The following is a 287,549-nucleotide window of genomic DNA, read 5'->3' as shown; positions in this document are numbered from 1 at the left end:
CAGGGCCCTGGGATCAAGCCCCAGAACTCTGTGCTCAGCAGGGAGCCTGCTTAGTCCTCTCTCTCTGCCTGCCTCTCTGCCTACTTGTGATCTGTCTGTCAAATAAATAAATAAAATCTTAAAAAAAAAAATTGGGGGATAGAGTTTCTTCTAATAGATCAAATTATACCCTAAATTTGGCACATGGCTTTGTTCTAGTCTCCAACCTGATCACATTCTTTCCGTTTTGGGTTTGTTTTTTGTGTGTTTTTTTTTTAAGATTTTCTTTACTTAGGGGCACCTGGGTGGCTCAGTGGGTTAAAGCCTCTGCCTTTGGCTCAGGTCATGATCCTAGGGTCCTGGGATCGAGCCCCACATTGGGCTCTCTGCTCGGTGGGGAACCTGCTTCCCTCTCCCGCTCTGCCTACTTGTGATCTCTGTCAAGTAAATAAATAAAATCTTTAAAAAAAAAAGATTTTCCTTACTTATTAAACAGAGAGAGACACAGGTAGAAAGGGAATACAAGCAGGGGGAGCGGGAGAGAGAGAAGCTGGCCTTCTCCAAGCAGGGAGCCTGATGTGGGGCTCGATCCCAGGACCCCAGGATCATGACCCCAGCTGAAGGCAGATGCCTAATGACTGAGCCACCCAGGTGCCTCTTTTTTTTATTCTTTTTTCAGCCAACTTCTTATTAACTGCTTTTTTAGAATCCTTTTAAATTTTCATCTATACAGTCATATTCTATCACTTCATCATGTTTACCCTTATTTTTGTATACATATAAGTTTTTCCTTCCTTAAAATTTTGGGAGACAGTCTCTTCTAAGACAAAAATACACCCAAAATTAATTGCATGGCTCTGTTCTATTCACCAGTCTACATATCTATATCTACAACTATATCTATATCTATATATAATTTTTTTCCTCCTTTCTTCTCCCGGTTTTGGGTCTCTTCTGATTTGGTTAGTGTATGTTTTTCTGGGATCGTTGCTATCCTTTTAGTATTTTGTCCTCTCATTTATCTATTCTCATCTGGATGAAATGACAAGGCTGGAAAACTCATCCCAAAAAAGAGAACAAGAGGCAATACCAATGGCTAGGGACCTAATCAGCTGGGCTGAAAAAAAAAAAAAAAAAAAGAAACATGGAAGATACTAGAGAATCCCTTTCTAGAGAAATAAAATCCCTTTCTGGAGAAATAAAAGAATGATAATCTAACCAAGTTTGAATCAAAAAAGCTATTAATGAGGTACAATAAAAAATGGAGCATCTTACTGCTAGGATAAATGAGGCAGAAGACAGAATTAGTAATATAGAAAACCAAATGACAGAGAATAAAGAAGCTGAGCAAAAGAGAAACAAACAACTACTGGACCACGAGGGGAGAATTCCAGAGATAAGTGATACCATAAGACAAAACAATATTAGAATATTTGGAATCCCAGAAGAAGAAAGAGGGGGGGGGCAGAAGGTATATCGGAGCAAATTATAACAGAGAATTTTCCTAATTCGGTGAAAGGAACAAGCATCAAAACCCAGGAGACAGAGAGAGTCCCCCTCAAAAATCAATAAAAATAGGTCCACACCCCCATCACCTAATAGTAAAACTTACAAGTCTCAGTAATGAGGAGAAAATCCTGAAAGCAGCTCGGGACAAGAGGTCTGTAACACACAATGGTAGAAATATTAGATTGGCAGGAGACCTATCCACAGAGACCTGGCTGGCCAGAAAGGACTCACATGATATAATCAGAGCACTAAACAAGAAAAATATGCAGCCAAGAATACTATATTCAGCTAGGCTGTCACTGAAAATAGAAGGAGAGATAAAAAGCTTCCAGGACGAACAAAAATTAAAAGAATTTGCAAACACCAAACCAGGCCTACAAGAAATATTGAAAGGGATCCTCTAAGCAAAGAGAGACCCTAAAAGTAGTATATCAGAAAGGAACAGAGACAATATACAGTAACAGTCACCTTACAGGTAATACAATGGCACTAAATTCATATCTCTCAATAGTTACTCTGAATGTAAATGGGCTAAATGGCCCAATCAAAAGACACAAGGTATCAGAATGGATAAAAAAAACAAGACTCTTCAATATGCTGTCTGCAAGAAACTCATTTTAGACACAAAGACACCTTTTAAAGATTTAAAGTAAAGGGGTGGGAAACAATCTACCATGCTAATGGACATCAAAACAAAGCTAGGGTGGCAATCCTTATAGCAGATAAATTAGATTTTAAGCCAAAGACTATCATAAAAGATGAGGAAGGACACTATATCATACTTAAAGGGTCTGTCCAACAAGAAGATCTAACAATTTTAAATATCTATGCCCCTAACATGGGAGCAGCCAATGATATAAACCAATTAATAACAAAATCAAAGAAACACATTGCCAATAATACAATAATAGTAGGAAACTTTAACACCCCCCTCACTGAAATGGATAGATCATCTAAGCAAAAGATCAACAAGGAAATAAAGGCTTTAAATGATACATTGGACCAGATGGACATCACAGATATATCCAGAACATTCCATCCCAAAGCAACAGAATACACATTCTTCTCTATTGCACATGGAACATTCTCCAGAATAGATCACAACCTGGGTCACAAACCAGGTCTCAACCGGTACCAAAAGACTGGGATCATTCCATGCATATTTTCAGACCACAGTGCTTTGAAGCTAGAACTCAATCACAAGAGGAAAGTTGGGAAGAACTCAAATACATGAAGTCTAAAGAGCATCCTACTAAAGAATGAATGGGTCAACCAGGAAATTAAAGAAGAATTTTAAAAATTCAGGGAAACAAATGGAAATGAAAACACAACTGTTCAAAATCTTTAGGATGTAGCAAAGGTGGTCATAAGAGTAAAGTTTATAGCAATACAAGCCTTTCTCAAGAAACAAGAAAGGTCTCAAGTACACAACCTAACTCTACACCTAAAGGAGTGGGAGATAGAAGAGCAAATGAAGCCTAAACCCAGCAGGAGAAGAGAAATAATAAACATCAGAGCACAAATCAATGAAAAAGAAACCAAAAGAATAGTAGAACAAAACTGGGAGCTGGCTCTTTGAAACAATTAATAAGATTGGCCAGACTTATAAAAACCAAAAGAAAAAGGACCCAAGTTAATAAAGTCATGAATGAAAGAGGTGAGATCACAACCAATACCAAAGAAATACAAACAATTATAAGAACATATTATGAGCAACTATACACCAGCAAATTTGACAATCTGGAAGAAATAGATGCATTCCTAGAGACATAGAAACTACCAAAACTGAACCAGGAAGAAATAGAAAACTTCAACAGACCCATAACCAGTAAGGAGATTGAAGCAGGCATCAAAAGTACCTCAACAAACAAAACCTCAGGGCCAGATGGCCTCCCAGGGGAATCATACCAAACATTCAAAGAAGAATTAATACCTATTCTCCTGAAACTGTTTCAAAAAATAGAAATGGAAGGAAAACTTCCAAACTCATTTTATGAGGCCAGCATCACCTTGATCCCAAAACCAGACAAAGACCCATCAAAAGCATTACAGAACAATATCCTTGATGAACACAGTGCAAAAATTCTCACCAAAATATTAGCCAGTAGGGTCCAACAGTACATTAAAAGAATTATTTACCACAACCAAGTGGAATTTAATCCTGGGCTGCAAGGTTGTTTCACCATCCACAAATCAACCAATGTGATACAATACATTAATAAAAGAAATAACAAGAAACATATGGTACCCTCAACAGATGCTGAAAAAGCATCTGACAAAGTGCAGCATCCTTTCCTGATCAAAACTCTTCACAGTGTAAGCACAGAAGGTATATACCTCAATATCATCAAAGCCATCTATGAAAAACCCACAGCGAATATCATTCTCAATGGCCAAAAACTGAGAGCTTCTCCCCTAAGGTCAGGAACATGGCAGATCTGTCCCCTATCACCACTGCTATTCAACATAGTACTAGAAGTCCTAGCCTTAGCAATCAGACAACAAAAAGAAATAAAGACATCCAAATAGGCAAAGAAGAAGACAAACTCTCCCTCTTTGCAGATGATATGATGCATTAGGTAGAAAACCCAAAAGATGGGACACCTGGGTGGCTCAGTGGGTTAAAACCTCTGCCTTCGGCTTAGGTCATGATCCCAGGACCCTGGGATGGAGCCCCGCATGGGGCTCTCTGCTCAGCAGAGAGACTGCTTCCCTCTCTCTCTCTGCCTGCCTCTCCGCCTACTTGTGACATCCGTCTGTCAAATAAATAAATAAATAAATCTTTAAAAAAAGAAAACCCAAGAGACTCCACCCCAAAACTGCTAGAACTCATACAGGAACTCAGAAAAGTTATCAGGATATAAAATCAATGCTCAGAAATCAGTTGCATTTCTATACACAAACAGCAAGACGGAAGAAAGAGAAATTAAGGAGTTCATCCCACTTACAATTGCACCCCAAACCATAAGATATCTAGGAATAAATCTAATCAAAGAGGCAAAGAATCTATACTCAGAAAACTACAAAGTACTCATGAAAGAAATTGAGGAAGACACAAAGAAATGGAAAAAACGTTCCATGCTCATAGAATGGAAGAATAAATATTGTGAAAATGTCTATGCTACCTAAAGCAATCTACACATTTAACACAATCCCTATCAAAATACCATCAACTTTTGTCAAAGAAATGGAATAAATAATCTTAAAATTTATATAGAACCAGAAAAGACCCCGAATAGCCAGAGGAATGTTGAAAAAGAAAACCAAAGTTGGCAGCATCACAATTCCAGACTTCAAGTTCTATTACAAAGCTATCATCATCAAGACAGTATGGTACTGGCACAAAAACAGACACATAGATCAATGGAACAGAACAGAGAGCTCAGAAATAGACCCTCAATGCTATAGTCAACTAATCTTCAACAAAGCAGGAAAAAATATCCAGTGGAAAAAAGACAGTCACTTCAACAAATGGTGTTGGGAAAATTGGGCAGCCACGTGCAGAAGAATGAAACTGGACCATTTCGTTATACCACACACAAAAATAGACTCAAAATGGATGAAAGATCTCAATGTGAGACAGGAATCCATCAAGATCCTTGAGAAGAACACAGGCAGCAACCTCTTCGACCTCAGCCGCAACTTCTTCCCAGAAATATCACCAAAGGCAAGGGAAGCAAGGGCAAAAATGAACTACTGGGATTTCATCAAGATCAAAAGCTTTTACACAGCAGAGGAAACAGTCAACAAAATCAAAAGACAACCGACAGCATAGGAGAATATATTCGCAAATGACGTATCAGATAAAGGACTAGTATCCAAAATCTATAAAGAACTTATCAAACTCAACACTCGAAGAACAAATAATCCAATCAAGAAATGGGCAGAAGACATGAACAGACATTTTGGCAAAGATGACATCCAAATGGCCCACAGACACATGAAAAAGTGCTCAACATCACTTGGCATCAGGGAAATTCAAATCAAAACCACAGTGAGATACCGCCTCACACCAGTCAGAATGGCTAAAATTAACCAGTCAGGAAACAACAGATGTTGCTGAGGATGCAGAGAAAGGGGAACCCTCCCACTGTTGGTGGGAATGCAACCTGGTGCAGCCACTCTGGAAAACAGTATGGAGGTTCCTCAAAAATTTGAAAATAGAGGGGAGCCTGGGTGGCTCAGTTGGTTGGGCAGCTGCCTTCGGCTCAGGTCATGATCCTGGAGTCGTGGAATCAAGTCCCACATCGGGCTCCCTGCTCGGCAAGGAAGCTGCTTCTCCCACTGACCTCTCCCATCTCATGCTCTCTCTCTCTCTCATTCTCTCTCTATCAAATAAATAAATAAAATCTTTTTTTTTTAAAGTTGAAAATAGAGTTACCCTATGACCCAGTAATCACACTACTGGGTATTCACCCTAAAGATACAAATGTGGGGAATCTGAAGGGGGACGTGCTCCTGAATGTCTATACCAGCAATGTCCACAATAACCAAACTATGGAAAAACCTAGATGTCCATTGACAGATGAATGGATAAAGAAGATGTGGTGTATCTATATATATAGATATATAGATATCTATATATATACATATATAGATATATATGTATACATATATGTATACATATATATGTATATAGATATATCTATATACGTAGATATATCTATATATATACATATATACATATCTATATATATACATATATAGATATATAGATATATATCTATATATAGATATATATAATGGACTACTATGCAGCCACCAAAAAACCCGAAATCCTGCCATTTGCAACAACATGAATGGAACTAGAGATTATTATGCTAAGAGAAGTAAATCAATCAGAGAAAGACAATTATCATATGATCTCTTTGATATGAGGAATTTGAGAGGCAGGGTGGGGGTCATGGGGGGAAGGGAGGAAAAAAATGAAACAAGATGGGATCAGAAAGGGAGACAAACCATAAGAGACGCTTAATCTCAGGAGACAAACTTAGGGTTGCTGGGGGTGTGGGGAATAGGGTGGCTGAGGGATAGACATTGGGGAGGGTATGTGCTATCATGAGTGCTGTGAAATGTGTAATCCTGATGATTCACAGACCTGTATCCCTGAGGCAAATAATACATTATATGTTAATTTAAAAAAAAAAAAAAAGAGGGGCACCTGGATGGCTCAGTGAGTTAAGCCTCTGCCTTCAGCTCAGGTCATGATCTCAGGGTCCTGGGATAAAGCCCCGCATCAGGTTCTCTGCTTGCAGGGAGCCTGATTCCCCTTCTCCCTCTCTGCCTGCCTCTCAGCCTACTTGTGATTTCTGTCTGTCAAATAAATAAATAAAATCTTAAAAAAAAAAATGTCCTAGTGCTTAGTAGAGCCTCTCTGAAAAGATATTTCCCTCTCTTGCTCCTTCCAGCTGACTGAAAGTTAAATTGCGAGAAAATGATTCATTTCCATATTCGTCACTCTCTGCAAATGAGTCAAATCCAGATTAAAAAATAAAAGCTGGGATGGAGGGGCACCTGTTTGGTTCAGTAAGTTGAGCATTCAACTCTTGATTTTGGCTCAGGTCCTGATCTCAAGGTTATGGGATTGAGCCCCATCTTGGGTTCTGTGCTCAGCCTGGAGTCTGCTTGAATTCTCTCTCTCTCCCTCTCTCTCTGTTCCTCCCAGCTGCTCGCACCCTCTAAATAAATGAATAAATAAATAAAATCTTTAAAAAAAAAAAAAACTGGGATGGAGGAGAAGTCTCAGCCAGCCCAGGCTAGCATGAGCCTTCCTGCCAAAGAGCAGATGGCCCACATGGTCAGGGGATTGGTTACATACAAAAAGACTGAGAAAATAAGTCAATATATTGAGAATAATGTGAATCATGTTTCTCAGTCCCAGGGAAGAGTGGTACAAACATAGAAGGGGAAAAGTCTTGGATAAAACATCTAAGGTTGGTTGCTGGGGGGAGGGGGGTTGGGAGAGAGGGGTGGGGTTATGGACATTGGGGAGGGTATGTGTTATGGTGAGTTCTGTGAAGTGTGTAAACCTGGCGATTCAGAGACCTGTACCCCTGGGGATAAAAATACATTATATGTTTATTAAAAAAACAAAACAAAACAAACAAAAAAAATCTAAGGTTGAATTGTAATTGGATGTATCAATGTGAATTCCTGCTTGATTCAAGTTTGTCTTAAGAGTAATGGAAAGCCACTGCGGGACTATAGGGTGAAGTACACTGGGATAAGCAGTTCATTGTAAGATGTACATTTAGAGGCACCTGGGTGGCTCAGTTGGTAAAGCTCCGACTCTCGATCCCAGCTCAGGTCTTAACTTGATCTTCTGCTCGGGTCATATATTTAAGCCCCACATTGGGCTCCACGCTGGGCATGGAGCCTACTGAAAAAAATTGCATTTGGAAAATGTTATGATTATTGCAACAAAATATGGAAAACTGACTGAAGAAGGGAAAGAGCAAAATTGCTAAAGTAGTAATGGTTTACCGAAGTGGCTAAAGCAAAAGTTGAACTTGATGGTGGTGATATAGATGGTAAAATGTGGATTGATTGAAGAAGTATTGAAAAGGTAGAAAATGACATGACTTGGTGATGGGGAGATGTATAAGATGATAGCTAAGCTTTTGGTTTGCTAAGCTGAACAAATAGCACCATCCAACGAGGTAGGAATCATTAGAAGAGAATTAGGTTTAACTGACTTTTAAACATAAAGAATTTGCGCTTCCTTTGAGACAACAAAATGTGGAGTTCTGGAAACCAAGGAAAGGGAAGGAGAGAGAGGGGCTCCTGGATGACTCAGTTGGTTAGGTGTCCAACTCTTGACTTCGGCTCAGGTCATAACCTTGGGGTCATGGGATGAAGTCCAGTGTTGGCTTTTGCACTGAGTGGGGAGTCTGTTTGAGATTCTCCCTCTCCCTCAGCCCTTCCTGCACTGTCTCGAAGAGGAAGAAGAAAGAGGAGGAGGAGGAGGAGGAGGAGGAGAAGCAGCAGCAGCAGCAGCAGAAGAAGGAGAAGGAGAAGGAGAAGAATGAAGTTCAACTATGTTGAAGGCTTTAGAGAGTGAGGTAGTAGTATATGGCTGAAAAATATCTATGAGGGAGCTGCTTCAGAGGACTGATAGATGGAAAAGCCAAGGCTGGAGTGGGTTGAGAAGCAAGTAGGCAGAAAGAAAATAGAGGCTCTTCTCCTCCCGCTACAAACAACAACAACAACAAAACGTTGTAGGAAATGTACTTATATTAGCCTAAAAGAAAATGAAATAATTCTAACCAAATCAGAAATATCAAGTGAGTTCAAGCTCCACTTGGAATGAAGCTAATTTCAATTCATATGAGTCATGATACTTAATCTTCTGGGCTCCAAAAGAATGTAACATGCTCTCTAGAAAACACAACATACAATAGTTACTCATTACCACTGCCATTCTGATTGGAAAATAAGAATTCTACCAAAAAAAAAAAATTAGTACAAAAAAGTCACTTGGAGTCCTTTAGCCTTCAAAGGTCATGCCTTCCTCTGTGTTCTACACATAGGATGTGTTGTCCCACAATACTTTTCTCCCATATCCAAAACCTTATGCAAATTTCGGATCACAGTCTGTCAGAGAGTCATATCACACCTTACTTGGAAGACCTTAGCATTTGTGCCTTTAACCTGTAATTTTGCCAACCAGGCCTTGCTCTCAAATTAATAAATATTTTCACAATAGTTTATGAAGCCTCAGCAGGCACAGGCAGTGATTTCTCAATCTTTTATATGTTACTAAGATTTTTTATGTATATTCAAATTAAGTAGAATATTGTAAACTGCTCCAAACTCCATTTCTATCTCCCAGTGCTCAATTTCCCTATTTCCCTATGAGTAATAATAACTAACATTCATTGATTACTATGTACAATTCACTATTCTAGACATTTTCCACCTATCACAAATAATCCCTCCAACAACTCTGTAATATAAATATTTCTACTCCTATTTTACAAATTTAAAAATTGAGGTACAGAAAGGCCAGTGAACAATTATTAAGTGGCAGAGTTGGGATTCACACAAATACAGTAAAAAGAGCCCACGTTCCTAAATTTTTACCAACAGAAAAAAAAAACCCTAATAAGGCCTGGTCCCACCTGGACAAGTTTTACTGACGTACCAGGGTTAAGTAGCATAGTTTAGCAGCAGGATTTCGTAAAACATATTCTAGTCCATTCAATCACATGTTGTCCATTTTCCCTGCCCTCTTCCGCGGTGCTACAAGAACCCGCTGTTTTTCTGACGGCCCAGAGGTGGCGCTGCAGGGACAGGTAAGGGCAGAGGCAGAGTGGATGGGAGGGGCTGTTCCGGAGCGAGGGTACGATCCGTCACCCAGCGGTAGGCGGAACCTAAAGAAGGGCAAAAGAAAGCGAGTGTTCGGTTGTGCGCAGGCGCAAGGCTGGGCACTCCCCCAGGAGTGAGGGCTGCTGGGTCCGATGACGTGGCCTGGCAACGTCCGCTCCAGTGCGCCTCCAGGGAACCCGGCGCCGCTGGAACTGCCCGCGGCCTAGTCCCGACGCGCGTGTGCTTGTGAGCCAGAGCCGGGGACAGCGGCGGCGGCGGCGGTCGGGCCTGCAGGGACACGACGGGGCCGCTGCCATGGGGGAGTGACGCGCCTGCGCCCGCTGTTCCGCGGCAGCGGCGAGACATGAGGAGACCCCGCGGCGGGGGCAGCGGCGGCGGCTCCTGAGCCCCGGAATGGAGGAGAAATACGGCGGGGAGGTGCTAGCCGGCCCCGGCGGCGGCGGCGGCGGCGGCGGTGGCCTTGGGCCCGTGGACGTGCCCAGCGCTCGGTAAGAGACGGACGCGGCTCGCGCCTCTCTCCCGCGCCTGCGCTCGCTGGCTCGCTCACTCGCGCACCCGGACGCGCGCGGGCACCCGCGTCCCTCCCGTCCCGCTGACAGTCCGGAACGCCCTCAGCCCAGCACGCGTCCCACAGGGTCCGTCCCGTCCCAGTGCTGCCCGCGCCTGCGGCTTTCATTGGCTCCCCCGTTGCCCGCTGCAGAATGAACGCTCTGAAGCCCAGGGAGGTTCTGCTTGAGTTTCTGGTTTCCGAGGCATACCGTTAATCTTCCCTCTGCCAGCCAGTTCACGGGAGGGGTTTTTCTGGTCTGTGACAACCCTTTCCGTTGGCTCTTTCTCCCTGAAATAGTAGTTTAGTGACTAGTTAACCTTTCTGAAGTCTCCCTGCGTAAGTTAGGGGAAGGTGTCACCATCTTCAGGCGAAGAAACCAAAGTACAAACGGATGAACTTCGACATTCAGGTTAACCCCGCGCATCAAAAATTCAGCCCGTCATCTAGCTTTCTTTTCCTTGGCTTCTTTTATTTTATTATTAAATGAGAAATGTGTGCTCATTGTTTAAAAAAAAAAACTCAAACGCTACAAAAATTCGTAGAATAAAAAGCGAAAATTCCTCTCTACCGCTGCCTCCCTCGTATGTTCCCACAAACCTCCCAGAGGTAAGTACAGTAACCACTTTCGAGCGTGTCCTTGATCTGTCTAAAGTTCTGAGGTAGTGTCAAAGAGGCATAAAATACTGCCCAACAGTGTTGTTGGAATTTGGTATTCATTGTCTTCATTTTTAATGAGGTTCAGTTTTTTTCGTTCTTCAATACTTTTTTTGAGATTTAAAGTTTGTTTTGATAAATTCTTTGGAACTGTAGAAATAGCATTGCTAATGTAATTTTTTTTTTTTTTTTAGTGAAAAAGAACATTTAAAATGCTGGAACAGAACTTAAGTCAACTGCATTTTTGTAGTTTTAAGTTTAATTTTCTAGTCTCTTATAAATAACAGCATATCAGATACTATTTACTGAGGTATGACAAGTAAATGCAGTAGGCGACTCATCTAGATTTTGGTAGCAGAGGGGGGGGAAATGTTGTAAAGGATAATAATAGGTTTGTTAACAAAAGACTAGGGTAGTAAAGTATAACCATGTTAAATTTTCTGAAGTTGATAACTTTTCTGATTTTATAAGAAAATGTACATATTCTTAGGAAATCAAGTATTTAGAAGTATGATGTAAGTAACTTATTTTTAGTTGAGAAAAAAAAGCCTGTATTTAGAGAGGTAATAAGGCAAATGAGACATTTAACAATGAGGGAATCCAGGTAAAGGGCATACTATTCTTGCCACTTTTCTGTAAACTGGAAATTATGTTTAAACAAATAGTTTAAAGTTACTGTTTATTCAAGAGATTATTGTCTTAGGTAGATGTGGCAAAGAGTCTTTTGCTATCCTGTTGTATAATTTGCTTAGCAGAACTGCCCTTCTATTGTAGTTCATTGCAGAATCAAATTCAACTCAGGAGTGGTGAATTTTTAGTAGATTACAAATTGCAAGAATTTTCCTTTGTGTAGACTAATAATCAAATACTAGTTAAAATCTGCAACAAAAACTAGTTTAAAAATCCTTTAATTCTGGATATTTTTGTGCCTGAATTCACCAAAAAAGAATTGTTTCAAATGTTTCTATCTGGCTTCTATAAGACCTCTTTGCAGGAAAGAGGGTGACAGTCAACATTTGTTGAACACCCGTGTTCGATTTGCTTTGAGTGTAGCATCTCACTTAATACTTAAAACAGTGCTGTAGACTACCTAACACACCCTTGTTTCACAGATCAAGAAATTGAGACATAGAAAAAAGTTTATTTTCCCAACTAGTAAATGAGAGTCTGTTATCCTAAACCCCATTCATTTCACACACTGTGTTTTGTTTGCTGGAGAACCATGAACTCCTGCAGTGGGCAAAGCTAAGAAGCACGTTTAAACCCAAACCGAAATCTCAGTAATTTCAGGTTTAGAGAACCAGAGATTTTTGTACTCTTTCACATAAAAGACCCATGATAACGTTTGATGAAACTAGTTGATGGCAAATAATGATTTATCAGTTGGGTAGGTGGATTGTATCTCCCTGAGTCCCCCAGAGTCAGTGAGTGACTCAAGGGCCACTGCCCCTTTTGAAGAGCATTTCTCTCCTAAACACCCTCCCCCATCTTTCCCTCTTAGTAAATGAAGCTGTTCACTGTTTTCCTGCACAATATGAACTGCAGATATCTACTTACTAGTATGTGGTTATTTAGCCTTATCTAGTGTTTCATCTGTAGCCCAAGAGGAAGACCTCACCAATGAGGCTTTAAAAATCAGAGTCCAGAGGTTCCTGGGTGGCTTAGTCCGTTAAGCAAGTCTGCCTTCAGCTAGGTCCTGTTCTCAGGGTCTTGGGATTGAGCCCCGAATCAGGCTCCCTTCCCAGCGGAGAGCCTGCTTCTCCCTCTCCCACTGTTGCTCCCTGTGCTTGTCCTTTCTCTCTCTCTTTCTGTTTCTCTCTCTCAAATAAGTAAAATCTTTTTTAAAAAAATTAATGTTTTAGGGGCGCCTGGGTGGCTCAGTGGGTTAAAGCCTCTGCCTTCGGCTCAGGTCATGATCCCAGGGTCCTGGGATCCTAGCCCCACATGGGGCTCTCTGCTCAGCAGGGAACCTACTTCCTCCTCTCTCTCTGCCTGCCTCTGCCTACTTGTGATCTGTCTGTCAAATAAATAAGTAAAATCTTTTTTAAAAATTTATGTTTTAGGGGCGCCTGGGTGGCTCAGTGGGTTAAGCCTCTGCATTCGGCTCAGGTCATGGTCTCAGGGTCCTGGGATCGAGCCCCGCATCGGGCTCTCTGCTCATCAGGGATCCTGCTTCCCCCCTTTCTCTACCTGCCTCTCTGCCTACTTGTGATCTCTCTCTCAAGTAAATAAATAAAATCTTAAAAAAAAAATTTATGTTTTATAAATAAATAAAAAATAAAAATCAGAGTCCAACTTTTAACTAAATGTTAAAATAATTTTCCTGATTTAATAATGGTAGCAAAAATCTGGAACATATATTACACGAAAAGCCATATAACTATCAACATATGTATATGATTGTAAATATGTTAACATATGAAATATGCATATTTCATACCTGAAGATGCAAAGGAAAAGGTTTGAAAGGATGACCACTTGGTCACCTATGAGGAGAAAATTAGGAATGATTTTATCTAAAACTTTAATAACAAGCAGCTACTCAGAAATTACTTTTATAATCTTTATATTTTAAAAATTAAAAAAGGAATAAAGAAAATTGGCGTCAGATCATAATGGTAATGTTATCAAGAAGTATTTTACTTAGGGGCACCTGGGTGGCACAGTCAGTTGAGCTCCCAGCTCTTGGTTTCAGATCAGGTAGTGATCTCAGGGTCATGAGATCGCTCAGCATTTCGGGCTCCAGGTTCAGTGTGGTGTCTGAGAGTCTCTCTCCCTCTGCCGCTCCCACTCATGCTCTTTCTCTCTAAAGTAAATAAATCTTTTTTTTTTAAGTATTTTATTCAAATTAATGTTCCTTATTACTAAATAAGGAACATTATTACAAAATAATGTTCCTTATTACTAAATCTTGCCAAATTTTTAAAGTTTAATTAATACTTCAAACGGAAATTACTTAGAAATTGGGCACCTGGGTGGCTCAGTCAGTTAAGTGTCTGCCTTTGGCTCTGGTCATGATCCCAGGTGGGATCGAACCCCCACTCCCCTCCCATCATGTTCCCGCCTCAGCAGGGAGCCTGCTTCTGCTTGTGCACTTGCACCCAGGCTCTCTCTCTGTCAAATAAATAAATAAAATCTTTTTTTAAAAAAAAGAATTTCACATGTTGTCCTATCTTTTTAAAACAAGTATATTAAATATAATTTACCTTTTCCTTGATGATCTCTGGTCATTCTGACCATCATCTGGTTAACTGACCTTAAATACAGTCATTCATTCAAAGGCTTGTTCCTAGTACTAGTATTTTGCATGTGCTGCTCTCTGCTCCGCTTTCTTGTTTTGTAATTCCTGCTTAGTCTTTATTTTTATAAGTATGCTCCGCATCCAGCATGGAGCCCAATGCGTGACTTGAACTCATGACCCTGAGGTTGAGACCTGAGCTGAGATCAGGTGTCAGATGCTTAACCAACTGGGCCACCCAGGTACTCCAAATTCCTACATAATCTTTAATAAACACTGAGACCTCCCAAACTCTAAAGATGGACCTTTGCTTACCAAGTTTGAGTTAGTTGCTTCCCGTATTCTTTTAAAACTGTATTACATATTAGGTCACATAAATACTTGTTTGGTTGCCTGTCTTCCTTAGGCCTCAGACTCCTTGCGGACTGGGTCTGTATTACACATTAAGTGTCGCAGGTAGCTCCTAAAAATATGTTTAGTTGTAAGTAACCTAATGAAGAGAACTTTAAACAAATAAGGAGATACTCTCACAGAAAAGAAACCAAATGTTGTAGGTATTTGGTCAGCACCTAAGTGATACCATCTAGGACCCAGATTCCTTGTCTTTACTCTGCCATCTTAAACGTATTGGCTTTCATATTCAGGCTTGTTATAAGATGGATAAGTCTTTTAGATAATGTTAACATTTTGATAACATTTTTTAGATAAAGGTCCTCCCTTGAAGGCAGAAAGAAGACAAGTATTTCCAACTGCATCTTCTCTTTTGATCAGGAAGAGGGAAGGCTATGCTTGAAGCCACCGTGTCAGTCTTCCCTTAGGTCTCATTGGCCATGTATAGCATCTGGCATATAGTAAGTGTGCAAAGAGTATTTGAAGAATGGCTGTATAGCCCCATGGAGAATATACAAGGCTCTTTGCTGACATTGAGAATTCCCAGACTGCTGTGATTTTTTAATGTACTTCTGTTTTTCCTGGTCTTTGTTTTTTCCCTCCCTATCTTGACATTATTGTTCTTCGTGCACTTGCTTCTATCCTGCTGCCTTATTATTACACCTAATTAAAAGCTTAAGGAGTAGAGCCCCTGCGGTTTTGAGTGTTGCTATTTGATTTCATTCTTTTCTTTCATTCTGAGTCTGTAGCTCAGTTGCTGATAGTTCAGATTGCCAGAAGCTTGATTGCCACTTAATGTACTGTATTATTGCATTATGTATGTTACTGTATGAGATATCACCATATCACGAAGTATAGTTGTAGAATTAACATTCTTTTTTTTTTTTTAAACATTTGCTGAGCACATATAATGCTGGTCCCTGTGTTAGGAACTAATAAACAACAGATTTCTAGCTCAACTTTTATTTTCATTGGCCAATTTTGAATTGCTACACTGACCAGAATATTTAATTAGTATTAATATAGTTAATATACTCAGTGTACCGAAGTCTGTAGGACTTTTTTCTCTAGCTTAAATGGTCCAAAATATAAATAAATCTTAGGTTTTAATATGCTTTTTGTCTTCCATATTTAAAGATGATTTTACTGTTAGCGTGGGCCACCATGAATGTATAATTGAGAACAGTTTAGAATATAGAAACCCTCAAAGCCTTTGGATGAACTTTAATTTTCTGTGTGACGTATTACATAATCTTAGGGTTGTTGAGAACTAGCCCCATGTCAGGCTCCATGCTCAGTAGGGAGCCTGCTTATGATTCTCTCTGTCTCTCTCTCTGCCCCTACCCTGGCCTATGTGTTCTCTCTCTCTCAAAAAAAAAAAAAAGCATACTTGGGCACCTGGCTGGCTTAGTCTGTAAAGCATGTGACTCTTGATCTCCAGATGGTAATTTCAAGCCCCACCTTGGGCATGGAGCCTACTTAAAAAAAAAAAAAAGCATACTTAAGAGCCATGGACTGGACTCTAGCTAACTCTGTGGGCTTTAATTTCCTAATCTATAACATCAAAAGCAATGAGCTAGAAAATCCCTAAGGTGTTCTTAGCTCTTAAATGTTAGCGTTCAGTTTTTTCTTGCATATGTACATTTACTATCACACCTGGACAGTTGCTAGAGACTTGGTAGATTTCCCTTGTTTTACTGTGTTTTTAGCCAGTCTGCAGAGAGTCCAAAAACAAAATACACTTGATTTTTTGTTGCTGTTATAGCCGTAACTTTAAATTTATTATTTTTTGCAATACTCCTTTTTTCATTGAGATAAAATTTACCTATAATAAAATGCATAGATTTTAAAGGTACAAGTTTGCATTTTTCACAAATGTGTATACCTGTGTAACTTTCAACATAATCAAGCTATAGAACAATTTTTTTTTAAGATTTATATATTTAGAGAGAGCGAGCATGCTCAGGGGGTGGGGCATGGAGGGAGAGAAAGAATCTTGAGCTGACTGCCCGCTGAGCACGGAGCCTGACGCCTAACATAGGCTTGATCCCATGACCCTAATATCATGACCCCAGCCAAAATTGAGTCGGGCACTTAAACAACTGACCCACTCAGGTGCCCTAAGCTATAAAACAGTTTTGTCATCCCAGAAAATATGCTTGATCTTTGAAACATATTTTAATGTTCAACAAATGAGTTAAATAGGAATTTCTTTAAGGTGCTTTAGGATGTGACGTACACATTATTCCACAATAACATTTTTATTAGCTTTTGGGTGATTAATTATCACATAGTTAAAATCCCCAGACTACACTATAAAACGCCCCCCCAGATGGTGTTCATAATAAGAAAAAGCACTTTGGTCAAATCTTTTTTTTAATTTACTATGATATTATCTGGACTAAAACAGAAAATGAGCCATCTTGGATGGTAAAGATACTGAGATTCATTCTTTGAAGAACTGAAATTTATTTTAATAATTGCATCAAAATCTTCCTAAAATATATTTTTTGTGCCTTCTTAATCAAATTACTGTATGTTTAATATAGTTTAGCTCCTGTTAATTCAGTGCCATCTTACTGGGTTATACATACTCATCAGTTTTTATATTATACCTTGATATCCCCATTGTATGCCAAATTATTTTAACTTTGTTTGAACGACTTCGGTTTCTTTTAAACTTCTGGGTTTGCTTTTTGTTTTTTTTCTCCCATTGATAGAGACTTCTTACCCCTGTCAGTATGCCAGACGTGGACATCCCTCACACATCGTGTTTTGTTTTGTTTTGTTTTCCCTTACACCTCCTTTTTAATATAGTAACACCTGTTTGATGTAAACTTAAGAAGTCATGTACTTGAGTGGCTTGCACAAGATGTCCTATTAGGGTAAGGGAAAAAATACTAAGAATTTCACCATTTTTTATCTCATTCTTTTTAATTTCTAATTTGTGTATGTTTTATAATGTATATAACATCAGTACAGTAATACACTTTTACAACATACAGATAAGTAGTGGGTTTCAAGTGCAAATTTTTTTTTTTTTTACTGCTAGAGAGTATATGATCAAAGACTACTACTACTACTAGCCTAGAAGACTGAAGTAATTTCTTCCCTAATTTCAGTTTCTTTTTCAGGAGCTCTTTTTTTCTTCCTTTTTATGGCAGCCTAATTTTTTCATGCATTCAGTATTATGTCTGAGAGAATGTTATTTATAGTTCTTTTTGTTTTCTGCTACTGTTACCTGTGATCCCTTTATCTTTTAGGTTTGTTGTTGATTTTGATTGGTCCCTCCTAAGCTTATCTTAAAAGAGGCTTAAAAGGGGCTTAAAAGATTGATTATCCATATTTGCCATTCATATTTGAGGGAGCCCTAAAAAGCTAATTAGAACACCTGTGTGGGGCTTGTCCCTAGTGGATTCCTAAGAGGGTTCTGCTGAGAGATTGCAGCCTGGCTGTTAGGATGTTAGAGGTAAAAGACGAAAAAGAGGTAGGGTGGAGTTAAGAAGGAAAGTTCCTTTTAATTTACATGATTTTATTCTAGCACCTCACCCCTCATCTCTGCTTTGCCTTATGTCTAGACCTCTCCAGAGACTAAGCCTCATGTGTCCTGTCATGATTGAGGAGAGCTAGTTGCCTGGCTGTGATGGGTAGGAATGTGGGGATCCAGCTACCTGAAGGACTTGTTGATGCTGCTTCTCTTTTCAGCTCCCCAGGCCTTTCTGAGGTGCTTCAGATTCCTGAGCTTTTACAAGGCTCTGTAGGGCAGGTTGCGTTGCTTAACTTTTCAACCATGACTCTCACTGCACTCACATAGCAAAGCAGAAGAGGGGCAAACCTAAGGCATTTACCTTTCCTCTGTTACTTCTTACATTGTGCTCTTCTAGTTTGATCGCAGATAGAGTTTGGTATCTCTTTTTATTCTCTTTGTTTTAAGTAACTGTTACGTGTTTGGTTTTTTTTTTTAAGGTTTTTTTTTTAATTTATCTATTTGACAGACGGAGATCACAAGTAGGCAGAGAGGCAAGCAGAGAGAGAGGAAGGGACAGGCTCCCCACTGAGCAGAGAGCTCGATGCGGGGCTTGATCCCAGGACCCCGGAATCATGACCCGAACTGAAGGCAGAGGCTTTAACCCACTGAGCCACCCAGGTGCCCCACTGTTAAGTTTTTAAAAGCAGATTACAAAGTAATCTGGACAACTCAATTAGCCAAGAACATATTTATTTTTAGTTTGGCCCCTTTTTTTGTTTTTTTAGCAGATTGTATCTATTAAAAAAGAATCTGGAAGTGTCTGTGCCAAGATATTAATAGTTGTTATGTGGATGGGGAGTTGTTTGGTTTTTTAGTTTGTTTCATTTATTTTAATGAGTATCTGTGGTTTTTATAATGATCCCTAGTGTATAATAAGAAAAAAAATTACAGAGTTCCTTGTGATTTTAATGATACTGAAACTTGTTTCTGTTTTTACTTTTCAGATTAACAAAATATATTGTGTTACTATGTTTCACTAAATTTTTGAAGGCTGTGGGACTTTTTGAATCATATGATCTCCTAAAAGCAGTTCACATTGTTCAGTTCATTTTTATATTAAAACTTGGGTGAGTGTCTGTAGTTCTTTTTCCCTTAATGTTTTATTTATTTGAAACTCTTGTTTTAACTGATTATCTCTAGGAAATTTTAGATAAAATATTTTGTTCTATTTATTCCCCCTTACACATTTATGATTAAGTTTTCAAAAAAATAAAATACCTAAGGTTAGAGGTACAAAGAGAATGACTCTTTTTTTTTTGAAGACTGTTATACTATAATAGCTTCCCAAAACTTGACTTGTGCTATAGTTTGTGTTAAAGAGGTTTTTGCACGTTTCTTTCAATGTTCAGCTTAATAGAGGATTGCTGAATTTTCATGTCTGTTTCAGCATTCAATCTATGCAGGATCTCACATCAGTTAGCCTCTGAAGAGCTCCACTGTACACCCCTGAGAGAATAAGAGTGAAAAGGGCAGATAATTTCTTAGTATTTTCATAAAAGTGGTTTTGACCCCACAGGCTTCCGAAGAGTCTCCAGACCCTAGGGATTCCCAGACCATACCACTGGTGTAGGTCAGCCTTCCAGCAGGCATAGAATGTAACCTGAGACTTGTTCTGGCACAGATGTTCCTTATTTTCTAAGTTTAACTATGCTGGGCTTTGTTCACAATATGCTCCCTTCACAGTACAGAGTCCTCATATAAAATAAATTTTACATTATTCTGCACACAGTAAGAAATTCTTTCTGAATAAAGTTTCTTTGGACCTTGAGCTTGATAGTGACCACTCTCTGTAAATAAAAATCCATTAAGACTACAGGAAGTTAATTTTAGTAATTATGGAAAGTGATTCTTGACTAGGAAATTTTAAGTAAGCAGTTGTATGCATTTTTATATAACCATTTTGGGAATTTGAAAGGTGAGGGCATTCTTCATTTCTGTTATTTCTAGACTGTTACTAAGTTTTGGAGAAGATTTTTGTTTTGTTTTGTTTTGTTTTTTCGTATTTCAAAGTATGAAAAAATGTTGAGACTCCTTTCTTTTGTGGCTGGTGAACTGATTCTGAAGGCAATTACAAAATAAGAGTTCCCCAGATATTGCAGTGGAAGCCTTAGTAGAATAAAAATTGTTCTCCAGTATAATTTTTTTAGAGGTAACATACCTTTCAAGTTGTAGTATGTTTGTTTAAAGTGAGAATCTTTACTTAACATCATATTTTATATATGAGATAAATATTAATACATTAATGTTTCCTTATTCACAGGACTGCATTTTTTATGGTTTTGTTTCAAAAGCCATTTTCTTCTGGAAAAAGTATTACCAAACACCAGGTGAGTTTTTGCCACAGTCCTTTTTTCCTAGCACCTTCCAGGTGCTAGGAAAGGTGCTAGCCAGGGAAATGCTCTTTCGTTGATCAGATTACTTAAATGATTTAAGTACACAGCAGAACATTTCCAGAGTTAAGTTGCTCTTGACTTGCCTTTTAGTATCAAGTCTTCAAGAGTAAACTGTAAAGTATTAAGATAACAGAATGTTTAAAAATGGAGAAGAGAGTAGAAAAATTTTAAGGTATAAAGTAATTTTTTTTTTAATGCAAGACTCTATTCTAAAGATTTCTAAATGAGACATGGAGACATGGCCCAAAGCCTAGGACATATGTCATTAGGAGGCAGATAAACCATAGAGGTTAAGAATGAAGCCTCTGGAGTCAGCCAGATTTCATGTTGTGTTTGTCCTCCTTACGAACTCTTACTTGGAACAAGTTTCTTAATTTTTCTCTACCTCAATTTTCTTACCTGTAAAATGGAGTTAATAATACCTTTTAATGGAACTGTGAGGAATAAATGAATTAATACATATAAAGTTCTTGAAATAGTTCCTGGCATATAGTCAGCAAATAATATGTATTAGGTGTCACCCTTATCATCATCATTATGTTCTTTAGGCACCTGAGGTTCAGGATGCATACCAGAAATCTCCTGCATTCTGTATTGTCATCTCATATTATTACCTCTTTGAACAGTAGTTAGACCCTACTACATGTTTACTTTGTGCAACAACTTAGAGTTCTGTGCCATGACTTTTTATTGGAATGACAAATTTATGTACCTCTGTTTTAGAGACCATGCATGTTTTGAAAAACAGGATTAATATTTTACTGCCCATCATAACTTTTTTCCCTCTTTTCAAGTAATTCAAGCTCCGAATATCTGGTGGAAAAGAATTTAAAGACTAAAAATTACGTGTTCTAGCAAACTAGTGAGAAACTAATGAAAAAAACCCACAAATTTGTGTTTTATAGAAAAAGATCTCAAGATCTAATAACAGACAAGAACATAGAAAATGGAAAACACAATACTGTCTTACAAATCTAGATTTAGTTAAGGGACCTTAACATTTTCTGTTTCAGTTCAAAATATGTGACTATTTTTAAAAATGTAATTATTGGGGTACCTGGGTGGCTTAGTTGTTTACCATCTGCCTTCAGCTCAGGTCATGATCCTGGGGTCCTGGGATCAAGCCCCTCATTGGGCTACCTGCTCAGCGGGAAGCCTGCTTCTCCCTCTTCCATTCCCCCTGTTTGTGTTCCCTCTCTTCCTCTGTCTCTCTCTGTCAAATAAATAAAAATATTCATTAAAAAAATTAAAAAATAAAAATAAAAATGTAATTATTTAGCCTTTCAAATATTTAAGTGCTATCATTATTTTCTTTCCTTGTATATTTTATTTAAGATTTCGAGATACTAGCAAAACATATATGACTAAAATTTTTAACTTTTTGTTTCCATTCATAGTGGATCAAAATATTTAAACATGCAGTTGCTGGGTGTATCATTTCACTCTTGTGGTTTTTTGGCCTCACTCTTTGTGGACCACTAAGGTAAATTTAAAAAATGCATATTTTGAATGTTTATTTGTATTTCTTAATTTTGAATATTAGTTTTATTCCATTATATTTTATGTCAGGTATTTTTGTTGTTATATACAAATGCTTCTCTTACTCCTATAGCATTGGTTACAACTCAATATTTATACATGGGGGGGTGCTGACAGAACCTGTTTAATATGTGCACTGTCTTTTGGTGAACACTGTAAATGTATTGTTCATGTTCTGTTATGATATTATACTAGTTAAGAGTCCAAACAGTTTCAGAAAATTTTTAACATAGGTGATATTTTATCATCCATTGGTGATCCCTTTTAGCAACTGATTTTAGAAACTTAAAGGTCTGAAATGGTAAATGAAATCAATCAGTAGGAAAATCTTTGGGGCACCTGGGTGGCTCAGTCAGTTATGTGTCTGCCAGGTCCTGGGATCAAGCCCCAAGTCAGGCTCTCTGCTTACTTGGGAGCCTGCTTCTCCAACTCCCTCTGCCTGCTGCTCTGCCTGCTTGTGCATATGCTTTCTCTAAAATAAATAAATAAAATCTTTAAAAAATCTTGGGACGCCTGGGTGGCTCAGTTGGTTAAGTGTCTTCCTTCAGCTTGGGTCATGATCTCAGGGTCCTGAGATCAAGTCCCACATTGGGCTACTGGCTCAGCAGGTAGTCTGCTTCTCACTCTACCCTTCCCCCTTGCTTGTGATCTCACTCTCTCTTTCTCTTTCTCTCTCTCTCAAATAAATAAAATCTTTTCTTAAAAAATTTCTTTTCCATTAAATTATATTTTGTTCTATATGTTATTAAATCGCTGTCCTTGTGTGTTACGTAGGGAAGAAAGGCAGAATATTGTTAAATTCTTATTTGACTCCTTATTTATACTTATATTTCCTGCTTACAACCCGTCACTACCACCAGCTCCTCTGCCAACACTGCCCCTCTCGTTCTTTTATGAAAACCATCAGGGGCCACTGGGTTTTCGGCTCAAGCCATGATCTCAGGCTCCTGAGATCAAGCACTGCACTGGGCTCTTTGCTTAACATGGAGTCTGCTTGTCCCTCTCCCTCTGTTCCTTCCCCTGCTTTTGCACTCTCTCTTAAATAAATTAATTAAATTTAACTTAATAAACAAAAGCAGCCATCATGCCGGGGTCCCTAGGTGGCTCAGTCAGTTAAGTGTCCAACTCTTGATTTTGGCTTAGGTCATGAGATTGAGCCCTTATCAGGCTCTGTGCTGAGTTTGGAGCCTGCTTGGGATTGTCTCTCTGTCCTTCTCCCTCTACTCGCCATCCCTATTTGCAAGAGTGTGTACATGCTCTCTCTCTAAAAAAGGAATTGCGTGATTTTTTTTTTTTCTTTTTAAGGGAGGGGCAAAGGGAGAGAGAGAATCTTAAGCAGGCCCGCCACCCAGCGGGGAGCGCTACACTGGGCTCCATCTCACAACCCAGAGACCATGACCTGAGCCAAAATCAAGAGTTGGACACCTAACCAACTGAGCCACCCAGATGCCCCATGCAATTTCTTCATTAGAAAGACTCCTTCAGGTGCCTGGGTGGCTCAGTCCTTAAGTGTCTGCCTTCAGCTCAGGTCATGATCCCGGGGTCCTGAGATCAAGCCCTGTATCGGGTTCCCTGCTCTGCAGGAAGCCTGCTTCTCTCTCTCTCCAGCTCCCCCTGTTTGTGTTCCCTCTCTCACTGTTTCCATCAAATAAAGAAATAAAATCTTTTTTTTTTTTTTAATAAAATCTTTAAAAAAAAAAAAAAGGATTCCTGTGTTCCATAGCTTGTCTTATTTTAGGTTGGTATTACTCCACTGATACATTTATTTTCTTAAATTTTATTTCAGTTACTAATAGAATTAAAGTTAGCACTGCTGTGTTCTGTGTTACAGATTTTCTAGTAAAGAGGAAAAATGATAGTTTTTCAAAAGAGCAGCTAAAAGATCTTAATATTTAGATCCTGTAAGCCCTGTTCTGGCTGGTGATAATGTTTTTCAGTTTTGGGGGTTTGTTTTTTTTTAAAGATTTTATTTATTTATTTGTCACAGAGAGAGAGAGAGAGAGAGAGAGAGAGAGAAAACACAAGGAGGTGAAGTGGCAGGCAGAGGGAGAAGCAGTCTCCCCACTGAGCAGGGAGCCCGATGTGGGACTCTATCCCAGGACCCTGGGATCATGACCAGAGCCAAAGGCAGATCCTTAACAACTGAGCTACCCAGGCAACCAGGTTTCTTTTTTAATATTTCATATATATAGAAGAGTAAATATGAATAAGAATATTTAAATAATAATAAAGTGGGGGCAACTGGGTGGCTCAACCAGTTAAACATCTAACTCTGTTTTGGGGCTGATCATGATCTCATGGTAGTGGGATTGAGCCCCACATTGGGCTCCCTCTGTCCCTCCCTATTCCTCTCTAAAAGAAAACAAAAACAAAAAAAGTCAGGATGTCTTCTTGAGTTTCCCTCTGTCCCTCCCCGCAGCTCTCTTTTTGGTCACTCCTCTCTCTCTCTCTCTTTCAGATAAATAAATAAATCTTCAAAAAATAATAAAGTGAACCTTCATGTATCTAGCACCCAGCCCTCAAAATAAAACCTTACCAATACGTTCGAAACCCTGTGTGCCACTCCTGTGTCCCCATCTCCCCCTACCCTTGGGTGCAATCAGCATCTTAAGTTTTGTTTTTCTTTTTTTTTTTTTAAGATTTTATTTATTTGACAGAGAGAGGGACAACCAGAGAGGGAACACAAGCAGGGGAGAGTGGGAGAGGGAGAAGCAGGCTCCCTGCTGAGCAGAAAACCCGACTCTTTGGAGCTTGATCCCAGGACCCCAGCATCATGACCTGAGCTGAAGGCAGACGCTTAATGACTGAGCCCCCCAGGCACCCCTTAAGTTCTGCTTTTCATTTTCTTAGTTTTCTATATAGTTTTTTCACATATGTTTCTTTTTTCACGTGTCTTTTTTTATGTTTAACTTTGCAAGTTGTTTACTTTGTTTGAGTAGAATTACATTGCATGCATGTTCTACAGCATACTTTGCCTATTTATTTATTTATTTTTAAGATTTTATTTTTTATTTGACAGAGAGAGAGATCACAAGTAGGCAGAGAGGCAGGCAGAGAAAGAGGGGGATCACAAGAGGCAGAGAGGCCGAGCAGAGAGCCCAATGCGGGGCTCGATCCCAGGACCCTGAGATCATGACCTGAGCTGAAGGCAGAGGCTTAGCCCACTGAGCCACCCAGGTGCCCCTACTTTTTCCTTTAATGTTATATTTGAGACTTGCCCATATTGATGCATATGATGTATATATATATAGTTCATTCATTTGATGGCAGTTTTTTGAAATACGATTCATATACTGTAACATTCATTCTTTTTATTTTAGTCCATTTGGGCTGTTATAACAGAAATACTGTGTCGACTGGGTGGCACCTTTTTTTTCTTTTTTAAGATTTATTTATTTATTTTATAAGGAGCATGCATGAGTGGGGTGAGGAACAGAGGGGGAGAGAGAAGCAGACTCTCCACTGAGTGCAGAGCCTGATGTGAGGCTCGATCATGATCTGAGATGAAATCAGGAATTGGAAGCTTAACCAACTGAGCAACCGGGTGCCCCATAGACTGGGTGGCTTTTAAACAACATAGATTTATTTCTTAGTTCTGGAGACTGGAAAGTCTAATATCAAGGTGAGGCAGATTGTCCGGTGAGGGACTACTTCCTGGTTCATAGACAGCTATCTTTTCTCAGTAACCTCACATGGCAGAACAGGCAAAGAGAATACTCTTATGGTCTTTTTGATGAGGACTCTAATCTCATTCATGAGGGAGGGTTCCACCCTCGTGACCTATGTACCCCAAAGGTCCCACTGCCAAACACCGTGACAATAGAGGTTGGGTTTAACATGAATTTAAGGGGGACTCAAATCTGCAGTCTATACCACATTTGAAGTGTACAATTCAGGGGCGCCTGGGTGGCTCAGTGGGTTAAGCATCTGCCTTCAGCTCAGGTCATGATCCCAGGTCCTGGGATTGAGCCCCTCATCAAGCTCCTTGCTCAGCAGGGAGCCTGCTGCACCCCCTGCTTGTGCTCACTTACTGTCTCTCTCTGTCAAATAAATAAATCTTAAAAAAAAAAATTCTCTTAATAAAAAAATAAGGCGTACAATTCTGCATTTCTTAATATATTCATAGAATTTTATTCATTTTTATTGTTGTATAATAGTCCGTTGAATGGGCATATTCCTTATTATTTATTCTCTTACCAGTGACATTTAGGTTGGGGCTACTGTGGACAAAGCTGATAGGAGCAACCTTCTAAGTGTTTCCTGGTACACATACACAAGAAATTGATGTGATATAATATTATAAGTTATACCATTTCATCTTTTTTTCCTCCATTTTTTTTTTATTAAATTAAGTAGGCTCTACACCCAACATGGTACTTGAACTGACCACCAAGATCAGGAGTGAGGTGCGCTACCAACTGAACTAGCCAGGTTACCCTAGTTTCAGCCTTTCTGGGATAGATAAGGCCAGAAGATAGATTATTCCAAAGCAATTGTCCCTATTTATTTTTCTCAGTGTTTTGTGAAATCAAGGAGAAATATTTATTTTCTCTTACTGCAGTTGAATTCATGCTTCTCGCTGAAGATCAGGTACATTTTGTGAATGATAATGTTGTATTTTTATAGGACTTTGCTGCTATTTGAACACAGTGATGTTGTTGTCATCTCACTACTCAGTGTTTTGTTCACTAGTTCTGGAGGAGGACCAGCAAAGGTAAAATTTTCTGTTATTAGTTACTTGAAAATTGAAAGTTATGCATGTGAAATATTATCCAAACCAATTAAATAAAATCTTTCACCATTTAAAAGAATGCAGGGGCTTTTTCTGCTAATTTTAACTTTTTCTTAGAAACTTTTTTTTTTTACTTTTTATTTTGAAATCATCATATATCCATAGGAAATTGCAAAAATAGCACCCAGAGTGCCCTTCACTCAATTTCAATGGTAATTTCTTACCCAACTCAATTACACTATCAAAATCAAGAAATTAACATTGGTACAATCCATAGACCTTATCAAGACACTGAACAGATTGATCACCACAAAGATCTCCGTCATGCTGTACCCAAGTCTCTTGCCCACCTCGTTTTTAACCCTTATTCGTCATTTTTAGAAAACACTTATGAACACTTGTTATAAAGTCTGATGGATATTTACCCAAAATTTTGCCAACTAGGCCTTATTTATCTTAAGTAATTTAAGTATTATCCTTTTTTGGTAAATGAGTCAAGAATCTGCAATTCCACATTTTTGTATCTATTCTTTTTTTTTCTTTTTTCTTTTTTTTTTTTTAAGATTTTATTTATTTATTTGAGAGAGAGACAGTGAGAGAGAGCATGAGAGGCGAGGAGGTCAGAGGGAGAAGCAGACTCCCCATGGAGCTAGGAGCCCGATGCGGGACTCCATCACGGAACTCCGGGATCATGACCTGAGCTGAAGGCAGTTGCTTAACCAACTGAGCCATCCAGGCGCCCCAGTATTTCTTTTTTACTAGATAGTTTGCTGTGCATGGTGCATTGTCACAGTTATAGGGGAAAGGAGAAATAAAGACAAATAAGATGTAGTAGTCCCTGTTCTAAAAGGAGCTGTTGAGGCTAAGTAATGGAGGCAGATGAATAAAATTAAGTGAACAAAGTAACATGCCAGGTAGAGCAGAGAGACTACCTAACCCATAGATTTCAAATGGGATAATTAATATTAAAGCAGATGCCACTATTTTTTCTCACTCATAGAGTACTCCAAAGTAAACGTCAAGTAGAATGAAGTATTTTGTCAATAAAAATATATAATATACAGTAATATTAATATAGTATAATAATATGTAAAATACATGTAAATATATAATTGTAGTATAAAATACTATATGTAAATGTGATATACTATAGTATGTAAAATATAAAGTCATAAATGTGTATAATACATAAAACATCGATACATATATGATATAAAATGTAGATGGATAATTAACTACAAGCAAAGAACTTTCTGAGCATAAAAGCAGTGGGGAAGGGGTGCCTGGGTGGCTCAGTGGCTTAAGCCTCTGCCTTCAGCTCAGGTCATGATCTCAGGGTCCTGGGATTGAGCCCCACATCGGGCTCTCTGCTCAGCAGGGAGCCTGCTTCCCTCTCTCTACCTGCCCCTCTGCCTACTTGTGATCTCTCTCTCTCTGTCATATAAATAAATAAAATCTTTTTTAAAATTTTTTAAAAAATAGGGGCACCTGGTGGCTCAGTAGGTTATAGCCTCTGCTTTCGGCTCAGGTCATGATCTCAGGGTCCTGGGATCAAGCCCCACCTCGGTTCTCTGCTCAGCAGGGAGCCTGCTTCCCCCTCTCTCTCTGCCTGCTTCTCTGCCCACTTGTGATCTGTCTGTCAAATAAATAAATAAAATCTTAAAAAAAATTTTTTTCTAATAAAAAAAATAAAGCAGTGGGGAAAAATCACAATGGGAAAACTCAGTACATTTGACTTCATAGCAATTTTAAGTTTCTGTGTAACAGAAATCATGCAAACAACAACAGAAAACTATCACAAGTAAAAGTTTTATGTTTCTTTCAAAATGTAAATTAGTAAAGTCAGTTAAGAAAAATGGGTAAGATTCTCAATAAAAATGAGCCAAGGGCAGGGAAAGACAACTCAAAAAAGAAAAACAGATGACTTTAAAACATTAAAAACAAAACAAAACAACAACAAAAAAAAAAACTGGGTAGCCCCTGGGTGGCGCAGTCGGTTAAGCATCGACTGTTGGTTTCAGCTTAGGTCATATCAGGGTTGTGAGACTGAGCCCTGTGTAGGCTCCTTGTTCGTTCAGTGTGGAGTCTGCTTGACACTCTCTCCCTCTCCCTCTGCCCCTCCCCACCTTTCTCTCAAATAAATAAATCTTTTAAAAATATAATTAAAAATAAATAAAAATTTTGCTGCCCTAATACTCAGAAATGAGAATATGAATCATACACATCGTGCCATTAGTGTCTGTAATGAATCTGGGTGTCTATCCAGAAACATAGCATGTGTTTTTTCTTAGTTATGACTGAAGCCCTACAAAATTCTCAGTTGCCCTCTTTAACAAAAATTAAATTATATTCTGGCTATTGTTGATATTGTCATATTCTAATTTAATGAAAATTATGAAATTTAAAATTATGTGGCTTATGTATACTGACATTTGTCAAGATATCCATCTACCACACTAACAAAGAATTTATCAAGTGTAGTGATAATCATGTTCATGAATAGAATAGGATTCTCACTTTAAATTTTAACTTTTATTTAATGAAAATGTGTGGCAGTATACTGTTAAATTTGTTTTGTTTTGTTTTATACTTATAAATTTATAAATACAGAATGTGGGACACCTGGGTGGCTCAGTGGGTTAAGCCGCTGCCTTCGGCTCAGGTCATGATCCCGGGGTCCTGGGATCGAGTCCTGCATCGGGTTCTCCGCTCCACGGGGAGCCTGCTTCCTCCTCTCTCTCTGCCTCCCTCTCTGCCTACTTGTGACCTCTGTCTGTCAGATAAATAAATAAAATATTTTTAATAAATAAATAAATAAATACAGGATGTATCATAATGCTATTCGGATGGCTTTTATACCCAACATTCTGAAGTATTTGCATAAACTAGGCAGTATGTTCTTCCTAATTTTCTTTTGTCAAAATCCTTTCCTGAGATGAGAACATAAACTTATAAAAAAAAATCATCAGCTTTTAAATGCTCTACACTTTTGGTGGGTATGAGAAATGACTTGCTAATTTTCCTAATGTGCCTCATATTCTTTTTCCCTAGAAGAGTGGTAACTAGAATATTAATATTATTGTAAATTAACTGTCTTTTCTATCACTTACATGTTGTAGAATAAAATAAGTTCCTAATAATTATTCTGTAGCTGCTTGGGCTTTTCAACCAGAAGCAAAGTAACATTTAGGAAAATTAATTCTGCAAACACTAATAGTTTGTGCACAGTAACACAGCTAGCCCTCTTAGCAAGGAGACAGTTTAGGTTGTCATTACTATCTGTCTTAAATGCCTTCAAAATATCCTGCAGAATTTGTTGGAGCTCTTTACTTGTTTATGTTACTGTTAACACTGCAAATTTAGGGGCACCTGGGTGGCTCAGTCTGTTAAGCGTCTGCCTTCAGCTCAGGTCATGATCCAGGGTCCCGGGATCAAGCCCCCCATCGGGCTCCCTGCTCAGTGGAGAGCCGCCTCTCTCTCTCCCTCTGCTGCTCCCCCTGCTTGTGTGCTCGTGCGCGCGCTCTCTCTCTCTCTGTGTCAAATAAATAAATAAAATCTTTTTTTTAACAAATAGAATCTTTAAAAAAAAAATACTCCAAATTTATATTGTATAGTAGAAGGGCTTTAATGTGAGATGTTATTTTTTCTTTAAATATTTATTTGGAAAATAATTTTTCTTTAGCATTTGTATAATCATAGTCTTAAACATCAACTCTTAAAATAGCCATCCTTTCTAATATTTTCTTCATTTTCAGACAAGAGGGGCTGCTTTTTTCATTATTGCTGTAATCTGCCTATTGCTTTTCGACAATGATGATCTCATGGCTAAAATGGCTGAACATCGTATCCTTTTACAATAGATTGAAATAATTTAGTCTTGCGGAAAAATAGAAGACTGGCAGAATGGGACAAGAAGGAGGATTGAATTAAAGTCAGTCGTGAAAAAATAAAAATAAAAAAATAAAATCAGTCATGAATGAAACTTCCATGGGTTAATGTAGGTATTCAAATAATGAGTAAATTTATTCTAAATTAAGTATTTTATAGCATTTCCATCAATATCTTCTACAGGGACGGTGAAAGACTATTTTAGAATATCCTAGTGCTTAAAAAAAAACTTTTTTTTACTTGTCAGTCAACAAAATCACTCTGTTGGCTCCCTTGTAACAAATTTAATGATTTAAATGCTCAATTTAGAAGTCAGTTGCAATTATTAAATACAAACTTTTTTGAAATTTAATGAAAAATCTTTGACATATTCTTGCCTGAAAGAAAAAGCTGAGTTCCTTCACCTAGTAATCACTCTCTTGCTCTAAACTGTTACTTCTAGTCGAGCTTCCACTACTCTGTAACCCCAGCTTTCCAGTCAAATATGTATACTCATTTTCCTCTATAAACAGACATGCCTTGTTCTTCCCTGTCCATACACCTTTGCCCACTCCATTCAGCTGACCTTAGAATACCAATTTTGATTCTTCCGGTTATTGATAACTGTCCTAAATCCTGTCATTTAACTAGTAACAGTTTACTTTGTTACAATGAAAGAGAGTGGTGTGACTTTGCAGAACAGGTTGCTTGTGATATGCCACTCATGCCCCTTTCTGCTTGCTACTTGCTTTACTGAGGTTTATGTGGTTAGTGATTTAGAAACAGATTTAGGACTGATTTGACATACTCTGAAAGAGCAACCTTAATTTCATGGCAGTAGTGGTCCAAGAAGTTCCTTGCTCTTGTCCCTTTGTCGTGCCTACAGTATACATGCATGTACTTTTAGAAGTTGACTTCTAAAATTTAACAACTATTTCTCAAGGGCTATTCTAATTGTTTTGGAGACAACAAAAGAAATATAGGCCATTCCAGTTTGTAAATCATTTCCCCAAATTAAATTTTTAATTTTTTTGTTTTTAAGGGCAATAAACTGTTGGCAGGTAGTCAGGTTTGGGGCCCCCAAACTAGTCTATTGTCAGCCTAAAATAATGTAGCCAAAATTTTAGGAGGACTTCAGGATTCAAGGAGTTAATATTTGGGATTATTTTTTTGCCTTTACTGCAACTCAGCTGAAGGACATCATGACAGTGCTCTAACTCACATGCTTTACACAGCCATTGCCTTCTTAGGTGTGGCAGATCACAAGGTATGTTCTTTTCTTTGTTCCTAATGTGATCAAGAGATTGTAAAAAAGTGGAGCAACTATAACTTTAAAAGTGCACTTGAAATAAGTTCCAGTAATTTAAAGTACTGCCTGACATTTAAGTAGTTCAGTAATGTGGGGTATGGAAGAGAAACATTAATAGCTCCATTTCTTCAAATATTATGTATTTAAGGATTGAGCATTGGACTCTGTGTTTCTAATGAAACTTATCTAATTTTACTCATAGGGTGGAGTATTGTTGCTAGTACTGGCTTTGTGTTGTAAAGTTGGTTTTCATACAGCTTCCAGAAAGCTCTCTATAGATGTTGGTGGAGCCAAACGTCTTCAAGCTTTATCCCATCTTGTTGCTGTGCTTCTCTTGTGCCCATGGGTCATTGTTCTTTCTGTGACAACTGAGGTAAGAGTAGGAATTTATTGGTAATAAGTAAAATGATTTGCTCTTACTTAACAATTTTAGTTCAGTACATTATATTTTATTTCACTTTGAGCTTGCAAGTATCTTAAATTATCATTGCTTTTTATGACAATTTTTGGAAAAATTTTTGAGTAAATTTTACTGTTTTATAGAAAATACAAATCAGGTACTATTACATTTATATATTCATCCCATTCCTGTGGCCCAAAGGAACCAATTAAAGAATATGTATTTATTTTAGAGAGAATGGGTGATCTGGGGGAGCAGAGGGAAAGGGACAAACAGACTCAGTGCTGAGCCTGTTGCAGGGCTTGATCCCACAACCCTGAGATCATGACCTGAGCAGAAATCACAAGTCGGACGCCTAACCAACTGAGCCACCTGAAGAACCTGTTTAATAGTTACTGTGTGTTACAGACAAGGATTGTGGGTCACCTAGAATTTATATAATCATTAAACCATAGCGCTTTTATTTTTAATACTTTGGGGGTTACTGGGAAATATACTAATATTTTACAGCTCTTAGCATTTTATGAATCATACTGAGTTAGAATATTTGTTTAAATATAAAGGGATTAACTAAAGCATAAGACATGAACTTTATTCCACTGCAGTACTAACAATTTATTTTTTTTCTTTTTTAATTCCTAGAGTAAAGTCGAGTCTTGGTTTTCTCTCATAATGCCTTTCACAACAGTTATCTTTTTTGTCATGATCCTGGATTTCTATGTCGATTCCATTTGTTCAGTCAAAATGGAAGTTTCCAAATGTGCCCGCTATGGATCCTTTCCCATTTTTATTAGTGCTCTACTTTTTGGAAATTTTTGGACACATCCAATAACAGACCAGCTTCGAGCTATGAACAGAGCAGCACACCAGGAAAGCACTGAACATGTCCTGTCTGGAGGAGTGGTAGTGAGCGCTATATTCTTCATTTTGTGTGAGCATTTTTCCCCTTAGGAAATTTCATCTCATGGATTCCGATGAAATCATTTACTTAGTTTGGGAATTTGTTCAGGGCTTGCATTTAGTGCCGACAGATGCCATGTTGGTTTTGGTAGCTTAAACTTTCAAAACATTTTTAATGTTATTGTTTTCCCTTTTTTAAAAGCTGCCAACATCTTATCATCTCCTTCCAAGAGAGGACAGAAAGGCACCCTAATTGGATATTCTCCTGAAGGAACACCTCTTTATAATTTCATGGGTGATGCTTTCCAGCATAGCTCCCAATCGATCCCCAGGTTTATTAAGGAATCACTAAAACAAATTCTTGAGGAGAATGACTCTAGGCAGATCTTTTACTTCTTGTGTTTGAATCTGGTAAGATTTTTATATATTTGTGACATTTCCTAAAAGCTACATTTTCTTTCAGTAATAGGAAGATTACAGGATCATATTCAGACTACTTAAGCAAACCATTTCTGAGGCATTTTAGATGCATTAGTTTAGTGTGCTATTTTATTTTTTTTTTTTAAGATTTTATTTATTTGTCAGAGAGAGCACAAGCAGGCAGAGTGGCAGAGAGAGAAGCAGGCTTCCTGCTGCACAAGGAGCCCGATTCAGGACTCGATCCCAGGACCTTGGGATCATGACCTGAGCCAAAGGCAGAGACTTAACCCACTGAGCCACCCAGGCGCCCCCACCCCACCCCCGAGATTGCTAAAATTTTATAGCCTAGTGTATTAAGTTCTACAGACATGAATGAAACTATCTCTATTTCAATAATTTATCAGATGAACATATCTGATATAGTATCTTACAGTTGTTTGTTGTTGTTTTTTTTAAGATTTATTTATTTGTCTGAGAGAGAGAGCGTGCACAAACTGGGGTAGTGGCAGGCAGAGCAGGCAGGAAAGAAGCAGACTCCCCACTGAGCAAGGAGCTGAATGAAGGACTTGATCCCAGGACCCTAGGATCATGACCTGAGCCAAAGGCAGATGCTTAACCAACTGAGCCAACCAAGTGTCCCTGTCTTACAGTTTATATGAAATGAAATAAAGTGGCAGTTATATCTTTAAGAAAGATTTGCATAATAAAAGGTAGCTCAGTTGGTTAAGCCCCTGCCTACCACTCAGGTTAGGATCTCAGAGTCCTGGGATTGAGCTACGCACCTCCTGGGCTCCTTGCTCCGTGGGGAGGCTGCTTCTCCCTCTCTCTCTGCCTGTTGCTCCCCTGCTCGTGCTCACTTGCTCCCTCTCTCTTCCTCTCTCTCTCTCTCTCTGTCAAATAAAAAAATCTTGAAGAAGAAGTTTTTTTTTAACTAAAAGGTTAAAATTCTCATGATTAAGTTCTGTTAAATCTCTTGAGACAGTATTTCCTAACATATTCCTCCCGTTTTTCTTTAAATTTATTTTTTAGCTTTTTACCTTTGTTGAATTATTTTATGGCGTGTTGACCAATAGTCTGGGTCTGATCTCAGATGGATTTCACATGCTCTTTGACTGCTCTGCTTTGGTCATGGGGCTTTTTGCCGCCCTGATGAGTAGATGGAAAGCAACTCGGATTTTTTCCTATGGGTAGGTACACTGACCATCAAGGTGATATAATACAATGAAAAAATCTAAGGGCAAATTCCATCTTAGGGAATAAAATTTTATTACTCTTAATATAAATAATTAAATACAAGTAATTTTTAATTACTTTAATACAAGTAATTTTTCAGAGCTTTAGTTTTCTTTAAATTGAAGTAGATACGAGGAAATAAACCAAGCATATGATAAACAAGTAAATGGCAGTAAGCTCCAGATTATATTCTCTGACTAATTCCTCTTGTATGGAGAGAACAGAAAATCAGTTAGATTTTGAGCTCTTTGCCTAACAGTTATTTGAGACAGTGGAATGTGCATGGTCATTTGCATCTTTGCCATTAGAAAGAGTATTCAAAATTTGAAGAGGCTATGCATGAAATTCCCTTTCATCAACAATTCAGTTCAACAAATATTAGAATCCTTGATTTGTACAAAGAATTTTGGTAAGACCTACCCTGAATAGATTGATAAATTCAGCTCTTTCAACTGTTAACATTGTGAAAGATAGGTGAGCCAAAAATACAAATAATTTTGGTACAAAGCAGTCTATATGTTATGACAGGTACAGAGCCCATCAAGGGAGAGCCCATTAAAAGGAGAGAAGGAACTTCTTGCTAAGAAAGGCTTTGTGTAAGGGGAAACGTCGAAGGACTTTGATAAATATTTGTATTTATAAAAATAAATTTATAATTGCAACAAACTTAAGTACAGAAAGACTCTTCCAGCATTAGTATGGTATTTAAAATCTTGATAATTTTGTGATCGTATTATTTATGTACGTAGTTGAAAATTTGGACTTATATCCTCTTTTTTAACATAATATTTATACTTTAAAAATATTTGTCATTTTCCTTTTCTAAAAATATATTCTACATTTTTAGGTATGGCCGAATAGAAATTCTCTCTGGATTTATTAATGGACTTTTTCTAATGGTAATAGCCTTTTTTGTGTTTATGGAGTCAGTGGCTAGATTAATTGATCCTCCGGAATTAGACACACACATGTTAACAGTAAGTCTCTATTTTCCTGTTTGAATTTCTGTTCATACCCCGTACAGTCTTTTCCATGCTGAAGTTTATTTGTAGTTACTGATCTAGGAAGCCTTTATTTTATTTTTTAATTTAAATTAATATAATTTCTTTTTTTTAAGATTTTATTTTTTTCTTTTTTTTAAAGATTTTATTTTTTTCTTTTTTTTAAAGATTTTATTTATTTATTTGACAGACAGATCACAAGTAGGCAGAGAAGCAGGCAGAGAAGAGGAAGCAGGCTCCCTGCTGAGCAGAGAGCCTGATGCGGGGCTCAATCCCAGGGCCCTGAGATCATGACCTGAGCCAAAGGCAGAGACTTTAACCCACTGAGCCACCCAGGCGCCCAAGATTTTATTTATTTATTTGACAGAGAGAGAGATCACAAGTAGGCAGAGAGGCAGGCAGAGAGAGGGGAAGCAGGCTCCCCGCCGAGCAAAGAGCCCGACATGGGGCTCGATCCCAGGACCCTGAGATCACGACCCGAGCTGAAGGCAGAGGCTTAACCCACTGAGCCACCCAGGCACCCCTAAGTTAACATAATTTCTTGTCTTTGTATTTACGTCGCTGACTCTTAGAAATTAATCCTTTTCTCTGATATTTTAGTTAGAATATTATATGACAATCTAAAACCTAAGATTTCTTTCTGACTTATTAAATGTTTTTCTGTGAAGATGTGCTTTATAGGGGTGCCTGGGTGGCTCAGTTGTTGAGCGTCTGCCTTTGGGTTGGGTCAGGGATTGAGCCCTGTGTGGGGCTCCCTGCTCTGCAGGAAGCCTCCTTCTCCCTCTGCCATTCTACTTGTTTGTGTTTTCTCTGGCTATGTCTCTCTCTGTCAAAAAGAAATTAAAAATCTAAAAATAAATAAAAGTAAACTCATTTTAAAAAAGATGTGCTTTATAGATACCTGAGGAAATTTGCAAAATGGTAGAGCTAGAATCAGAAAAATACTATGATTTTAAAGGCTTTACTTTGTTGATTGTACTACTGCTGTAGTAGTTTATAATGTTCTCCCTGGACCTTCAAACCTTTGCATATGCTATTTCTTGTAGTTGGCATGCCCTTCCCTCACATCTGCCTTCCAGCCTTTGTCAGGACTTTGTTGATATGGCTCTTCCAGTGAGATATTTTCCCTTAATCCCTCTTTTCAGGGTGCCTGGGTGGCTCAGTCATTAAGCGTCTACCTTCCGCTCAGGTCATGATCCCAGAGTCCTAGGATCGAGCCCTGCAACAGGCTTCCTACTCCATAGGAAGCCTGCTTCTCCCTCTTCCACTCCCCCTGCTTGTGTTCCCTCTCTCACTGTGTCTCTGTCAAATAAATAAAATCTTTAAAAAATATATCCCTCTTCAAAGACTTTTTTGTAGGTTTACCTTTCTCAGTATTCCTGTTATATCTTGCTTTTTTTTTTTTATAGCAACATTGACTTATAACCCTTTGTCTTTCTTCCACAATTAAAGTATAAGTGAAGTATCTTTAGGACCTGAATTTTCTCTCATTAACACTTAAACTAGCACCTGGCTTGTAGTAGGAAATCAGCAATTAATTGTTGGATGACTGTAAGCAATTATGAATCTGGTTGCTGGAAGCATAATTAATAAAATGCTTTGATTACACTTTAGAAATATATTTTGAATTTTAAATGCTTATATCTTTTGACCTTTAATATTTGTTACAGAAATTTTTGCAAAACATACTTGCACAGATGTGTAAAGGTGCATGATTCCTTGTGCCTTTGCTCATAATGGTGACAAAAAAATGTCCACCGAGAAAAAGACTAGTTAAATAAAGAAATATAGCTGTCATTCATAGGATACTCTATAGCCAATAAAAAGAATGAGGCATATCTATATACACTGGCATGAGAAATACTTATAAACTGTACTAAGTTAAAAAAACTCCAAAGCAGCATTATAATGTGATACTGTTGCTGGTTTTAAAAGGTGTTTATGTATGTATTTTAGTATGTGCATAGAAAGTACACCATTCTCTCATTGACTAATTTTGGGGGGTTAGATACTTACACTTTCTACATTATTTTTTTCTGATGAAATCTATACAAATGAAGCATTTATCATTAGAGGAGAAATATTTGAGATGATGGAGTCTCTGTATATAATATTTGATTTTATTCAAAATTTAGGAACCATTTTCAAGTTCATAAAGCTAACTAAAATTTTGAAATCTGACAGATAAATGGTCTGAGCCTCATTAAGAAGTGTATAATTTCCGTACATGTTTACTAAGGTGAATCTCTTGTCTTACAATCTTTGGAAATTAATTTGAATTATCTGTCCCCATTATTTTTATATATTCTTTTTATAAATCAAGTGGCTTTCTCTAAAGGAGAAATTGTAATGTATGTAAATTAAGTAACACCCTGAACATCCAAAATTATTTCATAAGAGAAGATAATAAAGGGTAACTTTGTTTATCCTTTAGGGTGTTATGTGGCATTATTAAATCAAGATAATTCCATTCACTTCTTTTTTTAAAAAAAGTGAAAGATTACTATTACATGTTTGTTTTTCCATTATACCTTTTTTTTTTTTAAGATTTTATTTATTTATTTGACAGAGAGAGACCACAAGTAGGCAGAGAGGCAGACAGAGAGAGAGAGGGAAGCAGGCTCCCCGCTGAGCAGAGAGCCCGATGTGGCGCTCCATCCCAGGACCCTGGGATCATGACCTGAGCCACCCAGGTGCCCCTATACCTTTTTTTTTACTTTGGGAAATTTTACTATGTTTTAAGAAACACAATAAGATTATATATATTTGGAATCCACTAGTTAGTAAATTATAATCATTGCCTTACAAACTGAAATTCATCTGGTAATATAAACAAGATTTTAGCTAGAGTGCATACTTGCTCCAGTAAGCAGTACTTTCAAGCTCTATTTAAATGAAACAAAACTCTAGCATAACTTATTCATAAACCATGAACCAGGTACATGTTCTTTATTGATTAAAGCAAGTCGAATTCCTCTACTTGGCAAAACTTTGCTATTTGAAAGTTAAAATGTTTCTTCTAAAATATTCTAAAATCTGCTTTTTAAAAATTTTGGATATCCTTGAGGGAGACAAACCATTAGAGACTCTTAATCTCACAAAAGAAACTGAGGGTTGCCTCAGGGAATGGGGTAAGGAGAGGGTTATGGGGTTATGGGGTTGGGGTTATAGACATTGGGGAAGGTATGTGCTATGGTGAATGCTGTGAAGTGTGTAAACCTGGTGATTCACAGACCTGTACCCCTGGGGCTAATAATATATTATTTATGTGTTAATTTTTTATAATGTTAATTTTTTTAAAAAATGTTAATTTTTTGTTATATGTTAATTTTTAAAATTAATTTTATGTTATGTTAATTTTTTTAAAAAGTTTTTTGGATATCCTTATTGAATTTAGGCTTTACCAAAAATACTTTGAAAACTGTAAATAGAAAAACATATTTAAATATACAGTAGTTTTTAAATAACAAATATATTTTTTATATTACAAATTTAAAGGCTTTCTTTTCTCCTTTTACTAGCCAGTTTCAGTTGGAGGGCTGATAGTAAACCTTATTGGTATCTGTGCCTTTAGCCATGCCCATAACCATAACCATGGAGCTTCTCAGGGAAGCTGTCATTCATCTGATCACAGTCATTCCCACCATATGCATGGACACAGTGACCATGGGCATGGTCACAGCCACGGATCTGCAGGCAGAGGCATGAATGCTAACATGAGGGGTGAGTCCTTGCCAAATACTGTCCTATTTTTCAACTGTGTTCTGAATTGACACTGTCTTATTTTTATTAAATATTGGGCTTCTGGTTACAGTTTTATTTTAGAAAAATACTGTGTGGTTTCAAAAAATGTCTGAAGTCATCTGCTATAAAAAATGCTCACATTTCTTCATAAATGTCAATTTTAATCAGATCATTGTATTATAGAGTCCTTTTCATAGTGACTTTTGCATAAATATTATTTGGAAGGGAAATACTATGTCATTATGAACTTTCACTACAAAAGAACCAGAAAATTTTTATTTTACTATAAAATATATAGGGGAAGTATTATTTACTCTGTTGAATTATATTGTGACTCTGTTGAATATATTATTGTGACTGTTTAATTTGGGTATTGTCAGAACTTGGCTTATATGTGATTTCTAGGAAAACCACACCATCATAAAACTTACCACTCTGAGCTGTAGTTCCCTCTATCTTTCTTTTTACCACTGTGCCGTGAATTCTTTGAGAGCAGTGACCGTGTTTTTTGAGGTTTTTTTTTTAAGTACTATCCCCAGCAGAATCAGGTACATAGTAGGTACCCAGTAAATTTATAAAAAGGATAAAAGATGGAGATGTGTTTTAATTTTTAATGTTTTCATATTTTATTTGTAGGTGTATTTCTACATGTTTTGGCAGACACACTTGGCAGTATTGGTGTGATCGTATCCACGGTTCTTATAGAGCAGTTTGGATGGTTCATTGCTGATCCCCTGTGTTCTCTCTTTATTGCTATATTAATATTTCTCAGTGTTGTTCCACTGATTAAAGATGCCTGTCAGGTTCTACTTTTGAGACTGCCACCAGAATGTGAAAAAGAACTACATCTTGCTTTAGAAAAGGTACTGTGTGTAATTTCTTCACTATATTTTTTCCTTTTAAAATAGCATTTGAAAAAGTAGTAATAATAATAAATAAATAAAATAGCATTTGAAATTGAGTAAGTTGACTCAACTAGAAGTGTGCAAAATATGAATTAAGAAAATACAGTTTTATTTAAAAGACATAAAAAGGTTTAGTCGGTTAAGCATCTGACTCTTGATTTTGGCTCAGGTCATCGTCTCAGAGTCATGAGATCAAGCCCTGCATCAGGCTCCATGTGGAGGCTACTTAACATTCTTAGTCCCTTCCGCCCCCCATTTGTGTGTGCACACACACACTCTCTTTCTCTCTTTCAAAAGTAAATACATACATACATACATACATGCATACATAACTAACATACATATAAAATAGGGAGTGAGGGGCGCCTGGGTGGCTCAGTGGGTCAAGCCTCTGTCTTCAGCTCAGGTTCTGATCCTGGGGTCCTGGGATCAAGTCCCGCATCAGGCTCTCTGCTCAGTGGGGAGCCTGCTTCCTCCTCTCTCTCTGCCTGCCTCTCTGCCTGCTTGTGATCTCTGTCAAATAAATAAATGAAATCTTTAAAAGAAGAGAAAAGAGGAATGCCTAGGTGGCTCAGTGGGTTAAGCCTCTGCCTTCAGCTCAGGTCATGATCCCAGGGTCCTGGGATCGAGCCCTGCATCGGGCTCTCTGCTCAGCAGGGAGCCTGCTTCCCCCTCTGTCTGTGCCTGCCTCTCTGCCTATTTGTGATCTCTCTCTCACACTCTGTTAAATAAATAAATAAAATCTTAAAAAAAAAATAAAGAAAGAAAAGAAAATAGGGAGTGAATAAATGGAGAGATTTTTATTGGATGGGAAACTATTGTGAAGTTTTCCTATTTCTTGCATTTAAATCTCAGTGCAATTGCCTTTTCTTTTGATTGTTTTTGTTTTGGGGGAGAATAGGTAATCCGATATTACTTAGAAACTTATTTGGAAGAGTTAATGCTTGAGAATAAAAACAACAAAGATGTAAAAACTACAGAACTAACTAATAGGATCCCATTCTGTGATTATAAAGTTACAGAATTAACTAACACAACTAACAGTTTTGTTCTTGCACAGCAATAAATACATAAATCAATTTTTTAAAAATTGGTTGTCCAGAAACAGACCCAGGAATTTATGGAATTCAGTTTGTAGCAAAAATTGCATTTCAGATCAGTGGGGAGAAACAATGGGCCTAATTAACATTTCCACTTGGTGGAAAAGGAAGGCTTTATTATCTCTTTACCATCAAATATAAAGACATATTTCCAATGGACTAATTATGTAAATGATAAAAAAATAATAAAACTACTACAAGAAAATAAAAGAACATTTTTAGTACATTTCTGTACAGATGTAGAGAAAACCTTTTTTAATAAGCTTGAATTGAAACTAGAAGGCAGTGGGCACCTGGGTGGCTCAGTTGGTTAAGCGTCTGCCTTCACCTTCAGTCTTCAGAGTCCTGGCATCAAGCCCCTTGTCAGGCCTCCTGCTCAGGGGGGAGTCTACCTCTCCCTCTGGCCCCACCCCACCCCCACTCATGCACACGCTTTCTCTTTCTTTCTCTTTCTCTCTCTCAAAAAAATAAAATCTTTAAAGAGAAAAAGCGGCGTGGTGGAGGAGGGTAACGTAGGATTGCGGCACCTGGGTGGGCCAGTCGGTTAAGCATTTCCATTTAGTTCAGGTCATGATCCCAGAGTCTTGGGATCGAGCCCCATGTTGGGCTTCCTGCTCACTGGGGGGCCTGCTTCTCCCTCACCTCCTGCTCGTGCTGTCTCTTGCTATCTCTTCCTCTCTATTTCTCTCTCTCTCAAATAAATAAATAAAATCTTAAAAAAAGGAAAACAAAACTAGAAGCCAAAAGGAAAGAAGATAATCTGCAGATTGGAGCAATTGAAAATTATCCATCAGCGGAAGACTCCATTAACAAATAAGAAATACAGATCTTTGAGCTCACACAGGAGACACCATGAGTAAAGTTCACCCTCCCAAATTATAACTATTTATGGACCAGAAATTATCACTGAAATTAATGGTGGCAGACACATCCAAGGAATGTTGCAGGGTTTGATCCTTTTGTCAATCTTGTGATAGATGAATATGTAGAGATGGGCTACTAGTGGGCCACAGAACAATACTAGAATGGTGGTAATATGAGGAAATGGTGTCATCATGTTAGAAGTCTTGGAACAAGTGTAAACAGTGGGTGTGTACTCTGGAAGAAATCAACTGCTTCCACGTGTCCTCTCCAAAGTACCTGTTTTACTACAATATAAAATGAAGTCGTGCATTTTCATAATGAACTTTTTTGTTAAGTAAACTTTTGCAATAGTTAGAATGCTTTCTCAGGCATTCTGAACATAGAACACTGAATATTAGCTCATATTCTAATTTTTTCTGACATGAACTGCTCCTGTTTGAGACCAATGTGTTCCAAAGCTTTTATGCATTAATATAGAAGCAACCAGTCAAATATGTAGCATGGCAGGGATGCCTTTTTTCCATCTTTTAATGGAAAGATAAAGAACCTACAAACCAGAGCAGGTTTCTTCGGAAACATTAAATATAATTTTCAAAACTCTTGTAGTAACTTTTGAACATAATGGGGAAAAATTTTTGAATACGAGACTAGGAACAGAACTTGAGAGAAGAAAAACAAAAAAGGTAGAGGAAGAGAAAATATTTGCAGCACATATAAACAGGAAGAGACTTACTATCCATAATTTTTTAAATCAAGAAAAAGACTTGCAGGAAAATGGACTAAGAATATAAACCAGCAATTCATAGAAAAAACAAATACAAAATAAATGTTTTTCAGGTTGTGGTCGGCCATATCCTTTTTTCTTTTCTTTTTTTTTTTTTTTCTTTTCTTTTTAAGGTTTTATGTTTAAGGGGCACCTGGATCTGCTTTCAGCTCAGGTCATGATCCCAGGGTCCTGGGATTCCCCAGAACCCCATGATCGAGTCCCACATCAGGCTCGTTGCTCAGCAGGGAGTCTGCTTCTCCCTCACCTCCCTGCTTGTGCTCTCTCTTTCTCTCTCTCACATAAATACATAAATAATATTGGGGGAAAAAAAACCTTTATATTTTAGGGGCACCTGGGTGGCTCAGTTGGTTAACCCTCCAACTCTTGATTTCAGCTCAGGTCATGATCTCAGCGTCCTGGGATTGAGCACTGCATCAGTCTCTGCACTCCTTGGGGAATCTGCTTGAGATTCTCTCTCCCTCTCCCTCTGCCCCTCCCCCCACTAGTGTGTGCGCTCTCTCACTCCCTTGCTCTCTAAAATAAATAAAATTTTTTTAAGTAATCTCTACTCCCAGCGTGGGGCTCAAACCCACAATCCTGAGATCACAGGTTCTACTGACTGAGCCAGGCAAGCACCCCTCGTTTTTTTTTTCCAAGTGAGCTTTACAACCAACATGGGGCTTGAATTCATGACCCTGAGAAAGAGAATTTGATACTTTTTTTTTTTTTTAAGGTAATCTCTACACTCAACATGGGCCTCAAACTCACAACCCCAAAATGAAGAGTTGCATGTTCTTTTTCTTTCTTCTTTTAATTTTTTTTTTTTTAAGATTTTTATTTACTTAGGGTGCCTGGGTGGCTTAGTTCGTTGAGCGTCTGCCTTCAGCTCAGGTCGTGGTCTCATGGTCCTGGGATCAGGTCCTGCGTTGGGCTCCCTGCTTAGTGGGGAGTCCACTTCTCCCTCTCCCTCTCCTGCTTTCTTTCTCTCTCTGTCAAATAATATTTTTATTTATTAAATAAAAATATTTTTATTTATTTATTTGAAAAAGAGAGAAGCAGGGGTAGCAGCAGGCAGAGGGAGAAGGACAAGCAGGCTCCCGTTGAGCAAGGAGCCCCAGGTAGCACTCAATCCTAGAACCACGGGATCATGACCTGAGCCAAAGGCAGATGCTTAACCAACTGAGCCACCCAGGCACCCTTGCCATATCATGTTAAATTAGGATCTGCTGATGAAAAGTTAGTATCTTGAATATTTAAGAAATAACATCTTAACCCACTGTTTTCATAAATTCGTGAAGTCTTCTCACCTACATCCTACTAAAAGGAAAAAAAAAAAGTTTTATTTCAAAAATACGCCCATTTCGCCCATTTTGGAAAACTTCAAAATATTTTTGTTTTGTGTTGCCTTGTTTTTATTTAAGGACTCTCTGCCACTAGTGTGGAGCTTGAACTCACATGTTCTGCCAACTGAGCCAACCAGGCACCCCATCTTCAAAATATCTTAATATGGAAAAGCACATTTTCTTCCCTGCTCAGAGGAGAGAGTCTGCTTCTCTCTCTCAAGTAAATAATAAAGAAAATCTTTAAAAAATTTTTAAAAGCTATTTTGAAAATAAAAATGGCAAAAACTGTTTTGTACTGCTTTGTAAAATTTTCCCCATTTAGTTATGTCGTGTTGATAAATACCGTCATACATTTTTAATGCATGTAGTGTTACAATGTATGCAATATCTGTTACTTAATCAGTTCATTTTTAAACATAGAGGATATCTTTTGAACATGTTTATGTAACCATTAATATATGAATGTGTGTATAAATGTGAGGAAACCAGGTAGTCCACTGAAAATATCCAGTGTTTAGAAAAGGCACAGTACCTCTTAAAGAGGTGAAAATGGGTATGCAACTGTTGAGTGTAAAGACACCTGTAACCCCCATTCATTTCCTGTTCAGACCTGTCTTCCCTGATACCATTCCCATTTCAAAATATTTTAGGCACCTTTACTTCAAACAAGTTATCCCTTTCTTTTCTCACTTCTTTGCTCTCCTTATTATCTTTTTACTAAAATCAGCTTATAGTGGTTTCTTGGACCAAAAAATTTGCTTTCTGTTAAGTAAATTAGCTTTTTAAGTCCATTTACATCATCTCTCCTTTTATTTGACAGATACAGAAAATTGAAGGATTAATATCATACCGAGACCCTCATTTTTGGCGTCATTCAGCCAGTGTTGTGGCAGGAACAATTCATATACAGGTGACATCAGATGTGCTGGAACAAAGAATAGTACAGCAGGTGATAATCTTTTGTCTTTAATTAAAGTCATCTCATTTGAGTCAATTCATGCAAAAACTGGGACACATTATAAATTGCACAGTTGAGTAATCATTTAACTGTTCAAAAACACCAATCTTTTAGCTGTTCAAGGATAATATAACTTACTTTTTATGTCTAGATTTGTTTTCCAGCCCAAAATGGTTAAAATAAAATTAAGTTTTAGTGCTTAGATGACAGGCTTAAGTGAATGTAAAAAAATTTACTTACGATCCACCTGGGCTCCCAATCGATTATCCAGAAATAAATTATTATAAATACAGATTTAGATTAACAGTAATTACAGTCAAGTTGGCAGCGTTTAACGCTGTGATTGGAAGTAAGGATCAAAGCAGTTCCTGTATTCCTATTCTAAACCTACCATATTAGAAACAAAAGCTGTTTCCCTTTTCAAGTTTGAATGTCAGGTCAGTAATTTACTGGCCGTCTAAAAAAATATAGCTAACATTTGACCAAATAAATAATAAATATTACTTTGAGGATTATCTTTGACTATCTGTGGCTATGAAAAAAATGTAATATCAGTTATAAGATATGCACTAAATGTATTAATCTAAATGCTTTAAAATGTATGGGTTTTGATAACAGGTTACAGGAATACTTAAAGATGCTGGAGTAAACAATTTAACAATTCAAGTGGAAAAAGAGGCTTACTTTCAACATATGTCCGGCCTAAGTACTGGATTTCATGATGTTCTAGCTATGACAAAACAAATGGAGTCCATGAAATACTACAAAGATGGTACTTACATCATGTGAGATAACTCAAGAATTACCTGTGGGATATGAACAATGAAGATTAATTTACTCGGTATTTATAATAGTGCCAGAAGGAAGAAAATTGCACATAATTGTACAGAAACATTTGCTGTATTCGAAAAAAATTCTAAAGCTCCCTACTATTGGATCAAGGAATCTTTCTTAAAGGAAATTTAAATACAGAATGAAGCATTAATTGTACAAGTAAAATAATTACTTGAATTATGTGTATAACAGGCATCTTAAAATTTGAGTGAACATGATGTATCACATCATCTCCAAAAATGAACATATAATGATGGATTCTAGTGAAGACCAAAATTACTTGTGTGTTTACTTTCTGTCAGAAAGCATCTCCATTGTAAATAATGTATTTACATGTTTATTACAAAGACCCAAATGAAAAATTTTTAGTCAATTTTTTGCATAGCCCTAGAATAAAATAGGAATAAAAGTTCTATATTTATGGATTTTCTGTATATAAAACTGGTTTCTAATTATAACTTAAATCCATTAAGTAAAAGCTGTATTGCCACTTTAAATGTAAACTAAATTATTTGGGAGAAACCAACCACTGAAATGACACAAGCAGTGAGAATAGGGAAGTATAACATTATTGATGTATTACAAAAACCAACCACTCTGTAAAATAAATTTTTTTACTTTTGGTAATATTTGCAAATGAATAATTACTTTATTAGGGTACAGAACTTATACTAAGTTGTGTGCATGTTATTCAATCACTTGTCTTCTTCCTCTGAAGTAGAATATTCCATTTCTTATTATGCATCTGCCATTCCAAGTTGCTTGTCAAGCTGGGATCCAAGCAATGCGAGGGTTCTCATTTTTCATTTAGCTCCATATTTTGTGGAACAACCAGTTGAGAGAATCATAAATAATGTCAACTCACATTTGAATTTTCTGCCTTAAACACAGCTTCTTTTTTAAATTTCTGGAACATGTGGGTCTAAAAGAAGTATCAAAGAATAGGTAGTTATTTTAAATTTAGTAAGTAAATCTTGTCCGTAAGTACTTGGGCATCATGAAATCAAAATATCTACCCTGTAACTACTTTCTATAACAATATCTAATTTATATTTTTTCATTTCCAATTTAAACTGAATGTGTAGTCTGAAAAAATGTATGATAAAGAGATCTATAATAATATATGCAGTTTTATGAACACCAAAGAATGTTGTTCAGAAGAAACCTTTGAATACCTATTTATAAGCATTTGAATATTTTCATTCATATAATAGGAATTTTGATAAGTAGGATGAATTAATTTTAGTATGAGTATTATTTTTTTAACTATACCATAATGGCAAACATGTATTGTAAATCATATTTTTATCTTAACAATTTTAATATGTGAGAGGTTCTAGAAATTTGTTACAAGTTATTTTGATATTCTTTGTCTTATCCTTATACATTTTCTGGTCCAGAATCTTCAATACATAATTAAAATTTTTGAGTGGTGGGAAAATAATTGCATATTGATGTTTTAATGCAATTTTGGTATGTTAAAAAATTTTTAAGTAGATAGGTACAATACATACTGCATTGTTATTAAAATTGCCATGTCTAAGGAGGCATATAACAGCAGAAAAATTAAATTACTGTGATGAGAGATAAGGCGAGACATAGGGCATGGGCTGAAGGGGATGCAGATTGGAAGTAGGGAAACCAGTAATAAGAGCACCAGGGTACGGGTTCTAACTCCTACAAACATTGTGACTTCAGGCAAATCCTTCTCTGGGTATTTTTTTTTCCCCGGGTACATAAAACCAGAATAAAATTTGCTCACGTTCATAGGATTATGAGGAGCAAAAGGAATGATGTATGTGAGATGAATTGGAAAAAAAAAATTTCTTAAAGTTGAAAAGGGCTCAGTAAAATTGAGGAGTTATTATTCTAAACCTGCATTCAAAGGTAGCTTTCATTGATTTGTCTATTTTTTTCTATTAAAATCAGTATCCCAAGAGATAAACTGTATTTAAATTGTATAAATAAGTTCAAAATAATACCCGAAACAGCAGCCTGTTTAACAGTTCATTTGCCCCAAGAAGGGTGGTGGTGGTGGTTTACCACACCTATTAATTTGTCTCCTCTTCTTTACTCTCCAGCCATTGTTTTTCCCATATTATCAATTTGGGAGCTCATGATTTCCACTTAGAATTAACTTTAGAGATACCTGGGTGGCTCAGTCGGTGAAGCGGCTGCCTTTGGCTCAGGTCACGATCCCCGAGTCCTGGGATAGAGCCCCACATCGGACTCTCCTCTCAGCGGCGAGTCTGCTTCTCCAGTTACCTCTGTGATCCCTCTCGTTTCCACTCTCTCTCAAATATATATTAAAAAAATCTTAAAAAAAGAATTAACTTTATATCTGTTATAATATAGATTTATTATTCCTTTTACACAATCAGATTTTAAACTTTACTAATTTTAACAGAATAATGAAACTAATTATAATTGGATATCTCTAACTAAGGGTTCTGGTTTTACTTTAAATTTAGATGATGATTCTCCTCTAAAATTTATGCTACATTAATGCAGAGATCATTTGTTTTTACTAGTTAATGGTCACATGGTTCAGAATTCAAGAATAAATGGCAAAAAACCTCACACCCCTATCACTCAGATACACAGCTCTCCTCTCTAGAAATTACCACGCTTGTCAGTTTATAGTATATCCTTACAGATATCTTATAAATGTACAAATACATGTATGTATTTTTCACTTAGAAATTATTCTAGGGGCGCCTGGATGGCTCAGTTGGTTAAGCGGCTGCCTTCGGCTCGGGTCATGATTCCAGGGTCCTGGGATCAAGTCCCGCATCGGGCTCCCCGCTTAGCAGAGAGCCTGCTTCTCTCTCTCCCTCTGCCTGCTGCTCTGCTTACTTGTGCTCTCTCTCTCTCTCTGTCAAATAAATAAATAAAATATTTTTTTTAAAAAAGAAACTATTCTAAACATTAAAAAGCAGTCCATTTTTTTTCCTTAGCTGCATAGTAACCCTAGTCATGCAGTTTTTTTGGTTGCTTCCAATGTTTTGCTGTTATAGACTGCTGATAGGAACAGCTTTGCCCAAATACTATTTTGCATATGTGCAAATAAATATATAGAATATATTCCAGCATGCAGGATTTCAGAGTCAAAGGGTTTAGGACATTTATAATACACTAAATTGTACCCTATAGAGATTTTAACAGTTTACCTCCCCTCAGCAATGTTAGATGTCTTAAAATATTTTAAGACTGTGCTTGGCTGACTCATTCAGTAGGGCATGTAACTCTTGATATCAGGGTGGTGAATTCGAGCCCCATGTTGGGCATAGAGATTACTTAACTGTATAGATAAATAGAGCTCACATAATAAAAATTCTTTTTTTAAAGATTTTATTTATTTATTTGACAGAGAGAAAGCACAAGCAGGGGGAGTAGAAGGCAGAGGGAGGAGGAGAAGCAGCCTCCCAGCTGACCAGAGCCTGACATGGGACTCAATCCCAGGACCCTGGGATCATGACCTGAGCCAAAGACAGCCACTTAACCCACTGAGCCACCCAAGCGCCCCTCACATAATAAAAATTCTATCAGAATTTTTTTTTTAATTTTTAAGATTAAATTCTTAAAATTTAAGAATTTTAAGGCAAACTTTTTTTTTTAAGATTTTATTTATTTATTTGAGAGACAGAGATCACAAGTAGGCAGAGAGAGAGAGGAAGAAGCAGGCTCCCCGCTGAGCAGAGAGCCCAATGCGGGGCTCAACCCCAGGACCCCTAGATCATGACCCGAGCTGAAGGCAGAGGCCTTAACCCACTGAGCCACCCAGGCACCCCCAAGGCAAACATTTCTTAATAGTCTTAATTCATATGCAAGTTAAATATGCAGAGATTATATATAGATGCTAAACTGATTTCAGTTATAAAACCACTAATGTTCATTTTTAGCGTGATTTTTCAGAAGGAAATTTTTCTAGTAAATACCGTGTAATACAATTAAATGGTAAAATTGGATTTTTTTTTTAAATCAAAAAATTTCCTGTGATTTGTTCCTTCTATGCACAGTACAGTTTCTAAGACAGGTGATCAGTATTATATTTTCTGCATGTACAAATACGGTATCCTGTTACTTTTCTTTTCTACTGTTCTTGTTGCGGTACACTTAGGTACACAGTGAAATACATTTTAAGTGCTCAGTTCAGTGAAGTGAGGATATGGAGCAACCGGAACTCAGTGCAAGTGAGAGAATGAAATGATACAGCCACTTCGGAGAACTGTTTGCATTTCTTTGAAAGTTAAACATATATCTACCCTGTGACCTAGCAGTTGTTCTAGGTGTTTACCCAGGCTTACCCAAGAAATGGAAAGGTGTGTCACAAAAAGATTTGTACAAGAATGTACATAATCATGATAACCAAAAACCAGAAACAACCCAAATATCCATCAACAAGAAGATGGATAAATTATAGTATATTCATAATGGAGCAGTACTCAGCAGTTTAAAAAAAAATACTGTTTCAAAAATATGGGTAAATCTCAAAAACACTATGTCAAGTGAAAGCAGCCAGACTCAAAAGAGTTCGTACTTTATGATTACATGTACTTAAAATCCAAGAACAAAGCCTATAGTGATAGAGCACAGGAAATAGTTTGTATTTTCTATTTTTGTCACAAAAAATTACCATAAACTTAGATGTTTAACACTAACTGTCTTATAGTCTGTATGTCAGCAGTCTAATATGGGTCTCACTGGGCTAAAATCAAGGTGCTGCAGGACTGTTTTCTTTCCCTAAACTCTGGGGGAGAATCGATTTCCTTGCTCATTCAGGTGGTTGGCTGAGTTCACTGTTTGTGGCTGTGGGACTGAGGTCTCTGTTTCTTTGTTCATGTTCCCGGTTTCTAGAGGTCACCTGTATTCCTTGGCTTCTTCCATCTTCACAGCCAGCAACAATGGGTCATGTGCTCCTCACATCTCAAATCTCTCCTGTTTCTTTCCCCGCTGTTATATCTTCTTCTGACCTACTTTTCTGCCCTCCTCTTCTACTTTTAAGGACTCATGTGGTTCTACCAGGCCCATCCAGGTAATCCAGAATTATCTCCTATCTCAAGGTCTTAAAAGTCCCTTTGCCATGTAACATATTCAAAGGATGTTCATATTCTCAGGTTGTAAGCATTCTGGAGGGGGAGTGGTTGCCTTGGGGAGATAGAATTTGTTGAGAAGGAGTAAGGGGCATCTTTTTTGAAGTGAGGGGAATGTTCTATATCTACACCTAACATAGGTGTGTATAATTGCCAGAATCTTCTAAATTATACTTTAATTTCTATATTGCATATTCTTTAAGTGTTCTTATAATTTGTTAGCGATTATTAATTTAGAAGCTACTATATGCTAGGCATGATAAAAGCAGTTGACATAATCATCTCATGCATTTTTTCTCCTGGTACTCTGGCATTATCAAATACTAAGTTTGTATTAACAGCTGTAGTTCAGTAATGCAGTATGGTGGAACAGATTTTTTCAGTTACATATTTTCCACTTTATTGCTATTTTCCATTTGAATGGAAAGACCAAGGTTTCGCCTGCAACAAAGTACAATACATAGATCAGTCAGTATTAATATTCACATAGTTAGGGAAAACCTGTCTAAGAAAAAAATAAAATTCAACTGTGGTTTTTTAAGCATTCAATAAATTCATTTATACTCAACAAGAATTTACTGAAATCCTTTATACCGAGATACACTGCTATGGGGCTAAAGTCATCAATGAAACAAAATCCTGCCCTAATGGAGGAGACAGGCTAATATATGAAAAAAGTTTGTAATAAATACTAAAGAAAAGCAATAAATTATTGACCCTTACCATGTATCAGATGGCCAATGTCCAAAGCAATAAATATATAATTATCCCATTTTATGAATGAGGAAACTAAGGCAGAAAAAGGTTAATTAGGGGCCCCTGGGTGGCTCCCTCGGTTAAGCACCTGCTTTTGACTTGGGTCATGATCCCAGGGTCCTGGGATAGAGTCCGGAGTCAGGCTCCCGGCTCAGAGAGGAGCCTGCTTCTCCCTCTACCCTTCCCCACCCCACCTCCATTTGTGTTCTCTCTCTTTCTCGCTTGCTCACTCAAATAAATAAAAATCTTTTAAGATTTTTATTTATTTGACAGAGACATAGCAAGAGAGGGAGAGAGGGAGAAGCAGACTTACCACCAACCAGGGAGCCGGATGTGGGGCTCGATCCTGGGATTGTGCCCCAAGCTGAAGGCAGACGCCCAACAACTGAGACACCCAGGTGCTCCAGGACTCAGGTCATGTGGACTCAGGACTTGTGATATGTTCATTGCCTCTTATTTGTAAGTTTGCTATTTAAGATTAAAAAAAAAAACAACAACAACATACAAACTCTTTCTTCAATACACTTTATTAAAGCAGAGAAGATAGGATGAAAATAACTATAATTCAAGATTTGGAGAGATTTGGTGCCATAAGGGAGTGGCAAAGTTTAGATTACTCTTAGCTGAAGGAAAAAGGTATAGCTTCACAGAGGAGGTGGCATTTGAAGGACCTATAGGACTGGTGGAAATAAGATGGCAAGGGGCGTAATTCCACCAGAGCTGTGTAAACCCGTTAGTAGTTTAGTTTTGCATATGGGATATGGAAATATGGAATAGTTAAGAGCAGGGTGCTGAGGGTACTTGAATACCAGGTTACAGGTTAACTACAGACCTGTAGATCATCACCTGGAGGTTAATTGTCCAGCTGTGTGAAAAGCATTAGCTAAATTGCACCAACATACTTTTCAAGTAGGGAGTCCCATTTTGAAGTTTGCTTAGATTTTCCATGGGAGCAATATAGGAATGCCTAATCTGAAAGACTGCAGGTTGATATGGGCTAGACACTGTCCTAGGAATCAGGCTTTCCACCACAGCTGTGATCTAAAGGCCAGTCACTCATTCTCTGACATAAAGTGACGGTGTTTGGATCTAGTGAATATAAGATGATCCCCTTCAGTCCTGTGAAATCAAGGTGATAGTCCTAAATTAATATAAGGAAACTGTCTTGCTAAAGGCACCTACCTATTTAGACAAGAGAAGCATTAATGGCTTAGTACATAGGAAGCAGAGTGAATGACACAAAAAGGTCTGATGTGGCCTCTGTCCATAAAAGAAAGCAATAGTTACTGAGCATATAAAATATGTAAAAGAAAAAAGATATATGCTGGAGAAATGAATGAAAAAACACTCTGAGTTCAGAAGAGGAAGAAAACTCTCCCAGGAATATTACAGAAACCTTACGAAGGAGACGGCATAGAGGGCATAGACTGTTAATAATCAGGAAAAATCAGTGGAATTCACTATGATTTTGAGCTTGACTTGGCCACATCCCGATTACATGACCAATCAGCTTTAAACCAAGCTTCAGCTTCCTCGGGAGCATTACAGAGGTTTCGGAGGATCCGTGATCTTTCATCTATGCCCACCTCTCACTCTACCAAACAGCTGATTGTAAAGTACAGCTGGGCACCATCACAAGACAAACTGTGCTGTCAAGCTTCCGCTCTGTATCCATGTTACTCAGGCTACACAGCCTTCTCGACTAGACTACTCATTCCACAAAGCCTGACTACTGAGTACAGTATATCCAATACACAGGGAGAAAAGACTGCCCAGGGGAATCCTTACTTCAGTTGCTGGCACTAGCATGAGCCCTCCCGCTCTCCATCACCCCTCTTTTGCCATTCTTCTTTTATCTGCTTTTTATCTTCTTTTATCTGCTTCTGTGTTCTGTGTTCTTGCTATCACTTAGCACACAAGATGTGTGTTACAACAATCCTTTCCACTACAAGGATTAAAGTTAGGCTTTGGGGCAGTGGGCTGGCTCGGTCGGAGGAGCATGTGACTCTCATCTCAGGCGTAGAGCCCCACATGGTATAGAGATTACTAAAAAATATTTAATAAACTTTAAATAACTTTTAATAAATTAGGGTTTGTAACTAAAGATTTCACAATGATTGGAATATTTAGTTGTGAAATACTTCACCTCGGGGCATAGCTTATTCCCAGAGCAGTGACTGAAAACAAAACAAAAACCACCACCACAACAAAAACAACAAATTTCCCTTGGGGCGCCTGGGTGGCTCAACTGGTTAAGCATCTATCTTCCTTCGCTCAGGTCCTGATCCCAGGGTCCTGGGATGGAGACCCCGCACTGGGCTCCCTGCTCAGTGGGGAGTCTGTTTCTCCCTTTTCCTCTGCCTGCTTGTGTGCTCGCCCGCTCTCTCTCAAATAAATAAAACCTTTAAAAAACAACAAAAGAAAACCCAGTTCCCCTGCTAGACCACTATGATGTCTATGAAGAGAGCCTCAATGCTAAGTGTTTTACATAAGAGCTAGTTAAATAAAAATTTAAATACCCATAGCCACATTCTAAATATAACAAAAACAAATTTTCCTGGGCGCCTGAGTGGCTCAGTCGATAAAGCCTCTGCCTTTGGCTCAGGTCATGATGCCGAGGTCCTCAAATCGAGCCCTGAGTTGGGCTCCCTCTCAGTGGAGAGCCTGCTTCCCCCACAGCCAGCAGCTCCTCCTGCTTGTACTCTCTCTTTCTCACTCTCGCTCTAGCTCAAATAAAATGTTAAAGAAAAAAATTTTTTTCACTACCTTCTCATGCACCAATTCTTTAACACTCTTACCTCTGTAAACAAATTCGCATGTTCCCCACATCCATCCACATACACTACGGTGTGCATAGAAGCAGAGAGAGCATGAAGTCTTGCTCTCTCAATACAGCATTCTGGTTTGGGGTTTTCGTTTGTTTTTCTGTAAAAATTGAAAGATTCTTAAAGTTCAAACAAAGGAAAGCAGAAAATAGAGATAAGTATCCTCCTTTGCTTGAGACCCAAAATCAACCATGCCTGAAGCTAGGTACTGCCTGGACTTTAGAGAGCCAATAATTTTCCTTTGTTATTTAAGCCAGTTGCAGTTGGGTTCTTATCACCTGCAACAAAAAGTCTTTATAACAGAATTCTGATGCAAATGCACTCTTGGTCTTTTAAACCAAAGTCCCTCTGTTTCCCCCCACCTCCCACCCCCCACCCCCCATGACAGATGAAAAGGGAAGAAAAGAGGCTGATGAGAGAAAGAAATCTTATCTAATACAATCATATTGTAATACTTTATCTTCATATCTGCAAGAATGTGTACCTTAACAACAGGTATCCCTAGAATCTAGCACAGTGTACAAAACATAGTAAAACTAAACGTAGTAAAACTAAAAAACTATTTATTGCTTGAACAATCTTGATTTATTCATATTTTGAAAAAAAAGATTTAAAAGATTCTTTCAAAGTCTTTGTACTCTGTATCTCTCTCTGTCAAAAAAAATAAAATAAAAATCTTTTTTAAAAAGCGGGGGGCGCCTGGGTGGCTCAGTTGGTTAAGCACCTGCTTTCGGCTCAGGTCATGATCCCAGGGTCCTGGGATCGAGCCCCGCATCAGTCTCCCTGCTCAGCGGGGAGTCTGCTTCTCCCTCTGCCCCTCCCACTTTCTCTCGCTCTCTGTCAAAAAAAAAAAAAAATCTTAAAAAAAATCTTTGTACTCTGGCAGCACCCGAGGTAGCTCAGTCAGTTAAGTGTCCGATTCTTGGTTTCAGCTCAGGTCGTACTCAGCAGGGAGTATGCTTCCCCTCTCTCTCTTCCCCTGCTCATGCACTTTCTCTCTCTCAAATAAATAAATCTTTTAAAAAAATAATAAAACTTTTTAAAAAAGTCTTTGTAGAAGCACCTGGGTGGCTCAGTGGGTTAAAGCCTCTGCCTTCGACTCAGGTCATGATCCCAGGGTCCTGGGATCGAGCCCCGCATCGGGCTCTCTGCTCAGCAGGGAGCCTGCTTCCTCCTCTCTCTCTGTCTGCCTCTCTGCCTACTTGTGATCTCTGTCTGTCAGATAAATGAATAGAATCTTTAAAAAGAAGAAGAAGAAGAAGAAGAAGAAGAAGAAGAAGAAGAAGAAGAAGAAGAAGAAGAAGAAGAAGAAGAAGAAGAAGAAGGAGAAGGAGAAGAAGAAGAAAAATAATAAATAAAACTTTTTAAAAAAGTCTTTGTGGGAGCACCTTGGTGGCTCAGTCAAACGTCTGCCTTAGCTCAGCTCGTGGGTCCTGGAATCAAGCCCCATATCGGGTTCCCTGCTCAGCTGAGAGTCTGCTTCTCCCCCTTCCTCTGCCTCTCCCCCTGCTTGTGCTTTCTCTCTCTCTCTAATAAATAAATAGAATCTTAAAAAACAAACAAACAACTAACAACTTTGTACTCTTATATGTGCACAGAATACTTTTAAAGGATACCCAAGAACCTTTTAATACATTTTCCTCTATGGAGGAGTACTTCCTGTATTGTATAACCTCCCTGACTGTTGCTACATGTAGCATCCAAAACCTTAGTGGAAAAAAAAAGACAAAACTGCTGTCAACAATTCAAGGGACAGTGGTAAATGTTAAAGTATCCAGTAGCCCTAGGGCATCTGGCTGGCTCAGTCAGTGGAGGGTGGGACTCTTCATCTCAGGCTGGTGAGTTCAAACCCCATGCTGGGTGTGGAGCCTACTTAAAAAAAAGAAAAAGGTGTATACCCTAGCTCTACCCCTGGAACTGTGTCCCACGGAAGAAGTTACTTCATGATGTTTCTATGTATCCTCAGTGTCCTTTTTCACTATTTCCAGCTCCATCTTAGTGTGAATAGCTCACATTTTCAGTCAACCAACCACTGGCTGTCTTTAACTTAATCTTCTTTCAGTTAGAAATGTGCATGCTGGGGGCGCCTGGGTGGCTCAGTTGGTTGAGCGACTGCCTTCGGCTCAGGTCATGATCCTGGACTTACAGGATCGAGTCCCGCATCAGGCTCCCAGCTCCTTGGGGAGTCTGCTTCTCCCTCTGACCTTCTCCTCTCTCATGCTCTTTCTCAGTCATTCTCTCTCAAAACAAACAAACAAACAAACAAAAACTAAAAAAAAAAAAATGTGCATGCTTTTATTTATTCATTTATTTTAAAGGCGAAAGAGCAGCGGGCAGGGCAGCAGAGGAGAGGCTTTCTGCTATGCATGTTTGGGTTTTTCCCCTAAAATTTTATATATATTTATACATATATAAATATATATAAATTATATATTATATATAAATTATATTATGTGTGAATTATAAATTATACATAATTAATATAATAATAAAATATAATAATATAAAATGATTAATATATAATTAATTAATATATTGTATATAATATAAATATATATTATATATATTAAAGATTTTATTTATTTGACAGAGAGAGGCACAGTGAGAGAGAACACAAGCGGGGGTACTGGGAGAAGAAGAAGCAGGCTTCCTGCCGAACAGGGAGCCCACCTGATGCAGTGCTCGATTCTAGGATGCTGGGATCATCACCTGAGCCGAAGGCAGATGCTTAACGACTGAGCCACCCAGATGCCCCTAAGATTATAATATATTTTTTAAAGATTTTATTTATTTATTTGAGAGAGAATGAGTGAGAGAGAGCATGAGAGAGGAGAAGGTCAAAGGGAGAAGCAGACTCCCCAGGGAGCTGGGAGCCCGATGCCGGACTCGATCCCGAAAGTCCGGTATCATGACCGGAGCCGAAGGCATTCGCTCAACCAACTGAGCCACCCAGGCGCCCATAAAATTATAATATTTAAAAATTCAGGGCACTTGGGGGGCTCAATCCATTAAGTGTCTGCCTTCCACTCAGGTCATGATCTCAGGGTCCTGGGATCAAGACCCACGTTGGGCTCCCTGCTCATCAGGGAGTCTGCTTCTCCCTTTGCTCCTCCTCCCTACCCCATCAAATAAATTAATTAATTAATCTTTTAAAAAATGAAATTTCAGGCACCTGGGTGGCTCAGTGGTTAAACATCTGCCTTTGGCTTGGGTCAGGATCCTGGGGTCCTGGGATAGGGCCCCAGGTTGGGTTCCCTGCTCAGCGGGGAGCCTGCTTCTCCCTTTCCCATTCACCATGCTTGTGTTCCTTCTCTCAATGTCTCTCTGTCAAATAAATAAATAAATAATCTGAAAATAATAATAATAACGAAAGAAAATAAATAAAATTTCAAATACACACAAAATGGAAAGAACAGTATAATCATCCCCTATATTTTCTGCGCATTATCTAGATCTAACCAATATTAAAGCAAATAAGGCAAATTTTAGCTACATTTGTGTATATATATATAAACAGCCTAGAGTAAGCTTACATTTATAATCATATCATTATGGTATTAAATTTATTACTTTTTATTATATTTATTATACCTGGGTTAATTAACAAGAATTCATTACCATAAGTTTTGTCTAGTCAAGTTTCAAACTTTCCCAATCATTCCAAAATTCATCCCCAAATTTCTCTTTTGTACTCTTTTGTCCCAATTAAGATTTAATCAATTTGTATGTTCTGTTATGCATGGTTTTAAAAAGTCAAATTGTTCTTTAAAATTTAAAACAAAATCGGCACACTCTTGTCCCCCATTTCTGCTCTCTAAAAGGAACAATTTTCTACTCTTAACTGTGCAGTTTTTCATTTACAATCATAATTTTGATAATGTCCTTATGATGCTTTTTTGGGGAAAAACAGCTTTGTTTTTTAAAGATTTATTCAAGAGAGAGAGCACAAGGCACCAGTCAGGGCAGAGTAGGAGCAGAGAGAGAAGCTGAGTCCCTGCTGAGCAGGGAGCCTGACAAGGTCAGGGTCTGTCTCAGGACCCTGAGATCAGGACCTGAGCAGAAGTCAGCTGGTTGAGCCATCCAGGTTTCCCTGAGATACAGTTTTAAAAATTCCTCTTTGCAATGGAAGATGCAGGTTTAATACCACCACAGGAAAACATGCACACACCTACATATCCCTCTCTCTTCCCCACCTTCCCAATATAGTTGAATCATAATTTCTGATTAAGTCAATATTCAGTGTTCCCATTATTATGACTTATGATTTACTGCAGTGCCCTATGTGTACCATATTATGATTACATTTCCATCTTTTCTTTTAACAACTTCTAGCTTGCTCCAGATTTAATGTTACCTTGTTTATATTCCATTTGCTTACTTTTTTCTGTACCCATCACTAATTTATCTCCTATTTTATCGGGACTATAAATCTCTGCTTAGTATGTTCAAATACATCAGGCAATATATCGGTTTCTTTTTTTTTTTTTTTGGCTTGGAGATGTCCCAGTTAGAGCTCAGTCTTCTTGTTCTCCACCATGCCCTGATTGATCTCAAGGCCTAATGGAATATTTCATTTATTTATTTTTTGAGAGAGATAGTACATGTGCACACGCAAGCAGGGGCAGGAGCAGAGGTAGTGGAAGAGAGGATCCCAAGCAGACTCCACACTGAGCTTGGAGCCTGATGAGGGGCTCCATCCCACAACCCCCAGATCATGACCTGAGTCAAAATCATAAGTCCAATGCTTAAGTGAGGGAGCCATCTAGGCACCCCGAGGCCTACTGGAAAGAGCCAGCCTGGGATCCTATAAGTCTTGGGAATTTCTTTTGCTTTTCTGCTGTGTTGGAACTACTATATTTTAGATTCCACATCGAACTTTTTTTATTTTCATCCTTGTTTTGGAAGACTACACACCAATAATTTTTTTAAAAAGGGTACACAGGAGATAATTTTTTAGATGTTGTAAATCTGAAAATGCCTTTATTCTATGTCACAGTTGTTTAATGGTTTGGCTGGGTACAGAATTATAAATTGAAAATCATCTTCCCTAGAATCTTCTAGCTTTCAACATTGCTATTGAAAATCTAATTCCAAGGCACCTGGGTGGCTCAGTGGGTTAAGCCTCTGCCTTTGGCTCAGGTCATGATCTCAGGGTCCTGGGATCCAGCCCCACTTGGGCTCTCTGCTCAGCAGGGAGCCTGCTTCTTCCCGTCTCCCTCTGCCTGCTGTTCTGCCCACTTGTGATCTCTCTCTCTCTGTCAAATAAATAAATAAAATCTTAAAAAAGAAAATCTAATTCCATTCTGATTCTGGATCCTTTGTATATGCTATCTGATTTTGTTTCCTTTTAGGTTCTTCCCTTCATTCTTAATGTTTTATGTCAGCATAGTGTGTCATGGGATCCATCTTTTTTTTTTTTTAAGATTTTTATTTATTTATTTGAGAGATAGAGAGACCAGGAGAACACAGAGGGCGAGTGAGAAGGAGAAGCAGACTCCCCGCTGAGCAAGGAGCCAGATGAAAGATTTGATCCCACGACCCTGAGATCATTACCTAAGGTGAAGGCAGATGCTTAAACCACTGAGCCACCCAGGAGCCCTGCAATCCACCTTTTGTTCATTTGTTTTGCAGAGTGCTCAGACATGAATGCATGAAACTCATATTCTTTGGTTCTGGGTAGTTTTCCACTATTGTATATTTGACAGTATCCTCTCTGAATTTTCTCTGGTCTATTTTTCTGGAACTATTAGTTGTGTGTTAGACCTTGTGGAATGATTTCTAATTTTCTAAGGTTTTCTATAGTTTACCTCTTTGTCTTTTTATCCTTTTTTCTAGGAAAGTCCCATGACTTTCAAACCTATGGCAATTTTAATTTTTGCTGTCATATTTTTAAATTCCCAGCTCTCTTTTATAAAGTTACTTGTGGATGGATTATTTTTATTTTTCTGATGATATGAGTGGTAAGTTATTTTCACTTTTAGCTTGTTCACTTAAAGTTTCTTTTTTGTTTTGGTCTCTTTCTTTCAGGTTGGAGCATTTCTTCAAATGTCTGGCATTCACTGGCTGGCTATTAATAGTTACAAATTAGACACTAAAATGTTGATTAGAAGTTCAGGTTCAGGGGATGCCTGGGTGGCTCGTTGGTTAAGCATCTGCCTTCAGCTCAGGTCTCAGGGTCCTGGGATCTATTCCCTCATCAGGCTCCTTGATCAGTGGGGAGCCTGCTTCTTTCTCTGCCTGCTGGTCGCCCTGCTTGTGCTCTCTCTCTCACAAATAAATACTAAAATCTTAAAAAAAAAGAAGAAGAAGAAGAAGAAGTAGAAGAAGAAGTTCAGAGTCAGCGTGCAAGTTGGTCAAGTAGTAAGCTTTGCCCTCCGGGTGACCAAAGAATTTCTTTGGATAACCTAACCATCAGTATGTTGTGAGACTTTTCTCTGGGGCTGGTCCATTTCCAGAGAAGCCTGCCCTTGTCTTGTTTTGGAGGATATAAGTTCAGCTACCTGCATTTAGGGGACTGAGTGGAAGAAAGGAACTGAAGGATTCGCCATTTGGTATCGAAGAATTTTATTTCCTCCTCTTTCAGCTTGCCTGGTGTCTGAATCCAGAGTTCCTTTAGTTCAGCATCCCTGAATGTAAACTTCTAGTGCTCAGCTAGGACCGGAAAGAGGCTGTACCCTCACTGCACCCAGATGAGTAGGAGAGAAGCAACGAATTCTGTTTGCAGCTCCACCTATACCATCAATTTCGTAGGCTCCTGTTTACTCCAATTCATGAAACTGCTGGAGTCTAAAGCCAGAATCAGTTTGATTCTTGGTTTTTCCATTGCCAGCTTAGATTTCAACTTTCTTGAGCAGACAGCTCCTTCTATCACCACTTTTCAATTGGCTTTCCTGCTTCCAAAATGTCTTTAGTGTCTCCTCACCTATCCTTGAGAGTTGGACATTTTTTATTTATTTATTTTTATTATTTTATTTTATTTTGAGAGTTGTGCATTTTTTAAAATCCCTTTACTGTTTTCGGGAAGAAACAGACAATATGTATATTTAGTCTGTCCCGGTAAATCACTGTTCCTTCAGTGAAACATCACTTTCTCTTCTCTGAGACACCACTGTTTGACATCACTTTCTCTTCTCTGAGACACCACTGTTTGATCTCCTGCCTCTCTGATCTTATTGCCCAATTTTCTTAACTGGCTTCTGCCATTTTGTTCAATCTTTAAATACGGAGGCCCCCAGGGCTTGCTCCTGGCATGTAGGCTTCTTTACATTCCTTCTCTAGATGATCTCTTCCATGTCAGGATTTAAATACCATCTACAGCCATCTAGCTCCCACCCTGAGTCTGTCTAGTGGACCTCTTCTCCTGCATATCTTTAAGCATTCCAAATACAGCAGAATTCTTCATCTCCTACCCATAACCTGCTACCCACTAAAAGCTGCTCATCTCTAAATCTTTCTGTTTCGGTGACTCAGGCCAAAACCTGAGAGTTATCCTTGATTCCATTTTCTCTCACTCCCAAGTATGCAAGCCATCAAGACCCAGCAAATCTACCTCCAAAATTTATCCAGAAGCCATCCCTTTCCGTGTAGCGCTCCTAGCACCATCCAAGCCATCATCTTTCGCCTGGCCAGTTACAATAGCCTCTTATGGCTCCTCTTGCTGTTCTTCTCTTTCCTCCTCCTTCCTCCTCCTCCCCACCTATATACATTCTCTCCGCAGTAACTAAGGTAATCTTTTTGAAAGATGGATTATGCCACACCTTGGCTTGAAAACCTCCAAAGCCTTCCAAGGTACTTACATAGCCCAGACTCAAACCCCCAGGTTTACAAGGACTTGTATAAATTTATTCTTTCCAATGTCTTCAATCTCACTTCTAAATCTGTCCCCTATACTCTAGCCATACTGGCTTTTCTGAACATGACAAACTCATTCCTATCACTGGGTTTTCACAGGCTATATCCTCTATCTAGAATGTTCTCTTTCTTGTCATTTAAGCCTCTGCTTAACCTAGGATTTAACATCACCTTCTCAGATTATCCCTGAGCACCAAATTACTCTACATCACTTCTTTTCATTCTCTGCCTAGCCCTGACTAGTATCTGGACTTTTTTTTTTTTACTTCACTTACTTGTTTATTTGTTTCACTTCTCTTTTCTCCTACTGGAATATAAGGTTTGTGAAAGTGAAGATCTTCTCTGTTTCATTCAGAGCTGTATTCCTAGCACTTAGAACAGGGCCTGGCATGTAGTCAGCCCTATTAACTTGGCCAGAGAAGAGAACATTGAGTTCATTGACTTCACATTGAACAGTTCACTGAGGAGAAAGTCACACAAGGTTTTGTTTTGCTTTTTTTTTTTTTTTTTAAGATTTATTTATTTATCTGGCACAGAGAGAGAGAGAGAGAGAGAGAGAAAGAGAGAGAGAACACAAGCAGAGGGAGCAGCAGTGAGAGAGAGAAAAGCAGGCTCTCCACTGAGTGTGAAGCCTGACGTGGAGCTAGATCCTTGGACCCTGGGGTCATGACCTGAGCCAAAGGCAGATGCTTAACCCACTGAGCCACCCAGGCGCCCCAAGTTTTTAAGTATCATAAAGAAAGGAGGTGATCCATGATACTTAGGCTAATTAAACATCAAAAACTAGTATACTGTGGGACGCCTGGGTGGCTCAGTGGGTTGAGCGGCTCCCTTTGGCTCAGGTCATGATCCCAGCGTCCTGGGATCGGGTCCCACATCGGGCTCTTTGCTCAGCAGGAAGACTGCTTCTTCCTCTGCCTCTGCCTGCCACTCTGCCTGTGCTCTGCCTGAGCTCACTCTGAGAAATAAATAAATAAAATCTTAAAAAAAAAAAAAAACAACTAGTATACTGAATAGAATTGAATCTATAGGTATGTACATAGTTGGCAAGATTTCTCAAGTTTGGCACCTCCACACTATTGACATTTTGGGCTGGATAATTATTTGCGTGTACTTGGGAGGGTGGGAGCTATCCTGTGCGTTGTAGGAGAAGCTGAGGGAAGTATTCCAGATTAAAGGAAGCTAAATATAACATCTTGCCCTAGACTGCATCCCGTCCTGGAGTAGGGAAAATACTATAAGGGACCTTACTAGATCAACTGACAAAACTGGAAGATAAACTAGACTGCATGAAATATTTAATAATGTGAAGTTAAGAAGTTAATAACTATTACGGTTATGTAGGAAAATATACCCTTTCCTTAGGAAATACACACCAAAGAAGGGATCAAGGGCCATAAATATATATAATTTACCCTCCCATGTTTAGGAAGAAAATTTTTATGTACAGTTAGACATAGATCTACATACAGAAGGAGAGAAGTAAATGATAAAGCAAATGAGGTAATATGTTAAGGATACGTGAATCTAGGCAAAAGGTATACATGTGTTCCTTGTAGTATTTTTGTTTGCAACTTCCCTAAATTTGAAATTCTTTTTTTTTCTTAAGATTTTATTTATTTATTTGACAGATTACAAGTAGACAGAGAGGCAGAGTTCTCCACTGAGCAAGGAGCCCAACATGGGGCTCGATCCCAGGACGCTGAGATCATGAGCAGAAGGCAGCTGCTTAACTGACTGAGTCACCCAGGCACCCCGAAATTATTTTCAAATACAAAGCTAAAACAAAAGATTGGCTTTGGGAAGAAATTCGATTAAAGTAATCTGGCAGATAAAGAAATTGACAATATTCTTTTTTTTTTCTTTTTAAGATTTTATTTATTTATTTGACAGAGATCACAAGTAGGCAAGAGAGGCAGCAGAGAGAGAGAGAGGGAAGCGGGCTCCCTGCTGAGCAGAGAGCGATGTGGGGCTCAATCCCAGGACCCTGGGACCATGACTTGAGCCGAAAGCAGAGGCTTTAACCCACCGAGCCACCCAGGCGCCCTGAAATTGACAATATTCTTAAGAGATAATTAGTGTTGTGAAAACATCAGGGATCCAAAAAAATAACCGAAGTTTATCTCCCATGTTACTAATTTGTAGCTCTGGGAAAGTCACTCAAAGCCTCTCTGAGCTTCAGGTCCTTCACCTAGAGGGCTGCTGGATAATGAAATGGAAATGTACCACATGCCGCAGCAAAAAGGAAAGTGTGTAACAGTAAGTGGGACTAGAGCCGGAACTGCTTATCAGGTCTCAAACTCGGGCTGCTCCACTGTCACTCATGGTAGGGACACCAGCCGTCCTCCAGGTTAGCTCCCGCGGCGCACAAGCTCCCCCTTCCAGGTGGGCGGCGCACCTCCAGCTCTCCTCTCCAGGTGGCAGCGCAGCTGCCCAGGAGCTAAGGCCTGGCCCCGCCCGCTCTCGAACGTCTCCGCGGGGTCGCCCGGGAAACGCATTCTCGGAGGAACGGGCAGCCGCCAATGGGAAGGGAGCGAGTGCCACGAACAGACCAATAAGGAGGGAGCAGTGCGGGGTTTAAACCTGCGGCCCGGCCCGGCTCCTCCCGGCGTGCTCCGGAGGAACGGCTGTTGAGCTGCGCTGGGTTCAGGTCTCCGTCTGGTTGGTGACTCCCGTGCTCTGCTTCTCCCCACTGAGCTGCTGCCTGGTGAAGAAGAAGCCATGGCGCTCCGGGTCACCAGGGTGAGCTGCTGCGGACGGCGCTGCGTGGCTTCTCGTCCTCTGCCCTCTACCGGAGCACCCCCCCCCAACCCCAACACTCCCCGAGTGGACTAGGGCAGCGGTTTGGGGAGGAGGATGGGGGGATCGGTGGGCCCCTGGCACGGTGGGGGCCTTGGGGGGCCGACGGAGAGAGGAAGAGAACGGGGCCGTCCTGGGATAGATGTTCGGCGCGAGGAGGGAGGGCGGTGGAGGGTCGACAGGAAACCTCTTTTAAAACATGGTAGAGGGCCCCTGAGTGAGCTCCCACCAGCCGCGGAACCCCCTTCCCGGAGAGAAGGTGCCTGCGGTTGGAGGCTTTTCCGATTTCCTTTCAAATGTAAATTAAAATATTTCAGAGTCGCCGGGACTAAACAGGCAGCCCCTCAACAGGGGAGTGAGGAGGTTCTGGGAAGAAATAGGCTTGTCACAGCCGAAGCGTAGATCCTGGAACCCCGGTTTCCCTTGGGAACCCACTTTTTGCAGCCAGCTTTTATTCTGAGAAGCCTCTCTCTTGCCCCGCCCCACCTTCACTGACCCTTGACTTAACTCTAACCTGGGCGGGCCGGCTCTCAAAGCAGTCTTGGTTCTTTCAGAACGCAAAAGTTAATGTGGAAAATAAGGCCAAGATCAGCATGGCAGGCGCAAAGCGCGTGCCTCTGGCCACGACTGCGGCCTCCAAGCCCGGGCTGAGGCCGAGAACAGCCCTCGGAGACATTGGTAACAAAGTCAGCGAACAGCCACAGGCCAAATTGCCTCTGAAAAAGGTAACTATCTTCCTGAGCCAACTTCTCTCTCCGTAAGAGTCCCCCCTACAACAGGGACCTGTGGTGGAGAAACATTTCATTTCCCGTCCTTTCATCCACAGGAAGCAAAAACTTTGGTTCCTGGAAAAGTTATTGCTAAAAAACTACCTAAACCTCTGGAGAAGGCACCCGAGCCTGTGCCAGAACCTGAGCCAGAACCTGAGCCCGTTAAAGAAGAAAAACTTTCGCCTGAGCCTATTTTGGTAAACTTTGCCTTTCTCTATCTGGTCTGTTGGGTGTCTCTTTCCCCTTATTTAATAACCCATGGAATAATAGCATTTGAACAAATAGTGATACTAGTAACGTTTATAGAGTACTTGGCAGGAGGTGGTCTCCGCTCTGCACTTGAAGGGCATTTAAGAGGCATATTCTTCACATGGACTCTCTCACTTGTATTATTACCTCTACCCTTTAGATAAGGCTTAGAGAAGTGTTAAGTAATCTAGAGTCGCCCATCTCATCAGTGGCATCTGTGGATGTAAACCCAGGCCATATGGCTGTAGAATCCAGGCTCTTCAGCATTTTGTTACACTGCCCTCTCCCCGCTGTGAATGGTATTAAGTGAGAGCTGCATGGACTGAAGATTTTGCAGTCTTTGGTACATGCCATCAGACCAAAATTCCTTGACTGACACAGATTATCTTGAATCCTTTTACTCCCTAATGTGGCCACTGAGTAATTAATAACCCTGTAGCAGTGGAATAGATAAAGGTGCAATGCGGGAAGAAAATGTAGCTTTTCAGAGAGTAGATGAGTTTAACAGCCTCAAAACTAAAACTAAGAACTTATTAAATATCAGTTATATAAGTGTATCCACTCCTGTGAAGAGAAACAGGGCACTAAAAGGGGCTCCTTTGCTGAAATTACAATGAGCTCATTTGATGAAGCTCTAATTTTTAAAATGTAGTTAAGGGGGTGCCTGGGTGCTTCCATCCGTTAAGCATCTGCCTTCAGCTCAGGTCATGATCCCAGGATCCTGGGATGGAGCCCCTTGTCAGGCTCCCTGCTCAGGGAGGAGCCTGCTCCCTCTCCCTCTGCTGTTCCCCTGCTGCTTGTGCTCTCTCACTCTAGCTCTCTCTCAAATAAATAAATAAATGAAATCTTAAAAGAAAAGTAAACTAAAACATAGTTAAGGAGGATCTCTACTTGGTAGATGGGTCGATGCCCACTTCACAAATCACTTAATAAAGACAATTACATCTTTAAATTAGGAAACAAATAATAGTTAAAATCAGTTGAGAAAAATGATCTGTAAAGTCATTCAGTCCAGTTCCTTATAACTAAGAGTAGGAGATTTGAGGCTATTGCTTTAGTACTGACATTCTGGACATAACACATGAAACCTGGAGCATGCGGGTGTCTCCTAATTGGCCATACCGGCCTACATGAGGATACCTTGAAAGTCCCATATTAAAAAAAAAAAAAAAAAAAAAGAAAGTCCCATATTGATCCTTGACTTTGCTCTCCCACTTACTAAGAAAAGCCTTTCTCACTCTCATTCTTTTAGACAATTACCTTTTCATCCTTCAAAGTAGCTCAAGCATCAACTCCTGAAACTGCCTAACTTACCCTCACCCTTATTCCTAGGATCAGTCTCATTTCATTTACTTCTCTCTCCTATATTCAAAGCCGTTTGAGGACACTATAAAGGCAGTGTCTACAAATAAATAAAAATCTTTAAAAAAAAAAAAAAAGGGCAGTGTCTAGCACAGAGCTTGACTAGAAGAAAATGCCAATAAAATAGCTGGAGTTTGAAGGAAGGGGCTAATAATAACGAACTAGGGATACCTGAGTTGTTAAGCGTCTGCCTTCAGCTCAAATCATGATTCCAGGGTGTTGGGATGGAGTCCCATATCCGGGCTCCTTGCTCAGTGGGGAGCCTGCTTCTCCCTCTGCCTTTGCCTGCACTTCCCCTGCTTGTGCTCTCTCTCTCTCTGACAAATAAAAATCTTGTAAAAAAGTAATGAACTTTGTTAATCCTAAGTAGTCAGGACAGAACTTGTGTTTTCCTGGGCAGTGAGAAGCAGTCCATGTTTTGATATAAAGACTAAAGACTGTCATTCATTTGGGTTGACGTCACATGATACTGATAAATAGATTGTTTACTCATTTCCTTCGGAGGAAGGTCTAGAATGTGATTTTGTTTGCTTTTTCTCTGTTTTACCTGTTGGTTTAGGTTCTGCTAATTTAAAATCTCAGTCTGTTTTGGCTTTTTGCTTTTTTTTTGTATTAATCATGTCCTAAGGAGAAATTGAATAAATTTGAAAAAAAGATACTTTTCCTTTAAGGAAATGAATTATGAATTATATGTCTATTTAGCAGTTGGTCTCTTGAGTTAGTACCAATAACTGGGCCTTCATTTCCAGATTGTATGCTCCTCTTTGCTATTATTTCAAAAGGTCTTTCTGTTTCAAGGTTGATACTCCCTCTCCAAGCCCAATGGAAACATCTGGATGTGCCCCTGCAGAAGAATATCTGTGTCAGGCATTCTCTGATGTAATTCTTGCAGTGAATGATGTGGATGCCGAAGATGGAGCTGATCCAAACCTTTGTAGTGAATATGTGAAAGATATTTATGCTTATCTGAGACAACTTGAGGTCTGTATTGTTTTTAGAATCTTTTTTTTTTTAACTGCATTTAGCTTGATTAAAGACGTTTTTTCCACTGAGAGTTTACAGTAATTCAAGCAGGATGTGAACAGTATTTCTTAACAGTAGATTCTATTTCAAATTCTCATTCACGGAGTAGCAAAAATCAAGTCACTGTGCTCGCTTCGGCAGCACATATACTAAAAAATCAAGTCACTAACCAAGCCAAGGACGTCTGTATTTGCCATTTGAACAGGTAAAGTACAAAGTGACTGTGGATAATAACCATAACTCTAATGAATGTCCATAGGTCGAATGATATATTTATATCTATCACAGTTAGGAGTGGGCAAGTCCCAGGCTCAAGAGTTTGAGGATTAGAGGCAGCAGATGGATGGTAATGGAGAAAACGCTAAAAAATTATAACCAGCAGCAACACAAGGCATTTTGCGTCAATGTGGCTGATGTGCATGTGATACCAGGGAAATTGTTCTTTGTGTCCAAGAGAGTACACTCAAAGTTTTTGGTTTTCTTTCATATCACTTCTGAAACTCGCTATTAGTGGCATTTGTCTCCCACCTCAAGATAAGGAAGCATTCTGTATACTAACAAGCTGTATACTACCAGATTTGCCCAGTTGTTAGTTAATAATGCATTCTCTTCTTTGGGCATTCATTTTCTATAGGATTGTCCTATAGAAACTTCCTTGCCAGGACCAGCCTTCCACTTTGGGTTTTTTCTCCCTTCTTTTTAATAAAATTATAACTTTGGCCGAGTGGGTTTAGCAGGTGCATGTGCTGGTCCTTGATGGTTCATTATTTTTCTCTATGGTGTTTTAGGGGTTTAAATCCTAGAGTGGGAGAGTGGGTAGCACATAGGTTCTAGCGGATCTGGAAAGTAGCTGCTGCTAGTTTTCTCTGCTTCACACAGCTCAGGTTCTGGGTTTAGAGTCATAAGATGAGATGATGGCATGATACCTTTGTCTGGGATGAAGTGGGTACAGAGTGTAGGCAAGTAGCAGTGATGGTAGGTTGAACATAGTGAAATCGTACAAAATGAAAAACCTGTCAAACTGTCCTATTTAATGTTGGCTTTCTTCCTCAGTGACAGCTTTATGTAGTGACTGTAGGAGTAATTAAGTTGAGGACTGTTAGAGATTCTGAACTCTCCATTACTGTTCTGTGGTGACTAAGATTTGTGGACAGAAATGTCACATGGAGTCTTGCTTCTAAAGGATAATCAACATTCTTTTGCAGGAAGAGCAAGCCATCAGACCAAAATACCTACTGGGTCGTGAAGTCACTGGAAACATGAGAGCTATCCTTATTGACTGGCTAGTACAGGTTCAGATGAAGTTCAGGTTACTTCAGGAGACCATGTACATGACTGTTTCCATTATTGATCGGTTCATGCAGGTGAGCATAATTCAGTAATTGAGGATTCTCCCTTTAGGGTCCTAGCAGAGTCATAAGAAAGAGACTTTTTCAGGGGCACCTGGTTGCCTTCGGCTCAGGTCATGATCCCAGGGTTCTGGGATCAAGCCCCGTCATTGGGCTCCCTGCTTAGTGGGGAGTCTGCTTCTTCCTCTCCCTCTAGCCCTCCCCCCATGTTTGTGCTCTCTTTCTCTCTCTCAAGTAAATAAAATTAAGAAAAAAAAAAAATAAAAGAATTTTTCAGCTAACATTTCTTTTGGGGTAGCGTCATTCAGATTTTGCTGTGAGCGTGTTTTTCCCATGTCCCCTTCATAGCTCTCTTGTCTCCTTTTTCAAGTACGTATTAGTTGTTCATCCAGTTGGAATTCCCATTGCAGAATAATTGTGTGCCCAAGAAGATGCTGCAGCTGGTTGGTGTCACTGCCATGTTTATTGCAAGCAAATATGAAGAAATGTACCCTCCAGAAATTGGTGATTTTGCCTTTGTGACTGACAACACTTATACTAAGCACCAAATCAGACAGATGGAAATGAAGATTCTAAGATCTTTAAATTTTGGTCTGGGCCGCCCTCTACCGCTGCATTTCCTTCGGAGAGCATCTAAGATCGGAGAGGTACAGTTTTCTTTGATAACCTTTAGTATGGTACATGATGAAATATTGCTAACCAAGCAGATCTAATTCAGCTGACTTATAAATCTGTATGGAGAAGACACAGATTTCTTTATTTCCAATTTTCATTAAGGCCTTCCATGGGGAGTTACATTTGAGAGTTAATAGACAAATATTTGTGATTATAGTTACAGGCATACCGCTTATTGCCAGTACAGAATTCTCTAACGGAAGTTGAGAGACCTGTGGGTTTTGTTTCAGGTTGATGTTGAGCAACATACTTTGGCCAAATACCTGATGGAACTATCTATGTTGGACTACGATATGGTGCACTTTCCTCCTTCTCAGATTGCAGCAGGAGCTTTTTGCTTAGCACTGAAAATTCTTGATAACGGTGAATGGGTAAGCTCTGTCACAAAGACTTAGGTTACCCTGAGTTTTTAAATTATAAGTGATGTTTGTATGAATACTGGGCTTTTTACATTAAAGGACTATTCTAATGGTTTCTAAAATTACAGCATCTACTGAGAGAATGATTAAAAATGATATCTTGTTTGCTATGTGTTCATAAGATACTCCCACTTCATTATGTAATTTCATCTTTTGATATAAATGAAGACACTCAGGTCAAATGACATACTAGAAGTTCATTCATACTCATTGATTCACCAAATATTTCTCCCATGTGTCATGTGCTACCCTATGCCCTAGGAGTAGAACTATGCATGGGAATATTGGTGTCAAAGAATTTGAGCACATGTGTATAATAGATTTAAGTACAGGATCCTAGAGAAGCATGAAAGAAGTGTGTTTGGGGAAGAAGGCATCTTAAGTTTATCTTAAATTTCAGTTATAATCAGTCCTAGGGAATCTCTTCCTCCTCTACTCTCTACTCTTTTTTTTTTTTTTTTCTACTCTCTACTCTTGACTAAGATACAGAAATATTATGAAAGCCATTATTGATGAGCATTTCTAACATTAGCTTTTGTTGCCATAGACACCAACTCTACAGCATTATCTATCGTACACTGAAGAATCCCTTCTAAGTGTTATGCAACACCTGGCTAAGAATATAGTCATGGTGAATCGTGGGCTTACAAAGCACATGGTAAGTCAGGGATACCGTAAGATGTTGCGGGGGATGTGGGAGGGTACAGAATGAAAATACTTAAGATTTCATGTCTGTAAATGCATGGCTTATTTTTCCTTTTTTATTTATTTTGTGTGCGCGTGTGAGAGAGAGATGGGAGGTGGTGGTGGGTACAGAAGGAGAGAATTTTTTTTTTAATTTAAATTCAGTTAATTTAGGGGCGCCTGGGTGGCTCAGTGGGTTAAAGCCTCTACCTTCGGCTCCCGTCATGATCCCAGGGTCCTGGGATCGAGCCCCGCATCGGGCTCTCTGCTCCGCGGGGAGGCTGCTTTCCCCCAACTCTCTGCCTGCCTCTCTGCCTACTTGTGATCTCTGTCTGTTAAATAAATAAAATCTTTAGGGCACCTGGGTGGCTCAGTTGTTAAGCGTCTGCCTTCTACTCAGGTCATGATCCCAGAGTCCTGGGATCAAGCCCCACGTCAGGCTCCCTGGTCAGAAGGAAGCCTGCTTCTCCCTCTCCCACCCCCCACTGCTTGTGTTCCCTCTCTTGCTGTGTCTCTCTCTGTCAAGTAAATAAATAAAATCTTAAAAAATAAATAAATAAAAATAAAATTTTAAAAAAATTCAATTAATTTATGTATATTATATTAGTTTCAGAGGTTGAATTCAGTGATGGATCAGTAGCATGTAACACCCAGGGCTCATTATGTCATGTGCCCTTCTTAATACCCATCACCTAGTTACCCCATTTCCCTACCCACCTCCCCTCCAGCAACCCCCAGTTTGTTTCCTAGAATTCAGAGTCTCTTACAGTTTGTTTCCATCTCTGATTTCATCTTATTTTATGGGAGAGAGAGAATCTTAACCAGGCTCCATGCCCAGTGTGTAGCCCAGTGCCGTACTTGGTCTCACAACCTGTAGATCATGACCTGAACCAAAACTAAGAGTTTAGATGCTTAACCTACCGAGCCACCCAGGCGCCTCAATGCATAGCTTATTTTTAAGTATTTGATGTTTTAAGTGAGTATCTGCATCACTGGATCTTACATGTTTTCCTCTTTGACTTCATTAACTACTTTGCTTTTCTCTTCCAGACCATCAAGAACAAGTATGCCACATCTAAGCACGCGAAGATCAGCACGCTGGCACAGCTAAATTCTGCACTAGTTCAAGATTTAGCCAAGGCTGTGGCAAAGGTGTAACTTGTAAACATGAGTTGGAGTACTATAATAACTGCAAATAAAATTGGCACCATGTGCCATCTGTACATACTATATGTTACCTTTACTGACTTTTAATAAAGTTTGTGGTCCTTTTTACTTACACCTTAACTCATTTGAATGTCGCTACTTTCCTACTTGAGGATAACCTAAAAGTTGTGTTAAAGGTATGGTGGGGAGTATAAAAAGTGCTTTCAGTTTATTGGGACCCAACTTACATATATAATTGTCATTCGTGTGGTTCTTGTTTTATGTATTTGGCTTTCGCTTTCTTAGTATGGATTACTATGGTCATGAAGGCATTTAAAGCCCTTCTGTAGGGCATACTGAATGTAAGCCCTGTCGTCTTGGAGAACATGCAGCCTTTTAGGCTTAAAAGCCTGCCACCTCACCTTTAGACACTCCCCTCCCTGTCTTCTGTTTCTTCTGGTGGTTGCTGCCATAATTCCAAGAAGTTTTTATTTCTACCACGATTTCTTAAATTATCAACTTTAGTATCATTTTTTTCACCTGCAGAAATAAGAACTTTATATTTTAAACATACTTTTTCATTGTTGATCAAATAAAAGTAGATTCTCAAAACATAAAAAAGTATCTAAAAAGTTGATTTACTCCTTACCCCCCACTTCTACAGCTCAATCCTATCCATCTGAAGGTATCAATAGTTTGGGATAGATCCTTCGATGCACATAAACACAGATGTGCATATAAATTGTTACAGGGATTTCTAAGAAATGGAATCATTCTGTATATAAGTAATTCCTTTTAACATGGATAGGCCTTTCCTGTATTTGGGCATTACATTCCATAGTAAGGGTATACTACGGTATATTCATTCTGCTGTTGACCTTCACATTGTTTTTCCTCTTTGCTACCACAGACAAATGTCTTTATTATCATTAAATAACATACTTTTCTTTCTGTACACTGGGTTCTCCAGAATATGTATGTACTAAATTTTGTCAGGTACTTAGCAAAAGAAAGACCGATGACTTTCTCAGTGTCCTCAGCAGTGTACAAAAGTGCTGGATTTCTCTGTGTCCTTGCCAGAACTGAAGGCAATGATTCTCCGGTTTCTGCAAACTTGGCAAAAAATAATCTATCTAGTGTGCTGTTGTAATTTATAATTTTGATGAACGGTCGAATAAATTTTTGTTGAGTACTTACCAGTATGTGAGGTTTTCCCATTTTATCATTGCCTTTTGACTGTTTATGCTTTTTGTCATGCACACACTTTTAAGTTTTTGTATTATCAAATTTCCTTTTTTTTTTTTCTGTAGTTTTTGGATTTTCAGTCCTAAGGTCAACTCCATCTCAAAACTGAACATCTTCTGAAATTCTAAAGTTTACCCATTTATAATCCCTCAAACTTTTTGTATATGGTATAAGGTAGGGCTCTGATACATAGGTGCCCTTTTCTGTTCATACCACATGATCAAAATTATCCTTGTCGCCCTGAATTGAAACAATGATCGTCATTTCCTGATCTACTTATTTCTACTTGCTTTTTCATGTGATAAAGTAAAACTATTATGTTATCTGGTAAGATGAAGCTAGCACTATTTTTTAGATATTTGGGGGCAATTTCTAACCTAAGAACTTTAAAAGGTTATGTCCAGTTACAGAAAAGCTTTGAGGTTTTGAATAGACCTGTCTTCCCATCCAGAAGCATTTTTTCTCCAAGGATTGTTGCATGCTCTCCAATCGACTATTAGAATTTTAATTATATAATTGAAGCACTTTTCTTGTCAAGTTTATTGCTGGGTTTGTGTTTTTTTTGTCGCTATTGTGAATGGAACCTATTTCCCATCTTTTTATTGCTAGTTTTTTCTTATCTAGCTGGCATCAGTCTTCTCACTCATTTTTTTTTCTTACTCATTTTTTTTTTACTCAGTTTGTTTTTAATGGAGTAGAAAACCTTAAATCTAAAGCTTTTTTTTTTAATGTTTATGGTATTGTATTAGAATCTCCAACATAATCATAATAGATAAATCTCTGTCTTGTTTCTGGATTAGACATCTCAAGTGTTTTTATCATTTAATATTCTTGTTGTTAGGCTTTAAGTAGTCTATTTTATGTATTTTTCTATTTCTGTTTAGAGTTAATTGGCAAGGCTGTAGAAATTCATTTACTTTTTCAGCTTAGGATTATTAAGTAGTATAATATTTCACATTAGAGGTTTATTAAAATCAAATGAGTTCTTGCTCATGGTACATAGATTTAATGTGTTTCTTCTAGAAAACTTTGCACCTTACTTGGGAAACTGACCCAGTTTTTGTTGTTGGTATGGTTTTCTAGTTTTTCTTGTATTTTACTAGCTTTTGGGTGGATTATAGAGGTTTCCATTTTTATATCACATACTTTGAAATTCTTATTAATTCATTTGAAACTAGCTTAATTAGAGGTGCCGTGGTGGCTCAGTCGGTCAAGCGTCTGCCTTCGTCTCAGGTCATGATCCCAGGGTCCTGTGATTGAGTTCCGCAACAGGCTCCCTGCTTAGTAGAGAGCCTGCTTCTCCCTCTACCCCTTCCCTAGCTTGTGATCTCTGTCTCACTCTCTTAAATAAATAAATAAAGTCTTCAAAAAAATTTAATTAAACTTTACAATCATTTGGCCTGGACCTGCTTAAATTGGTATGTTTTTCATTGTCGTTTGGTGTTTTTTAGGAATTATCCCCCCTCTATTAATAGGAAATAATCTCATCTAGATTTTTAAAGTCATAGCTGTATAGTCTTGTCTCTCATTCCTGATATTGAATACTTTTATTTTCTAACCAGACTTGTGTGGAAGGTTTTGTTTTGTTGTTGTTGTTTTTTTTTTTTTGTATTTTGAAAGAATCAGTTTTGGTATTACATTTCTACCACCTTTATTTTATAGTTTTAGCTCACCATCTTTTTACTTTCTAGTTTAAGTTAAATGCTCAATGTATTTTGGTGGTAAAATCATTTATACATTTTCTTTGAGATAGCTTGTTTCTGAAGACCTCCTTTTTATTTCTGGTCGTTATAATTTTTTTGTGGTCCTTGATCTGGAGATTATTTAACTGCTTATTTTCTAAGTACTAGGTTTCTTTTCAAAGTTTTTTTTTTTTTTTTAATTTATTTGACAGACAGATCACAAGTAGGCAGAGAGGCAGGCAGAGAGAGAGGAGGAAGCAGACGCCCTGCTGAGCAGGGAGCCCGATGTGGGGCTCAATCCCAGGACCCTGGGATCATGACCTGAGCCAAAGGCAGAGGCTTTAACCCACTGAGCCACCCAGGCGCCCCAGGTCTAGATTTCTATTGCTTCCCTTTCTTAGCCGGCCAGGCACATCCATTTTCCAAGGCTGCGAAGGTTAAGGGAGTGCCAAGATGGGTCCAAAAACCGCTGTCCAGAAGATCCCCTGACCCTGCGCCAAGGATGAATGACTCAATGTGTTGCGGTTTTCCCTTACAAACTGTTCCTGGGAGGCAGGATGTGTCCCAAATGGCTGTAGCCCAACTCCTAGCCCAGCTCGGGATAGACAGAACTGATGCTTGGAGTTCAACTTTTTCTTACTAGCGGTCTAGTAAGACCTGGGAAAGGGACAGGAGCAACCACAGCAACCGGAGAACGGGACGGAAGCGGTGCGGCCCTAGGGCGGAATGGGCGGGACGGAGTGCGACGGTTCTCCCGCCCTTTCCGGGCGTCAATTAAGTGGCGGGAAAGCCGGCTCCTGAGGCTGCATCTTTCTGTCCCAGGCGTTTCCTCTTCGCGCCAGTCAGAATGGAGAAGCAGCCGGGAAAGCAAGCGGCCACGGAGCCCGCGGACTCCGGAGCGGGAGGCGGGGAAGCAGAGCCACCACAGGTCGCCGGCGCCCAGGCGGCGCGTCCCGAGGACCGCTTGACCCTGCTGCTCAGGTTGTTGTCCCCTCTAGCCGGGATCCAAGCTGGCGTCGTGGCCGAGAGCCCCGCCCTTTGCTCTCAGGGTCCCGAAAGCTTCGAATTCTGAGTTAACCGCTTATTGCCTGCGTCACTACGTCATTCAGCTGAGCTTCTTAAGCCTCCTGCGTCATCTTCGAAAAAGGGGAGGGTTACACCTTCTTAGTAAAGTTGCGGTGGGGTTAAAAGTGATAGTCAGAGGCAAGCGTTTAGCATAGTGCCCCGGGCCCTTCGGAGCTGTAATTTCCCCTCCTTTTCTCAGGCACTCAAGCCCCGATATTCAGTCGGGTTGTGAGGTGTCTCCAAGGCCTTTAGCTACATAAAAAAATGTCCTCTTTGTTTTATGGTTATGACCCTTTTCTTTCTTTCTTTTTAAGATTGATTTTATTTATTTATTTATTTATTTATTTATTTATTTATCAGAGAGAGAGAGGGAGAACACAAGCAGGCAGAGGCAGAGAGAGAAGCAGGCTCCTCGCTGAGCAAGGAGCCCGATGTGGGACTCGATCCCAGGACGCTGGGATCATGACCTGAGCCAAAGGCAGCGGCTTAACCAACTGAATCACCCAGGCGTCCCAGTTATGACCCTTTTCAATCCAGAAGCATCATTTGTTATATTTCCTACCAAGAGCGTGATGTTTATTCTTTTCCACTCAGTGCGGTGTGAATTTTGTTGTGGCCCCTCAAGCGAAGAATAGTTTTTATGTCTTTTAAGTGGTTGGGACGAAAAAAATTCCTGAAAGAATATTTAATAACACGTGAAATTATATGAAATTCAAATTATGGTGCCCTTAAGGAAAGGTTTTTTTGTAACACAACTTTCCTGCTACAGGGTCTGAGTTGAATAGCTAAAGTAGAGACCGTGTGAATCACAAAGCCTGAAATATTTGTTTGGTCCTTTACAGGGAAAACAACAACAACAAAGTATTCTAAATCATAATAAGGGGATTTTTTTCCTCCCTCCCCAAAGAATTGTAACTGTATTTTAGCTTTACTACTACTTTGAAAGGTCTTGGCTAGTAAGCCTCACAGTTTCACTTTAAAAAATTCCCTCCTGGGGCGCCTGGGTGGCTCAGTGGGTTAAAGCCTCTGCCTTTGGCTCAGATCGTGATCCCAGGTCCTCAGATTGAGCCCCGCATTGGATTGAGCCCCGGATTGAGCCCCGCATTGGGCTCTCTGCTCAGCGGGGAGCCTGCTCCTCCCGCCCCACTTGTGATCTCTGTCAAATAAATAAAATCTTTAAAAAATAAAAATTCCCTCCTGCCTACAACATAAAATTCTAAAATATTAAAGATATAGGATCACCTTTTTTATATCAGCTAAAAAGGGAACTGTTCTTACAGCGTGTTTTAAAATGCTAGCCTAACTTCTTAACCTGTAAGAAATTCTTTCCATTTGGAATTTCAAACATAAGGAACTTAAACCATAGAGGTTTAAAAATCTTTGTAATGTCACTTAGCTACTCATACAGGTCTCAAAATCATATAGATCTCAAAATTATAGAGCAGTTTCAGAATATGAAACTACCATGTAAATGTCCAACATCATCTAAGTATACTGTAATAACTAGTTAGGATTTTACCCGTAGCTTTTCTACTTATTTTATGTTTGATTTTTAATTAAGTACAATCTTAGGACAACTAAGAAACTATGAATTATCTATCTAAGAATTAATATATTTGTTACTTTTCTATATCTCCTAGGAGTGGTACAAACTGTTTTTAAACTTGTTATAATGTTTGCAATTTTCACCATTTTGATGTATTTCTTCTTTGTGTAGCCCATATTTCTTGAGTGTGACATATTAATAAATTTAAAAATTAGAAATTTAACTTTTCCTCATAGTTGCTATATCCCCACCAGAGTCCATTTTGCATCTTTCTCTGAGGCCTTTTTTTTTTTTTTTTAAGGGATTTTATTTTTAAGCAATTGGCACACCCAATGTAAGGCTCGAACTCACAGCCTGAACTGAGCCAGCCCGGCCTTGTGCCCAGTAAGATTTGAGCATAGTTGACACAATGTTACATTAGTTTCGGTGTATAACTTAATGATTTGAAAAGTTTAGGGGTCCCTGGGTGGCTTCAGTCAGTTAAGCATCTGCCTTTAGCGCTGGTCAGGATCCCAGGACCCAGGGATCCATACTGTTTTCCGCAGTGGCTGTACTAATTTACATTTCTATCAACAGTGCAGGAGGGTTCCCTTTTTCTCCACATCCTGGCCAACTCTTGTTGTTTTTTGTCTTTTTTATTTTAGCCATTCTGACAGATGTAGTGATAGCTCATTGTGGTTTTTATTTGCATTTCCCTGATCATTAGTCAGGTTGAGCTGCATCTTTTCATGGGTCTATTGGTCATCTGTATGTCTTTGAAAAAATGTCTCCAGGCCATCTGCCCATTTCTTAAACAGACTGTTTTTTTGTGTGTTTTTTTGGTGTTGAGTTGTTTAAATTCTTTATATATTTTTTATATTAATCCCTTATAAAATAAATGATTTGCAGATATCTTCTCCAATTCAATAGATTGTCTTTTCATTTGCTAGGCAAAAACTTTTTAGTTTGATGTAGTCCCAATAGTTTATTTTTGCTTTTGTTTTCCTGGCCTCAGGAGACATATCTAGAAAAATTTTGCTATTGCCAATGTCAGAGAAATTACTCCCTATTTTTCTTTTAAGATTTTATTTATTTACTTGTCAGAGAGAGAGAGAGAGAGTGAGCACAGGCAGACAGAGTGGCAGAGGGAGAAGCAGGCTCCCCGTGGAGCAAGGAGCCTGATGTGGGACTCGATCCCAGGACGCTGGGATCATGACCTGAGCCGAAGGCAGCCGCTTAACCAACTGAGCCACCCAGGCGTCCCTACTCCCTATTTTTCTAGTAAGATTTTTATGGTTTCAGGTCTCCTGTTTAATTCTTTAATCCATTTTGAGTTTAGTTTTATGTATGGTGTTAGAAAGTAGTCCAATTTCATTCTTCTGCAAGTGGGTGTTCATTTTTCCCAGCACCATTTCTTGAAAAGACTGTCTTTTCCTCATTGTATATTCTTGCTTCCTTTATCATAGATCAATTGACCATATAAATGTAGGTTTATTTCTAGGGTCTCTATTCTGTTCCATAGTCCATTTGTCTGTTTTTGTTCCAGTACCATACTGTTTTGATCTCTACAGCTTTATAGTATATCTTGAAATATGGAATAGTGATAGTTCAGGTTCATTCTTGATTCTATAGGATTGCTTTGGCTATTTGGGATCTTCTGTGGTTCCATAAAATTTTATTTTACTTTATTTAAAAATTTTATTTATTTATTTGAGAGAGACTGTGAGCGCATGAGAGAGTACAAGCCAAAAAGGAGAAGCAGACTCCCTGCTGAGCAGGGAGCCTGAGGCAGGGCTCAATCCTAGGACTTTGGGATCCTGACCTGAGCAGAAGGCAGATGCTTAACTAACTGAGCCACCCAGAACCATCCCCCCCATACAAATAGTAGTATTGATTGTTGTAGTTTAGTGAAAAATGCTGTTGGTATTTTGGTAGGCATTGCTTTGGGTAATATGGACATTTTTGCAATATACTTTTAGTACATGACATGGAATATCTTTCCTTTTGTTTTTGTCATCTTCAATTTCTTTCATCAGTGTTTTATGGTTTTCAGGGTACAGGTCTTTCACCTCTTTGGTCAAGTTTATTCTTAGGTATTTTAGTCTTTTTGGTGCAATTGTAAATGGTGGTGTTTTTAAAATTTCTCTTTCCATGACTTTGTTATTAGTATGGAGAAACGTTGCTGATTTCTGTGTTTTACGTTTGTGTACTGCCACTTTACTGAATTCATTTATTCTAATACACTTTTTGGTTGAGTCTTCAGGATTTTATGAGTATAGTCTCATGCTGTCTGCAAGTAGTGACAGTTTAACTTCCCTACCAATAGGGATGCCTCTTATTTCATTTTCTTGTCTGGCTGCTTTGGAGAGGACTTTTCAGTACTATGTTGAATAAAAGTGGTGAGGGTGGGAGTGCCTGGGTGACTCAGTTGATTCAGCATCCATCTCTTGGTTTGGGCTCAGGTCATGATCTCAGACTCATGAGATGGAGCCTTGTGTCAGGCCCCACACTGAGCGGAGAGTCTGATTGATTCACAAATATTGTACTACCCTTGTATCCCAGATTAAATCCTGTCTGGTTATGGTGAATGATTTTTTTCAATGTGGTGTTGTTTGTGGTTCACTAATATTTTGTTGATTTTTGCATCTATGTTCACCAGGGGTATATTGGCCTGTAATTTTCTTTTCTTTTCTTTTCTTTTTTTCAGATTTTAAAAATTTACTTATTTGACAGACAGAGATCACAAGTAGGCAGAGAGGCAGGCAGAAGGAGAGAGAGGAGGAAGCAGGCTCTCCGCTGAGCAGAGAGCCCGATGCCGGGCTCGATCCCAGGACCCTGAGATCACGACCTGAGCCAAAGGCAGAGGCTTTAACCCACTGAGCCACCCAGGCCCCCCTGTAATTTTCTTATTTTGTTGTGTCTTTGTCTGGTTTTGGTATCTGGGTAATGCTGGCCTCTTAGAATGTATTTGGAAATTTTCCTTTATCTTCTGTTTTTTTGGGAATACTTTGAGAATAGGTGTTAACTCTTCTTTGAATGTCTGGTGGAATTCATCTGTGAGTCCATCTAGTCCTGGAGTTTTTGGTAGTTTTTTTTGTTTTGTTTTGTTTTTTTAAGATTTATTTATTTATTTGAGAAAGAGAGCATGAGTGAGAGGGGCAGAGGCAAAGGGAGAGTGAGAGAGATTCTCAAGCTGACTCCACGCTCTATTTATTGAAGATCTCACTGAGTTCTTCTGTTCTTTTCTCCAGCCCATTGAGTATCTTTACAACCATTACTTTAAATTTTTTTTTAGGCTTACTGTTTAGTTCTGTTTCATTTAGTTCTTTTTCTGAGTTTATTTTTCTTGTTCTTTCTTTTGGAGCATAGTCCTCTGTCTCCCCATTTTGCTTGAGTTTTTGTGTTTGTTTCTATAGAAAGGTAAACAGCTATTTCTCCTAAACGTGATCTTGTGTATGGTGTCCCTTCTGCAGACTGTGTATGGTTGGTGACTTTAGCTGGCTGACTGGAGCTGTAGCTGTATGTGCTAGATATTCTTTTAAACTGTGGCATGTCTCCATCTCTCTTCTTGTTCTCTTTTTGTTCCATCTTTGGTTATTCAGTAGCTGTTCAGTCAGCCCTTAGTTTTTCAGGAGGAATTTTTCAATTAATAGATGTAATTTGGTGTGTTCTGTGGAGGAGGACAAAGTTTTTCCTTCAACCCCATCTTCAACTGGAATTCTCTTTACACCCACTTTAAATAAATCAGGCCAAACTAGAAGACATATTGCTGAGTACTTACACTCATTTTATTGCATAAACTTCTGAAAAAGGTGAGTTGGTTTATAATACAGTAGTGAGTAAATCCTCTATTAATATATGACTTTCTGGGGCACCTGGCTGGCTCAATCAGTAGAGCATGCAACTCTTGATCTTGAGGTTTTGACTTTGAGCCCTATGTTGGGAGTAGAGTTTCCTTAACTTTTTAAAAAGTATATGTGTGTGTGTGTGTGTGAGAGAGAGAGAGAGAGAGAGAGACTTTCTGTTTTCTTTATGCTTTCAGGCTGAGAGCACAGACAAAACAACAACTCTTGGAATATAAATCAATGGTTGATGCAAGTAAGTATTTTCATTTTCAGATAAGATTTTGTGAGCTTGGTGAGGAACAGTATTCTAAGAAAATCAATTTTACAAAAAGTTGTTTATTTAGGGAATTGGAGTGTCAGCATAATATGGTACTATATTATATGAAAAAGTCAAAAAACACGATTGCCCTGTGCCTCAGGAACTTATTAGGAATTCAGGAAATAGATGGAAAAAACCCTAAATAATAGTGTAAGACAGTTTAGTTCTGTTGATCAGAGAATTGGAAAATTTCTGTGGGAAGGAATCATAGGACTTGATCATGAATAGCTTAGAGATTAAATTAGTGGGTCAGATGATTGTTAAGTGATCCAACATCTATACTTTGAGAAATACTTTAAGATAGGAATGAGAGGCAGAAGGGAGATAATCTTAAAGAAATGAATGATAATTTCCATTTTAAACACTGAAAAAATTAACATTTTTTTTAAAGATTTTATTTCGTTGAGGGTCATCAGGGTTGTTCAGTCGGTTCTGCCTTTGGCTCATGTCATAATCTCAGGGTCCTGGGATTGAGCCCCTTGTGAAGCTCCCTGATCAGTGGGAGTCTGCTTCTGCCTCTCTTCCCCACTCATGCTCTCTCTCACTATCTCTGTCTGTCTGTCTCTCTCTCTCAAATAAATAAATAAAGTCTTAAAAAAAAAAGATTTGAGGTGCATGGTTTGCAGTCGGTTAAGCATCTGGTTTCAGCTTGGGTCATGATCCCAGGGTCCTGGGACTGAGCCCTGAGTGGGGCTCCTTGCTCAGTGGGCAGTCTGCTTCTCTTTCTCCCTTTGCCTCTCCCCTGGCTCATGCTTTCTTTCAGCCGCCCCCCCCCCGCCCCGCCCCACAAATAAATAAATAAATAATCTTTTCTTTTTTTAAAGATTTTATTTATTTGAGAGAGAACGAAAGCATGAGCGGGGAGAAGGTCAGAGGGAGAAGCAGACTCCCTGTGGAACTGGGAACCTGACGTGGGACTCGATCCTGGGACTCCAGGATCATGACCTGAGCCGAAGGCAGTGACTTAACCAACTGAGCCACCCAGGCATCCCAATAAATAAATAATCTTAAAAAAAAAAAAAAGATTTTATTTATTTGAGAGAGACAGAGAAAGCACAAGCATGGGGAAGGATAGGGGGAGGGGCAGAGGGAAAGGGATAAGCAGACTCCCTGAGCAAGGAGCCCAGATGCAGGGCTCAGTGTAGGACCCTGGGATCATAACCTGAGCCGAAGGCAGATGCTTAACAGAATGAGCCACCCAGTCACCCCTGAAGAGATGTAATTTATCTTTTAAGATCTAGAAGTCTTAAGGAGCAAGAGAGTACTAAAATAATGGTTTAGCTCTCCTAAAGTAATAGCCATTATTGCAACCTAATTTGTAAGCTTTTGAATCACAAAGATAGGTTTTGATGAGTCTTTCTATCTCTGTGAAATAGGCTTAAAGAATAAAACCAAAACTTTAGGTTGAATCAAGAATTCTGGAAAACCTGAAGGGCCATATAGATGACTTCAGTCACTTCACCTGAATACATGTTTAACTTAGGAACTTTTCAGACTCTGCTCAGATTCTTTTATAAGGCCATAGATCCAAAGGCAGTTCTAGTGTGTTGTCCATCTGATACTACAGGTTTTCTAAAGTCTTTTTATGCAAAACAAAAACAACAAAAAATAGGACTATGAAATGAGCCCCCTGGCCTCTTTTCTGCTTAGTGAAACTAGTAATTTGTGAAACTGGAATATGAAGTGGGTCTTCTTGCCTCCAAAGTCATGACCTTCCATTATATCAATAATGCTTCCATCAAAAACTATCAATATGGGGGCACCTGGGTGGCTCAGTCGGTTGAGCCTCTGCCTTGGGCTCAGGTCATGATCTTAAAGTGCTAGGATCGAGTCCCACATTGGGCTCCCTGCTCAGCAGGGGGTCTGCTTCTCCCTCTCCCTCTGGCTCTCCCTCCAGGTTGTGCCTGCTCTCTCTCACTCTCTCAAATAAATAAATAAATATGCTTTTAAAAAAGATCAGTAAAATGATTATACCATTATGGTACGTTCTTCCTAGAAGCAAGAGATTTCCATTTATTTAGCATCCTCTTTAAAATTTAATAGTTGGTCTTATTAAATTTTAGCCATTCTAATAAGTATGTAGTGGTATCTCATGTGGCTTTAGTTTACATTTCCTTGATAACTAATGATATTGAATATCTTTTCATGTGGCTATTGGCAATTAATATATTTCCATTTATGAAGTAGATCTGTAAATCTACTTTTTTGAAGTGTTAAAATCTTTGCCTATTTTTTAGTTGGATTGTTAATCTTGAGTTTATAAATGTAGTTATTTTTTTCAGATATCTCTATATAGATACAGGTGTATATTTATAGATGTAGGTATCTATTTATCTATAGAGATACAGGTATCTATGTATTTACTTATATATTTCGCAGGTATTTTCTCCCAGTTTGTTTCTTGCCTTTTTTTTTAAAAGATTTTTATTTATTTATTTATTTATTTATTTGACAGAGATCATAAGCAGGAAGAGAGGCAGGCAGAGAAAGAAGGAGGGGAAGCAGGCTCCCTGCTGAGCAGAGAGCCCGATGCGGGCCTCCATCCCAGGACCTGAGCCGAAGGCAGAGGCTTTAACCCACGGAGACACCCAGGTGCCCCTGCTTTTTTTTTTTTTTTTTTAAGATTGTTTTATTTTTAAGTAATCTCTACATCCAAAATGGGGCTCAAAGTTGCCACCCTGAGACCAAGAGTTACAAGCTCTACTGACTGAGCCAGCTAGGTGCCCAACTTGCCTTTGTTTTTTAACTATCTTTTGAGGAACCGAAGGCATTAATTTGATGAAGTGATTTTTATCAGTTTTTTTTTTCTTTTGTGGTATATGATTTTAAGTTCTCTCTAAGAAGTCTGTGACCACTCCAAGGTCACAAAAATTTTCTCCTTTGTTTTGTTCTACAAGGTTTAGGGTTTTAGGTTTAACATTCAGTTCTGTGATCCTTTTTGAGTTAATTTTTGTGTATATGAATTCATTTTTTCCTGTATGGAAATCTAGTTTTTCTAGCACTATGTGTTCAAAAGACTTTCCTTTCTCCATTGTATATGTGTGGGTCTCTTTCGGGGCTTCTTGCTCTGTTCCCGTGAGGTATTTGTCTGTACTTATAATAGTGCCACACTGTCTTGATTACTGTAGCTTTATAGTAAATATTTTTTTTTAAAGATTTTATTTATTTATTTGTCAGAGAGAGTGAGCACAGGCAGAAAGAGAGGCAGGCAGAGGCAGAGGGAGAAGCAGGCTCCCTGCTGAGCAAGGAGCCCGATGTGGGACTCAATCCCAGGACTCTGGGATCATGACCTGAGCCCAAGGCAGCCGCTTAACCAACTGAGCCACCCAGGCATCTCGCTTTATAGTAAATCTTGATATCAACTCCTGTAAGTCTTCCAGTTTTGTTCTTCTTTATCAAAATTGTTCTGACTGTTCTAAGTCCTTTGTGTCTTTATATGCATTTTAAAAATCAGCCTGTCAGGGTGCCTGGGTGGCTTAGTGGGTTAAGCCTCTGCCTTCAGCTCAGGTCATGATCTCAGGGTCCTGGGATCGAGCCCCTGCTCAACGGGGAGCCTGCTTCCCCCCTCTCTCTCTGCCTGCTGCTCTGCCTACCTGTGATCTCTGTCTGTCAAATGAATAAATAAAATCTTTAAAAATAAATAAATAAAATAAAACAAAATCAGCCTGTCAGTTTCTACAGAAAATAAAGTGAGAATTTTGACTGGGATTTGATTGGGATCTATAGATCAATATGGGGTAGATTGTTTTGTGTTTTTTTTAAAGATTTTATTTGTTTATTTGACAGAGATCGCAAGTAGGCAGAGAGGCAGGCAGAGAGAGAGGAGAAAGCAGGCTCCCTGCTGAGCAGAGAGCCCGATGTGGGGCTCGATCCCAGGACCCTGGGATCATGACCTGAGCTGATGGCAGAGGCTTTAACCCGCAGAGCCACCCAGGCGCCCTGGGGTAGATTGTTTTATTAGCCATATTGATTCTTCTAATACCTATACATGATATATCTTTTCAGTATTTGAACATATTCTGTGTAGACGTCGTATGCATATCTTGTTAAATTTATCCTTAAGTATTAATTTCCAATTTTTTTTCAAATTTATTTATTTTTGTGAGAGAGAGTGTGAGTGCATGAAGGGAGGGGGCACAGGGAGAAGCAGACTCCCCACTGAGCAGGGAGCCCTATGCAGGACTCAGTCCCAGGACCCTGGGATCATGACTTGAGCCGAAGGCAGACTCTTAATGGACTGACCCACCCATGCACCCCCGATTTTATTTTCCTAACATAAAGACTTACCGTTGATCTTTCTGACATTGCTCATGGTACTATTTTACTCCTTTTTTTTTTTTTTAAGATTTTATTTATTTATTTGACAGAGATCACAAGCAGGCAGAGAGGCAGGCAGAGAGAGGAAGGGAAGCAGGCTCCCCGCTAAGCAGAGAGCCTGATGCAGGGCTCGATCCCAGGACCCTGGGATCATGACCTGAGCCGAAGGCAGAGGCTTTAACCCACTGAGCCACCCAGGCGCCCCTATTTTACTCCTTTTTTATTTTACATTATTCTCAAACTGCTCTGTCCAGTATGGTAGCCACTATCTCCATGTGACAATTGAACACTTAAAATGTGATTAGTCCTTGAGAGGGACAATAAATGCAAAATACAGAAGATTATAAAATATTTCATTAGTAATTTTGTTTCATTTATTTTTTGAAAAAATTTTATTTATTTATTTGAGAGAGAGAATAAGAGAGAGCATGAGAGGTGGGAGGTCAAAGGGAAAAGTAGACTCTGCTGATCAGGGAGCCCGATGCGGGACTCTATCCTGGGTCTCCTCGATTGTAACCTGAGCCGAAGGCAGTTGCTTAACCAACGGAGCCACCCAGGTGCCCCTTCATTAGTAGTTTAAGATTAATTACATGTTGAAATATTTTAGACCTATTGGGTTAAAATAAGTCACACTGAAATATTTTCACTTGCTTTATAATAGTATAGAAACTAAAAGTTAAAAATTAAAATTTTGGTTTGCATTTATGGCTTATATTATATTTCTATTGGACCACACTCTTCTAAACTATTACTAACTTCAAAAAATTTTTTATTTGTAGATGAAGAAAAGACTCCAGAACAAATCTTGCAAGATAAGCAAATTGAAGCGTATGTCATATCTTTAAATTTTGTGTTTTTTACTGAGATTTGGTATTATCATCCATCTTACACCATTATTTTCCTTTTTCCTTTTCTTTATTTTCCAAGTAATTTTTCATGCTTGTACTGAGAAGTTGTCGATATGGGAGATGGACCTAATATGTACATCAGTGACCACAGTAGCACTTTTGGCATTCCCCTTCACAAGATAATTAGTTGAGTACCTCGGAGGCATCTGTTTACCAAATCTAGAAATGCATCAGTGTGGGGAACCTGCAGAATAATTTTATCTAGATAGGGTCATTTTACTTTTTTTCAAAGGTTTAATTTATATATTTTTCAATATTCAATGACTTTTTTTGATATTGCTGAAATTTTTTTGTTCATGCTTCTTTGACAGTAAAATTGAAGACCTGGAAAATGAAATTGAAGAGGTGAAAATTGCTTTTGAAATGAAAAAGCTTGTGTTAGACAGGTAATTATTACAGTCTAGGTATAAGCATTGAGAAATCAATGCAAAACAGGTATGACTTGAGGTGGAAGGAATGTTTTAATTAGTCTAAATGAGATTAATCAAGTGATAATGATCATTAGATAATAGTTACACAAATTTTGAGCCCTGAGAGAAAAGTTACATCATTCATTAATACCTTCATTTGAAGTAGTTACATGAGATTGACTTAAGAAGAAAATGTCAGTCAAGGAAATTGAAGGGTGAGCTTAAATCCCATCCACTGTTTCAAAAGATTACATGGATTCAGTTACTACAGTAACTATTAATCAAGTAAAAGAATTGTTATCAAGGGGCGCCTGGGTGGCTCAGTGGGTTAAAGCCTCTGCCTTCAGCTCAGGTCATGGTCCCCGGGTCCCGGGATCAAGTCCCGCATCGGGCTCTCTGCTCGGCAGGGAGCCTGCTTCCCCCTCTCTCTCTGCCTACTTGTGATCTCTGTCAAGTAAATAAATAAAATCTTAAAAAAAAAAAAATTGTTATCAAGTTTAAAGATACACACACACACATATTTAAGATTTTATTTTATTTTTTAAAGATGTTATTTATTTATTTGAGAGAGAGAGAGAGAGCGCACGAGAGGGGAGAAGGTCAGAGGGAGAAGCAGACTCCCCGCAGAGCTGGCGGCCCAATGCAGGGCTCCATCCCAGGACTCCAGGATTATGACTTGAGCCGAAGGCAGTGGCTTAACCAACTGAGCTACCCATGTGCCCTAAGATTTTATTTTTAAGTAAAACACCAATGTGGGGCTCAAACTCAGCCCCAAGATCAGGAGTCTCATGCTTTACTGACTGAGCCAGCCAGGTGCCCCTAAATACATTTTTTTTTTAAATTTTTTTTTTAAGATTTTATTTATTTGCCATAGAGAGAGAGAAAGAGTACACACAAGCAGGCAGAGAGGCAGGCAGAGGCAGCGAGAGAAGCAGGCTCCCTGCCGAGCAAGGAGCCCGATGCGGAACTCGATCCCAGGACCCTGGGATCATGACCCGAGCCGAAGGCAGCGGCCCAACCAACTGAGCCACCCAGGCGTTTCCCCCTAAATACATTTTTAATATAGGTTTTCCATCTGTATTTTAAAATTCATTGAACAAATATTTGAATGCTTACTATGTCTTAAGCTTTGTGGTAGGTGTTAGTATACAATTGTTAATAAGAGAAACATGATCTCTTATAGACCTGTGACCCGAATTAATGATCTCTATTAAGTGGATGACTTTTAAAATTATTTCCTGTGTTTCTGGGCTTCTCAGATGAATTTCTTTTTTTTTTAAAGATTTTATTTATGTATTTGACAGACAGAGATCACAAGCAGGCAGAGAGACAGGCAGAGAGAGGAGAAAGCAGGCTCTCCATGGAGAAGAGAGCCGGATGTGGGGCTTGATCCCAGGACCCTGGGATCATGACCCGAGCCGAAGGCAGAGGCTTTAACCCACTGAGCCACCCAGGCGCCCCCTCAGATGAATTTCTTATACATTTAATTGAAAAGTAGTTAAAGTCTTCTTTATTGCTTCTAGCAGTGAACATGTTTCCGTATTCTCATAAGCTGGCTCATTATATAGATTATATATATTTTTTTATTAATTCATTTTAAGTAACTCTTTGCCCTACTTGGGGCTTGAACTCATGATCCTGAGATCAAGTGTTGCATGCTCTCTGGACTGAAACAGCCAGGTGCCCTAGATCATTTTTTTGTTTGTTTAAAGATTTTATTTATCTTTTTGACAGAGAGAGAGAGAGAGATCACAAGTAGGCAGAGAGGCAGGCAGAGAGAGGGGGAAGCAGGCTCCCTGCCGAGCAGAGAACCCAATGCGGGGCTCAATCCCAGGACCCCGAGATCATGACCTGACCCGAAGGCAGAGGCTTAACCCACTGAGCCACCCAGGTGCCCCATAGATCATTTTTTTAAAGATGACTTCAGAGCTATTAAGAGATCTTGTTTTAATGAATTGAATTTTTTTTGTGTGGCAGAAAGGAAGAAATTAATATTGTTAAGTTGATTGCCTTTTCATTATTACTTATTAGCTATTTGGATATAAAAGTAATTTATGCAGTTTGTTTTTGTTTGTATGAATGCATATTTTAAAGTTTACATTCAGGTATGGCTTTGTATTCCCTAACTCCATGTTAGGCCTAACCTGATCTCTGTAGTGCCTTAATTGTTCCTTCTGACCCTGCACCAAAGTGGTTGGCTTGGAGAGCAAAGCTCAGGTTGATTTCAAGTCTCATTGGTCCTTCAGCCTGGCAGCACACAACCACAGGCAGCAGCCCTTTCCATCTTGTTATTTTCCATTTCTGTGATTTATTTATCAAAGTATTTCTCATACAATAGTGTTTATAAACGTACTTATGGTTTAGATTACATTTAAAGAAAAATCAGGGGTGCCTGGGTGGCTCAGTTGGTAAAGCAACTGCCTTCAGCTCCGGTCATGGTCCTGGATTCCCGGGATCAAATCCTGGGATCAAGTCCCACATCAAGCTCCCTGCTCAGTAGGGAGTCAGCTTCTCTCTCTCTGACCCTCCCCCTTCTCATGCTTTTTCTCACTCTCAAATAAATAAATAAAATCTTTTAAAAAAAATCAATCTTTAAGTTGTATATATACATTTTTTCTTTTCAATGTACACAGATGCTATCCATGTTTTATAATGCCAGCTTTTTTCCCTTGCATTGTAGGATGCAACTTTCAACTGCACTTAAAAAAAACCTGGAGAAAAATAACCCCAGGACTAGGTATGTTTGTTTTTTTTCTTTTTCCTTTTTTTCTGAATTTGTTAAGGCTAAGAATAAGAAGGGAGATCTGCATAATGACTTTAGTTTTCTGAATTTTTTTAAATTAACTGTCAGTGCCATCCATCTTTATCTGGAGAATAAGAAAAGTGACGGAATTTTTGTTGGCCTCTGCAGCATTATAATTTTTAGAGTCCTACTGACATTTGGTTGGATTGCAACACTAAGAAGCAATGGAGATTTTTAGCCAGACAGTCTGATGAGTTTGAAGAAAGATTTAAAAAGTTTACTTTTGTTCAGTATTTACTATAAAACAGGGATAGAGCTGTCTCACTTACCCAGTAACCAGGAATTGGGTTATTGAGACAGGAAGTATATGTGTCATTTTTCACTGGCAGAAATGAGCTTGTATATGTAAACTATTCGGCAAGAAATATAAAATTAAAACTCTGGCAGTCAAGGTTCTATATAATCCGGTCCTTTGTGTCTGGCCTCAGGGGCCTTACCTATGCTCTTATATCTCAAAGCTCTAAAAAATCTTGTGATAAAAGATCTCCTGGAGTGCCTAGGTAGCTCAGTGAGTTTTGCATCTGCCTTTGGCTCTGGTCGTAATCCCGGGGTCCTGGGATCGAGCCCCACATCGGGCTCCCTGCTGATCGGGAGCCTGCTTCTCCCTCTCCCTCTGCTACTCTCCCTTCTTGTGCTCTCTTTCTGTCAAATAAATGAATAAAATCTTTTAAAAAAGATCTCCTAAGATTAGCACCGGAAAAGTGTTAAGATGCATCTGGACACTTCCTTTTTCTGGGTGTCTTAGTTCAGACTGATAATGTGTTCTCCTCATATTCCATTTAACTCCAGGATTACATAAATCCTAAAATATGAATTTGGACCCTCTAACAATTGCTCTTCCATAAAAGGTGAGCTTTAAAAAGATTCCTTTTTTTTTCTTTCAAGATTTTATTTATTTGAGAGAGAGAGCGCACAAGCATAGAGAGCTGCAGGCAGAGGGAGAAGCAGGCTCCCTGCTAAGCAGGGAGCCCGATGCGGGACTCGATCCCAGGACCCTGGGATCATGACCTGACCCTTAACTGACTGAGCCACGCAGGTGTCCTGAGCTTTAAACATTCTTGAGTTAAAGAGGTACAGGAGAAATTGACCCCCAGAAAGGACAGAAAGGCCAAACAGGCTGAGGTAGTTTCTTTAGCAAGTTTTAAATTTACAAAACAGGGGGCGCCTGGGTGGCTCAGTGGGTTAAAGCCTCTGCTTTCGGCTCAGGTCATGATCCCAGGGTCCTGGGATCGAGCCCTGCATCCATCTCTCTGCTCAGCAGGGAGCCTGCTTCCCTTCCTCTCTCTCTCTGCTTGCCTCTCTGCCTGCTTGTGATCTCTGTCTGTCAAATAAATAAATAATATCTTTTAAAAAAAAAATTTACAAACCAGTATAGCTATAACTAGTAGAAAATTAGTTTAGCGTTCCCAGGTCTTGCAAAGATTCACATTTTCAGCCTCCTCAACAAAATCCTTCTGCATGCACTTTCTCTCATGCCTGGCTGACATCAGAATAATTAGTACACAGTGATCACATTGCTGGTCCCATTCCAAACCTGTTGACTCAGTCTCTGAGTCCAGATGGGCATGATGGGGGTAATGTGGTGGTCTGCATGAAACATCCTCCCAAAGGGTAGTGGCACTTTAGAAATATAAGAACCATTATTCTTACCCCGTCTTATTTTATACTCTTTGGCCCCAGCTATGTCAAGGTAGGTAATCTAGGTAATTACTTCATGTTCTTAAAGATTCAAGAATTTCCCTTGTGCTGCTCTGTGCACCACTCTTTCATTATTGGTTGTGATGAAACCATACTCTAGTTGTAGTTTCATTTTTCTCTTTAAGCAGATTCTTTCCTCTTGGTGTTTTACTTTGCTTTATATTCCTGGTGTCTACACAGGTCTTAGGATGTAGTAGTACTTAGAAATATTTGTTGAAGACATGAGGGTAAGAAGCATCTTGAATATTCGTTGAAACTATTCTCTATGATGCTATCTGTAATAGTGAATACATATCTTTATACATTTGTCAGACCTATAGAATGTACACCATCAAGAGTGAACCCTATGGGGCGCCTGGGTGCCTCAGTGGGTTAAGCCTCTGCCTTCGGCTCGGGTCATTATCTCAGGGTCCTAGAATCAAGCTCCGAATCGGGCTCCCTGCTCAGCGGGGAGTCTGCTTCCTCCTCTCTCTCTGCCTGCCTCTCTGCCTACCTGTGATCTCTGTCTGTCAAATAAATAAATAAAATCTTTAAAAAAAAAAAAAGAGTGAACCTTAATGGGCTTTGGATGATAATGATATGCTAATGTAGATTCATCATTTGTGATGAGTGGACCTTTCTGGTAGGGGATGTTGATAGTTGAGGATGCTGTGTGTGGTGGGGGACAGAGGTATATGGGTTTACTTTGCATTTCAGTTTTGCTATGAACCTAAAACTGCTCTAAAAAATAAAGTCTGTTTTTCATTTTTTAAAAATTTTTTAAAAAGATTTTATTTATTTATTTGACAGATAGAGATCACAAGTAGGCAGAGAGGCAGGCAGAGAGAGAGAGGGAAGCAGGCTCCCCGCCGAGCAGAGAGCCCGACAGGGGGCTTGATCCCAGGACCCTGAGATCATGACCCAAGCTGAAGACAGAGGCTTAACCCACTGAGCCACCCAGGTGCCCCTAAAGTCTGTTTTTTAAAAAAGCAACTCATTAGCATGTAATTAGGGCTTTTCCTACAAAATAGGAGATTTTTAGAAATGTTCCTACATGCTTACATTTCACATTTTTTTTTATTGTCTGTGACTTTCTATTGAAGGATAAGTAAATTCCGTGAAAGGAAATACATAGCAATTGATTTTGTTCATTAATGATATTTATTAATTATTTTTAACCAGGGTTAAAAATCATTTTTTTATTCCTTTTCAGTGTGCTCATGGATAACATGAAACACGTATTAAAGCTAAACAAATTAATAATGAAATCACACCAGGTAACTGCATATTGGGCTGCTTATGCATTCTCATGATTTCAATGCCTTGTTGCTGGCAACTGTATTATATGTGATTATACAGGATTACCCAAAGTTGCTGGTATGATTGGAATTCACTGTTCTTAAGTTTTCTTTTTCTCATAACTCAGTTATTTCTGTCTACTGTGGCTAGTTATTTAAAATTTAAGCTACTGTCCTTTTTCTTTTTTGGTATGGAAATAAAGGGATTGAAAACAGGAGGTTTGGAAAACATAGGCTAATAGAGAAGATTCAGTGATGTATTATAGGTTTATTCTTAGGTAATGCACCTTAATCTTTTTATTTTTAATAACAGGAATCTTGGGATTTGGAGGAAAAACTACTTGATGTTAGAAAGAAGAGATTACGTATGTAGAACAGTTTTTTTGTTTTGTTTTTTGTAGAAAACATTTTTACTTACTGCGGAGATTGATAAGGCCAGTTACCTCAGCCATTGAGAAATTTCTTAATTTTCAGATTTTCTTAAAATTTTACACATGGCATTTTTAAAAGTAGTATATAAAATGTTCACTTGATTCATTTTTGTTGTTTTAGAACTTTAAATCACTAAATTAATACATTCTCAGGGAGAGAAAAATCAAATGATACAGAAAGTATAATGTGAACAGCCAAATTTCCTTCCTGTGTGACCAGTTAGGTATATATCATTCCAGTACTTTTTCCATGTCCATATAAACATATTTATACATACATAATTTTATTTTTTCGATTAACACATAATGTATTATTTGTTTCAGGGGTACAGGTGATTCAACAGTCTTACGCAATTCATAGCACTCACCATAGCACATAACCTCCCCAATGTCCATAACCCAGCCACCCTATCCCTCCCACCCCCTGCACTCCAGCAACCCTCTGTTTGTTTCCTGAGATTAAGAGTCTCTTATGGTTTGTCTCCATCTCTGGTTTCATCTTGTTTTTTTTTCCTCCTCTATTCCCATATGGGATCTGCCTTATTTCTCAGATTCCACATATCATTGACATCATCTGATAATTGTCCTTCTTAATTGACTTATTTCACTTAGCATAATACCTTGTAGTTCCATCCACATCGCTGCAGATGGCACGATTTCTTTTTTTGATGGCTGCATAATATTCCATTGTGTGTGTGTGTGTGTGTGTGTGTGTGTGTGTGTGTGTGTGTGTGATTTGCATATATATATATAACATCTTCTTTATCCATTTATCTGTTGATGGACATCTAGGCTCTTTCCATAGTTTGGCTATTGTGGACATTGCTGTTATAAACATTGGGGTGCAGGTTCCCCTTCAGATCACTACATTTATATCTTTGGGTAAATACCCAGTAGTGCGATTGCTGGGTGGTAGGGTAACTCTATTTTCAACTTTTTGAGGAACCTCCATACTTTTTTCCGGAGTAGCTGCGCCAGCTTGCATTCCCACCAATGGTGTAGGAGGGTTCCCCTTTATCTGCATCCTTTGGAACATCTGTCATTTCCTGAATTGTTAATTTTAGCCATTCTGACTGGTGTGAGGTAGCATCTCACTGTGGTTTTGATTTATATTTCCCTGATGTCAAATGATGTTGAGCACTTTTTCATGTGTCTCTTGGCCATTTGAATGTCTTCTTTATACATACATAATTTTAAATTATCATTTGATACATATAATTCTACAGCTTTTTAACTTGAGATGGCTTTTTGCATTGAAATTATTGAAACTTTTTAAAAAGTAATAATACACATTTTCAGTAGAACTTGGAAACAGAAAAGTATACTTAGGGAAAGTAAAATTTTTAAATTTACTATCAAGATATAATCACTCTTCAGTGGTTCTTTTTGTTGTTGTTGTTAAAGATTTTTATTTTATTTATTTAAGAGAGAGAGTGCTCATACTCACAAGAGAGCACAAGCAGGGTGAGGGGCAGAGAGAGAAGCAGGCTCTTCACTGAGCAGGGAGCCCATCGTGGGGTTTGATCCCAGGACTCCAGAATCATGATCTGAGCTGAAGGCAGCCATCTAATTGACTGAGCCACCCAGGTGCCCCCACCCCTTTTTAAAAGATTTTATTTTTTTGTTTATTTGAGGGGGAGAAGGCATGAGCAGGAGCAGGGGAAGGAGCAGAGGGAGAGAGAGAATCTCAAGCAGGCTTCATGCTGATTGGGGAGATAGGTGCCCGGTTTGATCTCACAACCCTGAGATCATGACTTGAGTAGAAATAGAGTCAGATACTTACCTGACTGAGCCTCTCAGGGGTGCCTTCAGTGCTTATTTCTTATCTAATAAAATTGGCCTCATTTTATTCTATGTTGTAAATTGCCTTTTTCATTTAATAGTATAGGCATGATTTATTGTTTTTATATATTACATAGATTTGCCTGTTTGTAAGTAATCTCAGGGTCAGAAATAGTTCCAGTCACCTGATCTAATCACCCTTTGGTTGTTCAATGTTTTTCCTCGAATTCCAACCTATTTTTGATCCATTAATATCTAGGAACCAAGTTCCTAGGACACACCCATTTATGTTTGAGATAGTTTAATTCTTAGGACCTTTTGGGAACTACAGGAAATGGTTGATGATGTGTTTATCCCTGGAGAAGAGAATCTTTTAACCGGAAATTTATCTTGTTGATATGTCATTTTTGTAAATAAAGGAGGAAAAGGTATTTCCCTACATATATCTTCTGCCTTTCTTTTGGCAACCCTGAGTAAGTCCTCTCTAACATGGTGTCACTTTAAACGTAAATAAACAGGTGTCATTACCATGCAGGACACAGCTAAGGATAAAGTTAAAATACTGATATTTTTCATCACGAAAGTCATTTTCAGATCAAAATGGAGTTGCAACTTAAAATGATGTTTATTAAATATTTTCTCTCGATATAGTCAGGAATTGTTCTGCTTCACAGTTTCTCCAGATTCTTGTTTGTAGGAGTTGTTCAATAATGTATTTTTTTAACCTGATAGAATTAAAACAAGCTTCAGAAAGTAAGCTTTTAGAAATACAGACTGAAAAGAACAAACGGAAAGATGATTTGGCTGTTATGGAAAATTCAGACAAGATAAAGACCATACAACAAAACCTGCAGATGGAGATACAAATTACTACAGTTATTCAACATGTGTTTCAGGTAACATTTATATAAGGAAAGTAGGTAAAGAACTTTTTAAAAATGATTGGTTCTGTTACTTTCAGATTTACTTTCAGTTAGTCTTTGATCCTGAAAAAAACATGAATTCAATACTAAATATTAGTCTGTTTACATATATTTGGAATTTGTATCTATTTAATATTTAAGGCTTTGACTTTTTGTTATGGTTAGAACTTAGGCATTTGTAAGTGTAATGACTTTAGCAGCTTTGTGGAGACAGGTATAATGGTGGAAAGCATTAGAACTTAAACTTGGGAGGTAGGGGAAAACATGGATGTGGGTATTGGAAATCTAGAATTATGTTCCATACTGCAACTTAAAAGTTGTGAACCTTGAGCAAATTATTTAAGTTTTCTAAACATCAGTTTCCCTGTTTAGAAAGAAAGGTTGTAAAACCTAAAAAAGATAATTCATGTTAATCTATTTAGCATAATGTCCGGTCCAAGTAAATTCTCAATAAATGTTGGTAGTTATTAGCATATTTCTTAAATTTTATGTGTTCCTTTATTCTGGAGGGTTTTCTTTTCTTTTCTTTTTTTTTAATGTTTTATTTATTTGTCAGAGTGCAAGAGAGCGAATGCACAAGCAGGGGGAGTGGCAGGCAGAGGGAGAAGCAGGCTTCCTGTTGAACAAGGAGCCAGATATGGGACTCTATCCCAGGACCCTGGGATCATGACTGGAGCTAAAGGCAGACACTTGGACGACTAAGCCACCCAGGCATCCCAATTCTGGAGGGCTTTCATTACTTTTTTGAATTATAAAATGTCTCAAACTGATTAAATGAAATACTTATATTACTAGATTCAATTAGGAAGATACACAGTTAAAACTGCCCATTATGTGTAAAGCAAATATTTATTATGTGTAAAGCATATCCTTGTAGAATATGAGTTCTTATAGCTGACCATAAGAAATTCTTCTTCAGGTCTCTTTTTATTTTAAGATTTTATTTGTTTATTTATTTAAGAGAGAACACAAGCAGTGGGAAGGGAGAGTAGGGGGAAAGAATCTTAGGCATACTGCACGCTGAGCACAGAGCCATCATGGGCTCAGTCTAATGACCCTGAGGTCCTGACCTCAGCCAAAACCAAGAATCAGTTGCTTAACCATCTGAGCCGCCCAGTGTAAGCCATATTTTTAAGTATTTTTATATGTAACAATATAACACTTAAATTCTAAAATCTATTTGAACAGAATTTGAATTAGTAACTTGGTATCATTGAGCCATAGTTTTTCCTTTTAAATAAATAGGGCATAATAGTTTATGGTTAAACTGTTTTTCACTATAGAAGTGCAAAGTGACTGAACCATAGCTGCAGTCTTTTTCCTTTAATTTAGAATATCACTGCAAACATCCCAAAAACTGATGAATCCAAAAAAATTGTTGTAAACATTGTAAATATTCTCTAGAATTATGAGAATCAAGTATGAACCCTTACTGAAGTGGAAATGAGGATACAAGAATGTATTTTTTCTTTTTTAAATAGGTTTTACTTATTTATTTATTTATTCATTTATTTGAGAGAGAGTGAACGTGTGTAAGTAGGAGGAGGGGGTAGAGGGAGAGGGACTGAGAATCTGAAGCAGCAAACTCTGTCCTGAAGGAATGGAGTTGTGTGTGTGTGTGGGCACACACACACATGTGCAGGGGTGGGGTAGGGGGGCTCTGTCTCAATCCTGCCAGATCAGGACCTGAGCCAAAACCAAGAGTCAGACCCTTAACTGATTGAGCCAACCAGGCCCCCAGGAATATATTTTTTATAGAGTAGATGCCCATACCTTATTGGGAAATATTTGATAAGATTAGTGAAGGGGGGGCACCTGGGTGGCTTATTTGGTTAAGTGTCTGCCTTCAGCTCAGGTCCTGATCCCAGAATCCTGGTATTGAGCCCACCCCACATAGGACTCCCTGCTCAGCAGGGAACCTGCTTCTCCCTCTCCCTCTGTTCCTCCCTCCTGCTTGTGGTCTATCCCTTTCTCTCTCAAAAAAATAAATAAAATCCTTTTTAAAAAAATTAATGTAAGAGAATTTTTAAAAATCTTGTTAAATTTGTAATTGTACTTATAACTTTAATATAAATTTTTTTCTTTTTTATTATAGAACCTTATTTTAGGAAGTAAAGCCAATTGGGCAGAGGATCCTGCTTTTAAGGAAACTGTTCTACAGCTTGAGAAGAATCTCACCATGATCTAATAAGAATTCTGTTTTGTCATTTTTTGCTTTAATCTTGATATGTCATTTAAATAGCGAATTTCAAGTAAAATTTTTATTTAGTATTCTCAGAACTGATATTGCAAACTTTTGTAGCTTAACACTGTAACATGGAATTTGTTCTTTCAAATATATTAATTAAAGTGACTGGCATTCTCTAAAAGAATCTGAAAGTCATAGCCTGGCAAGGGTCCCAAAAGACATCTAATTAAGCTTTCCACTGAATGTGGACATTTTTTTAATAACATTCCTGGCAGTCCCAACTCATTTGGAAAACAACTTTTTTTTTCTTTTTCTTTTTTTCTCTTCTTTCTTCCTTTTTTTATTCTTTGTAGTTTAAAGTTTTTATTTAAATTCCAGTTAGTTAACATACAGTATAATAATAGTTTCAGGAGTAGAATTTAGTGATTCATCACTTACATTTGACACCTCAGTGCTAATCACAACAAGTGTCCTCCTTAATACTCATCATCCATTTAACCCATCCCTCTACCCCCCCATTATTTGGAATACTTTTGTGCATTTGTCAGTCAACTAAAAGATTAGAAAAATGAGAAAGAGATATCCATATCTTGATGTTTTTTCAACTATCAGTTGTATTGATATACATAGCATTGTAAATGATATAGCATGGTATAAGTTGAAGGTGTACAGTGGGTTGACATAGCATTGTATAAGTTGAAGGAATACAGTGTGTTGATTTGACCACCATGGCATTAGCTCACATCTCCATCGTGTCACATAATTATTTCTTTTTTGTGGTAAAAGATTTAAGATCTTAGCGACTTTGAAATATACAATAAGGTATTCTTAACTATAATCACAATGCTATGCATTCGATCTCCAAAAACTTACTCATCTTCTAACTGCATTTTTGTATTCTGTGAGCAACATCTCCCCAAGTCCCCCACACCCCATCCTTATCTTTGTTTATTTCTTTTCCCATCCACATCTTTATTTTTTTTAATATCTTTTAAAGATTTTATTTATTTATTTGACAGAGAGAGAGAGACAGAGCACAAGCAGGGGAAATGACAGGCAGAGGGACAAGCAGGCTCCCTGCTGAGCAAGGAGTCAGATGTGGGGCTCCATCCTAGGACCCTGGGATCATGACCTGAGCCAAAGGCAGACAGTTAAACAACTGAGCCACCCCTATATCCCCCATCCACACATCTTTAAACAGAAACCCAAATAAAGCACCTCAATCTTGAAAAACAAAAAAAGATAAAACATACCTGAAATGTTAAGGCTTGTGGTTATTATAGAGTAATTGTGACTTTTTAATTTTGTATTTCTATATCACATATTACTTGTATAAGTTAAAAAGTAAAAAGAGTAAATGTTACTCTGTCTTATTAAAAAATAGAACTTGGGGGGCGCCTGGGTGGCTCAGTGGGTTAAGCCTCTGCCTTTGGCTCAGGTCATGATCCCAGGGTCCTGGGATCGAGCCCCACATCGGGCTCTCTGCTTGGTGGGGAGCCTGCTTCCTCCTCTCTCTCTCTACCTGCCTCTCTGCCTACTTGTGGTTTCTGTCTGTCAAATAAATGAATAAAATCTTAAAAAAAAAAAAAAACTCGGGGCGCCTCGGTGGCTCAGTGGGTTAAAGCCTCTGTCTTCGGCTCAGGTCATGATCCCAAGGTCCTGGGATCCAGTCCCGAATTGGGCTCTCTGCTCAGCAGGGAGCCTGCTTCCTCCTCTCTCTCTCTACCTGCCTCTCTGCCTACTTGTAATCTCTGTCTGTCAAATAAATAAATAAAATCTTAAAAAAAAAAAAATAGAACTTGCTCAGGCACCTGACTGGCTCAGTTGGTAGAGCATGTGACTCTCGATCTGGGGCTTGTGAGTACATGCCCCATCCCATGTTGGGTTTACAGAGTACTAAAAATATATAAACTTTAAAAAAAGTAAAACTTGGAGCACCTGGGTGGCTCAGTGGTTTAAGCCTCTGACTTCAGCTCTGGTCATGATCTTGGGGTCCTGGGATAGAGCCCTGCATCGGGCTCTCTGCTCAGCGGGGAGCCTGCTTCCCCCTCTGTCTCTGCCTGCCTTTCTGCCTACTTGTGATCTCTCTCTCTCTGTCAAATAAATAAATAAAATCTTAAAAAAAATAAAACTTGCTATCTTTTATAGTATCCCATCCCTTTTTAGAGAAAGCTCTAATTTGAATTCTTTATTCAAATAGTTGAATATTGAAATAAATTGAGTTTGGAGCTGTTGATCATTTTTATAGACAATGTAGTATTTTCAACATTCTTTTTCTTTTTTAAAAGATTTTGTTGAATCATTTAAGAGCAAATGAGTGGGGGCAGGGGCAGAAGGACAAGGACCCTGAGATCATAACCCAAGCTTAACTGACTGAGCCACCCAGACACCCCTCAACATTTTTTTAAGCTGGAAGTTCAATCAACTGAGCTACTCAGGCCACCCCAATAAGTTACATTTTTCTTACAGAAAAGCATTATTCTGGAAAATACCTTCCTGATGTAAAGATTCAGCATCATCTAAAAATCTTTTTGCATTTTCCTGGGATTTTCTTATCTTTTGTATTCCCTTCTAAAGCCCAAACCTGAGACAGAAATTTCATTAGTCAGTTTTTCCTCAAGTGCTGAACAATTGCCTGGCTTTTAACAAACATTTATATCTCTCTTGGATCCATAGTTTGGCTGATCATTGGAGGACCTAAGGAGCATCCACTGTCTAAAACGTTCTCATAGTTTATGTGGCAAAAAATTACACAAGCACATTTAAAGTATCTGCCTGGAAGAGGTGTACATTATTTCACCAAGGCTCTGTTCACCAAGCCAAACATTACTGTGACAGGAAAGTATACTTCCACAGTAGGGGAGTGCTGGGTTTCAGAATGGGGGAAAGAAAATGGGCATCTGAAAAGAATACAGTCCACTACAGTATACAGTTTTGGTCTTAAATATTAACTTCCTTTTTACACATAAAAGACACCTCCTTCCCCAAGGAGAGTAACTTAAGAGTGTCATCTAATCCTAACAGTTCAAAGTTCAGGATCTCATGATACTCTTTCACATCAGGTCCAGATAATGGCTCTTTCTGATCTGGGGTGCCTGGGTGGCTCAGTGGGTTAAAGCTCCTGCCTTCAGCTCAGGTCATGATCCCAGGGTCCTGGGATCCAGTCCCACATCCAGCTCTCTGCTCAGCAGGGAGCCTGCTTACTCCTCTCTGCCTACTTGGGATCTCTGTCTCTCAAATAAATAAATAAAATCCTATTAAAAAAAAAAAAGGCTCTTCCTGATCTGGAGATTAATGAACTGAAAAGATAAATTCTGTTGCTTCACATAGCCAGCATACAATAGTGGACAAGTTTAGCAATTCTGAAATACTGTTTGGTAAATGATAGGAGGTGCTCCTTCCGAGAGAGAGAGGAAATACATTTTGTTTAGGCACTTGTGCTGCTCACTGGAAGAGGTTCTTCTGTGGTTTCTGACTCTGCCCTTTGGTAAGTTCTCCCTTTCCATGACTAACCTTGGCCATATCTGAAGAGGGCATTTGAGAGCTCAGCAGCTTTTTCAATTGGGGACACAAGTATTTTACATCTCAGTCGGTCTTAAATTCTGGGCTGTGGTGATTTTGTTAGTATATGTTTTAATTGTGGTTGTTGGTGGTGATCACAGTTGCTTTGGTTGGTTGTTTCATTTATATCAGAGGTCAGCAAACTATGGTTTACCAGCTGGCTTGTTCTGTAAATAAAGTTTTATTGGAACAAAGACAATGCCCATAGATTTATTACCTATTAACCAAGGCTGCTTTCCCTCTACACTAGCATATTTAAGTTGAACAGAGTGAGAGGTTATATGCACTGGCACCCTATTTTTCTTACAGTCACTGACTTAAACCAGTTGATCTGTAGAAACTTTTCTGTTATGATTTGTCTCATTGCTTCCTAGTAGTTTATATAGCTTGTTTCACGTCTATTTATTTTTTTTTAAAGATTTTATTTATTTATTTGACAGAGAGATCACAAGTAGGCAGAAGACAGAGAGAGGGGGGGAAGCAGGCTCGCTGCTGAGCGGAGTGCCCGATGGGGGGCTCGATCTTAGGACCCTGAGATCATGACCTGAGCTGAAGGCAGAGGCTTAACCCACAGAGCCACCCAGGTGTCCCAACGTCTACTTTATTAATTAGAAGTTAGATCTGCTTATTAAATGTTTCGTTTTTTTTTTCTAGTTTCAAGTTTTTAAAAAAGTTTTTTAAAGATTTTATTTATTTATTTGACAGAGCAAAAGCAGGGGAGAGAGAGAGCCCGAGGCAGGGGAGGGTCAGAGGAAGAAGCAGAATCCCAGCTGAGTGGGGAGCACAATGCGGGACTCCATCCTGGAATTCCAGGATCATTACCCCAGCTGAAGGCAGTTGCTTAACCAACTGAGCCACCCAGGTACTCCTAACTCCCAAGTTTTAACAAGACTGTTCATTTTAGGAAGCCACGTGACTTCGTATTTGGTTTCAGGTTAAATTTTGGACACTACTTAAATTAGAATCTGGCTATCTGGGGAAGGAAATGGCCCTAATTTACTCATAGGCTGATGTGCAAAACACACGGAACACCACACACCTTCATCTGCAAAACTGAACAATGGGAAGCGCGTGGGGCAATTCCTAGCCGGAAAGCGGAGCGGGGCGGGGCGGGGCGGGGTCAGGCGCAGAGGGTGGGTTAGCTCCGCCAGGGAGGACGATCCCACCGGGTTCGCCGGCTCGTCCCTCCTCCATGACGCCACAGGCAGGGCCCGCCCCCAGCTGCCCAGGACTCCTGTTATCTCTGCGCCTAGCTAGCGCCCCGGAAGCTGCCCCATCCCGGGGTCATGATGGGCAGCAAGATGGCGTCTGCCAGCAGGGTCGTTCAGGTAAGGAAATTTTGTCGCTTTTTCGCACCGTGGGTGGTAGGGATACTGCTGATTATAGTAAAGGCGCTGGGGAGACAAGGCGGTGGCGGAGGCTGCGCGGTCACCGCGGCCTTGGGTAGCGCCAGCGAAGCGGCGCGGGGGTATGTGTGAGAATTGGACCTTGAGCCCACTGGGTCGGGCAGTGAGCCGGGACTATAGCTGAGGCTTCAAGCCATGCTGCAGGACTGAAGTGTATCAGCAGGTAGGCGCAGAACAGCTGCGGCGTCCCCGGACCATACTCTGCCAGGCCCTCCGTACCCCTCTTAGGAGTCGGCGGGCTAAGCTGCCCTGGCAGTAGTCTGGCCAATCGACGTTTAGCATGGTCTGTGATGTCCCGGATGAGCCAATCGTAAGGAAGGCGGTAACGGCGAGTGGAAGGAAGCGAACCTTGTATCTGACCCGGTGTCCCTTCAAGGTCTTGGGAATAGCCTGAGAACTGGCCTGTGGGCTGGGAACTCACCCCGGGCCTGTCCTCCCCCACCAATCCCAGCATCTAGTTCCTGGCTGGGTGGGGGGAATTGAAAGGGGGAAAGATATTATTTAAGTTTATCTGCAGTGTTTTACATGCATTAAAACATGTATGGTTGGTGCTTTCCCAAGCCTTTTGTTGTCAAGCTTTTTTCCCCTTCAGTTTAGATTGGTAGCTTAGAGGAACTTTGTTAATCCACACATCATTTACCAACTCCTGATAGCTTTTGTATTTGCTTCTCCAGCAGTGATGGCTAAATTGAATAGGAGAGGTAAACTTAACATATAAAGGGACACAACCTGCACATTTGTGGTGGTTTTACACAGCCTGTTCCCTTGTTTCGGTTTGAAAGATAATCCTAGATCCCAGCCTTCGGTCCCATTGCAAGGAATGATCCTCACTTATTTCAGTAGGTAGATATTGAGCATTAACTAATTAAAGATTCTGTGAGGACAAGGAGAACCTCTAACAAAGGACTGGTACCCATATGTATAACCATACATATCCATAATATATAGCTCAATTTATAAATGGGTTAAAAAGTTGAAACTGCACAAAAGAAGATACAAAAATGAGCAATAAGCATGGGAAAAGATGTTCTACTTAATTCTTGCCAGGAGAATACAAATTAAAGCCAGGAAGTGCCACTGCATCTACTAAAGTTATTAAAATTTTAAAAACTGGCAATACCAAGAGATGACATTGTGAAGCACCGGAAACCCTCATTGTTGCTGGTAGGATTATAATTCGTATGGCCACTTTGGAAATCTGTTTTGTCAGTCTCTAGTAATTAAACATACCTACCCTGTAACCTAGTAATTTTACTCCTAGGTTTATACCTAAGAGAAATGACTATATATATCTACAAGAAGATATATAAAAATGACGGAATGGCAAGCATATATATATTTTTTATATTTGGACTAATGTAAGCAAAAAGGTGGTAATTTATCATTTACAAAATCATTTGGCTGCATGAGACATGGGAAGAAAGGTAGTTGGATTAATTCAGGGTTTGAGATTTACAAGTGAGGTGAAGATACACCTCCGGGAAGGAGGTTGAGAGTGCTGGTAATAGAATATTGAATGGTTCCTGGGTCCTAGGCTAGATAAGAAAGTAGGTAAAGTCACGGCGGAACCAGTTGACCGGAAAAAGGAACAATCAAGGAAATGAAGGGTTTGGTGAAGCTTACAGTGGGAAGTAACAGAGAAGAGTTACACACTAAAAGGTTGTGGTTGAGGTTAGATTTTAGGTTAAGATTTTAGGGACAATACAGCTCAGAACTCAGTGAAGAATTAAAAGAACTTTCCAGAAGTAAATACTAAAGTAGAAGGAATATAAAGGTAAATAGGCAACTCAGAAGTTTTGTTAAAGGAAATAGTGCATGAAAAGAGGAAAAGGAAAAAAAAATCACAGAAAAAGGAAAAGATTAGACCAATTCAAAGGAAGTCACAGAAGTAGATAAAAACAGGAAGATGCAACTTTTGCATAATAAGTAGTCCCTGAAAAAGTAAAAGCAAATAGAACAAGTCTCAAAACGTATAACTTAATAAAACTTGTCTGATATAAAAGAAGACTTAAAACTATACCTTAGGCTTAAGAGAATTAATCAACTGTAGTTGACTAATGGATATATTCTAGTAGAATCTTGAGGTTTGGTTTGGTTTGGTTTTTTAAAATTTATGTATTTGAGAGAGAGGGAGCACGTGTGTAAGCACTCCCATGGGGGTGGGGGCGGGAAGGCAGAGAGAGAGGGAGACAAGTTGACTTACCACCGAGCGAAGAGCCTGATGCACACAGGGCTGGATCTCAGGACCCTGAGGTCATGACTTGAGCTGAAACCAAGAGTTGGATGCCCCACTGACTAAGCCACCCAGGAGCCTGTGGAATCTTCAGATTTTAAAGGAGAAAAAGAAAAAGTTTGGGTGATCCAGGCTACAAGACCAAGCACTTAAAAGAGAACAAAAGTTATCAGAGTTTACAACAATAATAGTTCATAAAGGAGGACATGCAGATAACATATGTAAGGTAGTTAAGGATGGAAAATATTAACCAGAGATGTATCTAGCTACATTGACCTTCAAGTTGTAAAGGCTACAAACCCTGCTACACCTTCACTAACTCAGGGAATATTGTTCCCTGCAGCCCTTCCTACTAGATCTCCCAGAGAATGAAAGACAACTGAGGAATACTTAGTTGTACTCAGAGTTGTTTCAACATAGGAAATGGATATGAACATTGAATTATGTGACTGTAAGAACAAGACTAAATAATGGAGATATGGTGAAAAGACTTGTTGGTAATACTATTGTTCTGACAGTATAGCTCTAATTCAGCTTCTAAAATGGAGGAATAAGGGGGAGAGTATACAAAAGCTGGAATACACTTGCCCCTGGTTATTAACTGGTAGTAAAAGACGGGAAGGGAAGCAGAGAAGAGATCACTATATCACCTGCTTTCGTTCTTTCTCATAGTAATGTACCAATGGGTCGTATCTCAGAAGGTGGCCATTAAGGGTATTATGTAAAGGTAGTAATGTAAATATAAATGCACAAAAGCATAATTTATAATTCTTTCCAAATTAAAAAAAAATCCCACAAATGAAAGCAAAGAAAAAGATGATATGACAAAGGAATTTATATTTAAATAATCGTAAAATGATATGACAAAATATACCAAACTTGTGAATTATATCTGTAAATGTAAATGATCTAAATCCCCTTTAGAAAATTACTCTCAGGGGCGCCTGGGCGGCTCCGTAGGTTAAAGTCTCTGCCTTCGGCTCAGGTCATGATTCTGGGGTCCTGGGATCGAGCCCCCCGTCTGGCTCTCTGCTCGGCAGGGAGCCTGCTTCCCTTCCTCTCTCGCTCTGCCTGCCTCTCTGCCTACTTGTGATCTCTCTCTGTCAAATAAATAAATAAAATCTTAAAAAAAAAAACTATAAAAAAAAAGAAAATTACTCTCAAATTGGCTAGCAAATACCTATCCAGTGCTATGCTATATATGAGGCATCCCTCAAACTAAGAGACTTAGAAAGGTAAAAATTAAAAGCTATTTAACTGAACTGTGACAAAGGAGCAAACACAATAGATGGAGAAAAGATAGTTTTTTCAATAAATGTTGTGGAACAACTGGATATTCACTTGGAAAAAATGAATCTAGACACAAACCTTATACCCTTCACAAAAATTGACTCAAAATGGATCATAGAATTGTATGTAAATGTAAAACTATAAAACTAGGAAATAACTTTAAAAATGTAGATGATCTTAGGTTTGCCTGAATTTTTTAATTTTTAATTTTTAATTTATTTTTCTAAAGATTTTATTTATTTTGACAGAGAGAAAGTGAGTGTGCGTGCATGTGAGCATAAAAGCAGGGGGAAGGGCAGAGGCAGGAGGAGAAGCAGGTTCCCTGCTGAACAGGGAGCCCGCTGTGGGGCTGGATCCCAGGACCCTGAGTTCATGACCTGAGCCGAAGGTAGAGGCCCAGTGAAGTGAGCCACCCAGGCATCCCTAGATGTGATTTTTTAGATACAATACCAAAGACATGATAATGTGAAAGAAGTAATTGATAAGCTGAATGTCATTCAAATTAAAATCTTGTCCACAAAAGACAGTTAAGATAGTGAGTTGACAAGCCACAGACTGGGAGAAAATATTTGCAAAAAACCAATAAAGGACCATAATCCAGATTATACAAAGAACTCTTAAAACTTGGGGCACCTGGGTGGCTCAGTAGGTTAAGCCTCTACCTTCAGCTCAGGTCACGATCTCAGGGTCCTGGGATCGAGCCCCGCATCGGGCTCTCTGCTCAGCGGGGAGCCTGCTTCTCCCTCTCTCTGCCTGCCTCTGTCTACTTGTGATTTCTCTCTCTGTCAAATAAAATCTTTAATTAAAAAAAAAAGGAGCTCTTAAAACTTAACACAAGAAAACAACCTGATTTAAAAATGGGTGGGGTGCCTAGGTTGCTCATTCCATTAAATGTCTGGCTCTTGATTTTAGCTCAGGTCTTGACAAGGTCCTGAGTTTGGGTTTGAGCCCTATGCTGGGCTGTGGGGCCCACTTAAAAACAACAACAACAAAATGGCCAAAAGCCCTGGACAGACTCTCATCAAAGACAGATCACAGGCATATGTAAAGGTGCTCAACATCATATGTTATCATGGATTTGCAAGTTAAAACAGCAAAGAAATATCACTTCATACCTGTTAGAGTGGCCGAAATCCAGAAGAATGTGGATACTACCAAATGCTGGCAAAGATGTGGAGCACTAGGCACTCATTTGCTCCTGCTGAGAATGTAATATGGTATGGCCACTTGGGAAGGCAGTTTGGCAGTTTCTTTAAAAACTTGATATACTTTAACTATATGATCAAACAATTGCACTTTGCTGTTTACCCAAATGAGTTGAAAACTTACATCTACATAGAAACCTGCACATGGATATGTATAGCAGCTTTATTCATAATTGTCAAAATTTGGAAGCAACCAAGATGTCCTTTAGTAGTAGGTGGATAGATACATAAACTGTGATACATCCAGGCAATGGAATATTATCCAACACTAAAAAGGAATTTGCTATCAAGCCATGAAAAGACATGGAGGAAACTTATATGCATGTTACTGAGTGAAAGAAACCAAACTGAAAGACTACTTTATGATTCCAAATATGTGACCTTCTGGAAAAGAAAACTGGAGACAGTAAAAAGATCAGTGGTTGCCAGGGGTTAGTTGGGGAGGAAGTGATAAATTGCAAAGGGATCTGATATCTTAATGTTTTGATATTGTGCTATAGATATGTAAGATACTACTGTAGAAGAAACTGAATGAAGTTATCAGGAATTTCCCTGTACATTTTTTGCAACTTCCTATGATTCCGTAATTATTTCAGAATTGAAAATTAAAAGAAACAATACCATGCAATACCAAATGAAAACAAGACTTTCTTTATAACAGGAACAGTGAAAACTTACCCAGCTATGCTTTAAAGTCAAGATACATAAAAAACAAACAAATAAATAAATAAAATAAAATCAAGATACAGGGGCCTGGGTAGCTCAGTCGTTAAGCGTCTACCTTTGGCTCATGTCATGATCCCAGAGTCCTGGGATGGAGCCGCGCATCAGGCTCCCTGCTCAGCAGAGAGCCTGCTTCTCCCTCTCCCACTCCCTCTGCCTGTGTTTCCTCTGCCTGTGTCTCTCTCTGTCAGATAAATAAATAAAATCTTTTTTTTTTTAAGATTTTATTTATTTATTTGACAGATCACAAATAGGCAGAGAGGCGGGGGGGGGCAGGGGAAGCAGGCTCCCTGCAGAGCAGAGAGCCCAATGGGGGGCTCCATCCCAGGACTCTGGGATCATGACCTGAGCCAGAGGCAGAGGCTTTAACCCACTGAGACACCCAGGCGCCCCTAAAATAAAATCTTTAAAAAAAAAATCAAGGTGTATTAAGGGGAAAAAACTGATAATGTGTGCTGTACTGGAAAGAAAAAAAATACAAACACGTTTACTCATCCAAAAAAATAAAAACCATTCAACTAAAAAAAAACTAGGTAAAAAATTTGCAACAGAGAAAGAGTTTATAAGCATACTATATAAAGAACTTAAAAGCATAGAAAAATAGGCAAGAGCTATGAATATAATCTTCACAGGTAAAGAAATGAAAATGCTCTTAACCATACGAAAAGATGAACAGCCTTACTTATGGTAAGATAGCTGAAAATGAAAACTACATGGAGATAACATTTTTCCTCACTGAGATTTGATTAAAAATGTACAAGTCAGATAACACAAGTCTGTTGTGAAGGCTGTGTGTAAGCAGGCACTCATTGGTCGGTCACTCTAGGATCCAATATGGGAATGTAAAACAGTATAAACTCTGAAAGAAAATCTACCAATACCTCTCAAGATTGGCTTTTTTCTCTTTTGACTCAGCAGTCTCTTTCCTAGGAATGTATCCCACAGATATATTGGCACAGATGCCATGGAAACCCAGAGGAGGAGTTTTGTTTTTTTTTTTTAACTTTATTTTTTTTTAGATTTTTTTTATTTGACAGACAGAGATCACAAGCAGGCAGAGAGGCAGGCTCCCCGCTGAGCGGAGAGCCCGACTCGGGGCTCTATCCCAGGACCCTGAGATCATGACCTGAGCCGAAGGCAGAGGTTTTAACCCACTGAGCCACCCAGGCGCCCCCAGAGGGGGAGTTTTAAAATCACACTTTAAAATCAGGAAAGCTTTTTAGAGGGAAGTGATATTTGATTGTTTTAACAGATCAACAGATGAGGGACACCTGGGTGTCTCAGTCTGTTAGGTGTTTGCCTTCAGCTCAGGTCATGATACCACCAGGGTCTTGGGATCGAGCCCTGCGTCAGGTGTCCTTCTCAGCCGGGAGTCTGCTTCTCCTCCCTCTCCTTGTCTCCTTGTTCATGCTCTCTCTTTCACTCCCCTTTGCTCTCTCTCAAATAGATAAATAAAATCTTAAAACTTTAAAAAATTAATAAACAGATGAAAGCAGGGGCATGGAAGCAGGGCGGGACTGAGGATAGATTTCCTGGCATGGAACACAAGCTGTAGATTGAATGGGATGAAATGGCATGATGAATAGGGAACAGAAAAGTACTTCAGAATACCTGGAATAAAAGGTATATAAGGCAGGGGCGCCTGGGTGGCTCAGTGGGTTAAAGCCTCTGCGTTCGGCTCAGGTCATGATCTCAGGGTCCTGGGGTCAAGCCCCACATCAGGCTCTCTGCTTAGCAGGGAGCCTGTTCCCCACCCCCCGCCTGCCTCTCTGCCTGCTTGTGATCTCTCTCTCTGTCAAATAAATAAATAAAACCTTTTTTTAAAAAATGTATGTAAGGCAGTGGTGGGGATTGAGGCTTGAGAGGTAAGTAGATGCCAGATCAGGATGGGCCTGTGAATGACAAATGTGAGTTTGAAGTTTATCTTGAAAGCTGTTGAACATGTTTAAAACTTTTAAATGGGGTATTGAAAATGGATGGATAGAACATTATTTCAAGAAGCTTGGCTATGAAAAAGGAAAAATAGTGACTAGAGGGATAATTGGTTTTTTAAAAATTTTTATTTAAGCGGGGCACCTGGGTGGCTCAGTGGGTTAAAGCCTCTGCCTTTGGCTCAGGTCATGATCTCAGGGTCCTGGGATCGAGCCCCACATCGGGCTTTCTGTTCAGTGGGGGGTCTGCTTCTCTCTCTGCCTCTGCCTGCCTCTCTGCCTGCTTGTGATCTCTGTCAAATAAATAAATAAAATCTTTTAAAAAATTTTTTTATTTAAGTACAGTTGACACACAATATTACATTAGACTTTCATTTTTTAGCATGAAAGACTTGTGTGTGCCCTTATACTGTGGGAGACAACTCTATTCTAGCATTTTCTTACAGCAGCACAGTTATGGTGGTGGTTTCAGGCCCAACCCAACGAACCTATTTACTTCTGTACTCATATAAACTAATATGTAATACATATATACAATATTTTGCAGATAAACATATCTCACTAGCACTAGTTACAGAGCAACTTAGAGATTACTTTAGATGCAAATAGTGCTGTTCATCAGAGTCTTAGCATTGTGTATTCAGAAAATTTAATATTGAAAGATCCATTTAAGTTCCTCTATAGCATTATCTGGAATTCTAGGGATAAAACAGTAATACTCTGCAAATATTTGTTATAAAAACAATATTCTAAAAATATGTATTACCGTGGGTATAGCCCTCAGACCAAAAGCGCTAACAAAATGTTTAAATTGTTTTATGTGGGCTTGGGGATTATAGACAGTGTTTTCTTATTTGTGCTTTTCTCCATTTCTTCCAATTTTTTTACACAGAACATGTGTTAACTTTTGTAGTCAGAAAAAATATTTTCTTTTAAAAATTTTATTTATTTGTCAGAGAGCAAGAGCACAAGCAGGGGAATGGGGGGCAAAGGGAGAAGCAGTCTCCCCACTGAGCACGGAGTCCAAGGTAGAACTTGATTCATGGACCCTGGGATCATGACCTGAGCTGAAGGCAGGTGCTTAACTGACTGAACCACCCAGGCATCCCAGAAAAAGTATTTTTTTTTTTTTTAGAAAAAGTATTTTCTTAATGACCTAATTTTTAGTATGCTTTTTACCCTATTTTACACTGCTAGATATTGACATAGTAGGAAAACAAACTCAATACAAGTCAGGAAACTTCGAATTCTTACCAGGCAGCAGGGCAATACATGTCATGCAACATAAGATCTGTGTCATCTTTTTCATAGGGTTGTTGTTTTTTTTTTTTTTTTTAAAGATTTTATTTATTTATTTGAGAGAGAGAGCAAGTAAGAGAGAGCATGAGAGGGGAGAAGGTCAGAGGGAGAAGGAGACTCCCTGCAGAGCTGGGAGCCCTATGCGGGACTTGATCTGAGGACTCCGAAGGCAGTTGCTTAACCAGCTAAGCCACCCAGATGCCTCCATAGGATTGTTTTTGAGGTCAGTTGGTAGTATAGTAAAATATAAGGTAAGTGTAAAGTCCAAAGTTACTATGAAGAGCAGATAAGATAAACAAATTAATAGTTTATAGACCAGCTTTCCTGGTGGGGGAAGAGTAAAATAGTAAGATTTAAAGTTGCTGTGAAATACTAAGTTTATTTTAACAAAGGTATCTGTGAAGCTCAGTAGGTGGTTTCTTTTATAGTTAATGGTTTTAGTGCTTCATCTTTTTTTTCCATGTATTTTAAATTTTCCTTTAGGTAGTCAAGCCACATACTCCATTAATAAGATTCCCTGACAGAAGAGACAATCCTAAACCTAATGGTAAGTTATACTTCAGATTTTTAAAATATATATATATGTACAAGCATTTTTATATATGAATATGCTGTTATAGGCATTATTTCTCATTTTAAAATCCATGAGTCCATTGTAGCTTAGATCACAGTGGTCTGCTAGGTTTTATGCAAGTAGAAATTAACTTATTACCTCCATTTAAAAAAGTGGTGACTCAACAGAAATGTCTCTGAATTTTTAAGGATATTGATTTTATATAGGGAAATTTTTGTTCTTTCCTTTCTTCTGTCCTTGAAAAGACTATCCCTTGCTTACATTGGAGAGATTGTGAAGAACAGTAGCCATTCCTATATTTTTCTCCCAGCTGACCTTCTTTTTCATTCACTCATTTACTCATTCACTCAATAGATGAAGACTGCCTTAGCCCTGAGCAATCATTGCCTATAAAGTAACTCAAGATTCTGAACAAGTTGTTCTCCTCTTTTCTGTCCATTTTACCCAGTCCTTTGTCTCTGTTTTTTTTTTAAAATTCCAGTATAGTTAATTTACAGTGCCCAATATAGTGATTCAACAACTCTATACATTACTTAGTAATCATTATTCTTGTCCCTGTTTTTATTATAAGATATTTGATCTTCAATTCAGGGAGGAGCTTAACAAGTTTTATAAGGATATATATCTCTCTCTATATATAGATATATATAAAGATATATATAAATATATATGTACATATATATTTTAAAGATTTTATTTATTTGACAGAGAGCACAGGTGGGGGAGTGGGAGAGGGAGAAGCATGCTTCCCACTGTGCAGGGATCCCAGGCCCCTGGGATCATGACCTGAGCCAAAGGCAGTCGCTTAACTGAATGAACCACCCAGGCATCCCTTATAGGGATATTTTTAACTATAAATGCCACCATTTGACAAAATTTAGGTCATGTAGATTATCTATATGGGTTGAACTCCACTACATAGAAATGTTATTATTTTACAAACTTGTTTTAGTAATTCATTCGCTTAAGGCTACCTCCTTATTTAAAATGAACTTTACCCAACTAAGTTACTCAGTAATACCTGTTAGAATTACACTTAGCATTTGAAGAATGACTTGCTTACTCAATAATAGATAACTCAAAATAGTATTTTAAGATACCTGAACAATTTATTTCTCTAACTACATTTTTTTTTCAGTATCAGAAGTTTTGAGATCAGCAGGACTACCATCTCACTCTTCTTCAATTTCACAGCATTCTAAGGGAAGTAAATCACCAGATTTGCTGATGCATCAGGGTCCACCAGACACTGCAGAAATAATAAAAACATTACCTCAGAAATACAGAAGGAAACTTGTATCTCAAGAAGAAATTGAATTTATCCAAGTATGTCATTGCTCTTTATTTTAGTACTATCAAAACACGTGAACATTTTTGGCTTTTGGAATTTCATAGGCTGATTTTCTTGCTCTTCCATCACCTTGTCATGGTGGGTCAATAGCTAAGACCAAGATAGTCAGGCCCGGACTATGAGAAGTAAACCATGTACAAGCCCTCAGTAGAGGTTCATGAAGGAATATATGTGTGGAAGTATAATATGGGAAGTAGTAATAACCGTAACACATGAAAGAAGCTCAGTAGAGTCCTTGGTAATTTTTCAGTGTGAAGGGCTGCTGAGACCAAGAAATTTGAGGCCCACCGATCAGGGTCAACCTTGAGTCCTTTCCAGATCAGAAATTGTTTATAACATTGATAGGAGTGCCTAAGAGAAATGAAAAATTGAAATTGTTTTTTTATTTTTTTATTTTTTTATTTTTTTTTTTTTAAAGATTTTATTTATTTATTTGTCAGAGAGAGAGAGCGCGCGAGTGAGCATAGGCAGACAGAGTGGCAGAGGGAGAAGCAGGCTCCCTGCGGGGCAAGGAGCCTGATGTGGGACTCGATCCCAGGACGCTGGGATCATGACCTGAGCCGAAGGCAGCTGCTTAACCAACTGAGCCACCCAGGTGTCCCTGAAATTGTTTTTTTAAACCCTAAAGGTCATTTGCTTAAAATGGTGTAAATTTGTATAGTCACCTTGAAAACATTTCTTCTATGAATTTAACACCTAATTTTTTGCTTTGTTTTTTCCTTTTCAGCGTGGAGGTCCGGAATAATCACTGACAGTGTGGCTGCTATTTGTCATCAGACAAAAAAATAGTCTTTACAATAAAGACTGTCCAAAAATCCAAAATGGCACATGAGAAATTATATAGCAAACAACTTGAATACTCTGCAAAAAAAAAAAATGAAATATAGAAAATTTAGATGGATAGTTGTATCTTCTAATATATGTATCTTGGTCAGCTTCTGCAAAAGCTTACCTAATTGTTTATATGCTTATTAAAGTATACATTTTTAAATGTTAGCCTATTAATTTCCTCTCAATTATCAAGTATTTCCAGTGTTGGAGCTATTAAAAGTACACAGTATCTAGTAAACTATCACAGGTTTTTATCAGAGAGAATTGCTGCTTGGGGAAGTGATTTTCCTGAAATTGGATGAGGATCAATGAAAGAATGACTCCATTATTTGTTCTTAGTTTTCTTAACATTTTTTCATTCACAGAGTTACTGGAGTATAACTAGTTTAAAAAGCATATCCTACACTAAGTAATAAAAATATAGTCAAGGTAAAACAGGTGACTTTGTGGTATTAAAACTGGGAGTTAAGACAAAAGATTATTTGTAACCTATATTCAGAAGAAAATGCCAGAGTTTAAAATGGAAAATATGGGATCAAAATAAATATAAACCTAGGAATAGATGTTTGATTAGACATTGCAACTTACTATATTATTAGGACTGTTAAGAAAGTCTCATTCTTTGATTTATTTTACTGTTTTGATTGTCGTCATGTGTGCAAATTCTGAAAACCACTAACTTTCTCAAACTTAAATGTCTGAAAGTCTCATAAAATCAACCTAAATATTTGCCTTATTAAGGCAATTTATGAAACTTTAATAGGGTCTTAGAGTGCCAAGGGTATGTATTATTGTGAAAGTAAAGCCTCACAAAGCTAAATAAATTTTCTTCCATACCTTGAATGATTTCTAGAATATGCTTTAAGGAAGTCATTCCTAATAGTAAGGGTAGCTCATGGGTATTAGAGTCGAATTGTTGTTGAGTATTGCTCATTTGCCTGTTTGTTTTATTATTTTTTTTGTTTTTGTTTTGTTTTTTTTTGCTATTCCATAGTTTATCTGCTTCTCCTATGAGTTCTCTGTTGTGACCTAGTATAAATGTTGCCCTGGTTGAATATGAGATAGGTGTTTGGTACTAGAAATAAGCTGTTCTGGTGACTCAGAAAAACAATGTGATTGATGATTTTTCTGTTGTCATTTAAAAACTTATTTGGAATATATTCTTTAAAGTTAGCCCTATTCTCTTTTTTCCCCCTTAATTTTTACATTTCATTTACAGGAAACCAAGGTCATTTTTTTTGCTTTCTGAAACAGAGTTGGTTCAGATAATGAAGAGTGACTTCTGTGATTCCGTGGGCCAGCAGTCAGAAGCCCCATACTAGAACTGTCTGAAGGCCATCTTTACTATAGCTCCAGCCATGAATGTCACAATGAAAAAATTTCTCACTTTTACAGAATTTATGAGCACAAGTATGGCAAAAAGGCATGTTCAGTGGGAATTGGTGTCATAGGGTGAGCTCCCAAAGAGGATGGTATAGAAGGAATTCTGGCTTAGCTTTAAATAGCCTGTATTTTCATTTAGGAGACGAGCACATAAATATATATAACCATCCACAAATTGCTGAATTTGTTCAAGCTTCAGATTTCCTCCCTAATGCTATACAATATGATAGGATCCATTTAGTGCATTGTGTATTACTTTTTTTTCCCACTTTTATTTGTCAGAGCACAAGCAGGGGAGTGGCAGGCAGAGACAGAGGGAGAAGCAGGCTTCCCACTGAGGAAGGAGACTGATGTGGCTCTGGATCCCAGGATCCTAGGATCATGTCCTGAGCTGAAGGCAAACACTTAACTGACTGAACCATCCAGGTGTCCCTATGGTGTATTACTTTGTAGCAAATCAAAACTTAATGACTGAAAACTCAAAATGTGGCAAAAACAATAATCACTTAACAGGTCATTTTTTTTCTCTGGGTCTGGATTTATGAAGCAGTTTGGCTGGACAGCTCTCCATATCTTTCAGGAGGTTGTAATCAGAGACCAGCTGGGGTGGCAATTATTGAAGGCTTGACTGGAGCTAGATGATTTACCTCCAGGGTGACTCACTCATATGACCGCCAAGTTGATGATGGCCATTGGCCGGAGGTTCCAGTTCTTCCCCATGTAGACCTCTACCTGATTGAACTCTTACATGAAGGCTGACTTCACCCAGAGCACATGATCTAAGCATGCAAGGCAGAAGGAGCAATGCCTTTTATGATCTACTTAAAAGTTAGATGAACTCAATTCTGACATATTCTACAGGTCACACAGAACAGTCTGTTTCACTGGGAATAAACTGCATAAGTGCATTGATACCAGAAGGAAAGATTTCATTGGGGCCATCTTGAAAGCTGGCTGTTGCTAATACCTGCAAGTGCTTTGTAAACTGGATAATGCTTTACAGATGCTGAATGGCCTTTTATACATACAGTGACCTACTGAACCTAGACTTTTACCTAAATAACTGCCCTTTTTACCGTACTTAAAATGTCCCCACATAGGAATTTACTTAGCAGCATAGTATAATGCAGTGATTATCAATTCATATGCCATGATACACTTTAGAACTTCTAGCCTCACAAGTGTACCATGACATTTAGCTCACTATTTAGCTTATTCCTGCTACAAGTGAAGTTAATTTACTGTTAAAGTGATGACTTTCGGAAGCAACTTCGACCTGCGTTCTATGATACCATGTATCATTAGGTATATCTTGACGCAAGAGATAAATGGTAAAAGGATAGCGTTTTGTGCAATGTATGAGAATTTTGCCTATGAATGTAACAAAACTCAATAAAAAACCAGTGACAGAGCTGGAAGGTGACCAGTAATAGTTATGTGATAGCTAAGGAACAGAACTGTCAAGACACTTTTCTAAGGGTTTTGGAAATGTAAAACATTTCAGCCTTGCAGGAACCCAATGAGTAGTCCTATTACAAATGAGGAAACTAGGAACAAAAACGTTAAATATTTTGCCCAAGTAATAAATCTAGTGACTGAATACTTGTGAGGCTAGTATTCAAATGCAAGTAGTCTAGATCTAGAGCAAGAACTCAATCCTTACTCTGTATTACCTTGACTAAACTATGAACCTTAGTATTCTGCTGCCTTCTTCACCACAAATGAATATTGTTATCTCTCAGAAACATTAAATGCTTCAGCTCAAAACCTTAGAATTACCAGTTCTTTCCTCCACAACCCATATGCAGTCTGTCAAATCCTATTGGCTAGAATTTGTCAAATCCTATTGGCTAGAATTTGTTAAATTTGTAAAATCCTATTGGCTAGAAGCCAAATCTTACATAGCTATCTGGATAACTGCAACAATTCTTTCACTGGCCTTCCTTTTTTTGCTCTCTAAATCTATGTTGTCTCTAAAAACAACCATAGTGAACTTTCTAAAACATTAAGTCAGGTCATACGACTTTGCTGAGAACTACAGTGACATATATATATATATACATATATATATATATGATTTTTTTTTTGCAGTGGCTTTTCAGTGATGTCTTTTAACACCCTGTTTTTAAACTGAAGTCCTACCTTATCCCCTTTCCCTACTTTATAATCGCTGTAGCACTTAATAGTATGTATCATAACGTATTTTATTTCTTTCCGTTGGAAAGCATGGATCTTTTTTCCCTGCCGATTTCTCAGTCTGCAACAGAGCCCAGCACATAGTTAGTGCTCAATATACATTCCATAAGTAAGTGAGTTATGTGTTTAATGTGTTAATATGCATGAAAACTTATGAGAATCAAAGTTGAGTACTGCTCAAAATTAACAATTGAGCACTTACAATGTCTTAACTTTCTGGGTGTTTTATTTAGTCGTCACAACCAGGTACGATGTAGCTTATTATTACCATTTTATAGGGAAAAAAACTGACGGCCAGAATTCTGTTCCGCGGCACGGAATTCTTCAGTTGACTTGGATTTTGTTTCCCGGGTAGTCCTTCTCAAAGGACTGAACTGAGAAAGCGTTTTGACCAGCTCTTAAGAACTGGGCTCTCTTCTAAGTAACCGGCGATTGCGACGCTAAGCGTCTATAGCAACCATGGCGACGGACGCCCTCGAGCAAGAACCAGACAGCGAGATCAGGGATAAGGTCAAGTCTTCCACACTCACACACACCTATTAAACCCCGAACTCAGAACATCATATCAGAACGCTGACCTATCCCCCGTACTGAAGGGGATATCTATGTTAAAACGGCAACAGGGTGACATAGTCAACCGCGAAAACACACCGCTTCCGGCACCAACAGACTACGGCGTGACAGGGTGGGGACGGCGCAGAAAAATCAACGAACCCTGCCCCGCGCAGCTTCCGTAGGGCGGGCTCTAGCCGGACTTACTTAGCAGCACCCAAGCCCAAACCGGAAGTGGGGCGGAGCTAATAAAGCGCCGGCTCTCACTCAACGGAAGTTGCTGTTGGAGGTATTTAGGTAGCTTTAAATTCCTGGTGTCGCGGAAGCTCGCCCCTTTCAGTTGGAGCCGAGTTTCGTGCGACGAATGGCGGTGGACGTGAAGTCGCGAGCAAAGCGTTATGAGAAACTGGACTTCCTCGGGGAGGGACAGGTGAGGCTCTCGGATGGGATTCGCAGGGCTCTGAACCGAGAACGCCGGGCCGCCTCACACCCTCACAGATTTTCTGGTGGGATTGAGAGGACTGACCTGGCTACTCCTTTTTGGACGAGACTGCCCAGACGCACCTGCTGCCCCTGTGTGTACCCTGTAGGGGAGCCCCTAAGCGGCTCTGTCCTTTCTGAAGGATAGACTGGAACGGGAAGTGGCCTGCCTCACCACGTTCCACGCCGCCGCGAATCCGCTCCAAGAACCCCAAGTCTTTGCTTCTCCAGAGCTGAAGAAGTAAAAAGGCAAACACAAAAAAGCTCCCACAAACTTAGATTATTTCTGTTTTTCTCTCTAGTTTGCCACGGTTTACAAGGCCAGAGACAAGAACACCAACCAAATTGTCGCCATTAAGAAAGTGAGTTACTGTCTGTTATTTTTCCTTCAGTTTCTGAAGATGTCTGTATGTATGAGCTGATGCCTGGGCTTTGTACGACTCTTGACCGTGCTCTGGTAATGAGATATTTATGTCATTTTCAGAGAAAACGGAGTTTATTAATGTCTTGTGTTCTAGGATGGAACTCGGGTTGAATTAGTTTTGTTGTTGTTGTTGTTCCATTAATTGGAATGGAAATAAAGAGGAACCTATATATTATGTTTGCTTTATAATCTCAGATGTAGGCAAGGGGAGCAAGTACCCAAGTGCTGGTTCCTCAGAACTGTTTAATGCTGTGATCTTCCCAGGTCACGGTTTCTGCCACACCTGCATTCGTCATGTGTATCATCTGCATTTTCTGTGTACAGATTTTCCTTGAAAGGCTTTCGTGAGCATTAACATTGATGTGCCTTTTTAAAAAATGAATTTAGTAGCTTTTTTACTTGCATTTATTCAAGAAACTTGGGTCGTATGTAGCAAATTTTTTACATGTCAGGCATCTTCACTTACATTCTTTTCATTTAGACCTCCATATAGGCATATGAAGTAGGGAAAGTATCCTTATTTTACACTTGAGATACCTGAGACTAAGAGAGATTGAGTAATTGTCAAAATGACACAGATACTAATGGCTAAAACTAGCATTTAAATCCAGGTGTTTTGCTGCCAGTTTGCTTGTTCTTTCCTGTGCTACTGAAGTCAGTAATCCTCTCAGAGGTTTTGGTCATACCTCAAGGTCTCTTGGTGGGGTGGGTGACCTCCACCTCCTCCTTTTATTTATTTATTTGTCAGAGAAAGGGGGACAGAGAGCGCCCACAGGGGAACAGGGGAACAGCAGGCAGCGGGGAAGCAGGCTCCTCCATGAGCAGGGAGCACCACGTGGGGATCCATTCTAGGACCCTCGGATAACGACCTGAGGCCAAGGCTTAACCTAGTGAGCCACCCAGGTGTCCTTACCTCCTTATTGTTCCAGTTGCCATTTGAATCTCTCTTCTCCTTCAAAATTCCTAACTCCTTTGAAGCCTCATTTTAGACATTATCTAGTCTTTCTGCTATAAAGTTTTACACTTGTTTATTTACTAGCACGTTTAATTTTACAAAAAATGAATTTTCTGTATTTTTTCACCTATTTTATCTTGGAATTTTAAACTGTGTTTAGAGGGATAGGGTGCCTGGGTGACTCAGTGGGTTAAGTGTCTGCCTTCCACTTGGGTCATTGTCTCAGGGTCCTGGGATCAAGCCCTACATCTAGCTCCCTGCTCAGTAGAGAGCCTGCTTCCCCCTCTCTCTCTGCCTGCTGCTCTACCTACTAGTGATCTCTCTCTCTGTTAAATAAATAAAATCTTTAAAATGAAAAAAAAAAAAAGTATGTTTAGAGGTAAGTGGAATATTTAATTTCTTTTGAAATTTATAAAAAATAAATTATTATTGATGTCTACCTCATCTTTTTAAAAAGATCATACTCAATTTATGATTCCCCATTTATTTAACCAACCCTCTATTGGTGGCCTTCAAGATTATTTCTCTCAATGCCTGGCTGGCTGCCCATCCACCCGCACATATGTAAATATTCTTTAACAGTTTGTCTTTCTGAATCAACATTAATTTTTTTTATTTTTTATTTTTTAAAAGATTTTATTTATTTATTTGACAGAGATCACAAGTAGACAGAGAGAGAGGAGGAAGCAGGGTCCCCGCTGAGCAGAGAGCCCCATGCGGGGCTCCATCCCAGCACCCCAAGATCCTGACCTGAGCCCAAGGCAGAGGCTTTAACCCGCTGAGCCACCCAGGTGCCCCTCAGCATTATTTTTTTTTAAAGATCTTATTTGTTTATTTGACAGAGAGATCACAAGTAGGCAGAGCAGCTGGCAGAGAGGGGGGAAGTAGGCTCCCCGCTGAGCAGAGAGCCTGTTGTGGGGCTCCATTCCAGGACCCTGAGATCGTGACCAGAGCGGAAGGCAGAGGTTAACCCACTGAGCCACCCAGGCGCCCCCTGAATCAGCATTATTGCTGAAATCTTCTACATGGATACATGTAGATATGATTTATATCTGATCATTGGTGATTAGATTCCATCATATAATTACACTTAAATTTGCCTGTCAAAATCTTGTTGATGTACACTTAGGCTATTTTGTTATTATTTTTTATGCTTTCCCTTAATATAGTCCTACAGAGATGACTATTCACGTCAGTTTCTTTAGACAATATATCCATATTTGAAACCAACTGAGTTGTTGCTGTTTTAGGGCATATACAGCATCACCCTCACCACATTGTCAGATTGCTCTTCAAAGTTTAACCTCCCTCCACATTCTTACCATGTTTGTATTGTCAGATTTTACAACATTTTTCAATTACCTGGATCGAAATTGGTATATGATTGTTTCAATTAATATTCCTCTGAATACCAGTAAGATTGATCATCTTTTCTTAGATTTATTGGCTTTTTAGACTTTTTTTCTACCAGTTTTTCTGTTAGGGTGCTTTAATTTTTTTCTTCCTATGGATTAGTGGAATTCTTTATTATATTCTGAACATTACTCCTTTGTCAGAAATTTGCAGTGCAGGTATCCTCTCCTAGTCTTTGGCTAGACTTTGTTTATATATGGTGTCTTCTGGGACACAGAAATTTATAATTCTGTTCTGGTTGAGTTTATCCATTTTTTTTTTCCTTTATGGGCTTCCTTTTTATCTGCTTGCCTACCTCTAGGTTATTAAGGGTTCTATTTTCTAAAAATTTTAAAGCACTGCTGTTCACATTTAGGTCTTTATTTTATCTGGAATTAATTTTTCTATTTTGTGTAATAGGGTGATCCGGTATTTTTTTCCTTGCTGTCCCAGCATTATGTATAGTCTGTCCTTTTCCTGGTGGGTTGTAATGCCAAGTTTTGCCTTTAGTTGTAATCTGAGTTCCAGTATATACTTGGATCCATTTTGGGGCACACTATTTTTTTTTTTCCATCCCTGCTCAGATGCTATAATGTATTTAATTACTACTGTCTTTCAAAACCCTTGAAATCTGAAGTTAAACATACCTGTTTTTCTTCAAAATTATCTTGTCTACTTTATCTGCCACTTGGGAAATTTCAAAGAATCAGGAGAATTCTATATGAACTAGGTATTTCATATTGCTATGGCATTATTATTAATTTTGTTAAGTATGAAAATGGCAGGGTGCCTGGGTGGCTCAGTTGGTTAAGCAACTACCTTCGGCTCAGGTCATGATCCCAGGGTCCTGGGATCGAGTCCTGCATCGGGCTCTCAGCTCCACAGGGAGTCTGCTTCTCCCCTCTCATGCTGTCTCTCACAAATAAATTAAAAAAACAAAAACAAAAACAAAAGTATGGGCGCCTGGGTGGCTCAGTGGGTTAAGCCTCTGCCTTCGGCTCAGGTCATGATCTCAGGGTCCTGGGATCGAGGCCCCCATGGGGCTCTCTGCTCAGCGGGGAGCCTGCTTCCCCCTCCTCCTCTGCCTGCCTCTGTGCCTACTTGTGATCTCTTTCTCTGTGTCAAATAAATAAATAAAATCTTAAAAAAAAAAAAAGTATGAGGATGGCATATTGAATATTTAAGAAAATGTCCATGTTTTAGAGATGCCTACTTAAGTACATGGGGATGAAATGACATGAAATCTGAGGTTTGTTATAAAACATTTTATTCAGCAGAAAGGGGAGGATGAATAATGAAGTAAGTGTGGTGAAATATTGATAGTTGTTTAATCTGGGTACTGAAGTAGATGGCTTCCTGAAACCATTGTATTTTTATTGTGTTTACAAAATGTAAAAATTTTTTAAATTGTTCTTAGATTCTTTTCCATGTAAAGTTTAGAATCAGTTTGTCAGTGTTCTTTAAAAAATGCTGTTGAGCTTTGGATTTGATTGCATTGAACTTAAAGAAAATTGACGTATGTGTGATTACTGAGTCTTGCTATCCATGAGTGTGTTTATTTTGGTCTCATTTTAAGCATGTTTTTATATCATTTTATTACTTAGTTTTGGAAAACTTTGCACATCTTTTGTTAGATTTATTGCTGAGTGCCCTATATTTTTTAGTGCTATAGTAGTTTACCTTTAAGTAAAAAGTTGTGTTTGTAGTATACAGCTGGAAGATATATATTTATATATTTACATCTTTTAATCTATTTTTATCATTACCAAGAATCTTATCTTTTAAATTTTATTTCTAGCATACTTAACATGAAGTGTTACATTGGTTTCAGGTGTACAATACAGTGATTCAGCAAGTCTATACATTAGTGCTCATCGTGATGTGTAGTCTTAATCCTCTTCAGCTATTTCCCCCATCCCCCTCCCACCTCCCTTCTGATAGCTATCTGTTCTCTCTAGTTAACTGTTTCTTGGTTGTCTCTTTCTTCTTTGTTTGTTTCTTTTTTTTTTTTTTAAGATTTTTTTAATATATATGTCAGAGAGAGAGAGTACACACAAGCAGGCAGAGAGGCAAGCAGAGAGAGAGGAGGAAGCAGGCTCCCTGCCGAGCAAGGAGCCCGATGCGGGACTCGATCCGAGGACCCCAGGATCATGACCTGAGCCGAAGGCAGCGGCTTAACCAACTGAACCACCCAGGCGTCCCTGTTTGTTTTGTTTCTTAGTTTCCACATATGAATGAAATCATATGGTATTGTCTTTCTCTTATTTCACTTAATGTTATACCCTCTAGATCCATCCATGTTGTTGCAAATGGCAAGATTTTGTTCTTTTTTGTGGCTGAGTAATATTCTATTTTAATGTTCTGTTTGCTTTTGTTAATAATGCTGCAGTAAACATAGAGATGCATATAGCTTTTGAATTAGTGTTTTTGTATTCTTTGGGTATATGCCCAGTAGGGGACTTACTGGATCATATGGTAATTATATTTTTAGTTTTTGAGGAACCTCCATACCGTTTTCCACAGTGGCTGCCCCATTTTGCATTTAGCTGGGGGATATTTTTAAAGGTAGAATTTTTAAAGGATATTTGTGTTTTTCCAGAAGTAATTGTTTTGGGATTTTTTTTTTTTTTTAAATTACATGTAGTCATTGTATAAAGCAGTGAGTAAGAGACTGGTGTAAGCCTAAACCTATTAATGCAATTTGTTTTGCTTCTTTTGTTTTGTTATGTGTATTCATGGTAACAACAGTTTAACCATTTTTTATATCCATCATAATTTGTAATTTTTCTTTTTGGGAAAATGTGTTCCCTGAGAACATGTTATTGGGCATATTAAACATGTTATTTTATGTTTGTATGTCATATATTTCCTTCCAAGTAGGCCAACTTGAAGTGATTTTTGTTGTTGTTGTTGTTGTTTATTAATCAGTATGCCCTCAGTTACTTTTCCACATTTAATTTTGCAGAGATAAAGGAGACATTATTTTCTTAATTCCATTACTTGAATGTAACTCAAAAACTTAAGGGGCAAGGCATGATAGGTACTTGGTCCTTTCTTGTATTGTTAATTTCAGATTCATGATTTCCACTCCCTTCTTGCTTACTGGCCACATATAAGTTGCTACGTATTTTTGTTGTGGCTAAGTTTCTGAAGTGTTTATATGTTATGCACTAAGTCTAAATAACACATTTTTAATGTGTTTGGGTTTTTCCCCCCCTACCAGATTAAACTTGGACATAGATCAGAAGCTAAAGATGGTGAGTACTCAATATAATCTGACAGAACAGGAAAAGTTTTTATTCTCACTAAGGAAGTTAGCAACGTATCAGTTATGAGTGGTTTAGATAGGGTTATTGCAGGGTGCTAGAAGAGTAAACTCAGCATAGAGAATCAGGATAGAGACAGGATGTTTGTGATATCCACCATTTGGATGTTAAGAGTCATATAACCAAGTCATCTGAGTAAATGTAAGGCAACAAGGTTATCAGTGACTTGTCTTGCTGTCTTCGTTATTCTTTAAGGTATTGTTGCAAGCACTCTTTTTTTTTTCCCCCCCTAAACTGATTACTTTGAAAATTCAGGATACAACCTCATGGAAGTATGGAAAGCTCACACTGAAATAGATGAATGGAAGAAAACATGTTTTTACCTTTCCTCCATAGCTTTGTGTGGTAGCATGTTAAGTCTTATTTAGTCACCAAGAACTAGTTTTTATAAAAAGGACCCATCTTCTATTTAACAGATAGTACCAGATCTTATTTTTAATTTTGAGTTCTATCCTTTGTATTGGGAACAATAATAGTCTTACCACTATTTTGCTGTTAGCATCAAAAATCTGTTCCTAATATTCATAATGCAAGAAAGAGGAAGCTGTTGACTTATTTATTGCTTTAATGTTACACACTGTCACATTGATATTCCAGCAATCTTCTCAAGGGATATGCTACAAAGTGAATACTTTTTTTCACCATTTATCATAGTGATTTTAAGCTATTTTAAAAATAAAGTAATATAAAATAAAACCAGATGTCAAAAAAACTGTCAAAATGGCCCTTATTTTTCTGTAGGATATTCATTGCTGTTTCCTGAAAGACTAACCTATCCCAAAAAATATGCTTTTAAGATTTGAGATGTCAGAGTTATTTCTCACATTTTGCTTTGCCTTTTCATATAGGTATAAATAGAACAGCCTTAAGAGAAATAAAATTATTACAGGAGCTAAGTCATCCAAATATAATTGGTGTGAGTATGATCTAAATTATTTCTTGGGTTTGGGACCCTGTCATTTCTGAATGTGGTAGTTGTTGATTGAAGGCTCAGCAAGATGAATTGCTTTAGGTGAACCTTGCAAAAAAGCTTAAAAATTTATTAGGCTAATAGGTATTTTCTGTTCTAATTGATTCTGTAGGCACTGTCTTTGTTTTTAAAAAAAATTTTTTTTAAGATTTTATTTCTTTATTTTGACAGCATGAGAGAGAGAGAGCACGCCACACAGCATGAGAGAGAGAGAGCGCGCCACACTCGAAGCGTGAGCACAAACAGGGGGAGGGGCAGAGGCAGAGGGAGAAGCAGACTCCCCACTGAGCCGGGACCTCCATCCCAGGAACCAAAGGCAGACACTTAACTGACTGAGCCACCCAGGCGTCTCTAGGCATTGTCTTTAAAACTATACAACTGATGGAATAAGTTTAATATGGGCATATGGCCTAATTTTGTGAAAAATCATTTTGACGGGCGCCTGAGTGGCTCAGTGGGTTAAAGCCTCTGCCTTCGGCTCCGGTCATGGTCCCAGGATCCTGGGATCGAGCCCCATATTGGGCTCTCTGCTCAAGAGGGAGCCTGCTTCCCCCCCTCTCTCTTTCTGCCTCTCTGCCTACTTGTGATCCCTGTCTGTCAAATTAAAAAAAAAAAAATCATTTTGAAGCCTAGAGAGCCCTAGCATGTGTAAGACCTTGAGTAAGCTCCCCTATAACTCGGTGCCGTAACCCCACCTCAGAGGGTTGTAGTAAGACTAGTTCATTGATTGAATGCATTTGAAGTACCTGAAAATAGAGCCTGGCATAGAGGGTGCATATAAGGAATGATAGCTACCACTTCTATTTATAGGATTTTCTTAAATACTGAGCACAAAATTGCAGACTGGGATGAAGTTTTCATTAATTTATTTCTTAATTATAATTCTCAAAATTTTGGAGGAAAGCTTACGTATTTAGTGACTTTTTAAAAATACTAAGGTTGGGCGCCTGGGTGGCTCAGTGGGTTAAGCCTCTGTCTTCGGCTCAGGTCATGATCCTGGGGTCCTGGGATCAAGTCCCGCATCGGGCTCTCTGCTCAGCAGGGGGCCTGCTTCCCTCTCTCTCTCTCTGTCTGCCTCTCTGCCTACTTGTGATCTCTCTCTCTCTCTCTCTGTCAAATAAATAAATAAATAAATAAATACTAAGGTTTAGGCACACCTACTTGCTCAGTTGGTTAGGTGTCTGACTTTGGCTAAGGTCACGATCTTTGAATCCTGGGATTGAGCCCAGCATTAGGCTCCTGGCTCAGCGAGGAGTCAGCTTCTCTCTCTCTCTCTCCGCCCCTCCCCCTGCTTGTGCATACTCTCTGTCTCTCTCAAATAAATAAGATCTTTAAAAAAATACAAAGTTTAGTGTTTTTGTGCCTCAAATTACTAATTCCTAGCGATATAAAGGATAAATGTCAAATTTAATAAGATAATTCAGATTTAGCTGGGAATTATCAGCAGTCCAGATGCATGTTTAAATTTTTAAAAATTACTTTAGTTGGTATAATCTTTTCAAATATTTTATGGAAAATCACATTTTTATTTACTTGTTTATTTTTTAATTTTGCTTTGCAGCTCCTTGATGCTTTTGGACATAAATCTAATATTAGTCTTGTCTTTGATTTTATGGAAACTGATCTAGAGGTAAGATTAAGATTCCTAGAGGACTTTCTTTTCTCTTTTTATCAGAAGAGAACCTAAAGGTTTATTTCCTTTTTTCTTCTGAGTCATTTAGCCATATTCCCAGTGTTATATACAGAGATTTGGATTTCAGAGCACATCTGTCTACCAAGTTCCCTGTACCTGATTGACATTACTTTTAGAGAGATGAATATTAGGCCTTTGAGAATTTAGGGTTCCTTTTCCATATATCACAGAATATCCTCCTTTTGAAAGCCAAGTTTTTTATTTTACATTTGAGAATATAAGATCTTGGGCTTTTCCTTAATACTAACTGAATCTCAGAAACTGACAATCCAGGGGCACCTGGGTGGCTCAGTGAGTTAAGCCTCTGCCTTCGATTCAGGTCATGGTCTTAGGGTCCTGGGATCGAGCCCCACATTGGGCTCTGCTCAGCAGGGAGCCTTTTTCCCCCTCTCTCTCTGCCTGCCTCTCTGCCTACTTGTGATCTCTGTCTGTCAAATAAATAAATAAGATCTTTAAAAAAACAAAAACAAAAAACTGACAATCCAGGGATGTTGAACAACTAAAATTCTCATACACTGCTGGTGAGAATACAAAAAACAGTTAAATACACAGCTGAAGAATGATCTGGCAATACCACTACTAGATATTTGTCTAAGAGACACCAAAATATGTCTACACAGAAATCATTTGGTACACAGATGTCCAACTTTTTTCATTATTGCCGAAACTGGAAACAATCTAAATACCTTTTCTAGTGAATATATAAACAAACTGTGGTATAGCTGTAAAATGGAATGCTGTTTGGGGATAAAAAGTAATGAACTGCTCATACATATAAAGTATAGAGGAATCTCAGATGTATTATGCTAAATGAAAGAACTCAAGTTCAAAATGCTATATATTACATAATTCCACTTATATGATATTCTGGAAAAGGCAAAACTAAAGAAACAGATCAGGTCAGTGGTGGCCAGGGTTGGGAGTAGAGGAAAGTATTAGGTATAGAGGGGCCTGAGGCTATTAGGGTAGGGGTGGGAGTTAAAGAACTTTATCTTGATTTTGGTAGTGGTTACATAACTGGATATCTTTGTTAAACACATGGAACTATGCACTGAAAAGGGCATATTTTGCCTAACTCTGACTTCTTTTTTTTCTTTCTTTTTCTTTTTTCTTTTCTTTTCTTTTTTTTTTTTTTTTTTGTAAATGGGATTATTCTCTTAATTTCTTTTACTTTTACTTCATTATTAGTATATAAAAATGCTACAGATTTCTGTATATTGATTTTGGATCTTGCAACTTTACTGAATTCAGCGATCAGTTCTAGTAGTTTTTTGGTGGAGTATTTAGGGTTTTCTCTATATAGTATGTCATCTGTAAATAGTGTAAGTTTTACTTCTTGCCAATTTGGATACCCTTTTTTTTTTAAAGTTTTTATTTATTTGACAGAGAGAGAGAAGACACAGGCAGGGTGGGGCGGAGCGGCAGGCAAAGGGAGGAGAAGCAGGCTCTCTGCAAAGCAGGGAGCCTGATGCAGGACTCGATCCTAGAATCCTGGGGTCATGACCTGAGCCGGCTGCCATCTGAGCCACCCATGTGCCCCAGGATACCTTTTATCTAAATCTGATTTCTAAAAAAAGAAAATGGGAACTTTTAGCTGATATAACTTATTAATGTAGGAATAAACTGATTTTAAGCACAGTTCTCAAATAATGCCATGGAAAATTCAGTCTTGCACTTTAGCTTGACTCTATTTTCTTCTTTGTTGCCTTTCTTCATGGGCTTAATTTCTCAGAATAGTGACTCAGGCACCTCAGGTTTATATCCTTAAGAATTTAATAATCTGTAAGGACGGAAGATGCTTTGTTCTCTTAGTTTCTAACAGAAGTAGTTGGCCTGTTGGATTAGCTTGGCTTAGATCACATGTCCATCCCTAAACCAGTCTTTTAGACAGCAGGCTTGTGGTGATTGACTATGCATGGGTCATGTATCTACCTCTAGAAGACACTGGTAGTGGTCAGTTCTATTTTAACCAGGTGATATCCCAAAGGAATGCTGAATGCTGTTATCAGAAGGGGCTATACATCCTGGGGCAAGCAAAACAACAAATGTTCACTGTGTTAGTGCCTTTTAAACAAAGAAGTAGGAAAGAATGCACCAGCAGAGATACTTGCCCTAATCACATAACTGGAAATTCTGACAGTGCTTCCTAAGGAGAGTTAGGCAGTGTTTCTTCAGATTCTCCTATATGATGGGTAAACTCATTTTATGTCTGTGATTTTATATGGTATGATTTATTTGGAATAATTGTATATATACACTGGGTTTACAGGTTATAATAAAGGATAATAGTCTTGTGTTGACACCATCACACATCAAAGCCTACATGTTGATGACTCTTCAAGGGTTAGAATATTTACATCAGCATTGGATTCTACATAGGGTAAGGTTTTTAACCAAGTATGATTGATTCTTTATGTTTTAGTCAAGTTTAATATAGTCAGTTATTACATAAATGGTCTAAATATGTGTATTTTAAAATAAAAATAGAGCCCGGCCATTTTTTTCCCATCTTCCTCTGGGTGTTCCCTTCAGTTTTTCTACCAGGTGGTGACACGAAGACTATAAAATACTACATAAAATTTAGAAATAGAAGAGACCCAGTTCTTCATTTTTTTCTTAGGTGAAAAGCTAAGTTGCTATATCACCTGACCAAGGTTTTATATATTTTTTCAAGGTCAGTAGCTAGTAACTGACAGAATATTAAAATCTACATGTTTTGGCTTTAAGTCCAGTGTTCTTTGTGCTATACCTATACTATTGTGACAAGGGGAAAAAATACAGTGAGTCTGGTTTAAGTTCTACAACACTAAAATATTTTTAGAAAAAATACTTTTAGTAACTCTAAAGTTCTGTGAAGTAATGAAGTTTCTGAAATGGTTGAGTCAATGTTAGAAACGTTCAGCTCTTGAAACAAGGCTGATAATATCAATAGGTAGATATTCTTAGGCACTCTATTTAGATAAATAAATAAGAGTACATGTAGTCAGTAATTCTCATACCTTAAACTTAGAATCCCTTTTAGGTTATTGCTAATATCTTTTTAGTATATATTTTGAAGAATTTGTTCCTAATCCTCTCTAAATGCATGATATTTTTATTTACTGAAATTCATGTGTATTACTGTTATTAAATAAATAGCAGGAACTGTTTATTGAGTCTCTAGTCATTACAGTAGCCTCCTTATAGAAAATGCTAAATTTAATCCTCACAGCAACCCTCTGAGGTAGGTAAATTGAAGCTCAGTGACCCAAGGTCTTGATCCAAGGTCTCACCAAGTAATGTAACCAGTCTTATTTAGCATTGGTAAGATTTTAAGTCAATGAAAAAAAAGTACTGATTGTTGTTTAAATTTAAGGTTTTACCCTGTTTTTTGCCAGGTTTAAAGTTAAGGCAACTAAATGTAGCATTATGGTATTCTCTCCCACCTGCTGACATGTTTATTTAAAATCTCCATGATACAGGATCTAAAACCAAACAACTTGTTGTTAGATGAAAATGGAGTTCTAAAACTGGCAGATTTTGGCCTGGCCAAATCATTTGGGAGCCCCAATAGAGCTTATACACATCAGGTTGTAACCAGGTAAGAACTGCTTTAAAAAAATTGAAAGTTTATATTGTGCAGGATTAGTTTTTTGTTTTGTTTCTTTTTAAAGATTTTATTTGAGAGAGCAACAGAGAGAGCGAGAGACAGAGACAGCATAAACAGCGAGGAGGAGTCAGAGGGAGAGGGTGATGCAGATTCCCTGCTGAGCAGGGAGCCCAATGTGGGGCTCAATCCCAGGACCCTGAAATCATGACCTGAGCTGAAGGCAGACATTTAACCAGCTGAGCCACCCAGGCATCTGTGTTTGTTTTTTTTTTAAAGGAAGCTCTGTGTAGGCCTAACCTGGAGCTTGAAGTCAGGACCCTGAGATAAGAGTTAACATGCTGTACCAACTGAGCCAGCCAGGCACTCCCTGAAAGGGTTTAAAAGGATAAGAAGGGGCGCCTGGGTGGCTCAGTGGGTTAAAGCCTCTGCCTTCGGCTCGGGTCATGATCTCGGGGTCCTGGGATCGAGCCCTGTATCAGGCTCTCTGCTCAGCAGGGAGCCTGTTTCCCCCTCTCTCTCTCTGCCTGCCTCTCTGCCTGCTTGTAATTTCTCTGTCAAATGAATGGATAAAATCTTTAAAAAAAAAAAAAAGGATAAGAAAATAGGAATTGGAGATAGTAAGAACAGAAGTAAGAGGATATTCTGGTTATTTCAGAATAACCAGAGAATGTGGAGGTAGCTGTTACAGGAAATTGGGCCTGAAGAAGTTTTTCTTGTTTATTACTTTGTTTTTTAGTTTATTTTTAAGGCTGAAGAAATTATGGTATTTTCGAACACTACTGGGAAAAGTCTAGTGAAGAAGAAAAAAACATTGATGTAGGAGAAAGAATTTCAGTATCTTAGAAAATAGGCAAGAGAGCATGGTACCTGGTGCCCCAAGTTGACATACTGGCATTAAAACAGTCCAGGACAGTTCATCTGAAGTTACAGATGAGAAAGGCAGATTGTGTGAATACAAAAGACTATAGGTGAGTCCATGGAATTTTTTTTTCTTTTTTCTTTTTTTTTTCCCATTATTTGGATATTTTTCAGTGAAGTTAGAAGTAAGCTGGCTTAGAGGAAGGATGGTTTTGAGAGTTTCAGGAAGAGAGAAGGCATTAATTATTTAAGAATGGAAAAGTAGGGGCACCTGGGTAGCTCAGTGGGTTAAAGCCTCTGCCTTCGGCTCCGGTCATGATCCCAGGATCCTGGGATCGAGCCCCATATTGGGCTCTCTGCTCAAGAGGGAGCCTGCTTCCCCCTCTCTCTCTTCCTGCCTCTCTGCCTACTTGTGATCTCTCCCTCTGTCAAATAAAGAAATAAAATCTTAAAAAAAAAAAAATGGAAAAGTATATGGACCAAGGATGTGTGTCATTTCCAGTATGTAACTGCTTGGTTTTTTGTTTTTGTTTTTTTTTTAAGACTTTTTCTTTATTTATTCATGAGGGACAGAGAGAGGCAGAGGCAGAGGGAAAAACCAGGCTCCCCACTGAGCCGGGAGCCTGATGTGGGACTCAGTCCCAGGACCTGGGGTCATTACCTGAGCTGAAGGCAGAGGCTTAACCAACTGAGCCACCCAGGTGTCCTGGAACTGCTTGGTTTTATAGTCAGTTTTTCTTGAGTTAATGGAATACATAAAAGTAAATTTCATCAGTGGGATGATGTTTTGCTGAGGAGTTTTCTCCCAGAAGTACTTTTTTTTTCTTTTTTTAAATTTATTTATTTGACAGAGAGAGATTTATTTATTTGACAGGCAGAGAGGCAGGCAGAAAGAGAGGGGGAAGCAGGCTCCTTGCCGAGCAGAGCCTGATGTCGGGCTCGATCCCAGGACCCTGAGATCATGACCTGAGCCGAAGGCAGAGGCTTAACCCACTGAGCCACCCAGGCGCCCCCAGAAGTACTTTAATAATTGCATTTTAAAATTACATTTTTAAAAAATTTTTAATTTTTATTAACATAATATATTATTAGCCCCACGGGTACAGGTCTGTGGATCGCCAGGTTTACACACTTCACAGCACTCACCATAGCACATACCCTCCCCAATGTCCATAACCCAACCACCCTCTCTCTCCCCTCCCTACCCCCAGCAACCCTCAGTTTGTTTTGTGAGATTAAGAGTATCTTATGGTTTGTCTCCCTCCCGATCTCATCTTTAAAATTACATTTCTTTTTGTTCTTCAGGTGGTATCGGGCCCCTGAGTTACTCTTTGGAGCTAGAATGTATGGTGTAGGTGTGGACATGTGGGCTGTTGGCTGTATCTTAGCAGAGCTTCTTCTAAGGGTAAGTCTAGGATTGATATATACACTATGATATTGTAATAGCTATTTGTTTGTATAACTTGCATAAGAATTGTCTTCCCATAGATAATTTTCAGAGAGGAGCACCATTCTTCTAAAAAAAAGCCAACAAATAGACCAATTTAAAAAAAAAATGCATCTTCTCCACTGCAACCTTTTTGTTAATGGGAGATGAGAAGACCTCTTATTGAGGACAGTAAAGGTTTTATAGATCATTTCTATAATCAGAAATAAAGCTACAATAAAACTCATCAGGCTGTAATATTGTAACATCTCTGCTGTAACTAGAAGTGTTAGGATGCACTTTTGTAGTCCTGGGACTTTTCTTGTTTGGGGCTGTTAAAAGTTACACTTTAGGAAATGTGTAAAACCAGCCACTATAGCTGCTCTCTCAGCAGTGTATGTAAGATTATTTTAGTTCTGTTCAACCTAAGCAGTTGTGGTGGTCCTGTAGCATTTCCCTGGACTGAAACCGTCTTGAAATAAAACATTGTCTCACTACCCTCACTGGAGAGAAAGATGGTGCCTTAGAAACTTTTGTTGAGCTATAAAGTTTAGTTTAGCCTTTCTGAATGATGAAGGCAAAGGAATAGTGGGGTATCCTTCTGAAGCTGAGAGTTTTTTCCTCCCTACTTTTCCATTTTCCAACCCCTACTCTTCTCAAGTGATACGTATTTAAAGAAATGTGAACCCAAGACACAAAAATATAGCTTTTCAGTTCCTTGAACACAGAAAATAGTTTCTATATGCCACAAAGAAAAATTACCTTCTCAAACATCTTGTTTAGTTTGGTGTGAGTTCTGTGCATCATTTGGAGAAGCTCACTCCTGTGGGTACTTGCAGAAGAAATACTAACATACTTAGATTTGAAGATGAATAGTAATCCCTGTGCTATTGATGGGTTCTGTGGATAAGCTGGCATGACAGCTCTGCTGCTCACAAAAACACAGAGTTTTGCCAGCTGTCAGTTCTGTCAGCTCCTCAAAACACAGTTCATTCATTACCAAGATAAAATCATAGCCCCTAATGTTATGATTTAGCGTTCCACTGAGAAAGTAAGTGGTGGAGAGAGACAGAAGTTAAGAATGAACAGGTTAGAGGTGCACCTTAGTGTCTCAGTTGGTTACGTGTCCGACTCTTGATTTTGGCTCAGCTCATTATCTCAGGGTCGTGTATAGCCTGCTTGGGATTCTCTCCCTCTTCCCCCCCACTGACACAGCCATTCACACTCTCTCTCTTTAATTCTTTTTATTTTTTTTCAGATTTTATTTATTTATTTGAGAGAGACAGTATGAGCAGGGGTGAGGGACAGGGGGGAAAGGGAGAAGCAGACTCCCTGCTGAGCAGAGATCCTGATGAGGGACTTGATTCCAGGACTCTGGATCGTGACCTGAGCTAGACACAGATGCTTAACTGACTCAGCCATCCAGGTGCCCAAGTGATAATTATATCTTAAAGATTTTTGATATGGCAGGGCAAAACTCCCCCCGACCCTTATAAATTATCTTGTAAAAGATATATAAATGCCATCCTTGAAACTAGGAGATGCCCGTTAATACCATGCCAGAGTACGTAAAATGAGAAATGAAAGCGGCTTAAATTTTACAGAAAAAGATGCCAGCTAGAGGCAGTTTTGGCTTGACACACAGTCCTAGAGTTGCTTGGTTATTGAGAAGCACCTGTGATCATTGATGACAATGATGAGGTATAGGCCTAAAAACTGGAGTTGGTCGAAAAAAATTTTGTATGGGCAATTAATATCATGGTCCCTCTACATGTAAGCTATATCACTTCTGTTTGTCCAACTATACCTCCACTTTAAACCTCCACTGGAGATAGGTTTATTCTCTCAAGAAATTGAAACACAAATCTCCAGACATAGCCATCCTTAGACACTGTGGAGGATGTGGGTGAGTTGCTTTGGTGAAAACATGCAAATTACATGAAAGTCTGTATACTGAATAGTAAAACCTTCAATTTAGTTCCCTGCTCAGCTCCCAGAACCTTGGTAGGTTTTGTAATAAGCTAGTAACTCTTTAACCCAGGCAAAAGATTAGAGGATCCTTTACTAGAAGAACTGAATGGCCCCAGAGAATAGACCCACAGACAATGGGCATTAAACTCCCCACCCAGTCTTTCTAGAGAAAGCCTGTGAGTTCTAATCAGTGTTTTTAATACCTTACCCTTGAATATGAGTGGTTAATCATGATTACCACATAGTTATCATGGAGTTCCAGATATTTAATGAAGGCTTCCAGTATGTAAGAATTACCAGGTAATTGGCAAGAATCATTAGATATTGGATGATGGGGTGGCTCAATGGTTAAGCCTGCCTTCATTCAGGTCACAATCCCACGGTCATGGAATCTAATCCTGCATCAGGCTCCTTGCTCAGTGGGGAGCTTGCTTCTCCCTCTGCCTGCTGCTCCCCCTCTCAAATAAGTAAATATTAAAAAAATGATACTTGATGAAAGGATTCAATGTGAAAGACTGACAATAAAAGAAATTTGTAGGGGGATACCTGGGTGGGTCAGTCGATTAATTGTCTGCCTTTGATTCAGGTGAGATTGAGTCCCACTCAGGCTCCCTACTCAGTGGGGAGTCTCCTCCCTCTTCCTCTGCCCCCTCCCTGCTCATGCTCTTTCACTCACTCACTCTCAAATAAATAAATAAATAAATAAAATCTTTTTAAAAAAATAAAGGAAGAAAGAAATTTGGGGAAAATAGACAGGTAGCAGAAGAAATTTAACCCTCTATCTCTACCACACCTTCAGAGAACTAAGAGAACATACTCCATCTGTAAAACAAGAACATGATGCTCTATTACTAAAGGATCAGTCGAAGAATAAGGCAATCTTGAAAATTTTTATGTAGGATAACTAAAAGCAAACAGAGACAGTGGAAAGATTGGGAAAGTAAGCTCAAGAATTCTTTCCATGGGGCGCCTGGGTGATTCAGTGGGTTAAAGCCTCTGCCTTCGGCTCGGGTCATGATCCCAGGGTCCTGGGATAGAGCCCCACATCGGGCTCTCTGCTCAGCGGGGGGCTTGCTTCCCCCTCTCTCTCTGCCTGCCTCTCTGCCTGCTTGTGATCTCTGTCTGTCAAATAAATAAATAAAATCTTTAAAAAAAAAAAAATAGAACTTGGGGGGGCACCTGGGTGGCTCAGTGGGTTAAGCCTCTGCCTTTGGCTCAGGTCATGATTCCAGGTCCTGGGATAGAGCCCCACATCGGGCTCTCTGCTCAGCGGGGGGCTTGCTTCCCCCTCTCTCTCTGCCTGCCTCTCTGCCTGCTTGTGATCTCTGTCTGTCAAATAAATAAAATCTTAAAAAAAAAAGAATTCTTTCATCAAGTAAGACCAAAAAATTAAGCTAACCGATTGATCCAGGATTGATCCTAGAATATAATAAAAAAGAACAAAGAAAATGTAGGATAGGGGCACCTGGGTGGCTCAGTGGGTTAAAGCCTCTGCCTTCAGCTCAGGTCACGATCCCAGGGTCCTTGGATCGAGGCCCACATCGGGCTCTCTGCTCAGCAAGGAGCCTGCTTCCCCCTCACTCTTCTCTGCCTGCCTCTCTGCCTACTTGGGATCTCTGTCAAATAAATAAATAAAACCTTACTAAATAAATAAATAAATAAATAAATGAAAATGTAGGATAGGAAATTCACCAGATAATAGCCTAGCATTGGTGGGTGTGAACTGACTTAAAGTGCAACAAAGACTCCGCATAGTGAATGAAAAAAGACCCATGCCAAAGGCGTATTGTGAAATTTCAGAGGACCAGACTATAAGGAAAATACTTTATTTCCAAGAGAGGAAAAACAGGGAGAGCTTACATAGAAACCATAATGAAGGATTAGGGGGAAAGAATGGTTTCAGACTTCTCAAAAGTAGCACTGAAATCCTAAGGGCAATAGAATACATTGTGAAGAAAAATAATTTCCAACTTAGAGTTTTGTGCCCATTTGTATTTTTCAGTTAGTTTTGAGAATAAATACAATTTATTACACTAAAAATTTTACATCTGCTTCCTTTCTTAGGAATTTATTTGAAGCTGTGCTCTACTATTACGTGAGAGTAAATCAAGAGAAAGATGTGGGACCCAGAGAACATGAGATTGAACACAGAAAAGGGGTGAATAGAATTTCTCATTTAATAGTGAAAGGAAGTTCTGAAGAAGCAGGTGTGCATCAGGCCCAGAGAGAAAATAGTCCATATTGAAGCAGAAGGGATGAGAGTTTCAGCAGGGGACTCTGGAGAGAAAAATGAGCCTCAGTGTACCCAAACCAGCTATATTATTTTATAATTCCCTCACACCATTTTTAGCCACAAATCCCAGATACCATGCCATTTTCTCCATATACTATTTCTCTCAAAGATTTTTTCTCTAACAGAATTTTTTTTATCATAACCACAATACTGTTCTCATCTGAAGAAAAGGAAGGATAAATCAGTACCTAGTCTGTGTTCAGAATTCCCACTTTTTCAGTTTTGGTAGTTTCTATGTCTCTAGGAATGCATCCATTTCTTCCAGATTGTCAAATCTGCTGGTATATAGTTGCTCATAATATGTTCTTATAATTGATTGTATTTCTTTTGTGTTGGTTGTGATCTCCTCTTTCTTTCTTTTCTTTTCTTTTTTCTTTTTTTAAAGATTTTATTTATTTGACAGAGATCACAAGTAGGCAGAGAGGCAGGTAGGGAGAGAAAGGGAAGCAGGCTCCCCGCCGAGGAGACAGCCCGATGCGGGGCTCGACTCCCAGGACTCCGGGATCATGACCGAAGCGGAAGATAGAGGCCTTAATCCACTGAGCCACCCAGGCGCCCCATGATCTCCTCTTTCATTCATGATTTTATTAATTTGGTTTTCCATTTCATTGATTTCTGCTCTAATCTTTATTATTTCTCTTTTCCTGCTGGGTTTAGGCTTTCTTTGCTCTTCTTTCTCCAGCTCCTTCAGGTGTAGGTGTAAGTTGTGTATTTGAGACCTTTCTTGTTTCTCGAGAAAGGCTTATGTTGCTATATACTTTACTCTTATGACCGACTTTGCTTTGTCCTAAAGATTTTGAACAGTTGTATTTTCATTTTCATTTGTTTCCGTGAATCTTTAAATTTTTTTTAAAGATTTTATTTATTTATTTGACAGATCACAAGGAGGCAGAGAGGCAGGCAGAGAGAGAGGGAGGGGGAAGCAGGCTCCCCGCTGAGCAAGGAGCCTGATGTGGGACTCGATCCCAGGACCCTGAGATCATGACCTGAGCTGAAGGCAGAGGCTTTAACCCACTGAGCCACCCAGGCGCCCTTAAATTTTTTTTTTAATGAATGGGTTGACCCGTTCATTCTTTAGTAGGATGCTCTTTAGGCTCCATGTATTTGCATTCTTTCCAACTTTCCTCTTGTGATTTAGTTCTAGTTTCAAACATTGTTTTCTGAAAATATGCAGGGAGTGATCCCAATCTTTTGGTACCGGTTGAGACCTGATTTGTGACCCAGGATGTGATCTATTCTGGAGAATGTTCCATGTGCAGTAGAGAAAAAAAGTGTATTCTTTTGCTTTGGGGTGGAATGTTCTGGGTATATTTGTGTTGTCCATCTGGTCCATTGTGTCATTTAAAGCCTTTATTTCCTTCTTGATCTTTTGCTTGGATGATCTGTCCATTTCAGTGAGGGAGGTGTTAAAGTCCCCTACTGTTACTGTGTTATTGTCAATGTGTTTCTTTCATTTTGTTATTAATTGGTTTATATAATTGGCTGCTCCCATGTTAGGGGCATAGATATTTACAGTTATTAGATCTTCTTATTGGACAGACCCTTTACATATGATATAGTGTCCTTCCTCATCTCTTATGATAGTCTTTGGCTTAAAGTCTAATTTATCTGATAGAAGGATTGTCACCCCAGCTTTCTTTTGATGTTCATTAGCATGGTAGATGGTTTTCCACCCCCTCATTTTAAATCTGGAGGTGTCTTTGGGTCTAAAATGAGTTTCTTGAGCATATCAATGGGTCTTGTTTTTTTTTTTTTTTAATCCATTCTGATACCCTGTGTCTTTTGATTGGGGCATTTAACCCATTTACATTCAGGGTAACTATTGAAAGGTATGAATTTAGTGCCATTGTATTGCCTGTAAGGTGACTGTTACTGTATATTGTCTCTGTTCCTTTCTAGTGTATGTTACTTTTAGGTTCTCTCTTTACTTAGAGGACCCCTTTCAATATTTCCTGTAGGGTTGGTTTGGTGTTTGCAAATTCTTTTAGTTTTTATTTGTCCTGGAAGCTTTTTTTTTTTTTTTTGTCCTGGAATCTTTTTATCTCTCCTTCTATTTTCAATGACAGCCCAGCTGGATATAGTATTCTTGGCTGCATATTTTTCTCATTTAGTGCTCTGAATATATCATGCAAGTCCTTTCTGGTCTGCCAGGTCTCTGTGGATAAGTCTGCCTATCTAATGTTTCTGCTGTTGTAGGTCCTCTTGTCCGAGCTGCTTTCAGGATTTTCTCTTTGTGTCTGACACTTGGAAGTTTTACTGTTAGACAAGGGGGTGTTGACCTATTCTACTGATTTTGAGGAGGGTTCTCTGTGCCTCCTGGATTCTGATAAATGTTTCCTTCCCCATATTAGGGATGTTCTCTGCTATAATTTGCTCCAGTATATCTTTTTCCCCTCTTTCTGCTTCTCCTGGGATCCCAATTATTCTAATATTGTTTCGTCTTATGGTATCACTTACCTCTTGAATTCTCCCCTCGTGATCGAGTAGTTGTTCATCTCTCATTTTCTCAGCTTCTTTATTCTTCATCATTTGGTCTTCTAGATCACTGATTCTTTCTTCTGCCTCAATTATCCTAGCAGTTAGAGCCTACATTTTTTATTGCACCTCATTAATAGCCTTTTTGATTTCGATTTGGTTAGATTTTAGTTCTTTTATTTCTCTAGAAAGGGATTCTCCAGCTAGTATCTTTATAATCATCATTCTGAACTCTAGTTCTGATATCTTTGTAATGTCCCTATTGATTAAGTCCCTGGTGGTCAGTACTGCCTCTTGTTTTGTTTTGTTTTTTCTTTAAGTTTTTCCGTTGTGTCATTTTGTCCAGAGAAGAATAGATGAATGAGAGAACAAAATGGTAAAAAGGTAACAACTACCCTGGAAAAATAAACACTAAAAAATCAGAAGAGAACTGAAATGGGGGAGGAAAGAAAGGGAAAGAAAAAGAAGAATATGATCAGGCTGGTGAATAGAGCAGAGCCACACACTAGATTTTGACTGTATCTTGGTCTATTAAAGGAAACCGCCTCCCAAAATTTTAAGGAAAGAAAATCATGTGTATATATATGAGAGAATCATACATATATATATATATATACACACACACACACACCACACACATACATACATACACACACAAAATAAAGGTAGATATGATGAAAGGATGGAATATGACTGTAAAGATGAAAATTTAAAAAGATTTTTAAAAAAGAATTGATAAGTTGATTGAAAAAAATTTAAAAAGTTAAAAAAAAAAAAAAAGAATGTGATCAGGTGGGAGACTAGAACATAGCCATATAATAGATATAGGGTATATTTTGGTCTATTAGAAGAAACTGTATCTCGGGATGCCTGGGTGGCTCAGTTGGTTAAGCAGCTGCCTTAGGCTCAGGTCATGATCCCAGCGTCCTGGGATCGAGTCCCACATCGGGCTCCTTGCTCGGCAGGGAGCCTTCTTCTCCCTCTGCCTCCCTCTGCCTCCGTCTGCCTCCGTCTGCCAGTGCTCGCTCGCTCTCTGACAAATAAATAAATAAAATCTTTAAAAAAAAAAAAAAGAAACTGTATCTCAAAATTTTAAATAAAGAAAAACATATATACAAAAAATAAGGTTAAATATAATGAAGAGATAGAATATGACTGTAAAAATGAAAATTAAAAATTTTTTAAAAGTGGGCACCTGGGTGACTCAGTGGGTTAAGCCACTGCCTTCGGCTCAGGTCATGATCTCGGGGTCCTGGGATCGAGTCCCGCATTGGGCTCTCTGCTCAGCAGGGAGCCTGCTTCCCTCTCTCTCTCTCTGCCTGCCTCTCTGCCTACCTGTGATCTCTCTCTGTCAAATAAATAAATAAAATCTTAAAAAAAAAATTTAAAAAATTAAAAAAATAAAGATTTTTTTAAAAAGTAATTGATATGGTAAGATGTTGGTTAAAATGGGAAAGAGGAAAAATTAAATAAAAGTAGAAAAAGAAAAAACAAGGACAATATTAAAAATTAACTTTGAAAGACAAAAGAATCTTGGGGAAAAAGCCGTAAATTCTATGTGCTGTATTCTCCTAACGCTGGAGTTTTTCAGTTCTTATTGATCAGCAGACTTGGTCTTGCCTGGATGTTCTTGCTGATCTTCTAGGGGTGGGGTTGATGCAGTGATTCTCAAATGTCTTTGCCCTAGGCAGAATTGCTCCGTCCTTGTCAGGGGCCAGGCTAAATAATCTGCTTGGGTTTGCTTTTCGGTAGCTTTCATTCCTCGAAAGCTTTCTGTACAGCTGTGGAGGACAGGAATGAAAATGGCGGCCTCCCAATCTCCAGCCCTAGAGGAGCCGAGAGCTCGGGGCTCCCCCTTCGGTGATCCCTCAGAGAAAAGCAGTCAGTCACACCTGTCTCCCCGGTCTCTGTAGGCACTCTGTACTTGCCTAGCCTGTGACCGAGCGTTTTTATCTTTGACGCACAGCCCCGTTTGGAGTCTCCAAACCCAGGCGATTCCTGCAGCACATTCCAATGCTGCTTCTCCTTAGGAGGAAGGGAAGTCTCCCAGGATCTGCCACTTGTTGAGTCCCTGCTCAAAGAGCAGTTGCCCGACTGTACCTCAGATCCAGTTTATGGCAACGGCAAGCTGAGAGCCCATTCCTTGGCTCCATCTCTGCAGCTGGCTTCCCTTCTCCGATACTTGAGAATTCTGCCTCACTCTGGCACCCCCAGTCTTTCTGTGACTCCGAGGGTCCTGAGACCACACTGTCCCACCAAGGATTCCATCCCCCCGCTTAGCCACTGGAGTGATGTCCCTTAGTGGAACAGACTTCTAAAACTTCTGATTTCATGCTCTGCTGCTCTGTCATTTGCTGAGGCTCCCTCCATGGTCTGTCTTCCTGTATATCACCTTGGATTCACTTCTTCGCATGACTACCCTTCCAGAAAGCGGTTGCTATTCTGTTCATAGATTTGCTGCTGTTCTTTTTTTCAGTCTCCTGTTTAGTTTGTAGGTGTTCAGAATGGTTTGATAACTATCTAGCTGAATTCCTGGGACTAGACAAAATTTAAGTCTCCTACTGCTCCGCCATCTTGCTCCTCCCTCGAAGAGGAGGGTCCTTTTCTTAAGGTTTTTTTTTTTTTTTTTCTTTTTTTAAGATTTTTATTTATTTATTTGAGAGAGCACAAGTGGTGGCGGGGAGCAAAGGGAAAGGGAGGAACAGAGTCCCAGCTGGGCAGGGAGCTCAACATGGGACCTGACCCTACGACCCTGGGATCATGACCAGAGCTAAAGGGAAATGCTTAACCAATTGAGCCACCCAGGCCCCCCTCTTCAGATCTCATAATACAATTTATTTTAGTAGTCTTCGAAGTAAAAATAATAGCATGCCTAAAAATATTCATGCAGTGTTAGTATAACTTCAGGTTTCTTTTTTTGGGTACACATTTCATATACATAATAGTCTAGTGTTATACATAGGGATTATATTAAATCTGGATCCAGTCAGAAAATAGAAACCACACATTAAAAAGGGAAGTTTAATATTAAGAATTAACTATGATTATTGATTGGAATAATGAAAGATTGACTAATAAAAACTAATGAGAGGGGTTCTTGCACGGTGCATATGGTTTAGTGTCTGATTCTTGATTTCTTCTCAGGTTGCGATCTCAGGGTTGTGAGATTGAGCCCCACAGTGGGCTCTGCTCAGTGTCGCATCTGCTTAAGACTCTCTCTCCTCTCCCTCCCCGCTTCACGAGTTTGAGTTCTGTCTCTCTCTAAAATAAATAAACCAAAGAAGAAAAGGTAAAGAGACTATTTCAAAGCATATAGGAGTAGACAAAAGGAGCAGCCACCCTAGGACTAATACAGAGCACCCAAGGAAGAGGACCCAGGGACTGAATTCTGGACCTTGTAATGTGTGGCTCACTGATGATAGAGAAGTTATTGTAGAACTGTGTTGGCAGAACTTGTTGAAAGTCTGTCTTGCATGCAGAGGAAAGCTCTTCTGTGGGAGGTAGTTTTCTGGAGGCACTCTGTTACACAACCCTCTGTAGAGGGAAGCTGCTCTGTGCATTGGGCACTGAAGAAACTGCCCACATTTGTGGGAACCTGCTGGTAGAGAAGCTGAGAGTGCTGCAGGAGTCAGCTGGGCATACAAGCTAGAGCCAGGATGCAAAAGTCTTCTGTAGTGTTTATCCAGCAGCATCTGCTGACCTCTTCAGCTGGCAAAAGTAAAACATTTAAAGGCCCAAATCTATTTTCTTAGAAAAGGCAAAATGGATGAGCTTGGAATTGATAACTGACAGAATTAAATGCTTTTTTGGCAGGGGTTGGTGCTGGTAGTGGTAGTAGTCGACAGTAATAGAAATGTGGGAAAGCTGGTACTTAATCTCATTTTCTCATTGAGCTGGTAAATTTTTTGAAGGCCTGTAATAGTATGAACAGTCTCTCTTCACAGAGCAAACTCTTTTTTACTCTCCTATATATTTAAGAAGATGTTTGAGGATGAATTGGAAAATAATGTCTATATATATAGCAAGGATTTTAATTATTTGCTAGTTTCTGATTTTTAACTTATCATTTATCCTTTTAAAGTTTACCTTTATACTTCTTCAGAGAAATAGTATGCCAAGATATTATTTAAATAAGATTGTAATATAGATGTTCTTCTGCCTGCCAGCCTTTGCTCCCGTACCTTTTTTTTTTTTTTTTAAGATTTTTCATTTGTTTATTTGACAGACAGAGATCACAAGTAGGCAGAGAGTCAGGCAGAGACAGAGAGAGGGGTAGCAGGCTCCCCACCAAGCAGAGAGCCCAATGCGGGGCTTGATCCCACGACCATAGGATCATGACCGGAGCCGAAGGCAGAGACTTAACCCACTGAGCCACCCAGGCGCCCTTGCTCCTGTACTTTAGCTAGAATAATTTTCCTCCATCTTAACACTTTTCCTCCGGCTAACTCTTTCATTTTTTAACTTTCACTGGTTGGTTCTTCCTCTAGGAAGCCTTCGTTGGCTTTTGTAGATTAGACTAGGTGCTGTTTTGTGTATGCTAGGATCCTGTGGTCTCCCTGAAAACATCATCTGGGAGATGCCCCTTTAGTTGTACTACCAACATTCCCCACAGCCACCCCAGGGGAGAGCAAGAAGTGTCTTGTTCACTTCTTTTTTCTTTTTTTTTTAAGTATGTTCCACACTCAGCATGGAGCCGGGTGTGGGGCTTAAAGTCTCAACCCTGAGATCAAGACTTGAGCTGAGATCAAAAGTTGGACACTCAACTGACTGAGGCACCCAAGTGTCCTTGTCTTGTTCCCTACTTTAAATGCCTAGGGTTTAATTAACTACCACATACTTATTGCACAGTGTTTATTAAAGATTTGTGGAGTGAATAAAATGGGGAGCACGGTGCTCTTCATTTGATTAGCAGTAGTAGAATCTAGTGCCACATCTAGTATACCTCAGACTACGTTTTTATTTTTGTTACAGCTTAGTTTTTTTATGGAATTTGTAGTAGTATTTGTATAACTATTATAAACCACCTTGAAATACCTACATCTCACTCTCTTTCAGGTTCCTTTTTTGCCAGGAGATTCAGACCTTGATCAACTAACAAGAATATTTGAAACTTTGGGCACACCAACTGAAGAACAGTGGCCTGTAAGCCTTCATACATGTTCTTTGAAATTTTGTTAGGACTCTTTATGTTGCTGTCATGTAGGTATTACTTAAAGAAATGTATTCATTTTCTTAAGTTACTAGTAATAAATACTTTGAAAAATTTATGTCAAATAGAAAGTTAAAATTGTGTTATACTGTCCAGCCTCCTTTGTACATGTTGCCCTTTCTCCATCCCAGTAATTCCCATCCCAGGGTTAATCACTGTCAGTTTCGTGGAAAATCTTGCTGTGAGGATACATACACAAGCATATAAACATAGAGTTGCATTTTCTGTCTTTTTTTTAATAAAAATGGGATCATACCATATAGTTTTTTTGCAACCAACTTGCTCTTTTTTTTTTTTTTTTTAAGATTTATTTATTTATTTATTTGACAGAGAGAGATCACAAGTAGTCAGAGAGGCAGGCAGAGAGAGGAGGAAGCAGGCTCCCCGCCGAGCAGAGAGCCCGACGCGGGGCTCGATCCCAGGACCCTGAGACCATGACCCGAGCCGAAGGCAGAGGCTTTAACCCACTGAGCCACCCAGGCGCCCCTCTTTTTTTTTTTAATAAGATTTTATTTATTTATTTGACCGAGAGAGACACAGTGAGAGAGGGAACACAAGCAGGGGGTAGTGGGAAGAGAAGCAGGCTTCCAGCTGAGCAGGGAGCCTGATGCGAGGCTCAGTCGCAGGACCCTGGGATCATGATCTGAGCCAAAGGCAGACGCTTAACAACTGAACCACCCAGGCGCCCCCCCCAACTTGCTCTTTTTACTTAATATTTAGTACTCAGCTTTTTCTTTTTACCAGCTACATGATAATTCATTTTGGTGGGTATTTCATGTTTATCAACATCTTGGTGGATTTAGGGTGTATTTGTAGAAGTTTCACCAACAGTTAAGATGTATCGGTACCTTGAATTTTTTTTTTTTTAAGATTTTATTTATTTATTTGAGAGAGAGAGAGAATGAGCACGAGAGGAGAGAGGTCAGTGGGAGAAGCAGACTCCCTGCCGAGCAGGGAGCCCGATGTGGGACTCGATCCTGGGACTAAGGCAGTCGCTTAACCAACTGAGCCACCCAGGTGCCCGGTACCTTGAATATTTTTAACCTGTTACATTGTCTACAAAAAAGAAATCTTAAATCTTGGGTAAAATTTACAGTAATTCAAGTTGCTAAATTTTATATATTATAGTTCAGTAAGGTAATCTCACTTGTTTATTCTTAAAGATTTGATTTATTTATTTGATAAAGAGCACAGGCAAGAGGGTAGGGCATCGGGGATAGGGACAGAGAGAGAGGGAGAAGCAGACTTCCCACTGAGCAAGGAGTCTGATGAAGGACTTGATCCCAGGACCCCAAGATAATGACCTGAGCCAAAGGCAGACGCTTAACTGACTGAGCCACCCAGGTACCCCTCACTTGTTTATTCTTAAAATTGTAATACTTTAGATTTTCCTTCCTCTTACAGCCCTATCTCCTGAGAATAATTATTGGAAAAGAGATTTTAATCAGACTTTACCTTCTTGAAACTGTGGTATACAAATTGTTTCAAACTCTGAATAGCTATAGGAGCAGCAGGGGTTAGAGTAACCAGCTTAACCTTGCCATAGTACCAAAATGGCTAAGTCATAGCAGCGTTCACAGTACCAGGCCTTCTCCACAAGATTATGAATAAACTGGGCTGTGGTTCCAGGATGAAAAGTCCAGTGCCCAGGACAGTCACTGAATCTGACCAAATGATTTTTGACAATGGTGGAAAGCAGTTCGATGGAAATCATTACATTCTCCATTTGACAGTTTTTAGTTCTTCATTTGAGAGCTATATACCTTTCAGTCCCTAAGTTTGAATTATAAATATTTTTACAGGACATGTGTAGTCTTCCAGATTTCGTGACATTTAAGAGTTTTCCTGGAATCCCGTTACAACACATCTTCATTGCAGCAGGAGACGACTTGCTAGATCTCATACAAGGCTTATTCTTATTCAACCCATGCACTCGAATTACAGCGACACAGGTACTTTAGCATATTTTTCTTTTAATAGGAAATATGGGAATAATCTTAATTCTGGCATAAATAAAATAAAAGTAGAAATTTCTTAAGATTTTCTAACGTTCTTTAAATACTGTAAAGATGTGTTTTAGTTTTAAGGAATAACAAATAACAAAATAACAGCTACAAGCTGTTCAGACTGGTATTAAATTACATCATGCACACACAACAACAGGAAAATTTACTTTTATTAAGGAACATATAAATACATATTTATTTCATAATCAGTTGGCTTTCAAGTAGTTTACCTAGAGAAGAAAAAATAAGAAGCATTCTGTATTTGTTAAAATAATGGTTGTGCTAAGCTTACTGCCAAAAGTGTTTTGGTTTTTTCCCCCATGAAATGCAGTCCCAATATCCATGCTGATCATTGTCATAGTCAGAAAATGATAATGGGGAAGAAAATAATACAGTTCTTCTTTTCTTTTTTAAAGATTTTATTTTATTATTTTTTTTAAAGATTTTATTTATTTATTTAACAGACAGAGATCACAAGTAGGCAGAGAGGCAGGCAGAGAGAGGGGGGAAGCAGGCTCCCTGCCGAGCAGAGAGCCCAAAGCGGGGCTCGATCCGAGGACCCTGGGATCATGACCTGAGCTGAAGGCAGAGGCTTCACCCACTGAGCCACCCAGGCGCCCCTAAAGATTTTATTTTTAAGTAATCTCTTTGCCCTACGTGGGGCTCAAACTCAAAACCCCAAGATCAAGAGCTGCATGCTCTTCTGACTGAACAAGCCAGGCACCCCAAAAATTATATAATTTTTTTTGTTTTTTTATTTTAAGATTTTATTTATTTGACACAGAGAGCACAAGGAGAGATAGAGGTAGACAGATGGAGAGGGAGTAGCAGGTTCCCTGCCAAGCCGAGAGCCCACCATGCAGCCCTTGACCTGAGCCAAAGGTAGACACTCAACCAGCTGAGCAATCTAGGCACCCTGTATAGTTCTTGATACAACTTATGCTTACAAGAGATTGAAAGATACTCTAAACAGAACAGATATTGATACTGACCCTTGTTTAAGGGAAATAAGAATCAAACTAAAAAAAAATTAGGAAGAGCAAGAATGTCTGCTCTTATAAAAGAAGAGAAAAACGTTACCAAACAAAAAAATAAAAGCTGTATAGATTGGCCGGGGAGGGGCGGAATCCATTTTCTTTGTCTCAAAAATAAGCACAAGACAAAAAAGGACAGTGTCACAAACATTTAAAATGGGGACAGGGAAATGCAGGAATGCGTCACAGTACAATGATTTGACTTCATAAAGTATGACTGATTAAAATGAAATGTCCAAGTCTTCATATTTAACAAACCATGTTAATGTACACTATACCAAGGATTCAAAGGGATTTTTTTTTCACTTAAGTTTATTATAAGCTACCAAATCATTGTCTAATTCATTTCTTTTTTTTTTTTTAAGATTTTATTTTATTTATTTATTTGTCAGAGAGAGAGAGAGAGAGAGCACACAAGCAGGCAGAGCGGCAGGCAGAGGCTCCCTGCGGAGCAAGGAGCCCAATGAGGGACTGGATCCCAGGGCCCTGGGATCATGACCTGAGCTGAAGGCAGCAGCTTAACTGACTGAGCCACCCAAGCGCCCCATAATGCATTTATTTCTATAGGCCATCTGTTTTTGGCGGTATATAATGCTACATTAATACATATATGCTAGATATCTTACCATCAGAATTTCTTTTCTAATTTCAAACAAGTATCTCATCATTACCTTTCCACCTTTACACATATACTTATATACTTATTACCTCCATCAAAAGAAACTTGAGACTAGATCAAATTATCTAGAAAGTTGTTTTCATTAGTAGTAAAACTCAAAATTTATAGAAAAATACTAATTGTGACAACTTATGTGTGTTATATTTTGATAGAATGCATTTTTATTTTATTTTTTTTAGATTTTATTTATTTATTTGACATACAGAGATCACAAGCAGGCAGAGAGGCAGGGAAAGAGAGAGAGGGGGAAGCAGGCTCCCTGCTGAGCAGAGAGCCCGATGTGGGACTCAATCCCAGGACCTTAGGTTCATGACCTGAGCCGAAGGCAGAGGCGTAAACCACTGAGCCACCCAGGTGCCCCTAGAATGCATTTTTATTTATTTATTTTTTCTAAAAGATTTTATTTATTTATTTGACAGACAGAGATCACAAGTAGGCAGAGAGAGAGAGAGGAGGAAGCAGGCTCCCTGCCGAGCAGAGAGCCCGATGCGGGGCTCAATCCCAGGACTCTGGGATCATGACCTGAGCCGAAGGCAGAGGCTTTAACCCGCTGAGCCACCCAGGCGCCCCTAGAATGCATTTTTAAAAACATGTTCTGGCTCATGGATATCTGTCTTAAAGTTGGAATGAGATAATGTTCCTTTCTTAGATCTCTGATAGCTCAGAATTAGTTTAATTTACTTATGGAACTTCTTGATTTGGAAGAAATACTGTAGAAATTCAACTCTTTTGAAGTTAGGAATCTCTAAGTCATTACTGCAAATAATAGAACGTGGGAGGAAATGCTTGAAAAGTTTATATGGACTTTTTTATATTCCTGAAGGAATTATCCAAAAGGAATATTATGGCTATAGGATGCAAATAAATTATGAATTTGACTAGTTTATCATTTAAAATAAAAACTATTTTTATTGAAAAAAAAACCAAAACTATTTTTTTTAATTTTGGACCAAAGTAAAGGAAATATTGTATCAGAACATTGAGCAGGTAGAGTATAGAAATAACATTGTGCAATTCCTTCCAAGTAAAATTTTTAATAATTTGCAGTGGATTGGGGCGCCTGGGTGGCTCAGTGGGTTAAAGCCTCTGCCTTCGGCTCAGGTCATGATCTCGGGGTCCTGGGATCGAGCCCCGCATCGGGCTCTCTGCTCAGCGGGGAGCCTGCTTCCCTCTCTCTGCCTGCCTCTCTGCCTACTTGTGATCTCTGTCTGTCAAGTGGATAAATAAAATCTTAAATAATAATAATAATAATAATTTGCAGTGGATTGTTGGATTTTAACACATTGTTTCCAACCTTTTGCATCATTTAAAAAATTTTATTTTCAAGAATTTATATTTACATGATTTGGAATTTGAATACATACAGATGTTGTGACAAACTTTCAACTTCTTTTTAAGTATGTTTCTCTCTTTATGTGTTGAACTATAGAGCCCCTAAAGTGAAGAGAGCTGAGTTATACAGTGTCTTACTGAGGATATTTCATATTTAGTATAGGCTGTTTAACTGTGGAAAAGTTAGAAGGTGGTGTCTTTTTTTTTTTTAAGTTATTATTTATTTATTTGACAGACAGACATCACAAGTATGCAGAGAGGTAGGCAGAGAAGGTGGGGGGAAGCAGGCTCCCTGCTGAGCAGAGAGCCTGATGTGATGAGGGGCTTGATCCCAGGACCCTGAGATCAAGACCTGAGCTGAAAGCAGAGGCTTTAACCCACTGAGCCACCCAGGTGCCCCTGTAGTGTCTTTTTCTTACGTAATAGAATTACCCTCTGATCTTAAGCTATTATATACTTATTTATAGTAGTTTGCTCATCTAAACTCTTGAAATCAATTTCGTTTTGGAAGTGGGGTATTCACATAGTGTTTTTAATATTCCCAACAATTCTGGAAGTTAGATTTTCTTAAAAACAGTTCAGATAATCACTTAAAACCCTACTTACCTTGGTATCTTCCGTTTTTCAAGGCATTGAAAACTAAGTATTTCAGTAATCGGCCAGGGCCAACACCTGGATGTCAGCTGCCAAGACCAAACTGTCCGTTGGAAACTTTAAAGGAGCAGTCAAATCCAGTTGTAGCAACGAAACGGAAGAGAACACAGGCCTTGGAACAAGGTAAAACTTCCATTTTCATAAGAAATGAAATTAATTCAGAAAACTACCAAGTAGGTAGTATATAGCTAGTAACCGAGGGGCAGCTAAGAAATGTAGATTGTGAGCTATTTCATAAGTGTGGTAGAGAATGTGGTATTTTAGCAATATTTGTTTCCACTGAAAATAATTAAATCAAGCTTTTTAAAAGGATATGGGCACTTTTGAGTATACCTCAGAGTTGCGAGAACTTACCAGTATGTACCTTATTTTCTTTTAAGTTTTTATTGATATATTGTATGCTTAATGTTAAGTAAGTTTTATTAGCAAACCAAAGCAAGTAAAATGAATGTAGTTGGAATGCAGTGACTAGTTAGAATTGCCGTAAGATTAAATGTGAACCACCTCATTTTTTTTTCACCTAGGAGGATTACCCAAGAAGCTAATTTTTTAGTTACAGAGATCACTGGACAGTATTTTACTACTGAAAGAAATAGTCAAAAAAGCAAATAATGGAGAAATAGTAAACATTAAGTAAATGCTGTAGAAGGAATTTGTAAATACTCCACACATGTAAAATATGTAAAACTGGATTATTTTTATTAAATGTATTTTAAAACAAACTTAATTCTGATTTTTCTGATGAGAGTGCAAAAGTGAGATTAAGTTCAATTCTTGGAAGTGTGGAATTGAAAATGCATTAAGGAAACCTTAATAAAAATAATCATCAGTTACTTTGGTGAGTTGGCCCACATAGCATCACAGATATGTAGTAGCAGGGGTAGTATTCAAAAACAGAGGCAGTAGTAGAAATGTTGCATATACCTGCTACCTAGAGCTAACAAATGTTGATATGCAAAATAGGAAAGAAAGAAAAAATTACAAATGAAATTGAGCTCCCTTTAATATGTCATTCCATTCTTTTCCTTTTTACTTTCCCAAAAGGAGAGTGACTCTCAGGAAATGAGTGTGTCCTTCCATGATTTTAAACTGCTATTTTATAAAAATTCATGTAGTAATATACCATATTGTTAATATTTTATGAGTGATAGACTGTACATCTCATAATTTCTTTTACTCAAAACTTTTAAAATCCCTTCCATGTTAATACACATAAATCTAGCTTAATATCTGTTTAATATATAAAAATATATATATAACACTACATATTCATGCTTTATGGATTATTTTTCTTGTGTTATATAAAAATTACCATAAGTATAGCACCTTAAAGTAACACAAATGTACTAGCTCACACTTCTGTAAGCCAGATGTCTGACCTGGCCTAGCTGTGTTTCTTGCATAGGTCCAAATCAAGGTGTCAGTTGAACGGGGCTCTTTTCTGAGTTTCTAGGGAGGAATTGGCTTCTAAGCTCATTCATTTCATGTAATTTTAATGCACATGCTTCCTGTCCTGATTAGCTGTTAGCCAAGGGCCTTTCCCAGCTTCTTAAGCAGTCCACATGCCTTGTCACATGGCATTCTCCCATCTGTAAGCCAACAGCTATGCTTAGAATCTGTTTGGTTTCCTTGTCTGCTACAAGAGAGAAAACTCTGTTTTCTTTAAAAAGACAAAATAGATTACATCAAAATTTAAAATGTCTATCAAGGGGATGCCTGGGTGGCTCAGTTGGTTAAGCAGCTGCCTTCGGCTCAGGTCATGATCCCAGTGTCCTGGGATCGAGTCCCACATTGGGCTCCTTGCTCGGCAGGGAGCCTGCTTCTCCCTCTGCCTCCGTCTGTCAGTGCTCACTCTCTCTCTCTCTCTGACAAATAAAATAAAATCTTTAAAAAAATAAAATAAAATGAAATGTCTATCAAGGGAGTGATAAGCACGGAGTGCAAAGAACAATAGAAATTATTTCCAAATCATATATCTGATAAAAGATAGCTCAACAATAAAAAAAATTATATTAAAAAATGGGCAAAGGACTTGAATAGACATTTCACCAAAGATGATGTAGAAATGGCCAATAAGCACATGAAAAGGTGCTCAATGTCACTAATCATTAGGGAAATGCAAGTCAAAACCACAATGAGATATCACTTCATACCTGTTAGGATCTCTACTATCCAAAAAAAAAAAAAAAAAAAAAAAAAAAAAATCCCAGAAGGTAACAAGTGATGGTGAGGAGGTGGAGAAATTAGGACCCTTGTGCATTTTTGGTTGGAATGTAAAATGGTGTCTCTGCTATGGAAAACTGTGGCCTTTCCTTAAAAATTTTTAAAGAGCATTTTCATATGATCTGGCAGTTTCATTTGAGTATATACCCCCTAAGATTGAATGCAGGGTCTCAAATATATATAGTTATTGACATTGTATGAAAGGCTCTGTTTCACTTCATCATTTCTAGCACTCAAATAACCTTTGTGATCTTTGCTAATTTGGTATCTCATTCTAATTTACATTTTTTAAATTTCTACTGTGGTTGAATAGTTCCTCACATTGACTAGCCATATATAATCCCTTTTGTAAACTGTTGATTTAGATTCTTTGCTGTTGGAGTTTTCCAAGTTTTATCAATTTATATGAATTTGCATTTTATATATACACATGTGTATTTACACACGCACATTAAAAAAGAACCTTTTTATTTTATTTTTTTTTTTACACTTCCAATTTTGGTATTGGTGAACAGTTCCTTTTCTTACCTTTTATTTCATATTAAATCACTACATGTATTAAATCTGTGTATGGTCTTTATCCTGTTCCATTGATCTGCTTGTACCACATTGTTTTAAATAAGGTAGCTTTATATTACTATCAGGACAATGCACTTTTAATGTCTAGTAACAGTTCCTCATTACTCCTTTTTTCAAAATTTATTTGCCAGGTTTTTATCTTTTATTAATATTTATTAATTCCAACTAAATGATGTTGCTTTAATACAACAATAAATGGTTTATACTTACTGCTGTTACCTTATTTTACCCTGTTGTTACCTCATCTACTTAAGTAGTATTTAATGTAGCCAAGCCACGTATGTATCTTTTTTAATAGAGATCGTAATTAGATAAAAGTTTTATTAAAACTTCTGATAAAGTAATATATTTCCTTTGACATAACTGTGATGTTAATATCGCAACATTCCCAGAAAGTATTAAAGATCTTTACTATATAACACTTATAGAAAGAAAAAAAATTAAATGGCTTAAAATTCAGCATCAAAACCAAGACCTTAAATCAGAATGGTGTGACTGCTAGAATTGGCATTCACAACGTGTCCCCACACACCAACAAAAAAGGAAGCTATAAAGGTAACTAACAACGTTTTGAATATACTCTGCCAAAGTCCCACCATAATAACTTTTTAATTGAAGTTAAGGAGATTACTAAACTTTCTGTGGCACATGAAAAATCGTGAAAAAATACAATAAAACAAGATATATGTGTTCCAAAAATTAACATTTAGTTATTCCTAGACATTGTTACTTCTTAGAGGATTAATTTATATTGTTACTTAAGCCAAAGATCCCTGTAGTCAATCTAAGTAGTTAAATAACTTTGTTTTTCTCAAAAATCACTTTTTTGTTGTTTTTAAGATGTTGGCAAATACTGGAAATTTCATAAGGTATAGTAATGTAATTTATAAAATATGTCAGCACAATACTAATATCTTGTAGAAAATGTTTTGAGTATTTAAGCTGCTTTCTAAAACTTAGAAAGACCCAGAAAATATATGACTTCTGAAGATGAAGCAACATTTATACAGTCCTTTTTTAAAGTCTCTTGATAGAAACAGCTCTTGGTTCTGATTTCACCTGGTTTATTTTCAAAACATGATATTTGATGGCAAAGAATAGGATCTTTTGAGAGTTCTTGTGCAGTTTTGATCTCTGTGAAGGTGCTGGATTGAACAAATGCAGCCCGCAGAATTTAAAATTTGAACACTTGAATATATAGGATCATGCTGTTCAGGGAATTCTGAAGATTTCCCCCAGCAGTTTTTTAATGGAAAATTGTCTTTCACAGGACTTTGTCCCTTACTCTTATTTGAGGTGGTGTCTTTCTCTTCCAGTGCCCGAGCAAGCATGTAACTAACTTTTCTTTGATGAGCCAGAGCTTCTTCTTTATCATTCAACTGCGCATACAAAAATTAAAATTATATCAGTTAGGGGTGCCTGGGTGGCTCAGTCATTTAAGCATCTGAGTCTTGGTTTCAGCTTGGGTCACAATCTCAGGGTCATGAGATCTAGCCGAGCCCCCCATTCAGGGTTCATCGTGCTTACTGGGGAGTCTGCTGGAGATTCTCTCTCCCTCTGCCCCTCCCCCAACTTGTACACATGCTCTCTCTCTAAATAAATCTTTTTTTTAAAGATTAAATACAAATATACCCATTAGTCAGTAAATCACAGAATATAGAGCTATAGTCAGAAGAATTTTTCTCAAAATGTTCTATCTTCAATGTAAATAATTAGGTATCTACTGATTGCCAGATAATATGCTACACATTACAGGAATTTTTTTAAAGTAAGAACAGAAAGCAGTATTCCTTCTGCTGAAGCTTTTGTAGATCATCTGAAGAAAGAGAGGGGAAAACATATACATGATGTGTGTATATATGTGTGTATTAATATTAACATGTACTTACCTCTGCAAGAGAATGTTGAAGTTATTTATGTGAAATTGTTTTTATATATTTATATGAGGATAAATAACTTGAACACTTCTATAGATAAGTATGTTCCTATAGCATGAGTCTTCTAGTTTAGTTATATATGAAATGGGGATAATAGGACTGATTTTCAGGGTTGTAGTGATGATTACAGGATATAATGTGTGAGAAAGTTGCCTTGTACACCTTAAAAATTCCTGAATGGCGTGGATTGTATACATACATGCAGATGACAGAGGTGCCTGCAGTTAATTACAGGGGAGCCCCCTCTTTTCAGAGGTGAAGCTTTAAACTTGTACAGGAAGAACATGAATGGGAGAAATGGGAAGAGCATGCAGGGAATTTAAGATGAAGATCAAAACTGGAGGATGGTACATCAGCTGGGAAAAGGGCATAAAAGGCAAGTACAGAGTATTAAAGAATTACATTTTTTAAAAAGTTGAATTAATAGGAAGCAGAAAGATTAACTTAACCACAACCTGTAACAAAAGGAAAACAAATATACTAACCAACTCTGTTAGCATCTTAAAGACTTCCTGAGGGTTATTCTGGTCATGGGTCTTCTTAGAATTGTTTTCTGAAGGGAGCATCTGCAGCAGTTTCTGCCCTAAGGTCTTCTTATTTCCTTGTGATGGTAATCCTAAAATTGAACATGCAAATCCAACTGAAATATAAAGACACTCAACTAATATAGTTCTAGGAATAGAGGTAAGTATGAACCAAGGATAATTCATTTGTAAATCAGTCAGGAGGTGGTTCTCTTCAGAAGGCCTCTAGTGAGTCAGGCATCACAGTGTACTGGGAGGGGAACCCAGACTTTAGAGCCAGGATGGCAAATGGAGGTTGAGAGGGCCACAGTCTGAGGACCCAGAACAATGCCCTGCTTGCCACTCCCATCTCGTTGTACTGCTGCTCCTCCGGACAGCATGCAGTCCACATTAACAGCAGCCTTCCAGAGGAGGCAGCAATCCAGTTTTGTATGTAAAATCTCCCAGTGTTAAATGTCAGCCACTTACCCCTGTTATTTGAGAACACTGTGCACACCCAACAAAACATGGCCTCTGAACCCTGCAAATTCTGTTTTAGAGCAGAAAGACCTGGACTTGAACCCTCATTTAACCACTTTCTAAATGACCTTGGACAAGGTCTCTGAGCTTTGTTTCCTCACTTCTAGAATAATAGTACCTATGCCTCAGAATTTGTTGTGCCATTAAATAATAGAGCAGAGGGGGATGCTGGGAGAAGGGAGTGGGCAGTTAGTGTTTAATGGGTAAAGTTTCTGTTTGGGAGGATGAAAAGATAAAGTTGTAGAGATAGATGGTTGTGATGGTTATAAAACAATGTGAATGTAGTTAATACCATTTAAGAATGGTTAAAATGGTAAAATTTTATGTATTTATTTTATCACAATTAAAAAATAACAGCACAGTTGTGAAAACTAGCCCAGGTACAGACATAATGTTTTAAAGTCTATATCCTGAAATCTGTACACTGATGATGTTCTTCATAGAAAGGATGCAGTTTTATAGCAGATGGTACAAAAATCACGGATTTACACAAAGAAAACATCAAGAATGCCTTTGGAATGCTCTGCAAATGGTCTAACGGAAAACAGAGAACAGATAAGAGACACTTCTCTTTACACCCAATCCTGATAAACCACAGTGACTGGAGCTCACTCATGACCTCTTCCTCCAGCAACTGGGGCAAAAGGAGAAAAGCCAGACAAGCTGATGTGCTCATCAGCTGTGATGAGTGGATGAATCTCTATTTGCAGTCTAAAAAAAAGAAATATGCTTATAACCTGTCTCTCAGAACTTATCTGAGCTGCATATCAATGACAAAAGTTGATGCCTTCTTAACGTGTTGACCACATACAAGAAAATGACCTGTTACAGTTATCCTGTACCTTTTCAGATTATTGAAAAACATGAATAAAATCAGTCTTATCACTAAAAAACTGACAGAGCTACTGACACTTGTATGGACTTGTGAAGGCCTTTCTGGGATGAACCAGTTATTTTAAATTCTGCTTCCAGTCTCTTCAGGGTCTTAATGGAAAACATCAGGAGCTATACCTATCAAATCATATTTTTTATAGGAAAGTTCTTGAGGTTCCTATTAGCTAAGAAAGGCAGAAGTTCTGGAATATGAAAGAATATATATACTCAAGTGCTGAATGTATATGAATTTACCTCTTAGAAAAAAAACAGCTTTTTCTACCTACCACTAATTATCCTTGTGGCCAACTTGCATGCACACTTGGTGGGGGGGGTGTCTTCTATGCCAGGTGACAGAATGTGGCAGGCTTTTGTAAGATTAACCATGCTTTCCGTTCATTTTCTTTCTCCCCTAACTTTCCTCCTTACCTTCCATCAAAACAAGCAGTTAAAATCAGACTTCAAAGGGATTTTCCTTCACTTTGCATCACAAAACACCAAGGCTGTTCTTAAAGACAGTATCTTTGGAAATTTAGCAGTCCTGTTGGCTGTCAAGAGACTAATTTAGAAGAGGTGCCTGAAGATCACCTACACATTTGTTGTCCTTGACAGATACTCCTAAGACTTTCCATCGATTCCTAAAAGCCTAAGTATATGGACTATATTTGCTTATTTTTCTGGCAGAATCACCTCCCTTGAGCCAGACTTAGACATTATATTAGCCAGCTCAGTGATTTCCTCTGTAAGTCTCAAATCAAAAAATGCTTAGAAACTAATTTCAGGACAGTGTGGAATGCCTCTTTAAGAATGAATGTTGAGAAATATGTTTTCCTGTGTTGCCCTGACTTCTCCCTGATGAAAAATCTAAATATGTGACTCTTATGAACTTCTTCTGTCTACTTTCATACTTGTTTACTGGTTCTATTTTTATTACTCCTGTAAGCTTAACACTTTACCATTTCAGCAAAGAGACAGGTAAAGTTTAGTTAATGAAGCTAAAATATCACATTAAGTGTTGCTATTAGGAATATATACTACTGAAAAAAAAATTTTAAACACAATAGATTATTATTAAAAGTTTGATTTTTAATATTATAAGATTCTTATTACCCCAATTCATCTGAAAATGAGAGAAAGTAGAATTAGGATTATGGATTTTGACATATTAAAAATATTTAGAAATATAGTCATCTCATGATTTTAATATTAAAACATTTAAACTTATAAACTTCACTGTAATCTCCCTTGACTAATAAAAGATTTAAAATTGGAATTTAATTGGAATTTTAAATTAAAGCGCTAGGAGTTGCATTGAATAATTCTGATAAAAACATACTGACATACTTAGAGAAACTAAGATTTCTAAAAAAGTAATAGCTAATTTGATTATATTGGGTGATATACTTCAACTGTAATTTTATTCTTTGATGCCATTTTCATACACTTTGTTTCCTCTAGTACAACAGTACTAAAAAACGGCCATGAACTTTGCTAGGTTTGTGAACCAAAACTAAACCTTAACTTCTGTTTCATTTTTATGAGTATTAATATTTCCAACTTAAGACTTTTCCTCTATCCCTCAATATCTCTTTAGAATCACACATTTCAACAAAGTTTAATTAGATACATTTAATGTTGGGTTTTAGTATTTTCATTATTACTTCCTAGGCAGTTTCCCTTTAATCAACTGGCACTTTTACAAAGTTTTCCCACAAAACATGGTCTTGTTTAAATGAGACAGATGATTAGTTAAAAAAAAAAAAGAGAGAGAGAGAGATTGTTATTTTAAGATTTCAGTGATCCTATTACCTCCTCTGCATATGTAACATCCAGTCTCCCCATTCTTCCGTAGTTACTAAATACTGGAATAAATCACAACTATCTTGTGATATTTCAATTATATTATCCATTGCATTAACTGTGCTTAATCAACTTTGATTATAACCAGAAACAAGTAAAATTACACCTCATTATTGCCATTATAATTCATATTTACCATCCTCTTTAAGGTGCTTCCAATTTATCCATTTTGTTCCTTTTTTATACATTTTATCCATTTGTGTCAATCTCAGTGCCTGGTCATTTTTCCTCATTAATTGTTGCTCAAATGCAATTCTGAATGCATCTGCCATTATGTAAGCTTCTTCTTTACTCTTCTGCAAAAGCCCCAGCTAGTTTTGAAAAAAAGTTTGAGAGGTGTTAGAGGCAAAATGTAACAATTCTTTCCTGAATGCTGAATCAGATTAGCAAATGTAGTCTCCCTGCCTAGCATGGGTCTAGTGTCTGATCTAGTCCATCTGCTTAAACTAATTAGTACTTGCTAATTCCCCTCTATAGTAGCTGCCCTCTCTGAGTTAAATTACCAGAAGTTTTACTCGTGGTACCTGACCATTCCTTGTTAATCCATTTCTTGGACCTCACCATATTACCCTAGACAGCCCTGTGTGTGTCCTGCCCAAAGAGTAAGAAAGGAGGATGCCAAAGGCTGCATCTCAGTACTACCTTGGGCCATTCCAAACACTGAAAATAATTATGAGTATCGTCTTTTACATTCCTGCCATAGCTGACCCTGACTCTGATCTGTGTAATTGTATACTTTTGTTAATGAATTACATATGTTTAACTCTTATTTTTCCTATATCTGAAGACTTAAAATTCCACACTTCAATAAAGGTAAAATGTTTAAAATTATGGTCCATGTTCTGTATTTGTTATTAAAACTAACAACAATGGCAAATGTCATTTGATTAAATGCCAGGCACCTGCATGGCACTATGCTAAACATTAAATGTCTGCTTCCTCTATATCATTGCAAGAGCCCAGTAACTAGTTATTACTCTCTGTTTAACATATGTTAAACCCACACACCTAGAAAATTCTAGAGCTAAGACTCAAACTTAGGTCTGGCTGGTACAAAGGTTCCTTCCACTGTATCTTGCTGCTTTTCTAATGAGCTTCATGTTTATCTCCCCATTTATCAGAGTTATGGATCCTAGTGATTTTAAGCAAGAGTGTGTAGTATAGTAATTTTTAGGGCCATTTATAGAGAAAAGAAATATAAATTTAGTACAGACTTAGTCAAACAACTTCATGTTGACACCATATCAGGCCAAGTATTATTTTAGAACCGTGTAAATAGAATCTAGTTTATAAGTTAATTGTATCACATAAAACTTAAGAATAAGTTCCATAGCCAATGACGACTAAAATGAAGATAATTATTGCAGATATTTTCCTTTATTCTATTACGAGAGAAACAAAACCAATTATTTAGTGTTTTGATAATACAGTACCTCCTGTTTGAGCTTAAGAAGCATATTGCGAGCAGATGCTGCCATTTTGGCACAGGCGCAGGGACTCCCTCCAGGGCCATGGCAAAGGCAGGCTCCGAGGACAGCAAGCTTTAAATCCAAAAGCATTACTCCCATTACTAAGTGTCATATTGCTTAGCTGCACACACAAACATAAGGGCACACACACACATGCACATTTCTATTCAAGCATCTAATTCAAAGAACCTGGAAAGAAAAAAATAGAAGAAAGCTGAGACAAGGATTTCAGGATCCAAGTGAAAATTACAAATGAGGAAACAATGTTATTACTTGGAACAAAACAAAGGAATTCTACCTTGCTGCTTTTCCTTCTCTAAAACCTTTAAGTGGGTATCAGTTTTCTATAGTTCTGTATCCCTGGCAGCAACCTGAACTAATGAAGAAAGTATTAACACCCACCATGTGTTATTTCTTGTGACTGAGCTTGGTCCTGCTGCCCAGCATCTACTCCTACCAGTTCCCACCAGAGAGAGGTGCATGCTCAGAAATGATGAAATGACTTAAAATATGCCAGGAGAATAATCATCCTTCCACTTTTTTTTTTTTTTTCATCCTTCCACTTCTAAAAAATACCTGTCATCATGTAACATGAGACATAGCTAACACAGCTTCTGCTAAAACTATAAAAGTAAGAACTAAAAGGGGCAGGAGGTGGCCAGCACATCTTCTAGTGTCCAAGAATATAATGCATGGACATGCCTGGTGCCAGTAAAGAACCCGATGGGCCTCTCTTCCCTCACTTGAAAATTGCTAAGGATAGTGCTATTCTAGAACGCGGAGCAGATGGTGATGGGGAAAAGGAAAGTAGAAAATTTCCCTCTTGTTCAACTTTCAAACCTGTTTACCCACCTCAAGACCTGAAACCTCTGTAAAACCACTTTTACCGTGGCACACGTTTTCCAGAGCCACCATCTGCTGTTTGACATCAAGCATGGCGAGGGCCTCCAAATACTGTTGATTTAAAACTAGGAAGGGCCAAGGAAGAGTGTTAGTTATGAAATTTAACTCCAGCCTCACCTGAGTTATACCAACATCATACACTCGCTCCTTTTTTTTTTTTTTTTTTAATTTTTTTCCCCCCACACTCACTTCTTACAAGCAATGCATATACACAGACATTGCCTACTACATCTGGCCCCATCCAGGAAAAAATTATCAAGTGAGATAATACATAGGTAACACTAGATGGAATATTACTATTTTTAACGTTGAAGTATCTTAATTTTGCCACCAGAGTCTGGTCTTCATTTCCTCAAAGAAAATTTGCAGGATTTTCAAAGAGAACATAGAAATGCAACTTATTTGCACTTGCTGTATAGTAAGACAATCAGATGATGTACCACCTACACAAACTCTATCGGACTTCTATTAGTTTTCACAAGAGGCTCTCAAACAAACATTTAGAACTAGAAGCATCCTTCTCTCTACTGAAGAGGAAATAGTAACTTTCCCTCTCTTATTGCAGGGTGAGATGGTAGAGGGGGAGAGGATGTGGCTATGGGCAACTTGCGTCCTGAACTAACCTAACAAGGAGAAATCTACCACAGTTCACTTACTGAACAACAGAAAGTGCCCCTCACAGGCCCATGACCTGATTTAGAACTTTGTCCCTTTCAAGCCACTAATTTAAAAGCTTCTACAAAGAAGGAAGAACCAAAAAAAAAGGAAGAACCAACATTTCTTAAAATTTTATAAAAAGTTGACGCCATCTTAATATTCTTAAGACACCTTACTATTCTATTAGCTTTTGTCATAAAGTGGCTCATCACATATAATGGGTGTATATGTATAAGCATACATGTAAAAAATTTCAAGTTTTTAATGTGTCATATTGAAAAATTAAGAATATTAATTTTAGCAATAAAGTCACAGAAGATTTTTTTAAAAAAGATTTTATTTATTTATTTGACAGACAGAAATCACAAGTAGGCAGAGAGGAAGGCAGAGAGAGAGGAGGAAGCAGGCTCCCTGCGGAGCAGAGGGCCCGAGGTGGGGCTTGATCCCAGGACCCTGGGATCATGACCCGAGCCGAAGGCAGAGGCTTTAACCCACTGAGCCACTCAGGTGCCCCCACAGAAGATATTTTTGAGAGAAAATGTTTAATTACAGAGTTACATACGTTTCCTACTAATGTTCCAATAAAACATATACCTACTAAGTTTCCTCAACATGCTCTACAGTTTTGTTTTATATTGAGTATAAAAACTACAAGATAAAGGGGGAATGGGGAAAAATACTTAGTGGATATAGGGTCTTATTTTGGAGTGATGAAAATCTTTTGGAACTAGATGGTTGCAAACATTGTGGGTATTAATGAATTATGTACTTTTGAATGTTTAGTTTAATTTTGTTAATTGAATTTCACCTAAAATTTTTTTTAAATTGCACACACCCTAAAAGATGCATATCTATCATCCTTAAATTATATTACTTCAAAATAATAGCACCGTGTCTATCAGTATGTATGTTCTTAACGTAGAACACTCTATTTAAAAATGATCTTCTGGGGCGCCTGGGTGGCTCAGTGGGTTAAAGCCTCTGCCTTTGGCTCAGGTCATGATCCCAGGGTCCTGGGATCGAGCCCCGCATCAGGTTCTCTGCTTGCCAGGGAGCCTGCTTCCCTTCCTTTCTCTCTGCCTGCCTCTCTGCCTATTTGTGATCTCTGTCTGTCAAATAAATAAATAAAATCTTTTAAATAAATAAATAATAAAAATTATCTAACATAATATTTTTAAAGAATCATCAAACTATCACTCTTTACTTACGTGCATTTTCTGACTTGAGCATTTTAATTTCTTCTGTTTTTACTTTCAAAGTTTCTTGGAGGACTGCATTTTCACAGTTTAGCCTAGGAAAAAAGTACCCTCCATATAACTAAAATATTAACACTTCATGGCTGAATAAGATTTTTATCTCATAATTAGAACACAAAAACCCAAATAAACATTTTCTTACTTCAAAACAGTCTAGAACATATAAGTCACAAAACAAAAACAATTTAAAAGAGTGTGGTAAGATTTTGAACATACTCAATTCTTCTGTATATTTAGCTGAGAACGCATCAGAAGTATCTCAGATTAAAAAATAAAATAAAAAGTTGTTGGGGGGCCTGGCTGGCTCAGTGGGTTAAGTGTCTGCCTGACACTTGATTTCAACTCAGGTCATGCTCAAGTTGTGAGATCAAAACCGAGGTCAGGCTCCACGCTGGGCATGAGCCTCCTTAAGATTCTCTCTCCCCCTCTCCCTTTAATTAGTTAATTAAAGTAAAAAATAGAGAAGCAGGGGCACCTGGGTGGCTTGGTCAGGTAAGCATATGACTTCAAGTCATCTCAGGGTCCTGGGACTGAGCCCCAAGTGGGGCTCTGCACTTAGTGGGGAGTTGGCTTTTCCCTCTATCCCTCACACACTCTGTCTCTCTCTCAAATAAATAAAATCTTAAAAAAAAAAAAAAAAATGGGGCACCTTGGTGGCTCAGTTGGTTTAGCGTGTGCCTTTGGCCCAGGTCATGATCTCTAGTCCCGGGATTGAGCCCTGCATTAAGCTCCCCGCTCAGCGGAGAGCCTGCCTCTCCCTCTCCCCTTGCCCCTGCTCATCGTGCTCTCATCATCTCTCTCACTCCCCCTCAAATAAATATATAAGATTAAAAAAAAAAAAATCAGAAATATCTCTAGGGGATCCTTCTGAATATTCATTCTCCTTACTAAAGTTTTAATCATCTTAAACACCATGTATAAGTTTAGGCCACCTTCAGAAACGTGCATAAAGAGGTACATAGTTTATAACTGCAAAATACTGGGAACAAAGTGCCTGTCTAGGAGAATGGTTGAGTACACTATGGCCCATCCACACAATGGGGTGGTTTCCATGACACATTGTTAAACAGAAAAAACAGTTCAAAAGACTACAGTCAACTATTCTTTGATGTAAGAAAGGAGAAATAAGAGAGCAGACATATGTGCCCATTTGTGCAAAAGGAAACACAGGAAGGATAAATCAGAAAATAGTGAGATTGGTTATCTACAGATGGTGAAGAAAAGGAAGGATGCCAGGAGGCTGGGAATGGGCTAGGCATGGGGGGAGAATGACATTTCTGACTATACCTCAGAATAGTTCTGACTTTGGGAAGCATGTCAGTGTTTTACAAAGTCAAAAATAAACAAGCTGAATAAGTAAATCAACAAGGATGGTGGAAAAAAACCTAAGAATAAAAATAGAAACAAATGAACTAAAATGAACAGTATAACCATACTAAAGAGAAAAAAGTAAACAAGTTTTAATTTTTTTCAAAGATTTATGTATTTGAAAGAGAACACAAGCAAGCACAGTGGTGGGGTGGAGCAGAAGGAGAGGGGGAGAGAAACTCAAGCCGACTCCTCGCTGAGCATGGTTCGATCTCACCACCCTGAGATCATGACCTGAGCCAAAACCAAGAGTCGGATGCTGAATCGACTGCACCACCCAGGCGCCCCCAAGAAACTAAACAAGTTTTGAACACAGTGTGTTGGTTGTGGGTATGTCCCTCACTCTCCACGATAAAGTCACTACTTTTTCCCCTTGTGATTAATAAGCTCTTGTGGGGAGACGCTCTGAGATTATGTGATTTATCAGATTTTCACCCACTAGTTTTTACATCCACAGATTATTCTGCCTGATGCAGTCATTATTACTATGATGGTTGCCAAATGGTAATTTGCTAATTCTGTTATTCCTTCTACATTTATTTGCTGGCATTTTACTGTAATAAAGAACTTTTTTCTCCCCCATTTGTTTATGCCAAAATGGATTTGTGAATTTTTGCATTATTCAACTGGTTAAAAGCCATTACTATCATAATTTCTTTTGTTGCTTAGAATTTTCCAAATTTGGGAGTGCCTGATGGTGCAGTGGGTTAAACATCTACTTCCAATAGCAATGAACACACCTAGCACTAAGATCTTCATTTCTAAACACGATTCCCCATTTAAAGGAACCAGGGATCCCTGAAGAAATGCTTAATATTTTAAGCATAATGGCTTAGAATATCTTGTACCAGAAAGCAAGAAAGTGCTCAAAACAATAATAGGGAGGTGTCAGAAAGCCACAGAAGCCAGCTTGAAGGGGCTCCCATTGACCAAAGCTGGAATTTGTTTAAGACTGATCGATTGATTTAGAGACTAAGCAAAAGCACATGCACACCCAGGGGTGGGGGCAGAAGGAGAGGGAGAGAGAGAATCTCAAGCAGACTCCCCATGGAGTGCAGAGCCTGATGCAGGGCTCAATCTCACAATCCTGAGATTATGACCTGAGCCAAATGGTCATGACTGTATCACAGTCAACTGACTGTGCCGCCCAGATATCCCCCCTTTCTTCGTGAGGGAGAGTCTTCTTCTTCTTTTTTTTTTTAAGGTTCTAAAGCTTAAGTGACTGAGCCACCCAGACACCCCAAAGGAGAGAGTGTCTTTTTTTTTTTTTTTAAGATTTTATTTATTTATTTGACAGAGATCACAAATAGGCAGAGAGGCAGGCATAGAGAGAGGAGGGGAAGCAGCCTCCCTGCTGAGCAGAGAGCCGATGTGGGGCCTGATCCCAGGACCCCGAGATCATGACCTGAGCTGAAGGCAGAGGCTTAACCCACTGAGCCACCCAGGTGCCCCTAGGAAAGAGAGTCTTAAGCAGACTCTGCACTGAGCACGGAGCTGGACACAGGGCTAAATCTCATGACCCTGAGATCATGACCTGAGCCAAAACTAAGAGTCAGATGTTTACTAGCATAATTAGCAAATCAAATAAAAAAAGAGTATTAGGTTGATATCTTAATTTTGATAATTTTGTTATGGTTATAAAAGTCCCTTTTTATAAACAGAGTGAAATATTTAGTCATGAGGCCTTTTATGCAACTTACTCTTAAATGGCTCAGGTATCTATATATCTTTAACTACAAAGAAAGAGAGTGGGAGATCATGTGACTCTTGATCTCGGGGTCATGAGTTCAAGCCCCATGTTGGGAGTAGAGATTACTCAAATTAATAAATATTAAAAATAACAAATATATAGATAAATTATGTACACTTTAAAGATTTCCAAAGAAAAACTATAGAATAAGAATATACAAACCTGTCATATTTTTGGGTCCATGATTCCTCTATATTTTTAAATCTATTCTGATCAAATTCTATTTCCCACTGCAAAGCATTTATTTCCTATAGAAAGAAAATAGCACTTTTCATGGAAAATTACTACAAGTAAATCACTTCAGGACATTGTGAATAGCTGAAATAAATCATTAATTACTTAAAAGGAATAGGTTAAAGAGAAACTAATTATTCAAAGAGTCTGTGACATTTGTAAACACCTATAACATGCCTTTTTAGCACTCAAGAAAAACTTTGCCAAACCTTCCTATAAGAAATAGCTTCAAATTTTGCTGCTCAACACCTGCATTCCTCATTGCCCCCACTCCCAGCCCATACAGACCCACAAGCAAAACACATGCTTTGAAGTTTGAGCCCAGGACACTGCCATCAAGGGAGACTACAACAGGCACAGGAATAAGACCTTCCAAGATGATTCCTGACTACTGTTTTAGTGACCATGAGATGGTCAGAAAGAGGCAGGCTCTGCCAGGCAAGCAGAGAAAGAGAAAAGGAAAAAGAAGAAAAATAGGAAGTGTCAACTTGGCACTACCTTAAAATAAGGAAATAAAAGAAATCTTAATTCTTTGCCTGTGTAACAATATGTTTTGGACTATAAGCTCCAAAAGGGAAGGGACTGTATAAAATAGAAGCACAACTAAAAGAGGGTAAGCACAAATGACACAGCCATTGATATAGTGATTTTTAAAGGAAATTCTATTTGAAAGCTCAGTGGACTAAACAAGTCTATACTGAAAGTGGCTAATACCTTCTCCAAGGATCTCTTTTGTTCCATAGTTTTTTGAAGCATCATTTGGGTGTGACTTGTGGCTTTGCCAAATATTGCCTAAGAAGAATAAGAATCATATCAGTACAAATTAAGTTTCTCATTACTCCTATGTGCAGAGTAAGGTTCACATTTTTTGGACAATAGAACACCAGAGAATTTCCATAGAGACCACCTTTTATGGAGAATTTGATAGTTCACATGTCAAAAGATCTTCGTTTGTATCTCCTGATGCATCTGGGAATAAATGAATGAACTTTCCACACAAAGACTGGTACATGAACAAATAAAGCAGTGTTATTCATTCATTCATTTGACAGAGACAGCGAGAGAGGTAGCACAAGCAGGGGGAGTGGGAGAGGGAGAAGCAGACTTCCTGCAGAGCAGGGAGCACGATGTGGGGCTCGATCCCAGGACCCTGGGATCATGACCTAAGCCGAAGGCAGACGCTTAACAACTGAGCCACCCAGGTGCCCCAAGCAGTGTTATTCTTAAGAGCCCAAAAGAGGAAATAGTGTGTGCCCATCAAATGGTGAATGGATAAACAAATACGGCTTATCCATACAATAGAATATTAGGCAGGTGGCGCCTGGATGGCTCAGTGGGTTAAAGCCTCTGCCTTCGGCTCAGGTCATGATCCCAGGGTCGTGGGATCGAGCCCCACATCGGGCTCTCTGCTCAGCAGGGAGCCTGCTGCCTTTCCTCTCTCTCTGCCTGCCTCTCTGCCTACTTGTGATCTCTGTCAAATAAATAAATAAAATCTTTTTTAAAAAATAGAATATTAGGCAATAAAAAGGAAGAAAGTACTGACACATGCCACACCATGCATGAGCCTCAAAAACATGTTAATTCAAAGAATCCAGACACATATTCTAGCATTCCATTTGTATGAAATAGAAAAGACAAATCCAAGACAGTAAGGAGATGAGTTGTCTAGGGTGGGGGATGGGAATGGGGAGTAACTGCTAATGGGTTAGAACTTCCTTTTGGGGAATAATGAAAATATTCTAAAATTAGATCGTGGTGATGGTTATACAACTCTAAGATCAGCAAAAATAAATTGTATGCTGAAAACAAGTGAAATCCGTAACATATAAATTTTACCTCAATAAAACTATTTTAACAATCTCCACCTCAAAAAAACAAACAAACATATATTAAACCTATATTAAGCACTGATGCTTTTATTTTAAAAGATAAAACCAGGGGCGCTTGGGTGGTTCAGTGGGTTAAAGCCTCTGCCTTCGACTGGGGTCATGATCCCAGGGTCCTGGCAGGGAGCCTGCTTCCTCCTCTCTCTTTGCCTGCCTCTCTGCCTACTTGTGATCTCTGTCTGTCAAATAAATAAATAAAATCTTTTAAATAAATAAATAAATAAATAATAAAAGATAAAACCATACTACCTATGGTTGGAATATGTAAGTGACCAAAATTAAAAAATAACTTCTTACCATGCTTTGAAGAATTTTCAGTGCTTCCTCTTTACCTTCAAGTTGCCTTTGAGATGCCTCAAGTTCCGTTTTTAAAAATTCTACCTCCTAAGGGGAGAAGTAAAATTAGTCTACGTATCTGTAAGATATGCAACTCCCAAAATGATCACTTTGGATAGTTTACAGTAAGCTCAATACTCTGATACACAGCACTTTGAATCTAAGCATTCTGACCTTACAAAAGAGGCTAGAAATTCCTCCAGGTTTCCTAAGTGGCCCAGGCAGGCTTTAGACTGAAACTCTCACCATCAGGTACCTGTTGTAACTAAAAGCCCAGACCTTTTGCTTTTACCCTTCTAGACCACACAGCTAATAATCTGAAAATAATCTTTAGAGCATCTAAAATAAGCACGTGATCATCCACAAGCTATAGTACCTCTCATCACCTGAATTATGTCCCTCCCAAGTAAAGATACGTTCAAATCCTAACTCCTGGTACTAAGAATGTGATCTTATTTGGAGAGAGGGTCTTTGCAGATATAATCAGATTAAGATGAGGTCATACTGGATTGGAGTAGGCCTCAATCCAATGACTGCTGTCCTAACACAAAGGAAGTTTGGGCACAGACACAAAGGGGAGAAGGCCATGTGACAACAGAGGCAAAGACTGAGTGACAGAGCTATAAACCAAGGAAGGAGGAGACTGTCAGGGGTAACCTCCAGAAGCTAGGAAGAGATTCTCTTCCTAAAGAGAATCTTTAATCTTATATTAAATTTCAAGATTTAATCTTTAAATCCTTTAAAGAAGGATTCTCTTCTAGACCTTCCAGAGGGAACATGGCCAACTGACATCTTGATTTCAGATTTCTAGCCTCCAGAACTGAGAGAGAATACATCTCTGTAGTTTTATAAGTCATCTGTTTGTGGTGCTTTGCTACAGCAGTCCTAGAAAACGAATCCCGTAGCTTGGTAGCTTTCCCCAGAAGAGTAAGAAATACACATTACATGGGCTTCCTGTTCCCCAAAAGATAGGGACCCCACAGAGATAGGAGCGCCTGGGAAACCTGCTGGTCTGACTTCCAAGAGGTTAAATGAAGTCAGTTTATGTCAGGCCACACACACAGGGAAGACAGATGAAGGGAAGTTTGTAACACTTTTCTCCAGGAGCAGATTAGAGAAGTTGTGAAAGACTGGGGTGGGAGTGGGGGGTGGGGATGAGGCAAGCTGGAGGGCATGTTTATGTAAATACAGCTTTCTTGAGAGAAGAGGAAGATAGGAGGCCAGTTGAAAGTTGCCAGCCTCACACCTTCAGCTCAACTGATAATATCTGGAAAGCCAGCATGGTTTTCCAGACACTTTTAGTATGACTTAAAATATCAGTGGGCTTTTTGTTCACATGAGAATTTTTATATTAGCCAGAATACTTACCTCTAAAGTAGCCTGAAGACGTTGCTTTAATTCTACATTTGACAATTCCGAATTAGAATCTATTACGAAAAAAACAAAACAAATACTTTTTAGATTTTTTTAAAGATTTTATTTATTTGGTGGGGGGCACAAGCAGAGGGAAAGGCAGAAAGGGAGGGAGAAGCAGGCTCCCCGCTGAGCAGAGAGCACACCTGGGGCTCAATCCCAGGACCCTGGGATCATGACCTGAGCCGAAGGCAGACACTTAACGACTAAGCCACCCAGGAGCCCCAACAAATACTTTTTTAAACTAGTTAATACAGGACATCTGTTTACAAAATATCAAATACAATTTTTTTCAAGATGAAAGAATTGTAATAAGCCAAATAATGATAAGAATAGGTAGCTTAATTAAGGGGCGCCTGGGTGGTGCAGTCGGTTGAGGGGCTGATCTCAGGATCCTGGGATCGAGCCCCACATCAGGCTCCCTGCTCAGCGGGGAGTCTGCCTCTCCCCACTCCTTCTCCCTGCCTGCTACTCCCCCTGCTTGTGCTCTTTCTCACTATTTCTCTCTATGTCAAATAAAATCTTAAAATAAAAAAAAAAATAGTTAGCTTTAAACATTGCACAAATGAAAAGATACATACTTTTGAATAAAAATACTCTTTAAAGAGACTCTCTAATAAAACTGTTGTTAATGAATTGGGTAACTACTACATGCCAAACAGTATTTAAAAACATGAATGTTGGGGCGCCTGGGTGGCTCAGTGGGTTAAAGCCTCTGCCTTCAGCTCAGGTCATGATCCCAAAGACCTGGGATCAATCCCGAATCGGGCTCTCTGCTCAGCAGGGAGCCTGCTTCCCCATCTCTCTTTCTGCCTGCCTCTCTGCCTACTTGTGATCTCTCTTTCTGTCAAATAAATAAAAACTCTTAAAAAAAAAAAAAACCATGAATGTTGGGGGGCGCCTGGGTAGCTCAATGGCTTAAAGCCCCTGCCTTCGGCTCGGGTCATGATCTCAGGGTCCTGGGATCAAGTCCCACATTGGGCTCTCTGCTCAGCGGGGAGCCTGCTCTTCACCCCCCCCCCCACCCATCTGCCTCTCTGCCTACTTGTGATCTCTTGTCTGTCAAATAAATAAATAAAATCTTAAAAACAAACAAACAAACGTGAATGTTGGTGAGTGAGATAAATTTTGGTGTTTGGCTTAAGTCTGATCAATGTAGTGATATGAATATCTAAGAAATAACCTGTTTAATTTCTTTCTAAGGAGAATGACCAGAAGTCTCCCGTAACTTCAATTATTCTCTCCTTAACGTGATCAATTGAGACATTAAACTGAGCTTCCCAGGAGCTTCATTTTCATTGTGGTCTCACTGGCAATAGAAAAACATGAAAGTGGTAAATTACAAGCAAGAAGATTAAGAAGAAGTAAAAGGAAGAAAAGATTTTTTAGAAAGAATATTGTGAGGGACATTAAAAACTTAAAACAATTTCTTCTTTGCTGTTCTGAACTTTCAATATGACAGCATCGGAGGCAAAAACTAGATCTTGTTTTTACTCTGATGGCAGAAGGCCCCAAGCAGAAACAAGTGACATTGGGTTGGCAATGACAAGTCCTGTTGTAGTAATACTTGTGGTAGGCAGAAAAATGGCCCTAAAGATGACTACATCTTAATCCCCAGAACCTGTGAATACAGGGCAAAAGGGACTTTGTTGGTATGATTAAATTAAGGACTAAGAGATTATCCTGGATTAGCCAAATGACCCCATTGTACTCACCAGGGTCCTTATAAATGAAAGAGGGAGGCAGGAAAGTCAGTGTCAGGGTGAAACAGCACGAGAAAGACTTTACCAGCCATTGCTGGCTTTGAAGATGGAGAAGGTGGCCACAGGGCAAGGAATGCAGGTGGGCTCTAGAAGCTGGAAAAGGCACAGGAATGGATTCTCCCTTGGAGTCTCCAGAAGGAACACAGCCCTGCAGGCATCCTGATTTTAGCCCAGTAAAACCTATTTTGGATTTCTGACCTGCAGAACTGTAAGATAATAAACTACTGCTTTCTTAAGTCATTAGATCTGTGATAATTTGGAAATTACCTACTAGCCATTAAGAAACCAATACAATATCCTTATGTAGGATCAGGCTAACTTGAGATAAAAGTCCATAACCCAACAAGACAGGAGCTCATACTTTTATATCTTGTTTATATCCCAGTCGTTTCCTCATGTTCTTACAAAGGCATCTTGGTATCATGTGCAATTTTCAACATCTTGCTTGCAAGATAGAACCCAACCTCTTTGCATGATAAGGAATTGAAAGAAAAATATATAAATAATCCCATCCTAATTTCAAGAGGGATTATGAAAGATGGGGGCTAAGATCCTCAGCTGCAGCCTGTTTTCTGTAAATCTAGAAACCATGTTTCTTAAATTATTCTCATGTTCTACTTTGTGTTCATTCCACTTGGGTGGGGTAAGTTTTACTACATGGATTACAGAAGATTCGGCCAGACAAAAGCTGTGCCACCAGGCAGGTGTGAAGTCATCCCTGGGTTCCCAACCATTCTGGAGTTGTAACATTCTATCACGACAAGATCCTGAATTTTATTTTTCCCTTGATATATGGCATAATTTATTTTTTGTTCTGATAAATTAAGATTAATCTTTAAGGGGCACCTGGCTGGCTCATTTGGTGGAGCGGGTAACTGTTGATCCCCAGGTTGCACTACCCAATGTTGAATGTAGAGGTTGCTTTTAAAAAATATTAAATTTTTTTTAAAGATTTTATTTATTTATTTGACAGAAATCACAAGTAAGCAGAGAGGTAGGGAGAGAGAAAGGAGGAACCAGGCTCCCCGCTGAGCAGAGAGCCCGATGCGGGGCTCGATCCCAGGACCCTGGGATCATGACCTGAGCCGAAGGCAGAGGCTTTAACCCACTGAGCCACCCAGGCGCCCCCAAAATATTAATTTTTAAGGGGAGGATTTCATGACTTTCCTAAAATAACCAGAAACATATATTTTTTGCCTGGAACATGCCTTCCCCAGATAAGTTCCAGGCTTAGACATCGTTTCATTCTGGTGCTCAAGAGCCACCTCCTTAGATGGGTGGTAAGGCCTGACCCTTGCCTGGAAGAGCATATGCCAACCCTTCCAAATACTCACAGTTGTCTACGGCCATACCACCCTGAATGCACCCGATCTTGTCTGATCTCATAAGCTAAGCAGGGTCGGGCCTGGTTAATACTTGGATGGGAGACCAAATACTCACTGTCCCTGCGCTTTCTACTGCCTCAAGTGACATAGCTGTTGACTGGTAGAGTAATTTTTTCTCTTCTCTACCAGAATGTGAACTTCATGACATGGAGACTGTTTTGTTCACTAATGTTCCCAGAGCCTAGAACAGCCCCTGGCATCTAAGAGGTACCCCATAAATACTTGAATTAAAAAAAAAAAAAAAGGATGAATGATACCACTAAATCACACACACACAAAGGCAAGGTAGGTAATCACTGATATCACTAATGTATCTGTATTAAAGCAGAATACTCCATTTGTACAATCCTTGAAAATAGAAACGTGGGTTACTTTTGCACTATCACCAATCCCAAGAGGGGAATAAAGATGAATTTCCAGAATCCACTACAGTGACCTACTGTCTGGTCCTGGAAGAGTGAAAGCACTGATAAAATTCACAGCAGAGAAGGAGAAAGGAGAGGGCACTGGGCACTCTTACCGCTGCTACTTTGTCGTCTGTAGTGTGAAGTTCTGTAGTCCTCTGGGTATGTATCTTGCAAGCTCTCATGCCTGGAGTACTGGAAAATGGCACCACTTCTTTCCTCCCTCTTTCCTGGAAATGGGGACGGGCTGAAGTTCTTGCCATCAGATCTTTTTCTCGATGTCGATAGGTGTGAAACTTGGACTTCATAAATACTGCCAGGCCTTCTTCCGAGACCATACCCTAAGTCACCTTCTGCCATGTCATCATCTTCCGTTTCCCAGGTCCGAACCTCCGCCTCACTCGGGGGCCTCACCACCCTGCTCATCAGCCTGATGCCGTATTCAACATCAGGAAAGCAGGTTATCTATGATTAAGAGAAAGAGTAGTTTAAAAACCATCAGTATAATAAAGTTGGGTTTTAGCGGGGAGAAAAGTTTCTTTCTCCACTATACAGGCGTGACTATCCCAGCAAGTCATCAGCACACAAACAGCCCTTGCAATCCTATTCATTTAACATTTAAGGACCTCTTAGGTAGGAAAAGATCCAACCTCGTATTTCAAAGATTGCAGGGAATGGTAAGGAAGCAGGAAAATCTTTTTACTGAATCTAATAATCTCCTGATCAGGATAAAGCAGATCAGCGTTTGCCAAGAAAAGAGATGAAAGGGTATGCTTTTCACAAAGTCTAAGAGCTACATAGAATTCAGGGAGTCTCTGAAAACTGGGACTTGCAGTGACTATAGAGACCACCTGCCTCTGTCCCTTCACGGGGCTTCATGCCCTTCAGGCGCTCGGGGTTCTTAGAGTCTCTCCTCTAGCTCTACTTGGTTCATTTTCTGTTTCTATGAAGACACAGTTCACCTCGGATGCTCTTCCCCAGGCAGTCGCTCAACTGGTTCTTCACCAGTTTGTGTCTTTCCTTCAGTGGCACCTCCATGACCGACACAGGGTCTAAAAGTGCAAACTCCTCCCCCTCCCACTTCCCTGCTTTATTTTTGCCCGGAAGCACTTAGGACCTTCTAACATACCCCTCCCTATTTTACTCATTTTCCCAATCACACCACTGAAAGGGGGAAGGCAGTATAAAGGTGGGGTCTAGGAAAGTAGGAGTTGCTTCTGCCCTGCCTATGATGCCTCTCAAAAGGTAGGGCAACCTGAAACTTCTCCTCTGCTGAAGCCCAGACCTGCTCCAGACGGCTCTAAGTGGAAAGTAAACTCTTTAAGAAGAGAAAATTTTGTCTGTTTGGCTCATCCCTGCGTTCCCAATGCCTAAGAAAGTATCTGGGCATAATCGGTACTCAAGAAATACTTCTTAAATAAGTGAATGCAGGAACGAATAAATGCATTGAAATACTCTCCTGTCCTGCAGAAAAACAGTCACCTCAGCAAGGCTCTGTATACTGTGGAGCTAAGTGCCTGCCCTTCTTCCCAGAGGAAAGATTCCAGATAAAAATGCTTTATTGGGGGAACCTGGGTGGCTCAGTGGGTTAAAGCCTCTGCTTTCGGCTCGGGTCATGATCCCAGGGTCCTGGGATCGAGTCCCGCATCGGGCTCTCTGCTCGGCGGGGAGCCTGCTTCCTCCTCTCTCTGCCTGCTTGTGATCTCTGTCTGTCAAATAAATAAATAAATAAAATATTTTTTAAAAAAAGCTTTATTGGGGCACCTGGGTGGCTCAGTCTTTAAGCGTCTTGCCTTCGGCTCAGGTCATGATCCCAGAGTCCTGGGATCAAGCCCCTCGTCGGGCTCCCTGCTCAGCGGGAATCCTGCTTCTCCCTCTCCCAGTCCCCCTGCTTGTGTCCCCTCTCTCTTTGTGTCTCTCTCCATCAAATAAATAAATAAAATCTTTATTAAAAAAATGCGTGGGGCGCCTGGGTGGCTCAGTGGGTTAAAACCTCTGCCTTCGGCTCAGGTCATGATCCCAGGGTCCTGGGATCGAGCCCCTTATCAGGCTTTCTGCTCAGCAGGGAGCCTGCTTCCCGCCCCCCCCCCCCGCCTGCCTCTCTGCCTACTTGTGATTTCTGTCTGTCAAATAAATAAATAAAATCTTAAAAAAAAAAATGCCTTACAGTGCCCACCACTAAGCCCTCCCTCAGGGAAGACCTCTGGAGGCACCTAGCCCAGGGGCTGGAGAGCACCTGAACTGCTTAGCCTTGTTCCTCTTGCACGGAGTACAGCTGAGAAGGACTTTCACCACCAGGCATTTCAAAACCGCTATTGTGATGTACTTGTTTAGAAACATCTCCTTTTCTCAAGACTCATTAAAAAAATAAATAAATACATCTGACATCCTTTCTAAATACCCTGCTGTTTAAATAATTGCTTACCAGGACTTAAAAAAATAATTAAATCTAAGTCTCGCATTTTTTTAGTGAGATGTTTCTCTTATTCTTCCACTATTAAAACCACACATAGGGTGCTGGGTGGCCCAGTTGTTTTTTAAGCAAAAATAAATAAATAAATAAATAAAAGGGACCTTTAACTGGATTGAGGAACAAGAAGAGAATTGTGTTAACCAGTTGTGCCCTCCTACCTAAGCAAATTATTAAACTAGATGCTTTAAATCAGCACCAGTTCTTTTTCAGTGATGTAATAATAGCACTTGTGGCTTATTTTCTGTGTGCTAGGCACTACTTAAGTGTTTTACTTAGATTGTTCTATTTAATCCTCACTTTGCCAGACAATACTGTTATTGTTTAAGTCTAGACAACTGAACTTAATTAGGCACAGAGTGGTTAAGTAACATAGCTAACAAGAGATAGAACCAGATTCTGAATTCTGATCCCTAATGTCAGAGGCACTGCGGCACTCTTAGCCACTGCTTTCTGTCATTTGAAGAACCTGAATGAAATTAACATCAGAATAAACCACATTCCTATCATTTATAACATCAAACAGAACTGAAAGTAAGTCATTTTTTATCTAAATTTTTACAAAATCATCTTGGCTCCTTTACAAGTTTATTTCCAAAATAAGTAAGTTTGTCTGTTTTTATTTGTCCAGATAGAAAATCCCTAAGAAGCTGTGTTTCTACCTCTATCACAAATTCCTGTTTGTAAATGCAGTCTCACGCCTCTGTGTAAGGAGGGTGTGGTCAAGACTAGGCAGCCGGCAATGGAGAAAATGGAATTGGTCAACACAAAGGACAAAAGTAGCAAGAGGAAAGAGTAAGCAATCATGGGATTAGCTAAGAATATTTTTTAATGTGGGGTGCCTGGGTGGCTCAGTGGGTTAAGCCTCTGCCTTCGGCTCAGGTCATGATCTCAGGGTTCTGGGATTGAGTCCCGCATCGGGCTCTCTGCTCAGCAGTGAGCCTGCTTCCCCTCTCTCTCTGCCTGCCTCTCTGCCGACTTGTGATTTCTCTCTCTCTGTCAATAAATAAATAAAATCTTTAAAAAAAAATATTTTTTAATGTGCCACATAAATTCAGATATCATGGTTCTGTCTTTCTGCTGTTCACAGGTGAACATAAATGAACTTTCCCACAATCCAGTACTCCACCGTTTTAAAAATCTAACTTTGGGAACTGCTGGCTGTGTACTCTCCCACTTTTTATATACTAATATTCATATGTAATCAGTTAAACTTAATGACTTTTAGAACAGATGTCTTCTGGGGCACCTGGGTGGCTCAGTTGGTTAAGCGACTGTCTTTGGCTCAGGTCATGATCCTGGAGTCCCGGGATCGAGTCGCACATTGGGCTCCCTGCTTCGAGAGGAGTCTGCTTCTCCCTTTGACCTCTTCCCTCTCATGGTCTCTTTCTCTCTCATTATCTCTCTCTCAAATAAATAAATCTTTAAAAAAAAAAAAAAAAGGTGGGGTGGCACCTGGGTGGCTCAGTGGGTTAAAGCCTCTGCCTTCCGCTCAGGTCATGATCCCAGGGTCCTGGGATTGAGCCCCCCATCAGGCCCTCTGCTCAGCAGGGAGCCTGCTTCCTCCTCTCTCTCTCTCTCTCTCTGCCTGCCTCTCTGCCTACTTGTGATCTCTGTCTATCAAATAAATAAATAAAATCTTTAAAAAAAATTTTTTTTTAAAAGAACAGATGCCTTCTAAGAAAGGGAAAATGTTTGAAGTTACTAATGTTCCAGTCAGGCAGTTTTAAAAGGATTCAGTGTTGAAAACTAGGGAGGCAGCAGGGTATGTGACAGAGAGGGCCCTGACTCAGGAGGTCTGAGTTCAGATTTTATTCCACTACTTGCTGCTCTGTGATCTTGGGCAAATCCTTTAACTTTTTGGAGCATGTCTTCCAGGCTCCAAAATGGGTTTAAGCTTAACTACTTCATAGGGTTATTTGGGGTACCATCGATGTATTTGAAATCAATGTTCACTGAATTGGAATTTGAGTATCAGTTTCTTTGTTAAATGAGAGGATTGGATAAGCTGATTTTTTGGTTTTTTAAGGCTCCAAAATTCTGGTTCTATATCAGCATTTCCCAAAGTGTGCCCTGTGGAACACTAGTTCTAAGGATTATTAGGTGTTGCTAGGAATAAAAGGGTTCTTCTAGTTTTATTTTTCTATGTTAGTACAAGCTGTACATGACTTCCCCAAAATTACACAGATAGTGGCAGAACCAGAACTAGAAGCCATATCTCTGGCTCCTGGCCCAGTGTTCTGGTCACTTGAGAAAAGCCATACGATAAACAGAAGGCAATGAGCAATCTTCGTACATCTGCACTCAAACAACTCTCTGGAAAGTGATCACTGACTTCCTAATTGCTAAATTCAAGATCTAGGCTTGCCCCTCAGCCTCTCCCACCTGTGCATAAGCTGTGACACAACTCATCTGCCACACCCTCATGTGCAGCCTCCCTGATCTCAGCTCCTAAGTCCCACGGGAATGACTGCCTGCTCAGGCTCCTTTTCCTCTTTCTGTCCCTGCTGGGTACATTTGGCTTCCACCAGTAAACACAACTACATACACATTTCCAGCTGGATGTCCTGCCCCAATTCAAAGACAGACGTTCAAAAAAGAAATCAGTGCCCTCCCACCCCACACTAGATCTCATCGAGTCCTCTATTTCTGCATATGTATCATTCAAGCTCCAAAACACCCAGATCCAAAACTTCGGTAGTTTTCTTTTCCTTGATCCCTTCAGTTACCAAGTCCTCCAGGCCCATAAAATCTCCCCAAACCATATCTTCCTTTGGATATTATCTTTGCAGCCCTAGCTGAATTTATTACCTCTCCTGGGCTAAACCAATAGTTCCCTAGTTGTTCTACTCCAAGCCATCCTATACACTGCTGCTCCAAGCACAGATCTAGTGATGACCTTCTCTTACCCTAAAATGTTCCATGGCTCCTATGGCATATATAATTAAAGTAAGTGTCACCCTGTTACATATAATGAGACTAGTTTTTACTTCCCATTTCAGCTGTCACTGGTCCCCGGACAGGCTCTGTGCTTCCATTAAAACGGACTGTACCTACTGGGGCACCTGGGTGGATCAGTGGGTTAAGCCTCTGCCTTTGGCTTAGATCATGATCTCAGGGTCCTGGGATCAAGCTCTGCATTGGGCTCTCTGCTCAGCGGGGAGCCTGCTTCCCCCCACCCCACATTCTCTGCCTGCCTCCCTGCCTACTTGTGATCTCTGTCAAATAAAATCCTAAAAAAAAAAAGGATTGCACCTGCACCCAGGCCACCTCTATACAGTCACCTTCAAGCCTCTGCTGGTGCTCTTCACCACAGGAAGGCTTTCTCCTCTAAGTCCCCCTCTGTTCATGACAGCCACTCCCTCCAGTAGCCCTCCTGATGCTCCTGAGCCGGATGTGATTTCTCCTAGCTCTCTATTGTACCTTTTTATTTTTTTAAGATTTATTTAGAGCCGGGGGCCTGGGTGGCTCGGTGGGTTAAAGCCTCTGCCTTTGGCTCGGATCATGATCCCAGGGCCTTGGGATTGAGCCCCGCATCGGGCTCTCTTCTCGGCGGGGAGCCTGCATCCCTTCCTCTCTCTGCCTGCCTCTCTGCCTAATTGTGATCTCTGTCAAATAAATAAGTAAAAAATCTTAAAAAAAAAAAAAAAAGATAACCAGCTCAACAAGTTGCTTTAAAAAAAAAAAAAAAGATTTATTTAGAGCGAGTGGGAGGAGGAGCAGGGGGAGAGAATCTTCCAGCAGACTCCCACTGAGCGTGGAGCCCAATACAGGGCTCAATCTCATGATCCATGAGATCACGACTTAACAGAAACCGACAGTCAGATGCTTAGCAGACTGAACCACCAGGCATGCCATTTTTAAAGTAATCTCTATACTGCGCCTGGGGCTCAAACTCACCACCCCAAGATGCAGAGTCACATGCTCTTCTGACTGAGGCAGCCAGGCATCGCTGCCTTTTTAATAGTCCTTCCTGACATTTTTATTGCACATCCCCCTTCTGCAAGGAGTATCCGAAGACATGGCATAGACGGAACTGAAAGAAAAAAGACTCCTGCCCAGAAAACTTGGACTAGAAGCATCCACACCCACTAGCCTGACAACTCCTGCCCTAGCAAACAGGTTGGTCAAACAAACACCTAATTCCTGTCAGGCTCGGCAAAGAGGAACTATCGTGGGCCCTCCCTGGTGAACAATGGCCTGCTACATCCCGCTCTGGCATTTTGTTTTTCAACTTTTTGTGAAAATAACTTGAGATTTACATTACGTTGCAAAGGCAGTGCAGAGATTTCCTGTATACCCTTTGCTGAGACTCCTCTGTTAATTTTAGGATACAATGATCAAAACTGTAAGTTGATATTGATTCATGCCATTAACTATACCCCAAACTTTATGAGAATTTTCCCATTTCTACTGATGTCCTTTTTCTGTTGCAGGACGCTACACTGCATTTAATGCGCCGTAGTTTTAAGACTAATAGGAAAAATAAAAGGAGGAGGGGGAAGCGGCAGAAACAGAATTTTTCAAATATATTCCTTATTTTTTCAACGTGAGAAAACGCCATTAAACTAGCATTTAGGGGAAAAGCTGCCGGTATGCCAGCTTGTCCACAACCTGCCGAGTTTCCACGAACCCGCGCAGCCCGGGCCCGGGGTCCTCCCCCAGTCCTTCCCCACCAGTCCGGCCAGGCCCCGCACCCCCGCAGCGTGCATCGCGAGTACAGGATCCCGGACTCCGACTCCGCGCGCAGGACCCCCGCAGCCCTCGCACCCCACCCACCGCGCTCACCTGTCGCCGAGCGTCTAAGCCATGCGCGCCGCCGCCCTCCAGCGACGTGAGCGCGCGCCGCCCGGACCGGAAAGAGGGGCGAGGCCGCCCTGGTACCCGGCGCAGCCTGGGACGGTTCCGCGGCTCGCCGGAGCCCGCCCGCTCTCTGTCCGGCTGCCGGTCCCAAGATTTGCCCAGTACGAGTGACCGAACTAGAAATGGCAGTGCGAGACATAGAAAAAGAACAAGACGGTGTATGCGTCAATAAAGGTAAAACTGAGATGGTTGAAACCTGAAGTGTCCAGGGGTCCCGCAGGAGGAAGCTGGATCCGAGCTGAAGTTCAGCGGTGCAGGTGGGCCAGGAAAGCAGGCTGTCGGTGCTGAGAAACGAGGAGGGCTTTGCAGGCCAGGCCAACCGCTGGGGCAAAGGCGTGGCAGTGGGAAGGAACAAGAGGGGTCTTAGAGAGCTGCTGCTGGGAATGATTCCCGTGGATTTTTGGAGACGGGCCACAGCCCCCTCCAACCCCACCAGAATGCGCCAAGTCAGTAGCCTCATTACCTGAGTGAAGTGATTTTGATAGTATTTCCTGATATCCGACGTCCTTGAAGTAGCTGAAGGGACTTCATGGTGGTCCAGACACTTGGCAGGATTTAAAGATTCCTCTGGATTAGAAACAAGCTCATGAACCTTTTCTTCACAGTAACAGACGTCTTTTATTCTTCCTCTTCTCCAGATCCATCCCACATTTCCCTTAACCACCCACTTCCCCAAGGAGACATATGGAAAAGCAGACATAGAACAAGATCAGTGTTGGGCTCCTGGGTGGCTCAGTGGGTTGAGCGTCTGCCTTTGGCTCAGGTCATGATCCCAGTGCCTGCCGCTCCCTCTGATTGTGCTCTCTCCCTCTCTTTTTCTCAAATAAATAAATAAAATCTTTAAAAAACCCCAAAATCCCAAAAGACACCAGATCAATGCTGTGTGCATGTTAGATGCTTGGGGGATTTAAGATTATCTTAAGAGGTTAATATATTTACAACTTTAAAGTCAGTTTGCTTTCTACCTAGTGTATTCAATAGCTTTGCAAACCAAAAATAGTTTTTCTTAAAACTTTGACCTATTTAAAATAGCCTTCTTGGGGCGCCAGGGTGGCTCAGTGGGTTGGGCCTCTGCCTTCGGCTCGGGTCGTGGTCCCGGGGTCCTGGGATCGAGCCCCGCGTCGGGCTCTCTGCTCGGCGGGGAGCCTGCTTTCCCCTCTCTATCTGCCTGCCTCTCTGCCTACTTGTGATCTCTGTCTGTCAAATAAATAAAAATAAAATCTAAAAAAAAAAATAGCCTTCTTCTTTAAAAAAAAAAAATTATTTGTTAGAGAGAGAGAGCGCGGGCAAGCACAGGCAGACAGAGTGGTAGGCAGAGGCAGAGGGAGAAGCAGCCTCCCCGCCGAGCAAGGAGCCCGATGTGGGACTCGATCCGAGGACGCTGGGATCATGACCTGAGCCGAAGGCAGCTGCTTAACCAACTGAGCCACCCAGGCGTCCCAAAATAGCCTTCTTTACCCTAAAAATATTTCAAAACTTTATCCCTAGAAAAACTTTAGCTTTTTTTTTTTTTTTAAGATTGTATTTATTTATTTGACAGAGACAATGAGAGAGGGAACACAAACAGGGGGAGTGGGAGAGGGAGAAGCAGGCATCCTGCTGAGCAGGGAGCCTGATGTGGGACTTGATTCCGGGACCCTGGGATCATGACCTGAGCTAAAGGCAGACACTTAAGGACTGAGCCACCCAGGCACCCCTAACTCTATTTTCTTTGTGAGACTTCTCCAGAAAGTAGAACTTTGAATGCATGCATATAAAATTTTTATTTAAAAAAGACATAAGTCCTGGTGCCTGGGTGACCCAGTCCGTTGTGTTTGCCTCTAGCTCAGGTCATGGTCTCAGGGACCAGGCATCTAGCCCCACCTTGGGCTCCATGCTCAGTGGGGAGACTGCTTCTCCCTCTCCTGCTCCCCCTGCTTGTGCTCACTCTCTGTCAAATAAATTAAAAAATCTTTAAAATAAATAAATACGACAACAGTCTAAAGTTGGTTTTCATCACTATATGCAATGCTGCTAAACTATTACATAACAAATGTGTGCTGAATGTCTTTAAAAACTTGTATTTACCAATTTGAATACCTTTCAAATCTGATGTGTAGTATTTAACAACTTTATTTAGCTTTTAGCCACATAGCATACAATTTAAAGTATACAACTCAATGATTTTTAGTTGTTGTGTAATCAGTGCAACCAATTTTTTTAATTTTTATTTTTTTAAAGATTTTATTTGTTAGAGCACAAGAAGGGGAGTGGCAGGGAGAGGGAGAATCAGGCTTCCCAATGAGCAAAGAGCCTGATGTGGGACTCCATCCCAGGACCCTGTAACCATGACCTAAGCCAAAGGCAGATACTTAACTGAATGAGCCACCCAGGTGTCCCAATTTTATTTATTTATTTATTTAAGATTTTATTTATTTGAGAGGGGGAGAGAGCTCCAACAGGAGAAGGGAAGAGTGGGGAGGACTCCCTGCCGAGCCCCCTCTCTGGGGGCTCAATCTTTTAACCCCAAGATCATGACCTGAGCTGAAGTCAGATGCTTGACTGACAGCCACCCAGGCACCCCAGCACAACCAATTTTAGAATATTTTCATCACTCCAGAAAGAAACTCCTTATCCATTAGTCATTTTCCTTCAACTGCCCCAGCCCTAGAAAAAAACACTACTGTCTGTCTCTAAATATTTGCCTATTCTGGACATTTCTTATAAATGGAATCATACAATATACAGTCTTTTGTGATTGGCTTCTTTCACTTACCTCTATGTTTTTAGGGTTTACCTTGAAACTATAGCACATATCAGTACTTCATTGTTTTTTTTGTTTTGTTTTTTTACTTCATTGTTTTTATAGCCAAATAATAATTCAGTTTTATGGGTGTTATCACTTTATTTACCCATTCATCTGTTGATGGACATCGTTTTTTTTTCCAATTTAGGGCTAGTATGAATCATGCTGCTGTGAACATTCATCAGTAGGTTTTTGTGTGGACGGATAGGTGTTTCTATTTGTCTTGGGTATATTCCTAGGAATGGACTTGCTGCGCCATATGATACTTTCTCAGTAACATTTTGAGGAACTGCCAAAAGGTTTTTGAAGGCAGTTGCACCATTTCACATTAACACTAGCTATATGTGAGGATTCCAACTTCTCCACATCCTTGCCAACACTTGATATTTTCTGGGGTTTTTTGTTTGTTTATTTGTTTTTAATGGTAGCTATCTTAATGGGTGTGAAGTGGTATTCATGGTGGTTTTAATTTGTATTTCCCTAATGACTAATGATGTTGTGCCTCTTTTCTTGTGTGTACTGGCCATTTATATATTTTCTTTGAGGAAATGTCTGTTGAAATCTACTGTCCATTTTTCAGTTGCATGATATACCTTTTTAAGATTGAATAGTGAGTATTAATTTGTATGTTTTGGATACTTAACCCTTATCAGATTTATGATTTGCAAATATTTTCTATCATTTTGTGGATTATCTTTTCACTTTGTTGATAGTGTCTTTTTTTTTTTAAACACAAACTCTGTGCCCAACGGGGGGTTTGAACTCATGACACTGAGATCAGGGGTCACATGCTCTACAGACTAAGCCAGCCAGGTGCACCCGATGTTGTCTTTTTTTATTTTTTTAAGACTTTTTTTTTTTTTTAGAAAACCTTTTTTTTTTTTTTAAGATTTTATTTACTTATTTGACAGACAGATCACAAATAGGCAGAGAGGCAGGCAGAGAGAGAAGGGAGGAAGCAGGCTCCCTGCTGAGCAGAGAACCCGATGAGGGGCTCGATCCGAGGACACTGGGATCATGACCTGAGCCGAAGGTAGCGGCTTTAACCCACTGAGCCACCCAGGTGCCCTAAGACTTTATTTTTTGGGCACTTTTTGGTTCACAGTACAACAGAGGAAGGTATGAAGATTCCCTGTATACTTCCTACACGCACACGTGGACAGCCTCCCCCATTATCAGCATCTCTCACAAAAGTGATATGTTTATTATAATTGATGGAGCTACACTGAGATTTGAGGGTGTCTTTTGAAACACACAACTTAAAAATTTTTGTTGAAGTCCAATTTTTTTCTTTTCTTACTTTTACTAAGAAGGCTTTGCATAGCCCAAGGTCAAAGGTTTACTCCTGTTTTCTTTTGTATTATTTTAGCTCTTACATTTAGGTCTATGATTCTTAAGAGTTCATTTTCATGTATGTGTAAGAAAGGGATCCATCTTCATTATTTTGTGTGTAGTTTTCCAGGTGTGCCAGCACCATTTGTGATAACGATTATTCTTTCCACCTTTAGTTGTCTTAGCAGCCATGTAGAAGAAAATCAACTGGCCATAAATGTGAGGATTTATTTCTGGTCTTTCATTTCTACTCTATTGATCCTTTAAATCTGTTCTTGGGCTCCACTGTGTGGCATATATATATGTTGCAGATCTTGATTATACTGTCTTGATTACTGTCACTTTGTGGTAAGTTTGGAAATCAGCAAATGTGATTCCTCCAACTTTGTTTTGACAGTTCTGAGTCCCTTGAATTTCTGTATGATTTTTAGGATCAGCTTACCAATTTCTGCAAAGAAACCAGCAAGGGTTGTGTATAGATTGGGTTAAATCTGTAGATTAGTGGCATGTATTTCTAGCTTAACAGTAAGTCTTCTGATCCATGAACATGGGATGTCTTTCCATTTCCTTATGTCTTCTTAATTTTTCTTTTTTAAGATTTTATTTATTTGTTTATTTTTAAAGATTTTATTTATTTATTTGACAGAGAGAGATAGAGCTCAAGCAGGGGGAGCCACAGGCAGAGGGAAAGGGTAAAGTAGGCTCCCTGCAGAACAGAGAGCCTAATGTAGGACTCAATCCCAGAACCCTGTGATCATGACCTGAGCAGAGGCAGATGCTTAACCGACTGAGCCATCCAGGTGCCCCTGTCATTTCTCTTAAATAGGTATAGTTAACTTTTATGTATTAATATTGAATTTTGCTGATTTGTTTAGTGGTGTAATAGCTTTTTAAAAAGTAGATTCTGGGGCGCCTGGGTGGCTTAGTGGGTTAAGCCTCTGCCTTCGGCTCAGGTAATGGTCTCAGGGTCCTGGGATCAAGCCCCACATCGGGCTCTCTGCTCAGCAGGGAGCCTGCTTCCCCCTCTCTTTCTGCCTGCTGCTCTGCCTACTTGTGATCTCACCCTCTCAAATAAATAAATAAAATCTTAAAAAAAAATTAAAAATGAAAAGTAGATTCCAGGTGCACTTGGGTGGCACAGTCAGTTAAGTGTCCTTCTCTTGGTTTCAGCTCAGGTCATGATCTCAGGATCATGAGATGGAGCCCTGCGTTGGGCTCCATGCTCAGCGTGGGGTCTGCTTGAGAGTCTCTCTCCCTCTCCCCTTCCTACTCATGCTCACATGCTCTCTCTCTCTAAAATAAAGAAATAATTCTTTTTAAATAAATAAATAATAAAAAATATATTCCTTGGTATTTTCGATGTATAGGATTATGTCATCTGCAAATAAAGGTAGTTTACCTTCTATTTCTCTTGCCTAATTTATTTGACTAGAATCTCCATTATGATGTTTAATGGAAGTGGCAAGAGTGGACAGCCTTGTCTTATTCCTGATCTTAAAGGAATATATCCAGTCTTTCATCATTTAGTAGGATGTTAGCTGTAGGGTTTTTTTATTTTTTTTATTTTTTTAAGACTTTATTTATTTGGGGGCACCTGGGTGGCTCAGTGCGTTAAGCCTCTGCCTTCAGCTCAGGTCATGATCTCAGAGTCCTCGGATCGAGCCCCGCATCGGGCTCTCTGCTCGGCGGGGAGCCTGCTTCCCTCTCTTTCTCTGCCTGCCTCTCTGCCTACTTGTGATCTCTGTCAAATAAATAAAATCTTAAAAAAAAAGTAGAAACACACACATATATGGTACTAAGTTCAAATATCATTTAATCCTTACAATAGCCCTATGAAGTAATTATCCTTATTTTATATGATTTGATGCCAGGTAATACTGGATAGCACTTCTCTACTCTTCTCTACTTCTATACCCATTCTTCAAATCTGTGCATCCTACATCGTTTTCTGATATTCACCCTTTTCTAATATTCTATCCTTTTCTGATATTCGTAGTAGGAAGAGAGTTCTCTCTTCTGTTCTCTCATTATGTTAGAATTTCTAGTAAGGCACTTTCCACAATCTACCTGATTTGTCTAAAGGGTCCATTTTTGTGTGTATCTTCCATGTATATACTAGGTTATGATTGGAGATGAAGAACTTACCTTGGGAGGCATTTCCCACCAGTTATTTGGGTGGAGTCTTGTACATATATAATAGACAATATATGGTTATTAAAATGAATCTACTAAATGTTATGGTTGCATATAATTTATACAGGAATTTACAGATAAATTTGTTCACGTGCAAAGTTCCACATATATTAAGCAGCATAACTTAATGAGTTAGAGCTTGCTAAGATATAATTCTGACTCTTTTTTTTAAAATTTATTTATTTATTAGACAGACAGAGATCACAAGTGGGCAGAGAGGCAGGGAGAGAAACAGGAGGAAGCAGGCTCAGAGCAGAGAGCCTGATGCGGGGCTCGATCCCAGGACCCCGGGATCATGACCTGAGCCGAAGGCAGAGGCTTTAACCCACCGAGCCACCCAGGTGCCCCTAATTCTGACTCTTGATACTTCCCAGCTGTGATCTTGGCTAAGTCACTTGATTCTGTGCCCTGTTTCCAACTCCTCTAATGGAAATAATAATGATACTTACTTCCGATGTTATGTGGATTGAGAGAGTTTACTTTTGAAATGTATTTTAAAGAGTTCTTGGCATATAGCAATATACATGTTAGTCTTTCTATTCTTGGCAACATTGTAATAGTAAAAAGCTGGAAACAACCTAAATGTCCATCAGTAGGGGACTGATTAAACCAATCATAGCACATCCTAAATGGACTTCTGTGCAAATGTTAAAAACATTTGGGATCCAAAGGCTCCTGGCTGTTTGATTTGTAAGAGTACAGACAGGACTCTTAATCTCGGGGTCCTTGAGTCTGAGCCCTACACTGGGTGTAGAGATTACTGAAATAAATACAATTTAAGAAAAAAAAAATTAGGGATCCAAAGATGATGTAGGAATGACTAATAGGCATATGAAAAGAAGCCCAGGGTGCCTGAGTGTTTCAGTCAGTTAAGCCTCTGACTCCTGATTTTGCCTCAGATCATGATCTCAGGGTTGTGAAATCCAGCTCAGCATCTGGCTCTGCTGGGCGTGGAGCCTGCGTGGGATTCTCTATCTCCGTCTCCGTGGGCCGGTCCATTCCCCCACACCACCCCCTAATGGACCATAATGAAGACCACCGAAGACCAAAATCAAATATGACAATTCTATTTACAGGATGGCTATTAGATAAACAGTAGCAACTGTTGGCAAGGATGTGGAGAAATTAGATGCCTATTACATAGATAGTGGGAATGTAAAGTTATGTAACCACTTTGCAAAAAGTTTGGTATGTCCTCAAAAAGTTAAACTCAGGGGCACCTGGGTGGCTCAGTGGGTTAAAGCCTCTGCCTTTGGCTCAGGTCATGGTCCCAGGATCCTGAGATCGAGCCCCACGTCGGGCTCTCTGCTCAGCGGGGAGCCTGCTTCCTCCTCTCTGCCTGCCTGTCTGCCTACTCGTGATCTCTGTCAAATAAATAAATAAAAATCTTAAAAAAAAAAAAAAGTTAAACTCAGTTTTAGTATGGCCCAGCAATTTCCCTGTATACCCAAGAAAATTGAAAACCTACATCCACAAAAATCTGTGTACACAAATGTTCATAGCATAGTTCATAATACCCAGAATGGATACAACCCAACTGTATAACTGATAGGATGCATAAACAAAATGTGGTACATACAGTGGAATATTTGATGATAAGAAGGAATGAGGTACTGGTATAGACTACAACATGGATGACTTTTAAAATACTATGCTAAGTCAGAGAAGCCAGGCACAAAAGACCACATACTGTATAACTGCGTTTATATGAAATGCCCAGAATATGCAAATCCATATAGACAAAGTAAAGTAGTGATTCCAGGGGGAAAAATGGGAAGTGGCTGCCAATAGTAGGGACTTCTTTTGGGTGGGGTGAGAAGAATGTCATATATGGAATTAGTGACAGTTGATGTGTGATCGTTGCACATTATTGTGTTATAATAAAAGCCAGTCAGTTGTGCACTTTTAAATGGTGAATTTTATCTTAATTTAAAAGAATAGGGAGCTCTGTATGTTCTGAGATGACATACTCTCCAAAACACATTAAATGAAAAAAAGAAAATACAGAACACCGTACATGGCATGCTGCCCATGCTTAAAGAAACTAACATACAGAAACACACACTTCTCAGGGATAAAATCTCTTGGAAAGAGACATAGGAAACCAGCAACATTACTTCCTAAAGGGAGGGGATCTGGGTGGCTGAAGAATAGGGGCAGCGTGGAAGGGTAACCTACCTTTCCAGGATACTCTTTTGTACCTTTTGATTTTATTACCACTTAATCGTGTTTCTGTTTTTTTAATTTAAGAAATAAAAATGAAAAACTCTGATGTTTTATCCTTAGTCTTAACTTTTATTTTAAGGGATCATCTTCATTTTCTTTTGCAATCAGCTTAGAAGATAGCCACCCCTTTGGTCAGATTTATTTATTCTTTAGCAGGTGAAACATTTAAGATGACAGTTTTTACTCTAAATCCTTAATGATATTATATATACTATACTTGAGAATGTTTTGCTTTCTCATGGAAGAAAAAAGCCAAACATAAACCTTTAGATTATCCATATACTAGTCCTGCAGCACAATCTTAATAAAGAAGTTTTACTGATAATTAGACAATTTATTCATTATGGCAGGGATATAACAAGAGCGGTTGTAAAGTGGCCAGTCTTGTAAGTCAGGAGCTATGATCCTTGATCCACTGCTCAATCCACTTCAATATCTGATTGATATTATCTTCTAGATCTTCTGGTTTATTGCTGGGCAGTTGATGTACTATTTCTTCCTTGTAGGATGCTAATGCTTCTTCATAAAGAACTTGAAAAATTTCACACTGAATATTGTCTTTTAGTTTCTTTTCATTATAACCCCTAGAAGACAATGAGAAGGTAAAACAAAAAGCAAATTGAATGACCTTAACTGGAATTTTAGAAACACACTAGAAACTGGACACTTTTAAATACATGAAAAATCATGCAAAAATATTTCTTGTAGCCTGTTTACCTCAAGAAAATTAGATTGGCACTTGTAATATGAGAGACTTTTTTGACAAGAGGGTTAAACAGAGGTTCAGTGTTTAGGTTTATCTTAAATTTTCTCCACACAATTTGTCATCCACTCAATTAGCAAACATATCTACCTACCTCAAGCCAGATATTGAGTTATGAGATAAATAAGGCTATAGCTGTGGTCCTAGATTTAAAAAGCATTAGAGGGGGTGCCTGGGTGGCTCAGTGGGTTGGGCCTCTGCCTTCAGCTCAGGTCATGATCTCGGGGTCCTGGGATCGAGCCCTGCATAGGGCTCTCTGCTCGGTGGGGAGCCTGCTTCCCCCTCTTTCTCTGCCTGCCTCTCTGCCTACTTGTGATCTCTCTCTCTTTCTGTCAAATAAATAAAATCTTTTAAAAAAATTTAAAAAAAATTTTTTAAAGCATTAGAGGAGTTAAGATATAGACAGATAAAATAACTAGATGGCATATAAAAATGAAATAGTCATGGGGGGTGCCTGGCTGGCTCAGTTGGTGGAGCATGTGATTCTTGATCTCAGTGTTATAAATTTGAGCCCCACAATGGATGCAGAGATTACTGAAAAGTAAAATCTTTATTAAAAAATGGAATACTTATGAGAGGCTGCTAGGAAGATGGCAGAGTAGGAGGATCCTGGGATCACCTCTTGCTGTGTGGTGGCCAAGAGAGCACCTATATTGGCATTAATAACCCAGAAAGCAACCGGAAAGCTGGTAGAACAGACTCTCCGCGGCCTGACATAGACAAGAGACCACAGTGAAGCAGATCCACCCTCTCCAATCGCTCTTGGCCAGATCCCATCAAGGCGCTGCCACAAGCCTGCCAGTGTGTGCGCAGCCCAGACAAGGCCAGCACCACTCCAGAGTGAGTCCTGCTCCAGGGAGAGGGAGGGGAACCACACACCAGTCTGACTGTGACCCCAGCAGTGGGCTGAGGGCAGGCAGCTGGTCTTGACTACAGGCCCCACCAACAACCAAAAGCTTCTGAGGGGACAACACAGGGAAAATGCCTGCAGTTTGGTGCTCCTTCATCTCCGGTAAACACCTGGTCAGACTCAGCACAAGCCCAAGGCAACCCCCAACCGGCCCACTAACACCACAGGGAACAGACTCTGCCCACAACAGGCAGAGAGCCATCACAGGCTGGACTGAGGGCAAACACAGCTCCACCACAAAGGCAGGACACCCCTTTAGCAACACAGATCGGAAACACCCCTGAAGTGCCAGGTTCTGGGAACAGGAGATGCTGCACTGTGGGACCTCTTCTTCATAAAGCCTCTACTTTCAAGTGCGGGAGACACAGCTGACTTTCCTAACACAGAAAAACAGACACAACAATAGAATTAGCAAGAGACAGAGGAATATGTCCCAAGTGAAAGAGCGGAACAAAATCACAGCCAGAGACTGAAACAAAATGGAGATGAGTAATATGTTTGATAGTGAATTTAAAGTAATGCTCATAAAGATGCTCGCTAGAATTGAGAAAGGAGTGCAGAACCTCCATGAGAACCCCCCCCACCCGCCAAGAAACAGCAGGCGTAGAAAAGAACCAATTAGAGCTATTGAACTCACTAAATGGAAATAAAAATAGACCACCTGGAATAAATAGCAAACAAGAGGAAGTAGAAGAACGGATCAGCAACCTGGAGGACAGAGTCATGGAAAGTAATTATGCTGAGCAGATCAGAGGGGAAAAAATACGCAAAATGAGAACAGACCCAGGAAACTCAGCAACACTGTCAAGCGTATCAGTCACATGACAGGGATCCCAGAAGGAGAAAAGCAAGAAAAGGGGGCAGAAGATTTGTCCGAAGAAATAATAGCTAAAAAACTTACTGAACCTGGGGGAGGAAAGAAATCCAGATCCAGGAGGCACAGAGAGCCCCCAACAAAACCAACCCAAAGAGGTCTGTACCAAGACACGAAGTAAATAAGATACCCAAAAGAGTGATAAAGAGAGAATTTTAGAAGCAGCAAGAGAAAGGAAAGCAGTGACATACAAGAGAAACCTCATATGGCTATCACTGGGTTTTTCAGCAGAAACTCTGCAGGCCAGAAGAAAGCGGCATGATAAATTCCAATGGCTAAAAGGAAAAAAATCTACAGACAAGAATACTGTATCCAGCAAGGGTTTCATTTAGAATAGAAGGAGAGAAAGAGTTTCCCAGAAAAACTAAAGTTAAAAGCAAAACCAGCCACATCCTTGTCACACAGGATGCCATCGGCCTGTGGGTCCTAAATTCACAGTCCAGCCACTCTCCTGCCCGAGTTGGCGTGCATGGCCTGCCACCTGCTCAGTGCCAAGTCAACATGCCTTCACCTCACATTGCCAAGGGCTCAAACTGGCACTCTTTCCCTCAAATTCCAGCCCTTGTGCTCATTTGTGCACAAAAATGGGCATAATTGTAACAGCAGAACGAGGCAACTCAAACAGTGACATTAATTCTGTGGAATATATAATGGATAAAAGGAGTGTGCTAGCCTGAGAACATCGCCAACAAGCGCATCAAAGAACAATACATATATCATGATTCTAGTTAGTAAAAGAAACAAACCTGGGAAAAATAAAACAGAATGAAATCAGAGAGAGAGACAAACCATAAGAGACTCTTAAGCACAGGAAACAAACTGCGGGTTGCTGGAGGGGAGGTAGGTAGGGGGATGGTGTAGCTGGGTGATGGGCATTAAGGGGGGCACTTGATGGGATAAGCACTGGGTGTTCTTTCCAACTAATGAATCACTGAACTCTACCTCTGAAACTAATAATATACTATATGTTAACTGAATTTAAATTAAAAAAGGACCCCCCCCCAAAAGAGTGGAATACTTATGATGGGAATACTATGTACTAATTGGGTACTTGATCATACATATAGATCTATCTCTGCTTTCCCAATTCCAAAGACATTTAAAAAAATTAACTTACATAATCTTTTGGAAGATATGTAAATTAGCCAGCTAATTAGCTAATGAAAAAGATAAAGCAAATATTCAAATTCAAATTAGTTCAACCTTGTAACAAGATTAAATTGAACTACTTAAAAGATGATTAGCTTTATGAGAATATAACCAACGGAATGAGAGAAAACTTTTGCACATCATGTATCTGATAAGAGAGTTGTATCTGAAATACACAAAAACTCTTTTTTTTTTTAAAAGATTTTATTTATTTATTTATTTATTTGACAGACAGAAATCACAAGTAGGCAGAGAGGCAGGCAGAGAGAGAGAGGAGGAAGCAGGCTCTCTGCTGAGCAGAAAGCCTGATAAGGGGCTGGATCCCAGGACCCTGGGATCATGACCTGAGCCGAAGGCAGAGGCTTTAACCCACTAAGCCACCCAGGCGCCCCACAAAAACTCTTCTTAATTAAAAAGAAAGAACCCAATAAAAAATTGGGCAAAGAATCTGAAGAGCTCTTTCTCCCAAGAAGACATACAAATGGACAGTAAGCATATGAGAAAAGGCTCAACATCATTAGTGATCAAGGAAATGCAAATCAAAACCACAATGAGATACTACTTTATATCCACTGGGTAGGCTACAATCAAAAAGACAGATAACCAGTGTTCGCAAGGATGTGGAAATACTAGAGCCTTCACACATTGCTCTTGGAAAGGTTAACTGGTGCAGCCACTTTGGAAAATAGTCTAACAGTTCCTCAAAATGTTAAACATGTGTTACCATATCACCCAGCAGTCCCATTCTTAAATTCCATATCCAAGATAAATGAACATATAATGTCCACACAAAACCACAGGCATGGATGTTCATAGCAGATTTATTTATAATAGCCATAAATGGAAACAACCAAAGTATCTATAATCTGATAAGTGGATAAATAAAATATGGTATAGCCATACAATGGAATAGTGTTTGATTAAAACAACAAATGAAGTACTGATATGTGCTGCAACACAGATGAACCCTGAAACATTATGCTAAATAAAAGAAGCCACAAAAGACCACATATTGATTTCATTTATATAAAACGTCCAGAATAGGCAGATCCACGGAGACAGAAGGTGAATTACCAGTTGCCTAGGACTGCGGGACTGGGGATATATGCAGAGTGACTGCTAATGGGTATGGGTTTTTTGGGAGGAGGGGGACAATGAGCATTTTCTAAAATTGGTTGTAGTAATGGATGCATAATTCTGTGAATATACTAAAAACCACTGAATTGTATGCTTCAAATGGGTACATTTTATGTATGTGAACTTATCTCAATAAGAACTTATCTCAAAAAATAAAGCTGCTTTTTTAAAGGTGATTATGTTGTAACTTTTTCGTGGCTAAAAACAAGACTAGCTCTCTCATAGCTTTTTCAGACCTTGTCAGTCTTCCCCTATTTACATAAAACAGTAATTTTTTTTTTAAGATTTTATTTTTAAGTAATCTCTACACCCAACCTGGAGCTCTAACTTATAACCCCAAGTTCAAGAGTCGCATGCTGTACTGACTGAGCCAGCCACATGCCCCAAAACAGTAATTTTTAATAAAAATTTTAAATTGCCTTGTTTGAGAAAAGGAATGTGTACTATTATGATCTCTCTTACTTCTCATTTAAAATACTTTTAATGGCTTTTCACTGCCAAAAGAAAGATGATTAAAGTTTTAGGTCTAGCTCCAACTTTCCCTGTATATTTGCTACTATATTCCTTGGTGCAAGGATTTTGCAAGTTTCCCATGCAGTGATGGTTAGTCAAAGCTGACTACCACTGTCAGTCTGACCTTCAAATTCTAAACCTGAACTTAGGGGCAAACTTTCAGAGCTTTCCTTCTGAGAATGCCTTGTAAACCCCTCTAGAACCTCCATCTTTCCCAGCTTGAATCAAAAGACAGTGGAAAAACATGTCCCATAAAAATTTCTGTTTTGGTTATACTGGATTAAGTCTGATGTCCTCTTGGAGAGACCAACTCAAATATATTTTAAAGGTGGTGAAATGTTGATTTATCATGTCCGTTTTTCATAAACTCTCCCACTCATGTTGAGGGGATAATGAAGGAGGGTAATGTTCATCCAGTTCTCAGAGTATGTTCTTGGCTTGGCTGTTTTCCCAGCAAGGTTTTACATTAAGGAAAGAGCATGATTAAATAGGGTTGCTGTATAGAATATTTTACTGAATCAAACTGTCAATTGCAGTATTCATTTACTCAGTTATAAATTACTGCCTGTGTTTTACACAAGCATCTTTTTCTTTTGGACTCAGCACATTGGTACCACACTGACATGGTTTATAACAAGAGACCAAGCGTCACATTTTCAAATAGACTCCTTTCTCATGGTAGTACTGGCCAATTTCAGGAATCCGAATAAAGGTTTATATCATACTTTAAGAATTCAATGTTTTTCCTTTCTTACCTTGTTTCAAGTCTTTTGTACAATACACTGTTATCTGCTTGCAGCACAAAAACTATATGAAACCAGCGTTCAGGGAAGAAATCACAACCATGGTAATCAACAATAACTCCACCTTCACTCATTTGGTTTTCTAATTCATCAACTACCTGTGAGAAAGGGAGGAAAAGAATGCTCCTCTTAAAAAAATCAAGTCAACTTTCCTATTAAATTTTAAGAAAAATACTTTATAGGGGCACCTGGGTGACTCAGTGGGGTATGTGTCCAATTTTTTATTTCGTCTCAGGTCATGATCTCAGGTTTGTGAGATCAAGCCCGGTGTCAGGCTCCACGCTGGACATGAAGCCTGCTTAAGAGTCTCTCACCCTCTCCCTCTGCTCCTACTCCTCCCCTTATGTTCTCTCTCTCTCTCAACACAAACAAAAAAAGTATACTTTATAAATAAAAATTTATACTTTATAAATAAAAATTGTACTTACTCTATCTTCATCTAAAATGGGGCATTCATACTCTTCATCATAGCCATCATATAACTGCCCTAAAAGAGATTTACATTGGCATATTAAAGAAAAGTAGTATTTTCTAAGTAACTTTCAGTAGTCTTCAGTTAATTTTATACTTTGGGAAATACATCACCAATTACTCTTTTAGAGACTGACGAGGGCACTAACACAGAAGATGTCACATGGAGACCAAATGTGAAGAGCAATACTGATAAATTAGAATTTTATCTAGAAGGAAACTTGGACAGCAGTCAATCTGATACCAGTTTTCGTTATCAAAATTGAAACCAACTAAAAAGAATGAATAATTTCAGAATTTGTGGGACTGTTGGAAGAGGACTGTATTTTATTTTTGGTTAAGCTACAGTTTGGTGGGAAGAGGGGATTGAGCCCCACAATGACAGGCTCCGTGCTCAGCAGATTGTCTCTGCTGGCACATATGTGTGTTTTTTTCTCTAGAATAAATAAAATCTTAACTATTTTAGAAAAGGTTGAAATTAGCTTAAAACAAGCATGAGTTCTGAAGTAACAAAAGAGTAGTCCTTGAGGGAGGCATAGAGCCTGGAGGGTATATGGACAGATGCTGGGCACAAGAGCCACCTCTTGAGCACCTTAGTGTGGTCTTTGCTTCCCTGAAATATTGCTCAACCTGCAGAAACTCTAGCTAAAAAAATTAAACTGCTCGACAGTGGGAAAACTGGTTAACAATTTAGAAAATAATCTAAATCCTTTATATTATAAACTAGGTGAATTAAAGAGCTGATTTTTTATTTTTATTTTTTAAGATTTTATTTATTTGACAGAGAGAGACACAGTGAGAGAAGGAACACAACAGGAGAAGTGGGAGAGGGAGAAGCAGGCTTCCCACTGAACAGAGAGCCCGATGCGGGGCTCGATCCCAGGACCCTGGGATCATGACCTGAGCCGAAGGCAGAGGCTTTAACCCACTGAGCCACCCAGGCGCCCCAAGAGCTGATTTTTTAATTCCAAAGATAACTAGTGGAAAATTTAATCTATAAAGGAATGATTAATTTGAGTTTGTGAAAGAATACAATGACTAAATAAAACACATAAAATGTTAAATCTCAAAAAAAGAAAAGTTAAATCTCTGTTCAATGAAAAATAATGTACCCAGAAAAATAACAGACTGGGAGAAATTTTTGTAATAGGACAAAGGGCTGAAATGTAGATTATATAATGACCTTCAAAATCAAGATAAAAATAAGTAGCTTAACAAATAAAAGTTCCCACAAGATGGAAAAGACAATTAGTAAACATACCATGAAAAAATGGACTTTCCCAGCTATTAAAGAGATGCAAATTAAAATGAGCCTTTTTATGCCTGTTACATTAATTATATACATATATAGTATATTAAAATGTATTTTTAAAATAATTTTAAAAAGAAAAATGTCATGCCATTGATAAATTTCCTCTACCACTTAACTTCTTCTTCTTCTTTTTTTTTTAAAGATTTTATTTATTTATTTGTCAGAGAGAGAGAGAGTGAGCACAGGCAGACGGAGTGGCAGAGGGAGAAGCAGGTTCCCTGCAGAGCAAGGAGCCCGATGCGGGACTCGATCCCAGAACGCTGGGATCATGACCTGAGCCGAAGGCAGCCGCCTAACCAACTGAGCCACCCAGGCGTCCCTACCACTTAACTTCTAACCTGACATTTTTTTCTTAAAGATTTTATTTATTTATTTGACAGAGATCACAAGTAGGCAGAGAGGCAGACAGAGAGAGAGGCGGGGGAAGCAGGCTCCCCACTGAGCAGGGAGCCCGAAGTGGGGCTTGATTCCAGGACCCTGGGATCATGACCTGAGCTGAAGGCAGAGGCTTTAACCCACTGAGCCACCCAGGCACCCCAAACCTGAAAAAATTTTAAGTGATAAAATGATTTTAAAAAATTCAACAAAAGGGAAATACTTAAAATCTCTGTTTTCTAATTTAATGAAATATAATTAAAGCTAAGGAAATACTAAGGTAGTAATATGTAGTATACACTAGGTTGCACATGGTAAATGCTTATTAACACAAGGGGTAAAACATAAAAAGCAGAATTCAAAGTAGTCTGCAACAGGGGCAAAGGTTAGAAGAAAAAAAGATGGAAATAAATTAGGATTTGGAGTACTTCTTCTGTGTATTATTTTTACAATGCAACAAAATCTAATACCTTCTGCTGATTCTGTACTATGTCATAATCTGAAGTAAATGAATATTAATGTTCCTTCATATTTAAACCCTTGACTTTTTTTTTTTTTTAAGATTTTGTTTGTTTATTTGACAGACAGAGATCACAAGCAGGCAGAGAGGCAGGCAGAGAGAGGGGAAAGCAGGCTCCCTGCTGACCAGAGAGCCTGATGCGGGGCTCGGACCCTGGGATCATGACCTAAGCCGAAGGCAGAGGCTTAACCCACTGAGCCACCCAGGCACCTCCTAAACCCTTGACTCTTAAGACTAGTGAAATAATTAAAAATGTATGTTGTTGAAAATAAGGACAACTACTGCAATATTAAATTAGAATTAACGTTGACTGCAATGCTGAGATGCAGGATTTCTTAAATCATGTTAATGTAGTTGAACAGTGTAATCCAAGCTTTCAAACATTCATTAAAAAAAAAAAATTATCAACTACCATTTACAGGTGTCTGTAGGGGTGATAAGGATTTAATAGTGAGCAAAATGACCAGGAGGGCAAACATAGTCTTTCCCTCAAAAAGGGAAAAATTTACAATAAAAAGTTTACATTAAAAAGTTTACAATAAAAAGAGAGGACAGACAAGTAACCTGGAAATTATACCAGGATGATATTTTAATGTTATAATTCATGGTGTTAGAAGAGCAAAAGTATGGACACCTATTATGTTAGGAACATAAACGTGGGCTATTAGGGGAGGCTTCCTAGAGGAAGTGACTTTTAAGGGGAGACTTGGAGCAGTTACCAAAGGGATAAAGGTAGGGAAGACTATTTTCTTTTCTTTTTTTTTTTAAGATTTTATTTATTTATTTGACAGAGATCACAAGTAGGCAGAGAGGCAGGGAGAGAGAGAGAGGGAAGCAGGCTCCCTGCTGAGAAGAGAGCCTGATTTGGGGCTCGATGCCAAGATCCTGAGATCATGACCTGAGCTGAAGGCAAAGGCTTAACCCACTGAGCAACCCAGGCGCCCCAAGGGAAGACTATTTTCAACAGAGAAGGTATTCAAAGCCAGAGAGAATTAGGAGGGGAGGACTCAGGGGAGGGAAAGTCTCTTAGAGTAGTTGGAAAATAGATGATAAAGGGTCAGGTAAATTGAGCCAGATCAAAAAGGGCCTTAACAGTTGCAGAGTTAGACTTTGTCCCAAAGCAAAGTAAAATCATTAAAGCATTTTAATCATGAAATGACATGATCAATTACAAATATTTAAAAATAATTTTGGTTTCTCTGTAGAGAATGAGTTGAAAGGAAGCAAATCCAGAAGCAGGGACACTAAATCAAGGCTACTGCAGAATTTTAGATAACTGATGTTTATAACCTGTACCATAAGGAATGAAGAAATGGATTCTAAACTTCATTTCAGATTTCCCAAAAAAAGGGAAAAACCTATGCTACTTGTAATTTTTTTTAACATATGCTACTTTAGAAAGTTTCAGTTGGAAGTCAAATTTAGAGTTGTATATGTATAGTGTCCTAAACTAGAACAGATGAAAAGGCTTGAATTGATTAAACTACCAAAAGCTTAGAAAATTAATTTTCTCAACAAAGTTTTATGATTTATTTAAAGATAGGTTAGTTGGAGAAGAAAAATTGATTGTGGGGCCGGTTAAATGGTAAGTCCTTACCTCAAAAGATCTTTCCAGCTGTAAACTATAAAATCATTACATTTTCTTTAACTGCCATCCCAGAATTAATACACTCACATGAAAGCTGTTATTTAAAATTGGAATGCTATCTATTTTGATGCTGTTGCCAGTACTCAAAACATTTTCAGATTTCTTACTTTATACAGTTTTAAAAAGGATTTGAGAGAGACCTCGAATGAGAGCCCACGAGCAGGGATGGGGGAGGCGCAGAAGGAGAAGGGGAAGCAGACTCCCCACTGAGCAGGGAGCCTGACATGGGGCTAAATCCCAGGACCCTGGAATCATGACGCAAACCGAAGGCAGATGCTTAACTGACTGGGCCACCCAGGTGCCCCTAATTTTTAAGTAGACTCCATGCCCAACATGGGACCTGAACTCACAACCCTGAGATCTAGAGTTGCATGCTCTGTCCATGGAGCTAGCCGGGTGACCCTCAGATTTCTTACTCTGGAAACATGTTTACCACATTTACTTCAATCCAACAAGAAGCTTATGTCTGTGGGGGCACCTGGGTGGCTCAGTAGGTTAAAGCCTCTGCCTTCGGCTCAGGGCATGATCCCAGGGTCCTGGGATCGAGCCCCGCATCAGGCTCTCTGCTTGGCAGGGAGCCTGCTTCCTCCTCTCTCTCTCTCTCTGCCTGGCTCTCTGCCTACTTGTGATCTCTGTCTGTCAAATAAAGAAATAAAATCTTAAAAAAAAAAAAAAAAAAGAAGCTTATGTCTGTGATGCAACTAGTACCAAGAAGTTAATTGGTTTAGAAGGATTGAGTATTTTGATACTGACCTTTTATGTAGAGAAAAGCACAATGAAATCTACTTGGAAAAGTTAGCACCAAAATGTGACATTTGAGTTGGGCCTTTTAAAGAGTTGTTTATAGGGTAGGTAAGGAAGAGCACCTATAGGTGAAGGGAATAGCATGTATAAAGACATGGAGGTCAATTCCCAGTGTCTGAGGAACAGTAAGTGCGCGGAGTATAGACTGAAGGGGACCTAGGGAAGTGGCTGCAGGGAATGCTGAAGGTAAACTATGACCAGTTCATCATTAGGGAGGATGGACTTTATCAGAAAAAGGTCAAGTCTTGTTTATTCCTTCTCTTTTTTTTTAAAGGACATAACAAAGAGGGAAGGAAAAGATACAAAGAGTAAGAGATTCACCGGAAATGGGCTTGAAAATGGGATGAGTACTATATCAATTTTTTTAGGCAAACCATCAAGATTTACAGGGCGAATGCATTTGCGTAGTGTTTGAATGTGTCCCTATGTGTGGGGAACAGGAATCAAGAGTGGGCAAGTAGTCAGGTAGGACTTCAGAGCATGTGCTTTTTAAGTCTTATTAGTTTGGAGAGGTCCGGGAACTACCAAGGTGGTTACCTTTAGTGGGTATCTAGAAATTAGGCTCTTTTAAAGGGAGTGACTAGTTCAGAGTGGATGAGATTACTAAAGTCAGGGGCAAAGTAACAATATAACTGCAGTGAAATTATTGGGAAAGAAGTATAATGTAGGGGGCACCTGGGTGGCTCAGTCACTTAAGAGTCTGCCCTTGGCTCCAGCTGTGATCCTAGAATTGAGCCCCCGCATCAGTTCCCTGCTCGGCTGGGAGTCTGCTTCTCCCTCTGCCCCTCCCCATGCGCTCGCACTCTCTCTCTCTCTCAAATAAATAAATAAATAAAATCTTAAAAAAGGAAGTATATGGTGGGAGGGAGATCACATGCAGACTGGGAGATAGCAGTGCCGGAGGGGCCAAATAGATTAGTTTCAAAGCCTTCCAGTGGAGGGGGGAAAAATGGGATAAAGGGGTTAGAGCCAGGATAGCAAAACTTTTTCTGTAAAAGGCCAAACAGTAAATACTTCACGCTTTGTGGGCTAGTGTTCAGGCAGTGTGGTTCCTGTAAAAAATAGCAGCAGCCTGCCAACTCCTGGGTTAGAAAAAGATCAAGATTTTAAATGTTGAAGGCTCTGCTATGCTTTACAAGTTTCCAGTGGATCCAATGTTAATATACTTTGTCTAGACCTATGGGAAGGAATCCTGGGGGTTTATAAAGAGGCTTAAGACGGATACACTTGTGGCAGGAAAATTAAGGGTGCTGGTAAGTGCAACTAAGTGATTGCATATGGGAAAGGATATCAAGTGAGGAAGAATCTGACACTGGAAATAACAAGGGTAAGAAAAGCATTCTTAGCCACACCATAGTTAGGATTCCCAATAATTTTATTAAACTTAATTCCCCACCTAGGGTGCCTGGGTGGCTCAGTCAGTTAAGCGACTGCCTTCAGCTCAGGTCATGATCCCGGAGTTCTGGGATGGAGTCCCGCATTGGGCTCCCAGCTCTGCAGGGAGTCGGCTTCTGCCTCTGACCTTCTACCTCTCATGCTCTCTCTTACTTGCTCTAATATATAAATAAAATCTTAAAAAAACAAGAATTCCCCACCTAATTTTTCCTGCCTTGGTTCCACATGACCTAAGAATTATCTCTTAGTTTTAACAGGATTACTAGAATGGCAGTCAACTCCATTTAGACAAATTCATTTAAAATCAGGGTGTCTTTTTTTTTTTTTTTTTTGGTCTTGTTTCTTTATACCAGGGTTTCTCAATCTCAAATACTACTGACATTTTGAGTTTAGTTAATTCTTTTAGAGGAGTGGGGGGGCTATTCTGTGAATTGTGGGATGTTCAACAGAATCCCTGGCCTCCACCCCAGTCTTGACTATCAAGTCTCCAGAAATTGCCAAATGTCCCCTGAAGGGTAAAATCACACTTATTTGGGAGCCACTGCTTTATAGATGGTTACATGGTATCCCTTAAAATATATAACCATTTGAGAAAAATGAGGACAGGTGTCTCAGTATATTTTCTAGTTAAGATTTTATCTTGGAATATGTTCTAATTAAGATTTCCAGATATATTCAAATAGCATCAGGGGAAAAAAACCAATCTGGTACATTATGAAAAACCTTATGAAGACCATCACCTAGGGGCGCCTGAGTGACTCAGTTGGTTAAGCATCTGCCTTTGGCTCAAGTCTCAAGCCCAGGATCCCAGGAACAATCTCCCTTCCCCCATCCAGATCTCTGTTCAGTGGGAAGCCTGCTTTTCCCTCTCCAGCCCTCCCCACCATCCCCGCTCTGTGCATGCACATTCTCTCAAATAGATAAATAAAATCTTCAAAAAATATATAGAGAGGATGTTTGGGACTATACACACTTAGATGTGTTATAGTGGCTAAAATAGTGTTGAATACAAGTATGAAAGGCTAAAATAGTGTTGAATACAAGTATGAAAGGAAGCAAATGTCTAGTGTTACTGTTCCTCTCAGTACTACACAATCGATTATATAGCAACTTCTTTAAGTTTAGAAGTGTTAAATTCAGGGGTGCCTGGGTGGCTCAGTGGTTTAAAGTCTCTGCCTTCGGCTCAGGTCATGATCTCAGGGTCCTGGGATGGAGCCCACAGCGGGCTCTCTGCTCAGCAGGGAGCCTGCTTCCTCCTGTTTTCTCTGCCTGCCTCTCTGCCGACTTGTGATCTGTCAAATAAATAAATGAGATCTTTTTTTAAAAAAAGTGTTAAATTCAGTAAGACAAACTGGAAGACTGAAACTGACAACTGTATGTGACTCTAAAATCACTTGTCAGAGACTGTTAAGGTTCAACAGGCAAAGGAAAAAAACCAGATTTTTTTATGTAGGTGTAAAATGGGAGACTGGTCATGTAAAACAATACCTAAGTTTTATTCACTATACTTAAATACCAAACCTGGATTAAAAATATGATCACGATACTGACTTACAGTATCAAAAATGTGACAAAGCTAAGATATGCAAAACTGACCTGCAAAAAGAGAGAATGGAAAAAAAATTTAAGTTCTGAAGTGGGGACATCCTGGGAGAAACATTAAGGGTCCTTAAATAAAACCAAAGAGAGCAAAAAAGGACCCAGGAAGAAGTTGAGTAATTGAAGAAGAGAAATCCAAACAGATGAAGTGAACTCTATAAAAAAGAGACATGGTTACACTTCAGCAATCTTAGAAAATGGGGCCATAAGAGTTACACACTAGAGATCATGCTATGATCTAAACATCTGAAGACAATAGAAGTACTACTCTAGTGTTTATGAACAAACCACTACTTCAAGTTGTTGTCACTGTTATTCCTGTTGGTGACACATGAGAAAACTGCTTCTAAAAACATAATTGCCAAAATACCAACAATCAAACTGATGAAAACAGTTTTATTTTTTACACTTAAAGGCTGATGAATAACCATTACTAATCCTATTAAAGAAAACCCAACATCTCAATCGGAAAGGATAACCATATTTACTCATTAAATAGCATTTAAGTTTTCTACAACACAACTTGAAAATACCCAGCATGCATGTTTAATCTAGTACAATGGATTCAAGACCAAGTATACATGTTACAAGCATCAAGGCTGGATTACAAATTATCATAATCATCATCGTCATCATCATCGTCATCATCATCATCTTCTCGTTTTCTTTTCATTGCATTTGATGATTCATTGGCAGTATTTTGTGATGACACCATGTTAGTGGTAATAAGAATGTTTTTGGACCCAATTAATGATGGATTAATCAGAACATTCTGAACTGCGGATGTTGCAGGAATTGATGCTTTTACAGTTGGGGACTGTGAAGTGGGCATCTGTACTGTAAACCTTTGCCCTGTGAGGGACATTGGAGTCCCTACTTTAGTTGACACAGACATGGTCTGTGGGGTTGGTGTGCCAAGAGTGGGAGTACTTGGTCTGCTAGTAACTGAACCAACACTTAATCGTGGAACTGTTATTCTTCCTGCAGAGGTAGATGCCTTTTTTTGTAAAGACTTAAGTCTATAGTTTGGAGCGGTCAAGCAGTATCTATCAGGTGGCAACCTGGGGCCTGAATATGGCTTGATTAATGGCAAAGGAGTTTGATTTCTTTGCCTTGCAATATCTAATAAAAAATCTCTTGGGGGAGGAGAGGTAAAAGACTGATCAGCACGACACTGGATGGCCAATCGCACATCATCTGCATCAACAGTAGCTTTCTTAGCATGGCTGGAATAAATTTTTGCATCATCTAGAATTGTGGTCACATATCGGAAGGCAAACTCCAACATCTGATTTATAACTCTTGGCTCATATTCTGTAATCCCCATATCCTTCAGGATTTGTGCCATCATCTGTGCATCTTTCGGCATGCTCTTGGGAGAAGCCATCTTGCCAGACTCCATGATATCCGTTGATTAGACTTTAGATCATTTGAAAAAAATACGGACATTAGATCAAATCTGAAATAGTTACTTTAGTAGCAACTGTCAGGAACTTCAAAAATTTTAAATACTGTTAAATTTTTGAAAATATATTTAAATTTTTAAGTGTTAAATCTTTTTAATTTTAATTAAGGTCCCTTTAAGTTTATTAAATTTCTATCCTATACAAATTACAGAATATTAAAAAATGAAGACAAATAAGGGAATGATAAGAAATTGGGAGAAAACGAGGTAAAATAAAAACATTTATCACTTTAGAACAATGTGCAGTTGTGTGCAGGTATGCAACTATCAAACAAAGCTAAGAAGAAACCACAGAACAGTCATGTCCTAAGAGTTCAAAATAATACCCTTCCAGTGAGATCTATACTCACCATCTCCACAGATATGCTTAGGACATTCCAAACCTTTATGTGTTTGCCCATCTCAAAAACATTCTCCCTATGTCCCATCTCTTCATGGTAGCCTTCCCAATGATTACCATTCATAAGAACTACTGGCCAACAGAGTGGGGCAGGATGGGGTAGAATGGTCAAAACAACCGAAGACGGTACTACACATATATTACTTTCTCTTTCTACAGGTTCCCAACAGAGCATAAATTCCTTAATGGTACTCTGTCTCTGCTTTTTGTACCCTCTGACAAATATAATACTAACACTCTATTATCTAGTCTCTCTCTTTTTTAAAACCATCACCAATGTATCCCTTACCTTCTCGAGCTAAATCACCCACATTAATGTATTTCAGTCCTGATCTTGATGCAAGTTCTTTGCCTAGCGTGGTTTTTCCAACCCCTGGTGTACCTGTAAGACAAGCCATAGATACTTGTTAGACATTAGCCACCTATCTACCCTTCTTCAAGTTTTTAACAACTGAAGCGAAAAATATCCTAATTAGCAATTCCCTGTGAATATACACTATAACCTAATCAAAACTACTCAAAGTCTGTTGCGTAAGGGAATCTCACCAAGTGTATCTGATCTATCAGGAGTGGGGCTTGGGGGATTAATACCAATTCGCAGACTGCCTGCCACCGTTAACAGATACTCCCAGAATAACACTAAGCATCTCAAATTACCATCATTTACTTTAGTTTACTTAATTAAGAAATTATTTATGGGGGAAAAATTTAACCAGTATGAAAGACAGCTATCATCCCGGGAACTTTACAATAAAAAAGCTTCTGATGCTAATTCAACAAAAGTACACAGCAAGTTAATCACCCTGCGCCATATATATTCGAACCCTTTGTCCAACCGTAATTGACAGATACGAAAAAAAAAAAAAAAAGAGAGAGAGATACGGCCCAGGAAGGCCTAAGGACAAGGCGTCCAGCAGCATTAAAAGATCCACTAAGGATCTGACAGCAACTTACATTATCTCGCTAGAACTCTAAAGACAAATCCTGCCAATTCAAAACAAAACAAAACAAAAACAAACAAAAAACCATCAGACTTTTACAAACAAAAACCAGATTCCGAAAGATTCCGCAGTTTGCCAGAAAGAGGACCTGAAGAAGTCTCCCTCTCTCACCGAGCAGCCTCGGGCCAACAGAATCAACATTCCCCGCCCCCCCACCCCGCCTCCCACAACGGTCGGAGGAACCGGTCTCTTCGAGGCCCTGACAAACGCCACGCAGCGCGGCCTTCCACTAGCCTCGAAACAGAACACCGAACGGCACCCTTCGGACGTCCGACGCCCCACAGCACTCTACGCCCTTGGCCTGCCCCGCCACCCAGCGCCGCCCCGCCGCGCGCCTGACCGGTGAGCAGGATGTTCGGAAGCAACATGGTCCTCACCGCGCTGGCTCCGGGCGTCTAGGCCCACGCGCTTTACGCACAACAGGGAGGAGCCGGAAGCGGCGAGCTGCGGCAAGCGCCAGTGGCCCCGGGGACTTTGAGGCCGTGCGCGGCGCTCGCGGCCCGTCTCCACCGCCTAGCCGCTGACTATTGGTTACCTGGCCTTCTATAGCACGCTTGCAGCGCAGAGTCCAAGGCAGGGGCACAGGTCGGGTCCGCGCTTTGGGTCAGGCAGTGCGGTAGAAGCCTAAGCCACCAGGGCCGTTGGCTGCCGCCCTTCTGCCTGTGTCGCGGAAGCGCCGACCGGTCTAGAAGGTCCCCGGGAGGCGGGACCTCCGAGAGGCTCGGCGCTGAGCCCGGCGAGGGCCGGGTACTTGCCTTTCTGTTGGAGCAGAGTCTGCCTCCTCCACTCCTCTCCGCCCACGAGGGGATGCAGCTCCCGGAAAGTAAGGCCGCCGCGGTTGCGGCTTTGGTCTGTGTACGTTCTGGAGACGCGAACCCATCTCTGCCTTCGCGCCTCCCCGAGCTGTCTTCGCTCCTCCTCCGGACCTGCCCATTCCATTTGGGGTTGGAGGGTGGGGGTGCAAAATTCTGGCCTGGCGTGGGGACATGGCGAGATCCTCTTCGCTCTCCGCTGATTAGTAGCTTTACGCTGGACGAGTGTCTGGGCTTAGTATCGCCGGTCCAGTGTGTGAGGGCGGGTGGCGGGTAGACTAGAAATATTCTTGAAGGTCTTTTCTACCTCTGACATCTCATTTCAGGAACCTGACATCATCTGGGACAGTTATCTTCTTTTTTAAAGGAGGTAATTGTCAGTCTTGTTTTTAAAGAGCGACTGGAGTCCTGACCGTAAAAACAGTCTGCGTCTTTTGTTTCGACCTGACAACGATATTTATCCAACAAGTGTTTTTTTCCCCCCACCCATGTATCTCTTTGAATCTCCAAAGCAAAAACCTCTTTAATCGTGAACAGTGTGTGTGTGTGTGTGTGTGTGTGTGTGTAAAATTTATTTTTTCGTGTATGGAATCTTTTCACGTTATATACCCTATGTGCGTCCAAACCTTAAAGTCCAAATACACCTTCCAATTTATAAATTTGCAGACCTTAAAAAATTCAAGCCCACTTCAAACTGGTGAATTCACTAGTTTATGTAAACATTGAATAATTATTAAAGTCGGAAAACATTATTGCCTCCAAATTTTCCAGTATGTTCAAGTAAGAACACTTACAGAAAATATATACAGTTAGATTTACAGTCTTTTTCCAAAGTAAGTGAAAAATCTGAATTTGTTATATGGTGAGGTTTTTCTTGAAATTTCGCAGAAAAAAACCCTGGAACTGTGATTTGAAGTGAGGGAAATTTTAACTTTCAGCACAAAAGCTGCACAAAATGTCGAATGCATTTTTTCTGTTTTCTCTAATACATTGTTGAGTTCATATGAAAGACTGTTTATACCACCACGTGTGGATTATTTGACAGTTCTAGTGATTAAAAGTAAACTTTATTTTAGCATTTTGGCTTCTTTACCTATGTTTGCTATGTCATCTCATTAGTTTTTGAGCCATTATCATACTGTAGATTATATTGGTTTATATTACTATATTTCTTTTTTATAGTTTTCCTAATTTGAGATTTTTGTTTGTTTCCTTAGGTGAATTATACTTTAATGTACTACTACAGGTTGTATACTACGGATGGGAACTATTAAAGTTTATAATGTCAAAAACTTTTCTTAGACCAAAGGTATCTTCTACAAAGGTATGATACACTAAAATGGCCATGTAATAATTGCCCAAAAAGGAAGGATAATTTTTGTGTATGTTTTTAATGACTTGTTATTGCCATCAAAGTAATAGTGTACAGTATCTGTTGTAATTGGTGATCTAAAAATTGCAGTATTAAGTGTAAAACGACTAAAAGCACAACCTTAATTTTTAAAAAAGTATTTTCAATTTCAGTCGGAAGAAAGGCTGAAAACTCTTGCATGGAAGATCAATAGAAGAAAGAAAAACATGAGTCATAGTTAGTATTACAGCGTAACAACGAGGGGCAACAGTGGCACTGTTAGTTGAGCATCTGACTTTTGGTTTTGGCTCAGGTCATAATCTCAGTGTTGTGGGATGGAGCTCCGTGGCAGACTCTACACTCAGTGCTGTGTTTGTTTGGGATTCTCTCCTTTTCTCTCCCTCCCTCCCTCTCTGCCCCTCTCCTCGCTATCTCTTTCTCTTTCAAATGAATAAATAACATCTTTAAAAAACAGATAAATAAAAATAAAGCTTAACAAGCCCTACCACTTAAAAATCATGTTTTTGAGTGCCAGTTCTCAGCAAGGCTAGTGATAGCATAGGATGGGGTCAGTCAGTATCACGCTTATTTGCTGGGTAGTTATTTTCATACTGGTGGGTCTTATTTTTCTCTGATCTTAAGTAAATTATTAATTTTTGCTGTTTCTTTTTCCCCAGTAAATAGGACTCCATGTTTATGTAAGATATAAAACTATAAAATGTATAAATAACTTGCAGATCAGAATTGCAAGATCAGATATGCTATCAAAAGTTTTACTTAACATGGTATTTTTACTTTTTTTTTTTTAAGGTGTATTTATTTTGGGAGAGAGAACCTGTGCGAGCCAGGGTTGGTGGGGAGGGCAGAGGGAGAGGAAGTCTTAAACAGACTCTGTGTTGAGTGTGGATCCCAACTCTGGGCTCCATTTCATGACCTTGAGATCACAACCTGAGCTGAAACCAAAAGTTCAAGCTCAACTGACAGAGCCACCCAGGTGCCCCTAGATACTCTTGTTTGTTTTTTTAGATTTTATTTATTTGAGAAAAAGAGAAAGGAGGGGCAGAGGGAGAAGCAGGCTCCCTGGTTAGCAGGAGCTCAATGCAAGACTCAATCCCAGGACCCCGGCATCACAGCCTGAGCCGAAGGCAGATGCTTAACTGACTGAGCCACTCAGGTGCCTCTAAACTCTTAAAAACAGATGAGGAGCCAAAATTGTAGTACTGTCGACAGTCCTATGAAGAAGGAGAAATGAATTTTTAGGCTGTTACTGAAATTTTTTCCCACAGGTCTTCATTTCTTTACTTATTGGTGATAGTATTCCTAACCTTCTCTCTTTAAAGGGGGAATGAAGTGTGACTTTCATTCCTGAGATAGTTCTAAACCCCAGCTTGCTTTTCCTTAGCATTGTCTAGTAAATGGTTCACAACTATGGCTGAGTGTTCTTTAAGGAAAATATAATCTTGGTTCCCCCTTATTAGGCAGCCAAGGAATTTCAAAAGCCACATACTAAGCTAGGTTTTTCTAGATTTATACTTCAGGAATGTTAAGAAAATTCATCATAAAAATTTTCATTCCCCAAAAAAACTTTTTAATACACCAAAGTATTTTTAATTTTAAATTGCTGAATTCATCATCTTCATCTGTGTATACTTACAGAGGATTCTAAAGGAAAGGGAATAATGGAGGAAATGTAGAGAGATCAGCAATTTCTCAAAAAAACAGAAGAACATGAAGTAGAACTCACTGATTTTGCTGTTCTATTATCCCAGTTCTGTTTTCTTAGACAAATCTGGGAAACAAGTCCTCCCTGGAAAGCCTGCCTCCCTTTATGAAAATACTATTTGCTTTATGGGCTGAAGAGAATAAAATCAAGTCATATTTACAAGTTATTCATACCATCAGGATTCTTGGGCTGTATCTTCTCAAAGTCCTGAAGCTGATAGGGATTATTTGGATATCTGCAGTGGTTCTTAGTTTGTGAATTAATTAACCTGGTCAAGACGGAAGTTTTATTCTTCTTACAGTTATATATGCTTAAAATAATATTTTATTTCTTTGTTTTGCTTCTTTTTTGGCACATAATTTTAGTATTTCTGTTTCAGTCCTACAAATGAGCTTTAGAAGAATCGGCCTATTCTATACTAGGAAGATTATAATTAGTAAAAAGAATTAAGTTTGTATTCGATACTCCTTTATATGGCATTTGTTATTACTCTGGTGAAGCGGACAAGTATGCATATGTACTTACCATGAAGTAAAAAAATAACTAATATGTATAGTGCCAGTTTTACTTAAAAGAACTAATTTGTGAGGTTTTGATTTAAAATGTTGCAAATAGGGACGCCGGGGTGGCTCAGTTGGTTAGGCATTTGCCTTTGGCTCATGTCATGATCTCAGGGTCCTGGGATCAAGTCCCACATCAGGCTCCTTGCTCAGAGGGGAGCCTGCTTCTCTCTGTCTGTTGCTTCCCCTGCTTGTGTGTACTCTCTCTCTCTGACAAATAAATAAAATCTTCTAAAAAAATAAAAATAAAATGTTGCAGGTATGTGAATTTTTTTTTATAGAGAGTAGTTTACTTATATAGGGAATAGATGTAGATAATGTAATATTTACATGATTTCTTTTTTTTCAGGTAACAGACTGGGTGGACCCATCGTTTGATGATTTTTCAGAGAATACAGGCATCTCTATTACTGCCACATCATTAGGTGTGAATAACTCAAGTCACAGAAGGAAAAATGTGCCTTCCAGATTAGACAGTAGCAGATTTCCAGCTAGAAAAAGAGAAAAGCCATCTTCCTCAGAAAAGATTTATGGTCTTGAGAATTCAAAAGAATATCTGTCTGAAAATGAACCATGGGTGGATAAATACAAGCCAGAAACTCAGGTACTAAAAAGGATGCAAACAAGTGTATATAATGCAATTTCAGGAAGGAAAAGAATATATATTTTCAGATTATTACTCATAAAAATCTTTCTAAATGAATTAGGAAAAAACCCCAGTAATTCTTAGTCTTTATGTTCCATGGCTCAGCATTTCTCAAGTTATTCTGAACTTGTATTGTTGGTTATTTGTCATAGATTTAATTTAATCCCAACATAGAATTGATCTGTTTATTTTCTTAAATGTGATATCTCTCCCTATTTATTCCCTTCCCAAAAATGTATGTCAGGATTTTAAAGTTTTGTAATTCTGAACCTGCCCCAAATTCTCAACAATGGTATCAGTGTTAAAAATAGAATTTTTTTTTTTAAGATTTTATTTATTTATTTGACAGAGATCACAAGTAGGCAGACCGGCAGGCAGAGAGAGAGGAGGAAGCAGGCTCTCCACCAAGCAGAGAGCCCGACATGGGGCTCAATCCCAGGACCCTGAGATCACGACCTGAGTGGAAGGCAGAGGCTTCAACCCACTGAGCCACCCAGGCGCCCCCACCTTTTTTTAAAGATTATTTATTTACTTATTTGACAGACAGAGATCACAAGTAGGCAGAGAGGCAGACAGAGAGAGAGGAAGGGAAGTAGGCTCCCTGCCAAGCAGAGAGTCTGATGTGGGGCTCGATCCCAGGACCCTGGGATCATGACGTGAGCCGAAGGCAGAGGCTTTAACCCACTGAGCCACCCAGGCGCCCCCAGAATTTTTCAATATAAAAAATGAAGTGTAATAGCAAAGATTTGTAAATTCTCTTATCATGTTGTTTGCTAGTTTTCTTCACTGAAAATGCTTAATTTAGATTAATGTGGGCTGCTGTACCAAAAATCCTTGAGTTAAAATGTTTTGTTTTAAACTTGAAATTTTTAGCATGAACTTGCTGTGCATAAAAAGAAAATTGAAGAAGTTGAAACCTGGTTAAAAGCTAAAGTCTTAGAAAGGCAACCAAAACAGGTAATTGAATAAGAAATGTGTTTTAAAATATATAACATCAAATGTTTCTCTATTTTATAGTTGGTTGTAAGAAGTTAAACTTTTTTTTCTTTTTTTTTAAGATTGATTGCTTGATGTTGACAGAGAGTGTACGTGTGCACAAGCAGGGGGGGCAGCAGGCAGAGGGAGAGGGAAAGGCAAGCTCCCCATGGAGCAGAGAGCCTGATGGAGGGCTTGATTGCAGGACTCTGGGATCATGACCTGAGCTGAAGGCAGATGTTTAACTAACTGAGCCACCCAGTCATCCAGAAATTAAACTTTTATGTTGACTTTGTTAAGTCCAAATCACTTACAGTAAAAAAGTCTCTTATTTACTCCTATACACTTCACCAGAAGAGTCAGAGATTTTGAGTTTCTTTGTTAAACTTCTTTTCCCCACTTACGTCTCATCATCATCATCATAAAGCATAATAAACTCGTTAGGGTGCCAGTATATTTAGCACATCAGATTATCTCATGCTGAAGCAAGCAGGCAAATTACATATTAGTTTTGTACTAAATACAGCCTAAAACAGTCATCATTCATTTTAAGGCTGATGTTTTTTTGTTTCACTTCCTACTTCTGTAATTACTTTTAGTCTTTAAGCTAGAATATTCTTTTCTCTCTTTTTAAACTTTATTTTGAGATTCTTCAAAAGTAAAGTAAAATAATAAATGGTCTTATGCCTACTATATACCTCATTTTCACTCTTAAGTATTTTAAAGTATTTTCGATTATGAATATGTGACGTTTTAGTCAGACTTCTAGAAATGTCCATATGCCTCTTTTTAAATTTATTTTATTTTTTATTTTATTTATTTTTTTTTTAAGATTTTATTTATTTATTTCACAGACAGAGATCACAAGTAGGCAGAGAGGCAGGCAGAGAGAGAGGAGGAAGCAGGCTCCCTGCTGAGCAGAGAGCCCGATGTGGGGCTCGATCCCAGGACCCTGGGATCATGACCTGAGCCAAAGGCAGAGGCTTTAAACCACTGAGCCACCCAGGCGCCCCCATATGCCTCTTTTTTTTTAAATAAAGCACTTTCCTAATTGACTATATATACCATTATTCTTTTTTTAAATCTTTTTGTTAGTTGTTGTTTTTTTAAAGATTTTATTTATTTATTTGAAAGACAGAGATCACAAGTAGTCGGAGAGGCAGGCATTGAGAGAGGAGGAAGCAGGCTCCCTGCTGAGCAGAGAGCCCGACGTGGGGCTTGATCCCAGGACCCTGAGATCATGACCTGAGCCGAAGGCAGAGGCTTAACCCACTGAGCTACCCAGGTGCCCCTGTTAGTTTTTTAATATAGAAAATTTCAAACATGGACAAACATGGAATGATATTATGAAGAATATTCTTTTTTTTAAAAAATTAACATATAATGTATTATTTGCCCCAGGGTGCAGGTTTGTGAATCGTCAGGCTTACACACTTCATAGCACTCACCATTGCACATACCCTCCCCAGTGTCCATAACCCCACCACCCTCTCCCTACCCTCCTCCCCCCAGCAACCCTCTGTTTTGTGAGATTAAGAGTCTCTTATGGTTTGTCTCCATCCCGATCCCATCTTGTTTCATTTTTTCCTTCCCTACCCCCCAAACCCACCGCTTTGCCTCTCAAATTCCTGATATCAGGGAGATCATATGATAATTATCTTTCTCTAATTGACTTATTTCGCTCAGCATAATATCCTCTAGTTCCATCCACGTCGTTGGAAATGGCAAGATTTTGTTTCTTTTGATGGCTGCATAGTATTCCGTTATATATATCGTTACTCTAACAAAATTATCTAGTGTTATGTTAGATAATGTTATCTAATGCTCATTTCATATTCACATTTCTCTCTTTGTCTGCAAAATGTTATTTATAATGGATTTGTTACAGTCAGGATGTAATCAAGGATTACATGTTGCCTTTGATTGTTACACATTTTCTTTTAAAATCTAGAACGGTCCTCTTTTACCCTTTTACTCTAAGACATTGACTTACCAGAGAGTCCAGGCCAGGTGACGTGTAGAACTCTAACCTTCTAGATTTGTCAGGTTGTTTCCTCTTCATGATGACTAACTTGTTCTTCTGTCTTCCATTTCCTGTGGCCTGGAAGTTTGAATCAAGTGTTTGATTAGACTCAAGTTGAACATTTTTGTAAGAATACTTTTTAGGTTGTGGTGTATGTTTTAAATTGCACCATATCAGAAAATATGTTTGGTTCTCCTGCTGTTTTTCATGTTAACTTTGATCACTAAATTGAGGAAATAATAGTAAAAATCTTTCTTTTTTTTAAGATTTTATTCATTTATTAGAGATAGAGCATGAGCGAGAGGCAGGGAGAGGAAGAAGCAGGCTTCCCACTAAGTAGGGAGCCCAATGGGGGCTCAGTCCCGGGACTCTTGAGATCATGACCTCAGCCAAAGGCAGACAGTTAACCGACTGAGCCACTCAGGAGCCCCAGTAATAGTGAGAAATCTCCATTATGAAGTAATTTTCCCTTGCGACTGCCACATAATCTATAGGGAGATAATTTCACAATGTTAAATGTCCAATTCCCCCCGTAGTCTTTCACATAAGTGCTTTAGTGTCCATTTTCAATCCTTGCCTGAATCAGTTATTTTGTTAAGATTGTGAAATGGTGATTTTTTTTTTTTCAAGATTTTATTTATTGGGACACCTGCGTGGCTTGGTTGGTTAGGGTCTTAGGGTCGAGTGTTTCATCAGGTTCGTTGCTCAGCAGGAGTTTGCTTCTCCCTCTGCCGTTCCCCCTGCTTGTATGCATTCTTTCTCTCTCTCTCTTTCCCCCACTCTCTCTGACAAATAAATAAAATCTTTAAAAAAATAAAAATAAAATCTTCCCGCTAAGAAGTTGAACTCTCACCAATCGTATACTCTTTATTATATAAAAGTTCAATGATGTCAGTAATTATAAGACATTTTTATTCAAGAAAAATATTTTTAAAGATTTTATTTATTTATTTGTCAGAGAGAGCACAAGCAGGGGGAGTAGCTGGCAGTGGGGGGAGCAGCAGGCAGTGGGAGAAACAGCAAGGATTCCCCACAGGGGACTCGATCCCAGGACCCTGGGATCATGATCCGAACTGAAGACAGATGCTTAAGCAACTGAGCCACCCAGGCATCCCCCCCCCCAATTTTTTTTTTTAAAGATTTTTTATTTATCATTTGACAGAGTTCACAAGTAGGCAGAGAGGCAGACAGAGAGAGAGAAAGGGAAGCAGGCGCCCTGCTGAGCAGAAAGCCTGACTCGGGGCTCAATCCCAGGACCCTGAGATCATGACCTGAGCTGAAGGCAGAGGCTTTAACCCACTAAGCCACCCAGGCACCCCCCCAAATTTTTGACAATGTATAGATTTTTCTGTGGACAAGCTAAAATTATCTTTTCTTAAATTTATTGTAAGTACTTAAAATACTGAATTTAATTTTTCAGAGCAACATTTTCAGAATATAGTAAAACTGTTACAGTGTGATGGAAATGTAATGTACAGCATAGTGGATATAGTCAGTAATATTGTAGTAACTTTGTATAGTGACAGATGATAACTAGACTTACGATAATCATTTTGTAAGACATAAAAATACTGAATCACTATGATGTACAAACTTAGGATGCTATATGCCATTTTTACTTCAGTTTAAAACAATAAAGAAAAATCTATTATACTGTAGACGATGGAAACATTAACAAAAGTCTTCATATTTTAGTGTTCTGATAGACTATCTCCCACTTATTGGAAGCAAAACTTTTGCTGTGTGGCTCTAATCACTCCGTCAAAAAATAAGACACTTTATTATATAAGAAACGTACCTGGAGGGCACCTGGGTGGCTCAGTGGGTTAAGCCTCTGCCTTCGGCTCAGGTCATAATCTCGGGGTCCTGGGATCGAGCCCTGCGCCAGGCTCTCTGCTCAGCGGAGAGCCTGCTTCCCCTTCTCTCTTTGCCTGCCTCTCTGCCTAATTGTGATCTCTCTCTCTGTCAAATAAATAAATAAAATCTTAAAAAAAAAAAAAAGAAAAGAAAAGGAAACATACATGGGTGTCCGTGCTTGATTATCCTCTTTTTTTTTTAAATCTCCTTGGAAGTAGTCAGTTCTCATTATTTACATTAGGTATGTCCTGTAAAGTTACTAGAAACAGTAAGCAAATACTGAGTCATACTTCCAACGAGAAGTAAGGACTTAGATTCCTGCAAAACGTCTTTATTTGGTCACCTTTACATCAACTCATCAATATATAACCTTGTTTTCTGTATTTGATCAGAGACACCATATTTAATATATATTATTTAATCATTAAAGTCATGGCTAACATCACTATAACTCATGCACTCGTACATTGTAAAAAGTAGGACGGGTTGTCCTCTGGGGCCATGTACAAGGTCCCTTATTTGCATTAGTTAGTAAAGGTAAACAGCTGAGCAAGGATTATAGCCCACCAGGGAATGTAGGAAATCATCTTCCCCTGATATATTTTTAGCTTTAACTTTTTTTTATCAGATTTATTATACGAGGAGATATTATTATGACCTACAACCTATAGACTCTCTTTGGAGTTCTATCTCTGGAAAATATTTTTCTTTCTCTTTTTCTATTTTTTTCTTAAAAGATTTTATTTATTTATTTGAGAGAGAGAGTGAGAGAGAGCATGAGAGGAGAGAAGGTCAGAGGGAGAAGCAGACTACCCGTGGAGCTGGGAGCCTGATGTGGGACTCAATCCCGGAACTCCGGGATCATGACCTGAGCCAAAGGCAGTTGGTTAACCAACTGAGCCACCCAGGCACTCTGGAAAATGTATTTCTTAAGGCACATTTTGTAACGATTCTGATATCCTACATTTCCCATCAGAATATTGTACTTGCTTAATACTAAAGCATATAATCCAAAGAGATCTGTATTAAGTTTGAATTTTGAGTTCAGGTAACCTCTAAAAATACTTGTTTCAGACATTATCTCCTTAATCTAGCTGAAGTTTAGTTGTTTTAATTTGGCTACTAAGTAGTCCTTGGGAGAGACGTAGTGCAAGAATTGAAGAACTATCAGAAGTTATGCTTAAAGTTGAAGAAATAAGATTATCCTCTTTCATCTAAAACTGGTATAATCCAGGTAACATCTGTGTAAAAGTTAGCTTATTTCAGATATTTAGTAAATATTTATGGAAGTAATATTTGAAAGAAAATTCAAACATAATATTCTAGCATTCCAGTGATTTTTTTTTGTGATTTTGATTTTTGATTAATGTTTGTATTTGGTTTTAGGGTGGATCTATTTTATTAATAACAGGTCCTCCTGGATGTGGGAAAACAACAACTATAAAAATACTATCAAAGGAGCATGGTATTCAAGTACAAGAGTGGATTAATCCAATTTTACCAGACTTCCAAAAAGATGATTTCAAGGAGATACTTAATCCTGGTAAGGTTTGCTATGAAGGTAGTAGAAATAGTGGGAAAAGTCTATGTTTAAAGGAGGTTTGAAATAAACTCCCCAGCTATATTCTTGAGATTCCTAAGATCCTTTTGGGTATGTTTTTTGTTTTGTTTTGTTTTTAAGATTTTTAAAATTTATTTGACGCAGGGGGCACAGCAGGTGAAGCTACAGGCAGAGGGAGAAGGAGAAGCAGGCTCATTGAGCAGGGAGCCTGATGTGGGGGTTGATTCCCGGGCCCTGGGATCATGACGTGAGCTGAAGGCAAAGGCTTAATGACTGAGCCACCCAGGCGCCCCTGGGTATGTTTTTGTGCGAAGATATATGTTGTCACTCCTATGCTAGATTGGCATCTACCCACTATCAGTAGGTTCACAAAATGAGAGTAGCAATCAGATGAAACCATATGAGACCATTTTCTTTCCTACTTCCCAGTTTCAGACAGAAATACTTTGAGAAGAGGAGAAGCTTGTTTCTAGTAGAGGAGAATGGGATTCTTTTTTTTAAAGATTTTATTTATTTATTTGACAGACAGAGATCACAAGTAGGCAGAGAGGCAGACAGAGAGGGAGGAGGGGGAAGCAGGCTCCCCACTGAGCAGAGAGCCCGATGCAGGGCTTGATCCCAGGACCCTGAGATCATGACCTGAGCAGAAGGCAGAGGCTTTAACCCACTGAGCCACCCAGGTGCCCAAGAGAATGGGATTCTTTAAGGATTAAGTCTGACTAATTGATTCATCGTCAACACACTCATTTGGAGTTTTTTTATTGTATAGGCAAAGATGTAAATGTTTTTACCAGTTGTGTGACTATTATATTAGCAGCTGTGTTCTAAAGTCAGTTAATTCCATATTACATTCATTGTTATAGAAAATTCATTGTGGTCCATGATTCTTGTTTTTTGAAATGCATATCCAATTTTATTATATTTTAAAAAATATTTTATTTATTTATTTGACACAGAGAGAGAGAGAGAGAGATCACAAGTAGGCAGAGAGGCAGGCAGAGAGAGAGGGGGATGCAGGCTCCCTGCCGAGCAAATAGCCTAATGCAGGGCTCGAGCCCAGAACTCTGAGATCATGACCTGAGCCGAAGGCAGAGGCTTAACCCACTGAGCCACCCAGGCGCTCCATGAATACCCTATTTTAAATTTGTACAGCTTTGCCTAAATAAAAAAAATCTACAATGTTGTAAGCTTCAGGTATATGTGAATGTAATCAGTAATGTATATGTGTGTGTTACTTACATGTGTGTAATTTTGATGTATATATAATTTGTTGAAAGTAAAAGTGTTACATGTTTTCTTTCAGAATCCAGCTTCCATGTATTTCCCTACCAGTCTCAGATAGCAGTTTTTAAAGAGTTTCTACTAAGAGCAACAAAGTATAACAAACTACAAATGCTTGGAGATGATCTAAGAACTGATAAGAGGATAATTCTCGTTGAAGTACGGACAGATTTTGAGATCCTGCTGTAACTATTGAGTAAATAATTGCAAGATATATCTTATTGATAGGGGCATTAACTCTCTCCATGGTATTAATAGTGATAAAATGTAAAAGCTCGGTGATAGTGGAAACCTCAGGTCTTTTTCAGTAAACTTGAATAGAAGCTATAGATTAATGAACCTTAAAATTTTAATGTCTTCAGTATAGAAAAGCAAAAGAAATTATTTGGCAAGTGATGTTTTTAGTGAAAATACTGTAACTAGTAGTGATCCTAAGAAATTTGATTGAAAATTGGGTTTCCTATTGATGCATTTTACTGTTTAGTACATCCACTTTTTCATGTTTTCTGAAATTGAGAAATTTAATTTCTGAATTGTATTTATAACATTTTTTCCCTAATTTGGTAAATACGAGTCTTACATAAACTTACACAATAATAAAACTGAGTAATATTTACCATTTTTCAATAGGATTTACCTAACCAGTTTTATCGAGATTCTCATACTTTACATGAAATTCTCAGGTAAGTTTCAGTGAAGTTTTCTCAAACTTTGAATTAAATGGCATTAGCTTGTATTTAAACATTGCTGTACTTTATTCTAGGAAATATGTGCACACTGGCCGATGTCCTTTAATATTTATAATTTCTGACAGTCTCAGTGGAGATAATAATCAGAGGTTATTATTTCCCAAAGAAATTCAGGAAGAGTGTGCTATAGCAAACATTAGGTAAGAATGAAATTTCTGCTTATAATGCTCATATACATGTTATATTTTTAAATTGATCATTTAACAACTATCTTTCTTTAAAATACTTTTTTAAACAGTTTTAACCCTGTGGCACCAACAATTATGATGAAATTTCTTAATCGAATAGTGACAGTGGAAGCTAACAAGGTAAGTCTCTTAAGAACTGATTAATCTGAATCTATTTTTTCTTAAAGATTTTATTTATTTATTTGACAGAGATCACAAGTAGGCAGAGAGGCAGGCAGAGAGAGAGGAGGAAGCAGGCTCCCTGCCGAGCAGAGAGCCCCATGCAGGGCTCAATCCCAGGACCCTGGGATCATGACCTGAGCCGAAGGCAGAGGCTTTAACCCACTGAGCCACCCAGGCGCCCCGATTAATCTGAATCTTACATTAGAAAGCCATACTTGTGGAGTTAGAAACACATTATTTCACTTTTTAGAATTAAAATATTTGCTTATATTCATCAGGCCTGTCATTCTAGAAAAGGCAGGAAATACTGATTTTAAAAATCCCTTACCTTTCTCTATTATTAAACCTAGTTTTCTCTTTCACATTGAAGTAAATTTCCCTTTTCTTGGCTCAGTGCTATAAATTGTGTCTACTGTCAAGAAACTGTTTCCTGAGGCGCCCAAGTGGCTCAGTGGGTTAATGCCTCTGCCTCCGGCTCAGGTCATGATCCCGGGGTCCTGGGATCAAGCCCCACATCGGGCTCTCTGCTCAGCAAGAAGCCTGCTTCCCCCTCTCTCTGCCTGCCTCTCTGCCTACTTGTGATCTCTGGTAAATGGATAAATAAAAATCTTTAAAAAAAAAAAGAAACTGTTTCCTGGGGGCGCCTGGGTGGCTCAGTGGGTTAAAGCCTCTGCCTTCAGCTCAGGTCATGATCCCAGGGTCCTGGGACTGAGCCCTGCATTGGGCTCTCTGCTCAGCGGGGAACCTGCTTCCTTCTCTCTCTCTGCCTACTTGTGATCTCTGCCTGTCAAATATATAAATAAAATCCATAAAAAGAAAAGAAAAGAAACTGTTTCCTGGCCTCTAGGTACATTAATCATCAACAGTCCAACACTACTCTTGTCCTGTTGTCAATTTTTTAAAAATTTAATAATATGTTTATTGTAAAAAACTTAGCATAAAATTTACCATCTTAATCATTTATTTTCTGACGTTATGGAGAGACACTTGACATGTAATATTGTTTATGAAGTTTAAGGTGTACAGCATGTTTATTTGATTACTTACGTATTGCAGAATGATTACCACTATGGCATTACACGACACCTCCATCACTTCATGTAATTACCATTTCTTTTTTGTGGTGAGAACATTTAAGATCTGCTCACTTATTAGCAGCTTTCAAATAGTTATGTGGTATTATCAACTGTACCATTTAACCATTTTTAAGTGTATAGTTCAGTAGTGTTACATATATTAACATTGTTGTAAAATAGCTGTTTTCATTTGTTATACATCATTTTTTTCTATCTTTCAAATCAGTATGATGTTAAAATAAATTGATGGAACTTCTCCCAACAGCATGGTTCTGGGGTCCTACTGCTATAAATCATCTAGATCTTACATGAAACATAAGATTTTTTCACACTGCTCAGATCCTAGTACTGAGGGAAATCTCCAAGGGAGAGTTTACTTTGAGGATTAAACAAAATAATGTATTATGTACAGCACTTAGTGGAATAAATAAAAACTATTAATGGTGAAAAATTAGAAACAAACTGAGTTCAGTAACAGAGAGAGCAGATATTACGGTGATTAATTAGTGTTTTGAGAATTTTTAGTGACATGAGAAAATAACGATTTAATTGTAAAGTTAAAAATAACAAGATGCTGGGGTACTTGGCTGGCTTATCCGGAAGAGCATGGAACTCTTGATCTGGAGGTCGTGACCTCGCTGGGTGTAGAGGTTATTTTAAATAAGTAAATGAATAAGTGAAGTTATAGTGCTAACAATAGAAATTGTATCTTCAGCCCTTGATACATCTCAGGCACTATGCAGAGTAATTTTACATACCTGATCTCTTTTTTTTTTTTTTTAAGATTTTTATTTATTTGACAGAGATCACAAGTAGGCAGAGAGGCAGGCAGAGAGTGGGAGGAAGCAGGCTCCCTGCCGAGCAGAGAGCCAGATGCGGGGCTCGATCCCAGGACCCTGGGAACATGACCTGAGCCGAAGGCAGAGGCCCTAACCCACTGAGCCACCCAGGCAGCCCCAGATTTTTAAAATTTTTAAGTAACCTCTACACCCACCATGGGGCAACCCCAAGATCAAAAGAGTCATACGCGCTACTGACTGAGCCAGCCACGTGCCCCTAAAACTGGTGTAGTTTTGATATTATTGTTTATACTGTTATATCACAGGGGCAGCAACCAGCACATTATTCAAGTCTTTCACGCTTTTATAAAATGAAATGTTAAGATACTATCTGGGGTCTTCAACAATGATAATGATGGTAGAAGAAAATCAAAAGATCATTTTAATGTCTGGCATTCTGTAGCTCAGTTAATTATATTAAGAAAGACTGTTGACATCTTTTTTTTTTTTTAGATTTATTTTATTTATTTGTCAGAGAGAGAGTGCACACAAGCAGGCAGAGAGGCAGGCAGAGGCAGAGAAGCAGGCTCCCTGCTGAGCAAGGAGCCACATACGGGACTCGATCCCAGGACCCTGGGATCATGACCTGAGTCAAAGGCAGCAGCTTAACTGACTGAGCCAACCCAGGCATCCCAAGACTGTTGACATCTTAAGCGATTTAGTTAAAAGAATGGTGAATATCTTAGGTTTGGGGGGTTTTTTTTGTTTGTTTGTTTTTTTGTCTTTTTAGTTTAAATAGATGTTTTTCTGTTTTTACAAGAAAAAAAGATCTTTAGTCTTTTTGTTGATATTGTTATGTATGTAAAGTGTGATCACACATTTCAGTCACATTTGTGTGTTCAAAGTGAGTAACATCTGTGGTATTTCCTTCAGCTACCAAGGATCATCATTTCAAATTACATTTCCTGGGGTGCCTGTGTGGCTCAGTCAGTTAAATGTCTGCTTTCAGCTCAGGTCATGATCTCAGGGTCCTGGGATCGAGCTCTGGGTCAGGCTTCTTGCTCAGTGGGGAGTCTACTTCTCCCTCTCAATCTGCCCCTCCTGCCCAGTCATGCTCTCTCTCTTATACTTTTTCAAATAAATGGATGAAATCTTTAAAAAAAAAAATTACATTTCCTTTCTGGCAAGTAGTCCACGCTAGAAGTTTTCAAAAACAAATACTCTTGAAACAATTTTAAATTAAATAAATGTATTCAGAATGAAAGTGAAAGTAATCTGGAAGAGAAATTCACAAACATGAGTGGGAAAATTTTGGTAAAAGAATAGTGAAGAGAGACTTGCTATCTAGGTATTGGAACACAATGTAAAACTATAAATATTACAGGTGTGTATTGTTGACATGGTAACAGACAAAAGGAAGGATTCAGTTAGAAACAGCACAGAAATATATCAGTATGTGTAAATGACGATTTTCTGTATAATGGAAGTAGCATTTTACACTGGGGAGAGAGAAGACTATTATAATTAAAAAGTGATATTAGCACAATTGGATATCTATGTGGGAAACATAAGGTTGCATCTTTATACTGTACACAAAAATAATTTCTAGGTAGGGGTGCCTAAGTGGCTCGGTCAGTTGAGCCTCTGAGTCTTGATTTTGGCTCAGGTCACAATCTCAGGGTCCTGAGATGATCCCTGCCTTGGTCTATGCGCTCAGTGGGGAGTCTGCTTGAGAATCTTTCCCTCTGCCCCCTCTCCCACTCACACATGTGCTCTCTGTAAAATAAATAATCTTTTTTTTTTTTTTAAAGATTTTATTTATTTATTTGACAGACAGAGATCACAAGTAGACAGAGAGGCAGGCAGAGAGAGAGGAAGGGAAGCAGGCTCCTCGCTGAGCAGAGAGCCTGATGTGGGGCTCGATCCCAGGACCCCGGGATCATGACCTGAGCTGAAGGCAGAGGCTTTAACCCACTGAGCCACCCAGGCGCCCAATAAATAATCTTTAGAAAAAGATTTCTGGGTAAATGAAAGATATGAATGCAAAAAAAAAACAATAGTATTTTTTAAAAAGATTTTATTTATTTGAGAGAGAAAATGAGCAGTAGGGAGGGACAGAGGGGGAGAGAGGGAGAAGCAGACTCCCTGCTAAGCAGGAAGCTGGATGTGGGGTTTGATCCCAGGACCTGGAGATCGTGATCATGATCTGATCAGTCAGATCATGATCTGAGTGAAGGGCAGATGCTTAACCCACTGAGCCACCCAGGCACCCTCAAAATGATAATAGTATTAAGAAAAAGTACTGACTGGTTTGAGGGAAAGTATTCCTAAATAAGAAACAAAAGCCCTAAAAACATTGGATTGGATTTACTTCAGAAAAATGAAAAGCTCAGGGAATGATAGAAGGCATGGTAAGCTAAGGTAAAAGACAAGCATGAGAGTGGAAGAAAATATTTGCAATTTATGTAACAGAATAAAGTATTAATCCATGAATGTATAAAAATGTGCCTACCTAAAAAGGCTAAGGACAGGAGTGCCTGGGTGGGTCAGTCAGTTAAGCATCTGCCTTTGACTCAGTTCATGATCCTGAAGTCCCAGGACCGAGCTCCACATTGGGAATCCCTGCTCAGCAGGGAGTCTGCTTCTCCCTGTGCCCCTCATCCCACTTGTGCTTGCTCTAGTGCACTCTCCCTCTCTCTTGCAAAAATAAATAAAAGCTTTAAAAAAATAAATAAATCAGTAAAAATTCCAAGAGCAGAGAAGCCAATACACAGAGTAATACAAATGGCCAGTAAACATGAGAGGTATTTCGCCCTACTAGTAATCAAGGAAATTAATATTTAAACCAGACACCATTTTTCACATATCAGTTTGCAGAAATTTTAAGAGATCAATAAACAGGGTTGCCAAAGATAAAAAATGGGCACTCTCACATAACTATTGGTAGAAAAAAATAAATTAGTAATTGTTAGAGACACTTTGGAGAGAATTTTCCTTCCATAGCAATATATATATCTTTTTTAAAGATTTATTTATTAGAGAACGTGTATGTGTATTCACAAGCAGGGGACGGGCAGAGGGAGAGAATCTCAGGCAGACTCCCCACTGAGCATGGAGCCACTGTAGGGCTCAATCCCAGGCGCCTGAGATCATGACCTGAAATCAATTTAAATCATGTTGTCAGGAAACAGGATTTCTTAAGGTGGAGAGGGATAGATAAATTTTTCTGGTCTTATACTTGAACTGACAAGGGAGTGATGTTTATACGTATGTATGTATGTGTGTGTATATAGTATATATTTATATATACATGTGTTTATAGTAAGAGAACTTCGAAATATAATCTAGTCCAAGTAAACAAGTGAAATTATTTTATACTCTTGAGAATTTACCTAGAGCTATGATAAGTCATTGGCTTTCCTGAACAGACTGGCATTTAACATGGAAGCTTTTTAGCATCTAACTTTAAAAGATTCTAATGTACTTTTTCATTTAGTTTAGAAACGGGGGAGCTGTTTTTTTGGTTTTAGAAACTAGTTTTTTAAACTTTAATTTTTTTCATTTTAGAATGGAGGAAATATTACTGTCCCTGATAGAAGTTCTCTAGAGTTGCTCTGTCAGGGGTGTTCTGGTGATATCAGAAGTGCAATAAACAGCCTCCAGTTTTCTTCTTCAAAAGGTAACTGTGAAAGATAAATTCTTACTGCATTGTTCGGGTGACTGACTTTCTCTTAGTTGTTCATGAATCGAAATCAAACTAAACATATTTTAACTTATAATTGATATATATCTCCATCTATTTTTTTGAGACTGTTCTGTAAAATCATGTATGTACACATGTATACACATGCCCCTGTGGATATGTCATTGTATGTACCTGTACACCTGAGATAAAACCTGATTCAATTAGGTGGTTTGCTACTTACTTTTTATTTATTTATTTATTTATTATTTAATTTTTAATTTAATTAATTTATTTATTGCTACTTGACTTTTTAAAGTTAATTTGGATGAGACTTCCTGGGTGAAAATTCTGGCTCTGCCATTTACTGGTGAAGAATCTTGCAAATGACAATCATTTTTGTGCCTGCATTTTCTCACCTTTTATATGAGAATCTCTCTTACAGAGTTGTGTGAAAAGTGAGTTAATACTTATAGAATGTTTATTCCAGTGCTTGATATATATTAAGGAGTCAATAAACGATCAGCTGTTAGTGAATTTTAATAGTATTATGCTGAGGGGCACCTGCATGGCTCAGTCGGTTAAGTGTCTGACTCTTGATTTCAGCCCAGGTCACGATCTCAGGGTTGTGAGATCAAGCCCCACCTGGGGCTCCATGCTGGGCATGGAGCTTGATCGAAGTTTTCTCTCTCCCTCTCCCCACTGAGTGCATGTGGGTGTGCTCTCTCCAAAATAAATCTTTAAGAAATATATAGTATTGTGCTTACATAGGTTCACCTTTGTATTTACTTTTAATTAATTTTTTTTTAGATTTGTATTTATTTAAAGATTTTTATTTATTTATTTAACAGAGAGCGATCACAAGTAGGCAGAGAGGCAGGCAGAGAGAGAGAGAGAGAGAGAGAGAAGCAGGCTCCCTGCTGAGCAGAGAGCCCAATGTGGGGCTTGATCCCAGGACCCTGAGATCATGACCTGAGCTGAAGTCAGAGGCTTAACCCACTGCACCACCCAGGCACCCCAAAGATTTTTATTTATTTGACACAGAGAGAGTACTCAAGCAGGGGAAGCTGCAAGCCAAGGGAGAGGGAGAAGCAGGCTCCCCTGCTGAGCAGGGAACCTGATTCGGGACTTGATCCCAGGACTCTGGGATCATGACCTGAGCCAAAGGCAGATGTTTAACCAACTGAGCCACCCAGGTTCCCTATTTTTAATTTATATATGATACAGTTAATAAATTGATTTATCTTTATTATAAGGAAGGTACAGTGTCATGCTATATTAAAAGAGGTAGCACAGGGGTGCCATAGTGCCTCAGTTGGTTAAACATCTGACTTTTGATCTCAGCCGAGGTCTTAATTCAGGGTCCTGAATTTAGGCCCCTGTGTTGGGCTACATGTTGGGCATGGAGCCTACTTAAAAAAAAAAAGTGGGGAGGGAAAGTGGTGCCTGGTTGGCCCAGTAGGTTGAGCGACTAATTCCTGGTTTTGGCTCAGGTTATGTTCTCCTGGGTCATGGATGGAGCTCCCTGTGGGGCTTAGTGCTCAGCAGGGAGTCTGCTTAAAGGTTTCCTCCCTCTGCGCCTCTCCCTATTCGTGTGCCCGCACGCACTCTCTCTCAAATAAATAAATCTTTAAAAATGTACATGTGTATAGAGAAATAGCACATGGTTTCTTGTATATGGTCCTTGTCAGAAAACATTTAACAAGCACCCTGCTTGATGTTTCACATTGAGGAATTCACCTTGAAAAATTAAAAGCCATCTTTGGAGTTCTCAGAACCCACCTGAAATCCTAGCGTTTACCTACAAGAATAATCTGTTTGTTTAGTTTATATCTTTGTTTTTCAAAATAACTGTAAAGAAAAGTAAATAGGCAGCTTAATACAACTGAAATCAGAATTCTGTATATTTCTGTAGAAATATTAAGGAGAAAAATAAAATAAATAGAAAAATAAATGTAAGTGGTGCTTAGGTTCACTACTGGAATTATGGGTTGGGAAGGCTGAAGTAGGCCAGTTTGCTATCCTGTCACTTATAACATTATCACTCTTAGCTCAGAAATGTTAAAAGGAAGAAAATAATATTTTTTGAGTAGGTCAGGAACCGTATTAGCAATCATATATTGATTCCTTTAATTCTTGACCAGCTTAATGAGATAGACAATAATAAGAATCAAACCCAGATCCTAGTTCTTTCTGCTCTTCCAGGCTACTTTTCTTAAGGGATGCATTCTGAGTTTTGAACAGTAGATTGACCACTGAAATGTCAACACTGGCATATTCATAAATTGAAGAGTGCCCAAATTGGTAGAAAGGTAATACAGAATAGTTGTTGAACATGCACTACAGAACTGTGCTGCCTGGATTCATATCACTTAGAAGCTGATGCCCTTGAGGCAGTTACTTAATCTCTTTATATCTCCTATCTTTAATGTGTATAATAAGAGTTCTCCCGTAATCAAGTTATTTTGAGGATTTAATTGACTAATATCTATCATGCATCAAGAACAGTACATTAGGGGCGCCTGGGTGGCTCAGTGGGTTAAGCCGCTGCCTTCGGCTCAGGTCGTGATCTCAGGGTCCTGGGATCGAGCCCTGCATCGGGCTCTCTGCTTGGTGGGGAGCCTGTTTCCCTTCCTCTCTCTCTGCCTGCCTCTCTGCCTACTTGTGATCTCTCTGTCAAATAAATAAATAAAATCTTTAAAAAAAAAAAAAAAAAAAGAACAGTACATTGCACAAGCAGTGCCATAAGAAATCAAAATTATAGGCCAATATTAGAAAATGTGTTATTTCTATGCATAAAATTTAAAATCTGTGTCATGAGGTACTTTCAGGTGATGTTTTATTCCATTTTCATAGTGTAGCAACCCAAAGACAACTGTTACTCAATTCACATATTTTATAATTACAGTTTTTAGAAAAAATATATTTTAATTAGACTATTTAGTGTAACTACATAAAATGTTGTCAGTCTTATTTTTCATATTTTAATTTTATTTTCAATATTGTCTCTTGGATGTGTATTATTTAGGAGAAAACCGTTTATGGCCAAAGAAGAAAGCATTGTCTTCAGTAAAATCAGCTGCTGCACTGTCAAAATCAAAACAAAGGAAAAAAACTGATAGGGTTTTTGAAAACCAAGAGGTCCAAGCTATTGGTGGCAAAGATATTTCTCTTTTTCTCTTCAGAGCTCTGGGGAAAATACTATATTGTAAAAGTAAGAAAATCTTACTTTTTTTTTTTTAATCTGTTAGACATTAGTCTTACAACTAAAATTAAATACCAGTTTTTGAAAATGGGACGTATTTGGCAGTTAGGGGTAGGTCTGATACTGTTCGGCAAGGCTTGACACATAGCAGGTAAGTGTATTTAGATAGAGTGTTTTTAGACTGGGCAGGACTAAATGTAAAAACTACCATAGACCAAATATCCATGTCTTTAAATCTTTAAAAGTATAGTTTGCTGCAGGTAAGACATCAGTTTCTCTAGAATTTTAGTGGGAGGTGTTGGTAGCCCAAAGCCCTCTTGGGCCTAAACTCTGGACACCAGAACCCTAGGCAAGTTGCCAGGTAGCTTCAGGCTTCTTTGGATCTCCTTAATATTTTCTCTTCACTACCTGCTCTCTCCCCAACCATTGATGTCCTTTTTCCCTTTTCCTTCTTTAATGCCTGCTTCCCTTTAGTCCCTACACCTGGGTCACTGATCTCTAAGTTCCCAGATTGGTTTTCCCTTCAATAAAATCCCAGACTTCTGTTTTTCATGTAGAAAATATCAGTTCTTAGTGTGCTGATCCTGAAGGAAGAGAATTAGGATTGGGGGTGGGGGGCAGGATCTAACATGCCTTTATATAGATTGAAACAATTCTTAAAAATTTTGAAGGAAACTGTTCCCATAGTTTGGAACTGTTTTATCTGTTATAGCACAAAGTAAATAATCATAATGGGCCATTGAGAAAAGTTCTGTGTCGTGTCCTCAATTTCCTCTCAGATAGTTTTTCAAACCTCTTGTAAAATAGCTGCTTCAGTGGGTCATAAATAGTATGTGAATGGACATTCATTGAAGCTTCATGCTTATCGCACTTCTTACTATCTGAGACTAATTTTTGATTGCCAAAAACCCAGCTGTTTTAAACAACTGTTTTTATCTTCCTATAAAACTCTTGAGTGCCTCCCATACCTGTTTTCCATCTTCTTATCTTCCTTGCCTCTTTGTCTTCTGTTGTCTATTGCTGCTTCTTAGTCCTGGCATCCTTCTTATTTTAGACGAATATCTCTCAGTTTCTTCTTTCCAGGTAGTTGAAAATTTGGGATTTCTAAATGGAAGCCTTCATGCCATCCGAACAAAATGAAACAGGCACACTTAGATGGAAGTGAAGACACACTTCTGTCCTTGGATCTCTTACCTCTGAATCTGAGTGCCTCTTCCCACTGATTCTTTTCCTTCTACCCTTTGTTTTCCTTCTCAACATTCATTTATAACTTCTTGAATCAGGGAACAGGGTTTCTGTTCTCTCATGCAGAAAGCAGCTTCATCCTACACAGTAAAGAGAACAGTAAAGATCTTTATATTGAGAATGAGAATTAAAAGAAGAAAGCATGGGATGCCTGGGTGGCTCAGTCATTAGGCATCTGTCTTCAGCTCAGGTCATGATCCCAGGGTGCTGGTATCAAGACCCGCTTTGGGCTCCCTGCTTGTCAGGAAGCCTGCTATTCCCTCTCTGACTCCCCCTGCTTGTGTTCCCTCTCTCTCTGTCTCTCTCTTTCTCTCTCTCTGTCAAATAAATAAATAAAATCTTTAAAACAAGGGGCACCTGGGTCCTCAGTGGGTTAAAGCCTCTGCTTTCGGCTCAGGTCGTGATCCCAGGTCCTGGGATGGAGTCCCGCATAGGGCTCTCTGCTCAGCGGGGAACCTGCTTTCCCCTCTCTCTCTGCCTACCTGTCTGCCTACTTGTGATCTCTGTCTGTCAAATACATAAAAAAAAGAAAAAAAAAATCTTTAAAACAAAACAGAAGAAAGCAATGCAGAACTGAAAAGGTGAAATGCTGCAGAGTGCTTTGACAATTGGAGTATTTTATTTCTAGAAAAGCCAATAATCCAGGTACCAGAATTCTAATTTGAGTTCTTAAGAATAGTGATGATGAGAGACAACTCAATGTATATACAGCAGCAAGGCACTGTAATAGTGAGGCAACTCACATAAGCCTCCAGTTACTTAGTTTTTTTATTTTTAACATCTTGCTTAATATGTTTGGTATTATGTGTCTAAAGCGTTGAAAGAACCTTCCAATGAGTGGTTCTATGGAACTGTAGGTGGTGCTATTTTTAATAATTCCAGAAGTTTTTTTATAGGGGCATCTTTAGCAGAAATAGATTCTCCTCGGTTGCCTTCGCATTTATCAGAGTATGAGCGGGATACCTTACTTGTTCAACCTGAGGTAAAGTCTTTAATAATATTTAGTACTTTTTACAGGATATATATTATTTACATTTATGCATGTGTACATTTAACCACTGCATTTTACCTAAATTATGTGTGTATGCTTCTTTTTATAGGAAGTAGTAGAAATGTCACACATGCCAGGAGAGCTGTTTAATTTATATCTTCACCAAAACTACATAGATTTCTTCGTGGAAGTAGATGATCTTGTCAGAGCCAGTGACTTTCTGAGTTTTGCAGATATCCTCAGCAGTGACTGGAATGTAAGACATTTGACTTAACTGTTTTTGTTTATGAATATTTCCTCAGAATTCAGAAAGTTTACTTTTACTCCTCATTATTTGACATCTTACGTAACTTCTTTTTTTTTTTTTTTTAAGATTTTATTTATTTTTGAGAGAGAGACAGAGAGCACAAGCTAGGGAGAGGGGCAGAGGGAGAAGTAGACTCCCTGCTGAGCAGAAAACCCAACGCGGGACTTGATCCCAGGACCCTGGGATCCTGACGTGAGCCAAAGGCAGACGCTTAACCGACTGAGCTACCTAGGGGCCCCTTATGTAACTTTTTAATAACAGTAATAAAACTCTTGGTTTCAGATTAGGTTGTGATCTCATGGTTCATGGGATTGAGCCCTGCACTTGGGGCTCCTCCCCACACTCAGCAGAGAGTCTGCTGAAGATTCTTTCCCTCTGCCCCTCCCTGAATCACACATGTGCATGTTCTCTCTCTCTCTAAAATAAATCAATAAATACTAAAAAAAAATTGTGAACATACATTAAGTAAATATGATTAGTGTTTTTTTGGCATCAGCAGTACCAGGAGTAGCACTGCATTGTAAATCTCTTACTTTCTTTATTTTACATTTTGTCTCCTTTTTAGACACGGTCTTTACTCAATCAATATAGTATATCCATAGCTACGAGAGGTGTGATACATTCCAACAAAGCCCGAGGATTTGCTCATTGCCAAGGAGGAGGATCAAGTTTTCGACCCTTGCACAAACCCCAGTGGTTTCTTATAAATAAAAAGGTAAAAAAAGAATTTCAATTTTTTTTTAAAGATTTTATTTATTTATTTGATAGACAGAGATCACAAGTAGGCAGAGAGGCAGGCAGAGAGAGAGGGAGGAAGCAGGCTCCCCGCTGAGCAGAGAGCCCGATGCGGGGCTCGACCCCAGGACCCTGGGATCACGACCCGAGCCGAAGGCAGAGGCTTAACCCACTGAGCCACCCAGGCGCCCCATGAATTTTAATTTTTTGTAGGTAAACTTTATGGTATGTGAATTATATTTCAGTAAAGCAGTTATTTTTTGTAAGTTTTAAAAAAGTGTTTTATTTTAAGTAAGAAATAGTTGCTAACATCCGCAATTTTCATAGAATTATAGTAAGACATAAAAAGGACGCTCTTCTTAAATGCCTCATTATTTTTAAGGAAAAAACAGTAAAAATTTGAAAGCACATATTTTATTTCTTAGTTGACTATTATTGAATTCACAGGATCGTTACAGTTATCTTTTAGTTTTAATTAAAAATAGGGGCACCTGGCTGGCTCAGTTGGAAGAGCATGTGACTCAGGGTTGTGAGTTCAAGCCCCACATTGGGTGTAGAGATTACTTTAAAAAAAAAAAAAAGAGGAAGGAAAAAAGGTAAATCTTTGCTTTGCCTCTAACCATCTGGACAGATTATTTTACCTAATGTGCACTTAGTTTCCACAGCTTTAAATGTGGAGGATTCATTAGCAATCAAAAATGGGTGGCCCCCCCACTTTGAATACTGCACACAAAAAGATTTTTTTTCATGAATTTTCATCTTTAAAAAATGAGTGTAATAATTAAAATTCATATACAGATTTTTGGCTCAGAATTCCTCTAACTCCTGAAAAGAATACAAAGTAAGGCAGCACTGGTCTATGTTTTTACATGGCAGCAATCTGATCAAACCAAGTAGCATCTGTCCCTTGAAGATGGGAGTGGTGGGTACTACTTTCCCCAGCTGTCTCACTGCACTGATTTATATACCTGCCTGTCTCCTATAGCATCCAAATTTGTGGCCCTTGGACTATGTCATCTCTAAGATGTCTTCCAGTTTGTAAATCATATGGCTAAATATGAGCCTGCAATTCGTTACCTAAGACATTTTTCCAACAAATTTCTTGGAGAATTTCATGACTTTTAACCAGTTTATGTCCCTTATTGATTTGCTTTGCTCTTTATAACACGAATATTAATTTTCCTTATAGTTCCATACAGATTATCTCTCTAAAACTGTAAGGTCCTTGAAAGCAGATTGTGCTTCTCTCCTCCTCAGCCTAGCATTGTACCCATGTTAACTAAAGAAAATAATTTTTTTTAACTGAGAAACAAACCCTCACATAATTTGTGAGGTATGCTCATAAGCAAAATTCCTTTCGTTCTTAAGATTTTCTTTCTTTTACCTTTAAGTCTCTTAAAAAAAAGTCTTATTGCTGTTATGTCAAATAGGAAATAGTTTTATAGGTAAAATGCTTTATTAGGTAAGGCTAGGACAGTTATAAAAACTAATTACATAAACTCTTAAAAGTATGTGGAATATAAACACAATTTGGGATATAGTAAACTTAGTTTGTCTAGGGTTACATCTCCGTATTTTTTTACTTTTCATTTCATCTTTTTTTTTTTCTATACAGTATCGGGAAAATTGCTTAACAGCAAAAGCACTTTTTTCTGACTTCTGCTTACCAGCTTTATGCCTCCAAACTCAGCTGTTGCCATACCTTGCCTTGCTAACCATTCCAATGAGAAATCCAGGTAATAACATGGGTTTTTATTTATCCCAAGAATTAGTATTTTACAACTTTATAATTTTCTGTAGGTCATCTCATTGCTATATTCTAGTGAGCTAAGTTTTTTTTTCCCTTTATTTTTTGATCCAGAATTAATACATATTTTTTACTTAAAAAGGAAGAAAGCAATACAGATGTATATATAAAGTAAAAACTAAAAGTTTCCTATAACCACAGGTAATTCGTTTTAAAAGACTGAAATTCTTGTAGACTTTATTCTGTGCATGTACAAATATTAGGCATATGCTTTAATTGGCATATGACAGTTACCATGGATAGCACTCCATATTTTATAAATAAGTACTAAATCAGCTCCAGAGGTTGGGAAGTCCAAAATCAAGATACAGGCAGATCCAGTGTCTGGTGAAGACCTCGTTCCTACCTTGTAGATGGCCGCCATCTTATATTCTCACATGGCAGAAAGCAGAGCAAAGAGAAAGCCCTCTCTGATGTCCCTTTTATAAATATAAAAAATCTAGGATCATTTTATACTTCCCTGCCCTAGTCCTGGAATTAGGAATTTCAGGAGCCCTGGTTCCTTATAGTGGAAATGGTATTTAGGATTTAGGATCTGGGGGTACCTCGCTGGCTCTGTTGATAGAGCCTGTGACTCTTGATCTAGGGGTTGTGAGTTCAATCTCCATATTGGGCATATAGCCTAAAAAAAAAGAATTTAGGATCAGAACACTAGATATGGTCCTTGCTACTAGAGTATCATTGTGTCTAGGCTGTTTCAGTGGAACAAAGCTAGGAAGTGTGTGTGCGTGTGTGTGTGTAAACCATGAGTTCACAACAATACATTCTGTTTTAGCCTAACACCACAGAGTTTATTCTCACCTTTCCCAGTTTATTATCTAGTACTGGTTTAGACTACTTACATTGGAATTATCTGGAGATTCATTTATTTACTAGTTAAAAATTCAGATTTTGGAATCACAAACTCAGTTTTCCATATCAAGCTGTTTTTTCAAAAATCCTAATTCTGTTCTGTAGTGGATCTTTAATAAGGTGAGTATGCAAGACCCCTCATAGTGCTGGATTAACAAACATCGAAGGCTTTATAAAATTCAGTCAAAAATAAGGTGTTTTGGGAGTTTGCAAAGATAGCGGAGGCTAGGGGACCCTATTTTAGCCAGTCCCCTGAAGTAAGCTGGATATCTACCATACCACTCTGAATACCTACAAAATTTGCCTGAGACATAGGAAGATATATCTGGATCTTTACAAACAGATATCTCCAGCGGTTAATTTCGAGTTATGAAGCAGGGAGCCGTGATTCTATGGGCAGATATTGGAAGATAAATGGAAGTGGGAGGGAGCCTCTGGGATACTACACCACTGGAGCGCAAAAGCCTCTCGTGCTGGGGACCGAACACAGACTCGCATACTATAGAGGTGGAGGAAGGACTTTAGGGCAGCCCCCCAAGCCGAAACCTGAAGCTGCAGAGGCGCACATGCGAACTGGAGGTTGCTGACAGTTTTAGAAAGACAAAGGGCAGAAACATGGCTGGATCTGGAAGTGAGGGCTGAGAGTGCTTCTGTGGGGTGCACACAACCCAGGATGCTGCAGTTTTTAGCAGCACAGACAAAAACAGAGATACCGTAGCTTGGAAAGCTCACTGAAGAACAGACTGCGCTCTCTCTGTTCTGAGACAGAGGTTTGGATATGATCACTTCTGTTCTGACTCTTGGAAGAAATGCAGAAAGATGCCAGGGAAAGCTACCAGAGAACAAAAGCCTCAAAAAAACAGTTTTCACTGAGTCTATCCCCCACCAACAAGGGGCAGGGCAACTCTGCCCAAAAAGGATTGCCTGAGTAACAGCAAGGCAGTTCCCTCCCCTAGAAGACAGGATGGGAGAACAAGAGGCTGACAACCCTAAGGTCCCTATAAAATAGGGGCATCTTGCTTGGGTTGTGATCAATAATTCAGACTCTGTGCATTCCCTCAACCATCCCTCAACAGAATGACTAAGGGAGGAACCCCCAACACCAGAAAGATTCAGAGACTGTGACCTCTGCTACAGAACTAATGGATATGGATATAAAAAAAGATGTCAGAAATAGACTTCAAGGTAACATTTATACAGACAGTAGCTAGGATGGAGAAAACCATTAATGGCAACATATATTCTCTAAGGGCAAAAATGAGAGCTGATCTGGCAGAACTTAAAAATGCTATCAATGAGATCGAGTCTAATCTAGATACTCTTTTTTTTTTTTAAGATTTTATTTATTTATTTGACAGAGAAAGAAATCACAAGTAGGCAGAAAGGCAGGCAGAGGGAGAGGGGGAAACAGGCTCCCTGCTGAGCAGAGAGCCCGATTTGGGGTTCTATCCCAGGACCCTGAGATCATGACCTGAGCTGAAGACCGAGGCTTAACCTACTGAGCCACCCAGGCGCCCCGAATCTAGATACTCTTTTTTTTTTTTTTTTAAGTTTATTTATTTATTTATTTGACAGACAGGGATCACAAGTAGGCAGAGAGGCAGGCAGGGTGGGGGGAAACGGGCTCCCCACCAAGCCGAGAGCCCGATGCGGGGCTCGATCTCAGGACCCTGAGATCATGACCTGAGCTGAAGGCAGAGGCTTTAACCCACTGAGCCACCCAGGTGCCCCTAATCTAGGTACTCTTAACAGCTAGGGTAAATGAGGCAGAAGAACAAATTAGTGATCTAGAACACAAATGGATAGAAAAGAAAGAACAGGAGGAGGCCTGGAACAAACAGCTTAAAATCCACGAAAACAGAGAAATAAGTGATGCCAGAAATGTTCCAATGTCAGAATTATTGGGATCCTTGAGGGGAGGGGTGGAGAGAGAGAGAAGACTGGAAGATATAGTTGAGCAAATCGTAGCTGAGAATTTCCCTAATCTGGGAAATGAAACAACATTTGTGTCCTAGAGGCAGAGAGGACCCCTCCCAAAATCCAGGAGAACAGACCAGCACCCTGGCATGTAATGGTAAAACTAGCAAGTCTTAGAACCAAGGAAGCTATCTTAAGGGCAGTTAGGGGAAGAGATTCCTTACATACAGAGGGAGGAACATCAGAGTAACATCAGACCTGGCAGGCCAGAAAGGGCTGGCAAGACATATTCAGGTTACTAAACGAGAAGAACATGCAACCAAGAATACCTTCTCCAGCAAGGCTGTCATTGAGAATAGATGGAGAGATAAAGAGCTTCCAGGATGGGCAGAAACTGGAAGAATATGTGACCACTGAGCTGGCCCTGCAAGAAATATTAAGGGGTGTTCTATAAAAGAAAGACCCCAAGAGTGATATAGAACAGAAATTTACATAGACAATCTATAGAAACAAGGACCTCACAGGCAACATGACGATGACAAAATCATATCTTTCAATAATCACTCTCAACATGAACAGCCTAAATGCTCCCATAAAATGGCACAGGGTTACTGATTGGATAAAAAGACAGGACCCATCCATGTGCTGTCTATAAGGGACTCATTTGAACCTAAAGATACATTCAGACTGAAAGTGAAGGGATGGAGAACCATCTTTCATGCCAACGGACCTCAAAAGAAAGCTGGGGTAGCAATTCTCCTATCAGACAAAGTAAGCTAAAAGCTGTAGTTAGCGATACAGAAGGACACTATATCATTCTTAAAAGATCTTTCCAACAAGAAGATCTAACAATTTTAAATATCTATGCCCCCAGCATGGGAGCAGCCAACTACATAAGCCAACTGTTAACCAAAATAAAGAGACATACTGAAAAAAAAAAGAGAGATATTGATAATAATACATCACTAGTAGGAGACTCAACACTCCACACAATCACTGGTAGGAGACTCAACACTCCACATCTTAGCAGAAAATCAGCAAAGAAACAAGAGCTTTGAATGACTCTGTGGACCAGATGGACGTCATAGATAAATACAGAACATTCCACCCTAAAGCAACAGAATGCTCATTCTTTAGCTCACATGGAGCTTTCTCCAGAATAGACCACAATAATGGGTCACAAATCAGGTTCAGCCAATACCAAAGATTGAGATTATTCCATGTATAGTCTCATACCACAATGTTTTGAAACTGAAACTCAATCAGAAGAAAAGGTTTGGAAGAAATTCAAACACTTGGATGCTAAAGACTATTCTGCTCAAGAATGTTTGGGTCGGGGCACCTGGGTGACTCAGTGGGTGAAGCCTCTGTCTTCGCTCAGGTCATGATCTCAGGGTCCTGAGATTGAGCCCCACGTCTCTGCTCAGCAGGGAGCCTGCTTCCCCCTTTCTCTGCCTGCTTCTCTCTGCCTGCTTCTCTGCCTACTTGTGATCTCTCTCTCTCTCTCTGTCAAATAAACAAAATCCTAAAAAAAAAAAAAAAAAGAACGTTTGGGTCAACCAGGAAATCAAAGAAGAACTTAAACAATTCATGGAAACCAATGAGAACAAAAACATATCAGTCCAAAACCAATGGGGTACAGCAAAAGTGGTCCTCAGGGGGAAATACATACCATCCAAGCCTCACTCAAGAAAATAGAAAAAGCCAGAATACACAAACTATCTTTACACCTTGAACTGGAGAATCAACAACAAATTAAGCCCAACGCATGCACTAGAAGGGAAATAATTAAGATTAGAGCAGAGATCAATGAATTAGAAACCAGAAATACACTAGAACACATCAACGAAACTGGAAGCAGTTTCTTTGAAAGAATTAATGAGATCGATAAACCACTTGCCAGAATTATCCAAAAGAAAAGAGAAAGGATCCAAATTAATAAAAGTATGAATGAAAGGGGACAGTCATGTCTAACACCAAGGAAATAGAAACAACTATCAGAAATTATTATCAACAACTATATGCGAATAAATTAAGCAACCTGGAAGAAATGGATGCATTCCTGGGAAACTGGAAACTACCAAGGAAGAAATTGATAACCTGAATAGACCAATAACCAGTAATGACATTGAAGCAGTGATCAAAAACCTCCCAAAAAACAAAGAGTCCAGGACCTGATGGATTCCTTGGTAAATTCCACCAAATATTCAAAGAAGAAATAATACCTATTTTCCTGAAGCTGTTTCAAAAAGTAGAAACAAAAGAAAAACTTCCAGACTCATTCTGTGAGGCCAGCATTACCTTGATCCCCAAACCAGACAAAGACCCCTTCAAAAAGGAGAATTTCGGACCAATATCCCTGATGAATATGGATGACAAAATTCTCAACAAGATCCTAGCTAATAGGATCTAATAGTACATTAAAAAGATTATCCACCACAACCAAGTGGAATTCATCCCTGGGGTGCAACGGTGTTCAACATTCACAAATCAATGTGATAGAACACATTAATAAGAGGAGAGAGAAGAACCATATGGTCCTCTCAATTGATGCAAAAAAAGTATTTGAAAAAGTACAGCATCCTTTCCTGATTAAAACTCTTCGGAGTATAGGGATAGAGGGAATATTCCTCAATTTCATAAAATCCATCTGTGAAAAACCCACACCGAATATCATTCTCAGTGGGGAAAAGCTGAGAGCCTTTCCCTTAAAATCAGGAACACAACAAGGATGTCCACTCTCGCCACTTTTCTTCAACATAGTATGAGAAGTCCTAACCACAGCAATCAGACAACAAAGAGAAAAGGTATTCAGATTGGCAAACTAGAATTCAAACTCACTCTGTTCGCAGATGACATGATACTTTATGTAGAAAACCCAAAAGATTCCACCCCCAAATTACTAGAACTCCTACAGCAATTCAGTAATGTGGCAGGATACAAAATCTATGTACAGAAATCAGTTGCTAAATCAGGAAACAACAGATGCTTCTGAGGGTGTGGAGAAAGGGGAACCCTCCTACATTGTTGGTGGAAATGCAAGCTAGTGCAGCCACTCTGTAAGACAGCATGGAGGCTCCTCAAAAAGACGAAAATAGGGCGCCTGGGTGGCTCAGTGGGTTAAAGCCTCTGCCTTTGGATCAGGTCATGATCTCAGGGTCCTGGGATCGAGCCCCGCATCGGGCTCTCTACTCAACAGGGAGCCTGCTTCCCTCTCTCTCTCTCTGCCTGCCTCTCTGCCTGCTTGTGATCTCTCTCTGTCAAATAAATAAAATCTTAAAAAAAAAAAAAAGATGAAAATAGAGCTACCCTACAACCCAGCAATCGCACTACTGGGTATTTACCCTAAAGATACAAATGTAGTGATCCGAAGGGGCACGTGCACCTGAATGTTTATAGCAGCAATGTCCGCAATAGCCAAACTATGGAAAGAACCTAGATGTCCATCAACAGATGAATGAATAAAGAAGATGTGGTATATATACAATGGAATACTATGGAGCCATCAAAAGAATCAACATTTGCGATGACGTGGATGGAACTAGAGGGTATTATGCTGAGCAAGATAAGTCAATCCGAGAAAGACAGTTATCATGTGAACTCCCTGATATGAGGAATTTGAGAAGCAATGTGGGAGTTTGGGGGGTAGGGAAAGAAAAAATGAAACAAGATGGGATCAGGAGGGAGACAAACCGTAAGAGACTCTTAATCTCACAAAACAAACTGAGGGTTGCTAGCGGGGGGGGGGGGGGGGGGGCGGGGGAGGGAGAGGGTGGTTGGGTTATAGACATTGGGGAGGGTATGTGCTGTGGTGAGTGCTGTGAAGTGTGTAAACGTGGCGATTCACAGACCTGTACCCATGGGGCTAATAATACATAATTATTGATATTAATTATTAATATAATTGATAATTATAATTATAAATATTAATACATAAGAATTGATATATTAATAAAAATTTAAAAATAAAAAAATCATTTGCTTTCTAATACACTAACAATGTAACTGTAGAAAGAGAAATTAGAGAATAAATTCCATTTACAGTAGCACCGAAACCCATAAGATACCTTGGAATAAACCTAACCAAAAAGGCAAGGGACCTATACTCTAGAAACTACAGAACACTCATGAAAGAAATTGAAGAAGACACAAAAAGATACAAAAACATTCCATGTTCATGAGTTGGAAGAATAAATATTGTTAAAATCTGCTGGCCAGAGCAATCTATACTTCCAAAGCCATCCCAATCAAAATACCAATGGCATTTTTCAAAGTGCTGGAACAAACAATCCTACAATTTGTATGATGGAATCAGAAAAGACCCCGAAGCGCCAAGGGTATGATATTGAAAAAGAAAAGCTGGGGGCATCATGTTGCCTGATTTTAAGCTTTATTATAAAGCTGTAATCACCAAGACAGCCTGGTACTGGCACAAAAACAGACAAACATAGGCCAGTGGAACAGAATAGAGAGCCCAGATATGGACCCTCAATTCTATGGTCAAGTAATCTTCAACAAAGCAGGAAGAAATATCCAGTGGATAAAAGACAGTCTCTTCAATAAATGGTGCTAGGAAAACTGGACAGCTATATACAGAAGAATGAAACTGGTCCATTCTTTTACACCATACACAAAGATAAACTCAAAATGGATGAAAGACCTCAATGCACGACAGGAATCCATCAAAATTCTAGAGGAGAACATAGGCAGTAATCTCTTCAGCACTGGCCACAGCAACTTCTTTCAAGACACATCTCCAAAGGCAAGGGAAATAAAAGCAAAAATGAACTTTTGGTATTTCATCAAGATAAAAAGCTTCTGAAAAGCAAAGGAAACAGTCAACAAAACAAAGAGGCAACCCATGGAATGGGAGAAGATATTTGCAAATGACACTACAAAGGGCTGATATCCAGGATCTATAAAGAACTTCTCAAACTCAATACCCAAAAAACAAATAACCAAGTAAAAAAATGGGCAGAAGACATGAACAGACACTTCTCCAAAGAAGGCATACAAACGGCTAATAGACACATGAAAAATATTCGTCATCATTAGCCATCAGGGAAATTCAAATCAAAATCACATTGAGATACCACCTTACACCAGTCAGAATGGCAAAAATTGACAAGGCGAGGAACAACAAATGTTGAGAGAGCTTGTGGAGAAATGGGAACCCTCTTACACTGTTGGTGGGAATGCAGGTTGGTACAGCCACTTTGGAAAACAGTGTGGAGGTTCCTCAAAAAATTAAAAATAGAACTACCTTACGACTTAGCGATTGCACTACTGGGTATTTACCCCAAAGATACAGATAGAGTGAAAAGAAGGGCCTCATGCTCCCCCCAGTGTTCATAGCATCAGTGTCCACAATAACTAAACTGTGGAAAAACCGAGATGCCCCTCAACAGATGAATGGCAAAAGAAGATGTGGTCCATGTATATAATGGAATGTTATTTAGCCATCAGAAGGGATGAATACCCAACTTTTGCATCAACATGGATGGGACTGGAGGAGATTATGCTGAGTGAAATAAGTCAAGCAGAGAAAGCCAATTATCATATGGTTTCACTTATTTGTGGAGCATAAGGTATAGCATGGAGGACATTAGGAGAAGGAAGAGGAAAATGATGGGGGAGACAAACCATGAGAGACCATGGACTCCTGGAAACAAATGGAGGGTTTTAGTGGGGAGGCGGTGGGGGGATGGGTTAGCCCAGTGATGGGTATTAAGTAGGGCACAAAGTGCATGGAGCACTGGGTATAATATATAACCAATGAGTCATGGAACACTACATCAAAAACTAATGATGTATGGTGACTAACATAACAAAGTAAAAAGAAATGTTTTGGGGGTGCCTGGCTGGCTGAGTTGGCAGAGCATGCAACTTTTTTTTCCCCCCAGTATTTATTAGAGAGCATGTGCAGGAGGGGTGGGGGGGGAGGGTGAGGTGGGGGGAAAGAAAGAAGAGTCTTAGGCCAACTCAGTGCTGAGCATGGAGCCCTCAGGCTCCATCCCACAGTCCTGAGATTGTGACCTGAGCTGAAACCAAGAGTTGGGCGCTCAACCCACTGCAAAACAAGGCAGCTCAAGAGCATGCAACTCTTGATCTTGGGGTGGGAGTTAAGCCCCACATTGGGTGTGGAGCCTACTTAAAAAAAAAAATAAAAAATAAAAAAAAATATATATATGTATGTATGTATATGTATGTACATATATATACACACATACATATACATAAACACATGTATATGTATATGTATGTGTGTATATATGTACATGTATATATATGTATGTGTATACACACACATGCGCACATATATAGATATATATATACATACATACAGCAACTTCTTTCAAGATATGTCTCCAAAGGCGAAGGAAACAAAGGCAAAGATGAACTTTTGGGACTTCATCAAGATAAAAAGCTTCTGCACAGCAAAAGAAACAGTCATCAAAACAAAGAGGCAACCCACGGAATGGGAGAAGATATTTGCAAATGACAGTACAGATAAAAGGTTGATATCCAGGATCTATAAAGAACTCCTCAAACTCAACACACACAAAACAGATAATCATATTAAAAAATGGGCAGAAGATATGAACAGACACTTCTCCAATGAAGACATACAAATGGCTACCAGACACATGAAAAAATGTTCATCATCACTAGCCATCAGGGAGATTCAAATCAAAACCACATTGAGATACCACCTTACACCAGTTAGAATGGCCAAAATTAGCAAGACAGGAAACAACGTGTGTTGGAGAGGATGTGGAGAAAGGGGAACCCTCTTCCACTGTTGGTGGGAATGCAAACTGGTGCAGCCACTTTGGAGAACAGTGTGGAGATTCCTCAGGAAATTAAAAATAGATCTTCCCTATGACCCTGCAATTGCACTGCTGGGTATTTACCCCAAAGATACAGATGTAGTGAAAAGAAGGGCCATCTGTACCCCAATGTTTATAGCAGCAATGGCCACGGTCGCCAAACTGTGGAAAGAACCAAGATGCCCTTCAACGGATGAATGGATAAGGAAGATGTGGTCCATATACACTATGGAGTATTATGCCTCCATCAGAAAGGACGAATACCCAACTTTTGTAGCAACATGGACAGGACTGGAAGAGATTATGCTGAGTGAAATAAGTCAAACAGAGAAAATCAAGTATCATATGGTTTCACTTATTGGTGGAGCATAACAAATAATATAGAGGACAAGGGTAGATGGAGAGGAGAAGAGAGTTGAGGGAAATTGGAAGGGGAGGTGAACCATGAGAGACTATGGACTCTGAAAAACAACCTGAGGGTTTTGAAGGGGCGGGGTGGGAGGGTGGGGGAACCAGGTGGTGGGTATTAGGGAGGGCACAGATTGCATGGAGCACTGGGTGTGGTGAAAAAACAATGAATACTGTTACGCTGAAAATAAATAAAAAATTGAAAAAAAAAAAAAAACAACAATTTAAAAAAAATAAAAATAAAAAAAAATAAAAAATAAAAAAAATATATATGTATGTATGTATATGTATGTACATATATATACACACATACATATACATAAACACATGTATATGTATATGTATGTGTGTATATATGTACATGTATATATATGTATGTGTATACACACACATGCGCACATATATAGATATATATATACATACATACATTCATACCCCACTGTTCTGGGTGAGTGCTCAGGTGTAAGGTAGCCTCTGATCATCATGGCTGGGACCCTCACAGTGGGGACCCACTTCCCTATGAAGGAACTTGGGTGAGGGCCATTGTAGTTCAAGGAGGAAGCAGGATTCTCAGCCTGCTGTGCTACTAGGATAGAGCTTCCATGCTTTGGGTTGGAGCAAGGGAGTCCTGAATTTTTGGCTAGCCACAGGAGGGAAGGAGTCCTATGGGTCCTTGGCTGCAACCACCTAGCATGAAGTCTCTCTAAAGCTGAAGAAGCAATGGAGTGAGTCCTGGTTCAAATGCCACAGACTCTTGCTGTTAGATTTTCCTGAATAAATGTTTTTTCAGAACATAAAAATTTATCATCTTAAACCATTTTTAAGTATGTAGTTCAATGGTGATGAGCGTATTCACTTTGTAAAACCAATCCCTAGAACTTTGTCATCTTGCGAATTTGAAACTACACACGTTAAACACTACCTCCCACTCCCTTCCCACCACCTATCTTCTGTCTCTGAATTTGATTACTTTAGGACCTCACGTAAGTGGACTCATACAGTGTTTGTCCTTTTGTGACTTATTTCACACAGTTTATTTGTGTTTATATCAAAGTTTATTTGTATTATAGCATATGTCAGGGAGCCAATTTGGCTCAGTTATTTAAGCATCTGATTCTTGGTTTTGGCTCAAATCATTATCTGAGGGTCATGAGATGGAGCCCCATTCGAGCTCCACACTGGCTGTGGAGCCTGCCTAAGATTCTCTTTCTCCTTTCCCTCTATCCCTCTTCCCCCCCCAAAATAAAATAAAGAATATATATTTAAAATTATATGTATCAGAATTTCCTTTTTAAGGTTGAATAATACCACATTGTGTGTATATACCACATTTTGTTTATCTATTCATCTGCTGACGGATGCATAAGTTACTTCCACCTTTGGCTATTGTGAACGATGCTGTTATGAACATGGGTGTACAAATTGCTTTTTAAGACTGTGCTGTTAGTTCTTTTGGGTATATACCCAGAAATGGAATAGCTAGGTCATACAGTAATTCTGTATTTAATTTTTTAAGGAACTGCCTTACCATTTTCCACAGCAGTTATATCATTTTACATTTCCACCAGCAATTCCCAAGGGTTTCACTTTCTGCACATCTTTGCGAAACTTTCCTTTTTTTCTTTTTCTTTCTTTCTTTCTTTTTTTTAATAATGGACATCGTAAAGGATGTGAAATGGTATCCTGTGGTTTTCATTTGAATTTTCCAGAGGATTCATGATTTTCATGTGCTTGTTGTCCACTTGTTTATCTTCAGAGAATTGTCTAAATCTTTTAAAAAATCTGTTTCAGCTCAAATTTCTTTTATTCAAGATATTGGAAGGCTTCCTCTGAAACGACACTTTGGAAGGTAAGCTGATTTAATTTTAAAAACCTGTTTCAAGGGGCACCTGGATGACTCAGTGGGTTAAGCCTCTGCCTTCGGCTCAGGTCATGATCTCAGGGTTCTAGGATTGAGCCCCGCATCAGGTTCTCTGCTCAGCGGGGAGCCTGCTTCCCCCTCTCTCTCTGCCTGCCTCTCTGCCTACTTGTGATCTCTCTCTGTCTATCAAATAAATAAATAAAATCTTAAAAAAACAAAGCAAACAACAAACAAAAAAAACCTATTTCAAGACCCGTTACTGAAATGTCCACTGAATGTTACCTATTTATTAAGTATACACCCAGTAAAATTTATCTGTAAAATCTAAGAAATACATGTTATTTCCAGTGATTAATGACCATATGATTGCATTGTAGATCCATCATTTTATTACATATAACAGTATATTTTCACTGGCTCATATATATTTTCACTGGCTCACAATCATAAAAGTAAGGGGATTTTAAAAATTCTTCATTTAACAAATCTTGCGTACGTGGAAACCCCTTTTCACCTTTCCTGCCCAGAGGTGTTCTTAGCCTGTGTTTAAAGCTTGCATTAACCAGCAACTACCACAAAAGCACTCTTTTTTTTTTTTTTAACTTCCTTCTCTTAGTAGATTCAGACAAATTAAAAACCAAAACAAAACAAAACCGTAGATATAGAGACGTAAATCTTTATCTGTGCTGTTCCTTTTATTCCAGAATCACTTCTGGGCTAATAACAGTGATTAACACGATACCTATATTTCATTTCTACTTAGCTTATTTGTAAGGTCAAATTTTAAAAGTTTTAAAAGGGCTTTTTTAACTGCTATTACTGGTTCAACTACTTGATCTAACTTGGGAGACAGGATTTGTCAGTGCTATTTACTACAGTCATTCATGATGACCATATTTAGGGATGCCTGGCTGGCACAGTCAAGATAGAGCATGAGACTCTCATTCTCAGGGTTGTGAGTTCAAGCCCTACATTGGATATAAAGATTACTTAAATAAACAATCATGATGACCATATTTAATATTACCATTGATTCATGTTGACAATATTAAACATTAATATATAGCTTGATAGTTAATATTTAATAGTTCTCTAGTTCCTTGTAATACAACCTACACCTTATTTTTGTACATTTAGCTTATTTCCAATTTTATCACAGTTTTCCTTGTAGCTTTAGTCATTGTGAACATCAAATGCTATTTACATAGAATGTATTCCTAAAAATAAACTTGCTGGATCCATAGATAATACACTTTTCTGAAGCCTTTGCTCTATATTGCCAGATTACTTCCAGGAATATTTTGCCAGTTTTATGTCCACTTACAGTGTATCAGTATATTCTTTTCTCCTAGCTCTTGGCACCACTGGGTTTTATTAAAACCTTCCTAAAAGGTCTTGTGGCACTTGGCTGGCTCAGTCAGAAGAGCATGAGACTCTTGATCTCGTGTTTGAGTCCCATGTTGGGTGTAGAGATTACTTAAATAAATGAAACTTTAATAACTAACTAACTAAATTAATTAATTAAAGGTCTTTGCCAGTTTTAAAGATGATGGTAGTAGTTCATTATTTTAATTTCAATTTTTAAAATTACTAATTAGGTTGAACAATTTAGTTACCATTTGTATTTTTTATGTAAATTCTCCCATTTATACCTATTTTTTTCTTTTTTTTTTTTAATTTTTTATTTATTTTCAGTGTAACAGTATTCATTGTTTTTTCACCACACCCTGTGCTCCATGCAGTCTGTGCCCTCCCTAATACCCACCACCTGGTTCCCCCAACCTCCCACCCCCACCCCTTCAAAACCCTCAGGTTGTTTTTCAGAGTCCATAGTCTCTCATGGTTCACCTCCCCTTCCAATTTCCCTCAACTCCCTTCTCCTCTCCATCTACCCTTGTCCTCCATATTATTTGTTATGCTCCACAAATAAGTGAAACCATATGATACTTGACTCTCTCTGTTTGACTTATTTCACTCAACATAATCTCTTCCAGTCCTGTCCATGTTGCTACAAAAGTTGGGTATTCGTCCTTTCTGATGGAGGCGTAATACTCCGTAGTGTATATGGACCACATCTTCCTTATCCATTCATCCGTTGAAGGGCATCTTGGTTCTTTCCACAGTTTGGCGACCGTGGCCATTGCTGCTATAAACATTGGGGTACAGATGGCCCTTCTTTTCACTACATCTGTATCTTTGGGGTAAATACCCAGCAGTGCAATTGCAGGGTCATAGGGAAGATCTATTTTTAATTTCCTGAGGAATCTCCACACTGTTCTCCAAAGTGGCTGCACCAGTTTGCATTCCCACCAACAGTGGAAGAGGGTTCCCCTTTCTCCACATCCTCTCCAACACACGTTGTTTCCTGTCTTGCTAATTTTGGCCATTCTAACTGGTGTAAGGTGGTATCTCAATGTGGTTTTGATTTGAATCTCCCTGATGGCTAGTGATGATGAACATTTTTTCATGTGTCTGATAGCCATTTGTATGTCTTCATTGGAGAAGTGTCTGTTCATATCTTCTGCCCATTTTTTAATATGATTGTCTGTTTTGTGTGTGTTGAGTTTGAGGAGTTCTTTATAGATCCTGGACGTCAACCTTTTGTCTGTACTGTCATTTGCAAATATCTTCTCCCATTCCGTGGGTTGCCTCTTTGTTTTGTTGACTGTTTCTTTTGCTGTGCAGAAGCTTTTGATCTTGATGAAGTCCCAAAAGTTCATTTTCGCTTTTGTTTCCTTCGCCTTTGGAGACATATCTTGAAAGAAGTTGCTGTGGCTGATATCAAAGAGGTTACTGCCTATGTTCTCCTCGAGGATTCTGATGGATTCCTGTCTCACGTTGAGGTCTTTTATCCATTTCGAGTTTATCTTTGTGTATGGTGTAAGAGAATGGTCGAGTTTTATTCTTCTACATATAGCTGTCCAGTTTTCCCAGCACCATTTATTGAAGAGACTGTCTTTTTTCCACTGGATATTTTTTCCTGTTTTGTCGAAGATTATTTGACCATAGAGTTGAGGGTCCATATCTGGGCTCTCTACTCTGTTCCACTGGTCCATGTGTCTGTTTTTATGCCAGTACCACGCTGTCTTGGTGATCACAGCTTTGTAGTAAAGCTTGAAATCAGGTAATGTGATGCTGCCGGTTTTATTTTTGTTTTTCAACATTTCCTTAGCAATTCGGGGTCTCTTCTGATTCCATACAAATTTTAGGATTATTTGCTCCAGCTCTTTGAAAAATACTGGTGGAATTTTGATTGGAATGGCATTAAAAGTATAGATTGCTCTGGGCAGTATAGACATTTTAACGATGTTTATTCTTCCGATCCAAGAGCATGGAATGGTCTTCCATCTTTTTGTGTCTTCTTCAGTTTCTTTTAAGAGTGTTCTGTAGTTCCTTGAGTACAGATCTTTAACCTCTTTGGTTAGGTTTATTCCAAGGTATCTTATGGTTCTTGGTGCTATAGTAAATGGAATCGATTCTCTAATTTGCCTTTCTGTATTTTCATTATTAGTGTATAAGAAAGCCACTGATTTCTGGACATCCTGCTCCTGTCCTAGCAAACAGGATCCAACAGCACATTAAAAAGATTATCCACCATGACCAGGTGGGATTTATCCCTGGGTTACAAGGATGGTTCAACATTCGCAAATCAATCAATGTGATAGAACAAATCAATAAGAGAAGAGAGAAGAACCACATGATCCTCTCCATTGATGCAGAAAAAGCTTTTGACAAAATCCAGCATCCGTTCCTGATTAAAACGCTTCAAAGTATAGGGATAGAGGGAACATTCCTGAACTTCATCAAATCTATCTATGAAAAACCCACAGCAAATATCATCCTCAATGGGAAAAAGCTTGCAGCCTTCCCATTGAGATCAGGAACACGACAAGGATGCCCACTCTCACCACTCTTGTTCAACATAGTATTAGAAGTCCTAGCAACAGCAATCAGACAACAAAGAGAAATAAAAGGTATCCAAATTGGCAAGGAAGAAGTCAAACTCTCTCTCTTCGCAGATGACATGATTCTTTATATGGAAAACCCGAAAGACTCCACCTCCAAACTACTAGAACTCATACAGCAATTCAGTAATGTAGCAGGATACAAAGTCAATGTCCAGAAATCAGTGGCTTTCTTATACACTAACAATGAAAATACAGAAAGGCAAATTAGAGAATCGATTCCATTTACTATAGCACCAAAAACCATAAGATACCTCGGAATAAACCTAACCAAAGAGGTTAAAGATCTGTACTCGAGGAACTACAGAACACTCCTAAAAGAAACTGAAGAAGACACAAAAAGATGGAAGACCATTCCATGCTCTTGGATGGGAAGAATAAACATCGTTAAAATGTCTATACTGCCCAGAGCAATCTATACTTTTAATGCCATTCCAATCAAAATTCCACCAGTATTTTTCAAAGAGCTGGAGCAAATAATACTAAAATTTGTATGGAATCAGAAGAGACCCCGAATTGCTAAGGAAATGTTGAAAAACAAAAATAAAACTGGCGGCATCACGTTACCTGATTTCAAGCTTTACTACAAAGCTGTGATCACCAAGACAGCATGGTACTGGCATAAAAACAGACACATGGACCAGTGGAACAGAGTAGAGAGCCCAGATATGGACCCTCAACTCTATGGTCAAATAATCTTTGACAAAACAGGAAAAAATATCCAGTGGAAAAAAGACAGTCTCTTCAATAAATGGTGCTGGGAAAACTGGACAGCTATATGTAGAAGAATGAAACTTGACCATTCTCTTACACCGTACACAAAGATAAACTCGAAATGGATAAAAGACCTCAACGTGAGACAGGAATCCATCAGAATCCTCGAGGAGAACATAGGGAGTAACCTCTTTGATATCAGCCATAGCAACTTCTTTCAAGATATGTCTCCAAAGGCGAAGGAAATAAAGGCAAAGATGAACTTCTGGGACTTCATCAAGATAAAAAGCTTCTGCACAGCAAAAGAAACAGTCATCAAAACAAAGAGGCAACCCACGGAATGGGAGAAGATATTTGCAAATGACAGTACAGATAAAAGGTTGATATCCAGGATCTATAAAGAACTCCTCAAACTCAACACACACAAAACAGATAATCATATCAAAAAATGGGCAGAAGATATGAACAGACACTTCTCCAATGAAGACATACAAATGGCTACCAGACACATGAAAAAATGTTCATCATCACTAGCCATCAGGGAGATTCAAATCAAAACCACATTGAGATACCACCTTACACCAGTTAGAATGGCCAAAATTAACAGGACAGGAAACAACGTGTGTTGGAGAGGATGTGGAGAAAGGGGAACCCTCTTACACTGTTGGTGGGAATGCAAACTGGTGCAGCCACTTTGGAGAACAGTGTGGAGATTCCTCAGGAAATTAAAAATAGATCTTCCCTATGACCCTGCAATTGCACTGCTGGGTATTTACCCCAAAGATACAGATGTAGTGAAAAGAAGGGCCATCTGTACCCCAATGTTTATAGCAGCAATGGCCACGGTCGCCAAACTGTGGAAAGAACCAAGATGCCCTTCAACGGATGAATGGATAAGGAAGATGTGGTCCATATACACTATGGAGTATTATGCCTCCATCAGAAAGGACGAATACCCAACTTTTGTAGCAACATGGACAGGACTGGAAGAGATTATGTTGAGTGAAATAAGTCAAACAGAGAAAGTCAAGTATCATATGGTTTCACTTATTGGTGGAGCATAACAAATAATATAGAGGACAAGGGTAGATGGAGAGGAGAAGGGAGCTGAGGGAAATTGGAAGGGGAGGTGAACCATGAGAGACAATGGACTCTGAAAAACAACCTGAGGGTTTTGAAGGGGCGGGGTGGGAGGGTGGGGGAACCAGGTGGTGGGTATTAGGGAGGGCACAGATTGCATGGAGCACTGGGTGTGGTGAAAAAACAATGAATACTGTTACACTGAAAATAAATAAAAAATTAAAAAAAAAAAGTATAGATTGCTCTGGGCAGTATAGACATTTTAACGATGTTTATTCTTCCGATCCAAGAGCATGGAATGGTCTTCCATCTTTTTGTGTCTTCTTCAGTTTCTTTTAAGAGTGTTCTGTAGTGGGGCGCCTGGGTGGCTCAGTGGGTTAAAGCCTCTGCCTTCGGCTCAGGTCATGGTCCCAGGGTCCTGGGATCGAGCCCCGCATCGGGCTCTCTGCTCAGCAGGGAGCCTGCTTCCCTTCCTCTCTCTCTGCCTGCCTTTCTGCCTAATTGTGATCTCTGTCTGTCAAATAAATAAATAAAATCTTTAAAAAAAAAAAAAAAAAAAAAAAAAAAGAGTGTTCTGTAGTTCCTTGAGTACAGATCTTTAACCTCTTTGGTTAGGTTTATTCCAAGGTATCTTATGGTTCTTGGTGCTATAGTAAATGGAATCGATTCTCTAATTTGCCTTTCTGTATTTTCATTATTAGTGTATAAGAAAGCCACTGATTTCTGGACATCCTGCTCCTGTCCTAGCAAACAGGATCCAACAGCACATTAAAAAGATTATCCACCATGACCAGGTGGGATTTATCCCTGGGTTACAAGGATGGTTCAACATTCGCAAATCAATCAATGTGATAGAACAAATCAATAAGAGAAGAGAGAAGAGCCACATGATCCTCTCAGTTGATGCAGAAAAAGCTTTTGACAAAATCCAGCATCCATTCCTGATTAAAACGCTTCAAAGAATAGGGATAGAGGGAACATTCCTGAACCTCATCAAATCTATGAAAGACCCACAGCAAATATCATCCTCAATGGGAAAAAGCTTGCAGCCTTCCCGTTGAGATCAGGAACACGACAAGGATGCCCACTCTCACCACTCTTGTTCAACATTGTATTAGAAGGCCTAGCAACAGCAATCAGACAACAAAGAGAAATAAAAGGTATCCAAATTGGCAAGGAAGAAGTCAAACTCTCTCTCTTCGCAGATGACATGATTCTTTATATGGAAAACCCGAAAGACTCCACCCCCAAACTACTAGAACTCATACAGCAATTCAGTAATGTGGCAGGATACAAAGTCAATGTCCAGAAATCAGTGGCTTTTTCTATTTTTTTTAAGAGAGAGAGTGCGTGGATGTGTGCCCAAAAGGTGAAGGAAGGGCAGAGGGCTAGGGAGAGAGAAAATATTAAGCAGGTTCCACTCTCAGTGTGGAGCCGATCTGAACCCTGAGATCATGACCTGAGGCTGAATCAGGAGTGTGACAGTTAACCAGCTGAGCCACCCAGGTATCCCTACCCATTTTACTATTCTATTTAATTTTTCTTTTTAATTTGTAGGAACTCTTTAGCAAAGACATTGATCAAGTCGTTTATATTGTAAGTTGTAATGATTTTTTCACATATTGTCATTTACCTTATACTATTTTATACCATTAAATAAACCAAAGGGCTTGGCTAAACAGCGAGCTTAGTCAGGGTAAATGAAAGACTAGAGATGGCTTCATAATTCTCACACACATGGCATAATTTAAAGATAACCCATTTTTTCATTATTATGATGCCTGCATTGTGAATCTGGCAGGTTGAAAATGGAAGCCCTGACTGACCGGGAACCTGGATTGATAGACCCAGACAGTGGAGATGAAGCCCATCTTAATGGAGGAGGGCAGCCTGCAGAGGAAGCTCTGGGTGAACCCACTCAAACCGCCGAAACTGAAACGTGCTGTCTGCCTTTGAGTCAAAATAGTGGGAGTGAACTGCCTGCCAGCCAGCCTCAGCCCTTTTCCGCACAAGACATGGAAGAAGAAGAGCTGATAATAGAAGACTATGAGAGCGATGGGACATAGAAACCAGCCTGCCGGTCATGGTGCTACTTGGCAGGTTCATGTGCATTTTATTCAGTGGTATTTCAACAGAGATAATATACTTTTCAAGTTAATGACAGCTTAATACTTCACTCTTGTAGTATTTCAGCACAAGAAACTCACTTCTCTGTCATTTTGAAGTAAACAGAAGATCAAGTTTCAAATAATATCTTAATTTTTTTTCTCTAGTATTTATTTAGTCTTGTGAGTGGTTGGGAGAGGAGGTCAGTGTGAATGACGTGTGTTTGAACATTATGCCAAATATCAAAGAATGTGAAGGAATAACTCAGAATACTAAAACTTTATGGGGTTGTAAATATGAATTATGAAACAGTTTAGTATGCAATTATGAGTGTAAATAAACCTTGTGCCTTATCCACAATTTCTCTATGGTCTCTAACTTCTCAAATATCATTTTTATATGCTGTACAGTGGACTATTTTAGATGCTTTTTGGAAAGTATTTAATTTATATCAAAATTAAAATGTTGAATTTCTTTTCGTTTCTTTTTTTAACTGTTTCCTAACATATAGTCTCAGCCAGGTATCATTGGGCATACATGACTCTCCCTTTATCCGTTAACTTTTCAAAAACAGGGAAGAGAATGGCAGCCTTGCGATGAGAACTCTCGGCGGGAGTAATCACGCCTTTTACTACCTTTCTGAGCTGTGTGCGCGCGCTGTGGCGCGGGCGGAGCTGAGTGTGTAACCGCTGCTCGGAGGTGCGGGGCGGGCCCCGACCCTCCCGGGCGCCAAGCGAGAGTCCCGGCCTGACAAAGCCGGGCGGGGCAAACTTGGCTCGGCCCCGCCCCGGGAGCTGAGCGGGCTTTCAGTGCGGTGGGCGGTGTGCGCGCTCTTCCCGGCAGCCGCGCAGGTGAGTGGGCCCGAGGGGTGGGGCCCTCGTGACGCGGCGGCGGACGGGGAGGGGCCCGGCGGCCCCCCCGGCAGGTGCGCGGCTGAGGAAGGAGAGGCCTTGGGCCCCTCGGCGCGCGCCCGGGCCCGCGGCGCTCGCCACTCAGCCCCGCCATAACCTGCGGCCAAGGCCGGAGGGAGACGCGGAGAGAGGTGAGGGCACCGGGGATAGCGAGGCCTGCGCGTCAGGAGGGCCCTTCAGCCAGCCCGCTTTCATTCAGGGGACACAGGTGCGCGGCGAGGCGCGTCCACGCGGACGCCCTTCCCCGGCGCCGGGATCCTCTGATCCCGACCTGCGCGCGGACTTAGTTCCGGCCGCTTTGGGGCGTCGTCTGGACGGACCGAGAATGGATTTTTTGTCGAACGCGCAGACCGAGCGGTCCCTGGGGTGGGCAGTCCCGGGGAGTGAGAGAGAGACTGGCGGACCGGACGGCGATCGGCGGGCTCGGGAGCGACCCCAGCGCCCGTGCTCGGTGTCCCTTGTCACTCACGCGTGGGTTAACTTAAACCCTCGGGCCTTTCCCGGCTCCCAGGAAGCCCAGAAACATCTCGTGGGCCCAGCAGAACTTGAGAGCGATGCTTCAGTTTTTTGTAAAGGCGACAAGTTCGGTTCCCGTGTCACTTTCCTGGGGGAAACCATGTATCCTCCCCCCGCTATGGCTTTCAGAGCTGTGTGCGCCTACGGAAGGGAGCCAGAGTCCGGGGCTTGTCCAAAACAAAGACCCTCTGTGCCTCAGCGTGCTGAATCCAAGAGGGCTCCCAGTAGCGCCCTGAGAGAGACGCGAGGCGTAGACGGTAACCACGACGTCGGCAAATATCGCTGGCCATTCCCTTTAAAATCACGCCTTTTGTTATTCCATGATTCCCCACGTTTATTTTTTGCTTTTTATGTAAAAATTATTTTTATTATGTAAGCGTCGATAAGGTGTTCTGATTCAATTGAGCCACTTCACACAGGTGAAGATAAACCCATTTCAGTGAAGCACACGTTTTTACCAGTGTGTTCAATTAAGCAATGGGATATTGAGTTATGTAGAACTTGCTGCAGTTATTTCTGTGCTTTTGCTTCGACTTTTCTTAGGAAAATATATTTAAAAACAGCAGTAGTACTGGGCATTTCTAGAATTGAAATGTTTTTAGATACAGGGGGCGCCTGCGTGGCTGTCGGTTAAGCCTCTGCCTTCAGCTCCAGTCATGATCCCAAGGTCCTGGGACTGAGGGAACCTGCTTCCGCCTCTCCTCTTGCCTTCGGCTCCCCCTACGTGTACGCTGGCTGTCTCTGTCTCTGTCAAGTAAATTTAAAGTCTTTTAAAAAGTAAAATAAATGTTTTTAGACACAGATGAGATAAATGACAGAGACAAAAATAACTGCTAATTGCTGTCATTTATATCCTACTTTGCACTGGAACTAGCAGTTAATTCTCTAAATTGGGATACCCCATTAGAAAACCCAGAAATTTAGAACTCTCTACATTTTCACCCATTCCGTGGGTGACTATCTAGTCTATGGTGGTACTTATCCTTCTGTGTGTACACTGCCTACTGCTCCTCTCCACCTGGATTTCTAATGGGTTTCTCAAACTCTTCAGGCTGCATATCCCCAGGTCTTTCTCCAGTTTGGAGGGGTGGAGAAATGTTGCATATGAAACTATCGGATGTCTTGAGATTTGCTTCAAAGTAATCTGTTGGCAGAAGGGATAGGCGAAACAGGATTGGTCATCAATGGATAATTATTGAAGTTGATTGATGGGTATACATAGGGTTCATGATACTATTCTTTTCTTATTATGTTTGAAACTTTCTATAATAAAAAAATTTTAATTCCTTGTGTTAAAAAATCTGACTTCTATCTCCATTGCTACCACCATGATCCATTGGATTCAGTCAGTGGCGTCTTAGCCAATCTCCCTGTTTTCTTCCTTGTTGCCTGGAGTGTACTCTCAGCTTGGTGTCCAGAGTGATCCTATTAAAACACGTCAAATCTTGTCACTGCTCTACTCAGAATGTTTCCTGAGCTTCTCCTCTGACTCCTGGTAAAAGCCAAAATCCTTTCCCGTGGTTCTCAAGGCCCTAATGATTCAGATGGACTTAATTCTGCTGCTTACCCTCTCACTCACTCTGCGGCTGCCCTTGCCTCCATGACTTAATAGTTGAACTTGCCAGGCACTCCTGCCTCAAGGCTTTTGCACTAGCTGTTCCATCCGCCTGGACCTCTTCCCCTGATAACCTGTCTGGCTTCCTCCTCTACCTCCTTCATTTCTATGTTCAGATGATACATTCTCTATGAAGACTTCTCAGGTCATTCTATGTAAAATTGTAACACCCTGTGGCAGAGAGCTCCTTATCACCTTTCTTAACTTTGTTCCTTAGCATCCAGTGTATTTCATTTCCCTTATCTGTCATCTGTAATCCCCCCATTGAGACTTAAGTTCCATGAACTCAGAGATTTCAGTTGTTGTTTTTTTTTAAGATTTTATTTATTTATTTGACAGACAGAGATCACAAGTAGGCAGAGAGGCAGGCAGAGGGAGAGGAAGCAGGCTCCCTGCTGAGCAGAGAGCCTGGCTCGGGCCTCTGTCCCGGGACCCTGGGATCATGACCTGAGGCGAAGGCAGAGGCTTTAACCCACTGAGCCACCCAGGTGCCCCTCAGTTGTTTTTTTTTTTTTTTTTTTTTTTCACTGATACACTTTTAGCATACCCGGTGCATAGCAGATGTTTGGTAAATATTCGTTGAACGGATAGGTCTCCATTTTACAAAATGAAATAAAGCAAAGCCTTAGGAGGGTACCTGTGTGGCTCGGTCCATTAAGCAGTCCGCTCAGGTCATGATCTCAGGGTCATGAGCTCCAGCCCCTCATCAGGCTCGCACTGGGCATGGAGTCTGCTTAAGATTCTCTCTCTCCCTCTGCTCTCTTTCTCTCTCAATTTAAAACAAAACAAAACAAAACACCCAAAGCCTGAGGAACTTCTAAATGGTTCAACACTACAGAGGTGGGATTCTCCATTTAAACTTTGAGATCTTCATAGTGCCAAGTATAGTCCTGTATGTCCAGTTAGTTTTCAGTAAATACTCGTTTATAAGCAATGAGAGGGAGAAATTCATTGTGCCTTAAACCTAGTAGTTATATTGGTGAATAGTGTCCTTTTTTGTGTGTACATGTAGGTCACTGATTTCGTGAAGGAAATCAACAGGTTTAATAAAAGTGCTTTTTGTCTGCTTTATTTTTAGGTGGATCAAACCTCTGAGATACTGTTTGAGTGTTGCTATGGCAACAGCAAATCGCCTTTAGGTGGCCCCTCTGGAAAGAGTGCTACACGTGATACACATGGTTACTCTGTGTTGTACTTCTGGGGAATCTTAACCTTCAGTGATTTTTTTTTTTTCTCTGAGAATTCAGTTTTTAAAACTGAATATCAATAATTAATATTTTAGAGTGGAAGAAGCAATTTCCCCTAAACCAACTTCCCTGATTCAAGAAAGAAAGGGGCTCTTCAGTCCCTGTATTTAATAGAGCTGCTTCTCCCAGGCCATTCCAAAGGAGATTTGAGGTAATGAAAATGAAGAGTATTTGCTGACACATCAAACTTCGGTATGCTCAAACTACTAAATATTTTGATTTAGGCGTTTGAGAAAAGGGTTCTGCTTGGGATGTGTTAGTATCCTGTATTATTAAAATTTAGCTTCTTATATGGTTTCCACACTTTGTTGTTCACAGGGCTCATAGGTAAATTAGACTTAGAAATATTTTAATTCAGAACTAAGATTTTAATTTTGATTGCCCTTAAAATCATATAGAATGATGATGTTACCCCTGGCTAATATGTTGTATATGTTTAAAATATTTCTATTATCCTTTTTACATATGATAATTAGACATGATCATATTGGTTTCCTAAATATGATCATCTGCCATTAAGTGAATAAAATCAGGATCATTGAAGGAATAAATAGCTAGGCATAAGTGATAACTTTAACTTCTTGGCCACAGGTATAAAAGTCACAAATGTCGTCAAATGATGGAAGGTCCAGGAATCGGGACAGACACTATGATGAAGTCCCAAGGGACAGGGACTCACCCTATCAAGACGGCACCATAGGAACCCTCCAGACTCTTCGTGACAGTGAGCTGGCTGTGAGCGCTGATCCCTTGCCACCACCCCCTCTCCCGTTACAGCCACCGTTCGGCCCCAACTTCTACTCAAGTGACACAGAGGAGCCGGCCATAGCCCCAGATCTCAAACCTGTAAGGCGCTTTGTCCCTGAGTCCTGGAAGAACTTCTTCAGAGGGAAGAAAAAGGACCCAGGATGGGATAAGCCAGTGTCGGACATCAGATACATCTCGGATGGAGTGCAGTGTTCACCTCCAGCCTCTCCAGCAAGACCAAACCACCGCTCACCCCTCAACTCCTACAAAGATCCTTGCGGAGGGTCAGAAGGAACCTTTAATTCCCAGAAAGAGGCTGAGGCCATGTTTCACCACGATCCCTACAGTTCCCTCTGCCGACACACACAGACAGCCCAAACGTACAGTGAGAAGGTGGAAGAGTATAACCTGAGGTATTCCTACATGAAGTCGTGGGCAGGCCTGCTGCGAATTCTGGGTGTGGTGGAGCTGCTTTTGGGAGCTGGCGTCTTTGCTTGTGTCACAGCTTACATTTACAAGGACAGTGAGTGGTATAACCTGTTTGGATATTCACAGCCCTATGGCATGGGAGGCATTGGTGGCCTGGGCAGCACGTACGGGGGCTATTATTATAGTGGCCCCAAAACCCCTTTTGTACTCGTGGTTGCTGGATTAGCTTGGATCGCCACCGTTATTATTCTGGTTCTCGGCATGTCCATGTATTATCGGACCATCCTTTTGGATTCTAATTGGTGGCCTCTAACTGAATTTGGAATTAACGTCGCCTTGTTTATTTTGTATATGGCTGCAGCCATAGTGTATGTGAATGATACCAACCGAGGTGGACTCTGCTACTATCCGTTATTTAATACTCCAATGAATGCGGTGTTCTGCCGGGTGGAAGGAGGACAGATAGCAGCGATGATCTTCCTGTTTGTCACCATGATCGTTTATCTCGTTAGTGCTTTGGTTTGCCTAAAGTTGTGGAGGCACGAGGCAGCTCGGAGACACAGGGAGTGGATGGAACATCAGGAGGTAAGGAATTTCACCATCCTTCATTCATTTTTCAATTTTTTTCTGTTATTTTCTCCCTTGTTAAATATGTACAGCTGTCAAAACAAAGATTTTATAAAAGCCATTTTTGTTTTTTAAGTGATCTGAAATTCGAAAGCCCTGGCTCAGTATCCGACCTGCTTTTGGTGAGATAACCCACTGTGGCGTGTCACTGATGTGTAACATTGCGAGTGGGCATCCGATGGGAAACATGGTATATGGTTTGTCGGCTGTGCTATGTCTGTGATGCTTAAGCGGAAAATTTCTGTAACAAAGAATAATACCGTTTTCAGTACAATGACTGTCTCCTCATTAAAGTAAGTTTGAGAACAGGGTTGATTCTGTAGTGTGGTAAAGCTCAATAAAAAACAAAACTTTTAGGTTTTAGGTGGAAAGTGCTCATTTACAAGTTATGATGAGTGGCACTTTTCTCCAGTGACTTAAATAGAGTCATGTAAGAATACAGTGAACCACATTTGTTTTTTTTAAGTATTGAGTGGCTGAGTTGTAATGAACATACTCTGAAAACTTGCCCAGGCATTTTGATGTTTCGTTCTTATTTTGGGAAGATGAGTGTTCCCAAATTAGAATGGGAGCCTGGCACTTGTTTTTATTTCCAGGATTTAACTAATTAAATAGAAGAAGGAGGAGAAGGAGGATTGATAATAATAATGATAATGATACCTGGAGGGTAAGATTATGTAAAAGCCATATTTAAAATTATTTTATTTGAACAGTAGCAAAAATGTTAGAATGTGTTCCTTTAGCTTCATTATACCCTGAAATGAGTTAATGTTTTGTTTTCTTTTTTTAAAGATTTTTTTTTTTTTTTAATTTGAGAGAGAATGACTGAGAGAGAGCATGAGAGAGGAGAAGGTCAGAGGGAGAAGCAGACTCCCCAAGGAGCTGGGAGCCTGATACGGGACTCGATCCTGGAAGTCCGGGATCATGACCTGAGCCGAAGGCAGTCGCTCAACCAACTGAGCCACCCAGGCACCCCTGTTTTGTTTTCTTTTAAGGAGAAGTGTGTAGTAGAATTACCTATGCTACCAACAATGCCTTATTAATTTTTTCTTAATTTTGAGTCAACTTATTATGCATTTTTCTTTTCCCATTTTTTTTTTGTTAAGATTTTTTATTTATTTGAGAGAGAGAGTGATACAGAGAACATGAACATGGGGAGGGTAGAGAGAGAAGTAGACTCTGTGCTGAGCAGGAAGCCCGATGCGAGACTTGATCCCAAGTCCCTGGGATCATGACCTGAGCTGAAGGCAGATGCTTAACGTATTGAGGCACCCTGGTGCCCGTCAACAGACTTCTTAACATCATTTCAAAATTCTACATGAGTCTGACTATAATTATCAACATAAAACATTCATTTCTATCTCCTTTCTCAAAACTTGTTTCCATAAGACTTTTTTTTTCCTTTTTTGGGAGAGAGAGAGAGCAAGCAAGAGAGAGCACAAGCAGGGAGGATAGGGGGAAGCAGGCTTCCTGTGAACAAGGAGCTTGATGTGGTGCTGGATCCCAGGACTCTGGGATTGTGACCTGAGCCAAAGGCAGACACTTAACGGACTGAGCCACCCAGGTGCCCCCCATAAGACTTTTTATGATGGTTGATTAGACTTGAATTAGCCTCATGTAGGAGGTTGTGCCACTTTGTATGTTGCTGTAACTTTTTTTTTTTTTTTTTAAGATTTCATTTACTTATTTGATAGAGAGAGACATAGCATGAGAGGGAACACAAGCAGGGGGAGTGGGAGAGGGAGAAGCAGGCTTTCCGCTGAGCGGGGAGCCCGATGTGGGGCCCGATCCCAGGACCCTGGGATCATGACCTGAGCCAAAGACACGACTGAGCCACCCAGGTGTCCCAGTTGCTGTAATTTCTTAAGAGTTAGAGGCTTTAATGGCCTGTGGGTTTTTTCTATTAATTTTATACCTATAACAATTTAAATTATTTAATTGCACAGGGTAGTGGGAGCCAAGAATAAATTAAAACTTCTAGGTAATTCAGTGCAATTTACCTAATAGTCTCTATTAGGTCTGTACCTCTAACTGTGTGTTCCTGACAGACAGGGAGTTACAGTTAACCCACCTCCTCTGCTTCTTTGCTAGCCCATCCAAAGTCACCCAGATGAGCAGGGAACATCTGTCAAGTAGAGAATCCAAGTCTGTGAAATTGAGATTGGGCTATAAATACAAGTGGATGAAAATATTTACAAAGTAGCCTCACACCTCTCTGAAAAATCATTTTCACTCTTTTTTATTCTAGATAAGTGAGCCATCATTGCCATCCAAAAGGAAAATGGTAAGAATAAAGTTCACATTGTATTTTATGTCTAGCTTGTTAAATGTTTTCTATCTTATCTGTTACCTACAGAGTAGATCATCTGTCTGTGAAAGTGTATCTATTACATTGAGTTCCTAACTGAACATCTAGTTCAACTTTCAGCTTTTTTTCTCATAATGAAAGGATCAAATTACACATGCACATGGTGTATGTTGGGCAAAACTGTAAGTGCTATCGTTTTTTTAGCTTCTTTTCATTTTGTTAGTTAAGATTATGCAAGTGAACAGCTGTTTCTTATGTTTAAAATTAAATTAAAAATGAAATTAAATTTAATTTAAAAAATTAAGTCAAAATTTTTTAAGTCCAGGGGATTCTCTCAAACTTTCTTTAGTCTTTTCAAAGTTCTTTGCTGTTCTTTTTCTCACCTTGCTTTCAGATGTTAAATTTTGTTGTGGCAGGAAAAAAATACCTATTCCAGAATTGACTAAGGCAGTAGTCAAGATATTTACCTTTCCATGCCTTGATTTCTTCATCTGTAAAATTGGAATAATAATTGATTCCTTAAAAAAAGAAAAATTTTTTTAATCTTAAAAAAAAATTGATTCCTACCTCACATATTTGCCGAGAGAATTAAATGAGATGCTGTTATTATATTTAATAGCATATATGTAAAAACCTAATATATTTTAATAATCATAATCTTTTCTCATTGAAAAGTCCTTTTTTAAAGATATTGGGCATTATTTCTAAGCAAGAAGTTGAGAATCCAGCCTTGGATTTGTTTCTTTGTAAAGGGAGTGGTATGTACTTGGTTCAAAACTAAATGGGTCTCTAATACAATGTCTTCTCTCATACCTCATGCCTCAGCTTCCCAGCTCTCCCACTTGGAAGGAACCATTGTTATCAGTGCCTTGTGTTTCCTTTCAGACATGTGTTTATATTATTTGTATGTGTAATGTGTACACACACACACACACACACTTACTTTATTCCCCCTTTCACACAAATGCTGGCATACCATACCCACTGTTATGCCCCTTATTTTCTTCTCTTAACAATACATTTCTAAGACATTTCCTTATTAGTTCATAAAGAACTTCTGCATTCTCTTTTTATAACTGTATAGTACGGCATTGTATGGGTGCTCTTGTTTATTTTGACTGCCTGGTTGCCCAACGGTAGTTTTACCAAGTTCCACTCCCAGGAGCACTGTGGTCTTCCTTACACCTTGACCAACACAGTGTTAGGAAAATTTTTGACGTCTGTCAACTTGATAGGTGAAAAATGGTGTCTAAGGTAGTTATAATTTGCATTTGTCTTTTAAGGAGTGAGACTGACCATTTTTCACATGTTATGTTTGCTTTTCCTTCCCTGTTTACTCTTCGTATCCTGTCTACTTTTAATTTTTTTTAATTTTTTTTTAATTTTTTAAAAAGATTTTATTTATTTGACAGAGATCGCAAGTAGGCAGAGAGGCAGGCAGAGAGAGAGGGGGAAGCAGGCTCCCCATTGAGCAGAGAGCCCGATGTGGGACTCGATCCCAAGACCCTGAGATAGTGACCTGAGCCGAAGGCAGAGGCTTAACCCACTGAGCCACCCAGGCGCCCCCCCCCCCGTCTACTTTTTAATTGAGTTGCTAATTTATACAAATCCTTTAAGTGCATGCATTTTGAAAATACCTTTTATAGGTTTTTTTAAACATTATTCTCTTTAACACAAATATAATATGAAAATGTTTTGTTCACAGTAAAGTAAGGGATTTCTGAAGTGGACAAATGACACTTTGTCCAAGGGATTGTGATTAATACATTAGTGTTATCATTCATTCATTGAACAAACATGTCCCAATTAGATTGTAGGCTAGTGATATGGATACTACAAGGTACATCATCTCCATTTCCCAGGGGCTTACAAATCTTGCGAAAAAGAAAACCACAGAGTGGTAGTAGAGTGTGTATATATGTGAAAGAGTGAGCAAGAACCATAAAACTGAAGTTGCTTAAAGATTTGTTTCTTGGGCCCCACATCGGGTTCTCTGCTCAGCGGGGAGCCTGCTTCCCCCTCTCTCTCTGCCTGCCTCTCTGCCTACTTGTGACCTCTCTCTGTCTCTGTCAAATAAATAAGTAAAATCTTAAAAAAAAGAAAAAAAGATTTGTTTCTCAAAAAAGGAGAGATTTGAGTTCTCTGCTATCTTCTGGGGAAATCAGTTTATGGATGATAATGTCTCAAATTCAGCATTGTTATTGGTCAAAGCAATTGGGATCTGTAATTAGCCACAGATTTTAGTGGGTCAGTTGCCTTAAATTACTTCTGACATGTATGTTAAGTCATCTGAATTGCAGTCTACCATTGCATCTTAACAGGATCCATAAATCTTTAGAAACCATGAGATACTTGAGCAGCCCTGACTAACCAGGCATGGGATAAATGAGGCGGGGATTGGTTGGTCTACAGATTATTGAAGAGTTCCTCTTGCAGCATGGACCTAAGTGCTACAAACCTATGCACTTGAAACATTCTTCATAGAGTTAGTCACACACATGATTCTGTGCCTGTGGCTTTTAATTTGCTTTTATTGTACTTTGTTTTCACTTCCTAATTCCTTTGTCTGTTTGCTTTAAATATTTATTTATTATTGCTTTCAGGATGTGTATTTCAGTTAGACTTCTTAACTCAGTGGTGCAGTCACAGTAAGCGAAATGGATGCTCACTTTTAAACTGTTACATAGATAGATAAATAGCTAGGTAGATAGTAGTTACCTTTAGGAGGGCCACTGCCTAACTGTGGGAAGACAAGGAGAGAGGGAGACTTACTTTTCATTATATACCCTATTGGATGTTTGAATTATATGTCATGTATATACATATTACCTATTCAAAAATGTTTAAGTTTTTAACAAATTAAATTAATAAATACTTCAAATAAAATTGACATAAGCAATGTAGAGCTAATGCTTAAATAATTAATAACACTGGTCCTTTGAGATTTAAGAGCAGCTTCCCTAACTTACCCTATGGGCTGCCTTCCAGTGTTAGTGACCTTGACCAAACGAAGAGAGCACTCTTCCCAGTTGGGAGTCATGAGAGTGGTTTGGCCTGATTATTACCAATACTCTTATTCCAGATTGCCAGTACTGCTTTAACTCTTCTGTAAATCCTGCTCCCTCAGAGGGACTGATGGGGAGACTCATGAACCCTACCCTGGCCAGGAATGACCATCATGGCTGCATCACAGCCTGGTGAGAGTCCTAAAATAATGCTCACTACATGGAAAATATCAAGTTTAAAAGACTTTAGTGTAGAAGATGGGTCAGGGTTACACAGCTGTTTTATAATGGAAAAGGGGTCTAAAAACTTCTATATAAGGAAATTCACTTTCTAAAAGTTGGCAGTCTTGGGGCACCTGGGTGGCTCAGTGGGTTAAAGCCTCTGCCTTTGGCTCAGGTCATGATCTCGGGGTCCTGGAATCTAGCCCCGAGTCTGGCTCTCTGCTCAACGGGGAGCCTGCTTCCCTTCCTCTCTCTCTGCCTGCCTCTCTGACTACTTGTGATCTGTCTGTCAGATAAATAAATAAAATCTTTAAAAAAAAAAAAGTTGGCAGTCGTGGGAACAGGTGATAGCATACTCTGATATCAGGGGTAAGCAAGTCAGTGTTAGCATTAGGAAGTATGTTTCTGATCATCCTCAGGGACTTAAGAATCTGTTTGCTTTGTGGAGGTTAACAGTGGTGTACATTTTGCAGATGCTGATTGTTCAGTCCACGAGACAGGACTGTCTCATGGGGCTGCAATGTGGCAGTGATGTGGCAATGGTAGTCATTCTTTGCCATGGTGGAATTTATGGGCTTCCTCACCACTCCCTTTGAGGTAATGGGATTTTCCAATTGTTTAAGCGCAGAGTAGAGTCAACCTGAAAGGCCTGGCTGAATTGGGGAAGTTGCCCCGAATGCAATGAGGGTGGTCAGCATGATTGTTTGGTGAGAATGTGGCTGAAGCGGACTGTACAGGTAGGACAGGATTAGGGAGCTCTGCCAGCAAGTGCTAGGGTACCCCATTCAGGCTGCCCTAGAAGGCTGGTACCGGGCATGTCCGGGGTCTGTTGTAGGTTCCCGGCTCCCGAGAGGTCCTGGAATAGTCAGGAATAATCTTAGTGGAGTTAGAACACCCATTCATAGGGCTCCTTTGAAAATCCTACCAATCCGTTTAACTTAAACTCTTTCAAGATACGGGAGCCGAATGCAGAGGGCACCTTTTCACAGGGCCCTTTCTCTGGGAAGTGAATCACAGTGGATCCACATTCAGGTATATTCTAGAGGCAAACCTCTGGGAGGGAATCCTGTGACTCAATTGGGGAATCTCTATTAGACTTAGCTACTAGAAACATTTAGGAAAGGCTGGATTTCCAATTTCTCATTGATTTTCACTTGCTTCTTTCCCAGTTCTTGGTAGGGAAGAATTGGCAGGCTACCACAGGAGAGGCAGTGTAGTATGATGAAGACAAAATAAAGCTTGGAATCAGGCAAATCTGAATTTCATTACTACTAGCTCTGTGATTCTGAAGAAGTTACTTACCCTCTCTGAATATAAGTTTCCTGTCCCCTGTTTGGAACTATTTACTACACTGTAACTTTTTATTTTGTATTTTAACAAATACACTTTTTGAAAAGCAAATAAGATCATTTTTATTTTTTTTTTTATTTTATTTTTTTTAAAAAACAGATTTTTATTTATTTATTTGACAGAGAGATCACAAGTAGGCAGAGAAGCAGGCAGAGAGAGAGAGAGGAGGAAGCAGGCTCCCTGTGGAGCAGAGAACCCGATGCGGGACTCGATCCCAGAACCCTGAGATCATGACCTGAGCCGAAGGCAGAGGCTTAACCCACTGAGCCACCCAGGCGCCCAATAAGATCATTTTTAAAAAGAAATATACAGACATAAAGTAAGATCAAACAGAGACATAAACAAATTCTAATAAATCCCTAAGTGCTGGACAGGTTTTTTTCCAAGCTAGAAAAGTCAGAATCTAACCTGAACGTTGAAGGTGGTAGTGTGGGTTTGAGATCACGGCCCCTGCATCAGTGCATGGTGTGCTCAGAGGGAGAGACTTAGTATTTGGACAAGTGCACACTTTTTTTTTTTAAGATTTTATTTATTAATTTGACAGAGAAAGACAGTGAGAGAGGGAACGCAAGTAGGGGGAGTGGGAGAGGGAAAAGCAGTCCTCCCGCTGAGCAAGGAGACATGGAGCTTGGTCCCAGAACCTGGGGATCATGACCTGAGCTGAAGGCAAACGCTTAACTGACTGAGCCACCCAGGCGCCCTGCACACTATTTCTAACTTGGTAGCATATTAAGTCCATTTTTGTCTAAAGCATTTTTTAAATTGAAGTTAGTTGACACACAATGTTACATTAGTTTCAGGTGTACAATGTAGTGATTCAACTTCTCTATACACTTATGCTGTGCTCATCACAGTGTAGCTGCCATGTCACCAAACAACACTGTCACCTTGACTGTATTCCTTATGCTGTGCCTTTCATCGCCTTGAATAAGTTAACTGGAAAGGGACCTCCCCCTCACCTTCACCCATTATGCCTACCCCCACCCTCCTCATCAGTGCATTTTTTAATTTGAAAAGCTTAGTAATTGTAACCATAGCATTACTTACCCCATTGCTTAATTACTTAATCTTGCCTCACAATAAAGCTTTTCTGTTATTTGCTGACAGAGACTCGGTTTTTTTTACTAGAAGCAAAGAAAGGTCCTATGAAACCTGGGGCCCTGTGTTTGTCGCCAGGAATACTGAGAATGGTGTGTCCCAGGGCTGGAGCCAAACACAGCCTTCTAATAAGAGCCTAATGAGGTTTTGATTGTTCGTCTTAGGTGTACTTTCAGATTTTTTTTTCCTCAGTAAGGTTTTCTGAATTGGTGTTCAGTGAGGTTTAGTGAACCTCACCCAAATACAGTGAAAGAAAATTTTAAGAGTATTAAAAACAGAAACATTTAGGGGCACCTGGGGGGCTTAGTGGATTAAAGCCTCTGCCTTCAGCTTGGGTCATGATCTCAGGGTCCTGGGATCAAGCCCCGTGTCAGGCTCTCTGTTCAACAGGGAGCCTGCTTCCCTTCCTCTCTCTCTACCCACCTCTCTGCCTACTTGTGATCTCTGTCTGTTAAATGAATAAATAAAATCTTTTTTTTTTTTTTAAGATTTTATTTGTTTATTTGACAGACAGAGATCACAGGTAGGCAGAGAAGCAGGCACAGAGGAGGAAGCAGGCTCCCCGCTGAGCAGAGAGCCCGACGTGGGGCTCGATCCCAGGACCCTGGGATCATGACCTGAGCCGAAGGCAGAGGCTTTAACCCACTGAGCCACCCAGGCGCCCTGAATAAATAAAATCTTAAAAATATAATAATTTAAAGCAGATGAAATAGTCTGAAAATATGCTGACTTCTTAAAGCTTCCTTTTTAAATAAAAAGTGAATCTTTGAATTAGGGATGTGCAAGTAAGGAAAATGAATAGTTCCTGCTTAAAAAACTTAACCTAGGGAAAAAAATTCTACCTGGGCAGAATTTATGATTTTGACCCGGAAATCTGAGCTTGACACCTGGGGCTGCTGCTAAGCTCTGAAGGGTCAGCGTTATCCATAGAGGCTCCATCAGCCAGGGTCCCCCTCAGACAGCAGCGTGACAAATGGGTTGTTAACTATTTAGAAGCTAAAGAGGGAGGCCATGAAATAGAGATCCATTTATTTAAGCCAAAAAAGTTTCTCCTCATTTTATTTTTTTAAGATTTTATTTGTTTATTTGAGAGAGAGAGAATACAAGCAAGGGTGTGGGGGGTGGGAGAAAGAGGAAGAGAGAACCAGGCTCCCCACTGAGCACGGAGCCTGATGGGGACTCAGTCCCAGAACTCCAGGATCATGACCTGAGCTGAAGGCAGACGCTTAACTGACTGAGCCATCCAGGGGTCCCTGTTCCCCTCTTTTTAATACTGTCATTCATTATCAAGATCAAACAGGTAAGAATTCATTCATTTGAAGAAATGGCTTCTTAAAAAGTAGAGAAAAAGGAGAATAAATACTAACCTCAGAAGGTGTTCCCTGAAATACTTCTGCTTAGTCTCCTTTCCTTGGGAGTTTCCTGCTCCTTACTGGGATCCTTGCTGTTTGGGACCCAGTGGCCAGCATGCCTCTTGCACCAAGGCCATCTGGTTCCACTTCCAGCCTTCTCCTGGGTGCTGTGGGCAGCCCTTCTCCTCTGCACAACCCTCCCGCAGGGTTGGTTAGCTGCCTCACCCACCAATGCGTGGTCTGTGCTGTTTGGGGAGTTAAAAGCTGGTGATTTTTAGGATGAGGTAATCTTAAGCCACACCTCAGACATAGCCTCAGAGATAGGGGAATCAGGAAACAAAAGGATTTTAAAGCTCTGCCTGGCAAGAGAAAGAGCAAAGTTTTAAAATGTGTTATAGTTGGGGCGCCTGGGTGGCTCAGTGGGTTAAGCCTCTGCCTTCAGCTCAGGTCATGGTCCCAGGGTCCCATGGTCCTGGGATCGAGCCCCGCATGGGGCTGTCTGCTCAGCGGGGAGCCTGCTTCCCCATCTCTCTCTGCCTGCCTCTTGGCCTACTTGTGATCTCTCTCTATCAAATAAATAAACAAAATCTTTTTAAAAAAAATGTGTTGTAGTTTGTTTTCAGCCAAGTGGGAGCCCTCCTGAGCTGCTCTCAGTTTAGTTCAGGAAGTTTAATTCAACAAGTGTATGCCAAAGTCCCAGGGGCCCAGTGGAGGGGGGACTGACTGCTGTAATGAGAAATCAACCATTTCTAGGTTTCTAGCTACCAGAATTGCAGGGCACTTTAGGATTGAACGGTATGCATTTAAGTAAACCTTCCTCTTGTTAGTCATTTAAAGCATCAATAAGCCGAAAAGTTATGTTGTTGTTTTTTGTTTGTTTGTTTGTTTTTTGAGAGACAGAGCAGGAGCAGGGAAGGGGGAGAGGCAAAGGGAGAAGTAGACTCCCCACTGAGCAGGGAGCCCAACTGAGGACTCGATTCCAGGACCCCAAAATCACAGCCTGAACCGAAGGCAGACCCTCAACTGACTGAGCCCCTCAGATGCCCCTGTTTGTTTCAAGTAGGCTCCCTGAGATGAAGACCTGAGCTGTGTGATCAGGAGTCAGACATTTAACAGACTGAGCCACCCAGGTGCCCCCCCAAAAGTTCAGGGTTTTAATTGTGGCTTTTCCACTTCCCAGCTCTGATGCCCTAGAAAATTTACTTAACCTCTGAACCTTGCTGGTTCCCGTGTAAAATGGAAACCCCTCTCCTGGCATCCACCCACCTCACCACTGTGGTCCGTGTTGTGGGCCCTGCCCCCTGGGGCCACGGAACAGTCTTTCCCTAAAGCTGCGAGTCCATGTGAGCCTGCCCATTCCAGAGTGGGTTTCCCTGGGCATTGACACCCCTGCTTCCTTACGTCATACTTTAGAGCTACTTCCTCTCCAGGTCATTTCATCTTGTGCTACTTCTCCTCTTTTGAATGTACCATTTTTTGCTAAAGACTTCTGAGAACTTTCCAGTTGAGAAACCAGGGTGACTTAAAACAAGGAGCCACAGGTTCAGAACTCATGGATAGCTGAAAGGCCTTCACCACCTTTCCTCTGGGTTTGCTTGCTTTCCTTTTCAGGCAGTGAAAACAATGTAACTCATCTCCCTTTCCGACCTAAGTGCTGGCTACTTGTGGCTGATTCATCTCAAGTTCCCCAGGACATTTTTTCTCTTTCTATTTAAGTAGCCTTATTCCATATTTTCCCCTGAATTTCTTATTTTGAACTACATTTTGTATTTTTTTTTTTTTTTTTAGATTTTATTTATTTATTTATTTATTGAGAGGGAGAATGAGAGAGAGAGATCACAAGCTGGGGAAGGGGCAGAGGAAGAAGCAGGCTTTCTACTGAGCAGGGAGCCCAGTGTGGGACTTGATCCCACAACCTGAGCTGAAGGCAGAGGCTTAACCCACTGAGCCACCCAGGTGCCCTGCAGTTTGTATTGTTTTATAGTTGGGGTATACAACCTAAATAAAGTACTTAAGACCCTACATTTAGTATTTCATCATCCACATTTAATATACACACAATGGTTTTATCTGTCATGCACTCCTGTACCTCAGTGTGGTTCCCCTTAGCTATTACAAAGACATTCAGACAATTTTGTGACTATAAAACATGCAGTTCTCAAGTGAAATGTTAATTGCTGCTTCTACTTTTCTTCCCCCTGCTTCTCCCCACCATTTTCTTCTAACATAAATTCATGTGGGTTTTTTTTTTTTTTTCCCTCTTCCTCCACCTCTGTTTGCAAATAAATCCTCTTTTTCTCCCATACTGTAGTGTGATATGGCCACTGGTGGTGACAGACAGAGAGACCAAGAAGTTAATGTCAAAGAATTGAGACCAACAAAAATGAAACCCGAACTTCTGAGTGGGCACATCCCTGCAGGCCACATCCCTAAGCCTATTGTGATGCCTGACTATGTCGCGTGAGTGTCTGTTTAAATCCTTCTTCAAGGCAGAAATGGAGAGATCCCATTTGTCTCCAAGTTCATGCTCTCTGCTTGACAACATTTATATTTAAACAGTTTGTTCCTGGAGAGGTAGGATATTGAATTGAAGATACAGCGTGGTCAGTGAGGAATAAGCTAGGCTGATTTTCCGTTCAGCCTGTTTTCAGTGAAAAAGTCACAACGTTGGTTAATTTTTTCCATCAGAAAATACCCTGTGATTCAGACAGAAGATGAACGAGAACGCTACAAAGCTGTTTTCCAAGACCAGTTTTCAGAGTACAAAGAGCTCTCTGCAGAAGTCCAGGCCGTCTTGAGGAAGTTCGACGAGCTAGATGCAGTGATGAGCAGATTGCCTCGTTGTTCAGAAAACCAACAGGTCAGTGCCTGCAGCTGCCTGGGAGGGGCCCTGAGAAAGGAAGGGTAAAATCCGACCTTCACGTGAATGTGGGGCAGCCATAATCACCATGTCCATCTGCTGTCTATGTCTTGGAAAGTCATTTGAGGTCTTCAAGGGCACTAGTCAGGATTATAATTCACATTATATAGTTTTGTATCTTTTGCTCTCAATTATTAAAGTTATAAAACAATCATTTTATTTTCTTAGGCAAAATATAAATTTTCCTAAAATACATACTGAATCCATCAGGGTCTTAAAGGAGACCGATGGCACACTCAAACTGAGACAATTCGAAAAAGATTTATTCACAAAGGTGTGGGCAGGGTGTAGGGGAGCAACCAGGGTTCATGCATTCTCCAGATTCTCCAGGGGTAAGTGACGGCCAAGCCACGAGCACCCCAGATCCAAAGAGCACAGTGCGTAACGGCAGAGTAGATCTGAGCCGCTGGGCACACACATCCACACATTATACGGATAACCGTGATCGTGACAGCAGGAGATAGGGAAGAGTCACAGCAGTCACCAGGGACTCAGTCACTTTCTGTAAGGTTCTGGAGTTTGGGCGGGGGTGGGGAGGGAGTGTCACATTTTAATATTTCTGAAATCAGGATGCCCTGATAATCCGTGGCACTTTTTATCAGATGTACATTTTTTATTGAGACACAATTCACATGCCATAAAATTCATCCTTTTAGACTGAACAATTCACAGGGTTTTAGTACATTCGCAAAGTTGTATAACCATTAGTACCCCCTAATTCCAGAACATTGTCATCACTCCAGCAAGAAACCCCATACCCATCAGCACATATTCCCCATCCCTACCCCTCTCCCACCACTGACAACTACTAATGTACTTTCTCTCTAGAGTTCCTTATTTTGAACATTTTCTATAAATGGAATGATGTAATATGTGGCCTTTTGCATCTGGCTTTTCATAACATTTTTAAGGTTCATTTATATTGTAGCAAGATTCAGTATTTCATTCCTATCTGTGATATTTATTGTATGTACCACATTTTCTTTATCAACTTATCACCTGATGAACATTTCAGTTTTTTTCCACTTTTTGGCTGTTATGAGTAATGCTCTGAACATTTATCTGTAATATCCTAACTTTTTAAAAGACTGTGTATTAGTCTAAGCTATTATTTGTATAATTCAAAATTTTTGATAAAGATTTTTATTTCTTTGTTTGACACACAGAGAGAACACAAGCAGGGGGAATGGCAGGCAGAGGGAGAGGGAGAAGGAGGGTTTCTGCTGAGCAGGGAGCCTGATGTGGGGCTTGATCCCGGGAGCCCGGGATCATGAGCTGAGCCAGAGGCAGATGCTTAACTGACTGAGCCACCCAGGCGCCCCTATAATTCAAGTTTTTAAAACTCACAGCATTTTTAACAAATGTCAAGCAAGTTAATGTATATATATAACTAACATATATTTTATATATGTGTATTCTGCTCCTGTGATCTGTAAGGACTAGGCATCTTTGTTTTGACCACAGACTATTAAGTGTACATTTAAATCAGTTATAATTATGAGCTCGCGAAGCCAAAATGTCCAGTGTAGTAACTTTTCCCACTCCTGGAGCAAAGGAATGGTGTTTTCTAGGAGGTGCCAGTACCAGGAAGCAGGAAAAATCCCGCAAATATTGCAGGTCAAGGGTCACTTGGTTCCATTTGAAAGACAAACAGGGTCCAGAGGTCCAAGAAGGATGCCCAATTTTATAGGCCCTCGAAGGAGGGCAGGAAGGATTGAGCAGGCCTCTGGAGACTGTGTCAGCACAGGCTGGGAAGAGCAAGCTGGCTGACAGATAGGATGCTGAGCAGTCTAGTCATGTCGTCGTTGAGCCTAGACCCAGTGGGCTCTGGTTTATGGCTTTGTGTGAATGGGTAAGGGCTCTGCCAATTGAGTCTGCACCTGGTGGATGGGAAGGACCTGATTATAGTAGGGACTGAGACTGGGTCCTCCCGTGATATTTCTGTACAGTATTAACAGTAGTTGTTTCCCGTGGTTTGTACAGAGCATGGTAAGTAAGTAGCCAAATGACAAGGCCACTGTTAGTCTCCATGTCTCCTTAAGTCCCTAAAGTAGAAATATTAATTGTATCACAAAAGTTAACTTCTCATCAGCCACAGACTGAGCTTTGCTGTGGGCGGGAGTCAGAGGGAAGGCCTGTTGGTTTCCTGACAGGTCCCCAGGGTGGTGTTCAAAAGCCCAGCGGTCTGGTTTGGAGCGATAGTTTTCTCATGGACCTGCTTGTGTGCCCTTGAGAAATGATCACATGACTTTTCTACGCCTATAAAATAAGAATATTGCTCAAAATAATCTGGTCCTCACTGTCTAAAGTTCCATTTTTCTTTTTTTTTTTTTAAGATTTTATTTATTTATTTAACAAAGAGAGAGAAGAGATCACAAGTAGGCAGAGAGGAAGGCAGAGAGAGAGGGGGAAGCAGGCTCCCTGCAGAGCAGAGAGCCCTCGGGGCTCAATCCCAGCACCCGGGGATCATGACCTGAGCCAAAGGCAGAGGCTTAACCCACTGAGCCACCCAGGTGTCCCTAAAGTTCCATTTTTCTGACAGCCTCTAGGATAGGTTTTGCCATTCTTATCTCAGCCTGCATCACCCTCACCGCACCGCTGGCCCCAGCAGCTGGTTTCTTCCCAGTCCAGGCCCTCTTCAGACAGGTGACAACTAAATTAGCCGGTCACCTCAATGCTGGCAAACAATCAAAGCACAAATGACACTCCTGCAAAAGGCACGAAAGATTTAGAATAGGTCGCAAAAAGAATGTGGGTGGGTGATGAGAAATGTTCTCAGGGAGGGCTTTTAGAACTACAAATATTATTTTTCCTATTTTACTTATTGGATTTATGGTATCTGACAACTCTAAAGCACAGGTTTTACATGGATAAATTGCCCTAGTAACCTGTTCCCCTTGGATAGACTGTTCAGTTTAACAAATTTCGTATTTGTTATAAATACATTCTTAGTTAGAAGGAAGCTTACTTAGTTATTTTTGAAAGTCAAATAATCTCAACCTCTTAATCCCACTGTGTAATGTGGTTATTACATACCAAGCACTTTACCAGGGTCATTTCAAATATGTGAACCTTCTCACAAACTTGGGGTTGCCAGGAACGTAACAGAGTCCTGGGACCAACAGGTTGCCCAGGCTAGACAGCTGCCGTGTAGTGGCCCTAGGACTCGGTGCTGGTTTCATGAGGGCGGGGCCTTCCTCTCTTGTTCACCCCTAGACTCCAATGTGTGTGGCAGGCAGGAAGCCTTCTAATCTTTGTCCAGTAAATCGAATTTTAGTGTGTGAATACTTTCATTATAGTCTTAGATAAAAATTATTTTCTGTTCAAATTCCCAGTGTACTTAGATATTCTTGAGATATGATTTGAGTAAATGCAGGTGTTTTAATTCAAGTGTACAATATATTATTTTTAGGAACGTGAGAGAATTTCAAGAATCCATGAAGAGTTTAAGAAAAAAAAGAATGTGAGTAAACCCATTTTCTTCTTCAGAGTATATTCGTATGCACGTACAGTGGTGACAGCTGACAGACCTTAGATTCTTCCAGCTAAAGTAGCTCTTTTTAAATAGTTTTTCAGATGCTACTTACTAGAGAACAGGAGTGGCTCCTGAACGCCTTTTCTTCTCCTCTCTGTCGTGAACACATTACAACCTGGTTTTTAGGAACCTAGAGAAATGAGCACCAATATAGGACTTTTCACTGACATTTCCTTCAAACAAAAAAGTCATTTTACATTTTTCATTCCATCCTTAATTGCACAGTAGAGGCTGGAGAGAGCTACTGTTAATCTTTTCTGTACTTATTAATTTGCTCTTTAATATATTTTAAACTATTGAAGTTAAAGTTCTCAGCTTTCTGTATTTCCCACTCAATTTTGCTATGAAATGGAAAGTATTCTAAAAAATAAAATCATCTTTAAAAATGTAAGGAGCTGCTATTCTTCTTAGGAAGATTTTAAAATCTGTTGCAAGAAATCTGCTATGAAGGGTCATTTTCTGGGTGATAATACGTTTCTGTGTTCTTCTCTGAGGAAACTAGAAATGAAAATATTGGTTGTGTTTCTTTTCCAGGATCCCACATTTCTGGAAAAAAAAGAACGCTGTGATTATCTGAAGAATAAACTTTCTCACATAAAGCAAAGAATTCAAGAATATGATAAAGTAATGAACTGGAATGTGCAAGGTTATTCTTAAACCTTATTTGAAACCACTTTTTTAATGTTAAACTTAATATTTATTTACTGTTTTTTCCATGCTAGTCTGTGATAGAGAAGCATGTGCTTTCTGCATCGGCTTCTTGTTGGTTTAGTTGGTCTGCCATGCTATTATAGTATGACTTCACTTCAGACATTTCAAAACAAGTCCAGATTTACCAAGGACCTTTACTCAGAATGGAAGAAATGCGGTGTCCATCTGTGCACACTTTATATTTAACCTGTTAGAGGTAAAAGTTGTTTAGAGGTCCTATCCTCACAGTGTGATGAGCACACAGAGCATCATTCTGGGGCTGTTTTCTTCTTTTTAACTCAGGCCGGCTTCTGGGGTTTCTCTAGGACATGTTTGTCTTCCGAGCCAAGGCGTCCTGCCTTCTCTTGAAAGGGCCTTGAATCCAGGATCAACATTTCCAAGTCTTAGGATCTCAGGCAAGTTGCCATATCTCTCTGTGCCTATTTTCTCATCTGCACAAGTGGAGCTAACAGTAGTGCCTACCTTGTAGGCTTGTTGTGAGGCTGAAATAAGTAATGTTTGTAAAGCACTTAGAAGAGACTGCAGCACGTTAAACACAGCCCATTAGCACATGCGGTCTGTAGAAGTGATTGTGATGTGAACACACTGTCAAGGGAAGGTTCTTACTGAGCACGCTCAACCAGTTAACCAGAAGGCCCACCTGTCTAATGGGTTTCCTTTTTTTGCCATTAATAACTCTTACCACATGTAGCCTTAAGCAGGTGCTTCCCTGTGGTTCTGTGGCCACTGGGGTCCACCATACCCTTCCTATCATGAATCACTATCACTGTGCACAGAGGTCCGCCTCCCCACAGCCCAGCCCGGTGCCAGGATTGTGTGATCCCTGTTGCCTCTTCTGCCCTGTTGGCTAAGGCCCCATGACCCTACATTTGTTTAGAATCTCCTTTCGATTTACTGTGATGCTTCATCTTCCCAACCACTCTCTTGGCTGTGGGGCTTTGTTCATGAGAAGTGTTTTATTTTTAGTAGTATGAACAATGGACTACCTAAACACATGTTTTTAAGAAGTCATTGCTCCTGGATCCTATTCAGCAGCGTCTGTCCTATGGCAAGTTTCCTGGGTGCAGAAGTACACCATAGCTGCCATTTGAACAAGTAATGTTCAGACAATTTTCTTAAAGCAATGAAACCAAAGAAAAGCATGTGGAAAAGCAGAGCCTTCAAAAGCGTTGGATACTGAATGGACTTCCTTGTTTTTCTTTATCTTTGAAATCTTATTTAGTGTTTATTGTTACTATTTTAATACCGTGGCTCCCAGAGTATGCTTACTCCGAGATACCCTGCGTGTCTCAAGAGGTGACACCTAGGGAAGTGTGAGGCCCCTCTCAAAGCCCCCCCTTAACTGGAACAGCCTCACTTTCTGTTTTATATGTTAGGGTCCCATGTTAACATTTTGCTTAAGAAGCACACCAGTGCTTTAAAAAAGGGAAAAAAACAAACAAACCATGAAATAATACCATTTTGATGGATCGTAAGGAGTTAGATTCATAGTGAAATGAGGTGTTAAAAAATTTAACTTTGTGAAACTTAATTTTACTGTAATTTAAATGTTAATCTTTGAAAACCAATGTTGTAACACTAACTTTTAAAATTTCTCATGTCAGTACCTAGGCTTATTAAAATTTCAACTACTTGTTTTTTCTGTGTGCCCTTCATTGTTTGTTTTTCTAGCATTCCTGTGTTGACTGGGCATGTTCTTGAAAATATTTTCCATTATCAGAAAACAAACTGGAAAGTCATTGAAAACCTGTAGGTCATGATGTTCAGGTGACAGTTTCCTCCTCCCCCATTATTTGCAAAAATTCAAAGCCAAGGCCACCATGTACCACAAGCTGAGTGGCTTACAACAGCAGAAATCTGTTGTCTCACAGTTCTGCAGGTGGACGTCAAGATGTCAGCAGGGCCATACTCTCTCTGAAACCAGTAGGGAAATCCTTCTTAGCTTTTGGTGGTTTGCTGGCAATCTTTGACGTTCCTTGGCTTGTGTGTTTATCACCCCAGTCCTCACCCCAATCCTCTGCCTTCACACTGCCTTCTCCTTGTGTCTCAGGCTTCATTTGGCTGTCTTCTTATCAGGACACCAGTCATATTGGATTATGGACCCACCCTCTCATCTGTGACCTTATCTTAACTAATTACCCCTGCAAAGACCCAGTTTCCAAGTAACATCACATTCTTGGTGTACCAGAGGTTAGAACTTTTTTTCCAGGGGGAGGATACTATTCAACCTGTAACAGCCACCTGTAGCAAAGTTGTGACATCTGGAAGCAAAGATATTTCCCTGTACATTTTCCTTTTTCCAGATGACTTCAACATGTATCCTAATTTGAAACTTAATAGGAGAATATGTCAGTATATCTAAAACTTAGAAGAAAGTACATATTCTTCAGTCATGCATTTGCCAGTTCTGTGCCAAATGCTTTTGTCGGCCAGATACTGTTCTAGCATTGGAGACCCAGTAGATGGTGAAGCCAAGAACCCGGGGCTATTGTCTAAGGGGATATCTGAGTGAGAAGGCCAGGGCTTGGTGACAAAGTACACGTTTCTGTTATGTGCATCTCTAGAAATGGTTTGTGTACTGAACCTGATACTGATAAGCACCAGTGTTCAAAAGATAGACAATATAGGAAAAATCTATAATTTTTTTTCTGATTCTCATCTTTTAAAAAAAGAAAACTATTACAGAAAAAAAATTTTTGTAAAGATTTTATTTATTTATTTGACAGAGATCTCAAGTAGGCAGAGAGAGGCAGAGAGAGAGAGGGAGAAGCAGGTTCCCCGCTGAGCAGAGAGCCCGATGAGGGGCTCGATCCCAGGGCCCCAGGATCATGACCTGAGCCAAAGGCAGAGGCTTTAACCCACTGAGCTACCCAGGCGCCCCAGAAAAAAATTTTAAGAAAAAACAACTAGTTAAGTATAAAAGCTTAGAAAATAAAAGTCCCAACACTATTGGGGTGTCTGGCTGGCTCATTCAGTAGAGCATGTGACTCTTCATCTTGGGATTGTGAGTTCAAGCACCATGTTGGGGGCAGAGTACTTTAAAAATAAGTAAATAAAAGTCCCACTGCTATCAGTTCCATGCCCTGGCAGTATATACTGTTTGGAACATATCCTTCTAGTCTTTTTATGATACATATAGTCATTTTTAAATTGTCTAATACCTTAAATATGTTTTTAAAGAAGAGTAACTGAGAGGCCACACCAGCCTCTGCAGAGCTACTCTCCTATACTAGAGAAGCTGGGAGCGGTCAGAAGGTAGGAGAGTTGGTGTAGCCCAGCAGGCGGAGAAGGTGGACTTTTGAGCTCATCACAACCCAGACTCCATTACTTGCTGTGTGATCTTGACCGTTGAACCTCTGTAAGCATCAGTCTCCTTATCTGTGACATGATGATACCATTATTACCTGATGAAACTGTTGTACAAATTAAAACAGGGGCGGGGGAATCACCTGGGTGGCTCAGTTCGTTGAGTGTCTGCCTTCAGCTCAGGTCTGCCTTCAGCTTCAACCCCATGGTCCTGGGATTGAGCCCCACATCAGGCTCCCTGCTCAGTGGGGAGCCTGCTTCTCCCTCTCCCTCTGCCTGCCTCTCTACCTGCTTATGCTCTCTGTCAAATAAAGAAATAAAGTCTTTAAAAAAAATTAAAACGGAATGATGCATGTGACATACATGCATCAGGGAGATGTTGCTCAAGAAGTGAAAAGTATACTTTTCATTGGGTTAGATAATGAGTTGGCTATTTTAAAGGTACAATATCAAAATGACTAATAATCAGTAATAAAAGGCTTTTTCAGAAAGTGTATAGATAGCACATTTATTACAGAAAATTTAGAAGATGAAGGTAAGCTCATACTTTTCCTCCCAAACACACACAAATAAAATTGCCCATAATTCCAGCCCTCAGAGATAGTCCCTGGTAACATTTTAGAGCATATCCCTCCATTCTCATCTTACTCAGGTATGTATTTCTTACATATATAAAGAAGAGCTTTGGTATTCACAAAATTTTTTAAAAATTATGTATTATGTTATGTTTTAACTAAAACTAGATCATTTAATTTTTCTGAATTTAGAGTTTTTATGTTCTCTTTCATTTTAATGCAATTCAGTTACATAATTGTTTTAAAGTTATTTTCTTTTAAAGATTTTATTTATTAGAGAGAGCGTGTGCACAATGGGGGAATGGGGGGAAAATCCAGATGGAGAGGGAGAAGCAGGCTGCCCTCTGAGCAGGAAGCCTGACAAGGGGCTTGATCCCAGGACCCGGGGGAACCTGATTTGAGCCAAAAGCAGATGCTAATCTGACTGAGCCACCAGATGTTCCTGTTTTAAAGTTATTGATGTTCACATTATAAAAAGCAAGGAATGGGAGTTAAATCTAGGTCCAAACTGTGTCACCCTCAGGCAAGTCACTTAACTCTTCTGAGCAATGAGAGCATATGAAATTAAAACAAACAAAAAAAACTGAAATCATATAGTAAACAAATTTTCTATGAAAATGCTTACATTTAATTTTACATTTTTGGTCCTATTTGAAGTTTTTTGAGGAAACTCCATACTGTTTTCCACAGTGATTGCACCAATTTATATTCCCACCAACAGTGTTCGAGGGTTCCCTTTTCTTTACAACCTCGCCAATGCTTGTTATTTCTTATCTTTTTGATTCTAGCCATTCTGACTAGTGTAATGTGTTATCTCATTGTGGTTTTGATTTGCATTTCCCTAATGAATAGTGATATTAAGCATCCTTCCATGTGTCTGTTGGCCATCTGTATGTATGTCTTCTTTGGAAAAATGTCTATTCAGGGAACCCTGGCTGGTTCAGTCAGTAGAGCATGTGACTCTTGGTCTCAGGGTTGGGAGTTTGAGCTCCATGTTGGGTATAGAGATTATTTAAAAAAAAAAAAAAAAGTCCTTAAAAAATGTCTCTTCAGGTTCTCTGCCTATTTTTATTCAGGTGATTTGTGCTTTGGTGTGGTATGAGTTCTTTGTATATTTAAAATATTCACTCCTTATCAAATAAATCATTAGTAAATATCTTCTCCCATTCAGTAGGTTGCCTTTTTGTTTTGTTTATGGTTTCCTTCACTGCAAAAGTTTTTTGGTTCAGTGTAGCCCCAATTATTTATTTTTGCTTTTGTTTCTCTTGCCTGGGAAACATAATTCCTGAGACATCCAGGAAAATATTGCTAAGGTTAATGTCCGTGAGTATATGGTTTATGTTTTCTTTGAGGAATTTTATGGTTTCAGATCTCACATTTAAGTCTTTAATCTATTTTGTGTTTATTTTTATGTATGGTGTAAGACAATAGTCCAGTGTCATTCTTTGCCTAAAACCATCCAGTTTTCCCAGCACCCTTATGAAGAGACTGTCTTTACTCCCATTGTATATTCTTGCCTCCTTTGTTGGAGGTTAATTGACCATATAAGGGGGAGTTTATTTCTGGGTTCTGTGTCTGTTCCATTGATCTATGTGTCTGTTTTTTTGTGCCAGTACCATACTGTCTTCACTATTGTAACTTGTAGTATGGCTTGAAACCTAGTATTGGTGGTTCTTTTTTTTTTTTTTTTTTTTGAGATTTTATTTATTTATTTGAAAGAGAGAGAGAGTGAACGAGAAAGAGAACACAAGCAGGGGGAGCAGGAGAGGCTGAGCAGGGAGCCTCAAGTGGGGCTCAATCCCAAGGCCCTCAGATTATGACCTGAGCCGAAGGCAGACACTGAACTGACTGAGCCACCCAGGTGAGCCCAGCTTGGTGGTTCTTTCTCAAAATTGCTTTCGCTGTTCAAAGTCTTTTGTGACTTCATACAATCTTTAGGGTTTTTTTGTTCTAGTTCTGTAGTAACAGCAAATACTTGTAATCATCATTAATAGGAGAATTTGCTTAGGAGGATCTGGCAGTCAGGGTTCTTAGTTATAAGCCACAGAAACCAAAGCTGGCTGATTGAAGTACAAAAGGAATGGATTAGCATCTACTGCCTAGCTCACAGCATGGCTGGGACGGCTGAAGAACTGAGTTGGAGGCCATGCATCAGGAACAATGTCGAAAATGACACCTACAGTCCCATCTGCTGGGAGCAGCTCTGCTGTTCCCGCTGCCCTCTGTGTGCCAAATGCACCGCCAACTCTACCATTCTTGGGTGCCGGGAAGACTCATGACTCAGACTCAGGTGATTGAGAGCGACGGGTGGATCCATGCAAGCAGGTCACTTGCCGTGCTCTGGTTACAAAGGAGACGGTGGTAGAAGGGCCTTTTCAACTTCAGTACGTGGGCTGGGCCTTGCAACCGAGAGTCATCCCTTGGGGAATTCCCCAAACTATGAAGGGATTTGGATGCTGACAGGAAAAGGAAAACAGCTATCGCCTACAGAATAGTAGTTGTCTGAATTGTGAGTGTAGTCAGGGCTTTATCTTACTCATTTATGAAGAGTCCAAATACATAAGTGACAGCCAGTGCCAAAACATCTTTAACCTTAGCACTTCCAGGACTGAGAGAAAAGGCAGAAAGTGTCCCCAACTAACTTCCTAGACATAGGAGATGTGTTCCTGACCTCCAGGTTTGAGATTCAGAAAACATTAGCACCCAAAAAGTGTTTTAGTACAATAATTTCCTGGCATTACCAGAATAGGTCAAATTTTTGTATTATATACCCTAAGACTCCTGTACTTATTGAAATGAGTATATATGTTTGCCAAAGACATGTACAGAATGTTCTTAGCAGCTTTACACATAATAGCCCCAAATAGGCAATAACCCAGATGTCCATCAACAGTAGAATTGTAGAGGGGCACCTGGGTGGCTCAGTCAAATGTTTAACTCTTGCTTTCGACTCAGGGTCATGAGATCCAGCCCTGCCTTGGGCTCCTGGTTCATCGGGGAGTCTGCTTCGCACACACTTTGCTTGTGCTCACACACTTTCTCTCTCTAAAATAAATAAATAAAATCTTCATTAAAAAGAAACAGTCGAGGGATGCCTGGGTGGCTTAATTGGTTAAACATCTGCCTTTGGCTCAGGTCATGATCTCAGGGTCCTGGGATCAAGTTCAACATCGGGCTCTCTGCTCAGCCAGGAGTCTGCTTCTCTCTCTGCCCACTGCTCTACCTGCTTGTGCGCGCATGCTCTCTCTCTCTCAATAAATAAATAAATAAATAAATTATAAATAATATTTATTATTTATTGATTATTACTATAATTATTATTAATAGGTTATTTATTTTATTTTATCATTTATAAATAAAAATTTATGAATAGACAAAATCTTTAAAAAACCAGCTGAGTAGTAGAAATAAGAATAAATTATGATACAGTCATAGAATATAACAGAGCAATAAAAAAGGACAAATTGCTGTTTCATGTAAACCGTGACATAGTGTTGAACAAAAGCCAGACAAGAATGCACAGTGCACAACTTATCTAAAACCCCCAAAGAGGCAAAATTAAGCAAGGGCGACCTACAAATAGGGATGACTTCAGGAGAGCCAGTTATTTTATTAATTTATTTTTTCAAAGTAGGCTGCATGCCCAACATGGGGCTTGAACTCAGGACCCTGAGACCAAGAGTTGAATGCTCTACTAACTGAGCCAGGCAGGCTCCCAGGTTTTTTCAGGTTTTTGTTTTTTTTTAAATCCAGGAGAGCTGGTTATTAACTGGGAAAGGGGTATGAGGGAGCATTCTGAGGTATGAGAATGTTCTGTATACTGTTCTTGATGGTAGTTACACAGGTACATACATATTTAAATATTTGTTTCACTCTACCCTTGAGATTTACTCACTTTTTGCCCCTAACATATGTCTGTTTTATATAAAAAATAATTATTTAAAAAATTTAGGGACACCTGGGTGGCTCAGTGGGTTAAGCCTCTCCTTTGGGCCAGGTCATGATCTCAGGGTCCTAGGATCGAGCCCTGCATTGGGCTCTCTGCTCGGCAGGGAGCTTGCTTCCTTCTCCCTCT

At 39.4% G+C, this 287,549-nt stretch overlaps 10 protein-coding genes across 24 annotated transcripts; 7 read left to right on the top strand and 3 right to left on the bottom strand.

Annotated features, from left to right (window-relative positions):
* The first annotated feature begins 9,924 nt into the window (after positions 1 to 9,924).
* SLC30A5 (solute carrier family 30 member 5) lies at positions 9,925 to 47,108 on the top strand. Its single transcript, XM_080803642.1, has 16 exons — positions 9,925 to 10,304; positions 19,122 to 19,244; positions 20,438 to 20,504; positions 21,968 to 22,053; positions 26,736 to 26,823; positions 30,597 to 30,684; positions 31,899 to 31,975; positions 32,220 to 32,390; positions 33,060 to 33,348; positions 33,520 to 33,728; positions 34,767 to 34,924; positions 35,818 to 35,947; positions 39,493 to 39,694; positions 40,352 to 40,578; positions 45,514 to 45,642; positions 46,270 to 47,108. Exons 1-16 carry the CDS (start codon positions 10,210 to 10,212, stop codon positions 46,438 to 46,440), a joined length of 2,310 nt encoding a protein of 769 aa, XP_080659768.1. The 5' UTR covers positions 9,925 to 10,209; the 3' UTR covers positions 46,441 to 47,108.
* Positions 47,109 to 65,616: 18,508 nt separating this feature from the next.
* On the top strand, positions 65,617 to 74,689 carry CCNB1 (cyclin B1). The gene is made up of 9 exons (XM_080804917.1): positions 65,617 to 65,752; positions 66,364 to 66,534; positions 66,636 to 66,776; positions 68,989 to 69,171; positions 70,419 to 70,577; positions 70,973 to 71,209; positions 71,468 to 71,608; positions 72,204 to 72,314; positions 73,391 to 74,689. The coding sequence occupies exons 1-9, from the start codon at positions 65,732 to 65,734 to the stop codon at positions 73,496 to 73,498; spliced, it is 1,272 nt and encodes a 423-aa protein (XP_080661043.1). The 5' UTR covers positions 65,617 to 65,731; the 3' UTR covers positions 73,499 to 74,689.
* Positions 74,690 to 77,191: 2,502 nt separating this feature from the next.
* Positions 77,192 to 100,647, top strand: CENPH (centromere protein H). Its single transcript, XM_080804479.1, has 9 exons — positions 77,192 to 77,394; positions 83,046 to 83,101; positions 88,264 to 88,312; positions 88,704 to 88,778; positions 91,483 to 91,539; positions 94,496 to 94,559; positions 94,894 to 94,945; positions 97,526 to 97,689; positions 99,812 to 100,647. Exons 1-9 carry the CDS (start codon positions 77,261 to 77,263, stop codon positions 99,902 to 99,904), a joined length of 744 nt encoding a protein of 247 aa, XP_080660605.1. The 5' UTR covers positions 77,192 to 77,260; the 3' UTR covers positions 99,905 to 100,647.
* A 3,914-nt stretch (positions 100,648 to 104,561) lies between these two features.
* On the top strand, positions 104,562 to 117,481 carry KGD4 (alpha-ketoglutarate dehydrogenase subunit 4). Its single transcript, XM_080803657.1, has 4 exons — positions 104,562 to 104,793; positions 114,036 to 114,099; positions 115,265 to 115,452; positions 116,205 to 117,481. The coding sequence occupies exons 1-4, from the start codon at positions 104,752 to 104,754 to the stop codon at positions 116,220 to 116,222; spliced, it is 312 nt and encodes a 103-aa protein (XP_080659783.1). The 5' UTR covers positions 104,562 to 104,751; the 3' UTR covers positions 116,223 to 117,481.
* Positions 117,482 to 120,554: 3,073 nt separating this feature from the next.
* On the top strand, positions 120,555 to 160,894 carry CDK7 (cyclin dependent kinase 7). 9 transcript variants are annotated; one of them, XM_080803928.1, is made up of 12 exons: positions 120,555 to 120,869; positions 121,222 to 121,281; positions 126,914 to 126,947; positions 127,865 to 127,932; positions 129,548 to 129,616; positions 131,949 to 132,059; positions 133,141 to 133,259; positions 135,432 to 135,531; positions 147,347 to 147,433; positions 149,303 to 149,452; positions 153,181 to 153,328; positions 153,730 to 155,198. In XM_080803928.1, exons 1-12 carry the CDS (start codon positions 120,804 to 120,806, stop codon positions 153,756 to 153,758), a joined length of 1,041 nt encoding a protein of 346 aa, XP_080660054.1. In that variant the 5' UTR covers positions 120,555 to 120,803; the 3' UTR covers positions 153,759 to 155,198. The 9 variants fall into 9 exon arrangements, with proteins under 9 accessions (XP_080660054.1, XP_080660053.1, XP_080660055.1 ...); XM_080803927.1 differs by lacking the exon at positions 153,730 to 155,198 and adding an exon at positions 159,431 to 160,894 and having other exon boundaries at positions 120,676 to 120,869; XM_080803929.1 differs by lacking the exon at positions 153,730 to 155,198 and adding an exon at positions 158,198 to 159,874 and having other exon boundaries at positions 120,676 to 120,869.
* On the bottom strand, positions 149,659 to 183,974 carry CCDC125 (coiled-coil domain containing 125). Of its 2 annotated transcripts, none has more exons than XM_080803925.1 (12): positions 183,803 to 183,866; positions 176,661 to 177,009; positions 172,948 to 173,006; positions 171,541 to 171,627; positions 170,072 to 170,149; positions 169,286 to 169,371; positions 165,958 to 166,040; positions 164,042 to 164,157; positions 163,154 to 163,261; positions 161,857 to 162,031; positions 158,430 to 158,560; positions 149,659 to 149,736 (listed from the first exon to the last, which is right to left on the bottom strand). In XM_080803925.1, exons 2-12 carry the CDS (start codon positions 176,968 to 176,970, stop codon positions 149,713 to 149,715), a joined length of 1,257 nt encoding a protein of 418 aa, XP_080660051.1. In that variant the 5' UTR covers positions 176,971 to 177,009; positions 183,803 to 183,866; the 3' UTR covers positions 149,659 to 149,712. The 2 variants fall into 2 exon arrangements, with proteins under 2 accessions (XP_080660051.1, XP_080660052.1); XM_080803926.1 differs by lacking the exon at positions 149,659 to 149,736 and adding an exon at positions 155,882 to 157,386 and having other exon boundaries at positions 183,803 to 183,974.
* Positions 183,975 to 192,712: 8,738 nt separating this feature from the next.
* On the bottom strand, positions 192,713 to 209,964 carry AK6 (adenylate kinase 6). The gene is made up of 5 exons (XM_080803924.1): positions 209,893 to 209,964; positions 208,841 to 208,933; positions 198,991 to 199,049; positions 198,515 to 198,660; positions 192,713 to 192,997 (listed from the first exon to the last, which is right to left on the bottom strand). The coding sequence occupies exons 1-5, from the start codon at positions 209,918 to 209,920 to the stop codon at positions 192,805 to 192,807; spliced, it is 519 nt and encodes a 172-aa protein (XP_080660050.1). The 5' UTR covers positions 209,921 to 209,964; the 3' UTR covers positions 192,713 to 192,804.
* Positions 207,069 to 209,934, bottom strand: TAF9 (TATA-box binding protein associated factor 9). Its single transcript, XM_080803923.1, has 3 exons — positions 209,893 to 209,934; positions 208,841 to 208,933; positions 207,069 to 208,105 (listed from the first exon to the last, which is right to left on the bottom strand). The coding sequence occupies exon 3, from the start codon at positions 208,086 to 208,088 to the stop codon at positions 207,291 to 207,293; it is 798 nt and encodes a 265-aa protein (XP_080660049.1). The 5' UTR covers positions 208,089 to 208,105; positions 208,841 to 208,933; positions 209,893 to 209,934; the 3' UTR covers positions 207,069 to 207,290.
* A 275-nt stretch (positions 209,965 to 210,239) lies between the features above and the next one.
* RAD17 (RAD17 checkpoint clamp loader component) lies at positions 210,240 to 257,474 on the top strand. Of its 5 annotated transcripts, XM_080803919.1 has the most exons (19): positions 210,267 to 210,375; positions 210,691 to 210,734; positions 211,582 to 211,688; positions 214,348 to 214,602; positions 215,518 to 215,601; positions 220,886 to 221,042; positions 222,364 to 222,500; positions 222,972 to 223,024; positions 223,105 to 223,230; positions 223,329 to 223,398; positions 228,863 to 228,974; positions 232,006 to 232,191; positions 234,324 to 234,409; positions 234,528 to 234,674; positions 235,291 to 235,440; positions 237,076 to 237,196; positions 249,066 to 249,123; positions 256,452 to 256,490; positions 256,696 to 257,474. In XM_080803919.1, exons 3-19 carry the CDS (start codon positions 211,647 to 211,649, stop codon positions 256,958 to 256,960), a joined length of 2,088 nt encoding a protein of 695 aa, XP_080660045.1. In that variant the 5' UTR covers positions 210,267 to 210,375; positions 210,691 to 210,734; positions 211,582 to 211,646; the 3' UTR covers positions 256,961 to 257,474. The 5 variants fall into 5 exon arrangements, 4 of the variants coding, with proteins under 4 accessions (XP_080660046.1, XP_080660045.1, XP_080660047.1 ...); XM_080803920.1 differs by lacking the exon at positions 256,452 to 256,490 and having other exon boundaries at positions 210,240 to 210,375; XR_013966845.1 differs by lacking the exon at positions 237,076 to 237,196 and having other exon boundaries at positions 256,696 to 256,761.
* Positions 257,475 to 261,120: 3,646 nt separating this feature from the next.
* MARVELD2 (MARVEL domain containing 2) lies at positions 261,121 to 281,231 on the top strand. Of its 2 annotated transcripts, none has more exons than XM_080804593.1 (7): positions 261,121 to 261,440; positions 261,881 to 263,050; positions 265,341 to 265,376; positions 274,739 to 274,887; positions 275,116 to 275,287; positions 278,760 to 278,810; positions 279,417 to 281,231. In XM_080804593.1, the coding sequence occupies exons 2-7, from the start codon at positions 261,896 to 261,898 to the stop codon at positions 279,537 to 279,539; spliced, it is 1,686 nt and encodes a 561-aa protein (XP_080660719.1). In that variant the 5' UTR covers positions 261,121 to 261,440; positions 261,881 to 261,895; the 3' UTR covers positions 279,540 to 281,231. The 2 variants fall into 2 exon arrangements, with proteins under 2 accessions (XP_080660719.1, XP_080660720.1); XM_080804594.1 differs by lacking the exon at positions 261,121 to 261,440 and adding an exon at positions 261,444 to 261,481.
* The last annotated feature ends 6,318 nt before the right edge of the window (positions 281,232 to 287,549 follow it).

Source organism: Martes martes (assembly GCF_963455335.1).
Source record: "Martes martes genome assembly, chromosome: 5".
Classification (NCBI taxonomy): domain Eukaryota; kingdom Metazoa; phylum Chordata; class Mammalia; order Carnivora; family Mustelidae; genus Martes; species Martes martes.
This window is presented reverse-complemented; position numbering and strand designations above follow the sequence as displayed.

Excerpts from the sequence above, each read along its gene's own strand:
- CCNB1 (XM_080804917.1), top strand. The coding sequence starts at position 65,732 with ATGGCGCTCCGGGTCACCAGG. Across the intron at positions 66,535-66,635 it reads CCAAATTGCCTCTGAAAAAG|GAAGCAAAAACTTTGGTTCC; the intron begins GTAACTATCTTC and ends TTTCATCCACAG. Across the intron at positions 66,777-68,988 it reads TTTCGCCTGAGCCTATTTTG|GTTGATACTCCCTCTCCAAG; the intron begins GTAAACTTTGCC and ends TTCTGTTTCAAG.
- KGD4 (XM_080803657.1), top strand. The coding sequence starts at position 104,752 with ATGATGGGCAGCAAGATGGCGTCTGCCAGCAGGGTCGTTCAG. Across the intron at positions 104,794-114,035 it reads CTGCCAGCAGGGTCGTTCAG|GTAGTCAAGCCACATACTCC; the intron begins GTAAGGAAATTT and ends ATTTTCCTTTAG. Across the intron at positions 114,100-115,264 it reads AGACAATCCTAAACCTAATG|TATCAGAAGTTTTGAGATCA; the intron begins GTAAGTTATACT and ends TTTTTTTTTCAG.
- CDK7 (XM_080803927.1), top strand. The coding sequence starts at position 120,804 with ATGGCGGTGGACGTGAAGTCGCGAGCAAAGCGTTATGAGAAACTGGAC. Across the intron at positions 127,933-129,547 it reads GTCATCCAAATATAATTGGT|CTCCTTGATGCTTTTGGACA; the intron begins GTGAGTATGATC and ends TTTGCTTTGCAG. Across the intron at positions 147,434-149,302 it reads CAACTGAAGAACAGTGGCCT|GACATGTGTAGTCTTCCAGA; the intron begins GTAAGCCTTCAT and ends ATATTTTTACAG.
- CCDC125 (XM_080803926.1), bottom strand. The coding sequence starts at position 176,970 with ATGAGCAGGGTGGTGAGGCCCCCGAGTGAGGCGGAGGTTCGGACCTGG. Across the intron at positions 169,372-170,071 it reads AAAAGAGATCCTTGGAGAAG|GAAATAAATGCTTTGCAGTG; the intron begins GTATTAGCCACT and ends TTCTTTCTATAG. Across the intron at positions 166,041-169,285 it reads TGGACCCAAAAATATGACAG|GCTAAACTGTGAAAATGCAG; the intron begins GTTTGTATATTC and ends CTTTTTTCCTAG.
- RAD17 (XM_080803919.1), top strand. The coding sequence starts at position 211,647 with ATGTCAAAAACTTTTCTTAGACCAAAGGTATCTTCTACAAAG. Across the intron at positions 214,603-215,517 it reads AATACAAGCCAGAAACTCAG|CATGAACTTGCTGTGCATAA; the intron begins GTACTAAAAAGG and ends TGAAATTTTTAG. Across the intron at positions 235,441-237,075 it reads GGTTTCTTATAAATAAAAAG|TATCGGGAAAATTGCTTAAC; the intron begins GTAAAAAAAGAA and ends TTTTCTATACAG.
- SLC30A5 (XM_080803642.1), top strand. The coding sequence starts at position 10,210 with ATGGAGGAGAAATACGGCGGGGAGGTGCTAGCCGGCCCCGGCGGCGGC. Across the intron at positions 33,729-34,766 it reads ACTTCTTGTGTTTGAATCTG|CTTTTTACCTTTGTTGAATT; the intron begins GTAAGATTTTTA and ends TTTATTTTTTAG. Across the intron at positions 35,948-39,492 it reads TAGACACACACATGTTAACA|CCAGTTTCAGTTGGAGGGCT; the intron begins GTAAGTCTCTAT and ends TCCTTTTACTAG.
- MARVELD2 (XM_080804593.1), top strand. The coding sequence starts at position 261,896 with ATGTCGTCAAATGATGGAAGGTCCAGGAATCGGGACAGACACTATGAT. Across the intron at positions 274,888-275,115 it reads GTGATGCCTGACTATGTCGC|AAAATACCCTGTGATTCAGA; the intron begins GTGAGTGTCTGT and ends TTTTTCCATCAG. Across the intron at positions 275,288-278,759 it reads GTTGTTCAGAAAACCAACAG|GAACGTGAGAGAATTTCAAG; the intron begins GTCAGTGCCTGC and ends TATTATTTTTAG.
- AK6 (XM_080803924.1), bottom strand. The coding sequence starts at position 209,920 with ATGTTGCTTCCGAACATCCTGCTCACCG. Across the intron at positions 199,050-208,840 it reads GGGTGATTTAGCTCGAGAAG|GGCAGTTATATGATGGCTAT; the intron begins GTAAGGGATACA and ends AATCTCTTTTAG. Across the intron at positions 192,998-198,514 it reads TACAAAAGACTTGAAACAAG|GGGTTATAATGAAAAGAAAC; the intron begins GTAAGAAAGGAA and ends ATTGTCTTCTAG.
- CENPH (XM_080804479.1), top strand. The coding sequence starts at position 77,261 with ATGGAGAAGCAGCCGGGAAAGCAAGCGGCCACGGAGCCCGCGGACTCC. Across the intron at positions 88,313-88,703 it reads CAAGATAAGCAAATTGAAGC|TAAAATTGAAGACCTGGAAA; the intron begins GTATGTCATATC and ends CTTCTTTGACAG. Across the intron at positions 94,560-94,893 it reads TAATAATGAAATCACACCAG|GAATCTTGGGATTTGGAGGA; the intron begins GTAACTGCATAT and ends TTTTAATAACAG.
- TAF9 (XM_080803923.1), bottom strand. The coding sequence starts at position 208,088 with ATGGAGTCTGGCAAGATGGCTTCTCCCAAGAGCATGCCGAAAGATGCA.